The 247,179-nt window shown below is 46.1% G+C and overlaps 15 protein-coding genes and 2 long non-coding RNA genes across 70 annotated transcripts in view; 8 read left to right on the forward strand and 9 right to left on the reverse strand.

The window, feature by feature from the left end:
* The window catches only part of LOC128766348 (uncharacterized), a 6,158-nt gene extending 2,754 nt beyond the window's left edge, over window positions 1-3,404 (forward strand). The window contains exons 3-4 of the long non-coding RNA XR_008415979.1: window positions 2,941-3,089; window positions 3,212-3,404. This is a non-coding gene — a long non-coding RNA (uncharacterized LOC128766348). The remainder of the gene's footprint in view (window positions 1-2,940; window positions 3,090-3,211) is intronic.
* Window positions 3,405-9,199: 5,795 nt separating this feature from the next.
* Window positions 9,200-12,172, reverse strand: cdca7a (cell division cycle associated 7a). Its single transcript, XM_053877549.1, has 10 exons — window positions 12,088-12,172; window positions 11,378-11,515; window positions 11,168-11,287; window positions 10,710-10,916; window positions 10,562-10,636; window positions 10,314-10,493; window positions 9,917-10,045; window positions 9,694-9,843; window positions 9,490-9,626; window positions 9,200-9,422 (listed from the first exon to the last, which is right to left on the reverse strand). The coding sequence occupies exons 1-10, from the start codon at window positions 12,106-12,108 to the stop codon at window positions 9,389-9,391; spliced, it is 1,191 nt and encodes a 396-aa protein (XP_053733524.1). The 5' UTR covers window positions 12,109-12,172; the 3' UTR covers window positions 9,200-9,388.
* A 637-nt stretch (window positions 12,173-12,809) lies between these two features.
* Window positions 12,810-34,081, reverse strand: map3k20a (mitogen-activated protein kinase kinase kinase 20a). 4 transcript variants are annotated; one of them, XM_053877963.1, is made up of 20 exons: window positions 33,936-34,081; window positions 32,006-32,187; window positions 31,617-31,704; window positions 29,046-29,147; window positions 28,216-28,281; window positions 28,102-28,130; window positions 26,458-26,595; window positions 26,033-26,119; window positions 24,660-24,734; window positions 24,486-24,592; window positions 21,860-21,995; window positions 18,693-18,737; window positions 17,379-17,409; window positions 17,171-17,298; window positions 17,038-17,100; window positions 16,887-16,976; window positions 14,197-14,313; window positions 14,058-14,132; window positions 13,843-13,993; window positions 12,810-13,779 (listed from the first exon to the last, which is right to left on the reverse strand). In XM_053877963.1, the coding sequence occupies exons 2-20, from the start codon at window positions 32,156-32,158 to the stop codon at window positions 13,085-13,087; spliced, it is 2,376 nt and encodes a 791-aa protein (XP_053733938.1). In that variant the 5' UTR covers window positions 32,159-32,187; window positions 33,936-34,081; the 3' UTR covers window positions 12,810-13,084. The 4 variants fall into 4 exon arrangements, 3 of the variants coding, with proteins under 3 accessions (XP_053733938.1, XP_053733936.1, XP_053733937.1); XM_053877961.1 differs by having other exon boundaries at window positions 12,810-13,993; XM_053877962.1 differs by having other exon boundaries at window positions 12,810-13,993; window positions 33,849-33,971.
* Window positions 34,082-35,493: 1,412 nt separating this feature from the next.
* On the reverse strand, window positions 35,494-68,665 carry rapgef4a (Rap guanine nucleotide exchange factor 4a). 9 transcript variants are annotated; one of them, XM_053877519.1, is made up of 34 exons: window positions 68,375-68,665; window positions 68,195-68,210; window positions 67,791-67,861; window positions 64,148-64,268; window positions 62,626-62,768; window positions 62,475-62,563; window positions 60,374-60,520; window positions 49,241-49,310; window positions 48,134-48,192; window positions 45,912-45,968; window positions 45,734-45,840; window positions 44,672-44,793; window positions 44,427-44,610; window positions 44,276-44,360; window positions 44,054-44,114; window positions 43,085-43,161; window positions 42,869-43,015; window positions 42,313-42,428; window positions 41,070-41,155; window positions 40,124-40,202; window positions 39,903-40,053; window positions 39,758-39,846; window positions 39,646-39,673; window positions 39,514-39,583; window positions 38,076-38,222; window positions 37,909-38,006; window positions 37,504-37,629; window positions 37,265-37,443; window positions 37,105-37,195; window positions 36,990-37,040; window positions 36,279-36,366; window positions 36,154-36,218; window positions 36,042-36,096; window positions 35,494-35,984 (listed from the first exon to the last, which is right to left on the reverse strand). In XM_053877519.1, the coding sequence occupies exons 3-34, from the start codon at window positions 67,798-67,800 to the stop codon at window positions 35,857-35,859; spliced, it is 3,126 nt and encodes a 1,041-aa protein (XP_053733494.1). In that variant the 5' UTR covers window positions 67,801-67,861; window positions 68,195-68,210; window positions 68,375-68,665; the 3' UTR covers window positions 35,494-35,856. The 9 variants fall into 9 exon arrangements, with proteins under 9 accessions (XP_053733494.1, XP_053733493.1, XP_053733495.1 ...); XM_053877518.1 differs by lacking the exon at window positions 68,195-68,210 and having other exon boundaries at window positions 68,373-68,665; XM_053877520.1 differs by lacking the exons at window positions 67,791-67,861; window positions 68,195-68,210; window positions 68,375-68,665 and having other exon boundaries at window positions 62,475-62,576; window positions 64,148-64,259.
* Window positions 68,529-86,299, forward strand: ppp1r9ala (protein phosphatase 1 regulatory subunit 9A-like A). 3 transcript variants are annotated; one of them, XM_053877512.1, is made up of 20 exons: window positions 68,529-68,746; window positions 69,119-70,860; window positions 77,247-77,379; window positions 78,029-78,149; window positions 78,314-78,418; window positions 78,625-78,751; window positions 79,145-79,303; window positions 79,404-79,457; window positions 79,871-80,100; window positions 80,444-80,540; window positions 80,842-80,956; window positions 81,020-81,171; window positions 81,236-81,548; window positions 81,616-81,673; window positions 81,742-81,813; window positions 81,882-82,083; window positions 82,245-82,289; window positions 83,702-83,818; window positions 84,756-84,944; window positions 85,432-86,299. In XM_053877512.1, exons 2-20 carry the CDS (start codon window positions 69,223-69,225, stop codon window positions 85,579-85,581), a joined length of 4,077 nt encoding a protein of 1,358 aa, XP_053733487.1. In that variant the 5' UTR covers window positions 68,529-68,746; window positions 69,119-69,222; the 3' UTR covers window positions 85,582-86,299. The 3 variants fall into 3 exon arrangements, with proteins under 3 accessions (XP_053733487.1, XP_053733488.1, XP_053733489.1); XM_053877513.1 differs by lacking the exon at window positions 82,245-82,289 and having other exon boundaries at window positions 68,530-68,746; window positions 85,432-86,298; XM_053877514.1 differs by lacking the exons at window positions 82,245-82,289; window positions 83,702-83,818 and having other exon boundaries at window positions 68,532-68,746; window positions 85,432-86,296.
* pdk1 (pyruvate dehydrogenase kinase, isozyme 1) lies at window positions 85,381-92,737 on the reverse strand. 2 transcript variants are annotated; one of them, XM_053877530.1, is made up of 11 exons: window positions 92,086-92,737; window positions 91,239-91,380; window positions 91,101-91,172; window positions 89,782-89,966; window positions 88,564-88,659; window positions 88,418-88,495; window positions 88,272-88,342; window positions 88,115-88,213; window positions 87,939-88,049; window positions 87,742-87,855; window positions 85,381-87,675 (listed from the first exon to the last, which is right to left on the reverse strand). In XM_053877530.1, exons 1-11 carry the CDS (start codon window positions 92,192-92,194, stop codon window positions 87,535-87,537), a joined length of 1,218 nt encoding a protein of 405 aa, XP_053733505.1. In that variant the 5' UTR covers window positions 92,195-92,737; the 3' UTR covers window positions 85,381-87,534. The 2 variants fall into 2 exon arrangements, with proteins under 2 accessions (XP_053733505.1, XP_053733504.1); XM_053877529.1 differs by having other exon boundaries at window positions 85,384-87,675; window positions 88,272-88,348; window positions 92,086-92,733.
* Window positions 92,738-93,255: 518 nt separating this feature from the next.
* Window positions 93,256-95,636, forward strand: nup62l (nucleoporin 62 like). Its single transcript, XM_053877528.1, has 2 exons — window positions 93,256-95,169; window positions 95,232-95,636. Exons 1-2 carry the CDS (start codon window positions 93,733-93,735, stop codon window positions 95,388-95,390), a joined length of 1,596 nt encoding a protein of 531 aa, XP_053733503.1. The 5' UTR covers window positions 93,256-93,732; the 3' UTR covers window positions 95,391-95,636.
* A 55-nt stretch (window positions 95,637-95,691) lies between these two features.
* Window positions 95,692-111,738, reverse strand: itga6a (integrin, alpha 6a). 2 transcript variants are annotated; one of them, XM_053877517.1, is made up of 26 exons: window positions 111,503-111,738; window positions 105,107-105,231; window positions 104,965-105,044; window positions 104,639-104,900; window positions 103,880-104,005; window positions 103,592-103,805; window positions 103,330-103,523; window positions 103,173-103,267; window positions 102,948-103,075; window positions 102,411-102,500; window positions 102,294-102,355; window positions 102,060-102,229; window positions 101,855-101,998; window positions 101,355-101,470; window positions 100,806-100,968; window positions 100,646-100,732; window positions 100,501-100,580; window positions 99,472-99,549; window positions 99,295-99,397; window positions 98,745-98,921; window positions 98,597-98,677; window positions 98,421-98,528; window positions 98,250-98,345; window positions 98,056-98,181; window positions 96,704-96,827; window positions 96,203-96,341 (listed from the first exon to the last, which is right to left on the reverse strand). In XM_053877517.1, exons 1-25 carry the CDS (start codon window positions 111,682-111,684, stop codon window positions 96,720-96,722), a joined length of 3,195 nt encoding a protein of 1,064 aa, XP_053733492.1. In that variant the 5' UTR covers window positions 111,685-111,738; the 3' UTR covers window positions 96,203-96,341; window positions 96,704-96,719. The 2 variants fall into 2 exon arrangements, with proteins under 2 accessions (XP_053733490.1, XP_053733492.1); XM_053877515.1 differs by lacking the exon at window positions 96,704-96,827 and having other exon boundaries at window positions 95,692-96,341.
* A 9,733-nt stretch (window positions 111,739-121,471) lies between these two features.
* Window positions 121,472-140,218, forward strand: LOC128765999 (NACHT, LRR and PYD domains-containing protein 12-like). Of its 11 annotated transcripts, none has more exons than XR_008415947.1 (19): window positions 121,472-121,528; window positions 122,978-123,101; window positions 123,750-123,828; window positions 123,902-124,042; window positions 124,131-124,241; window positions 124,785-124,863; window positions 124,994-125,213; window positions 125,372-127,166; window positions 127,247-127,423; window positions 128,990-129,166; window positions 130,875-131,051; window positions 132,002-132,178; window positions 133,416-133,592; window positions 133,962-134,138; window positions 134,249-134,422; window positions 134,745-134,791; window positions 135,346-136,710; window positions 136,997-139,537; window positions 139,780-140,218. XR_008415947.1 is itself a non-coding variant. In XM_053877307.1 (17 exons), the coding sequence occupies exons 2-17, from the start codon at window positions 123,014-123,016 to the stop codon at window positions 135,882-135,884; spliced, it is 4,335 nt and encodes a 1,444-aa protein (XP_053733282.1). In that variant the 5' UTR covers window positions 121,472-121,528; window positions 122,978-123,013; the 3' UTR covers window positions 135,885-140,217. The 11 variants fall into 11 exon arrangements, 1 of the variants encoding a protein (XP_053733282.1); XR_008415946.1 differs by having other exon boundaries at window positions 135,346-136,912; window positions 139,780-140,216; XR_008415943.1 differs by having other exon boundaries at window positions 135,346-137,513; window positions 137,577-139,537; window positions 139,780-140,214.
* Window positions 140,219-140,476: 258 nt separating this feature from the next.
* LOC128765788 (NACHT, LRR and PYD domains-containing protein 3-like) lies at window positions 140,477-152,964 on the reverse strand. Of its 2 annotated transcripts, XM_053876883.1 has the most exons (15): window positions 152,825-152,964; window positions 152,606-152,732; window positions 150,600-150,678; window positions 150,386-150,526; window positions 150,187-150,297; window positions 149,843-149,921; window positions 149,493-149,712; window positions 147,540-149,334; window positions 147,286-147,459; window positions 146,163-146,339; window positions 144,428-144,601; window positions 142,692-142,865; window positions 142,420-142,593; window positions 142,054-142,100; window positions 140,477-141,464 (listed from the first exon to the last, which is right to left on the reverse strand). In XM_053876883.1, exons 2-15 carry the CDS (start codon window positions 152,643-152,645, stop codon window positions 140,926-140,928), a joined length of 3,924 nt encoding a protein of 1,307 aa, XP_053732858.1. In that variant the 5' UTR covers window positions 152,646-152,732; window positions 152,825-152,964; the 3' UTR covers window positions 140,477-140,925. The 2 variants fall into 2 exon arrangements, with proteins under 2 accessions (XP_053732858.1, XP_053732859.1); XM_053876884.1 differs by lacking the exons at window positions 152,606-152,732; window positions 152,825-152,964 and adding an exon at window positions 152,128-152,169.
* LOC128765786 (NACHT, LRR and PYD domains-containing protein 3-like) lies at window positions 152,872-215,956 on the reverse strand. Of its 10 annotated transcripts, none has more exons than XM_053876861.1 (24): window positions 215,641-215,956; window positions 214,706-214,831; window positions 213,188-213,266; window positions 212,974-213,114; window positions 212,775-212,885; window positions 212,137-212,215; window positions 211,787-212,006; window positions 209,834-211,628; window positions 209,580-209,753; window positions 208,699-208,875; window positions 207,097-207,270; window positions 205,202-205,378; window positions 203,793-203,969; window positions 175,718-175,894; window positions 174,591-174,764; window positions 162,748-162,924; window positions 162,068-162,244; window positions 159,842-160,018; window positions 158,149-158,325; window positions 157,877-158,050; window positions 157,511-157,557; window positions 154,126-156,919; window positions 153,714-154,000; window positions 153,275-153,566 (listed from the first exon to the last, which is right to left on the reverse strand). In XM_053876861.1, the coding sequence occupies exons 2-22, from the start codon at window positions 214,737-214,739 to the stop codon at window positions 156,381-156,383; spliced, it is 5,157 nt and encodes a 1,718-aa protein (XP_053732836.1). In that variant the 5' UTR covers window positions 214,740-214,831; window positions 215,641-215,956; the 3' UTR covers window positions 153,275-153,566; window positions 153,714-154,000; window positions 154,126-156,380. The 10 variants fall into 10 exon arrangements, with proteins under 10 accessions (XP_053732837.1, XP_053732843.1, XP_053732842.1 ...); XM_053876860.1 differs by lacking the exon at window positions 153,275-153,566 and having other exon boundaries at window positions 153,730-154,000; window positions 154,126-154,286; window positions 154,717-156,919; XM_053876863.1 differs by lacking the exon at window positions 153,275-153,566 and adding an exon at window positions 214,997-215,052 and having other exon boundaries at window positions 153,730-154,000.
* Window positions 162,921-171,804, reverse strand: LOC128765790 (NACHT, LRR and PYD domains-containing protein 3-like). 2 transcript variants are annotated; one of them, XM_053876885.1, is made up of 9 exons: window positions 171,543-171,804; window positions 171,024-171,149; window positions 169,931-170,009; window positions 169,674-169,752; window positions 169,337-169,547; window positions 167,405-169,178; window positions 167,151-167,324; window positions 166,330-166,506; window positions 162,921-164,313 (listed from the first exon to the last, which is right to left on the reverse strand). In XM_053876885.1, the coding sequence occupies exons 2-9, from the start codon at window positions 171,055-171,057 to the stop codon at window positions 163,989-163,991; spliced, it is 2,853 nt and encodes a 950-aa protein (XP_053732860.1). In that variant the 5' UTR covers window positions 171,058-171,149; window positions 171,543-171,804; the 3' UTR covers window positions 162,921-163,988. The 2 variants fall into 2 exon arrangements, with proteins under 2 accessions (XP_053732860.1, XP_053732861.1); XM_053876886.1 differs by lacking the exons at window positions 162,921-164,313; window positions 166,330-166,506 and adding an exon at window positions 167,021-167,038.
* LOC128765791 (NACHT, LRR and PYD domains-containing protein 3-like) lies at window positions 182,924-193,385 on the forward strand. Of its 7 annotated transcripts, none has more exons than XM_053876891.1 (8): window positions 182,924-183,098; window positions 189,782-189,907; window positions 191,310-191,388; window positions 191,462-191,602; window positions 191,691-191,801; window positions 192,335-192,413; window positions 192,545-192,755; window positions 192,914-193,385. In XM_053876891.1, the coding sequence occupies exons 2-8, from the start codon at window positions 189,874-189,876 to the stop codon at window positions 193,276-193,278; spliced, it is 1,020 nt and encodes a 339-aa protein (XP_053732866.1). In that variant the 5' UTR covers window positions 182,924-183,098; window positions 189,782-189,873; the 3' UTR covers window positions 193,279-193,385. The 7 variants fall into 7 exon arrangements, with proteins under 7 accessions (XP_053732866.1, XP_053732862.1, XP_053732869.1 ...); XM_053876887.1 differs by lacking the exon at window positions 182,924-183,098 and adding an exon at window positions 185,623-186,083; XM_053876893.1 differs by lacking the exon at window positions 182,924-183,098 and adding an exon at window positions 186,995-187,016.
* On the forward strand, window positions 194,648-201,231 carry LOC128765792 (uncharacterized). The gene is made up of 3 exons (XR_008415921.1): window positions 194,648-195,169; window positions 196,119-200,193; window positions 200,436-201,231. It is a non-coding gene; the product is annotated as an uncharacterized LOC128765792 (long non-coding RNA).
* LOC128765787 (NACHT, LRR and PYD domains-containing protein 3-like) lies at window positions 212,543-230,420 on the forward strand. Of its 12 annotated transcripts, none has more exons than XM_053876872.1 (17): window positions 212,543-212,852; window positions 213,029-213,099; window positions 213,152-213,420; window positions 220,073-220,198; window positions 221,644-221,722; window positions 221,796-221,939; window positions 222,028-222,138; window positions 222,696-222,774; window positions 222,905-223,124; window positions 223,283-225,077; window positions 225,158-225,331; window positions 226,290-226,466; window positions 227,201-227,377; window positions 227,905-228,084; window positions 228,183-228,356; window positions 228,673-228,719; window positions 229,275-230,420. In XM_053876872.1, exons 4-17 carry the CDS (start codon window positions 220,165-220,167, stop codon window positions 229,829-229,831), a joined length of 3,948 nt encoding a protein of 1,315 aa, XP_053732847.1. In that variant the 5' UTR covers window positions 212,543-212,852; window positions 213,029-213,099; window positions 213,152-213,420; window positions 220,073-220,164; the 3' UTR covers window positions 229,832-230,420. The 12 variants fall into 12 exon arrangements, 11 of the variants coding, with proteins under 11 accessions (XP_053732847.1, XP_053732848.1, XP_053732849.1 ...); XM_053876873.1 differs by having other exon boundaries at window positions 213,170-213,420; XM_053876874.1 differs by having other exon boundaries at window positions 213,317-213,420.
* Window positions 230,421-230,534: 114 nt separating this feature from the next.
* dlx2a (distal-less homeobox 2a) lies at window positions 230,535-232,627 on the forward strand. Its single transcript, XM_053877261.1, has 3 exons — window positions 230,535-231,177; window positions 231,731-231,915; window positions 231,977-232,627. The coding sequence occupies exons 1-3, from the start codon at window positions 230,907-230,909 to the stop codon at window positions 232,274-232,276; spliced, it is 756 nt and encodes a 251-aa protein (XP_053733236.1). The 5' UTR covers window positions 230,535-230,906; the 3' UTR covers window positions 232,277-232,627.
* A 4,795-nt stretch (window positions 232,628-237,422) lies between these two features.
* dlx1a (distal-less homeobox 1a) lies at window positions 237,423-242,360 on the reverse strand. The gene is made up of 4 exons (XM_053877294.1): window positions 242,228-242,360; window positions 240,242-240,913; window positions 239,913-240,112; window positions 237,423-238,208 (listed from the first exon to the last, which is right to left on the reverse strand). Exons 2-4 carry the CDS (start codon window positions 240,552-240,554, stop codon window positions 237,957-237,959), a joined length of 765 nt encoding a protein of 254 aa, XP_053733269.1. The 5' UTR covers window positions 240,555-240,913; window positions 242,228-242,360; the 3' UTR covers window positions 237,423-237,956.
* Between the last annotated feature and the right edge of the window lie 4,819 nt (window positions 242,361-247,179).

The following is a 247,179-nucleotide window of genomic DNA, read 5'->3' on the forward strand; positions in this document are numbered from 1 at the left end:
TTTGAAAAATCTTTTTTTTTTTTTTTTTTGCTTTAGTGCCATACCATATAGCATGTGTTGCTGTACAGTATGGACTTTAAACCATAGTAGACCATGTGCGTGACAGGCTGAGGCGTGTAAACTGAGAACACGAATGATCGCTCAGATGTGGTCCTTGAACAACGAGCGTTCTTCCGCTCTGTCCGAGCGCCGCTCCTCGGACGGATCCTGGTGTCGTGGACCTCAGATCCGGCTCAGTGAGCTTTACCTCTGTGTCTGGCTCCAGCCGCTTCCTTCCGGTCCGGAGCGGTGGAAGGACGGAGGTGATGAAGAGCGGCGGCGCTGGATCGTCATGAATCAGGACTCGCGCTTTGGTCCCCAAATTTGAATTTAGCCGAGAAAAGTGCCTGATGTGCGCAGCTTTTAATCACCTCCTGACAGCACTAACTGCTTCCGTTTAACCTTGGCCGCGGACCGTGAATCCTGCGGCTTCAGTCGGAGACCGCGAGTGAAGAGAGACGTGTCGCCGCCGCTCCGCGCCCAACTTTTCCCCTCTGCTTCCTCCCACGCGCGCGCGCGCACGCACGCACCTACACGCGCAACAGTAGAAGCCTGTGATCCACAGTTTCATGGAGACAAATTAATGTCGTTTCCGGTCGCCACTTTGATCTTGATGAAACACACATCTGCAACAAGACTCACACGTACACAACACACACAAACAAATGAAGACACATCACACAGTGTAATGTCAGTCATCCAGTTGATGATAATAATGAATAAATACTCCAAATAATCCAAAATGACATGGCATCAACCGTTACAAACCTGAGATACACACATCTCAGATACACACACCTGAGACACACACACACCTGAGATACACAATCCTGAGATACACACTCCTGAGATACACACACGCCTGAGATACACAATCCTGAGATACACACTCCTGAGATACACACACGCCTGAGATACACAATAATGAGATACACACTCCTGAGATACACACACACCTGAGACACACACTTACCTTAGGCACACACATCTAAGACACACACCTGAGACACACATGTGAGACACACATGTGAGACACACACACCTGAGACACGCATGTGAGACACACATCTGAGACACACACATGTGAGACACACACACCTGAGACACACACATGTGAGACACACCTGAGACACACACACACACACCTGAGACACACACATCTGAGACACACACATGTGAGACACGCACACCTGAGGCACACGCATGTGAGACACACACACCTGAGATACACACCTGAGACACACACACCTGAGACACACGCATGTGAGACACACACACCTGAGACCCACACAGGTGAATACACTGTAAGAAGAGAGGCCAAGCACAAACACAGAGGAAAACAGAGGTCTACATGCCTGAAGCAAATTCAGTTGGAATGTTAGAATGTAGAAAGTTATTTTGTTATTTTTATCCTCAAACTGAGGCTTAAATTTGTGGGGTCTGGCAAAGGTTCCCACAAGTATAGCTCTGTCCAAGATCCACTTGACACTTTCACTCCTATTTGTGTCGATATTTCATGGCCCTTTCCCCAGCCGCTCACCCTAACCGTCCAAAACAACCTGAAGCAGGACCCTCAGCCAAACTTGGACCCACTGTAGTGACCCAGGTGAACACACGCGCACAGCTCGAGGCCGACAGTGAGATCACCGCAGAGAGAACAGAGCAGAGGCAGGTCTGTTGTTGTTTGTTGTGTGTGACTGCGTCGCCCTCTGAGCTGCGCGGCGCTGACTGGCTGCTCCACAGTGTAATTGAAACATGAAGCGCCGGGACAATGACTCTCCTCCGCTGCAGCAGAAACAGCTTTGTCTCGTCGCACTCACAGACAGTCGTCCCGTCGCGCTGAGAACTGTGTCGAGAGCTTCACGCCGAAACACCTTCATTGTTCCTCTGACTGGCGCCGACGACCGGGTCCAACCAGCTCCGGCAGGTTCAGCGCCGCCGCCTCCGGCTCAAACCTCCCATTTAGCAATTAGACTTTTTTTTTCTCTCCTCCAAAACTGAAAGTGTTATTTAAATGAGGCCGAGCTCGGGGAGCGTTCGGCCAACCAGATTGCGTTTCTGGCAGGAAGAGCGCCCCGGGCTTCTCCAGGAAACGTCAACTGGGGATTAAACCCCTTGTCTGTAGATGGAGGTTTCGGGGTCACCACCTTTACGTCAGCGTGGGCGACTTCCCCTCCACATCTCATGTATCTACATGGTACTGATACCATAAATGTGGGGCCAGGCATTTTATGAATGGGAAGCAGCTACTTGGTGGAGGTCTGCGCTCCCTGAGCGCTTTTCTTGTTTGTTACCACCAGTGATGGGCAGCTGAAGTGTCATGAAACAGCACTGCAGGGCGGAGGCCACTAGAAGGCGCTCTTGCTCTCCAACGTTTTCCAGCGGACAGCGCCACCTGGTGTCCTCTGAAAGTCAGGACACTGTCACATGAACCCTCATCGAGCCTTCAACCCTCATCATCATCACTTACTTGCCTTACTTTGGTGGGATTGTGGTCATAATAAGGAGCTTTTTGTAACAAATCACATTCAAATATCTCACTGTTTTATCATCCTGCAGTTCATTTGGAGATTATACTACTTCATAATGATCATTTTATAGTACATTTTCTTTCTTTAAATTAAGTTTTAAATGAAAATGATGGTTTTATTTGCAATTGAATCATGAATTTTGAACATGGCATGAAAAAAAAACAGTATTTTATATATATATATATATATATATATATATATATATATATTGATAATAATAGTATCACTACTATTATTGTTGTTGTTACTGCGAGAATGTGACAGAATATTCAAAATAAATAAGAATAAACTTATTGAAATTTCAATGAAAATTCTTGGAAATATTATTCCTTTTTACTTTTCTCTATATTTTTCCTCATTTGTTTCCCAGCAAATTCCCAGCCTTCAGTTTGCAGAGAAACTGGTTGGAGTTTGTGGCTGTTTGAACAGTGAAGTCTGTCTCTGTAAGTTTGCTCCAGACAGAAGTGATGACCTTTGACCTGCTGCGCACAAGAAGGTCGGGACCTTTGGGAGCTTCAGGTGAGGAAAACAGCCTGATGCAGAGCTGGACCTGCAAGATGTTCCTTTCAAATGAACTTTTGTTCATTAAATTCACATGAAAGTGTCGCCGGCATCAAACGTGGGATTCTTTCCTCTCGCAGACTCGGCAGCTTCCAGCTGGAGCTGATCAACGCCGGCGTGTTGCAGGAAATGAAGATTAAAGCCACTAAATCACAGCCACTCCAGCGCCGGCACAAAACAAACAGCGAGGGCTGCTTTCAAGTGTCCGAGCCGGCGAGCGGCGTGAAGCGCCTCCCCTCAAATGTTGCGGTGAGAGAGGAAGAAGGTGATGAAGACGAGCAGGTGAGGTTCCCAGTCGGGGCTTGGTTTTGGCATCAGGGTGAAGCCTGGAGCGGGTTTTACAGTCCATGAATTTGAATGTTCCAAGTCGGGTTCCACCTGTCAGTTCTAGCATCTTGTGGGTCACGTGGTGACGTCAGAGTGGAGTTGGCCATTTCTACAGTCACCTGGCTGAACGAGACTCTCTCAGAGTGAGTCGTCCAGGAGAGACTCAGAGCAGACGTCTGGTTCAGAGGAGGAACACGAGTGTAGACTCAGCTGAACCCAGAGACTCTGGAGGGAGCGAAGCCTCTCTTCACTCTCTGCTTGTGAGACAGGTCCAGCCTGGACTGACCTCTGACCTCTGACCTCAGCACGAAGCCGTGCAGCAGTGGAGCCGCAGTTTTCTCTCTGATATGGAGCTAAGCTTTTCTGTTGAGTCACTGGTGTCACATGACACGTCCTCCGGGGTTTGTTCATTTCATGAGTATTTTTTATTATAATTTAGAATTTTTAAAGCTTTTTTTCTCTTTTAAAAGGTGTTTTTAGTTTTGAATTGGAGTCATCTTTGACTTCTCTTTTTAACCAGTTTTTTTTTTTTTTTTTTAATCAAAGTATATACATACACGCACAAACCTCCTCACATTTTATCCTCATATCCTCACAGCTTTGTGCGCCGCTTCCTCTCAAACGCCTGTGAGAAGAAGACACCGACATGGCGGGATTCCGAGTGTGGTGAGGATTAATCTAGAGATGAAATGTCACTTCTCGGTGTCGCGTTAATGGACGGACGTGTGAGGGACGCGCTGCCGTGAACGTCTGCAGCAGGTTGGCTGTATCAGAGCGCCCCCTTCAGGAGATAACCGACTGAAAGAAAGCCGCTTCTGTGGGACTCGGTGCTCTGATGTCCCGTTACAAAGCCGCTCACATGAACTACTTGAATGTGATTTCATTCACTCACAGCAGACACGACATGAGCGTGTTGTGATGAACTGTTGTGACGGATTCCGACGTGTCTGGTGAAGCTGTTTGGCTCATCATCTTACCTGTGCGATGCGTCTTGTTTTATGAAGTTTTATAGTGTATTTCAAGAGAGAGAAATCCTCCGACAGTTTTGGTCTCATGGTGAGTCTGACCTTTTTCTTGTTGTTTTGGCGCATCAAAACTAAGAAAACACGCACCGGCACGAGCAGCAGGTTTCCAGCACAGGACGGGCTGGTTGTTGTCCCGGACTGGGTCGGAACCCACGCGGCGGCAGCGGTGAGAGCCGCTGTCACGGGGTCTGAAAGTCGCCCTGCTCTTGTCCTCCGCCTGGATCCAGGAGCGAGTGGACCGGAGTTAATGAAGTAAAAATTAATGACGCACAGGAGCGCCGCCATCTCTGCGCCATGCCCCATTTATCATCTCAATAAAATCACTCTCAGCGGTGTCACAGCAGAGTCACAGACGGCGGCCCTCAGAGGTCACGAGGGCCGGGCCCCGGAGCCCAGCAGCGGCAGAGGAAACGCAGTGTTTTAGGCAGCACAGACGAGTGAATGGTCGCTGCTCGCTGTCGTGCTGAACGGCGGATGTGACAGAAGTTCTGCTGCTACTGTCTCTCAAGAGGATGCGGGTTGGCTGTATAACAGCGCCCCCTTCAGGAGACACAGCACTCGAAACCACAGCGGAGTCTCTTCTGCTGTGTGGCTCCAAGACGAATTTCTGAACAGCAAACTCATGTTTTAAGGCGATTAAAATGAAGGAAAGTTGCGAATAATGCAAAATAACTAAAATCTCTGTTGATATAAACCATTTTAAAATTGCATTTTCAATATTTGATACAGGTAGAAAATATTGCTTTTTAATGTGTGATGTGAGATTTAGTTCATAATGGTCAGATGAGGGCCCAAAGATAATCGACATTTTGATGAATTAGTCGTGTTAAATAACTGGCTGCTGTCCTGGATTCAAGCCTCCAAAATGATGGGGTCCAATACTTTAGTGTTGAGGGAGTTTACCTCCTGGAGCCCTCGTGTTCAGCTTCAGGTAGCCGCACTGCTCCCACTCCAATAGTGTCTGTGAATACCGGGTGGACGGAAGCAGCCTCCTCCACCTCCCGCAACACTCCTCTATTTATAATGTCATTTTATCAAGCTCCCCCTGGACGGCAGCGGCAAGTGCACTTATGGCTTCCTTTGTTAGGGTGAGTTGGCAATTTCCTGCGAGATGGAGCGACAGCAGGGAGCCCTTTTCTCTGGTAATGTCTCTGACACCTGGACCCAAATGCTGTTTCCATCACTTGGCAGCTTGTGGCAGGAAGAGGAGACGCGCGACACCCAGTAAACAGAGCCGCTCACTCAGCGTTAAACAGCACTTTCCTCGCTGAGCCGAGGAAGGAGCGGGGCGAGGGGGGGTCACTGTCCTGCAGCGGTGCATCAGGAAATATGTGACACCAGACAGAAAGGTAGTTTCAGCGTCAGAACTGTACATGAAGTCACCTCTTCCTGTCTCTGTGAGGACTCTGTTTTGCTCTGAAATACCTTCTCATCGATGCTGGAAGTTAAGACCCTCGAGTCTCGCACAGTTCTGATGAACTATTATAAGCCGAGGATCAATACACCAGCCTCGGTGGAGATGTTTTCCTCAGCACCGCAGCAGAGTTTCAGCACCGCGGACAGAGCAAGAGCCTTGTCTGGGTACCTGCGCCGGGTCTGGACCAGCAGGGGTTCAACATCGGGAAGTGATGTGGCTCGCTCAAAGAGACTTCCCTCCATTTTCACTGGAAGGAATGTCTTCACAACTTTTTCAGTTCTTTTGCCGACAGACAGATCAACACAGACCTTCACGTGACCCATGGAGACGTGCGCGTGCTCTGGTGTTCAATGCCACCGAGTGCAGTGTGCTCCAGTTTCCAGGGTCAGAAAGGAAGATGGCGATGTCCATGAAAGTTCATCCCAACACCAGCAGCTCCTTGATAATATTTCTGTTTGCAACAGGAGAAGAAAGAAGAGGAAACATACAGAATGTCTTTCTTTCTTTTGGTGCATTTCATGTATTCTACACTTCGACATGTTTACGTTGGAGGAAGCCATCTTGGATTGCGAGCTGAAACATATAACAATGTCAAGTCACTGGACAGGTATATGAGATGGATATAATATAATGAAAATGACCAGGATAATAAAGGAAATAAATCAATTAAACAGGATGTAACATAAAATATACATGCAGACGCTGGGGGATGAAATGATTTAGCTGAAGGTTTTAAAGCAGTTGTGACTTTTTGTGCGTGTTGTTTGGTGGAATGTTTCATGGAATTGAAGTATTGTGGTGTTTCAGTGTAGAAACCAATGGAGGAAGGGATGTGTGAGCACATTTGGATGGATGGATGCGGAACTTGGTAGATAAAATAAGATGCGGGTAAATGCTCTTCATAGAAACCAGAAACAACATTCTTCCCAAAAAAGTGGTGTTGATATGTTTCTGAATGAAATTGTTGCGAGGATCGATTCTGCGAAGAATTTAAGCCCCACTTTGTCGCCGATCAAACACTTGTGAGGGGGAGCCGGGCCTCCAATGAAGAAGGATGCGCGGTGCAGTACAAAGAACTCTCCACCTTCCGACGGGGAAATCCGACCTCGAGCGACGTCATACTGGGTTGCCAGGTTGGATCCAACATGTGAGTCAGCCATTCACTCCTGCCTCGCCCAACAGGTCTGGGGGTAAACAAAGGCGGCGGTGACGGTGCCGGCGGACGTGGACTGGCTGGCGTCCGTACTGAAGGAGAGCGGCGTGTCCTCTGGTCCCTGACCCAGGGGCCCATCTGCCACCTGTCTGGGGCCCCGCTGATGTATAGCTGTGGGTCACACGCCGTCGCCGTCCCTCCTCACAGGTGCCCCCGCCACCGCCGCGCTTCTCATTTACTGCTACGCTGGTTTTCATAATTAGCACCGCAAGGCCTCATTAAATCTGCTCTAATGAATAAATATTGTATTTCATCGGCTGATTACCAGATCAGCTCCATGCTCCAGCGTTGTAAACAATTACTTCCCTAAATATTCATCACCTCAAAGTGGATGATCATTGGTGTTTAATACGGGACCAGCATTTTCAAGAGCGCGCTTATTATGCTAATAATAGTCATTGGAATTCTGCTTTTGGGCTGGAAATGACTGGATTTAAACACGATTCTGAGATGGTGAAAAGGCTGAAAGAGTCTGGAGGAATAACTGCTGCTCTCCGTCAGCAGCGCCGAGGAACACGCCGTCACTCGGATACCACGGGAAGGTTTTAAAATGACATTCCTGTCATTGGCAGCATGTTCTTCAAATATATTTTCATTTGATATAATTGCCTTTATTTATATTGATTTACCCCAATGTTTTGATGTATTTTGGGGGAAATGAATTTGTGAAATGAGACATTTGAAAGGGCTCCATTCCAAGACCAAACTGAAGAACAATTTGGCTTGAATTTTGTTTCTAAAATATTGTAAAAGAACACCGTGACATATACTTGATATACATCATCTGAATATCATTTCCTCGCATATACATTTTTTAAAAAGATTCGCTGTATAATTCATTTAAAAAAAATTAAGATCTTTTTGAAGCATGATTTGGTTTGAGGTACAAGAAATAATATTAAAATGAGTCTGGTACATTAACATAATAGAACTATGAGTCGATGTGGAGGAAGAAAAGCAAATGAAATGGTGAAAATTTGAAAGAAAGCCTTGAAAAACTAGAATTCAACTAGAAAATCTTTCTTTTGAGGTCATGCTCTGGCTTCATGTGAGCTGCATCGATGCAGGTTAAGGGCCGCTTGTGGCCCCAGGGCCTCACTTTTCCACCTCTGCAGTAAACACCCTCCGTTAGACAAAATGAATGTGTGACTCCTGAATGGCAGCTGAAATGGTGAGATGCTGTGAGAGAGTGTCAGGTGTTGCCGCGGGAAATGATCCAGTTTCACCGCGTTTGTCCGGAGATAGAGGTGGCAATATGGTGCCATTAAAGCACCAACAATTACGTTTTGCCGATCTACCAACCTGAGGAGATCACATGGATTCGGTCACATTCTTTCTGTGCACTATACAGGTAGATCTGCGCACAGTGCTGCGCCGTGCTCCTCTTCCCGCATTTTCACAGCGAAGAAGCGCAACTCTGAGTCGTTTTTCACACACTGATCCCTGTCGGAGCCGCGACGCCAAAGTCAGTCTGCACCGCAGAGCTAACAGAGCTAACGGCTAATGTGACGTCTGTAACTACAGTTGTTCACAAATTAGAAGGGATTTTCTTCCGAACTTGGGCCAAGGTTCCTCTGGGTTTTTTCCCAATAAACCAAGTGTGCCGTGGCTTAAAAGAAGGTTGTTTGGCCCCTCTTGTTCCTGTGGGAAGGAGCCGGCCATCCCACCTGTGACGCCCAGTTGGCGTCACAGTCAGCGCTAGGTGGCGCTATCAAAAACCCCTGAAGACAAAGCAGGGTTTCATCCAACATCAGCCTCTTCAGATCAACTGCAGCTCAAAAAGAAGATTTTCTGTTTCCGCTCCGGCGCCACCTTCAGCCGTGTCGGGCAGAAAATGAGCAGAAGATAGTGGAGCAGAGCGAGAGCCAGCTCCAACAGGATCAAATGATTTACAGGTACCAGATTCCCATTAGAGTGTTAATTGTTTCCACACCATTAGTGGCAGTTATCTAATGAAGGAGATTTCAGCCGCGCGGCAGTATATCACCGTGTGAGTGTCGGGGGGGGGGGGAGGCCGAGACATGACCTTAATACCTGGATATCCCTAGTCACAGCAGAGACAGGTGAAAAGCAACGTCAGTTTAATGTACACAAGGCACTAAAGCAGCGTCTCCAGAGCTACACATTTACAACCGTGGCGTGGAGCCAACAAAGCAACCAAACTACAGGACGCTAGTCACAATGTACAGTATGAACAATGCTAACTCAGCAGGAGGAAGGTCTCCGACGTGCAGATCCGTCAGAGGGACTGGGACTCGGGGTCCGGGGCCACGCATCACAGGCCGCTCTCTTCCAGCTCTTTCTTCAAGCTGTGGAGGAGAAGACGGAGGTCAGAGGTGCGTCCCCCACTTGGACCCGCTTCCCCACCGGAAGTACCTCTTCAGATAGGAGTGCACGTTGTCGTATCCGTGGAACTTGGCCAGGTAGACCAGGACTCCAGTGGCGCAGCGGCCGTCGCGCGCCCGGCAGAAGCTGCAGTTGCAGATCCCCCTGCAGGGCGGGCAGTGCCAGTCCTGAGAGCAGCGGGAAGGAGAGAGTCAGGTGGCCGCGCCACCAGCTGGAGGGCGCTTCGAAACTCACCGGGTTGAGCAGAGCGTCTCGGACCTCCTCGCCGTAGCGGTTGCGGAGACAGGGCCCGCAGAACTGGCCCCTCACGCCGACACAGTCAGGGTTACGACAGCAGGTTTTGGTGTCGACGGTCTTCTGCCGGCACTGGTGGCAAGTCGATCCCTGAGAGAAAGAGTTGGATGATGCAGTCGCGGGTGGAGACGCCCGTGCGTGCAGGGTGGTTCCGGGGCCTCACCGTGGAGCTGTTGTAGACCTTCTCCTTCACGTAGGTGCAGATGCCCAGCAGCTCCGCCTCCGTGATGTCCTCCACGGGACGCACCACGTGAGCGATGGCCTTGGATCCTGGGACTGAGCGGCGGCGAGGCTGCGGAGGGAGCAAATCACTGGGGTCAGCGCGAGGCTATAAACAGTGCGAGACTCAGAAGAGCAAGAGTGCGAGGCTAACAAGAGCAAGAGTGCGAGGCTAACAAGAGCAAGAGTGCGAGGCTAACAAGAGCAAGAGCGCGAGGCTAACAAGAGCAAGAGCGCGAGGCTAAGAAGAGCAAGAGCGCGAGGCTAAGAAGAGCAAGAGCGCAGGGCTAACAAGGGTTCAAGGCTAGCAAGGGCGAGGGCCGACGGCGACTTGGACTCACTGCATCGTCAACTTCTTCGTAGTAGCGGCTCCTGCGGACCAGGCTGAACTTGTCCTCGGACTCCTCTTCTGATGTCGGGCTGGGGGGTCCGTCCACCATGGTGCGGGAGCGCGTGTGCACGCGGGACGAACGCTCGGGGTTCCGCCTCAGAGCAGCCAGAGACCTGCGAGGAGCTCGAGGCTGGAGACACGAGCCACCGTCAACACTCCAGCCTGACGTTCACACGTGGCCACGCAACGCTTCAATACCGTGGACGGCGTGGAGGACGTCCTCCTTGGGATGAGGCCTGGAACTTTGTTCAGCTCTGCCATCAGCTTCGCCAGCTGCAGGTGAGAGAACAGAGCCAAGTTAGCAACAGTCGGGCGCCGCTGCGGCAGGGTGAGAGAAGCTGCGCACCATTTCCTTGTTCTCCTTGATGTTCAGAGCTCTCTTCAACATGAAGTTCTCTTCGTCCTCCTCGTCCTCCTGGGAGCTGCTGGACGGAGGTTTGGCCAGAGGTTCTGACGCTGGCCTCTTCTTGCCGACCTTCTTGGAGGGAAACACCAGGGCGACCTTGAGGGCGCTGGATTTACGGCCGCGCCTCGGAGGCTCGGGGTCTACGTTCTGAGGGACCATAGAGACCGTCAGTCACAGACACACGTGATGATCCGAGTCAGTCAACAGCTCCAAACACTGAGGTTTCCTGAGACCGTAGAATCCGAGTGTCTTCAGTGATAAACATCCTGAGACCAACAGCAGTGAAACCTGAGCCACCAGTCAACGGCGACAGGCTCAAACATGTTTGGGTCGACACGTTTCTCTTCCGTCCTCCGCATCACGCCGTTGTCCTTCTACAGAGACCAGCCTTGACTCACCATGGCCTCCATCTGACTGTTGATGCTCTCCTCGAACCCGCTGCAGGAGTCCTCCTCGGAAGTGACCTCCACCACCGCGGGCTTCTGCGGGAGCCGCTTGGCCGCCCTCAGGTTGCTCTTCTGCCCACGACATTAAAAAAATAAAAGCCAGATCAGTGGCTGCCTCCGCAGGATTATATTTCCGGACGCCAGTTATTATCTTGTCATTACAGTGTTAGCGAAGCCTCCGTCAGAGCCGAAGCTGTCGCAGCTGTCGTCGGAGCAGGACGAGGACGAGGTTTCCATGGGAACCAGGGCGACACTGCGGAAGCTCCTCAGACTCATCCGTGTGGTCGGAGGCCGGACTGTCTGAAATAACAGGCCAGAAAGTGAGTTCAAGAGCCCACCAGCAAAACATTTAGGAATACTATTTAGGATTATCATTATGTTCAATTGTTCATTAGAGCTCGTTGTTCCAAAGCACTTTCCGAGTTGGTGGGCTCCTCACTGACCTTGGAGGATTCTGCGGAGTGTTGGACACACCCTTCCTCACCGCACAATCACAACACAAAGTACTACAAACCACACCAGCGCGCACGCGCGCACAAAGGCAGAGCTGAGAGTGTCCGCATGAGACGCCTTTTTAAAGTGTTTATCTCAAGATAAGTATCTCAAACCCATTGTAAAGTAAGGCCTGAAAAGTTGGCTGCAACACGTCATAACACCAATAATACAGTAGTAAACACTACTAATAAAAGTAATAAAACCTAATAATAAAGTAATAAACACCACGCATGCGTCGAAATAAAACATTAACAGTATATTTGTCAGAAGTCAGGAGCAAAGTTCGACTGCGAGTGAATGACTGTCGGTTCTGTACAAAGTCAGGGGATAAAACGAACCTTTTAAAGGTCTTTTTTTTAATGCAGATGTTAGTTTACCTTGGAGCGAGTTGCAGGCATCGTTTCTGTCTCAGGGGTCCGACACGAGAAGAGCAACTTGTGGAGTCTGCAGGAGAAGCAGCGAACAATGACGAGCGCGGAGGAAACTCGCCGACTCCTCAGTTCATTTCCCGCGCCACCACAAGTCCTGGAAGCTGCATAAACTTCCGCTGCTCAATAACGCGATAACCGCCATAGTTCGAATAACAACTGTTTGCACGTGTATCTTTGAATTGTAATCCAGAGCTACTGCATTTTAGGACTTTAGATTTAAGTCCGCGAAAACATTTATTACCGTTGAATGTATGTTGTATCTTCCAGGACGTTTTCCGTGGCGCGAACTTTTTCTCCATACAAATTTGCATGGATGGCGCGTAAAGTGGGTTTTCCCTCCAATACTTTGACCAGGTCAAAGTCCTCCACCGTCACCCAGATGTTGTGTTTATGGGCCGTCCGTTAGCTTGAACTTCAGTTGATGGAGGAAACGTGTCGCCGCGCGCCGAGATTCAGGAAGTTTGATAAGAGTCGAGTAGAAACGGTCTTCGTGTTTGTGCCGTGCGCGAGCGCGTGTGTCCCGACTTCCTGTTGGGATTTTTTAAAAACGATTTCTCTTCAGGAATCGTTGACCAACGGTGTGGAGCTCCTTCTGCAGCCTGCTGCTGCTCAACAATGATTTCAGGCTGCACATTTGTTTGCATTTTTAATACATTTCTTGTAGCACATGCAACATACCGATATGAATGTGAAATGAAAACAATTTCTTTTTGTGACATGAAAGCACAGATGTATAAAATATAAAAACCACAGCCATATTTTCACTAACTCCTGTTAAACTTTGTCAGAGATTTAAAATCTTCTTCTTCTGATCCCTGAGTCTCAGTGTTTGGATGTTTGAGCAGTTCAATAAATAAAAACAGCTTCAGATATTTATATTAAATAGTGACATCATCTCAAGGTAAAATGTTTTGTAAAAGCGGCTGGTTGTGTATGAAGACGGTCATGTTCTGGCACCGGCACCGCGGCCTCCTCGCCCTCCCCTCCTGGGTCGCCCCCTGAGCGGCTTGATGTCCGGTCGCTGCGGCCGTTTCTGACGCTCCACTCTGATCCAGCCGCCGTCTCCCACTTTGGCTTCCTGTCTTTCCACGCTGGCGTTTTCCGTCACCGACTGGATCCCTGGGATCATGAGCGGCCGGTTCTGCTGCGGAGCGCTGTAGCTGTTGGAGCGAGGCCTTGCGGGCTGCCGGGGGGTTCTGCTGGTTCGACCCTGAGCGTGGCCGCCTCGGCCCGCCCCGCCCCTCTGCGGAGCCGGGCTGCAGCTGAAGTAGTTGAGCTTGCGGCGGTCGAAGGTGGCGCCGGCGCTGAGCGGCCGGTCCTTCTCGTAGGTGCTCTCTGAAGTGGTGCTGGACGGGCTGCTGCCCTTGGAGCCCAGGTGCAGTGGCGAGAGCTTGCTGCAGAGGCTCAGCGTTGGGGAGGAGGAGCGCGAGTCTGACCAGGGAGAATGGGGCGAGGTCCTGGGGGAGCGCCGCACCGCGGCGGCGTAAGAGGACTCTGGGCGGCTCCTGTGGGCGTCCAGGAACTCGGGCAGTGTTCGCGCTTCAGACGGGCTCAAGGTGTGGGCGCCCGGCGACGGCTGCGATTCCTGACTCATCATCTGTCGCTGCCTGACGTTGTACATCCACCAGGGGTCGACCTCTGGGAGGAGAGCACAGAGCGTGAGTCGGGAGCAGGTTCTGGGGCTTGAAACGTCCCCCTCACCTTTGGAGTTGGACCTGCTCCTCCTCCACTCCATGTTGGCTGGCTCGGTCTCGATGAGCAGCTCCACCTCCTTGATCACATCCTGCCCACCGGAGAGGCTCCACGTCACCGAGCAGCTGTGCTTGGTGGACTTGGGTGACTTGACGTCATTCTGAGGTTCATGAAGAGCACCGCCGGTTACACCTGCTCACACCAACCGCCGCGGCACGACTGACCTCATAGTTGACAGTGAATTCCACCTTCTGGTCCGGCTGAATCCCCACGATCCACTTGTTCATCACGAACGGAGGCTGGAAGGAAAGCAGCGTGTCAGAGTCGCGGTGGCAGCACAAGTTGGCTGAGAGCCGGCGGCACCTTGGTCATACGGAGGACTTCCACGTCCTGTCTGTTGGTGCTGAAGACCACGTCTTTGATGTAGGTCACGGCCACGTCGTCGCCGTCCAGCTCCATGAACGTCTTCCACTTGCAGTCCTGAGGGAATAGAAATACTACCTTGAATATCAGCGAATCACTGTCACGTGTCGACTGCTAGCTGGGGTCACGGGGGCAGCGGTCGCAGCTAAGAGGCCCACACTTCCTTGTGTTTTCTCCCTCAGCACCTGATCAATTGTATCATTTTCTTCTTGAAAAGTGTATTGACACTACCGCTGCTACTAGCAATCTCACCGGTACATGAAGCAGTAGTCATTATTTCCACAAGGCACATTCTGTAGAATGGCACAAGTTTCTCTTCAACCAAGACACATTTGAGCTGAGAGGAAACCAGCTTGGGATCCCACAGTTGACAACTCCTGCTCAAAATAAAAGAGTCATGAAGAAGAAACAGAGAGAGTGGGTGTAACAATCCCTCCGGATAAATAAAGCGTTTGTGATTCTGAGAAAATGCTGGTCCACACCTTCATCCGTATGACTGCAACGTACCAACAGAAGGTAGCTTTGCTCATCGTGTTCACGTCACAGCGCCACCAGCAGGCCTGGTTCCAGCTCTACGAAGCTTTATTGGTTTTGGTCCAAGTTCCAGTTGAGATGATTTTTCATTCAGGAACAGGACGTACTAGAAAATTTGAATGGTCCCTCCCACCCAGTGTCACGTCACTCGTTTTCACGCCATGGAAGAGGAGAAGGTCATTGTGGAGGAGCAGAGTCGGACCCTTTGCTACGACACGGCTCGCGGCGTTGCAAACCACCGCGGGACTGAATGAACTGATGCCGCCTGCCACTTCCCCACATTAAGCTGCTACTAGTGCGAGTCCAGCTACATGGCCAGGAGAAAGTTTGGAGCCGTTTTCATGAGAACCAAACCTAACAAATCAGACACCAGGAGCCTCAGCCTGGCCCCTCCCCCCTGCATACCGAATGCTGACTTAGCAATAATGATGGCATGGAAGCCCCAGAGCCGGGCCACGGGGTCACGGCTCCGCCACACTGGGTCCCCGGCTCGGGCCCATCCATTGTGTGGTGATCACAGGAGGAGGACATCAGAGGAGTGGCGCTAGCTAGCACCCTCTTCGACATCAGCCCCCTCCCCTCACCCCCCGACACCAGCCCTGGACGGTCACATCGGGGCTCCCAGGACGGCGGCGGTCTAATCACCGCAGTAGAAACAATGTGTGGTAATGATGCCGGGGCCCGAGTGCGTCTAATGGCGGCTCATACATAATTCAGCACCTTTCACTTGGCTGCACGGTGATATCCTCATTAGCAGGGAACCCTCAGTGGCTGTCAGATGGTGGCCGCTCAATCGCAGGCCCTCATTTTGTCTTTGAGAAGTGCAGCTGCTTCCATGACATCGCCAGCAAAGAGGGGCGCAGCAGAAGAAGAAGAAGAAGAAGAAAAAAATGCAGTGTGGGTTTGTTTTATTTAGTGCAAAAAAAAAACCTTCCAGTTTGTAAAAACAAGGCTGACACGGAACCTGACACCAAAATAATTAGCTCTCATTTTCTCAGCCTCCTGTTTCCTTCTCCCCGCTGTGTTTTCTACCCACTAAACCACCACATGTCAGAAGAAATAGGAGGCAATTAGCCGGCTCGCTTCAGCCTTGCCGAACACACTGAAAGAGGACTATTTATGATGGGACAATGAACAGCTGAAAGATTAAATAACGTTTGCCTTTTAAAAAGAAAATGACTTCTGGCTAAATGGGCTATTTTTGATCCGATTCAAACGGCGGTGGAGAGCCTCCATTTCTCCGTGGTTTGAGACGCTAACAAAGGGGCCGCCGGCGCGTCTGTCTGGTCTCAGGAGGGTCCGGCGACGCTGGCCGTGGCCAGTGCACATGCTGAACCCTCCACGCCAAGCTTGACCGATACGACAGTGCTTCCTCACTGAATGTGGGATTTGAAATGAATGATGAGCGTAGCATACAGTCTGTAGCCTCGCTGCTCTCTCTCAGCCTCAGGAAGCTGCGGGCTTTAGCTAACACGCTAACAGTCCCTGTCTCCATAGCCATTAAACTAGAGCCCGTGTGAGGATGGTAGAAAATACAGTGCGAATGAGCGGATATTGTTTTCGTATGAGCCAGAAAAAGCTACTTAGCTTAGCATTAGCACACATCCTCCTTCAGGGATCACTGTCAGTTTGACACTTTGGGATGCAGTTAGTGAAGTTAGCATGAGCTAAACCACAGCACGGTGTTGCATGTTTCAAAGCCCTAAAATAGCATGTGCGCACCAGTTAGCATGTTAGCATGCTTGCATCTATAACCCCTGAACTTTACACGGACTGATAATCGCAGGTTTTCCTTGCTAACTCATGCAAACTGAGTGACCCTGCTGGTGTTTCATTTGTGAGCTGGTTTGTTCCAGGTGATTTTGGCTGACAGTCAGAGCACGTGAGCTCAGTATCCTAGCATCGCTCTGTGTTTGAGCTACGTGTCAGGTGTGAATCCTGAGTTCGTGTGAGTGTTCAAGTCCATCCTGTGGTGTCATTTTAGGCCAGCAGGAGGAGCTCTCAGTACTGTGCAAAGTTTTGACCAAGGTGACCTCATGGGCCCGGGCTGTAATTCTGCTGTGTCGTATGAACTCACTCAAGAGTCCAGGACTTACACTTGTTCCCGTCCCAGGCTTCCAGTGGTAGCCGAAAACCAGCTCCAAGTTAACCGTCTTACAAGAGGCCATTTTCCTCTCCAGCTCTTCCTGCAGAGAGAGCAAAGCATGTCACATCTGAGGAGCTCCAGCTGAACACTGAGCTCCCTACCTTCAGCAGGGGTGGGAAGTGGACCAGACCCAGATAGTCATGGATCAGCTTCTCGATCTCCCCCTGCCCGAGAGAGAGAGAAAACCAGGATGAACGCGGGGTCTGACACGTGCAACGGTCCTCGCCAGCTCACCTTGAGGTGCAGGGCGTGACCTTTAGACTTAACCCCCATGTCACGCATGTCCCTCTCTGTGAGCAGCAGCAGCATCTTCCCAGTGATGTGATTCTCTCGGAACAGGTCTGCGTACAGCTGCATGTCTCCTGTCACACCAGAGCAAGAGCAAGAGCAAGGCAGGCGTTGAAAAGCAGGCCAGCCATCAAAGACCAACTCGGCCACCAACCTGCTCCGAACAGTTGCTGCATCCAGAAATACTGGGGAAGGAAACAGACTCATCAGAACCCAGGCAGAAATCACTGAGACACGACGCAGCTCTGAGCTTTCATCAGTGTCCAAAGTCTTCAGTTTCAGACACTTGTGTTTTCCTCTCAGGAGACGTCATTTAACTAGTACTCCACCTTATTATGGGGTAGCGACTTTTCGTGATGTTCTGTGACCTCATTTTATTCACTGAAATAACAGGCACTCTGTCAACCAGAGACATGAGTCTCAGCATGTGACTTTCACTTTTAGATGTATCTATGAGTCAAAACTTCAGTCTTCCTCGTAACACTTTCTCCTTGACTCACGCACACTTTTGTGCTTTTTTGAACTAACTTCCCAGACTCGTGTGGGCCACAGAACTGGACCGGTCCTGGCACCCAGGCCTCGAGTTTGACACGTGGAACCTCCACTGTGAAGCTTGCAGCTTCGGCCCGAGGCTTCTTTAAAACCTCCAACCTGGACAAATGATGTCACCAACACTGACGTACCTGGGAAGATCTTTTTCTTTTCTCCTACAGCAATTTCGAGAATTTTATTAAAATAACACTGCTAATTTCAAAACTTCTTTCCTCTAAATATCATGATCAAATATACAGAAGCTTCGCCTCAGTTATTTTCTGCCCATAGTTCTCTGGTGGGTTGCGACCCAAAAGTGGATCACAGACTTGTTTTCAATAGAAAGTTTTAGACTATGGGAGGAAACCAGAGTGCCTAACGGAAACCGATGCAATGAGGAGGGCATACAATATTATTTTCCCCCTAAATCATGTTATTTTAAATATCTCCTTTACATATATATATATATATATATACACACACACACACACAGTATATACATGTGAGGTTTACAAATACATCTAAATAGATATTCAAAAATGATGTAATATATAAAATATATATCGGATGTTACTTATATTTATATTTGTTTATCTATTCCTTCTTTTTTTTGAGTTGTTATTATGATAATTCTCCTTTTTTTATCCAATTTTTAAAAAAGGTTTACAAATACATCTAGATAAATATTTAAAAAATATGTAATATATAAAATATATATTGGATGTTACTTATATTTATATTTTTTTATCTTTTCCTTCTTCTTTTTTTTCCTTCTCTATATTTTCATATTCCTCACTTAATCCTAATGGCGGCTCAAAAAGTCCGGGTTCAGACCTCCCGACTCAGAGGTCAAAGGTCAAAGAGAGTTGCTCCACCTTCTGGTTTAGCCGGCAGTTTGTGCAGTTTTAAAGTGAGAGAAAGTTGAAAGCAGACTGACCACATGCTCTTCTGTCCAGGAGTAGATGTCCAGGGTGGGCAGCAGCTGCAGGGACATGAAGGAGAGTTTGACTGAGGAAATGTCAAATGAGAGCGGTGTAAACAAGCGTCCTGTCATCTGGCCTCAGGCCTCTCTTTCATGTGCTTATTGTGCTGAGCGATTAAGACGCTCGGCCTCCTAATGGTGGAACAGAGGCGTCCGTCTGACCGCGCTAACGTGTTCGCTGTGAATGATAAATCATTTACTGCTCATTAAGTGTAATCATGCAGAAACTCACCAGCCAAAATAAAGATTTCATCATTGTGAGACTGGCGTGTAATGGCAGAACAAGATTGCGCGCGGAAAATTGGAGAAAAGACGAGTGAATGAGTAATCCTCCTTCACTGTCTTCTCCTTCAGACGCCGCCGCCGCCGCCGCACATGTCAGCGCCGACCGTCGCCGCATAAAAGAGCCAGCCGAGGTTTCCGCCTCCTCCAGAGCTGGAGCAGGAAGTAAACAGATTCCGAATCCCGCCGCCTGCCAAACTAGCTCTGGCTGATACTTAGCCTCACTTTTGGAGACAAAAACACATTTGGCTGGTTTGTGAAAATCCAGTGGCAGAAGTCATGTGGACTGTTTTTGTCACGTCTATAAGTGAGGAAGCAGGCCACTCACTGCTGCCCCCGTGTGGAACTCTGGACGACGCGAACCTAAAAAGTCCAGTCCTTGCAACATGAAGCCACCAGACTTGAAACAACACCATGAAACAAGATGTTGGACAGCCATGACTTGTCAGGCTTGGGAGAAATTTGAGCTGTTCTGGTCGAGAGAAGCGGTCGAACGACTCTTTCGGAAAGTGTTCAAGAGTGTAAACTGGGGATGCTCCGATCGATCGGTCACTGATCATCATCGGCCGATCACTTCCTGTCACTGCCGATCACAACAACTGGTCACGTGTGACAGCTGGCGCTCTGATGAAGTCCCGCCGGTTGTGATGCGTCCGCTCCTCCATCCCTGCTGCTCACTCAGCAGCAGCATGTCTGCTGTGGAACTTTCAATCCCTCATGTGACGTTAACATCCTGCAGCACACGCACGGGAAAATGTTGTGCCAGGAAGTGCTTTCAAATTAAACACGCCATTTTAAAGCTCCAGCACTTGACGGCGCGCAGTGAGTTTTAGGGGCTCGTGAAAGTGAGGCCGCTGGTTCCTCAACAGCAGGCTGTTAGCGCAGCTGACGCTTAGCAACACCCGCCGGTCCGAGGGTGACATTCGGAACGCTAAGCTAATTGGCCAGGAAATAGGTGGATGAGCAGCCTTTCTCAGGTGTTCTTTACGCAGAGACGGAAAGGACCGGATCCGTCGGCGCCTGAATCTGAAACTTGGACACTTTCATAAATGCAGTGCTCTCTGTCTCTGAGTCCCGCTACAAGCGGCCGGTATGTAAGTATTTCACGGACACAGCAAAGTCTCTAGAGATTCAGCTGCAACGTCTCGCATCGAATGAAATGTTTTTCAGTTGTCCTTTTTACAGTTGTCCTGTTTTTGCTACCTTGAAGAGGTATATAAAAACATGTCTGAATTAAAATGATTTAATGGAAGGACCCATCATGTTATTACAAATTCATTGTCAGTCCATGTGATCAGTAGCGTGGATCGGTATTGGTGATCGGCCATCCGTAGCGTAAACAAACTCAACAGTTACAACCAAGAGCTGCACAATTTGCAGCAAAATATCATGTCCACATTATTAAGATCAACAGATTCACGGCTCCACCCTAGTCAACCTACTGATCCACCATTTTTGAATGACTTCAGCAGGGGACAGACGACTTCCAGGACATGTTGGTGAGGAGACCAGGAGAAGGACTGTCGCAACTCTCTTGTCACGCTCGCGTGCAGATTCAAACACTGATGAGAGAATGACTTCACAAACACACGGCTCCAAATAAAACTGAACGTTCTCGAGTATTCTGCTCGTGATTCAAGTCCAAGCTGCAGCACTCCACTGCATCCAGAACAAAATTGGCCAATCTGAATGTCAGCAAAATGTCACTTAACATAAAAGGCGGCCTCATCGCAGCCTGCCAGCATTATCCTCCCAGCATGGGACTATACATCCAGCACATTAGGCATACAGTACGCCACTTCCATAATGACCAGAGATGGCGGGGTAGAGGGATATTATGTAGGTTTCCGCGCTTCATTTAGACCTGAATGGACCTTGTGGAGCAGAGTGGGGTCAGAGAGGAAGCAGGCGTAATATTGCAACTGATTATTAAGAGGCCAGATAGAGAAGTTCCAGCTACTCCATGTGGACACAGGTGCGCTCTTAACTTTGGAAGGAAAACTACACAGGAGAAAACTAGAGCTAAATCACAATTCAAACTTCAGCAGCTTCACACAACTGGATCCTTGACTAGTCACACCTCCATCACCAGCCAACATGGGTCGTCGTCTTCATTCATTCATTGTTGGCCCAACTCCGTCTCCAGCCTTCATCACATGACCCTCTGACAGACTCAGTGGTGCTGCACTCACTCTCAGTGACGGTTTACTGCATCAACCATTGCTCCTTATCTTTGCCTGAATTCTGTTGCATTGTGACTCACTGCAGAGCAAATCTATGGATTCTGAAAGTCAAAGTTCTGCCCTCTCTGCAGTCATTCTGCTATGTTTTATTCATTTTATTTTAAACATTTCGATTTTTTTTTGGTCGGGTGGAGAGGACCCGACCAAAAAAAAAAACTACAGCTGAATTTTGAAAAAATATTTTTTTTGAATCATCCCAAAGAGAAAATGCAAATAAGAGACCAAATTGAAGATCAAAGCATTTCTTTTTTGGGCTTTCATTTATTTTTGCCCGAGAACGCTGGCAGGCGTTGAGACGTTTCAAGAAAATTACGTCACACACTGCTCAAACTAGGCTCTCGCTTCAAGCTCAATATAGAATCAATAATGGTATCACAGTGTCCCGCAGTTGCGTTAAAATCCTGACAATGAACGTCACTTCTCCAATCAGCTTTAGCATCACGACCCCAAGCAACGCAAAAGTTGCAGCTAAAATGACTTCATGCTACGACCTCAGTCTCCTGTTTCATTGATTCACTTCAGGCCACAACAAGATGTGCTGTCCTGCAGACGCACACGTGAGTGGAGCCTGTTGTCCGAGGCTGAAGGTGAACTCACCGGGCTGTTGGACTGCTCGATGAGCTTGCGCTCCCACATCTTCAGTCGCCGCTCTCTCTCTTTCAGCTCCTGCTCTTTGGTGCTCAGGTCTCTCTCCAGCTTCTTCAGCCGCTCGAGTGTGGCTTCAATCTCACACCTGCAACAACACGGCCATGTCAGAAACAAACGAGGACAAGAGCTGCAGATGTTCACTCCATCTTCAGCTTCTCTGGACCCTGGGGTCTTCAGTCAGGTGGTATCTTTGAGAGAGTGAGCTCGGTCACCCAGGAGAGACTTGTATTAGATCTATATCTAGGAAGCCAATTGAGCTGCGTGTGTGGCTGGGCGGAGACCTGACCCTGGACCTGCTGCAAAGATCACATCTAAGTTCTCACCCAGAAGAGCTGGATGAGTGTACGGTAATTACACTCATTAAGAAGGATGTTTTCCGAAAAGGTTCCTCTGTGTGCAGGTGATCTTGGGTCCACTTCCCTGCCGGTACTTCCATCTTTGACCAACAGATGGTGCTGCATCAACTCACAAGTGGATGAACTCTTTTCAGGAAGTATGAAAGAAACACCAAACTCCCTACAGCCCCGCCTCCTCCACCGACTCTTCCAACCTCAATCACTCCTATTCTTACTCGACTTCCCTCGTAATTTCTGCCCTCTTTCCTGTCAGTCCATCGCAGCGTTCCACATCCTCTCACTTTCATTCATGCATCTGCCGTCATTCATCATCGCAGTATAGCTTGGCAGAAAGAAGTGGCACACCATTTTCAGGTCCAAAAACCTTCTTACACACGTCAAATATTTCATATAGAAATGTTGATTTCACACTATACATGAGACTTTCTGTCCAAACTGCAGTAATAAACCATGTCCTGATGAAACCCGGGACCTTCTGTGTGATGTGCGCCATTAACCCTTTCATGGCTGTAGAGATGCATTTGTAACAATTTCATGGCTGTGGAATTATTAAAATAAGCTGTGAGACAGTGGCATTTCCAATATCTGGATGTACCTCATCATCACTGCGCCTTTCTGACAGAATAAACGTTTTTTTCAGCTTTATAACACGTTAATAACTCTAGCATCATATGAAGGATGACACTGAGATGATGACCTTGGACTATTCTACCCATCAACAATAACAAGTGTCATTCTTCAGTTTCCTGCAATTTTTCCTGTCAGTTTTTAGACCTGAAACTGGAGCTACAGTGGCCTCATGGTTCTGAGTGAGAGTCAAATAAACACAATGACTCGCTCCAAACTTGTTTTCCAACACGCTCCCTCCTGACTGTCAGTGAACTCATCACGACCGTGTGAATTTCAAATTCAGTCTCGCAGATGGTTATTGTACTGGGAAGGCCAGGTGACACAAGAGGCTTGACCGACCAGGTGCGTCAGGGCTGCGTTTGGGTGGTTCCACACAGGGTTTCCGACAAAAAAAAAAAAATGGATCACAGCCAATAAAGAAGTGTCATTTACTGAATTGGTGACAATTAAAAAGCAAATTTTTAATCATGGGAAGTCAACCGACCTCCAACCCAAGCTGTCCTCAGGAGGTGCGTCTCTTCTTATGTCCAGCCGGACTTGAGTTCCACAAGCAACACGGTTCACATCAGAAGGTTCTTTCTGGATTTTTCCACGAACAACACGGCGAAAACCGTCACGTTCAAGTCCACCTCCATGATCCGTTTGTTTCAACGTTTCCACTTCATTTTAATAGCTTTGATGAGATGAGATTTCATTTTTAAAGAGGTCATCATTTAGTTCTCATTTAAGCCGTCGTGCTGCGCTACGCTAGTTCAAATGTAACGGAAACCCTGCTACAGCAGGAGAGCTGGGAGCTACTGTACTCTCAGACACTATTTACATTTTCTAGATCAGATAAACCTTACAAGAGTTACAGCCGTTAGAAATGATCTCCAGATGGTGAAAGATGCTGAAAATGAATGCCAGCAGTAGCAATCATTAGCACAGCAAACCAAACACACCGCTAAATAGCATCGACTAAACAACAAACTTCCTCCAGCTGTGTCAAGGCCTGCGACGTCGGAACACAATGACACTCCAAAGACGAGTCAGAGAGACCATCCCGCCGCCTGTCTAAACTCTTGAGATCAAAAAGTTGAGCGCATCTGTTCCACGTTTACGCTTCCCGCTCTCCACCTTGAGATCGGACCCTCTTGCCCAACAAATGGCTGCCTGGACAAGACGTCGGCGCCCGACTTCAGAGGGAAAACCTTGCAGCACAAGACAATCCCTGCTGAGAGGCAGACGGAGAATAAAGTCGCAGCTGAGACTCAGGCTGTGCTGAACATCAGCAAACCTCCAGCTGCTCCTGCAGCCCAATTAAACACTTCTACTTGAAAAAGATGGTGATTATTTTTAGGGCCCTATGGGTAAAGAGAGGAAGTATATCCAGATGGATGATTCTTCTGGGATTTTCATGCCTTTATGGAGCTAATCATTAAAGATCTATATGCACATTTTCAACTCCATTTTCTGATTCAGGGCCCCATCAGCCACATTTCCCCGCCATTCTCTGAAAACAGTTGCGCGTTTTCTTAGGCTGGAGCCGCAAACTGCCGAGAGAAAGAGATATAAATATGTCTTGGCGTCCTGCAGAATGCTCGCATTACCTCCATTCAGCTTTGCTCTGAAGGAAGGAGTTGCACTGTTGAGAGAGCTGGCTGTCGCGCGCCATGGACTCCAGCGTGGAGAGGATCTGCCTGAACACCGGCCGCTCCTACATCGACAGGAAGCCGTCGTCAGTTAGATGAAAACACTTATGAGGCGGATGAGTATCAACCTACTTTTGGTTCGGTCCTCCAGCATTTGCTCATGAGCTCGCCGAAGCGGACAGGGCAGCCTCTGGGGATGGTTAAGCGCTGCAGGCAGGCACATTGTCAAGTTAGACCTCAACCAAGAGAAGCCTTCAAATCATGGCAGCAGTCGAACGGGACCAAGATCCATCCAAACATTAGCTGTTACAGCTAGTCTGCTCGTGTCTATTAAAAGTGAGGTGAGGCTTAAATTGTGTCCCATTTCTCACCATAACACTAGCACTTAACAGTAGCACTTGGTTATGAGCGCCCTCCCCTATGAAGCGAAGTGATTGACATGACGTCACGTGATGATGTCACGCGTAAAGACAGCATGTCATTGGCTGCCATGCTGTTTTGTTTCCTGCATGTCCAGTGTTGGAGACGTTTTGGAAATGACAGCGCCAACGTTTTTGCAACCTCTTGCATTGGCACTGATAATCTCACTTGGTTTGGGAACCAACGGAGAACAAATGGACGGAGCTGAAGCCGGCTTCACTGCTATGTTGCGGTGATAGATGTGTTCAATGTATGAAGATGTTAACGTTAGCCTGGATGCTAACCCACTGTTGTTTGTGAAGAAGAAATAAAAACATACTGTTGTACATACAAGTTGTATTGTTCATGCTGTGGGACACCGTCGACCATTTGGTGTGATACCAGAGAAAGTCAGAAACGGAAGAGTAGTCCTCGTGGCTAACATGTCCCTGTTGTCCTGTCCAACATTGTTTTGAAATAAAGCACTTTGGTCTCCTGGAAATCTCTCCACACTTCATCTTCCCACTTGGTTTCAAGTCAGCTCCAGAGCTGCCTGGGTTTGAAGGGATCATCTCAAGTGGTGAACGGCGAGTACACGACACTTACACATGAATACGCAAAACCCAGAGTGAGGGTGAGAAATGGGACACAGCCTATCTACCACTTTCACCAACGCTAACAATGAAAAAGTTTTGTTCATTTAATTCAGTTAAGTCACCAATAAAGCCATTAGAGATGGACTCTTCCTCACTCAGTAAGATCTCCACGTCATGTGCTGTTCTAGGAGCTACAGAGATGAATCAGCGCCTTCACTTTTCATCACTCCACAGTCTCTCTGGCTTCTTGCTCCCTTCTCAATTCTACTCAGTGACCAAGCTGCTCCTCAAGTCATGCACCGGAGTTTAGCGTTTCATTTTAAAACTCTCAGAGAAGCAAATGTCTGATTCGATAATCTCGCCTGTTGTTGCCACAGCAACACCTCCACCTGTCCGGATCTTCCCCGAGTCACTTCTCATTCACGCCATCCATGAACTACTCCTAGTCGCAGACTCACTGTTACAGAGATCAAGGCGAGATCAGGAGTGTTGTGAGTGAAAGAGTCGCACCTCATTCTTCTCCACCACCAGCCAGGCCACCTGCAACCCTTCCAGGCCTTTAAAAGGAATCTCACGAGTCAGCATCTCCCACAGAACCTTAAAGAAAGGAAGACAAATTTGACACGTTTAAAATAATAACTCAATTAGTGCCGTGTCTTTTATCACAGGTGTTCGGGCTGAAATGAGTGCAACTGAACTAAAGAGTCACAGTTGTTCCCACATAATCCTTACTGTGGAAACATAAACAAAAATCACAGCACAGCAATTTGTTCTCCAGAGAGTCAATATTGACTGTGTTCATCACTGACCCTGGCGGCAGTTATCAACCCATATGTATCCGTGTGCGTGCAGACACAGCACATAAAGCAGAGTCAAGAGCGTGATGTTCTCTTCAGGAGTCAGCTGCTCAGACGTCGTGTCGTGATGCCACTCACCACACCGTAGGAGAAGGTGTCGCAAGTCTCAGACACAGGCAAACTCTGGATGACCTCAGGAGCCATCCAGGGAAAGGTGCCCACCAAGGACATGTGCGTTGTGTGCGTCAGAAACTTGGACGCCCCGAAATCACAGATCTGTGGCGAGAAATCAAAAAACCTTCCGTGAGAAACTCAAAACTAACTAACTAACTTTGTTAATTCAGTCAGTTAGTAATTTCTAAAAAGCAGTTTTGGTACTAAGTCATATAGTGTGGGTCCATCTGACTTAACATTTTAAAAATAAATAAATAGATAAACCACCTTCCTCTCTCAATTTCAATTCAATTTTGGGATTTGATCTCCTTAATTCATGATAATATTTTAGGATGTTCATGGAGAAGTACAGAGAAGGTCAGAAGGAGCTGCATTGTGTCTTTGTGGACCTGGAGAAAGTGTGTGACAGAGTGCCAAGAGAAGAGTTGTGGTATTGTATGAGGAAGTCTGGAGTGGCAGAGCAGTATGTTGGAGTGGTGCAGGACATGTGTGGCAGGTGTAAGACAGTGGTGAGGTGTGCTGCAGGTGTAACAGAGGAGTTCAAGGTGGAGGTGGGACTGCAAGGCTCAGCTCTGAGCCCCTTGGCCATGGTGATGGACAGGTTGACAGATGAGGTTGGACAAGAAGCCCCTTGGACCATGATGTTTGCAGATGACATTGTGATCTGTGGTGAGAGCAGGGAGCAAGTGGAAGTTAAGCTAGAGAGGTGGAGGTTTGCCTTAGAATGGAGAGGAATGAAGGTTAGTTGCAGTGAGATGGAATCCATGTGTGTGAATGAGAGGGAGCCAAGTGGACAGGTGAAGTTACAGGATGCAGAGATAAAGAAGGTGGGGGGTTTGAAGTACTGAGGCTCAACTGTCCAGGGCCATGGAGAGTGTGAGAAAGAGGTGAAGAAGCGGGTGCAGGCAGGATGGAAACATTGGAGAAAAGTGTCAGGTGTGATGTGTGACAGAAGGGTGTCAGCAAGGATGAAAGGGAAAGTGTCCAAAAGGGTGGTGAGGCCAGCAATGTTGTATGGTTTGGAAACAGTGGCACTGAGGAAAAGACAGGAGGCAGAGCTGGAGGCAGCAGAGACGAAGATGCTTTGTTTATCTCTGTGAGTGAGCAGGATGATGATAGGATCAGGAAGCAGTAGATCAGAGGGACAGCACATGTGCTCAGGTGTTTAGGAGACCAAGTCAGAGAGGCTAGATGGAGATGGTTTGGACATGTACAGAGTAGGTAGGAAGATGTTGAGATGTTGGAACTGCCAGACAGAAGGTGGAGAGGAAGGCCACAGAGGAGATTGATGGAGGTGGTGAAGGAGGACATGAGGTTTGTAGGTTTGAGAGAAGAGGAAGCAGAGGACAGGGTGAGATGGAGGAAGATGAGCCGCTGTGGCCACCACTGAAGGGAGAAGCCCAAAGAAAAAGGAGAAGAATAAATAGTTGTGACATAAGTTATTGAAGAAGCATTTAAATGTTAAAATCTATTGTTGAGCCAAAGTTGTTTTCTAGATCTTTTCAGCTGTTTTCAGGAGGATTTTCACCTCAAATGTAAGTTTAACTGTTGCCTGAGGGCTAAAATCTTTCTTCTCATCTGACAGCTGAAGATTCCAGCAAGACTCACCTTTAGGACTCTGTCGCCGCCGAGGACAACTAGAAGGAAAAACATCCACAACACGAGTCAATATTCTGGGTCATGAATATCAATCAATGCCAAGGCACGATGAAAAGTAGTCACCATTTTTGGACTTCAGATCTCGGTGGATCACCTTCACTGGAGCTTCGGAGTGCAAGTAGTGCATTCCTGGAGGGAACACAGAGACAGATCTTCACACGAACAACCCTCACAGTTGGGAAGGAGTGTGACACCTGTGCTGTCCTGAACTCCTGATTCTGGTTTTCAACATGATAAACGTGGCGTCACAGAGTGGCTCTGTCACCGATTTCAGCGAGTCATTGAGAGTTGAAATAGTAATAGCTCAGTGAAGGTTATGCAACAGAGCTGTTTGTTCAATTGCAAGCATCATAGCTTCATAACAGACAAACAGTTGAAAAAAAAGTTTCAGGGTGGCTAAGTTCTGGCTTCTAAGTGATTATGATTTGGTGGGGTTCTGCAGGTTCCTTCTAAACATTCCCCAGTAAAGAAAGTGGCCGCATCCGGTCACGTGACCAGCTTTGCTTAAAACAGCCGGATACCGGTCATGTTACATCATGTTGGCAATAAAGTTGATTCTAATTCCGATGTGGAATACGAAGGTTAGCTGAGGTCTCAGCTATTGGGTTCTTCTTTGTGGCTCCCTATGTGCTACAGGCGCTTTGTGACGCTACTGCCACCTGCAGTCCGATTGCACTCATTGCACGCAGAATATCATTAACACATTATACCTGTAAAATAAGTGAAGGGCAATGTTTTTTGAGCATGTTTAAAATAAACCCGAACTATACCAGGGATAATAATATTTAGGCTTATGTAAAAGTTTGATACACCTGATAAAGCAAAATGTATGAACTGAGACGTCAAGCAGGGACACAGCTGGAGGTCTATCCCAGGCACATCTTCAGGTTTACCTCTGGCGATCTCCACCGCCCAAGTCATGATGTGATCCATGTCCATTTCTTCACTGGCATCACTGGACAGGTAATCGTAGAGCGATCCTCCGCTGGCGTATTCTGCGAGACGACAAGCGTCAGTGGGACACACCACACACACAGAGCTCCATAATAGCAGGATGTAATTGGCCCGATTGACCTGTGCCATGGCTCAGTCTATCACCATCATAAAACCTGGAGGATCCTCGGGCCGCAGACTGGCGTGTTGGCCGAGCAAACATTTACGCTTGTAAACACAGTCTCATGGAGAGATTAAAATTAAAACATCTGTTGACTGGAGGTGATTCCCGTTGATGACCTCATCTCCTCAGTCACCCACCTGGGAGAACGATTCGAGCGCCAATTTAAGTCAGGAGCATCCCAACATTGATCATCTCCAAGCTCCGCCCCCAGTAGCCCATCCTGCGCTCACTCCAATGGTTCTCAGTTTCCCACAGAATCCAACACAGATCTCCCTTCTGAGCACCCGAGCGTGCTGCTGCACACCACCGCAGCAAGAGGACCCTCTTATGACGACAGTTACTTACAATAGCTTGAGTGAAATTGTCGTTTTTTTCAAAATGTGTTATTCACTTAATAACACGGTAACTCTAAAATCACACAAATAATGACAGTGAGGTGATGAACTAGAACTATTCCACTTGCTCAGGATAACAAAAGTTCACTCTTGGACTTCAGTTCTTCAGTTTTTCAGCCAGTAGACCAGGTGTTTTCAGCTGCTGTGCTGGCACTGGATCAGCCCCTGAACTGCAGGTTCCGAGTGAAACTCGGGTGAAACACTGCTAACCAGCCTTCTGACCCAAACAACGACACTTTACTACAGTAATGACAGTCATACAAGCGCAAAGCCCTGACTCCCCACCTTCAGACAGTGTTTGATAAACCATGCAGGTGTTACAGTTAAAACGCACTTGCCAAATCCGGTTGATGTTTTCATTTTGGCCCATTTTGGTATTTCACACTGAGAGAGGAGTAGACTCTGTACTGTAAAACCACAGCAGCAAACCACAGCGCTCCCAGCCAGCTGCCAGTCGCTTCACTGCCCAGCCTGTCCTGCAGGTGTTACTGCAGCAGCAGCAGCAGCAGCAACATGGCGAACACATGACCAAACTTGACCAGGTCAGTCTGACCTTGAAGCTACTTCAGCACTTGCATTCCTTCGATCATCACCCAGGTAAACACTAGAGGGAGACCTGAGCACATGGAGCCATAAAGACGCCCAGAACGGAGCGGTCATGCGAGCGCGGGTCACTGCTGCCATAAACATTTATGAGTGGTTTCCTCTCGCGGGAAGTCTGGATGAAATATAACAGGCCATTTCCAATTGCAGATAATAATTATGTCCACAGCTTAATCGCTGCGCCGAGATAACGAATATGAGTCACATCATGTGAGAGAGTGGATGCCAGGGGAGCAGCTCCAGCAAGACTGAGCGAGAGCAGACCTCCGCCGTGCAGCCACATTAGGGTTCATTTCCATGGCCAACTTCAAGTATTTCAGCAATTTAATTTGACGCTTGAAATAAGCAACAGACATTCAAGTGTGAATTTCAGCATTTTCTACTGAAATCCAGGCAAAGAAGTCAAACAGCGAGGCTTCATGGGAAAGCACAGCTCGACCCTCCACGATAACGTATCAGAGACCTTTGGTCCAGGAGCCTTGTGACTCCAGGTTTGTATATTTAGCATATGTTGACAACCAGGGACCATCGCGCCATAAGGTGGAAGAAATCGAGTCTTAAATTCATCTTATTCTACATCACTAAAACAAAACAACGCTAGGACAGAATGCAATTACAACAACATACAACAACTAACAACATTTAACACTTAAAACATGTGATTTGACTATATATTGTACCGTTTCTGAAAAGATTCTCAGTAGAAATCACAAATGTCAGAATAAGCAGTTAAAATCAAATGTGGGTAAAATAAACACAGGCACTTAACTATTATTCACTCGTTTTGAGGGACACAAAATAACACTAAGTGCCTGCCTGCTCTGACGTCACGAGGCCCGGGGCAGATCCAGAGGGCGGCTTGGAATCACAAACCTGCTCATGGTTTTCCCATTTATTTCTAGTACTTCCACACACGTGACCAGCTTGGGTCAGGTGTGTGACTTAGTAAAACACCATAGACAATCCAATAACTGAAAAAAAAGGAATTTCATGTGTTACTGGGGAACAAATGTGGATTCACCAACGGTTTGGCTTTATTATTCATTCATTGCTATGCCTGCTTGGCACTACTGCCACCTGCAGGCTAATTGAGCAAATTGCAGTCAGAATATATTCAACACGAATTATATAGATAAAATAAATGGAGGGCAGTAATATTGAAATCACAGTTTGTGTGAGAATGGCTCAGTGGAGATGATAAAAAATTGTAATAATAATAATAATAACAATTGGGTGAAATATTCATTTAAAAAAAGGCATCCCAAAAATGCACGCTATGATCTGTAGTGGGAGGATGAACTGAATAACAGAACTAAAAATGTGTGTTTATCGTCTCGGCCGTGTCGTACCTGTGACGATTCCGTAGTTTGGGGATTCCAAAATGGCGCCATAAAACTGGATGATGTTCCGATGGCTGAGCACACTGAGGATTTCCGCCTGAAGGTGAGGCACATTCAAGTATTAAACTGCTGTCTGAGGTGAAACACAGGGCCCAGTCAGTTCCTTATTCATGAGGAAGACAACATGAACAGTAACATTCCTCTGGCAGCGCCATGAAACATAACACTGAGTGTATTCTGACAGCAAGTCCAAACCAAGACCTCAGATTTACCGGTGACTTTCTAGACTCCCTCCTGTTTCTCCTCCTGTGGGCGTATAATCACCACGTGTTGTGGAGCCACCACGTCCCACTAATTACGGTGGCAGCAACTGAGATAATTAAAAGCGGGACTCTCACCTCGCTCTCGATCTTCAGCAGCTTCTTCACCGCCACCTCTCGGTCCTGAGAGGTCCACCTGGCTCGGTACACGCTCCCGAAACTGCCGCCGCCACAGTGCTCAAAGAACTGGATGTCGTCGAATCGGATCTGGACGAAGTTGGGCGACATCATCCTGGTGTGACGGGCAGCCGAGTCGGCTTCTGGAGAGCCAAAGCAGACGTTAGGATTTATTTTATTCCACATCGTCCTCTGTGCTGTTCGGCGACCGCAGCTCTCTCGAGGGCGATGGAATGATGGGCATGCGAGGATGATGCACACAGGCCACAATGAGGCCTCACGCGGCGCACACAAGTATTGTTGTTCATCAGCGACTCATTTATTTCCCACTGCCGAGTCCAAAGACCAGGAAGGGGCCACACTCACGTAAAACCTTTGACACCAGCTGATCCTTCTCTTCATCTGTGCTCGCAGTATAAACGATCCTCAAAAACATCGGCGTTAAAAGCATCTGTAAGTGAATAATTGCCGGAATGTCTTCCATCAAATGGTGTCACTGTCAGCCACCAGGTGCCCCCCCCGCACCGGAGCAATTATGGCTTTTAAAAAGCCTGTAACCTGGCTCAAGCTTCGCAGGAAGTGCCTCCATTGTCACAGAGGGGAGCCGTCTGATCTCATGCCACACTCAAGCCGCGCACCACTCAGCGCCACCCGTCCACTCGCGGCCGCTCTGCAACACTTTCCGCAGCAAACATGCTCGCTGCAGCAAGGAGCTCCATCCAAACGGCTGCAATGTTTTCGCATCTCCACACCGAGATATTTCCCGGCTCAGCTGTAGACCACGCTTCCTACTGTCTTCTAGAGCTCGCCAGAGACAAGCTGAGGAGCCTGGAAACTAGTCACATGACCGAGGCCTCATTTAAATCAGAAAACTTTATTAATCCCAAGGGAAATTGTGTTCGTAACATGCGCTGTACACAACATATGACAATAAATTAAAAAGAAATATTAATTTAATTTATTCATAATTTAGAGAAGCACGTGAGCCCACAAATTCTGACAGACGCTGGATGTTTACCATCCAGAGAAGCTTGAGGCTGGATATCTCATGGAAGTAATGCAACTCGCTTCAACGGACGAGTCTCCGGCCTGTTGCCAGGGGCACCGCCGCATGTCACGGCTTACTTTTCCAAAGAGTACTGAGTAGTTTGATTACATTTCTCGAGTGACTGGCCCAACACTGCGTATCACCACTAACTATCCCGGGCTCTTCATGACAACCCGACACCTGGGGAGGGATTGGAGCAGGAGAGGAGGCAAATAAAGAACGGCTATTCCCAGCACCTGAACAAGTCAAACCACGAACTGAGAGGGACGTTTCTGTGAGCGAAAACAGTGGAAATGTTGGACGTCTCAGGGACAGCTGAAGTAAAGCCTCACCAACAACGTGTCCTGGGTCCGCCCCATGGCCTCCTCCCAGCTGACCTCAGCCCAGTCACCGCCACTATCTTCTCTCCATCCAGAGTCCCACTCTGAGTCTCTCCCTGGACCTGAACCACCCCTTCCATTCATGAGGTCAAGCAATGCGACAGTAGGAACAATGACCAAACTGTCTCTTTGGTTCAGCTCGTCCTTCTCTGACAGAACAGCCAGTCGATTTTTACGCTCCACTACATGGAACACTGCGAGTTGTATCAACGCTCCGGACGCTTTTGTAACACACTGAAAAGCAAAACAATTCATTGACTTAACCTCGTCGTCTCTCCACGTTTATCAGCTCAAAACTGTTAGCAGCCAAAGTGAAACCAGCCCAGAGGAATGTATTGCATGAACAAACAGAGCATGGTGTTTTGATAAAACACACCGTTCACGAACTCTTCTCGCGACTGAAGCACACACAAGTGTGTGGATGAAGTGGCGTCTCCCCACCGGACTCTCCCGCCCTACTCACCCACATGAAGCGGCGACGTGTTCGGCTTCAAATCTGCAGGTTCGACTCGCAGACAGCCTCGGAGGTGCCCGCGAGGACCAAGTTCCGGGAAGTCTTGTGACGTTTGTCAGTTCCCCAGCGGTTTGGCTGGTTACACAACTTTTGCCAGCCGACTTCTTTTCCCGCAGAGACACGCCACTGCCGTGACAACAGTGGCCCCTAGTGGCGAATGCCGGGATCGCAACGTTTTTGGGAAAAAAAATATTAATTAAATGACGTTAAAATGATGTCCAAAAAAATGCAAGAGCTCCTCATAACAATCAAACTGAATTCCCTTTTGGGGAATTATGGTTGGAATTTCTACTAATAAAAAAACATTCTAAAGTCTAAATTCTGACTTAGACTTAGACTTAGACTTAGACTGGACTTTATTGATCCCTTTGCGATGGCTCCCTCCAGGACATTTACATTTCCAGCAGCAATAGAGGCAAGACAGGGCATGCAGTCAGGAAGAGCACCACACAGAAAAAAAAATTAAATTAAACTAGATGTATTCTGTGTAGGTGTAATCGAGTATATTGTTGAATCTGTGGGTGAAGTGAACAGTTTCCTACTTGACTGGATATCCAAGAAAGAATCGTGGAGGAGAAGATGATCGACTTGTGTTTGGACGTCATTGTGACTTCTCTGAAGGAGTCTGCTCCGTTGACAGTTTCACAAAACTATCTTGCCGTCCTGCAGGGGAAGTTACATAAGTTTTGTAGAAACAACCCTTTCAGCCTCTTCCTTTCATTGTTCCCACTCCTTTTCTTTGAAGACGTATCCCAGATCCTCAGGTTGTGAATCACAGTTGTACATATGACCAAACAGATGCTGTTATTTCCTGAGACGTTACCGCAGATCCCCAAGAGTTTAGGAGGAGAATGTTTCCAATGATTTCTGAGGCCGACTGGGTTTGAGGCTTTGTTCACGACACTGTCTGCAGGTTGTAACTCGTATCCTGAACATGTCCAGTCGCTGTTGCAGAGGGCAGAGTTAGAGAGACTCATGTTTAGCATTTCCTGTCATGACTGTCTAAGACTGTTGGATCAGACAGACTAACTGGTGGGAAGAAGCTCCCGCGTGACGCCTTTGACATCGGGTTATTGAAAATGGGAATACTATTTGTAAACAAACCTTCAGAACGCCACCAAAATCAAATGATTTGTGCATGTCCCCATCTCCAAACAGCACTGAAACTTTAATTGAAATACATGATTCCGTCTTGGGACCTCACACACTTCAAAATGGGCAATTCAGAATGGCATCAGCCCACTGCCTGCTGTTGAGGAGTTACTTGAAGCACTCTACTGTTTGGGCTACTAGAGGGTCGTGTTGATCCAGGTTTGAATCCCTGTTCTAGTGTAACGGACTAAATGACATGTAGTAATAATAATAATAATAATAATAACAATAATAATAATAATGGTACTCTCCGATGACAGCGACAGATGGTGTCAGCAGCATTAAGGTAGGAATTACAAAGGGAACCATGATGTCACTGGAACAACCGTTTATTGAACATTATTTTGAACACGGCTTGTGAAAACCTTTGTCGTAACAAATATACACTCATCTCAGTATCTACAGAACGAATGAAAATAAAAGCTGTTTCCATGCCATTAATAAAAATAAATATCTCATATAATGTACAACACAAAAGAAATATTACAGACTTTAAAGTATATAAATAGATAAAAAATATATTTAAAAAAAAACACAAGTGATGATAGCGGGCGCTTATTAAGTGTCGGCACACAAATGTTACAACAAAATGCTCCTGAAGTGACTGGACCCGGGGAGGACACGCTGCATCTGGAGGAGAGCTACTTCACCTGCTAGCGGCCCATTAAACGCCGGGGCCCGCAGCAGGTCGGGGCAGCATCAGTGTCACTGACTGGTTTCAAGATCTCCGCGGCTCGAGTCGGTGAGAGAGCTGCGTTAGAATCTTTTGGTTGTCGATCACGTTGAGCTGACGCACGAGGCTCCGCACCTCGGGCTGGCTCTTGCTGGCCTGAGGCGACTCCGGCCCTGACGGATCAGAGGGTCAATGGCACTGTCTAATCTTCCGTGATACGGAGGACTTACGGAAGGGCTGGCTCCTGCAGTATCTCACTAGCTTCACCGTGCTGGCGATCATCCGCTGCGGACACAAACACGGTCAGCAGCCGGTCCCCAGAAGCTTCCGAAACACACTCACCATCTTCTCAAAGTTGACCAAACTGTCGGTGAACGTCTTGTTTCCGTCGTGTGTGAATGTCATGTCTGTTGAAAATAAAACCAGTTGAGCATAAAGGTTCCATCTAGTAATGAAAATCCTCTGACCTTTAATCAGCAGAGGCATGAACGGAATGAGCGGAGGATCCAGTTTGGCGACGGTGAGACGGTACGCTCGGTGGTTTCTGGACGGGTCCTGCAGACACACACCTCAGCCAGTCACTGTGTGTTTGTCTCAGAGCTCACTCAAATGAAAGGGTTCAATCTAGAGGCCATATTTCTGAACCTTGTTCAGTGGAATAAAATGTAAAACTTGAGGGTCCAGTGGTGCAAGAAAGGTGTCGGTGACGGACACTGAGGCATGACCCCTGAGCCATGCAGTTTCGCACCTTTATGGAACCGCTCAATTTGAAATGCTGATGCAGCAGAAAACATGATTTTGGAAGTGAGATAACCCCAGAGAACAACACAGTGAAGAGGTTCCGGACATGGGTGAGAGTTTATAGCAGGTAACACACCGCTACACTCAGGACATTGTTTGGTAATGTTACAATGATAACATTGCTGCCACCTGCTGTCCGACTGAGCACAATGCAATCAACAATATTTCAAATGCTTAAAAAAGTAGAGGTGAATCCTCATCCCATTCATTTTCAATGAGAAAAATCTGTCGCAAAACCTGGAATATCTCGGGAATTCTGGCACCTGGTGTAATTTGGTCAGCGCTCTCTGAGTGCCTTTCTGAAGAACCACAGGCCATTACAATTCCATTCTGAGATGACACACTTGAACACCGAGTCAGAAAAGGAGGTGACTTACCATCAGGTTCTCAAACTCCTCGTAACACTTCTTGAATTTACCGGGGAGTTTCTGTGAAGACAGACGTGGCGGAGCGTTATCCTGCTTCTGTGGGTGGGAGCACAAGTCCGCTCACCTCCCAGGTCTGACTCAGCCTGCTGACCGCCGGATTGCTCAGCCCCATGATGATGGCGAAGAAAGCGTTGAGATTCCTGCAGTCTTTACAGCTGCAGCGGGAGCCAGGGAGAAGCGAAATGAGGATCAGGACGGTGAGGATGAAGGTGAGGTCCACTTACTGGGCGGCTATTTTGATGAACTTCTTGAGAAGCTGCACCCTCTTGCTGAGCAGAGAACACAGACAGACCTCTGTGATCACCCAGAACTGGATCTCATTGAACCTCCTCAGGAACAGGTCCAGGTTCACCGTGCTCTTCTTCAGGCTTTGCCTCCCGAATATGTGGTAGATGAGTTCCAGCTGTGGCACAACAGATGCTTAGCGTGAGCCATCCTGCTTGATGTGGACCTCGGACTTCACCTCGTGCACGCAGCGGAAAAGCTCCCAGTCGTAGGAGGTCAAGTGATAGGCCACATCCCGGGAGCTTATCCACTCGAAGCTGGCCAGCGAGCCAGCGGAGGGGCCCTCCTGCTCTGGCACCGGGGTCTAAGGGGAGGACACATCAGTCACTACCAACAAAAGAACATGACCGCCATAATGATGTTCATGTGAGGGTGAGATCATAGGAGGACACCAAGATCTAGAGTCTCATGATCAGCTGCTGTGGTGCTTCACACACAATCCACCTCCTCCTCTGCTTCCCCATTGTCTTATTTTCCCGTCATTGACAGATACGTCTGGGAGCTTCGGAACGCTCACATGTCCGAGCCAAACTTCAAACTTTTTATCACGTTTTCATGAACAAAACGTTTGAGTGAGAGATACCAGGGAGTCCAGCTGGTCTCTCCTGCAGACAAACAGTCGTCCATTGATGGTGAGACTGGAGAAGACGGAGACGTCGCCGGGTTTGAAGATGACTTTGTCTGTGAAACATGGAAACCGCAAAGCTCAGCGTGTGACTTTTTTTTACTGCCATTTTCCCCACGTCTCACCTCCGGACGAGCTGAGGCCGACCAGGACGAGGTCCTCTGGCGACCCCAGCTTTTCCGCCATGGCCCCGATGACCTCGCAGACGGACGCGGAAACTGGGACGCGAATGGTGATGTAGGTGTGATCGTAGCAGAAGACCTTGAACAAAACTGGCGACACAAACAAGGTTGTGATTCTGAGCTGCTGGTGAAACTACATCGAGACAGGCAGTTGTCTGTGAGCTCAGCTCCAGTGATATAGAACTTGGTTCACATTAGACTGGGTCTGTATTGTATACAGAACTGCTCCTTCAGTATCTTTGAGAAAGATGTTTTTTATTTGTGAAGTTAAGAGTACGACAATAAAATAATTTATTTTACAATAAATCAATCCATGATAAATAATTATTTAATATTATTTAATATTTAATTTTAGCATGAAAAAGGTGCATTTCAGCTAAGAACATAAATCAGTTTGCATGTCGAGTGTAGCGGGACACTTCCTTCATGGAAAAAAAAAAAAAAAACGGAGTAACACCACCAAAGGAACCTCGGCCAAATACAATGTCACAAAAAAAATTCCTCTTAAAAATTGTATCGACCAACTCTCGGCTATTTTGGTATGTTGTATGCATAAACAGATTGCAGAGAATTTGTTGGGACTTAATTACCATTAATTCATTACAACAAACAATTAATTTCATTGAACAGTGTGCTCTCCAGACAACAGGGAACCTTTGTCAGTGCAGGAGTTCCTGCTCCACTGATCCAACAACAAACATGGAGGAATCATCCCTGAACCAAAGCAAACAAAAGCATCTGTTTGCTTTGGTTCAGGGAGGTTTTTCACTACACAATGTCCAGGGTTTCTACCACTCTGAATGGACTTAAAAATTCTTATGAAATTGAAATTGTTATACAAATATTTCCAAGACATTAAAAGCGCTTTAGGTTAAATAAGGTGATATAAAAACTTGAATATAGCCACCATGTTGATTTATTGTGCTGTTGTCAAACTGACGCAAAATAAACAATATTTTGTTGTTTGTATGTATGGATCCATCATTTGATTCAATAATATACCAAATTCATTCAAATTGAAAAATGTGGCTCCTTGTGACAAATATTCTTACACAATTAATTGAGATTAATTAATCACAAATTCTCTAATTAACTAGATTTTTTTTTTTAATCGAATCCCACCTCTAGTTTTAAAATGTTTCCAGAAAGGGGCGGGCAATACAGCAAAAATACGTCATGGTTTGTTTATTAAAATATTTGAAATAACTTGTGATTTTATCACATGAATGATCCATGAAAACCCATAAAACCCAGTCCATCTCTGAGAATAAAGATTTGTTTCAGAGTCTATTGCAAGGTTTAACAAGAACAGATGGCCGAGTCATGGCGAGGCAGAATCGGCCTCGACTCCAGTGAGAAGAAGAGTCTGTGCTGTACTCACTTTCATCGTAGCTTTTGATGGGCTGACACTTCTCGTCTGCCAGGTTGAACTGACGCAGCAGAACCTTGTGCTGCAACAGTTAACAGGTTTCACTTTCAAGTCTCAAGAGCGCTTCCCTCCTTGGAGTTTTACCTTCTTGTGTGACGAAACATCTTCTGCACTAGAGTGAAAAAAAAGGACTTCAAGGCCCATTGATCGTATCTCAAGGAAAGTCCGTGGACTGCAAAAGGTTTGTGCGTCTTACTTGTGTTTCAAAACTCTCTCCAGCTCCGACAGCTGATCACACAGCGGTGGGAACCGAAGCGCGTCGTCCGACACGACAGTGAAAAAGTCCTGCAGAGAGGTTTTGGTGAGACCGTGATTCGCCACTCCATCCGTCGTGACCTCACCTCCAAAAAAGCCAGGGAGGCGTCGTCCTCCTGCAGGTGGTCTGCGTGAACTGCGGCCCACTGCGTCACCAGGCGGATGACCCTGCGCTTGTTGTTGAGCGTGTAGTCCAGCGTCTCCTGCTCGGAGCCCTGCGAGGCCCGAGCATGGTAGGTGCGCAGCAGTTAAAGAACACGAGTGAGTGGTGACACAGAGCTGCTGACATGCTTCTGCAGAAGGATATTGCGCCATTAACACAGGGCAGAGCTGAGCGCTTGGCATGAAGACGCAGTGCGTGAGCACGAAGTCGTCTAACGCCGAGTCTGAAACCAAACAACACGTCAGATCCAGAGACGTTCATCTGTCAACATTGACCAAGAATATCTTCCACTTTTTCTCATGTTTATCCTTTTATTAAAGGATACATTTTTTAAACAGTGTTGTACATTTTTCTCTCTTTTTTATACCTAATATTTTCAGCTATTTTTCTAATATAGGCAGATTTTCTTTATCATATGACTGATGCTCATATTCCCATTTTTTACATAAAATATAGACTCTCTTTTCATAATATTCTTTTAAATATTAGACTTAACTGGGTCACTTTATTGGACATAAAAATATCTTCCACTTTTTCTTATGTTTATTCCACATGTTTTTCCTTTCCATTTTAAACACACTGTTGTACATTTTTCTCTTTTTTATACCTAATATATTCGGGTATTTTTCTAATATAGACAGATTTTCTTTATTACATGACTTATGCTAATATTCCCATTTTTCTCCTATTTTTTAACATAAAATAGAGACTCTCTTTTAATAATATTCTTTTAAATAACTGGGTGACTTTATTGGCTGTGCCTCCAAATAAAACTGCTTTACAACTGTATTTTTATTCTGACAGTTGTAATTACATTTCAGCATTTTTCATTTGTATTTTGAACACATCTTATAACTTAAATGTGGTTGCTTAAAGGTGCTTTTCATACACACACTTTCCTCCCTAAACCTGGACCACTTTGTCAAATCCATCTTTGACTTGTCGACTCTCCCTGCGCTCAGGAGGCCCAGATTTTAACACCCATTAATCACGCCTGGTTTATGGACGGTAAACTCCACTGTAATGAAGCAACTCTGGTGTGAACTTCAGCGCCATCTTCGCGGCCGACACTCGCTGTGACGAGCAGTACCTGACTCGGTGAACCCTGAGTCCATCCGCATCATTTCAAGGAGGTGCTCCAGGATTTTCTCGGGCGTCCCTGACATGACCTTGTATCTGGAAAGGGACAGAGTCACCCAGGCAATCAGCAGAGGCTGCCTTTAAATGCTTAATGACAGGCCGGCTCTGATTTCTGAGGCCGCTTTGATTGCTCGCTTTGACAACAGTCCTATTTACAATCACCAGTCCTCAGCCGGCGGAGGACTCACAAGTGCCGGCAGACGGCTTCAAGAAATGCAGGGTCATCTTCCGCGCGGAGGAGGAGGAGGAGAATCGGCAGCGGCGGCTGTTGTTAGCCTCGATCACAGCGTCAGATGGAGCCGGGTTACGTCTCCCACCCTCCTGACACTCTGGCGTGGGAGTCTATTAGAGGGCGACCCCGCACCAGTAATTGTGACTCGCCAGGCCACGGTTGTCCTCTGGCGCCAGGACCATCATTACCATTAATGTGTCTCTCAGTATTACAGTGGGCGCGCAGCGATGACAGCTGCAGCTGGCAGCTCTCTGGACCACCTCTATGATGGCTCCCAGTCCACCGCAGTAAAGCTATCAAAATCTGTTGACATACCTGAATATGTCTGTTGACATATTCAGGTATATATATATATATATATATATATATATATATATATACGTGGCAGCTAGGATGAGAACAACAACAACAAACATGGAGGAATCCTCCCTGAACCAAAGCAAACAAAAGCATCTGTTTGCTTTGGTTCAGGGAGGTTTGTCACTACACAATGACCAGGGTTTCCACCACTCTGAATGGACTTGAAATTCTTATGAAATTGAAATTATTTAAAAGAGCTTCAGTTGAAATAAGGTGATATAAAAACTTGAATATAGCCACCATGGTGATTTATTGTGCTGTTGTCAAACTGATGCAAAATAAACAATATTTTGTTGTTTAAATGTATGTATGGCTCCATCATTTGATTCAGCAATATACCAAAGTCATTCACATTGAAAAATGTGGCTTCTTGTGGCAAATATTCGTATACGATTAAACTGTGATTAATTGAGAGTAATTAATCACAAATTCTTTCATTAACTATATGATTTTTTTATTTGAATCCCACCCCTAATATGTACCTGAAATGACTGTCTACTGTTCAACATTCAGACCATAAATGTCACTTCCAGGTTAAGACTGTAGTTCACCGCTAGTTCTCACAGCTCTCTGGCTGTGGTTGGTGAGGGAGGAGACGTACTTGTAGTGCGAGGAGGCGGCTCCGTGGATGGAATCCCGACTGCTGCTGGGACACTTCTCCAGGACCAGGACGTCCTGACCGTGCTCCTTCAGACGCACCGTGTTGGCCTCCACGTCCTTCACACGAGGAATACGGAGCAGTTATTTGAGCATCGCTGCATCTCACTCACACACACACACACTTTTTTCCAGCCTGGAAATGTTAAAAGGAGAGAACCTTCCTTTTATTTGGTCATAAAACAGAGAGATCTGAAGAGAAATCTGATATGGACAACAGCTATGATCAATAAATGTAAGGACATTTCAAAACTTTATTTTTATATAGCCCAGGAAGTGACGTGCATGACTTTATTGTTTTTTATTCAGTATTCAGTGATCACGAGATACAAATTGTCACGAGATAAAAGTTATCTCAAGATGAAAAGAGATACAATAAATAAAAACACGCACGTCCCTTCCCGGGCTCCGCAGTGTTGTAGGCGTCAGACAGTGTGGATGTGGTGCAGTTCACTGGTCCCTCCGACAGAGGGCAGCGTCCCCTGGCCACTGAGACTGACCCTGAGAATCCGGTTGAAGTCCTCCTTGTCCACCCGGAGGAAGTGACAGTTGTCTTCCCTCAGGACGATGGATGCAGCGCGGGGGGCATCATTAACCAGAGCCAGCTTCCCGAAATCGTCTCCTTCGTGCAGCGTGCACACGACACCCTGCGGGCCAAACCGGGTCACTGCTGAGTCAGCGCGATGATGCCGCGGAGCCAGTGGAGACGGTCATACTTTGCCATGGATCACGACGTTAACGGAGCCCTTCAGGATGATGTACCAGGACGTTCCCTCCTCACCCTGACTGAACACTGAAATCACACGTGAGTTTATTCGACTTATCGCTCCTGCCTGGAATTCGCAATATAGTTGACACTTAATTGGCATTTAGTTTATTGTTTTTACTATTTTCATCGTTAAAAAGAACAGAAATTGTACCTCTATTATGCATTTTCTTCATTTTAATTTATGTGTTGTTGTTGTTTATAATCTTATTTTATATACTGTATGTCCTTTGCATTATATAATTTAAAGAAATCTAAAAAAAAACATTTTTTTCTCATATATTATTGTTTTTAAATACATTAACCTGATTGTTAAACTAAAGAATTATATTTCATTTAAGTTACATTTTTAGATTTCATTTTTCTGTGGTTTATCCACTCTTTGTAATGTTTTGTAATGTTGAAAAATACAATATTTACCTTTTTTGGACATCATAAACAGCATAATATATATATTTTTTAATTTAAATAAATCTAAAAGATAAAAATATATATTTAAAATTGTAGATTTTTTTTAACTACGTTAACATCTTCACAACAATTATATTCCATTTAAATTGTATTTTTATATTTTATTTTTCTGTGTTTTTATCCATTCTCTGTCATGTTGTCTACTGTTCAAAAATACATTTAGCCTTTTTTTAGTTATTAAAAATAGCATTTTTTTAGAAGTAATGTTGTTTATTAATTAGAAATCTATTTTTTTATTTATTCACACTCATTTGAACTTCTTGTAAAATATACTTTGATATGCTTGTTTGAGTTCTTTAAGGACAGTTTAATTTATAATTTCTATTTGAGCAGATATTAATGTTGATCCCTCCCTGACTCTCACTCTCGTTTATAATACCAGCACCACCTCATTTCCCCTCATGTTACCTCGCCGGTCAAATCAAAAGTGTGTGTGCGCGTCACTTACATACTGTTCCTGCTTTAGCATGAGACTCGAACCGCAGCACGCCCACCAGTTCTCTCTTCACCTGTGAAACAGAAGAACAGGTCAATAAAGTCAAAATGGGTTCAGCAACCATGTGACATTGTTATTTATGCCGCTGTGATAAAAGTGACTGCAGATCTGAGCGTTTTATTGCCTGGCTAAAACTGTGGAACGCCTGTTATTTACAGACACACGGTGACTCACAGTGTTGGACAAGTGAGATAAGGCTTTGATATGCAGGAGTTCCTCATAGATGATCTCCAGATCGTCTGCTGTTCTCTCCGACGGGCTTGGAAAAGCAGACGGGTGGATCAGAATGCTGAGACTGGTTGGGTGATTTTGCTGTGCGGCCTACTGTTTCCTCAGAACCATCCTCATGTGGGCGTCTGGTCCCATCTGAGAGAGGAGCAGCAGAGTGTCCTGCAGCTCCTCCTGGCTCCCTGGCTCCTCCCCCTCGCCGGGCAGCGCCGCGTCCTCGTCTTCATCGTCCAGGAAGCGGTAGAACACGTACTTGTCCTGGAAGCTGGTGTCCCGGTCCACTGCGACACAAGCGCGTTGAGACCATATGATGTTGGCGGGTGATGTCGCGTGGCCACTCACCGTGGTGGAGGACGCCCTCCTCCAGCAGCGCCTGCCACATGCCCACCGCCTGGACGCGAGAGTGGACGCAGGAGCTCTGCTGCACCAGCCAGTCCACCAGTTCAATGCCGACGCAGCACTGCCTGGTGCACAAGGAACGTGGAGTCAGACCTCATTGTAGGAACTTCACGTTCATGAACTACAGGATTAGGTTTTGACTGAAACTCCAGGGCGACCACCTCTTGTACCCTCCTGGAGCCGTGGTTCTACTCCCAGAAGCGGCAACTCACTTTTCATCACTCTTTCAGATAATAGGAGACCGGTGAGAGCAGAAATCATGCTCTGTCTTTCCCACCAGTCTCCATGAGCAATAAAGTTCGTCTTTGAGTGAAGATATTTTTCTCTTTTGTAGAAGGATTATATAAACTGCTGACTGAAGTTTGACTTTTGCCTAATTCTCCACTCATCAAGACCTTTACAAAAGGATTAACTCTGCACCAGACATGAGTAAACTGTGGCCCAGGGCCATTTTAAGAGGCCCCTGTGTGACTTACCCTGACAGCCAGGGTAAATGATCACAAAATTAAAAATGTGGAATGTCGCTCTTTTTGTTTGTTTGCTTTTTAAATATATTTTCAGTTATTCATATATTCATAGTTTTCTCACCAAAGAATTCATTAAACTATTAGCAAAAATACAAATATTTCAATAAGCTATTTGTTTTTATTTAGATGATAAGAAGCATGAATTTATATATTTATATATTTATAAATTATTATATTTTATATATTTATATATATTATATATTTTTGAAAGAAATTGTTTTTATTTAATTATACATTGCCGTTGTATATTTTTTATTAAAATAAATATATATACTATATAATAACAATATATAATAATATATATATCAACCTGCACTGATCATGTTTCTACCATTTTTACTTTTTTATTTTTTTCCTAAGACCTCAGCTCCTTTCAGCTCCTCTCCAGAAGGTGGCAGTGCGAATATTCAACACTCATCCCGACTTCAGCGCTTGAACAGAGAGTCACAGGCAGAAGTCAGGGCAGAAGACAACTTACCTGTAAGTCTTCAGGTGGTACTTCCTGTCTCGGATCATGTGAGGAGCTTTGGCGAGAACAGCCAGTCGCAGGATCTTGGCTGCTCGCAGGAACTTCTCAGACGGAACCTGAGGGGAAACGTGCAGATGGACCTCACCATGTGGGAAAGTAGAAGCGGGACAAACATTGGGAGGAATACCTTGGAACTCCATCTAGGGTGGGGTTTGGGTTTCAAAGTGTTTTCAATGAATGACTTCTGCAAAATGAAATGAAACAAAAATAATGAGGTAAAACGCTAAAACAGTGATGAAGAACACAAAAAGCCGAACATATGAGATGTTAATAGGAACAAACAAAAAACATGAGCCAAAATAAACGACACATTCAGTTTGTTGGGTTTTTTTGGAACTCTGGTTTCCTCCCACAGTGCAAAAACATCCAGACCTGGAGTGTCTCCTAACCATAACCCTGGGAGGCTGGGACAGGGAGTGAATGAAGGGTGGGACAAAAATGGATTCACAAACTAGGAATTCACCACTCAACTTTAAAATGCTTCTGTCAGAGCTCCATCCATGTGTCGTATGACCAGGATATCATGTCCAAATGTGTGGCTTCACGGCGGCAACATAAAGCTTTCGTCGCCACCTCCATGTCACAGCAGTGTTCAATAAGTCTGACTGAAGGACTTCACTGCCCCAATGGGAAGTCCTCCATCACGTCCAGGCTCTTGTTGACTGAGAGCGTGAGTGGAGCTGCTGGGCTGTGACATTTCAACTGCAGCACGCCTCAGAGAAGCTCGTGTGTCCATGTAAAGTCTCATCATTTATTTACCCGTACATTAGCCTGCGCAGATGTGACTGACTGTATGTATATATATATATATATATATATATATATATATATATATATATATATATATATATATATATATATATATATATATATATATATACATATATATATATATATATATATATATATATATGTATATATATATATACATATATATATATATGTATATATATATATATACATATATATATATATATATATATATACATATATATATATATATATATATATATATATATATATATATATATATATATATATATATATATATATATATATATATATATATATATATAACCATATATATATATATATTATATATATATAATATATATATATATGTATGTATGTATGTCAGCGTCCAGGCCCGCGATTGGTTTTTCCGCTCTTATGTAACAGAACACTCTTGCAGCCAGTTTCAGTTAACTGTGTCACCGACTTGCACGATAGACCTCTGCCCTGTTATCATCCCAGCCAGAGGCCAGGAAGCCGCGGCTGACGTGAGGTGGGACAGGAAAGACCTGAACCTCTGAGCCCTGGTTTAAATTTAGCTTTAAACAAACTTGTCGTCTGAGTGGAGATGGAGTTCAGGATGTGGAATGAGTTACAGTCAAGTGGCACGGCAGGAAAGGTCGGCAGAGGTCTGACCTCGATGACCTGTGGCCGAAGCTGATGCAAGCCAGTGGCTTTTTATAAACGCACACTTCTTATTCCACCTTTTAACTTCAAAAATCACACTATTTGTGTGTCGTATCCCCATAAGGGGAGGCACTTTGGAAACCACAGTTCACGTGAATGAACCTAATAGGGCAATCTGTCATCACAACAGTACAATTAAAACACAATATTTTACGATCCTTAATGCAAACCATAAATAAAACACTACAGTTTAAGTGGTGAACGTCCTGGCAACAGAAGTCTGGGAAAAACATGGGAATATGATTTTAAAAAAGCTGTATTTCACTTTATATTTGAATTATTTTTGCTTTGAGGGACAACTAATGCTTTTATTAAAAGAATCAACATCAAGAGAGGAAGAAAAAAAATATCAAATTCCAAACTCATTTAAAGTGAACAAAACGCCTCAACATCATGACCTACAGCACGCCTGTGCAAAGTGTGGCCCAGGGGCCAAATACAGCCCTTTGACTGTATTTATGTGGGTCAGAGTAAAACTATAAAATTGATCATTTCGGAACATTTGTTTGTTGTTATGATGCAACAGAAACATAACTTGTTTTTTAATTGTTCGTCTTTTCTGTTGACTATTATAGGAGTATTTCTTGTCCCTTAAAATACATCAGAATTGAAAGTAGATTTTGAAATGTGTGAGACACATTGAGAATCTTTAAGTTGAATGTGGTTTGAATTAAATGAAACACAGCAAACCAACATTTTCTGTGCATTTTTTTAAAGTGAAATGACTTGATTTTTATTTTTGAATTTCTGTTGCCCTCCTTTCTTTGGGTTTGACAGCACCTCTCAACGGTCACAGTATATAATCTTTTCCCTTTTGGAAATTGAGCTGCCCACTCCTGACCTCCAGAGTCCAGATCAAACAGGAAGTACCTTGTTGTGATGGCGGGAAACAAATGAGTTGTTCCGTATGTTTTCTTTGTCCGGCATTCCTGTGCAGGAAACACAACACAGCAGCTTAAATAAACACCAAGTAAACGCTTACAAATGACAGTGTGACGGCGCTCAGTGTGAAGTTCCTTTAAGAGATTTGTTTTGCAAACAAGAAATCAAAATCAGTTTCGCACATTGTTGCAGTTAGTGAGTTAGCTTACACAAGTTTTAGCCTTTATTATCTATCTATCTACATCTATATCTTGCTGTCGTCTTGAGGAGCAAAAGGCCGCAGATGTAAGTCGGCGTCGGGAAACTCTTCGACTCATCTTTAATTTATGCGCCACACTGTAAAAACAGCGGAGGAAGTACAGCAGAGTGCATGCGTTGCTACTCCGAGTCGTGAGTACTCATGCATACGTAGATAGTTTTACTGTACACAGCAGAAATCACAACGCGCTCGCTCCTCCAACAGTCTCCAATCTTAAAGCAGAAGCATGAAATTTTAAAAAGCAGCAGAAAATAAGGTGTCGACTTAATCCTGACAGGCTGAAAGAGTAGAAAACCAAATGACTCTGCACTCGCATTCTTCATGACATTTTAGATTACGACAGTGTACGTCTTCATTAAACCACTTTCTTTGACCACCAGCTCTGGATTCACTCCATCATTTTATTGCTACAGCTGGTAAAGCTGCATTAATGTCGAGTCACACAGAAACATCTGCTTCTGCTTTGGTCCAAGTCGGTAAGTGGGTTTGTCAGTAATGTACTTGTGCAGTGAATATTGTTCTTCATTTTCAGTACACAACTCTCACAAGTCGATTCGGCATCGTACACAGATGGAGGAATGACTCTTTATGGACTGCGGTGGTCTGATTCTGGTGGCTCGGTTGGTCTTTGACCACCATCTTTCTGTGTACAGCTATGATTCTGAGGGAGAAGATCAAGGACGAGTGTTTCCCGAGGTCAAGAGAGTGGAGGACGAACTTATCAAGCTTTAATTTCACCATCTTTCTGCAACATCATTTGTGACTGTGTAGCCATCCTCCAGTTAAAGATGAGTAAGACATCACTTTGACATTTTTACAATCATTCCTCAACTTACTGTCAGGAGCACAACTTTCCATCACACCATAGGGCGGAGCCAGGAGTCCAGCCATGCACTGATGATATCTCTGTTGACAAAGTGAAAATGTTGGCCATAAATATTTTAGAAAATACTGTCACACTGGCTCAGTCTAGCCAAAATATCACTATGACAATTTCAAGCATTCAACGAACAGAGATGATGGAGGTGAAGAGGAGGGTGCAGCCAGGGTGGAGACCACCCTTCATAAGGGTGAAGGGGAAGCTCTACAGGACAGTAATGGTTGGTTGTTTAGAGACGTAGGAGAGTCGGAGATGAAGTTACTGAGGTTGTCCATTGGGAGTGGCTAGAAAGGACAAGATCAGAAATCAGAGTCACATGTGGAGAAGACAGAGGTTGGGAGGACAGATGGAGAGGAGAGGCACCAGGAATGTTGGAGATGAAGAAGAGGACCACTAAGATTCATGAAGAAGGACAGGAAGAGGCGTGGCTCGAGGATGATCAAGGCAAGTCAAGGAGGACTTGAAGAAAAATGTCTTTTATATGAACATAACATTCAACTGCCATATCACATTAGACACAAAATATATTTTTTCATTTATCTAAAATGGTCACACATTCCGACAACATAAAATGATCATAATTCATCAACAGAAAGTAATCTACCTTTGTTAGTATTACAATAAACACAACTGGATTTTAAAAACTGCATCTTGAAATACTATATTCATTTATTTATTTAAAATGGGTCAAAAAAGATTTCCAGATTTGAGCACAGAGGAGACACCATTTAAAGCTATTCAGTCCTGAAAACTTCAAATAAGGACATGGCGGAGGAATTATGAGGACTTTTTAGCACTGATCTCAGAGGCAAGCGCATGAAAAAAATCAATATCATCAGTTACCGCAAACCTGGTTATTGATTCACCCCTTGCACAACAGGACCAAATAGGAAGCCGCTCGTGGTCACTGCTGCAGCAGCTTTGACATTTGACCTGCTGATCCTTATCATCGAAGCCCTGGAGTTCTGCAGAGGACATGTTCCTCACATAATGAAATTCCAAACAAGAAGCTGACCTAACACAATAATGTGATGGAGTCTGAAAAGATACAGTAGAACAGTAGGACCATTGAGTTTCCACTGAAAGAGACAAGTCATATTTATCTAGTGAACTGTCTAGTGTACTGGCTCTCTCTCCTCCACCATCTCCATCTAGCCTCTCTGACTTTGTCTCCTAAACATCTGCTTCCTGATCCTATCCATCCTGCTCATTACCAGAGAGAAGCTCAGCGTCTTCATCTCTGCTACCTCCAGCTCTGCTTCCTGTCTTTTCCTCAGTGCCACTGTTTCCAAACCATCCAACATTGCTGGCCTCACCACCCTTTTGGACACTTTCCCTTTCATCCTTGCTGACACCCTTTTGTCACACATCACACCTGACACTTTTCTCCAATGATTCCATCCTGCCTGCACCCGCTTCTTCACCTCTTTCTCACACTCTCCATGGCCCTGGACAGTTGAGCCTCAGTACTTCAAATCTTCTTTATCTCTGCATCCTGTAACTTCACCTGTCACTTGTCTCCCTCTCATTCACACTCATGGATTCCATCTCACTGCAACTAACCTTCATTCCTCTCCTTTCTAAGGCAAACCTCCACCTCTCTAGCTGATCTTCCACTGGCTCCCTGCTCTCAATTTGCCCGTAATCACGTGTTAACTCAACTTTAGTGTGATTGAGATAAAAAAAAATGGATCTATTGAATGAAAAGATGTGCTTGATCTGATTCAGTTGAGGCAAATGTTACAGAAAAGTGAAGATATCATCTAGACAAAGATTCAAAATGCTTTAATAGTTTACAGGATAAAGTTCAAGACGGAGCTCTCAGTCTGACTGTTAATCCTCTTTCTCAAGCTCAGTGGTTCACAATGAGGACCATGATGCGAAATATACACAGGAGCAAAAGGTATCGGTATCTCAGCCTCCAGCCTTTGAATGGGGGCAAGTTAAGAAAAGAGTTTGGGAGCCCCTGCTCCAGACGGCATCGACACACGTGCTGAGATTTTATTAGCTTAATAAGGTCAGGGACAAAATGTAGAAGTTGTAAAGCCCTCAGCTCAGCCTGCCTCCAAGCGACCATGTTTTTCACGCCGCCCACACATCAGTGTTTACAGAGCCACATGTGAGGAAGACATGAACTACATGTGTCTTGTACCATCAGCGCAGCCCGAGGCAGAACACGTTACATAATGAGCATCATACGGCCAGCAGCAGCGCTACACGGCAGGAAAATGTCCCGCTTTAGTGCACGACACGCCGGCTATTGAAGGTCACACATGAATCTATACAATGAACATGAACATGAAAACCTTTTGAGCATCTGATGTTTAAGGAAACAACATCTGTCGGAGTGGTGCATGAGCTGGTTGGGCAAGACAAACATCATTTATAAGCTTGAAAATCAAACTACTTTTACTTAGGATTTGAATGATTGATGAAGGCACCAGCAGCCGTCGCTTCTACGATCCTTTCTTTTTGTTTCCATCAAGCCTTTCTGACAATTAAAGGATTAGTCCGGAGGCTAGCTCATTGTAAACCTCCAGAGACGGCGTGATCCTTGAGGGGGAGATGTTGTTCGACACAGCCATTACATCCATTTGGCAGGTGTGGTACAAGCTCTTAGCTCTGAGTGAGTCCCACAACACGTCACCAGCTCAGTCACTTTCTACAAACTTGAAAGTTTGTGTTTGAGTGGAGATTATTTCAAGGTGAGGCCCAGGCTTCCCTCTCCTCAGAAACCTCTTCTGGGAGAACCGATTCTCCTGCGTCTGCCCTGGGACCTCCTCCTGTTTAGGCCAGGGTCCGAGCCCCTAACCGCCTCACAGCTCTCATTTCTACTGTGTGTACAACAACCCTTCCAGCATCAGGTAACCAAAGCCAAACACAACGTGATCTCACCGGTTTGCTCCAGGTCAGGTCGACTTACTTTAAAGATCCTCCACAAAGATCCTTTTCACAAACACACGACAGAATTACATTCCACTACATCATATCCAAGCTGCACGTTGTCATGATGACATATATTGAAGCCATCATGTCGAACACAAGGCCCGCAGGCTACATCTGACCGCAATACCACCAGACAGCAACACAATTTTACAATGTCTTAAACTAATAAACAGCACTCCACCGCTCATACTGCATGTCCAGAAATGCAACAGTTGATGCTCCTGTGAGAGCTTCTGATTTATCACATCTTAACCAGTGGACAACAACAGTGGCTGCGGTTACATGCAGAGCGTAGCTGGACTACAGCAATAAAGCCAAGATTGTTACACGCAGAGACAATCGAGCTGAGTAGTTCACCTCCGTGACAAAGGGTGGCGCCATGAGCTCTTCACTCCTCCTGGTTCCTCTGACCATAGAGGAAGAGCAATGGAAGCTAACAGGCAGCAAGAAGCCGTTTCTGACTGTAATATTGAACTGTGTAGCCCCCGATGGTGCTAACAAGTTTAACTAGTCCAGAATAAGCGCGTCGGAGCGATGGACGCCGTCACCGCCATGGAGCTGTCATCATCCTCAACAGGCTTCCTTCACCAGTTGCTAACTTGGGGGTAATGTTGTCTTCTTAAACCAATAAATCACGTCTTCTAATCTTCGATCCAAACAACCAGGTGAAGGAAGTTGAAGACAGATCTGCAGATCACCGTCGTCGTGAGTTACTCCACATGTAAGTGAACATTTAAAAGCCCTAGACTGGACGGAAGCAGGAAACTTATTCGTCTCCTCTTCAAACCTTGGAACTGGCTTTTTAAATTACAAAAACTAGCTGCTCCCGTGAAGCTTGACGTTAAAAGTATCACAGGACAAACTGAGGCATGGAATGATCCATCTCTGCAGCGGTGAGGTTCACGCTGGCGTTCCTCATTTGCAGCCACACATTGGCTGGCACAAGTGGCCGGTCGATAGTCATGTGACACAAACAAGCTCGATGGTGCCCTGCTGACGTATGAGTGACCTGAAATACATTTGGAAATAGGCAAGGGGTGAGATCAGGACGTGACATTCAGACTGTGTGGGCCGGAGGTTGATCAAAGAGAGCCAGATTTGAGGCTTCTCTTTGAGGTCTCGCTTATCTAATCTTTAGTATTTGAACATTTCAGTTTTAAGTCGACACTAAGTCTGGATTACTTCTGGGTCTGTCAACACAGATAGAATTTAATGAAACTCAAACAACAGCAAACACTTCTCAGCAACATTTTAAATCAGGTTAATTTTGTTTCGGAGAAAGAGCAAAATAGCATGTTTTTAGTTTGCCTGCAGAAACAAATGAGTTGGGGGTGAGCTGGCTCACTGTGGACTGATCAGAAATAATGGTAGTAATACAGTTGTATAATGGACATGCAAATGTCATGGTCCAGGTATTATAAGTGTGTTAGAGGAGTTTGAAACAAATATCCATTCATTCAATCATATATAATATATGGAAGGCATATAAGTGGATGAGTAAATGCATTGCAATATAGAGAGGCCAAGATGTCTGTCTACATGTCTTTGTGTTTATATACTGTATGTTCATTTATCGCTTCATTATTCTTTATTAAGCTCCTGAGTAAATGTGGCTCGCACGGGGTTCATATGTACAGTAAATTCTGGACTATAGAGCACGCCGGAATATTGGCCGCACCCACTAAATTTAAGACATAAAACAGCCACAACGGTCTATGAGCCGCGGGTGCAGTGGTGCTGTCTGCGCCGTAGAAAGGTCAGTGGTGCACCAAGCTTAAACATGCCTGATGGTCACATTTGAACTAGTTTTGAAAACAGCGTCCAGCATGGAGACTGACTGATGAAACAAACTGGCCAATGTTCTGAACTTGAATCATCAACTCCTCACATATTTTATTGACCTCAAACTGGGCTGTTTTCGCCCGTGTGTCCCAAGTTCTGACACCACAGCCAGTCTCAGCTGCAGGAGATCGGCTCTGTGGGCGGAGCTGTGGACACACGGGTGAAAGCACCGCATTTTGAGCGCTTGAAGGTCAATAAAACGCCTGTGGTTTCATCAGTTCGATGTGACGAGGCTCAATATTTTGGCAGCATGACGTTCTTTAGCCTGTAAAAATGTATATATTAGCCACGTCTATATATAAGATGCAGGGTTCCGACCAACAGAACAGAAAAAAGCAGCTTATAGTCCAGAAATTACGTTAGCTACCCCAAAAGAAAAGCAAACAGTAGTTCAATTTAATAATTCAATTTAACCTTTACCTCCATGTCAATACCAAATTACACCGTTGAAAAAGTCTGTTTTGTTGCTTAAATGTTGAGATCGGTAAAGTACCAAAAATAAGTAGATGCGGATGGAAGGAATGAAATGAAAAATGGAAAGCGGAATCTTTGTGTAGAAAGCAGAGTGTTGCTGGAAGCCAAGTTGAACTGAACCGCAGAGATGCTACATGCTAACAAAAATCAAAGACAGGGCGCCTGACACACATTCTGTGTAGTCACTTTGCTGCTATCGACCGTTGTGGGCCGAGCAACATTTTGGCTTCACGCCTGAATGAGTTTGACCCCCAGGCTCGACCCGGCACTGGCAAACTTCAGAACACAACTCTGGTGTGTAGCACCAATATAAGACAAACGGCACACATGTTCTCAAGTCCAAACATTGCCACTGATGCAATAAGTTCATGCCCACTGAAGCATGAGCCCTTACACATCACAACGCAGACCTCAACTCCTGCTGTGTAATTGTATTTTCTGCCATGTGTAAACAACAAATAGATAAAGATCCATAATGCATGTACTTGACTTCCACTCGGCAGAAGTGATTGAAAGGAACAACGCGAACAAGCGTCTCCTCGTCGCCTGTCACGCTCGAGCACATTTTTGTGTATCAGCGTGCATGAGTGCTTCCTGAATAATTCAGCCGGCATTACGTAACCTACACAGTTCAAAGTGTGCTGGAACAATTCTGATTATCATGAGCTGATACAGGCACACTTCAGGCCACTTGGGAGAAACAATTGGGGGAAGACCCTCCCAGGAGAGGCTTCTGCACAGTTGGAACAGTTACACAACACTTACACACTTCAGCGCGCAACGCTCACACGCATCTAGGCTGAGTATGCCATGTCATTTATTTCACCTAAAACTAAAAAAATAACATATTTTCAGGCACTTGACTATTCAGAGGAGCAATAATTACCTGAAGATGCGGCAAGTGTGTCCATGCGGGTGTTTCACCTTGCAGTGCCGCCGTCAGGGAAGTCCTCACCTCCGACTTTGATCCGGTGACAGTGCGGAGTGATCCATCACAACAGGCTGTGAGAGTCACTGCTCGGAGCAGAGCTGAGTGCCAGTCAGCCGCCGACTTCTTCTGGGCAGCAGTTGCTAGGTGATAACTCAACCCCAGTCAGGAGTGCACGCTGATCCTCCCTCCCTCTCCCTGCCTCGCTCCTTTCTCCTCACTGATCTAATTCTTCCTCCAGAAAAAAAAAAAGTTTGCTGCAGCAGTAATCTGAAATGTCCAAACAGATCCACTCACAGTCTCACAGGTCAGATAACCCAGCATCCGAGTCAAGACTGCGGGACCTCCTTCCTCTCAGTCAGTCGTCTTCGGAAGGACAAAGTGCTGGTCTTATCAGGGACCAGGGAAATTCTCTGGAAACTTTGGAAATAGAATGATGCATGTCCCATCTGTCATCCCGTGATTGTTGCTGTTTATCAGTCTGTTAGCAAAATAGCTCCAAAACAACAGATTTCAATTCACATAAAGTAATGGGATATTTTCATCTGCGTGGTTAAATAGGCAACAACAAGCATCGCACAATGGGAAGTGAAATTGGCATCTATATGTATGTGACGCTTCCTTGGCCTCAGAAAACAGCATGCTGGGCTGTATTCTGCAATGAGTTTTCCTCGCATGTTCACTCAACGCTCAGTCCATCTAATCTGTAAATAACTGTAGCTACCAGCACTTTACAGAAACAAATGGCTGGAAATGTATTTGCTTAAAACGTCTCCAGAAAGGGGTTGGCAATACGGCAAAAATACATCATGACTTATTTATTGATTTTAAATAACTGTTATCACAATCTCTTTAGCATGATTTTATTCAAGTTTTTCAAGTCTTTCACACTCTTTGCCTTAGCTTCATACTGTCACTACTATGATTCTTTCTCTCTTTTGGAGCAGATTTATCTAGTTCTACATTTAGTTTTTATCCCACTTTTAAACCACATACTAAACTTTGTTGGTCTACGAGTGTCAATAAAGTATTTTGAAAGGAGACGTCACATTAGCCGGTGCATCTGCGGTGCTTCAGACGATGCAGAGGTGCTCTGCATCGTCTGAAGAATGAATCAGCTCATCACCATAGATCTATAGTGTATAGAAAGAATGTAACCGAATCCACGTGATCTCCTCACGTTGGTAGATCAGCAACATTGGCATGATATATATGATTTTCTTGAGCTGTATTTTCCCATAATTACATTTCAGGCTTTATTAAAAATCATACTGTGTTAGCATTTATTTAGACATGAATGATAACATTAAAAATAAAGTCTTTTTTTATTATTTCGGAGGTGCTAGACACGGTCATTTAAATTTCTCCGGCTCACATTACTTCGATTGTTCTATGACACGTAGCAAAATAGTTGATATAGATCTGTTTCATATTTCCTTTTTACTACAAATTATTTCACTTCTTCCCCTTGAAAAAAATATACATTTTATGGACACATTACTGGATTTGTAGTGTTTTCTCATCTAAATTTACCCTGCATTTACGACACACCATTCACTTCATACTTTTTTGAAGGTCCTATAATAAATTCCTTATGTTTTTATTCATTGTGTTTAAAGTCAGAGGCATTGGTACATAGTTTCTCATCACCCACTGGGAGGGACTGAACTGACAAAAGGCTTCACCAAGGATCCATGAGAGTTTCTCCTGAACCTCCTCCCAGTCTTCACACTGAGACTCTGCCACTTCCAGTTCATCACGTTCCTCCACTGGGTGCCCACCAGGCTGCAGTTACTGAGTGTAGTGACACACGTGCACCTCCTCTGTCATGCCACAAGCACACGCACGCACACACACACAAGCTCCCTCAATACTGTGTTACTCAGATCATGTGCAAAATGAAGCTCTCCTGGGTGTTTTTCATGACATTTAAATCCAAATATCAAAGCCTCCTGCTCGAAGGTCCGTTCTAGCCTCAGGCCAGTGAGAGAGCAGCGATGTCCGAGTCACAAATGTTGTTTTAATCGCTGTGGCCATCGGAAGCAGGACAGAAAAGGGAAGGACCGACGATAAAGCCGGAGCTCAGGTCAGCCAGTGAGGTCAGCCGTTAAAACAACAAGCGCTGACTGGTCGCTGTCCAAGACAATAACACATCCTGAACTACAAATGCTGGGCAAAAACCAGAGCAGCGCTCCACCTCCCATTTCAAACACAACACTGTAGCTTCTCCTTCTCCTTAAAAACAGATCCTTCATGAAAGTGCGTCCAGGTCATCGACACACAAGTGTTTTCATAAGCCTAAATCGCCAGACCAGGCCACTTATGAATCAATCTTCAACCTTGTTTATGCAACAAACTGTGATCCAGCGTGTGACCCACTTCTGTCAGGACCAACTCTTTCAGCACTGTTAGCTGCACAGGCTCGACAGATCGACTGGACCAGCCAGCAGCTGGGTCACTCCTCTGCAGATCCGCCTTTTTCTCCATTTCCTACAACACTTTGTAAAAATATCCGCGCAGCAGACGTAGTCACAGCAGCCCAGAGTCCCCTCCTCCTGGTTTTCCCAGAGTTACTCACTTGGGTGGTGTTGATGTGAAGGAGCAGTAGCTTTCATTTCCCTCCACAGGTGAGAGTAGAAACCCGACCGCTCCACACAACTCTGAAGACTCTGCACTGGTCTGATCGCACCCTCACTCGTGAACCCAGATACCTCACCATCTTCACCAGTGGGAACACCTTCACATATCGGTTGTGAAGGTCTGACACACACAGCCACCGTGATCACATGTGATAGGACCAACATTAATTTGCTATTTTTCTACGAAGGAAGTGATTGTTGGGCATTGATCGTAAATGCTATTAAACTCCCGGAGAAATGTCTTTTACTGGTTTTCCTCCAAATGAAATGCATTCCGCTCCAGGCACGAACCATCGTCCCATTTCTGAGAGGTCTGTTTTCGCCTGCTGTCGATCATCATTGGTAAAAGAAAATCAATAACATCATCTCGGAGAACATATAGCACGAGTGACCTCTGCATTCCTCCGTCCATGAAACAGCACACTTCAGCGATTCGCTGAAGAATTCATGTGAGGGGGAAACAGAGGATATAATCTATAACTGAGTTAGTGAGGGAGTAGGTTCTGCTGCTCCTCTGCGATATGAAGCCCATAAATGTTCGATACAACTGTACATATCACCCAAGTTAATGTGGTGAAACAGCCAAAGCCCACATCAGACCCTGCTGGGAGCTGCACAAGAGCCGAGCAGGAGCAAACCGTCTGAAGTGGTTGCCAGCCTCAGCAGGAGCACGTAACTTATCCCAGCGCCTCGGCAAACAGAGAACTCCTGCCAACTGAAATCTAACTTTTCGGGGAACAGGTTCTTGACGCTTCATTCTGAGCAACGTGAACGTGAAAAAAAAATCAAATCCAAGGAGACTTTGAAATGTATTATTATTATAAACTATTTTTTCATCATCTGTGAAGATGGTTGAGTATCAACTCCTCTAAGCATGAGATGAGAAGAGGAGTCTTGTTTACAAGTGAGGGCTGGTCGGATTTGTGCTTTCGGTCACGAAGAAGCGGCATGAATGAATAAAGAGCTGAGCTAAAGGGCAAAGCTCTGCATTTAAGTAAAAGATCCTGAATACAGATCGGATGAGATCCTCCAGGAGGGACTGAGAGAGAACGTCCCTGCAGTGGCCTGGCAACGCTGCGGTCTTCACCCGGGAGGACCTCAGGGAGAGGGATGATCAGAGGACAGATGGTGAAAATAAAAAGAATCCAACAGCACTCCAAAATAAATAGCTTTCTGTACGGTTAAAATATAATCTTCATTTACACTCAACGCTCGAATACTCAAATATAAATCTAAAAGTTAGACACCACACACAGCAGTTCAATTCGTCTTTCAAACAAACAGCTGCAACTACCAACTAAAATGAAACAAGCACAAGATAGTTCAGAAGATTGGTTTCTGGAGACAGATCACTACATTCAGCTCCAAAATGGAAACTTCTCTGTGGCATTTTCCTCAACAGCATGGCAACATATTTGCACCTTGATAGTTAGTTATACATGTTTAAGGAATAAACCTCGATCAGTTTGAAACAGTATCCCCTCGGATCATCATCATGAAATACAAACAGAGCAACTGTGCTGGCGCACTGCCAGTTAAATCCAATTTCAAGCACATGGGATCATGAAGGGAGAGCTGTTAAACTTACACTGGTCAGAGCAGCCACTTCAACGTGAGGCAGTGATGAAAAGATGAGACCTTATCTGCAACACACCTGGCAGAAGAAGGCGTCCTGTGGCCACAGCTGCAGTTGGAAGCCTGACACTACTCCCACATGATCCTCCGCACACATCCAGCTCAGCTGAGGTGTCCAGTCACAACATCCCCGACTCGTCCACTGACACAGACACACACCGCCCATAATTCCTCCTCTGCCCCGCGGTCCCAGAGGAAATGGGCTGTCTCGCTCAGGAAACCAACTCAGAGAAGGGGAGGGGGGGTCAACTGAACAGATCAACCTGGAGATTTACACATGGGTGGGACCGAGGAGATAAGAACTGGCCACAGATCCCAGTCGCTTATCAGCTGCAGATTTGCAAGGTGATGCGTGTACCCTCCGTGTCAGCGCTAATGAGTCATGACGTGAAGCCTTTACATAAGAGGGTCTGCTCTGTTTCTGATGTCACACTTGATTTAATAGAACCCAAGACATCCCCGCGTGCCTGACTCTACACTGATCTCTAGTGGTCACACCCCACACCGCTCTCTCTCTCTCTCTCTGACCATGAAGAAGGCGACAAATGAATGTGTGTTTTCAAAACGTGAATATTGTCGAGGCCTGTAGGAGGAACACACAGATGGACTGCTGCGAGTCACGTACCTCCCACAGAGACCTGAAGGCTCTCTGTTCGATGCGTAGGAGCTCGCTGAATTCCCTGGTGACAATAGTGGCATGTCGAGGGGTGTTGTCCAGAATGGACTCCCCAAAAGCCGTGCCGGTCCCCAGCGTGCAAATGGTGACGGCGTCCTGCATCACACAAAGACACCAAAGTCTGACACCCTGGGACAGTTTTAATCATGATAATAATAACAATAATAAACGGGGCAGCAGATTAACGGTGGCGGACACTAACAGACTCAACATACTCATCCGCAAAGCTGGTGATGTGGTGGGGGTGAAAGTGGACTCCTTGGAGACAGTTATGGAGAGAGGGATGCTCCTGAAACTAAGGAACATCCTGGACAACATCACTCACACCCTCCATCAGCTCCTGGTCCAATACAAAAAGCGCATGGAGCAACAGACTGAGACTACCCAACTCAAAGACTGGGCGCCACAGGAGGTGCTTTCTTCCTGTGGCAATAAAAACCTACAATTCATCCCTGAAAAATTATAATGAAGGATTATTTGGCATGTTTTTTTTGCACATTGTTTTCTAAGCACTTTTGTATCGCTTTTTTTGCACGTTATAATATAATTATTTTTAATTTATTTTGATATGTTGGGTATAGAGCATGTTACAAACACAATTTCCCTTGGGATTAATAAAGTTTTCTGATTCTGATTCAACACATGATGGTGTGATGTGGAGCACCAAGCCAAACCAAGCCACTCCCTTCTATTTTTCTTCATTCTTCAATTCTATAGGAACAAAAGTAACTCCCACCTGCAGCATCAGAGAAGTTAGGACGTGTTTCAGTTCCCATCTGCTCGCATATTGATACGTTTTCCAGTATATTATTTGCTGGTTTAAAGACACACAACGTGACTTTGTCTTTTGTTTGATATTTAAAATTAACTCACTCTAAAATGTCTTTCATTTAAAAGGTGAAGGTGAAGTTGATTATTTCAGCGATTCGAACACATGTTGTTCTTCATAAGGCCAGATTTTGCGGCTTGTCCTCAGAACAATGACAATAATAATCATTTTGCGACAAGTGCTCTTTTTTTCTGGCTTGAGCACCAGCTCCCCAAAATGTCTGCGCACATGCCTGATATAATAGCATTCTCATGTATTTTGACAGCTCCATGTTGCATATTTATATTTGATACAGAACGAGAGCGTGTCTCAGTAAACATTAAAAAAATATTCAGTTCAATGAATGTCATTTTGTTTGGAGAATCTGTATTTATTTTAGAGCAAAATGTATTTTTTTTATCTTTAATAACTGTTGGATTGGACTACAAAAGAAAGTTTTAAAAAAGTTGGAGAAAATATAAATGGAATTTACATTCAAAGGGATTGAAATCACATAAATGTAAACACAATATTTTCATACAGCAATCGTTTTTAGTATTTAAAGATTTATTTTAAATGGTCGATCAGAGGTCCGAGTCCGGCCCAGCCCAGGGGACGATCATTTGCAGCATGTCACCTAACACATCAAAGTCACCTCAACAACAGGCTTGAAAACTTTTGGTTAAAAAAAAATAAAATAAAATACTAACCAGAAAGGCACTGTGACAGACTATTTTCATCATCATTTAATTCCCCAAACGAACAGCAGATGTATGTTTGGGGATGGCGCTATGGCAGACGGCAGAAGAAGACGTGAAGACGACAGGCACCACTGAGAAAACCTTCGGAACAGTGGTAAATCCTCATTGTGTCACCATAGTTACATGACAGGAGATTTATTGCAGTGACCTTAGAAGTCTTAGGCATACCCTCTGCCACTCTGTGACTGGTGGAGGCAACAGCGTCACCAGGAAAGAGCAAGTATGACTGTACACGAGGGATAAGAACGAAAAGGTAAGCCAAGCATTTGAGCCCTGCAATGCATGCTGGGATGCCCAATTTGGTTTTCTGATTGAGTCAAAGCTTTTTAAAGTTCCTGTTTCAAGAAAACGACGATGAAACAGTGAGGTAATTGCGAGCGTTATTACTTGACCACTTGAGTGCAAAGTAAGAGTGTAGTTCATCTTGCGACAGTGCAGCTCTTGAAGTGGTTTTGAATGAGCGTAAATAGACGAGTCATACCTGGTAACTTGAAGTCTCCGACACTCTCACGTCCAGGGATCCGGAGAGAACAGCATACCAGCTGGTGCCGATGTCTCCTTGGCGGTACACTGAAAGAGAAAGCTTCCATTTCTTTTTCTCCGTTAGGGCCTGAAACGTTCTTACTACATACACATGATTCCCTTCTCCAGACATTCATAGAAGCCACAGAGACAGATCTGCTGCAGAAGGCCACGGTGGAATCTTCTGAAGGCCTTCACGTCCCTAAGTCGGGACATGATGATGTCAACATCCTCCCCGGAGCGCTCCTCGGGCCTGCAGGACACAACCATAAATATTGCACGCTTTATTAAGACATTGTTTCATTTAAAACCATCATGAACCCTCTGTTCAAAGATCTCTCTGGTCAAACACTCTCTGATTCTCTGTACAGTACATTATAAAGTGTAGCCCAAAACAGCTGGACGTACGTCAGGTCAAAATCCCTGTTTATTAACAGTCCTGAAGAGATTTGAAACAGAATGTGATCTCAAACTCTCTTTTAAATAATGGAGGTTGATTCAAGGATGAAGGTCCACTGCTGACCCCGCCTCATTTCAACTAAAAATGCTATCTGCATTTCAAAGTTCCCAGAGTAACTGTTGGCATTCATAAGCCCTGCTTTCCATCCCAGTTTAATCATCCCGGCAATGATTTAACAGACGATCCCAGTATTTAAAGATGAATTTTGTGTCTGTTTTATCAATTTGAAGCTCAAAAGTACCACCTGAAACGACTCATGGGCTTTATTTGGACACATGGGACTTTAAAATGTTTGTGCTGAAATTCAGACTGCTGTGTTACTCAAAATAAGACAGTGTATGTGAGGAGAGCAGTGTCTAGCAACAGAACAATATTACTGAGCAAACACAAGCTGCGTCGCTTTCACTGGCCGATGGACTTTGTACTCTGTTTTCTCATGAGTACTACACATGAACCTCAATTAAATGCAAAAGAAATCAGTAATATCAACTTGATATTGATGAAAACGTTTTAAACATTTTAAAACATTTTCAAAAACATTTTAAATTAATGTATTTTACAGTTCATGTTATTTTTCAGCTCATGCACACAGTGAGAAAAAGAAAACATGTTTACAAACTGTATATTAGAGTCCAAAACAGACATAATTTATTGTTATTTCTTATTTTAAATTCCATTTGGGATTCGATTGCAACGCCCAGTCTCGCCACTAGATGGCACTGTAAACGGGTACTTTCGACTGAACACGACTTTTATTAACTGTTGCCGTGACTGTATTTCATCGAGGGGTTCCGGATTGGTAACCTTGGGCTCTAGCGTTGGTTAGCGATTCTCAGGTTGTCTTCTGGGTGAACATCGGACAGGTTAAACTTTTGAAACGCCGCAGTTCGCAGGAAACTCGAGTCACCCAGATAAAGCTCCGAGTTCATTCATAAAAGTCGACAAAAAAAACTTAATCTAAATGTAGCTTGTGACTGAATTCAAACTAACGTACTAACGTGATCAATACCAGCACACACGGTGGTGATGGTGAAAACAGACGCCTCGTTCCATTTTCATGTGTTTATTCCCGCAGCCACGTGCACATCAGGGCCTCTATTTTACATCTGTCACACACACAGAAAGGCACTGCAGGTGCGGCGAGAGTTCACGATCAGATTTGAGTCGGTTACCTTTTGTCCAGACAAACAATCCACTCAGATTCCGACGAGCCGGAGGACGCGTGAGCTGCGACCATCTTGAGCCGCTGCAGGACCAGAACCAGAACTGGACCGACTGAGACTGGATCCTCACCTGCCCACAAAAGTGCATCAGCAGAAAATCAATGTGAAACCAGTAAAGCCACGGCTAATGTGCGCGGGCAGACGTGACTGCAGCTGAGTGGAAACTTCACGGAGAGGGAGTTCTATTTGCACAGCACTTGATCTGTATCCAGGGAACCGGGGAGTCTGATGTCTTTGGATGAACAGCGACAGGAGAATTTGACACGAAATAATTCTTGTGGCGCGATCAATGCTCCATTCAGCCTCTAAAACTGGCGTTTGAGGTCATACTGCAGCACAGCACTGAGGATGCGGAGGATAGTGACGCTAGTTTGAGGCTCAGTCTTTTCTCGTTTGATCATTTTCTCTTTAAATATGTTGCTAAATAGAGACCTGGAGATGTGCACACATATGCCAGAAGTCTCGACTGAATTACATGGGTGCATGTCATTTGAGGAATTTGAGATTCTGAGACACTCAAAGTGACGTCTTCTGCACACAGTGGGGGCAGGTACTGGGCTGAAAGGTGCAAGTTCAAGACCCATTGTCATGAAAGGTGCGTCACAACAGCAGTAAGCCCGTGACCCAAGGCTACTGTTTTATTGGGTTCTTTAAGCCAACACATTAAAAACGTAGCTGACCACGCCCACCATGACAGTTGCCTTGACTTGTCAACAGCAAAAATATCTCGGAATAGAAATAGAAATAGAATAGAAGTACATGTTTTTTTGTTAGAAAATGACCATCGCATCAATAGCTCGCATCAAGTCACCAAACCCATGGGATGGTACTACTGGACCCGAGTGCTGCATTTGACCCAGTTGATCCCAACATTCCAAGTCTGTCCAACCAAAGATGTTCAAAGGTTCAGTCTGAGGTGGCTTTCGTGAATACGTTGCTCTCACTGCGATCGTGTCACAATTCTAATCCCTCTTGTGACATATTTAAAAATGCATCATGCAAGTGATGCTTCATCCATGAGCTCACCTGGCTTCAGTGACTGTTTCTGAACCAGTCAGAAGCGGACTGTAACTACACTGCTCAAAAAAGTAAAGGGAACACTAAAGTAACACATTCTGAATGGATGAAATGTTTTTATTAAATACTTTGTTCTTTCCACAGTTGAATGTGCTAACAACAAAATCAAACAGAAATTATGAATGAAAAGCAAAAACCCACGGAGGTCTGGATTTGGAGTTATACTCCAAATTAAAGTGGGAAAACACACTACAGGCTGATCCAACTTTGATGTAATGTCCTTTAAACAAGTCAAAATGAGGCGCAGTCATGTGTGTGGCCTCCATGTGCCAGTATCACCTCCAGATGAGGTGGCGGATGTTCTCCTGAGGGATCTCCTCCCAGATCTGGACCAGTTACATTGTGTTGTTTAAGTGCTCCCTTTATTTTTTTGAGCAGTGTAAGTTCACAAGCCCCTGGTACTACCTGCTGATCAGATGATACACCAGGAAGCTGGACCACGTTGCACAGATCCTCGTCTACAAAAAAGGATTCCAAGGTTTAGTTCAATAAAGCTTAAATTGCTGAGAATATCCTCCACTTTTCTTCATCTACTTTGGTCCACATTGATCTTGATAATTTCACGGCTGCGGGGAGGGATGGCAAAATAAAGTTTCGGTGACTAACTCACTCCCACAGAAGAAACATGGCATTTGTAAAGGTGTCCAAAGGAGTTCAACAGAATTACCAGCTTGCAAGTCATATGCAGGAGCACCGATTTAAGAGACAGTAAGGGATGTGAAGATAATGGAGTAGCTGCTGTCCATTTAACTGACAGGAAATGTGTCGAATGCCGCAAGCAAGGAAAATTATCTATAACCACAAACCTCATCGACCTTTTCTGAAACAATACCCGGTCTGACCTGAGAGTGGTGATCACTGCGACAATGACAGGAAGAATGGTGCTCGGTAATAAGGGGTCATGTAATGAGGGGGTCCGCTGAACTACTTCAGTAACCTTGGCAACCCAGGCGATCAAATGCTCCGGCTTAACAAACACTGTGTGTCAACAAGAGCCAACCTTTAAGTAAAAACACAGATCTTCCGCTTCCTTCTGTGTCACATAGCTGCAATAGCAAGTAAGCAAAAATTCCAAATTATACAGGACACACCAAGAATAAAATAATGATATTATTATATGTAAATAATTATATATTATTATTATTATCTTTCATTCTGAATTCCGCGTCTTGTGTTTGTGGCGTTTTAAAAATATTCATCTCCCTCCACCATCATTACGGGATATAATGTTATGTATGTAGTGTTTGTAATACAGTAGTTCACCAGCAGATGGCAGCATTTTATTTCAGCGACTCAATCCTACAAACTTATTCCTCCAACATCCAGGGCTCAATTTAACTGGTGATGCCTGGTATCGCACGACAAAAGATAATATGAACAACACATGCAGATATTTAAGAGCAATATAACACACTATTACTCCAAACTTTCTGGCAATAAAGCGTGTCTTCTGTTATTAATTGGATTCGACCGTCTTCAAGCGGTTGCCATGACGACCGAGCTTGCGCGTCGGCATGCCATGTCAGTGCTAGGAGAAAGGAGAAGACCACTGATATGCATTTGGAGACCCACTGTTGCTAGGAGATGATTGACATAGTAAACAGCCGCACATGTGTGCAAAGAAAAACTTGAAATTACTCCTTAGGGCAGGAATCCAGGACTGGCAAAGTGGTGAAGCAAAGCCAAACATTATAGCAGTATGTTAAAGTATTCAAGGATCTGTACTGAACTATAGCACCGGCAACCGACAGTATATCCTATCAGTTATGTAAAAGACTGCATATCAGACATCTATGACTCAGATGGAATGTGAGGCCAGATAACTCCAGAGGAAATGCCTGAGGATTGGACTTTGCCCAGAGTCGTCTCTCTGAATGATAAAAAGCTAATTTATAACTTTGATATGGCTGGATGAAGAGCACAGCACTCGTGGTTTCATGATGAGTCGCACAGCGAGTTTGAATGAAGAGAAAATTAGCTGTTTTAGGTGTTAGAAATGAAGCAATCAATAATGTACACGCTGCACTGTTAAATATTAACGTACAACTTTGGGCAATTGTTTTCACTGGGTCTGTAAATGAGAGCACCATCTGTTAACAGTGTGTGCGGATGGCTGAAATCTCGATGTCAGACCACTGTAAACGCTCTGTCATCTGATAAAGCTGCATTTATAAGTCACTTCATGTCATGTAGCGAGACCCTGCTCTGTCAACATGGCCTCCGCCACGGTGAACTCCCTGTGAATTTTGCAAACTAGTGGATCACATGTCTCAATCATAATGGAGTAACAGACTTCAGCTTGGACAGTCGTAAACTAATCTGTCATCTCACAATGCATGTGGTTCACTGCAGTCAAGCTCGCAACTCAAAGATGATGAGTCATGTATTTCTGTCCTCGGTAGTTACAGCAGCTCACCTCCCATAATGATGAGTAAAAGTCCAAAGATCAATGAAAATAAAAATGTATTCTTGTTTTATTTTCCCTTAACCTGACTAAGAAGGCAGTGAGTCATACCTTCATTCATTCACGTATCCTGAGGGTAGCTGTAACCATTCCGATCTCCATCGTACGGGGCAGGGCACACCCTGAACAGGACACAGACAGAAACACTCACCATGTACTTTTAGCACAGCATCTTACATGTTGCACTTATATGAAATACATCTGCAAAAACAATAGGTCGCTCTGATACCGCAAGAGGTTGGAGCATGTGCTGGGAGCGTGTTTAAACTAAGCACTCTGGTTTCCTCCAGCTCTCCAAACAAACAATTTAATGTTCAACAAAACAGTCTAGATTCAGGAGTTGTCATTGAGATATCTTCTTATCGCTCACACTCAGTCAGTCAACTGGCAAAGATGATTTTGTGGTGTGAACTAAGTGGATCACTGAAGACTGAATGGATTGATAACATCTGTACCTGTGAGCCTGTGGTTCTGGGATGGACGGGCGACATGAAAATCAAGTTAAGGTCGAAACAAACTTGGGTGAAGGACAAGCAAATACACACCTACATATTTCAGCAATTCAAATGTGACTTCAGCGTTACATTGTTCAAGAGTTCATGTTAGCATTCAGAGCCGTGGCGCTACACTCACACAGTTCGCCTATGAGTGACTGTTTTTTCAGTCGACACGAGTCGTTGCAGGGGGTCTGGGCGCCCTAAAACACTGTAGGCGCTTTCCCACGCTCGCTTTTCGCGGAGAAGAAGGGGAGAAGTAGGAAGAAGAAGGTGAGGAAGGGGGGGAAGAGGGGGCGGAGGGCAGCGAGTCGAGGAATGTGCGCGCGCTCCCGAGCCTCCCTTCTGCTCTCGCCGGGCACGCCGCCCCGCGCAGACCGGCGTGCGCGCGCAGCCCGCGACAGGTCTGGAAGTGGAGGAAGGAAAACCGTCGGGATGATGGCGGAGGGAGAGAAGGAGGCACAAGTTTGAGGCTGGAACACCGGGACCTCGCCATGAAGGAGCGAATACACGGTAAGACCTGGGCCGTTTCTCTGTTTCTCTCGTAATGAATTTTCGCGGCTCCAACTTGAAACTTTTGAAAACGAATCCACAACTGTTGGGCCAACTTCGTCTCGTCTTTTGTCTCTGAAATGTCTCTAAAACTTCCACAAGTCAACTCGCAACACGTCGCACCACGAGTTCGTTGTGTTGCCGGAATCTTATCACCATTAATGTTCGTTTTCTAAGTGTATAGCGACGTATCGTCTACCAAAGAGCACGAGCTAGCGCTGCAAACATTGTGCCTTTTGGCGTCCACAAGTGTGCTAATATGCTAATTTCCTCCAGAGGTGTGTTGAGACGACTCGTTCTTAATATACTGTGGATGTTCTTCTTTCTTCCCAGATCATTTTAGCGTTTAGTCGGAGAGGTTCCGCCGGACCACTGGCACCGCCTGTGTTGGGAAAACAGCGTAACGTTCCCCAAACTGTAGCGTAGACGCCGACAACATGCTGAAGAGTGAGACAAAAGCAGGCGAGAGGAGTCTGAGGAGCGCGTCTCCGCACAGGAATGCCTACAAGTCTGACTTCCACGCTATCAAGTGCTCCTTTGATGGTCCCAAATCCGACGGCGCCTCCAAAGCATATGCAAATGGCTCCAGTGACACCAGAGAGGACTCCAGGGGGAGGCCGTTTGGAACCAGGGTGAACAAGATAAAGAACATTTTCCTACAGATGGACGGTCAGCAGCAGGAGAGCCAGGAAGTCAGAGCAACGCCGAGGTCTGATGTCTCCCAGGTGTCTCCGCCAAAGTTTCCGGGCAACACGCACAGACTGAGCTTCACCAGCGCCACCAGCCCTGAGTCTCTCGGCTTGGATAAGACCCCCAAGGGGGAGGATGTTGAGATCGACAAAGTGGCTTTGGCAGAGAAGTTCTCAGTGACCCGGAAGCTCTTTGAGCGGGGCATCGCTGAGCCACCGGCTGTTGAAAAGCAGTCTTCAAACCGACTGGTCAGTCGGCTGTCGCTGGGAAGTGCGCCTGAAGAGGGGAAAACTGCACAGAAAGGAACGGGATCTTCAGAGACCGCGGCGACAGCGAGAAGCCGAGCTTCTGAGCATGGCGATGGTGATAAGAGACATGCCTCAAGAGCGTCTCTGAATGCAGGACCCATGTCAAAGAGGCTGGAAAACTTCATGGGGGAAAATGATTCCGAGGACTCTGCCGTGAACCAGCCACTCTCGCCGACAAGGGAAAGCTCGCGGACGCCTCCGAGCAGAGCTGCCACTAACCACTCCCCCAAGTCTCCCGAGATGAACAAAACCACACACCAGACATCAAATGTCAACAAAACATCAGTTACTAAAGCAGTGTACAAAACCACTTCTCCAGCAGCTGACGACAAACCTGAGAAAATAGGGAGTTATAGCTACAAGCGCTCCTCATCCTGTGAAGGGTTAGGCAGGACGTCTGTGAGTGGGGACGAGGGCAGGCAGTGTAGTCCACCCTCAAGGGACACAAAGAAGAGTCCAACATCAGTTGCCAAATCTGAGAATACCAAAAAAGCGGACCATGTGGTTCCCATGAAGGAGAGCGCACCTGCGCCGGCCTCATTAGATTCCAGGAAGGTTGGAGTTGTACGCGCTGAGCTCGTTGTGGTGCAGAATGAATCGTCCGACGGTGAAGAGACTGAAAACGGCGTTCATGATGAAGATAGTGTATTAACTGATAAAAGGGTAACCAAAGAAACGAGAACTTTTTCACCTGAAAAGCAGCTGTCGGAGAGGGAATCAGAGACTGTGGATGGAAGTGTCAAGCTACTGCGAGTCAAAGTCGGGAGTCAGGAGGACATTATGGTTGGGAATTATAACGGTGAGGACAATCATGATGATGAAGATGAAGAGGAGGAGGAGGAGAGCGAGCAGGAGGATGCATCCTCTCCAACGTTTTATGGCTTCGAGAATGCGGCATTTGTGGATGACAAAGATGCTGATCAGATTCTCATGGACGATGAAGAAGAGGAGGAGGAAGAGGAGGATGAGCAAATGGACAGAGGTGATTATGAATATTGCTACGAGTGCCCAGGGTTGTCTGATGAAGATGGGCCACCACCAAAGAGGAAGATCAAGTTTTCCAAAGATCCTATTCTGGTGAGTATCTGCTCTCACGTGTAATTGATATAAGACCCTCAGAATATTCAAGGTCCAGTGAAGAGGTCATGGGGCAGAAGACTGTCTTTTAACATCTCCTGTTCCACAGTCAGAGCTCAAATGCAATGATTTCTTTCCACCTTGTTTCGGTTTTGCAACACCGGAGGTGTGGAGGTGTGCGCTGACATCACCACAGCAGCGGTCTATCATCAGCCAAACAATGTCGCATGACAATAAGTACAGTCTGTAATTATTTTAATCCCAGTTAGTTCGCTAGTCCTTAGTCTCCCCGTCAGGTGCCAGCCACATTGTTCACAGTTAAACATTGTTTACATTGCACAACAGCAGGTGAGGTCCACACTGCAGCTGTGTTGTAATCTGTTTTATGAATTTAGTTGGCTGATAATTAACCGTGAACATATCTGGACTGTTGCTGCTGCGGTTTATGGCTCGACCACTGTGACACTGCGTCTGTCACCTAACACAAGTGTCTAATCTGACAACAGCAAATACTGCTTCTCTGACCCTGTGACTTAAATATTTATTTTGTTACAAGGCTGTCATATGATTCGTTTTTGTTTCTACTGTTGAATTTCCATGCTTAGGAACTCATATCTTTCAGTTTACTACTTTCTCTGCCCATCCTGTGGTGCGTTCACTGGCATGTTCCAAGATGTCATTTCTCTCTGTGACCATGTGGTCTTGATCAGAATCTAAGCTTCAAGGATATATTTTTGACCGCATGAGTAGTGTGTGAGCAACTATTTCCAGTCCATCATGTTAGTAAAATATAGCTTTATAAAAATGCCGTTTTGTAACGTTTTGCTTAAGGTGTTTTCTGTCGGTGCTAGAAAAATGATCTCTTTTTAAAGATAAACTGTCATGTAATCAAACTTGAGGAAACCAAGTGGAAACATAGAAACAAACTGATAACACAACGCTTCATGGAGATGGACAGTTTGTGGTGTGTTTTTCACAGAAAACTTTTTCATCATAACTTAAGACCGTAGATCGCAGAACTTAAGAGGCGCATTCTAGCTGGACAAAAAATACAAACTTTTTTATTGACACCAATTCGGTGTCTTTATTGGCTGCTTTCCGTTTTTTTTTCCTTTTTTTCTTAAATACTTGTGTAAACCCTGTATTTTTACTAGTCAATGTTGAAGGGTTTGGGTTTCAATCCAATCTTCTTAATAAGAGTGCTGATCAGTTTTCAGGTTGGGTTTAAAAAAAAAGTTGAATGACTGAAATTTAAGATATTTTCAAGTCATGATCAATGTTATCTCATATCTCATCAAAAAAGGTTGTTTGCAGCTTCCTGTAGTTTCTCATGTTAATCGTAGATGTTTTTCTAAGTGCGTCTGTATCTATATCTGAAGTTTCCCCTCACGTGTCCCAACATCAGCATATTCCTAAAATAGATTAAAAACAGATAAAAGTTTATGCAACCCTGTTATCTCGGGGTGTGGGTCCCCTCTGTGCCCAGTCACCCTCGTAGGGGGTCCTGGGAGAGGGGACTGTAGTTGACCTGCTGAAGGGCGTGTAAACAGCCAGTTAGTCCAGAGAGGCACTGTCAGATTGGGACTGAATGTTTTCAGACGATGGCTTCCTGATGATAATCTGTGGGTGAGGGAATGTTATCTGCTGGCTACTGTCTGTCGCTTGTTATTCCGAATTACAGTTTTTATTCACGTATTGTTTTTAAAGTTACGAGTCCATTGCTGTTGACTTGGAGAGAGTTGTGAGCGACTTTATGGTTTAGTTATTAATTGGAGCTGGTGTTTGCCGGAAGACAAAGTCTCACAGATCTGCTGTTGTCCTGGGAGTCTCCACAGTCGGGCAGTCTTGTAGTGGGAACTCTGTAGGTGGAGTTGATGACCCGACAAAAGGAGTTGCTTTGTGGTTCGGCCGCAGAACAGGATTTTATCCCACGAAACCTGAATCCACTTACGAGGGGAGTTGTCCTGAGCAGAGAAAGACTCTCTTTGTATCTGGAATAATCAAAAGTATCACTCATTAATTTGGAGTTCAGAAGACGCGGTAGAGTTTTCGTGGTAATGAGGACTCCGTCATCAGTCCCGGGAGGTTTCTCTGTACTTGATATCATTACACAATGCTACATGAGTGTCAGACTTTATAGCATTTGGCGTGATAATTTTATGGTGTCTATATTTTTGCAGACGATGATAATCTAATTTAAATTCCATTCAGATGTATATTTGGTGTAGACAAAAGTAACCAACAAAAATGTTTTTTTCATGGAAAAATGTGTTAATTGTTTGATTCCTTGATGTCACAGATCGTCCATCAATGAAGAGTTATTTTTCATCCAACAAATTTGGATTGAGGGACACTGTCTATATATAAGTCTATATAAGTACAAAAAGACTGAAAGCTGTTTTTTCCCATTCAGTGTTTCTGAATTATGACCAAGAGGTCGACCTGGTTAACTCCACTTTGGTGGCCATATGTTTAGTGCTTGAACAGGACGTTTAAAATCTTAACATTTCACACCTGTAGCTCTTAACAATAATGGAGTTCATTGAGTTTTAAGAATCAGAAACTGGAGCACAAACCAAAGGAAAGGCAGATGAATAAAGCAAATGAGCTGAACTGTAAAAAAAATCATTCAAGTTCTCACTGTTTAGTAAACCAGTTCATGAAAGCCTTGGGCTGCAGCAAGAGTCAATATTGCACAACAGCTTTGAATAATGCTGTTGGACTTTCAATGTTGGCTTCAATGAAAACCCGCCTGCAAATCAGGTTTGTGGGAAACTTTCAAATTCTCGATCACATTAGTCTACAGGCTTCTGGATTGACATTCTAAATGAAAGAGGTTTGTTGAGAGACAATGAGGGCCGTAGATATTAATAGGCCATATTCATGTCCTCATTTGGATTCTTGTTCCTGGGAAGAATTATAAACAGGACTTTGAAAGGTCCCTTAACAATGCTCTGAAATCTCTAACCAGGATCTTGAACTGCTGCAGAGCTCCTCCTACTGTCACAGGAATTACCCCTGGCAGATCTCTGTTGCATTGTTTCCACACACGCACAGACTTGGTTGTTGTACCTCATAGTCCGCCACACGTTAGCATGAGTTTACTCATCCACCTTCATGGTCGAGCAAGTGCAAGCGTTCTTTGCTGCTCTGCCCTTAAAGCACTTTGTGAATATTATTTTTCATTACTATCGTCATTATTAGCGAGACAAAGCCGGATAGAATATGTATGTATTTATTATTACTATATCTCTTTATTTGGAGAAGCACTGCAACAGTTGTAGCATCCGCTTGAGCTCCTCTTTCTAATTTACTTAATGCCTCATTAACAGTCACATCGAGTTATACAGACCCATTTTAATATCTTGACAGGTTACAGTTGCTGTTTAAGTAACAGACCCACTAATAAAACAAGCTCTCCCTCTGCGTGAACAAAAAATCTAGACCTATAAACCTCTGTCCTGCAATGTGTTGTGAGACTGTGTCTAATGCCGCTGAGGTCAGATGAGGCCAGAACATCTTTAGAGCCATGTGTTGTTTAAAACCAAGCAGCTATCAGATGAACATAACAGTGGGATGTGGGACCAGCAGAAGTTATGTTGGACTCAGCTGGTGTATTTGAATTGTGAAGTATATCAAGCTTCAAACGGAATTGAGGAAGCTCATCGTCAGGAAAAGTGGCCTCACAGACTTTAAAAAAAAAACGCAGGCCCCTATTGAGTCTGTCTAAGCACCTGGTCCAGTGGATGAGTGGCACACTGCTGCGGAATAGTAATTAAATGTACTCAAAGCTCCTCTTGAAGTCCATGTGAGTGACGGCTCGCTTCATCCCTGATAACTGAAAACTGACTGTATTCTTTTTTTGCAGCTTCCCGAAAACCAGAAGTGGCTTTTGTACTCCATTTATAAACAAACCTGTCGGGCCTGCTCCTGTTGAAATGTGATTCCATTGTGGCTCTCGCACACTCCTCCTGCCTCTCTATAGGTCAGGACTGAAGCGCTTCGAATACTTGCTGCTCTGAAAGATAGCGTTATTCTCCTTGCACTTTACTCAGAAGGAACCTCTGGCCTTGTGTTTTAGTCCAGGTGTGTTTCGCTGGAATTTTCCTAATAAGTGTGTGATCACCCTTCGACTGGCTGACATCCCCAGCTGCCTCTCACAGCATGTTTTTAATTTGCTGTCCTGCGTCGACTGACTTACATTACCACTCCCCGATCAGGCGGTCAGCGCTAGTTCTGCACTGGCAGTTTCTTCTGTTGGCGTTCCCGCAGCTGCTGACTCATTTCCCACCCTGGTATTTTGTTATGGGGAGGGGGTTGTGGTAAAGATGGAAAGGGGTCCAGTTTGGGCATGTGAGCATTGAGCTGAAAAAGACAGTAGATTGCAGTTGTTGGAAATAGGGTGAGGCCTTATGTTGCTGAGGGCACATGCAAGTACAGTGTTGAGGGACACGTGACAACTATCGACATCAGTTTGTTGCTTGAATGTTAATGAGGAGGGCCATGGTTTGTGGTCGCGCAAAGCTATTTCTTCCAACAATTTTGTGAGTCGATTGTTTAGCCAGTGAAGACGGTGCAGGGACTCGCTTCCATCTCACTAGTTTGGCTGATATAATATTGCTTCTTTGATAAAACAGTTTGTAGAATATGTACTCATGGCACTCTCTCAGTCATTGGCCCATGAAACAAGTTTTAGTTCTTATAATACAGTATGTTTCACCTTCATACTTCACTTCACTGAGTGCCTGGAGTGTTGCTGTCAGGCCTTACATACTCAGTGAGGTGAGTCTTACCTGCTCACTCGCTGCAATGTTGGCTGCATCTCCAGTCATCAGTCGGGACTCGTCGTTCAGCTGGGACTGGATAATAACATGGGTGATAAGTAGTACATAAAACATAAAAAAAATCAGAATTGTCAAGACAAATAATAAATACAATTGGAGCCAAGGAAAACTATGAAAGTGATCAACAGATGACAACTGCAGGAGCAGATACTTTAGGATTATATATATATATATATATTTTATGCCCCTTGACGATCATAAAGGTGTGTGCTCCTCAGGCACAGATGCCTCAGGTAAGAAGTCAGGCCATCAGGCCAGTCATCAACTTTTGAATCAGCAATGGCTCGCTTGGGTCCCTTATCTGGTGCCTCTGGTGGTGAAATGTCTTTGCAAGGAGATCATTAATGAAGTCTTATCTCCCCTCAGACGGCCTTGTCTGAAGGGGAACTGTGGTCAGATTAGAATGATCAAACTCCTGATCTGCTTAACAGCGACCACAATGATGGATCAGTGTTCGAGCCGTTGCGAAGGTTGACCCCGATCATTTCAGACGACCATGGAAGTAACATTTCATCTGAATGTTTCAACTTAAAAGCGTATATTATTTAACCGAAATTTTCTCGTCAAATTTAGGGATAATCGCCCCACATAAGTGTCCCGCAGTATCGTCTATAACAATCAAATAAACCGCGTATGTAGTCATGTAGTTAATGCCCTGCAGGTAGCTCTCCGCTGCACAATGCACTGCAACACCTGAGCTTCAATAATATTTACACTCTCACAAAATGCTCACATTGCTCTGTCCACAATTTAAAAAGTTCTGCTGAGGGAGTTGGACACCTCGGATGATCTCGGTCACCCAGTCAAGGTTGACGTGCTACAGCCGTCCGAGCTTTAGTTTCTGCAGCTTATAAGCTTCACGTTTCTTCATGCATCCATTTTATTGGCCCACAATTCTTTTCTTAATGAAGCCTAAAAGCTCCCGCTCCCTTTTGAACTTCTAATATAGTGTTTATAGACTCCCTCAGTCTAATTCATAGAAGAAAACTTTACAGCTTATTTGTCACATGTTGTTGGCTCTCTACTACTTTTGTGGCATCAAAGACTCACTTGTGTGGAAGATGAATCAGGAGAACTCTACCCTGAGGAGTTGAATGTGAGGGGAGAATGGGAGGGTTGGATCTGATTGTTCGTGTCTCTACAAGCTTATCTGCTGCCCAGGGTGGAAATGTTTACGTGATTACATCAGAGGTTCTTATGGCACGAGTGTGCAGGTGTGCTCATAACAATGCTTGCACTCACAGCAGTCGTACAATGTCCCAATAGAAGACGTGATTTGACTGGGACATTACCATGGTGACGGAGTCTAAATGCATTACCTTGTATTACCAGTGTGTACAGTGCCACAGATGTGTGTTTGGAATGCAACTCTTGACAATGTCCTTTTCTGAATACTTTAAATTCTATGTCACAGTACGTACCGTGACAACCAGGCCACTACAGTGTAGATATACATAATCTCGACTGGTTCCATCACATCAAGTTGTAATGTAATTGAATGGTGAGTTTTCTAAAACCAAGGCTTTATTTTCTGGCGGACAGGTCTTCACCACATTCTCCAATGAAGAATACGACCGACGGAACGATGACGTGGACCCCGTGGCTGCATCGGCGGAGTATGAACTGGAGAAGCGGGTGGAGAAGATGGATGTGTTTCCTGTGGAGATTGAGAAAGGTAACATTAACGCTGTCACCTTGATGATACAGTGTCTCGAATTTAAGGTCTGTTGTTACATTATATTTAGGATGGGTTCAGACTAGAGATGGGCGATAACTTATCATACACGATATACCGCCAAACACAATCTCCACGATGAACATTCTGCATCTCACGTCAAATTCGATAAACACACTGCACACTCGCTGCATTGGACCTGCACACGTGAACGTGACGAGACCGCAGTGATACGCACTCTCCAGCTCCACTGCGTTTGACATCGTTGTTTTAAACTTATTTTTAATGGACCCGTTTTTATTTTATTAGCTCGGATGGTCCTCATAGTTTCTCGTAGTTTTTCAGAGACGTGAAACATTGAATTTCTCATCTCTACACTTAGTTAACTATTATATTTGAACATAAATAATGGTGTTGGAGACAAACTCCAGTAATAAATTTCATCATATAACAGTTTCAAGAGAGACTGCAGTGTCCAACACATGCAATAGAGTGAAAATACTTAGTATTTAATAGTATTTATTGTGACAATTATGGTTCTATTAATATTTATCAAGATAACTTTTTTTGTCCATATCGCATATCCTTAGTTTGGACCAAAGGAACCAGAGCCTTTTAACTGTGAATAATTGTTTTCCATTAAACCTAGGTGACAACGGGCTCGGCATCAGCATAATTGGGATGGGTGTGGGTGCTGACCAGGGCCTCGAGAAGCTGGGCATCTTTGTAAAAACCATCACAGAGGATGGAGCTGCTGAGAAAGATGGACGGTGAGTAGACTGTGGTAATCTTGTATTTCTCCTTCCCACTGTTGGAGTACTACAACCCTCCTGAGGAAGCACATTTCACAAAAATCTTTTTTTGTTTTGTGGCCCACTTTGCTTACCATAGCAACACTTTCCAATTTTCTGACATGTTCATGTTCTGTCTGCAGGATACAGGTTAATGACCAGATCGTGGAAGTGGACGGCGTCAGTCTGGTGGGGGTCACTCAGCTATTCGCAGCTACAGTGCTGAAGAACACGAAAGGCACCGTGAGGTCAGGAAACTCTCGTCTGCTCAACTTATGCAAAGATCAATCACATTTTCTCTCTGTATGCACCGACTCCTTGGTGTGGGACAGTTGCACTTCCCAAATGTTTAGATAGGGCTGCAATGTTACTGGAGTTTTCCCGTTTATGTGGCTAGGACAGACTGACCTCAAGTGTCATTCAGTAACACAGTACTACCTTCTAATGTTTTAAGGTTTTTGATTGGCCGGGAGAAACCCGGCTCTCAGAGCGAGGTGGCGCGTCTCATAAGTGAAACACTGGAGCAGGAGAAGCAGCAACAGCAGCACCTGGACGACCCCTATGATCACTCCACAGAGGAGGTGAGTCGGTGGGGAGCTGGCTGCCACTCCCTCTCACAAGGTCTTGTTTAATATGACTGATCACTAGTCAAATACGGGCAGCCGCTTGTGTCACGCCCTTGTAGTCGTTCTGTGTTGAAATGTGACCACAGAAGCCCCTCCTGTCTGAGTGGTGGAATGTTTGCTCACTTCAAGTAGTCACAGGCCTCCCTCAGTGGATGACACGGGCGTAGAATATGAGTAACGTTGAGCGGAAGTGTGGGAGGAGTGTATTACAGTGACTTTCTCTGAAACCACTTGACATCTGAGATGGACTCTGAGCACCTGAGGGAGCAGTGTTGACACATGCAGAGCAGCTTCCCTGGCATGCAGGGTGTGTGACTGTTTGTGAGGCCATGTTTGATCTCACTGCAGGAAGAGCATTACGAGGATGAGGACGGACTGGATGAGAGGATCCTGGGTTCTAATTTCTCTCCCGGACGCAGCGTGGAGGTCTTTGAGCTTCCCGATTCAGAGGCTTTGTTCATGCCCAACAGCATGGACAGCTCCCAGATGGCCTTCAAATTCAAAGAGGTAGGCCGGCGTCAGACATGACCCCAACGTGATGACCCGTTAAAAACAAGTGATTCACCGGATCCTTATGTCAGAAACCCAATGTTTCCTTTCTCCACAGCTGCAGCTCAAACACAGCATAGCTACGGCTGAAATAGAGCAGCTTAAGGAAAAGGTGCAGTGACATCATTTTCAAAATAATATTCAGCCTGTATCATCTTTTTCTCACGGCTGTCAGCAAACTGTGTCTTCCCTACTCACACCTCTCCTCCTCCATCTCACTCGTGGACCTCAATGGCTGTGTCTCCTTCTTTTGCCCTGTAATTTCTGACATTCTTCATCCAACATGTTCCCTTTCTTTCCCCTCCATGTGTCCAAACCATCCAGCTTGTCTAACCTGGTCTCCAAGTCTCTCCACATGACCTGTCCCTCTGATCCACTTGTTTCTATTCTTTTCCTTTAGACTCCTCTTACGAGTCTCTAAAACATATGTCATGAACATTTATTTCAAATCACGGACTCCTTTTCTTCAAAAAACGGATTCTTTTAACTAACTCCTTCTTTTAACGTTTCCCTAAATCCCTCTAGCTGCGAGAGTCGGAGGAGGACAAGTCTCTGTGGGAAGCCAGAGAGTCTGCTCTGGAGCAGAAGCTTGAAGACGGCAATGAGAAGATCCTGGAGCTGGAGGGCTACTGTCTGGAATCACAGGAGATGTGCAGGAATGTGAACGAGCAGCTTGCTGAGGTCCAGGCCCAGTTCGAGACCCTGGACAAGAAGTACAACAAGGCCAAGAAGCTCCTGAAGGACTACCAGCAGAAGTGAGTCTGAGGCACAGTCTGATGTTTCTCCTCCTGTTTATCAGGACCTGAGTTCCTCAGTAGGCAGGATCTGCGGATTCTCGTGTGAGAATTCATCTACCTCAGCAAATTCAAGGTTCCCCTGGCTCTGCTGTGTGAGAGGTCTGACTGACAGGTCGCAGCACTCCGCTGATGCCGCTTCTTCTTTATGAACAACAAAACTCCGGACCCTCTACTGATGTTGTCTTAAATTGTTGCAATTTATTTTAGATTTATTTGATATTTAATTCACTTCCTCAAACTTTGCTTCCTTTTGTTGTTAAAGCAAAAAAAAACTGCTGTGACAACTGGGTTTCTCATTCAGGGAAATCGACTTTGTGAAGAAGGAGGAAGAGTTGAAGAAGAGTCTGGAGGAGAAGGATAAGTGGTACCAGGAGCAGCTGCAGATGCTGAATAACCGGGTCGGTCCATACTTTGAGTCGCAATAATCACGTCAGCGTCAGAAAAATCCAAGTGGCACGCAACTGTGAGCCTTTTAGAGCAAGTCGACAGAAGTCAAGAATGTGTAGTATTCTGGGGCAGCTCCAATAATCCCAGCTATCTGACGGTATCAGAGTGTGTTGAAGGCTGTCTGTACTCACAGAGCAGAAGATAACTGAATCACTGTGCAAATAGTGGCAACAGTTCCAGCCACAAACAACCCAATTCTTTCTGTCTTCTCCTGGAAGATTAAACAGGAACCAACTGCTCTTTGATCCGTAGATCTCTTTGTTGGAGTCCAGCGGAGGTGTGAGTTTGGAGTCCAACCAGGAGTTGGGAGACGGTGAGATACCCAACAGCCAGGTGACCCTCACGCAGTCCGTCCACTCTCTTCAAGGTAGGAAGTCGCCTTGATAGTTGCTACAGTCAGTGACTGGTGTGACCCGAGCATCTGCTTCAGAACAAGATTGGACCGAGGTCGTGCCAGAGACCGAGCGTTTGGACACCAGCGCTCACAAGGCCAAAGGAGCCTTGGCTCAGAAAGCCAGGCGGCAGCGTCCGTCTCGCAACAGGATCAAAGAGAATCTTTCAGTTCCCTCAAGTCCTTCTCAGGTCAGTAAGTCGGACTCAAAGCCATCATTGATCAGAGTCAGGAGGCTAACCTGTTCTCTGACAGGACACTGAGGACGAGGATGAACCTGTGGAGGAGGAACCGGTCAGGAGGAGCTCCATCCAGGAGAGCCTGTCCCTCCCAGTGCCAGTCTGCTTTCCCGCAAACACGGAAAAAGAAGAGCCCAGTGGAGAGTTGAGAAGCAAGGCCGAGCTTTCCAGCAGCCCGTCACTTTCGCCGTCCCACGCGGAGAGTATTGGCAGCAGCGGAAGTCCGTCTCTGTCCCCTCAAACCGAGGGTCTGTCCCCACCGTCCCCGGCAGGACACACGCGCAACGCCAAAAAGAAGGAGCCCAAAGGAAAGAATAAAGAGCAGAAAGGTACCACCGACCCCAGGAACGAGTCTGACACCGTCATGTGTTCTGACACCGTCTCCACTTCTTGTAGATGAGTCAACTGAAGCTGCAACAGCTGGAAAGCCTAAAAGACGCTTCCCTGATTTTGGGTAAGTCTCCTCAGTCCCCATCCGCTTCAGTAGATGTCAGTTTTCACGTTAAATGTCTGGACTTCCAGAGGCCTGCGGAAGTCTGGTGGGAAGGGAAAGAAACACGACAAGGAGGCGCTGAGAGTGTCTCTGGACAGCAGGTGCGCTGAGGCGGTTCACTCACCTGAAGAATGGCAGCAGCATTCCTAACCTCATGTTGTCATCTCAGAGGTTCCGCAGAGTTGCTGGAGGAGTCGGGAGGCAACCTGTCTCCAGCCGAGTCCATGACCTCCATCCAGACCTGCATGCCCTTCTCCTGGTTTGGAGACAAAGACAGGGAGCGGGACCGAGAGCCGTCCTCGTCCAGCAACAGTCTGCCGTACGTCGCCAGCGAAACAGGCCATGAGCCAAATCAGGACCGGAAGAACAAGGTAGAGATGAGAAACTAGAGGACCTGACACCAGGTTCAGCATCATGCTGGGTCGCTTCATGCCTCACTGACCCCTTCTTCAAAGTGTTGAGTTTGAAATAAGAGTTTTGTGATACGCTGCTTGGCAATTGTCCATGACCGAGACGTGTTTTCTTCAAACAGACAAATCTCTCCTGGTCCTCTCTATTCAGTCGCTCAGTAGACTCGGTACAGTATATACTCTGTGATCACCAGCTGACACGGTAGAGCTCCACTAACTGATGTAGATCTGTGATTTCTCACCTCTGTGTTGGATCACTGGTTGTCTTGTGTGGGTGTGTTGCTGCTGCCTTGTCAAGTAGCCCTGCCATTGCACAGCAAGAGGAAACAGTTGGCTTCTTTCCTAGTTCACTCCAGTCACAAATGGAGAGGCGAACGCATCATCGTGTCCCCAGAACATGGGAAATAAAACTTGTCTTCTCTCTTCTTGGTCTGTGACTGACACAGCTTTGAGAAAATGACCCTAGTCTTGTGTTGCTTTTATGTCAGTGTTCTGCTGGTCCACTAAGGCTGTGTCCCATTTCTCACCCTAACACTGGGTCCTGCACGTTCACGTGTCACTGTAGTGTGTCCCAATCCTCCTCAGAGCGAGGGCACTGGCCATTCACCACTTGAAATGATCCCTTCAAACCCAGGGAGCTCCGGAGCTGACTTGAAACCAATTGGGAATATGAAGTGTGGAGAGATGTCCAGGAGACCAAAGGACTTGATTTCAAAACAGTGTTGGACAGGACAACAGGGACATGTTAGTAGCCAGGACCACTCTTCCCTTTGTTGACTTTCTCTGGTGTCACACGTCAGCGAGCCAAATGCTCCACCGTGTCCCACAACCTGAACAATACAACATGGATGTACAACAGTATGTTTTTATTTCTTCTTCACAAACAACAGTGGGCTAGCATCCAGGCTAACGTTAGCATCCTCATACCTCTGACACATCTGTCACCGCAACATAGGCTCCGCCCATTTCTTCTCCACTGGTTCACCAAACCAAGTGAGATGATCAGCGCCGATGCAAGAGGTTGCAGAAACGTTGGAGCTGGCATTTCCAAAACGTTGTCTCCAACACTGGACATGCAGGAAGGGAATGACACGCTGTCTTTACGCGTGACGTCATGAAGTGACATCATGTCAATCACTTCACTTCATAGGGGAGGGCGCTCAGAACCAAGTGCTAGTGTTAGTGTGAGAAATGGGACGCTGCCTAAAAGCACAGTTCTAGACTCTCCTGAATGTGTATACAGTATGTGACAACACGGTCAAAAAAACCAAGAGAGGAAACTGAACATGTCACCAAAACCCCAGTTTGGTCGTGTTTGAAATCATTTCAGACTTAAAATGCAAAGCATTTCCTAAAGCTTCCGCTATAGTGTCAGTGTTTCAGCCGGACCAGCAGCTCCTATCCTCCACCTGAACTTCCTGGCATGTGTGGGCCTCACCGTAGTGGTAGTTTCTCACCTAGTGTGGTGGTGGTGGTGGATGGATGCGTGGCCCGTCCTCACCTGACTCTTGTGCTGTTCACTGTCATTGTTGCCTGTGTGACCGCAGTATAAACACGTTCCTTGTCTCCATCGTTGCAGAGCGTTTCAGTCATAGATGATTCTAACGCAGCCAGTCCCAGTACAGACACCTCTGGGTTCCTCGCTGAACCCAATCTGTCTGGGCGCTCGCACACTTTTGTCTTCTCTTCCAGTGAGGTGAGTGATGACGAACGCTGATCAGGCTGAAGGGGGCGCTCTGCAGCATGTCTTTAGGCCCCGCCTCCTTCTCCTGTTGAATGAGGGTGTAGAGGAGAGAAGTGCATGTGTGAGATGTGTAGGACAGAAGTGCCCTCTCTTGTTGTTGCTGTGGATGTGGACAACTTTGAAGGGAGACATCTGCTCCTTGGTGTCGGCATGAAACTAAACCTTGTACACACACACACACAGACATCATTCATGCGTCAGGATTATTTATCCTGTCAATGACATGGTTTCAGATTTTTAGTTTTTTCTTTTTCTCCTCTTGTGTTCCATAACAGCCGCACTGAGTTATAACGAAATTGTTTTGAAAGTATACATTCCCACTACTAGTTCTACATTCCATATCATTTTTATTTGGATTCACATTTCTTGATATTGTTAAAATACTTCCAAAACATATTCTAGTGTTACATCATGAAAACTACAGATAAATAATGTCAAAGGAGTTACAAGTTCCTACACCGTCGGCTTGTTTATACTGCCTTGTTGGGACCCATTCTTGACGAAACACTGACCTTTTGCCGGTCCCCACAGGTCCAAACCTCCATTTGTTTCCTGGTTGAGGGGAGCCATGTGTTTTGGAGGGTTAGGTTGAGGGGGAAAGGGTGATGGCCATGAGAAACCTCACAAGGTCCCCACAGGGATAGCAATACAGATGTGTGTGTGTGTACGAGGTGCTGTTGGGTCATGCGCGGGGCGAGTTGCTGACGTGTAGCTGGGCATGTGTTCTGGGAGCTGCTGCCAATGGCGTCCTCCCCTCGCATGAACACGCCATGCATCCGTGATGACCCCCGTTGCCTTCCACTAACTGGAGTGCGGCGGCAGATTAAAGATGGCCGCCTCACGTTGTGCCGGTGCGTTTCACCATTGGCCGCCTCTGTGTCCCCGGCAGACGCTGGACGACGAGCCCGTGGTCTCGGGGAAAGAGTATCAGTGGCAGAACCGAGCCGTTGTTGACTGGACCCACCAGCAGGTGTGCCACTGGCTCATGGGCATGAACATGGACCAGTACACGCCGGAGTTCACCGCCAAGGGCATCGACGGTCAGCAGCTCCTGCACCTGGACAGTGACAAGCTGAAGGTGACAACCCCGAGCCGGTCTGTCTGAACTCTGTCGGGTGGTGTCGTTTTCTGCCAAGATATTGAAATGTGCGGTGAGGCCGCCCTCTTGTGGCCATTTGATAAAGCGTCTCCTCAAGCTGAATAAATGGTGGAGTTCTTCCACTTTTGACCTAGAATTCAAGACAAAGGCTTGGACTTGGATCTGACCCGGGGTCCCTCACTGCGCATTCCAGTACCTTGACTATGGTTATGAAGTCATATAATACACCCCAGACCCCAGTAAATGAAAGTACAGTAAGAAGTTGGAATATCTGGGGTCGATAATATTATCTGAAGAAAAATGTGTGACTTATATTTTGTATTTTCAAAAGAACAAGGCAGTACATAGTGAGTAGGTATATATTGTATGCATCTGATTTATGTATAGAAATAATACACACAGTCTGTGTTTGTGAGACATTTTCCTGTCCCTCGTCGCCACTGACTGAAACAATTGTCCTCCTCAGGCTCTGGGTGTGTCCAGCCAGAGTGACCGCTCCACCATCAAGAAGAAGCTGAAGGAGATGAGGAAGACTCAGGAGAAGCTGGAGAAGAAGAGAGAAAAGGAAGTGCGGCGCAGCGGGAAGCTCCCAGCCAGCACCGACTCGGTCTGCTGAGTCACGTGACATCGCCGTTGCGTCCCTGTGAGAGACACACGAGTGGAATGACTTGAACCACTGCACCTGGGGTGGAGCCACACCAGCCCTCCTCACCACCACTGAGCTCGGGGCTGGAGCTGGAGCTGTTGTGACTGCAGGAGAGACGCACAGAGACGGAGCCTGCTTTTTAAATGTGTGTGTCGGCCTGGACACCTCTTATGTACAGTTGAGATTTATAGATGCGCTATATTGTCTTTTTAAGCTTCAGTGACAAGGTTTTTAATGTATAAAGCGTTTTTATACATGCGCCTATGAACTGCATCACTTTTTCATTTCTTTAATATCATGACTTTTTTTTTCATTTTTTTTACTGTCCCACGTTTTTCTACCGAGTAGAATAGAAGAAGTTCTGCTGAAACAAACGGGACGTGATGAAGCTGCTGGAGGAGGAAGATGAGGAAGTAGAAATGTTTTCTTTTTTTTCAATTTTCCTCCTGCTTGTATTATCCAGAATGCTTAACTGCACAGTAAAAACTGAATCAGAGGAGCGTGGTGGGACAAGAGCGATCAATAAACACATTATTATACGATTGGTCCTCGTCTCTTGCTTGAAAAAGGTGTCCAATATTTTAGAGAGTGACGGACTCCACATCGAGTTTTTGGTTGCAGCTGACAATAGTGTCTGTGTGTGGGGGACTGAAACACCGGTGCTCGTGTAATGCGAGTATTACGGTAATGCCAAAGCGACTGGAAGTCACCCAGGAAGTTTGAACTGAAGCTCATGTGCCATTTCAAAATAAAGGCCTTTTGCAAATGACGCATATGGAATGTGGATGTGTATACATTGATATTGATATTGTGAAAAATCCCTTCGGTTGACCACTATGCCACTTGTCTAGAGTTGAACTAGAGCATCTCTGGAACTCACGAGCCCTGAACCGTAGTAGAGGCCAGTGACGTCAGCGGCTGATTCATAGCCGTTAGCTATATCGGGGACTTTTCTGTCGTCCGTCTTGCTACATAACTTGCATTAGTCGAACAATTACAAGCAAATCTTGAGCAGGAACAATATTTGACTCTTGTTCTCTGGCTTTTACATCGGCGGCTGCGACCCGTGAAGTCAACACAGAGGATTGTACCACGTGACGCAGCAACCTCCGCCGTAAGTCGTTACGCCATTGCAGGTGCTGATGGAACCAGAAAACTCTTCGAATACAGAAACGAAAGTATTACACTTCTGCTTGATACATTCCAATTACACAATTTTCTGACACTTTGACTTCATCTCGCAGGTAACGCAGCTCTACCTGAAGTGTAAAAAGCTCAATTCCGGACACGAGCAACGCCACAAGGAAGTGTTTATTCGTGAAATGGCGACTCGACGATGGAGCACAGACGTCCGACGGAACCGTAGCGACCCCTCTCGAGGTTCCCATCCTTAAAATACAGGAGCTTATTTAAAACCCATTCTGAGTGAGCGAGAAGTTCACATAGGCTTTCACAGATTCAGACACTAAAATGAGCTGGGCTCACAGCTCAGCTAAAACACAACAAACCAGCAGCGTCTCATGTCGCAACAGGTTCCCCCTGAAGAAGCCAAAAAGTGCAGGCAAGCATTTCTCAGACTTTTGCTATTTACACTTCAAAGTAAAACTTTGTTCTCTAAGAAGGCGTCACCCAAAGCTAGCACGGATGACGGCGCGGGCTTGAGGTCAAGTCACAGTACACCATTATTGCTCAGAGTGTGTGTGTGTGTGTGTGTGTGTGCGCGCGCGCTTGTTGGCAGTTTCCACGACTGGAGTTTTGTACACGGTAAAAAAAAAAATCCCGCTAGAACCAACTTTCTTGTAACAGATTTGACACGAGGACATGAAGCAGTGACCAGCGCAGACGCTGGACGGACACAGACCACAGCGACTGGCATGAAATGACACGTTCCCTTGGCACTCTCTTCCAGTTCCACCTCCCAGTCTAGAAGCTCCGAAAGGTGGTCATGTCTTTGGGCTCTTTGCTGGGCACGCACCAGTCGTCGGCCTCGTGGATGGTCTTGTAGTGTTTCCAGGCCGACTTGTTGTACACAGGGAGTCGCTCGATGGACTCGGTGGACAGGGCCTGCGTGCGGAGGTGAGAATGAATGGATGAATCCACACGCGGACGCGACTTCCCGAGGTTGTCTACCCGAATGTAGATGACGGCGTCTGTGCCGTAGCCCTCCAGGGAGTAGAGCTTCAGGTCCCCTTGGAAGTAGCGGGCGTAGAGGCGGGAGATGGGAAGCCCGTAACCGTAACCAGCCTGTGGAACACGGGGGGAAGTTAGAGAGCCAGCAGGCGAGGACGTGACGGAGGAGGGGTGTGTGGCTAATGGGCCGAACCAACCAGAGGAGCGGCGCGGGAGCCGTCGATGCTCGGGCGCGGCGCCGTGGAGTAGGTGTAGGTGAAGAGCCGGTCGATCTTGCGCAGAGGAACGCCCCCGCCGCGGTCGCTCACCTGCAAAACCGCTTCAGCCAGTTACAGAAGATCCACCCCGACATCCTCCTCACCACCACCATCACCTTCACGGTCAGGTCCTCGGAGCCCAGGGCCACCTGAGCGTGGATGGGGGGGTAGTCCATGGAGTCGCCGTGCATCTCCATGGTGGCGCGCATGGCGTTCTGAATGAAACACTGGGATGAGTCCTGACTCGTGAGGCAAGAGTGGAGCGGGCGTTACCTTGAAGAGCTCGAACACCATGTGGTAGAGATGGGAGGGGACGTAGACCACGGTGATGGGGCTTCCCTGGTCTTTGACTGAGAGTCAGACGCTCACCGTCGGTGACGCCAAGAACAGCAGAGCGTGAAGACATGAGCGGGACTTACTGTTGAACTCGTCCAGGATCAGCTCCGGGGAGTTCATGTAGTAGCGGTCGCACAGGTTGCGAGCGTTTTCGTAGGCATCTGCGGCGAGAGCAGCACGGCGGCGTCAGCCGTTTTTAACCACGTGACTCTCGGCCGGACTGGCTCACCTCGGATGACTTCGCTGACACAGCAGTGAGGATCGATGCTGCCGATTTGTTTGGGGTGAGCTGGGTTGTCCTTCACTTTCCCGCCAAACAGCAGCGCTGTGCACAAACCACAACTATCAGACGACGTCACAGTTATAGGATCGCTTCAAACTGAGTGGCTTCCACCTGAGAAACAAACAAAAACAGCATCAGCTGTGAAAGAAGAATCCTCCTCACAAGGCTCACAACTTCCTGTTTGGTTACCTGAGTCTGACCGCGCGTGTCGACAGGTCTCAACTGAAACAAACAGAACCTGCGCCCTCTAGTGGCCACCACCAAAAACAACAGAATGAGACGTTCTGACATTTGGACCGTTACACTATTCATGTCTCCATCTAGCGGTGAGTTTCTTCATTGCACTCACAAGTCCAGCCAAGTTCATGAAAATGAGTTCTCCTGGCGGACCAACAGTGGAGTGTTATATGGAGTCAAACATGAGCAACTGAGAGATGAAATAAGGATGGAGATTCAGCTGTAAAAGTCCTCTGAAACAGATTTAATGGGAATATACACATGAACACCACTAAAAGTTCAAACACCTGCTTTCAAAGTATGAAATAGTAATTTCCAGAAATATTTGTTCTAGAAACAAACAGTTCACATATTGAGCAAACAATTCCAGATAAATACATATGTATATAGATATACATAAATACTAGTGGTGGGACTTTAACAAGTGAATTACGATCAATTACAACAAAAAAATATTTAATTTCATTTAATTTAATATTATGAAATTGAAATTCTTATTCAAAAACTGTCAAGACATTGAAAGAGCTTCAGTTTAAATACGGTGATTTAAAAACTTGAATATAGCCACCATGTAAAATATCCAATTTGTAAATCGATGTCTTCTTTTGTATATGTATAATATATTTATTTATTTGTGACTGTATCTCCAGGAGTTTGTTTCATCATTTAAATTGAGTTTAGTTTCCACCTCTCTGTTATTCCATACCCGGCGACCCCCCTCCCACTTGTCCTCACAGTGTTGTGATGCCGGTGACGGTACTGTGGACCTACTCGGATCACAGATCTATTTGAGTTCATTTTGTGTTCCCAGTGTTGTCTTGGTCCAACGCTGCCCCTCCTTCCCCCCATCCATCTGGACTCCTCCCTCTGGTCAGTTATCACAGTGATGACATGCTGAATACTCCTCCAAACGGCGGCCTCACTCACTGTGCTGGTTGAGGAGCATCCTGATGGAGATCCTGCTCATGTAGAAACGGTCCAGGAAGTACTGAACATTCTGGCTGACCACCGGGTCGGTGCCGTACGCCTCCTTGTACTCCACCACTCCCTGCGCCATGGTCGGGATCACGTCATTGTGGCGGTTTCTGATCTTGATGACTGCGTCTGTGAAACTGCACAGGGAGAAAACACCTAAAGAGCAACTGATGTGCAAACCCAACCTTCCTCCTCCCTCATCGTGGAGACGCTCTGTTTAAAAGCAATTGCTTTTGAAAGTTCTCCCCGCCTGAACAAGAGGTTGCGACTGGGCGCAGCTCTGACTCCGCCCACTTCCGGATCAGAGCAGAGCTGTGATTCATGATAAGTAGAAATAAACAATGAATAAATAAGTAGAAAGTGCCATCAAACCCTTCAGTTGAAGTTTCTCTGGCTCATTAAAACGTCTTTAAAAACCCGATCGCAGCTGCTGTGTGTGACGTCATCACTCCACAAGCGGAAGTGTTTTCGATGGGCGGGGCTTATGCACATTTTCTCATCTAAATACAGTGGTACCTCGGTTCTCCACCACAATCCGTTCCAGACGGCCGTTCGAGAAGCGATTTGTTGGAAATCTGAATGGATTTTTCCCATTACAATGAATGGAAAGAGAAATAATGCGTTCCGAGCCTTAAAATAGTCTTTTGTAGGAGTGAATGTAGAGTGTCTGCTGCAGGTGGCTGTTCCTCTATGTGTGTGGCCGCTGCATGTGGGAGGGGTTGCCGAGTGAGTGAGGTCTCTCCAGAAGTGAAGAGGTGCCCGGTGCGTGTCCAGCTCTGAATGTGCGCTTCTGTGCAGTTTGGCTGTGACAAAGTCATAAACCAAGTCACGCTCTGTCCCAGACTCGCCTCATCCCTGTCCCAGCTCCAGCCCACAACAGGACATCAAACCCTGGAGTGAGCGCTCCAGCACCTCCCCTGTGACACTCTACCACGGTCCAGTGCAGAGACAGGAAAGGTTTTACACCTCAATATGAATAAAAATAGTCAGTAAATGTAGCTAACGGGACACGTCTGCATACAGAGGCTGCGTTAGACACAATAACAGAGCGCGTCGTGGGTCAGCTGATCGGTCCACGCACGTTTTTTCCGGCTTTTTTGGGGGGCATTTGAAATCCGAAGCAAAACAATCTCGAAATTTTTGTTAAAACTCTGATTTGTTCGAAGTCCTTGACGTTCGGAAACCGAGGTGCCACTGTACTCCAAATCATAAAGTGCTTCATCTATATCAGGTCAATAGGGGTCCAATATAAAACTGTTCTCGCTACTTACTCATAAGCCAGTTTCTCATCGTCCGTGTTCCTGTGTTTGAACTCCAGGATGTCCTGCAGACTCTGCATGTACCTGTGGGTGATAGAGAGCGTGACAGGCGGCTGCAGTCTGGCGAGCGGAGGCTCCAAACCCGCTCACCAGCTCTGGACCAGGCGCACCGACGGGGTGCCCAGCAAGTTATCCGGCAACAGGTTGATCTCCTTCATGATGTTGGCCAGCCTGACGGGGAGCTCCTGCCGGAGGAAGTTGAAGGAGGTTTTCTCACAAGCGTTCTCAGAACCTGCGGCGACGACCGAACCAGCAACGACACGAGCAGAAAATACAGCATGTTAGGTCCTCAAACACAAACTCAACATACACGAGAAGCAGCATGTTAGGTCCTCAAACACAAACACAACATACACGAGAAGCAGCATGTTAGGTCCTCAAACACAAACACAACATACACGAGAAACAGCATGTTCGGTCCTCAAACACAAACACAACATACACGAGAAGCAGCATGTTGGGTCCTCAAACACAAACACAACATACACGAGAAGCAGCATGTTAGGTCCTCAAACACGAACACAACATACACGAGAAGCAGCATGTTAGGTCCTCAAACACAAACACAACATACACGAGAAACAGCATGTTCGGTCCTCAAACACGAACACAAAATACACGAGAAACTGCATGTTAGGTCCTCAAACACGAACACAAAATACACGAGAAACAGCATGTTAGGTCCTCAAACACGAACACAACATACACGAGAAGCAGCATGTTAGGTCCTCAAACACAAACACAACATACACGAGAAGCAGCATGTTAGGTCCTCAAGCACAAACACAACATACACGAGAAGCAGCATGTTAGGTCCCCAAACACAAACACAACATACACGAGAAGCAGCATGTTAGGTCCCCAAACACAAACACAACATACAGGAGAAAAAGCATGTAAGTATCAACGAGTGTGTTAGAAATGTTAAATCACTTGCCGAAATCCAAGAATTGCTTCATGGACAGAGGGGAGGGGGAGAATTTGGAGTAGTAGTCTATGTCCTTTCCGATGTTCAGGCTGCTCCTCAGGAACCTGAAGAGCCTCATCTTGACAGCTGGTTGTCCAGAAACGTCAGTGTTTTAGTCGAGCGGAAGCCTCGCTGCTAACATGAGCTAGCATGAGGGCTAACGTTAGCGGAGAGAACCATCCAACGCACCGAGGCCCATTCACCACGCACTCAGGTCAGGTGTCACCGCTAACCCACGTAGCACTATAGCGCAGCTACACGTCTCCCAAATTTACATCTTTAAGTGGCTAAATAACTGAACATTCCCAAGCGATGTGCGGCTGAATCAAGCGCAACTTGCACCAAGAGCACACGACGGGTTCAAGATGATCATCTGCCACTTGCAGCGCGCTTGGAAATACACGTCTATCATGCCATGAGACTCCTAGCAAATTCTTGGCTCGTATTCGTGCTCATTTAAAAAAGAATTTTCGTGTTATAGATGTGCGTGCTCGGATACACCATGCTGTCATGACAGGGCTCGGCGAGCACTTGTGGCGGTTCATCATTTCGCCGCGAAATTCTCTTTGATGATTTCCAATTCTGCATTTGTTTGGTTTTTGCGGTTGAGTCCTACGGAGCCCTGGAAGTGACATGCGTGTGTTTATTTTTGTGGAAGTTCCATGCATGACTTTATTTGTTTTTTATCCCGAGATAATTTTCTTCTCCAGATACAAGATGTAACCACTACGTCTCCCATGGCTTCGTCACTGTTTGTCAACGTTGTCAGTCACCGGCTCCAAGTCAGTGCCCTTTTAGCACCCTGATCAAGTGCCTTCTCCTCAAAATAATACCATACGTGGCTAAGCTATACCTATTACGCGTCCCTGAAAGCGATATGCATGACTTTATTTTATATTTTACCTTCACCTTCTTCCGCCGCTTATCCGGGTTCGGGTCGCGGAGGCAGCATTTGGAGCAAGGAAGCCCAAACTTCCAGATCCGCACAAACTGCTCGTCTATTACTCTCGTGCTCCCCTTTTCCCTCACTCCAGAACAAGACCAGGAGATATTTAAACTCCACCACTTGGGGCAAGAACTTTCCACCGAGATAAACATGACCTCGAGATACAAATTATCACTAAGATCACTGTCATTTCAGGATAAAAAAAATAAAGTCATGCATGCCACATCCAAAAAAATAAACACGTCGGTTGATGATGAATAATATTTTCGCTAGCTTTGACACTGAATGCGAATGAGCAATGTTTCCTGCGGCTTAAATAGGAAATGTATTGTAGGAAAATGATTAAGGCGGAACGTTTCTCAGGGAGCAGAGTTTCTGTTGCACACCGGAAGTTCCTCAAAGTCCATCTATGGCGTCATTTCCTTAAGTGACAACGTCTGTCTTTCGGTGTTTCGGCCACGTTTTGGATCAAAATGCCTTCGGATCGTTTCCCTGGCTCTTCCGCGGAGATAGTCATCTAAGAACCGTTCACCGTCTGGTTTGTCGTCTCTACGTCCGGCACCGATCCACCCGCTCACTTTGTGCGACCAGTTCGCCAGTGCTCGTGTGCGACCCGCCAAAAGCAGGTGACCATTTTGCCGAACTCGAAACGGATCTAATCGCAACCAGAAATGAGTGGATTCAACTTTGGACAGTCCAACAGCGGGTTTACCTTCGGGACCCCAAACGCCGCCGCTCCCGCCACCGGCTTCGGGCTGCAGCCCGCCGCCCAGGCTGGAGCTGGGGACGGTTTCACTTTTGGAGCCACGGCACCGAGCGGAACCAACCCCGCCGGGACCGGTGGCTTCAGCTTCGGGACCCCAGCTAAGAGCACGGCGGCTACTGGGGGGTTTTCGTTCGGAACACCTGCGACGGCGAGCTTCGGTCTGGGCGCCGCTGCCCAAACCACGGCTGCCTCGGGGCTGACTCTGGGCTCCACGGCGACCCCTGCCGCCGGGTCAGGCTTCTCTCTCGGGGGCGGTGCGCCCGCAGGTGGAGGAGGAGGATTCACCTTCGGGGCTGCTGCTCTGACCCAAACCCAACCAGCAGCCGCGCCGGCAGCTGCTGCAACCACCGCTTCATTTGGGGGGTTCAGCTTGGCCACCAAGCCTCTGGCCACCACAGCTGCCGCCACAGTCGCCAGCACCACCCCAGCTGTCCCTGGAGGAGGGTTCACCTTCGGCACCGGCGCGCCCACCCTCACCTTAGGCGCCCAGCCTGCGACCGCCGCGGCTGCCGCAGCAGCGCCGGCTAGTGCCGGGTTCTCTCTGGGGATCAAGCCGTCGTCGACCCCGGCCCCTCCCGCCACGACCCTGGCGACGGCCCCCTCGCTGTTTTCAGCTCCGGCATCTACCGCTGCTGCCGCCACCACTGCTGGCTTCACTCTGGGTGTGGCCCCAACTCCTGCAGCTTCCACTGCTCCTGCCGCGACCTCGGCCACCGGCGGCGCTCTACCGTTCATGCTGAAACCTCTGGGAGCCGCCACCTCCACCCCGGCGTCCGCTGCCACCACAGCACCTGCTGCCGCCGCCGCCACCGCAGCCGGGGTGACTGGTTTCACGCTGGGAATCAAACCAGCGTCCAGCGCCGCCGCGACCACCACGACAACCACGGCCCCAGCCACCACCGCCCCTCCTGTCATGACCTACGCCCAGTTAGAGGGGCTCATCAACAAGTGGAGTCTGGAGCTGGAGGACCAGGAGAGGCACTTCCTCCAGCAGGCCACTCAGGTGAACGCCTGGGACAGGATGTTGGTGGAGAACGGTGAGAAGATCACCTCCCTGCACAAGGAAATGGAGAAGGTGAAGCTGGACCAGAAGAGACTGGACCAGGAGCTGGACTTTATCCTGTCCCAGCAGAAGGAGCTGGAGGACTTGCTGTGCCCGCTGGAGGAGTCGGTGAAGGAGCAGAGCGGCACCATCTACATGCAGAACGCGGACGAGGAGCGGGAAAGGACCTACAAGCTGGCGGAGAACGTCGACGCACAGCTGAAGAGGATGTCTCAAGACTTGAAGGAGATCATCGAGCACCTGAACACATCCAGCGGACCCGCTGACACCAGCGACCCGGTAAGACCCGCAGCGTTGTTTCTGACGGTGCCACGCTCATGTCTGGTTCTCTTCCTCCTCAGCTGCAGCAGATTTGCAAAATCCTCAACGCTCACATGGATTCTCTTCAGTGGGTCGACCAGAATTCAGTTCTCCTGCAGAGAAGAGTGGAGGAGGTGTCCAAAATGTGCGACAACCAGCGGAAAGAGCAGGAGAAGACCTTCCGTCTGAACTTTGACTGAGCCGTGTCCATGCATGGGTTCATAAAGGAGTATTTTTGATAACGTAAAGGACAACTTCCTGAGGCTCTCTGTCAGTTAGCTTTTGAAAAATATATTTCCTTGTTAATGTCTGTCAAAATCGAACTTATTAAATTTTGTTGTGGATAAAAACGCAGCAGAACGGCTTCAGCTTCTGACTTTTTAGATTTACCCAGACGCAGCACTTGGTGTGAAACAGTGTGGAGGACTGAATTTTTAAATGTAGCTTTGAAATTTGTCTTTTAGAATTTTGAAACAACTCATATTTGGTTTTGTTTTTATTTCAAAAGCGACAAAACAGCTGATTATGTACACAATTATACAAACGTATATCAAACAGTTATTCCACAGTTTCGTCAGTGATGATCTAAAACCATTCGTGTCCAGCAGGGGGGGCCACACTGGCTACAGTAAAAAAGTTGCTAGTTGAACTCTCGAGTTTAGAGAGAACTCGAGTCCTTTTGCAGAGTGGTCTTGTGTTTGTTTCCTCCAGTGATTGTCGATGCGGCCTGTCCAGGGTGACCCCTGCCTCTCGCCCCAGGTAGCTGGGATCGGCTCCAGGGAATGACTGCGATCCTCCTGTTCAGAAGCTCCGCCTCTCCCGTCAGTAGCTCAGACATCAAGTCAAACAAAGCTTTGGCTCCGTTACACTCAAGTATATCAAAAAATAAATATACAGTGTACAACTATTTACAAAAAACAGTTCAGTTCAGTGTAAAAAAAGACTTGGAAAGAACACCCAGCAAGTTAAGGCCGGAGTGCGGCACCAGATCAGGAGTAGCTCTCGCTGTCGACCCAAGTCATCCAGGGCTTCTTCTCGCTGGGGTCCGACTTCATTCTCCCATCTTCGTACGGAGGCGTCTCCCTCCGGATCCTCACGGCGTGGTACTGAGGGACCTTGTCCTCCTGCTTGGAGCGCTTGAAGAATCCACACTGGAAGAGAGGAGGTGAGAGTCAGAGGCGCACTGGTGACATCACATGACTCGGCTGCCATTAGACATGCTCAGCAAGCTTCGACCCGAAAGCTTGACTGCAGCTGAGCGTTTTAAGAGTCAGAGAAAGCACAACTGAGGCGATGAAGGGAGACAGTTGAAGGTCAACGTGCGCATGTGGACACTTGACCTGAGCAGTAAGAGAGAGAGAGAGACGGCTTGAAGAGTTAGAGCAGCTCTGTAAGTGAGGCATTTGAAGCTGGCTAAACACAAACATATTGCCCCAGCTGCACTTGTGTTTCAGTGGCGGCACAATATGTGCGTGAGTCTGCTGAAGTCGGCGACAGAGCGGCTGGTTTTTACCGGCAGTCGGCCTGAATCAGGCCTCGGCCGACTGCTTGTCTTGGTCAGAGGGCTGGATGTGGATCTCTGCTCTGTGATACGCAGCATCGTACTGCTCTTTGGACGCTCTCTTGAAGAAGCCACACTGGAGTTCAGACGTCACAACATGGAGACAAGTTCAGATGCAGGCGAGGACACACATTTAACTATCTGAGACAGTTCACTCTTCTTCTTTGGTCATTTCCCATCAGCAACTCCTCCCTCACCATCTGTTCACATTCATCATGAACTCTTCCTCCTCATTCTAGGTTCAACTCTTCTCCACCTCCTTCCTGTCCTCCCCTCCTTCCTTTGTCCCCAAACTTCTCCACGTGTCCCTTAGATCAGTGACTCTTAACCATAGGGCCAGGGCCACTGGTTGGGCCGCGAAACGCTCAGTTGAATTACATTAGCCACCTACAGTGGCAGTAGTGAGTCACTGAATTGACTTTACAGCTGCAAATCTGTGACAGTTAAAAACTATGGAGAAGTTCTTGAGAATAAAAAATGATAAAGAAAATGATGCTGCACCCGCCAACAGTAAAAACTGTTCATGAAAGAACCTGTTTTACTTAACTTATATGTTATTAAAATATATTATTTTCACTTTATGACAGACATAGTTTTATCATATTTATTTTATCCAGAATTTAAGTCAGTTTTTCCAATTCTCTCAACAGTTTGAATCAAGTGTATTTCTTAGTAAATTTGATGAACATGACTTGCACCTGCTTCTGCTGCTGGTTGGACTCTTCTATGACAAATATCTCTGTACTGATCACATGGTTTCATGTCATTTCACAAGGTCTAACTTTGTTTACATGTCAGTAGATTAAATATGGTCATTGATCACAAATGAAATCAAGAGTCATGAATCAGTTCTATTCCTTGTTCTGGGAAAGGTGGGCCCTGAGATCCAAAAGGTTCAGAACCTCTGCCTTAGATCATCTCATGTTTGATCCTGTCCATCCTCCCAATAACAGTATCTTCATCTCTGACTCCAGAGTCTCCAGTTACGCATCACAGCAGTGACCGCGACTGTCCTGTCAAGGCCCTCTTCACTGTTGCTGTCTCCACCCTGGCAGCACTCTCTTCCTCACCTCACCTCCCTCAGCCTTCTCTACACTCACTACATCATCATCTGACATCAATGTCCCAGTGTGTCCACACCACCAGAGTAGTCAAACGTCTTCCCTCTGGTTCTCTAGTCGTGTTGGAGCGGCAGGTCTGACAACTTTATCTTATCTTATCTATTTATCAGTGCTCGGCGAGTCGTGAACGCCATCCGCGATCGTCCATGAATGTGAACGTCCAGGTGTTGTGCAGAACTGTACCTTCCACAGCAGGAACACCAGCAGCCCCAGAATGAAGATGCCAGCCAGCACAGCCACCAGGATGATCCACCAGGGAACCCCTCCGTACTGAGCCACCGTGCTCTCCGGGAACACCGTCAGCCTCACCTGGGATTAGACACGGACACGCCTGAGTCCCGGCGGCTTTGTTCGAGGTGAATGTCACGCTTCCTTACGTTGGAGTCCGGAGTGGCGAGGATCATGTTTTTAGAGGTGTGGAGCACCAGAGAAGCTTTGACCATCACGTCCAAGAAGGACAGAGAGGCGTAGTCCTGAAGAGGAGCACGACGTGAGATTATTATTATTATCTGGATTATTCCAGGTCAGAAGACTAGAGATACGCAAACCTCGATGAAGGTGGAGTTCCACAGACGAGATCTCAGCTCGATTGTAGTTCCGTCCACCGCCTGCAGGGGGCACTTCAGCACCACACACTTCATCTCCTTCCCGCATTTCTAAACAGGAAGGCTGTTCATGTAAGGAGGCATCGCTGAACACCAGGATTCAGAAACGTTGGACTCACGAAAAGCTTGTTTTTGTCCGACTGTCTCCCGACGTGTTTCACTTCTGCCGCCTCTCGCTTTGTTTTGGAAGTCGAGGAGAGCTGCAAGTCACCGTCAACATGAGGCAGAGTTGCAGGGAAATGTGTGGCAAAGCACGGCGAGTCGGACCTGGATGTGTCTGAGCGGGTTGACCTCCCAGTCAGGAGAGCAGGGGAGTTCTTTGCCTCCGTTGGTGGTGATCTTCAGCAGGTACAGGAACCACTTCCCGTCCTTGTTCCACTTGGGCCAGTGGATGTGGAGCGACGCTTTCACCGACGGCGTCAGAGTCTTCCACAAGTTGTTAATCTGAAAAACATATGGTTTTAATCCCGGTGGATTTAGTACAGTAGTACAATTTATCCTATTTATACAGCAAACAATGAAGTTGAGCAAAGTGAACAATCATCTGTGACACAAAGAAATTCTTAGTCCCACAAACAGCTTGATGGAACATAATACATTTTATATGTATCATCAAATTTCATATCATGAAATGGAATATCGGCAGTTGCACTTTGTGGCTCTTCAGAGTGAATATGTTTGTAGTGAAGGTGAGGGCAGGACAGGTGAGGGCAGGACGGGTGAGGGCAGGACAGGTGAGGGCAGGACGGGTGAGGGCAGGACGGGTGAGGGCAGGACAGGTGCAGGCGGAGGCGAAGGAGGAGTCCAGAAGACCTACTGTGAACGTGTAATTAACCAGACTGCCGATCTCCTCTTCCGTCTTCATGGCGCTCTCCCCTTTCACGACGCCACCGAAGGACACACGGTTCGGGTTCACTTCCCTGTCGAGACCATGAAAACCCACATTGGTGCCAAGTCATTCAAAGGCTTTCCAAGTCCAAAAACTCCCACCTACCCGATGACTGACAGCGGCAGCTCCACAACCACTTTAGCTTTCACCGTCACCTCCGCCATCTGCGCCTGGACGCTGGTTCTATTGAAGCGGAAACAGTGTGGCAGTGTGAGGAAAAGAGCAGCTTCATTAACCACTAGGGAGGGGCGATATGGACAGAAAGAGTTATCGCGACAAATGTTGAAATTTTGGCGATAAGGATAATTATTGCAATAAATCCATGTTCATTCTATTCCATGTGTTGGACACTACAGTCTCTTTTATGATGAAACGTATTAGTGGAGTTTGTCTCCAACGTCATGACTTGTTGATGTCTCAATAGAACAGTGAACTAAGTGCAGAGATGAGAAACTCAATGTTTCAGGTCTCTGGTAGAAGCCGCTGGTGTCTGACAGGCTGCTCTGCCAGCTTTATTTAGGGGTTAAATGGAGCCGTCTCTCTGCTGTATCTCATGTCTCTGAACAGTTGACTTGAACTATGGAGCAGTCTGGACACATGTCCTAGATGCTACTGAAGAAACATTAGAAATCATGTGAAGAAATGATCAATCAGTCATATTCTATTCTCCAAATCATGATGCAAACTGTCAGTCCTTTGTCTTGTGTGAGGAAAAACAATTCTCTCTCCTAAAACGCTTGTTTTCCATGACCTTACTGAAGATGTCACTCATACTTTGACGCTTCAGATTTTGTGGATGGTCCCTAACTGATGGCGGCTCATAGCATTAGCGCTGCCTGTGAGAGTGTGTCCGTGATCAGTGAACCTTAATGAGGACGCGGAAGGGGATGTCATTATCAAAGGTTCACTGGATTAAAAATAAGTTTAAAACTACGATGGTGAACCCAAGTCCACCGCACTCTCCACAACTGTCACAAACATCATGTTCACATGTGCAGGTCCGATGTAGAGAGTGTGACGCGTGTTTATCAAATTTATCGTGAGATGCAGAATTGTCATGGTGGAGACTGTGTTTGGCGGCATATCGTGTACGATAAGTTATGGCCCATCCCTATTAAACACCGTGAGTCTCACGTTTGCAGCTGCAAGCTGAGGTCGATCTCAGTGGCGTCCACGTTCAACCCGTCCGTGCTCAGGATGATGAAGAAGGTCACCTGTTGAGAGACCACCTTGTGCTTAGAACATGTGTTGAACTTGGACTGGACAGAGCAGGCGTCACCTCCGAGTCTCCTTTGAACGGGTTCCCCAGCTCACACTCGGCCTGAGAACCGTTCTGGTTGACGGAACAGATGACCAGCTTCTCCGCCTGTGGGAATGTTTAACAAGCGTCTGAGCCGCTGGATTAACACGCAGACGTCCACTGGGGGTCAGGAGATTACCGCCGAGTGATGCGAGCGGACTCCGGAGTAGGACAGGGTCTCAGGAAATGACCCCACCAGTTTGGCCTCGTAAGCGTCGTCGGCGTTCATGTTGTTGACCGTCAGCTGCAGAGCCAGGTCCTTCCTCTCGTAGTTCAGATGGAACACTGGCACATTGTTTTCGCTGAGGAAGGCACAAAGATCTGGGTCATCTGGGGGGTTTTCTTATGCAATTAAAGTCTCTAAAGTCATTGATGCTCCCAGTCTAACCAGGGTCACAGGGCTAACCAGGACCCGCTCCGCTGGCAAATTAGTCAGCCATTAACTCGCAGGCCTGTTCTGAGCAGGAGGAAACCAGCGCACGACTGTCTGCCCTGCACCACCTCCGTGTCATGTGACCCAGATATGTTCCGTTCATTTTACGCTACTCTCACTGGGTTTCCGCGATCTGAAATCCTTCGTGGCCAAATGTGTCGAGTCATGACTGGTGAAGCGGGTAAGGCAGCAGGTCAGTGAACATATCCCTCAGGTTCATGATCAGAGAAGCTCAGTCAGACAGGCAGAACTCACAGCGGCAGAGGAGAGTACACGTCCTGCTTGCTCAGCTTGTACAGCAGCTTGTAGCTCATCCTCAGGTTGCTGTGGCAAACATGGTCGCTGCCACACCCCTCCTTCACAAAGTTCACCTGCACACAACACAAAAAAGCCTTAAAATATTTCATCATTGAATCGTTGTTCAGGGGTGTTTTTCGCTAGGGTTTCCACTACTCTGAATGTACTTGAAATTCTTATGAAATCAAAATTGTTATACAAATATTTTCAAGACATTAAAATATTCACCTTGAAACAAGGTGATATAAAAACTTCAATATAGCCACCATCCTGATTTATTGTGCTATTGTCAGATTAACTATATTGAAGTAAAATTAATTGTGGTTTTGACTTGAAATCTAAAGTAGGTTTCCTGATCCACTCAACAGTGTCCAGTTCAGTTGAAATCTTTAAATCGTTTTAAAGGGATCTGTGTTTTTCAGTTGGACAGTCGACCTTCGGAGACGTTTCTGCTTCACCTCAGTGCTTTCTTTGCTCAGCTGAGTCGGGTCCAAAATTGGCATCAGAGAAGGAAGTACATTCTTTGTCTTGTGGCGCTTAATGCCAGCGATCTCAGCGGACACGTGTATCGGAATGCTGCGCAGCATGTCCTTAATATTGCTCTGCACAGAGGACACACACTGTTAGACCACGGAGCTGCGCAACCTCCCTGAAGTTCTTCACCTTTAGCTTGGCTTTCACTTTGATGCACGTCTCCTGGCGCTGCCCGCGCAGCTCTAAGGTGCCGTTAAACAGGAAGTCGGTGTCACTCAGAGATTTGTTCAAGAACATCACCCTGGAGGGGAGCCCCAGTTTCCTGCGCCCCCCGTCTGCCTCCACTGAGTAGCTAATGGCTACAGAATGGAAGAGTTAGCACACAACAGCTTTCACAACAGAGGACCAGTGGCTTCTTCTTACTTATTCTTGGGTTGTAAGAGGCTGGGTTTCCTGTGTAGCTGAAGCAGGCGTCCACTGCCAGACTGCAAAGATATAGATGTTCAAATTCCTGAGTGAAATGAGAGGACATTCACTCACCAGTTGCTGTCGCCGCAGTTGTGGACAGTCAGGTCAATTTCCTTCGGCGAGACTTTGACAACACGTCGGATGCTAATGACTGGCCGCGCTCTGGAACAGCAAAAACAAGGTGTTAGCCCTTAACAGGATCGGACAATTCAGATGACCATAATTCAGCCGAGGTTGCTTTCAAACTGATGCAACGGTAGGAAGGGCGGAGCTTACCAGCACAGGCTTCAGACGGGGCGGTGCCACAGTTTGAGCTAAAAAGCGAGTCTGAAAGTGACTCGGCTGTGACCCAATTCTCCCCCTAACTCTAGCTCTTTACACTAGCCCTTGGTTCTGAGCCCCTTCCACGACCCCCCCACGACTAGCTAAGCTAAGTTAAGTTGCTAACAGCTGCGTTGAGTAACTTCACACTACTATGCTGCACTTGAGTCGCTGCTAGCCGCAAGGGTCAAGATAAGAAGTTTGAGCTCTCCAAGAGCCTCCGCCTGTATGTGTGCGAAGTCATAAAAGGGTGAAGCAAGAACTGAGAACATGAACTGAGATGATCACCTGTAGATGACAACGGTGTCCGACAAAGAGCCGACAGCCAGGTCTGGGTAGGAGTTACCGTCCAAGTCCAAGTTTCCAGCGATGGAGTAACCAAACAGCTTTATGTCGTGATCTTTCCCTGAAATAACCTGCAACACACAGCGTGTGTCGTTGAGCTGGAGGCACACCAACAGCGTCGCATACTTTTGACAGTTCCTCCTCCAGGACAACAGGGGGCACTCTCACCTGCGCTGGGATCGTCTTGAATTCTTTGGCAGAGCCGTGATAAATGTAGACTCTTCCTGCGCCGCCATCATCTGAGGGAGCTCCAACCGCCAGGTCTGGAAGAGACGGACGTTATGTATCGTCTGGCTTCCTAGGTGGAAAGTTCCTCTCAAATCACCTGCGTAAGAGTCTTGGTTCATGTCTCCGATGTTCTCCACCGCTAGTCCGAACATCGAGCCTTTGGTTCCGTCCAGGCGAACGGGAGAGACCCGGTTCCATCGCCCCGCTTGGTTGATGTAAACGTAAACAGCCCCTTCAACATCCTTATGCTTCATGTAGAACTGAGGAGCTCCGACGACGATGTCCTGCCACCTGGATCAGAACCGACCCATTTAGCATTCTCTAGCATCGAGCAGAGGTTAGCGAGAACCAGAACCTACCCGTCACCGTTCAAGTCCACCACGGTGACGTCGTATCCGAATGAAGAGGCCAGTCCCGGTCCGTGCAGCGTGTGTTCCACCAACAGTCTGGTGGAGTCCGAGTTCTCCTTCCTCAGCAGCAGCACGGCTCCTCTGTGATTGGCTCGCGGCGCCCCGGCCACCACGGTCAGACCCCGCCCCCGGGTGATACTGTGTCCGGAATCCAGAGAGAAGCCTGCCGGGGCCAAAGTCGCGAGGACAACATTTGTAAGAAAAACGAAACAAGATGAGCCACTTTAGCGGACTGACCCAGGTAGCTGTTGGCAGGAACCGGCACCAGCTCAGGGTTCAACAGGTCTCCAACCTCGTACGGACCATCATCATAGATGCCCATCTCCAGGAGTGTATTGTTCTTCTGCTCCACTCGGACAACTCCTGTAGGTGATGGATTCATATTCAGTACCGATGACTTTTGAACCACAGCGGTTAGTACGGCCTATTTGGGTCACATGTGTTTCTGACTCCGCAAGCGTTCTATCTGCTATCTTCATGAGCGGTGGTGACCGCGCTACTCAATCTCCGTGGAAGGCTCGGCACCCGGGTACCAGAGAGGAGAGCCAGGACAGAAGAGATCATAGAGATTTTGCCTGGGCTGTGGGGCAGTGGACCAGATCTATACCCTGTACGGGGGACGTAATATTTTACCTAACCGCTCCGCATGTGTTTTGTGGATTTGGAAAAGGCCCCTGACCGTGTCCCCCAAGATGGACTCTGCCAGACCCCGTGGATGGACAGAATTTCTCTCTGAAGTTCAGTGACCTTAGAATCCGTTTTAAGGTCACAAAGGGTGGACTTCCCACGTCTAGGTTTCTGGGCTGAGCCTTAGGGGTAGGGTCAGGAGCTCCAACACCCGGGAGCTCCTCCCCATTGGCGGGAGCCATGGACTTATTATGGATGTCTCCTGGACTTCCACATGTGGCGGTGTTTTTGGTAAGTCTTTCAGGGAGAAGGCTGAGGGGACACAGTTGGCAGGGGAGGAAGTGGAAGTGAGAACATGATCCTCCAAACCTTTCCAGTTGTAAGCGCCTGGAGCTCCAAACACCAAATAATGGTAGTCCTTTGTGAAGGTGGCGGCCAGACCCTGCTGACACGACCCGAACATCTCGTGTCCTCGGGCCCTGCCCTCGCAGAAGTTCCAGTTGCCGCCGTCCTCATCCGACAGCGCGTCAATGGTCAAGTCCTGACTCAGCACGTAGCATCGGCCGGTGATGTCGCGCGACTCCTGAGGCGTGTTGGCGAAGTGGCGCTTCTGATAGCGGTGAGCACACGTCTGTTGGGAAACAAAGTTAGTTCATGTGACTAGTCCAGATCACAGAAACCAGAGCTGAACTCACCACCACTTTCCCGCCGGGACCCTGGCTCTGCACCGTCACCCCCATCCACTGGTTCTCCTTGTTTTCAAAGCTTTTGTCCTCTGAGATGAAACATTAGCATCAGACTGGCGTCCGGTGATTGATCTGGGGCTCCATTTCTCACCGTTGTTATCGAAGTCAACGCGTTCACAGTCGCTCATCTGGCTGATGTCACATTTATAAAGTCCTCCAGTGACGCCCGACGCCTGCCTGGCTAGCGCCGGCGCTCTTGGCGCACCGATCAGCAGCCTGTGGAAGACACAAACAACGTCATGCTAGCTAATCCATAAAACTACCTAGATATTGGGCTTAGCTTCTCCGATTCGTCAACTACAAACCCACACTTGGTCCACATATTTTCAAATACATATTTTAATTTTTTTTTCACTTTTTTCATTTGATTTTCTTCAATAAATAATAACACAAGAAAAAAAAAAACAATAGCAAAATGAAAACAAGAGCAACAATAATAATAGAAAACGAATGAAAAGGGACTAGCATCTGTTACCGCAGTCAAAAGAGATATTTCAAGATACAATGTACAAAGAGTATCCCTTGTTCACCCCCCAAAAAACAACAAAAAAACCCACAAACAAACAAAAAGAGACATAACAAAACTAAACCAATGACAACCGAAAATACACCAGATCATAGTAATAAAAATAAGGATAACTCAAGATATCAGCAAGTAGAATTTTAAACTTACATATTTTAATTTCAACAAACCATCGTAGCAGAAACTAGTACAACTTTGACCTCATTTCTGCCGCTTAATCTCGCCACTAAAACACAGATAAGACGCTCTTTGACCATGAACATGGACCTGGCACCTTACTGACCCCATTTATCTGCGCAATAGACGGATACTTTATTACATCTCTTCCTGCACAGCAATAAAGTGCCGCCGCTTGTGAAGTGTTTACGCCTCAGCGATAAGACAGATGCTCGTTCAGCAGTTCTTGTTTTGAACATGACCTTGTTCAACACTCAAGTTTTGGAACGAACAACGGCATTGTTTTGAACTGATTTGTCAAACCTGAATTTTTCAATCCACTTCTTCATCTTTCGTAGCCCATTTTTATGTTTTTATTCTTATGATCCGCTGTGTTGTAAAAGTATGCTTATAGTCGACTTGAATGTCAGTTGTGAGAATGAGTGACTGTAGGAGCAATTAATGTTACTAATAATTATCCGAGCAGTTGTGATAACAAGGGAGTGAATGTAAAATAACTGTGGATGTAAAGAATATAAAGGGAAGAAACAAGTAAATATGAGTAAGAATAAATTTGGTGTAGTTGCTTTATAATATATATTTATATATATATATAATTTTTGTATTTACATTTGTTGATAACATATGCAGGGAAAAAAAGGTAAATGTGAAAATATATAAAAAAAATATATCTGGATTTTAAAAATAAATATGTGGGGAAAATAATCAGGAAATGTATTTCTGAACTAAAAATCTTAAAAGTTAGTAGGTTATAAATTAATGGTTTTGCTCACAAAATATAAAATGTATTACAGAAGTCACACAGATTTAATAATACAAATGCGGTAACCAGCAACTTTATTTTGGCAATATTATTTTTCCAAATTGAAAAGTAATGGAACATTGAAATTCTTATTTCAACACTGAATCAATGAGCTTCTTTATGTTGCGGTGCGTCGTCTTAAAGGCAGTAAATCTGATTTGGAGGGAGTAAAATGAATCAATTGTTCTTGCTCTTCAGTTGGGTGACTAAATGTGTGACCGGGCGTCGGTTTATCTCTGAGGCCTGAGGGAAGGAAGTCGTTCAAGGGTGACTCACATCCACGTCGAGCGGTTCATCAACTTTTCTTTTTTCATTCCTCATCCATTTGATTTGCCACCTTTTTTAAACAACGTCCTTCCTGCCTTCGCGTCACATCACGTGACTTCAAAACACATTCCGCCCACCTTCATTCAAAAATTCAACATAAAAGAAAAGATTGTTTTAGGTTTCTACACTACCATGATCATCTGAGAGTTTTCTTAACTGAGCGTGCGGCTAAAACGCTAACAGACGGCGGTTAACCGTTCAAATGCTACTTCAGCTTACGCAGCATCAACTCAGAACTAAAATTGCTAAAATTGCTTTTAATTCAACTCGAATTAAAATTGCTAAAATTTTAATTCGTTTTTTGACACCTTTATTGATCCATTCAAACGTACAGCAGAATTTCTGACAAAACTGCGAAGCTAATGCAGCTGTGCCACGGTTGGTTAGCTTAGCGTGTTCGCCAGACTGTTGGCACAAACAAATACATTGAATTGTTCACCACTGCGTATTCAGTGGTGATGTGATGAACCACTAGCTACTGTTCTGCACACCATGTCAAACTAGTATGGCAAGTATGGAATACACCTGTAGCTCACCCAAAACCATCATTTATGTTTTTGCTCGTTCACCATTGTGTTCTTTGTGCAAAGCAGAAACGTTTCCTGTTTTTGCAAATTTTACCGTGAGGTTCCCCCCGGCGTGCGACCAACACTTCCTCTCCAACATATTTAAGCCAGTGGTACAAAGCAAACCATTTTGTTGCCTTCATCAACCTGACAGTAAATATCAAAATAGTTACATTGTTGATTCATACAGATCCAAATGTGCGAGGAGACTCAGATTGTGTTGAACTATACTTCTAGTTCGACTCATCACACAACAGATACCTCAACCCTTCTTCATTGTACAGCTGATCTCTGCTCTTTTATCAAGTTCTCGCCCGTCTGCGTTTTTAGTTTTGGGATGTTTCTGACATGACTCTGTCTTTCTAGACAACAGCAAAATCTTTGTAGGTCAGGACACAGTTTGAATTTGGTGCACTTTGCAATTAACAATATAATAATTTTTAATCATCTTTTTTGCATGTTTTTCAAAAATCTGAAATGAAATTTTAGAAACCACATCATTTAAACAGTTTGGCAGTGAATAATAAAACCAAATTTAAAAATACACTTCAAAAGAAAAATGTAGTTGTACCGTATTTTTCGGACTATATGTCGCTCTGTGGTGCACATCACAGGTCTTAAAAAAGTGCGTTGAAAAATCGCCCGGCCCGACTTGTTGGCCCCATAAAATAACTTATCGGTCCAGATCCAGCCCCCAAGCCTCAAGATAGGAAGGCTGACATGGTTTGACGTGGTTCTTTGAGATAGTGCAAGGTTTATTAGAGGAGGCTGATTGATAATGAGAGAAAACAAATCAAAAACAAAAAGAAAATCATAGAATTATAGAATGTGATGTCATCGCCAAAACTTGCGAGCTGAAGAAGACTTAGTGGGAGGGTAAAGTGAAGTTTAAAAAAGTGCAAAATATTTTTCTGAGAAGCAAAAACGCCGGAGGATTTCCACCCTGATGTTTGGGCTAATGGCTACAGATTCAAAAAGTCACTGACTGACTGTATCACAACAAGCTTTTAATGAATGTAGAGAGGGGCGAATAGAAACGCATTTCCTGATGACAAAGGGAAGCTACAGTGCATTGTCGGAGACTGCTGGGACTTTCTGACGAACAGAAAGGAAATCCTCTCCACCCTCGTCTTCTCTCTGGACGCCTCCTATTGATCTGACCACTGGTCTGAGGACCTTCATTTGCTCAACAAGGACCCTCCTCGTGTTAGACCGGAGCCCAAACAAAAGCCAGTGAAATGCAAATACACGCAGCAGCTTATACAAAGTCAATGTGCCGTATCAGCGGTGTGGTGACCCTGCGGTGTGAGAGCGGGGTCTCCTCAGTCGAGCTCTTGTTTAGTCTTCCAGGGAGATTAGCCAAAGCAAACAACACAAGTGGATGGAACACCTTCCTCAAACTTGCTGGTTTCCCTCCGCCTCTGCTGCGGCAGACTGGCAGGAATGTAGCGGGTAGCTGAGGAGGCCGGTCAGAGCTGACTGTAAACGTTGGGCGGCCAGCGTGACCTCAGCGCCGACAGATGTGCGGCAGCAGCTCCAACAGCCTCACTGCAGCTGCTGTTTTGTTCCACGCTCGGATCACGAGAGCCACCCGTTACACAACACCACGACTCAACGGCAACTCTTCCAGCACACACCGAATCAAATGACTCCTCAGTCTTGACCTTTTAGACAAACCTGATTAAGTGTGCGAGGAATGTGCGCTGCGATGATTCTCTCAGGTTACAGGCGCACAGATGGTCACTCCGCCGCTCAGCGCTTCCTCCACTCAACCACGACGAGAAGAAGCGTGTAACGGTGAGTGTCAAGTTCGCGGCAACGCAGCCCAGAGTTGTGTAGCTCCTGACCACAGCGTAACATCGTGTGGCTGTTAGTGATGCACGTACGGCCTCAGAAATAACTACTTCAAATGCTACTTCAAAAGTGTTCACATTAAAAAAACACTCATATATCGCAATACTTAACTGTATGATTTGATCTTGATTATTTTTAAGTCAACTTTATCCATATTTACGACATAGATACTAGATAAGCTGCTGCATTTGTGACGTATTTCATACTAACATTTTCTTTGTGCACACTGAAGTCATTTTGTTGATGGAGGAAGCAATTTGTTCCTATGCTGGACGGCGAAGTCTAACTACACGTCATAACAATAAACTTATCGCACTGCATTGTCTGATATTCCCCCTTACAGCATCGCAAAGTGAGGGATCCGCTTCTGTATCAGGATACGTATCGTACCGCTAGATACCTGCCGATACGCAGCCCTGTAAGACAGCATCCATGACTTGGGTTAAACACCTCCTCTGTCCTTTCTGATCTCGTCCTTCCCACAACCTCAGCACCTTCATCTCAGAGAAGCTTCCCTTTCACTTCAGCTGCTGCCATGACATCGCACTTGTCTCCACCCCGCCTGCACTACGGTGCATGCTACGGTACCGCTAGTGCGTGGCTTAATCCAGGCACAGTCTGTGAATAAATACCTAAACTTTCATCATGTTCTGGGTAACTTATAACCCCAAATGGGGGTAAATTAAAGGAACACTAAGATGCATTTCCATAAAAAAAAAGTAGCTACATTATTAGATTAGATGAAGCATCAAGTTAACATACTGTAAACAACCCTGTTGGCTGGAAAACAAAACAAATATAACAAATACTGCTGCAACACAAAACTCTGTTTCACAACCTCATTGCTGAACAAAAATCGATGCAACTCACAAAGGATTATGGGACCAAACAGAGTAGTGAGTGATTGATATATTACATCAGTTGAAAGCGGAACTGATCAGCAGACATGACACATCAGCCATTTTTGTAGTCCATGTCACTCTGTCAATTGAAAGGGATCATTTTCAGTTTTGTTCATTTTAATTAGACTAGATTTCCTTTACTGTTTCCACTATATGCATTATAGATTTAACTTTCAAAATGCAAACTTTTTTTTATTTGAAGTGAAGCTGCTCTAGGAGTGTGTGATATTCAAGTACTTAAACTGCACAATAGGACCCCTTTAAGCGTTTTTATTTATTCTTTATATATGTTATGTTTATGTTATATATATATATATGTATATATATATATATATATATACACACACACTCTTTTAATCACATCATCCCTGCCTGCACTCTCTTCTTCACCTCTGTTCACTACTGACCTACAACACAATTAAAAGATTAAAAGTATTTTCAGATAAAGCTGGATAGTAACTGTACTTATAGACCTCCATATTTGAAATGTGAAACGATGAAATGTTTCTGCAACTTAACGCACCAATCTGAAGAGAAAAGGAAGGAAGAGTAAATCAGCCATGTGATTGATGACGGTCATTAGCTATGCATAGATGTTTGACGGCGATTCTCCACCACAGATCACTTTATGAGGATGCGGAATCTTTTGTTGGTCAAGTGGGTCAGGCCGGCGAGCGTGGGAAATCTTGGCTGCCCCCTTTTCCTCTCCGTTTGGGGCAAAAACCAACTATCAGACCGGTGTTACATTCTGGCCCGGCATTTGCCCAACAAACATCACCTGCTCCCACGTCCTCCTTGACTCACTGGGCCATTCCAGCAGACCAAAGAGCAGAAGATAACATTCCACCAGCGTGGAGGGGTCTGATCCCATCTCATATCAAGCTCCACCATCCTCCCCTGCGAGCGCCTGCATGCGGATGCAGGCGCTGACATGCCACCACAGTCCCCGCTGCAGGGGGGTAGAATAGGGGCTCTAATAGTCCTGCAGGGGGCTGAGCGGGCCACTGAGGAGCCCTGCAAGAACCTGCCGGCCTCAGTGAGAGGGAAGTGAAGCAGCTGACCCAGAGATAAACTGAAGTCCATGACTGCAGTTTATCTCTGGCTCGTGTGTTCACACTGGCTGAGTGAGGGACGCACTTCTGATGAGCAGTGGGGGGAGAAGAGAAGGGATCCCCTCATCATTAGCATGACACATAACTATTGTTTCACACTTTATGATGCGATTGAAACAGACAGACAAAGAGAAGTCCCTTCCCGATCTTCTCCAACTCGAGAGCCGTGAGACGCACAGAACAAAAAGACCCGTCCTACGGCAGTAGATTTGAAGCTCACTCACAGTCGTCTATCCGGGTTGAGTTGCCGGTGCATGGCGAGAGAGAACCCGAACAGACTCCCCGCCTCTCCGGACCTGCGGATGACCTGCAAGGTGTCCAGGTTGAAGGCCAGCACCGCGCTCGAGCCCATGAGGTAGAAGAGCGCAGCCGTGGCGGCGTGGCGCGGTCGCTCCCGCGGCAGCATCTCGGCTCTCCGGGTCAGTCCTCGGGGAAGTCGGCAGCCGGTGATGCTGGTGGCTCAGTCGGACCTGAGAATGAAGAAGTGGCGCTGCGCCGCTCAACCCTTTGAGAGGCGCTTACATAGCGCCCTCGCCGGCAGCGACGGGTACTGCGTGAACCTGAATTCAGAGAAGTAGATTCAGGAAAGATGGGAAGAAAATAGCTCGTTATATCCAGTGTTAAATAGTGTATTTACCTAAAAAGGTAACTATTTAGGCGAAAAGTTTGATCGGTGATTTGCGTTTGAGTGTTGAAATTTCAATTGCTTTTTTTCAAAAGCATTTTAGACGCGCTAATATACATATTGTCCAAATTTTGTTTTGCCACATTTTATTCTTAGAATGATTATATTTTCTTATTTTTCCACAGATTTAGTCATATGTGTATTTATCTTTATGAATTATTGTGTCTGTATATATATATATATATATATATATATATATATATATATATATATATATATATATATATATATATATATATATATATATATATATATATATATATATATATAATTTTTTTTATATATATATAAAATCCATGAGATTATAAAATGCTGCTTCCTTATTAACGGTTTCCCTTCAACAGAGGAATTATTTTTGCCTCAGATTTTCACAATTACAACAACTATGATGGCTGCCCCTGACAATTGTGGCCATTTACAGATATGATAACGCACTTATATTCATCTATCATCACCGACAGACCACCCGATGTTTCAGATGCATTCACCAACATAAACCGTGGTGGTATCCACCTTAAAGGCAGAGAGAGGAGTTTAAAATACACCAGTGTCCGCACAAGTGGGCAGGAGTAAATAAACAGCCTGTCAGTCAGCTGAACAAATAATCTTCCTCAAGTAGAAAGACACAATGAGCTGCAGGTCACAAACTCGCTTACCTTTGTTGGTTCCTGTGTTTACTACTTAAACGAAACCAAGGTGTGTATTTGAACAATCCAACGATGAATAATGGAATTCATTATTAATGAGTGACTTCATCAAAACACCTGCTGTGTCAAAATATCAGGCAAGATCGTGAATAAATCATGAGTGCTTAGTTGTTGACATATTCACTGTAGAGTCCAGGTTTATGTGTTTCAGCGCTGCAGTTGATGTTGGGTCACAAGTGACTGCATGTTTACGCCGCCACAAAGTGAGAATTCTGCCAGAAAAAGAGGGCACAAAGCGCTTATTGTGGAAGTAGTGTGTCTGCGTGAGTGTACTCGGCGGCGGCCGGGGAGTGTGTGTCTGGGGTGGGTGCAGCAGTGAGTTAAGCACATTCCTGATTGCAGCAAATGACTCTAATCTCAGATATGTGAATGGCATCTCTGTTGATGCATGTGACAGATGTCAGACCCTCTGGCTGGTGAAGTCACAGATCCTGGACGTGAGTCACCACATCAGTGAACTCAGTTTCAGGCCGGTTTGTTCAGCAGTCTTATTATTTAATCGTGCCGGCAGATTATATAGAGACAACTGAGATCATACTGGAGCGTCACACATCTCCACATCTACAGCGCTCTTGTCTTCATCACATTTAGTAGGTTGAAGAAGCTTGCGATATGTTCGTGCCTTCAGCAAAATAGATTTTTGATTCCACTGCTGACTCATCAGGAGCGACTCAGGAAGAGTGGACACCCCGACCTGTGGTCCTACTGAGACCCGAGGAGAAGCTAAGAGAGTGAATCACTATTTTAATTTGAAATAAACCAGAAGCAAACAGTAAAGCCTTCAGTACTTGTTCACACAAGCAAATACCTGGTGAAGTAAGGCAGCTTCCCTGCTCTTGCTTATGGAGGTAGATTAATGTCATGCAAGCATGTGACCTGAGGCTTCTCTCTGGTTTCTTACAGACTGTTGCTGCACTGGATCTTGCTACCTGGCTGTGAAATGTGCACCCACCACAATTGAAGCTCAGGAATCGCAGGAGAATTTCTACATTTGGTTAGTCAATTTTGGTACTCAGGGTGTTCAGTAGTTAGTTGGCAACAACATAGTTTAAGGGACAAGGCCAGTTGATAATCAAATGTATGTCTAAGATCAAAGCACAACACAAGATCAAGCTTCTCGAAGTCCATCTAAAAGTAGCCCAGTCAAGCTTTGATCACAAAATCATTTTTTAATGCAAAAAATCTTTTTTAAATTCCATAAATTAAAAGAAACAGAGTTTCGTGCATTTATCGTGCGTTCTGTGTGAGAGGGGTTTGAACATTAGATTCTCTGGATGTGTTCTCAGGTGATCAATGAAATTTCAAAGGTGGGTCCGGCCCCTGTGACACCACCCTGTCCACCCTGGGGGGCTGAAAAGGTATAAAACCGTCTGGAGCTGGGATCAGAACCCCTCACAAACACAAAACTTTCCAACTCTGTGGCCCTGAGGCGGATCAGGTAATCTGATCCATCAGAAGTGGGGAGCTGCCCGGCCTTGTATTGTCCCAGAGTGAGTAACAGGAGATGAGATCCAGGTCGGGCAGGTGGACTCCTGCGGATGGCCAGCTCTTTTCTTCGCAGATTAGCTGCACGACTGCACCGAACCACCTCCGATTTGACCATTTGAAATCTGCCCATCCCATAATCTGGGATTGATCAAACATGTAACACTTGGAAGACGGAGAGAGGCTTCACAAAAATAAGACGATGTCTGGGACATCTGATATAATCTTCCCTTCAGGCTCCGTTGGAGGAAACCAGGCCCAAGTGCTTTGGGGAGAGGCAAAGAAACAAATGCCCAGTTGTCTAAGGCGTTTTCCCTGTCAGTGGCTGGTGGAATTCTAAAGAGCTGTGATATTAAAACAGCTGCTCAGAGCAAGACCTTACTGCTGCTTGAACACACAGCTACAGACGAGGATGAAGGTGTGTGTGTCGAGGCAGTTTCTCCTTGTTCATATGCTACGTTGTGACAGACACTTAGTGGACTAGTGCATCATCCCACTCATGGCAAGGTTTGTCACAGTGAGTTTCATTTCACCTGAATAACATGCACAACTTCTGACACCATCTAAGATCTCAGAAGAAGCAGGTTCTGAACAGATCAGCAGGTGTGTCTCCTTCTCGCAACAGAAGAAGGCCACACCTTTAAAAGGAAACCTCTGGAGCTGTGATAGTGTGCCACAGTGGAAGTCGAGTGTCTGCATCGCTGCCTCCCTGAAGACCAGCATTAAATCACTGTGTGTGTGAATGTGGCAACAGCTGATCCAGGTCCTGTTGTGACAGTGGCCCGGTCTTTTGTAGGGAGACCATGCGCAGTAAATCTGCTCCACTGCCCTGGTGCAGAACACCGCCTCCCTTTATGGAGGCCTGGTGGGGGTGGGCCCTGCTGAGTCAACAATGGAGGGAGCAGGACCTCAGCCATTGTTGTTCGCCGGCGGACGACTCGGGGATGCCTTTGTGCTTCCTGCAAAGTGGAAAATCATTTTTGTTTTGCTCTTAAGGAATTTGTTGTTGGGCCACCTCTGTTTCAGCAGGACTTTTGACGCTCTCGATACGCACCCAGAGTTCTGACACCGACATAGAGCGGCTCATGTGGCGGAGACAACTAAAATGATGGCAGATCTAAGGCAGATAAAATAGGGAACTCCATCAGTGGTCAGGACGTTGGGGCTCAACTTCACTCCCCTGTAGCCAACTGCACCCAGGTGACCTGAGAGGAGGGATGTCTCCGGGCTGCTCCAAGGCTTCCCCCCAGAAGGACATACCCAGAAGACGTGTCCTCACGACTGACTAGATCCACTTCAACTGGAACAGAAGTGCATTCCGAACCCGTCCCAGAGAGAATCCTGCCAAGAAACTCGTGGTCTTCACACACCCACCCAAAACATGACACGCCTTTTGGCTCAGCTCTCATCTGGCCAGAGCGGTGCAGAGCATTTGGCACCGTGGACCAGCTTCAGCTACAGTATAAAAAGCATCAAGTAAAAGGGCACTTATATGAATACAGACATTAAATTCAGCAGAACTGCTTGTGTGGTTTTGGATGCATCTACTGTGAAACAAAGAGACACAACGCAGTGAATAGTCTGCACTGCATACCGCCGTCCACTGTTCCCTCCTGCTTCAGGCTTCCTCGCGATTGTTTTTGTCTGGCAGCGATGCCGTCACAGCCTTTGTTGTCCAAAATATCCCCTCTCTGGGGGCCAAAGGCCGCTGTGACCAACACGTAGGAAACAAATGCTCAATCATGAACACTCCGCTCAACGTTTCCAGCCACACTTGCGTCCGGTGAGTCGCTGGACCTCATGAATGAAGAGGTCAAGCAACACACGCTGGGTAGTTCCCATGTTTACCAAAAGCACATGAGGTGAATGGATATGCGACAACAGGACTCCCGCAGGTACAAAGATACAGATGGATAAAACCGAGGTTGTTCTGTTTCTGATGCTCTGCCAACGTTTACTTCTCTCATTCTTCAGCAAGTGTGTTTCTGTTGCACAGATGAAGAGAAACATTTAAATACTTCTGCTTTTCTGAGCTTCTTTATTCGGCAATGAAATTGTTATTTTTATATTTGGAGGGGGCACAGGTGAGGTTTTGGACAAGAGTCCTGTCAGCCCGTGCTGATCAGCGGGAGTTGCAGCAGAGTACCACGCACTGATGGAGCAGGTGACGACCAACCCCAGCACAGACTCTGACATGAACACAGGAGTCGGACCGGAATACATGAGCAGAAATTAAATCTTCACTCAGGAATATGCATGATGTTGGTCGGGTGGTCATAATGTTGCAGTCATTTTATACCAGACCTGGGCAAAGGGTGGCTCAGGGACAACATATGGCCTTTCCCTTGTATTTTTGTGGTCCTCATTAGCAAACTTGTGAAACTGAAGACCTTAAGTATATTTGTCTCTTAAAATAATAACACTGTTTTATCCTTTCCGTCTCCACTTCTGATGGAAGTTGTACAAAGTCACAAGTGCGTTCTATTTTTTTGTTCCTCATGCACTTTGACCAGCGGCTCATCTTTCTCCTCACACTTGCTTCGTCAGCAGTTCATCAGTGTTTGTGCTTCTGCTCCTCGGTAACACAAGAAAGAGGATGGGCACATGCTTGGTGTTAAAATGGCAAACGTCCTTCCTGCTTTTGATTGTGCAAGTTTGTGTTATAACAATGACACTTTGCTTTCAAACCAGAATACTGAGGAAAAGTATGGAATTCCAGAGTTAGGATCAAACATCCTGATTTAACTACTTTTACTTAACTTTAAGCCTCATTTTCTATGACATTTAGTTTTTATTTTCATCTTTGAAGATAGGTATCAAAGGGCACAAAATATTTTGTTCTAAATAAATGTAATGTAAGGAGACAAACGCACATAAGGAAAGCCAGGTCTATTCCTTTGATCTTCTTGCTTGGAGGTTCAGTGCAGAGGGAAAGTCAAATCAACCTCGAATGTTCCCTAAGAATCTGATGAATCATATGAGGACGACTACCATCATTATTGACCTTTCCTCCACATGGGCCTCATTTGTTTTTGAACAACCCCATGAAAACAATGACGAACTGAGTCATGTATTATTGAATGTCTGTGGAGAGCAGCTTACTCCTGCATCTGCGTCCTGTTCTCTGACATCAGGTTTGCTTCACTGAGCGACGGAAGCTCCACTCCAGCAGCTGTTCACACCGACACTCATGAGATCACAGCGACGGCATGATGTAGCATGATCAAGCAGTCGCTCATGACTTGTCCTGAAAGACTGTTGGAGCGGAGGAACGTCCTGGTCTCACCATGCAACGGCCTACTTCCCTTCATTTACAGGTAAAAAATCTTCAATCTTAAAATCCCCTGCCACATGATCTCAGTCATCTGAAGTGTAATAAAACATAAAAGGGAATCTCAATCTTGTCAGAGCGCGTCACAGTTATGGATCACAATTTAATTTTTTTCTAAGAGATCAATAATTAACGGTTTGAATAAAACAGACAAATGTGACCAAAATACAAACATTTGAGGTGGAACACACTGACGTGATGTTCCACTCTACAACAACTCAGCAGGACCGCGGTCGCAGAGATGATGACACGATGAGGTGTGTCACATGACCTCATCTTTCCCTCCATGATGAGGGTGTAACATAAATGAACGCATGCAGTATGGGGCCAGACCCTTTGGCAGTGGAAAAAATATAGTATAAAGTATAGAAATACAGTCGTACTATTTTAATTTAATACCATTCTAGTTCTCTACCTCAATAATATGTTCTTTTATTCAGCCAATATTTTATTTTCAATGCCAATGTAAGCTGAGCCTGTTCCAGTCCCATACTGCAGACAGACACAACAGAGGCAGAAACAGAAACTTGTCATCTGTCAAGTCACAAAACATCGGAGCAGAGAGGAAACGTCGCCTGTTACCCTCCCCATTACCCTCCGCACCTCTTCAAGCTCTGACCGTCTCTGGACCAGGTGTCACTCTGTTGGCCATGGCAACCACCATTTGTCACCTTTGAAATGACCCCCATGTCACATGTAAATCAAATTTACTGTCCGAGAAAAATAACACTAAGCTTTGTAATTCTATAAAGAAAGAAAGTCATCTACTATGTAAAATAGCTGAATCTCATCAACCATATTTCTCAACAATGAACATGTGATTCTCATTCACAGGTCAAGTGTCGTGGCTTCACCTCTGGACCTGACCTTCTGCTCAGTCACTGTTGGCGTGTGATCTTCAGGTGTGTTGGCTACTCTGACAGGATCAGGTGTCTCACGCAAGTGTCCATGCTCCGTCTCTGCTGAGCCATGTGGACTGCTCTACTCTCTGGTTTTCCTGAGGTGCTGCTGCTGTACACTGGGTGTACTTGCATGTCCAATCCTTCACTGGTGGAGGGGTCCTGTGATGCCAGAAACGTCCTTCACAGTGAATCATTCTTCGCAGCTGACAGAGGCTTCTTCATGATGGACTCCAAGGGCTTGTGGTCCCACTCCACGTGGACATGTCGGCCAAGTGCATCTTGATGGAAACGTTTGAAACCAAACGCTACATTTCCTTCTCAGCCTGGGTGTGATGAATTTCACTCTCAGGGAGAGACTTTGAGGCATAACTGACGGGCCTTGCATCAACACACCTGCGAGTCCATGCTGTGAAGCGTCTACCTGTAAGGTAAGCTCCATGTCAGGATCGCAGCAAGAACTGGCCCCATTTCCTTAAAGGCATCATCGTGCTGCTCGTCTAAAGGGCTAAAACACAGTCAGTTATACACGTATTTTTATTTGGTTCATTGTTCATTGTTGCGTTGTGTTATGACGCTTGGAACGGTCAGCAGGGGGCGCTAGTGAGCTAGTCAACAGCCCATCGAGGCTCGGAATAAATCTTGCAGCGAAGCTGTACATTGGCTGAAAGTTGTCGCCTCTTTGTCTCCACGAACAGGTGGGTTAACACTCCTCCATTAACCCCACATGTATCCCAAAGTAAGGGATTAGAGTGAGGAATGTGTTTGATAAAATGTAACGTTGGTCACACACTGTAGTAGTTTCGTCGCATGTATGTTAGGTGGAGACGTGGTTTATGCTAGGCTAGCTGACCGCGCCAAGTACCCTGTCAGAGAGAAGTGTAAGATGCTGAGATGGTGTTGCGTTCAATGTTCTAGTCTATGGCTCCAGTCAAAGTTGTATTTTGTGGTCTGCCTGTACATTTGGGGTTCCACTACTTTCTGCTATGGACTGCTTGGTCCTGTCTGGCCTCAACTATTGAAGTTTCTCCCTGCTATTTTTTTGAACATGTCAAATCAAAGAGTAAGAACAGTGGACGTGTGGGTTCGGAGCCACACTGGGAATCCACCACCACACTCACTAGCAGAGTAAATCTTGCAGCGAAGCTGTACATTGTCTAAAAGTTGTGGCCTCTTTATCTCCACCAACAGATGGACATCTCCACTGCACAGCCAGGTGTTTCACCGACGGCGGCAGCAGCTCCCCTGAGGTCCGGGTGGCAATACTTGTCCCATAAGAAGCCATTTGACTGTTGCAGCAACTGTCGTGGATCTCTGAGAGGCTTGGTGCAAACTCAGATGGTTGTCTCTAGCTCTGCACGGTTTCTTGGTGGGTCCGTCTTCATGATGGCTAAGACCTTAGTTGGGTCTGGTTTGATCATCATCTGACCTCACTGCTTCCCATGGTGCTCTTTTTCAGGTTCAGCCGTGTGCCTCTCTCACCTGATCGTGCTCTTCTCTGGTTCGACCGTAGATGAGAATGTGGTCTACTATTGCGACCACTCCATTCAGACCCTGGTATGTCTCCTCTATTTTTCTTTGAAACTCCTCTTTTGCAGAAATAATACCAAATGGGAGATGTTAGAAGCCATAACGCCCAAATGGTGTGTTGAATGTTTCTGTTCATTTGGGAGCCCAGTATCCAGCGCGGGCATCAGTTAGCTTGGCAGTGATGACCTCTAGTGTCGGCTGAGGGTAATGCGGAAAGCAGATTCTGAGTTCACCTGCGCGGCTTCTCCTCAACAAGTGCTTTGACCCAGACTCAGTTTCTTTGACAAGAGGGTTTCAGGGTTCCAGGATTGTTTGAAACTGTGGCATTGCGCCCCTCCCACCCCTCGCAAAAAACCCCAAAGAGGGACGAGACGATCAATAAATAGAGATAAAGAAACTCTTATGGCTCTTATGCAGGCCGTGGTTAGTTAATATGTGGCAGAAACCCTGGATGATGACACTGTGTTCCCTCCATTTCTTCTTACTTCCTAGAGCAGTGGTTCTTAACCTGGGTTCGATCGAACCCTAGGGGTTCGGTGAGTCAGTCTCAGGGGTTCGGTGGAGCCTCCGCCGCAGAGGTCCACCCCTCAGTCTAGTCTGCAGTTAGTGGGCACAGTCATTGAAAGCGTCCTGCTCCGAGATTTCCTACCGGTCCGCTGTGTTGGTTTTGTTATTTGAACTAGGTGATATTAATGCACAATTCATTTCGTGCACCAGTAAAAAAAAATCATATTTTATTTTTTACTAAAGAAGGGTTCGGTGAATGAGCATATGAAACTGGTGGGGTTCGGTGCCTCCAACAAAGTGAAGAACCACTGTCCTAGATCATGGAGTCACCTGCTCGGTGGGCAAACCACTGGTGCCGCAGTTGGGTCAAGGTCTATCGTACATTCTCCTGGGAATAGTCCGGGTCCTTCTAAAAAGACGTCCTTATATTCTGACATGATGCCTTTCTTATCTAGAGTAGCGCCACCTCAATAAATGACACGATCAAGATTCTTTATTCAGCACTGGATCACACGCAACTGGACCCCCGATCCAGACACAGGTGACCTGCATGGTGCCTGCCATAAAAATCATTCTGGTGATGTCATCATAGATAAATGGCTTTTGAGGCAGCAAAATACAAAACGATCAACTAAAACTAGAGTGAATATGATGACGCACATGCTGCGTAGAGGGCTGGGTCAAAGGTGAGGAGAAGTGATTGGTGAAATTTGGGGGAAAGTCGCAGCACACTTGAGGAGGATTGGTGGAAATGGCGTTAATACCGGGAGTTGCCATAGCAACATCGCCATTTCCTGGAGGGACTGGTTATTGTGAGTGAAGCAGGCGGTCTCCCTCGATGTTCAACAATCCCCATCAAAGATATGAACTACATTTGAAGTAAATGAGTGAAAGCAGAGAAGAAACGCGGAGAATTCACACATGAGAGACTGAAATATGAAGAACTTTAATGAGCGATGAAATCAGTTCCTGCTGAAACATTAGTTCTAACAAGCAGCTATGTGAAGTGAAAGCATGAAGTATTGAGGTGTGGCCAGTGAAGACAGCTTCCTCTGTAGAAAGTTCAGTCTTCGACTCTGTTTCTCACAGGTGAGCGAAGAGCTCAGGTGAGTTCATACATGGATGTTTGATTTGTTCTCTGCTGGTGTTTATCAAGGTACCATTGTCTGACAGAGATGCTGGTGAGGTTGTTGAAGCCTTTCCAGATTTAAAACAACACAATTTAGTTTGATAGAATCTGCTCTCTTGTCTGAATATTTCCGGAGTTGGAGTTGAATAGAAACATGCTTTAACTATTGATTCTTCAGAGCAGCTTCATGCAGGATTTTGACATCATTGTTCTATTTTCCATGAGATTGTGTACCAACGTGGGCTTCTCCGTCACCTGATCAAAGGCATACTTTGCTCAACTTTGGGAAATATTTATTTCATGTCAATGACTGATGCATGAGCACAGCTCACAATCAGATGGAATAATGGCACAAAAACAACTTTTGTCGGGACATGATTTGTTTTCGTTCACCGTCTGGTTCATCCAGTCAGCATGTTCAGCAGGTTTGACCTGTCGAGGAAGAAGCTGTTGACGTGACGGGCGCAGCTTCCAGGCTTGTGTCGAGCAGAAGTGGGTGTGTGCAATGAGCCCAAGTCAAATGAAGGAGTGCGAGGAGTCAGCCAGTGCAGTGAGATTGTGAGGAGCTCATGAACACATCAGCTGTCGGTTATTACAGCGTGTCAGTCAATTCTTCAGGATACTGTGGCGCTGGCTTGTTCTTGTTCATTGAAGAGTGATGTAGGATTGTGCTCTCTCTCAATATCACTGGTGGTTGAGTGGTTAAAGTTTATCCTCGTGATCTAGTCCTGAGTTACATTCCTGATGACGTGTTTTCCTGTACGCCGTGAGCCAGCAGAGCTTTGTTGCATGTGCAGCTAATCTTTGAAAGTTGTTCTGATGTGACTGCATGCTGTATTCTTTACCAAGAAATCATCATGCTAATGGTTGATACAAGAGGCTTCATGTGTCACTAGTTCTTCAAACCATGGTGTCAGAATGTCAGTGTTGTTGTCATTTTATGTCATGGAAATTGATGACTGAGTCACTTGTTTTTGTTTCATCATTATAATGCGAATTGCTTCATAAAGTCAAAGGAGTCTGTGTTTTCCTGTGCTCACCTGACAGTTTTAGGCTCCATCCCAATTTCCTGTCTGAGGAGCATCAAAGACAGCCATATTAAAATGGTCAGGTGGACAGAGGCAGCTGGGTCTCAGCGATGCAAACTTGATACAAATGTTTGAAGATTGTTGTGAAAATAAAATTTCAGCACCATGGTACCATGAAAGTTGATACATTTTATTGATTCGATTGTTGGCTGTGATTTATGAAGTCACATGGTCGTTCTGATCAGAGCATTGTGCATCAGCAGCTGCTTCAGGTCAACTGAGGTCATGATGGAGGAAACTCAGGAACACAGCAGGTGTTTGGACCACAGAGTGGATGGAGGAGTCACATGGTCAGCACTGAAACCTACCTGCTCTGCTCCTCTGTTAATCTGTTACAGGGCACACCCCCTCGCTCACTGGGCGAGTGAGTGTCCATGAGCAGGATCAGGAGCTCAGCTCAGTTGGAAGCTTCACCTGCAAACATGGACCCGAGTCTTCAGACCAGAGGAGAGCTGCAAACAGGTCAGTGACTTCAGAGAGGTCAATCTGTGGTTGCAAGGTTGCAGGTTTGATTCCAGCATCCTGGCATGTTTGCGTCGCAGCCTACTGCCATCAGTGTGTGAATGAGTGACTCAGTGTGAAGCACTTTGGTTGCTGAATAAGGATAGAAAGTGCGAAAAGTAAGAGCCATTTGCCATTGAACTCTGCACAAGAGTGAGTGGATGAACAAAGAGTGTGGTCACAAGAGGAGAATTGATGACAGTCACTGTTGAAACAGTATCAAAGCTTCCCTGCTGTGAGGACTCCAGACTGACTCACACCTCAGGAGTTCAAGTGTGTGCTCCTCTGTCAGGACTCCAGTCTCCAGTCCCAGTCAAACACCACTGAAGTCAGGTGTTTGATGTGAAGCCACGAATGGTCTGAGGCTCAGCATGAAGTTGAGCTGAGGCTGAGGTCAGTGAGGTCACAGAGAAGAACCAGTGACTCTGATGAGCAGCTGGTTCTTCCTTCAGACCTCACCATGCTGACCTCCATGTGGGATGTTGACATTGACACATGTGAGGGACTTTTCTCTCATGAATGACTTTGCTCTGCTGCTCTGAACCTGATGACTGAAGTTCTGTTGTTGACAAGAGCCACCAGTGATGATGCTGTTGTGTTTGTGTGAAGGTGTAGACAGAGAGGAGGAAGCTCCTCCCTCTAAAGCCCTTCTGGGTGAGGACCATGGCAGCCAGACCAGAGCTCAGAGGTGAGAAGATCAGTTCTCCTGTCAGAGCTCCAAATACTTGAAATCATTTTCACTCTGCAACTTTTGTGTTCAGATCAAAGCCACTCACATCAGAAGCTGCTGGACGAGGACACGGACCTGGACCCGCTCCCAGCTGTGAGTCTCTGAACAGTGACATGTCTATAGGAAGAGATATGGACTTCAGAGGAGGACAGGACCATCAGAGCAGGAGCAGGTGAGAGACTGAGCAGGAGCAACACTGAGAGGACCTCTAGTGGTCAGATGGTGAATCACAGTGTTGATCAGAGTTGTGTCTCCATCAGGTTGAATCAGGAGAGACTGAACTCTGAACTCAGCTGCGAGTCTCTGAAGAGTGACAGGTCGATGGATCTTCTCATTGATTTCAAAGGTGGACAAGAGCCTTCAGGAGAGAGGTGAGGTTTCCTGTCCCTCTCCACTCGTGTGATTGTTGGGTCTGATCAAAGGTCTCTGAGGCTCCTTCTACTTGGACTGAAGCCCTCAGATGTTCAGCAGCTTCATCTCAGTTGACATGTCAGCATGGACAACAATAACAGAGCTAATAACTGCTGCTGTCAGACACACAGCTGCTGCTGGACTCAGAAAGAATTCCACACCTTCATGTCCAGTGCAATGAACTTTATTGCACTGAATCTTTCATCTGTTGGTGAAGAAGGTTTGAGTTATTGCATCAAGCAGCTGAATTCTAAACAGCTACTCACGTTCCTATCCTCCAAGTCTTCTGGAAGCATTTTTATGAGATCAGATTAGACTGCCTTTATTCTTCCCACTATTGGGAAATGTTGGTGTTTATTCAACTGGAGTCAAAAGTGCTGCTCCACGACGAGGAAACTAAACATTCAAGAGAAGAAGCAGTGAACTGAACTGATGAAACATGAACTCATGACTGAAGTGTGTGACAAAGTTCATGTCTGTTTACTGCCTGATGTTCTTCACAGAGAGGATCAGCAGGTCTCAGATGTTCTCAGTCACCAGTGTGTCCAGCAGCATCAGACAGATCTGGACTCCACACTTCAGGTGTGTTCAAGTGTTAGCTCCTCCTGCTAACTACAGCAGATGCTAACTCACCACTCAGGATTCTGGTCAACTCTGAAGGTCAGCAGCTTTTCTCTCTGTCACATGATCAGGTCACATGTTTGTGTTGCAGCTGCTTGAAGAGACTGTCATGACCCTGGTGAAGAAGGAAGTGAGGAGAGTCCAAAGGTTCCTCAGGCCAGATGATTCCAAATACCAGGATGATGAGGAAGAGGTGAAGGTGAAGTGTGATGAGGAGCAGATGTGGAGCAGCAGAGAAGCTTTCCTGGACTTCATTGTGAACCTCCTGAGGAACATGGAGGAGGAGGAGCTTGCTGATCGTGTGTGGAGCAGTAAGAGGATTTGAACCTTCAACCTGCTGAATCTGAAGCCTTCAATCTAAAAGTCAATTTGAACTGAAATACCTGGAGCTGATGAGAAGAATGATCTGGAGATTGATCAGCTTCACCTTCCAGAAGCTTCTGATCATGGGACTTCTCTCTTCTTTCAGGAAGTCGTGCTGGAATGTGTGCAGGACGACTGAAGAGGAGCCTGCAGAAGAAGTTCCACAGTGTGTTTGAGGGGGTGGCTAAAGCAGGAAACTCTGCCCCTCTGAATCAGATCTACACAGAGCTCTACATCACTGAGGGGGGCACAGACCAGGTCAACCAGGAGCACGAGGTCCGACAGATCGAAGCAGCAACCAGGAACCAGACCAGAGCAGAAACTACCATCAGACAAGAAGACCTCTTTAAAGCTTCACCTGAGAGAGAGGGACCCATCAGGAGCCTGCTGACGAAGGGCGTGGCTGGCATTGGGAAGACCCTCCTGACCCAGAAGCTGACTCTGGACTGGGCTGAAGACAAAGCCCACCAGAACTTCCAGCTCATGTTTCCTTTCACCTTCAGAGAGCTGAACCTGCTGAAAGAGAAGCAGTTGAGTTTGGTGGAACTTGTTCATCGCTTCTTTCCTGAAACCAAAGACTCAGGACTCAGCAGCTTTGAAAGAGTCCAGGTTCTGTTCATCTTGGACGGTCTGGACGAGTGTCGACTGCCTCTGGACTTCAACAGTCGGGTCCTGACAGAAGCTACAGAGTCCACCTCAGTAGACGTCCTGCTGACCAACCTCATCAGGGGGAAGCTGCTTCCCTCAGCTCACCTCTGGATCACCACACGACCTGCAGCAGCCAATCAGATCCCTCCTGAGTGTGTGGACATGGTGACAGAGGTCCGAGGGTTCACTGACCTGCAGAAGGAGGAGTACTTCAGGAAGAGGTTCAGAGATGAGGAGCAGACCACCATCATCTTTCACATCAGGAGCTCACGAAGCCTCCACATCATGTGTCACATCCCCATCTTCTGCTGGATCACTGCCACAGTTCTGGAGGACATGTTGAAGAGCAGAGAGAGTGGAGAGCTGCCCAAGACCCTGACTGAGATGTACATCCACTTCCTGGTGGTTCAGGCCAAAGTCAAGAAGCTCAAGTACCATGGAGGAGCTGGGACAGACACAGTTTGGGACCCTGAGAGCAGGAAGATGATTAAGTCTCTGGGAAAACTGGCTTTTGAGCAGCTGCAGAGAGGAAACCTGATCTTCTATGAATCAGACCTCACAGAGTGTGGCATCGACATCACAGCTGCTGCAGTTTACTCAGGAGTCTTCACACAGATCTTCAGAGAGGAGAGAGGACTGTACCAGGACAAGGTCTTCTGCTTCATCCACCTGAGTCTCCAGGAGTTTCTGGCTGCTCTTCATGTCCACCTGAAGTTCTTCAACTCTGGAGTCGATCTGCTCCATTCACAGCAAACATCCATACTGATAAGAATCTTTAGAAAGAATGTTCATCCTGAACAGTTCTACCAGAGAGCAATAAATGAAGCTGTAGAAAGTCCTACTGGACATCTGGACTTGTTCCTGCGTTTCCTTCTGGGTCTTTCTCTGCAGAGCAGCCAGAGTCTCCTTCCAGGTTTGTTGCCACAGACAGGAAGTAGCTCCTGGACCCATCAGGACACAGCAGAGCTCATCAAGAAGAAGATAAGTGAGAAAGTGTCTCCAGAGAGAATCATCAATCTGTTCCACTGTCTGAGTGAAGTGAAGGACACTTCTGTAGTGGAGCAGCTCCAACAGCAGCTGAGATCAGGACGTCTCTCCACAGAGGAACTGTCTCCTGCTCAGTGGTCCACTCTGGCCTTCATCTTATTGTCCTCAGAGGAAGATCTGGAGGTGTTTGATCTGAAGAAATACTCTGCTTCAGAGGAGGTTCTTGACAGGCTGCTCCCGGTGGTTCAAGCTTCGAAAGCTGTTCTGTAAGTGGATCAAACACTGAAACATCTCTGATGATATGAACTGAACATGAAGGTTTCATTTCCTTGTTCTTTTTATTCAGACTGAGAGACTGTCAGCTGTCAGAGAGAAGTTGTTCCCTTCTGTCCTCAGTCCTCAGCTCTCCGTCCTCTCGTCTGACACAACTGGACCTGAGTCTCAACAGCAAGCTGAAGGATCCAGGAGTGGAGCTGCTGTGTGCTGGACTGAAGAGTCCACACTGTCACCTGGAGACTCTCAGGTCAGAACACATCACGTGTCCAGCTTCAGAGCTGAAATGTGAAAGTCAGAGGTGGAGACTCCAGCTGCAGAGAGTCAACAGATCATCATTGAGTTGGATGAGATTGTGAAGCAGAAGTTTGTTTCCATCCCACGTTCCAGCAAACATACAGCAGCAGCTTCCATTTCCATGATATTTCAGAGGTCAAAAGGAGCAGAGAGAAGATCCAAAAGAAAATAAGGACAGGAAAAAACAATACAGGCCCACAACAATAAAATTTAAAAATTGGAAGGCCCATCCCACCTAAAGACTCGCTCCTTTGCAAGAATTCCTTTATTATTCTCACCTTTTTTATTGCAAATAAATCTGGTTATTCCTTTATATGAATCTTTAAAAAAGGTTTTCTTGATAAAATGAGAATACATATTACCAGCTATACTCCACCAGCTAATGACATGGGGAGATTAGACCGTCTGCCTAAATCAGACAAGGTTTTACTCAACAGTGGTTTAAATAATTCCAAAATGTTCTGGGTAACAGTAATTCCCAAATATCTAAATGAATGATGCACAATTTGAATTGAAGGGTAGATTTTATTGGCCTTTGAGCTGATGGGGTATAACTCACTTTAGATAAAGTTCATTTGTATCCAGACACCCTGCCATATTCCTCCAAGAGAGTCACAATAGTTGACAATGATTTCAATGGGTCTGATATAAATCATAATAAATCGTCTGCATAAAGAGATGCTTTATTTTCTTCTCCTCCCCTGCTAATGCCACTGTAATTCCTCAAACAATGTAGTGTAATAGCCAAGGGTTCGATAGCCGTTGCACTCAACAGAGTGGACAGCCCTGTCTGGTGCCACGCTGCAGCAGAAAATACTTAGATCTAATTGGGCCTGTGTGTATAGATGCTTTAGGGGACATATACAGTATCTCCTGAATATCAGTAACTACAATGCAACTCAGACTGACATGAAGTGACAGTCGTATCTGGTCTTTTCAATTGATGAAGATCAGACTGGGCAGTAAACAAGGTGATTGACTTGCCCAAGAAGAAGTGACTTGGGACTTGCACATGTGTGACTTGGTCCCATGGTGCTGGTGTCAGCTGTCACAGGTGGAGGTGAGAAGATGGTTCCCATGTGAACGGGCCCGATGTGGCCCACAAGCCTGCACTTGCTGACCACTGGTCCAGAGGAATCAAAAGCTGCTGCTGATGAAATGCTAACACTCAGCTGCAGTGCTAACGCTATGGTTGATTCACTAAAGACTTCAGCACTGTAATAGTGGATGATGACAAAGTCACCAGACTGAAGTCCTGTGTCTCGAGTGTCCACCATTCTCACTGCCAACAGTCACAGACTCACCCACACGGGGGCGCTGCAGAGCAGTGATTCCAGGACGCTGACTGGATGATTTCTGAATGCTTGTTCATGTTCCAAAAATCCAGCATCAATCCATGACGTCACACTAGTTTGTATGGAAGTCTGATCCTCTGAAGAAACAATCATGTGTTTAAAGTCTTGTCAAACTAGAGGACTGAAAAAGTCTCACTTGTTGATGACACTCATCTCTTTCACAGCCTGATCAGGTGTGATATGTCAGAGAGAAGTGGTTCCCTTCTGTCCTCAGTCCTCAGCTCTCCATCCTCTCGTCTGACACAACTGGACCTGAGCCACAACATCAACCTGAAGGATCCAGGAGTGGAGCTGCTGTGTGCTGGACTGAAGAGTCCACACTGTCACCTGGAGACTCTCAGGTCAGAACACATCATGTGTCCAGCTTCAGAGCTGAAATGTGAAAGTCAGAGGTGGAGACTCCAGCTGCAGAGAGTCAACAGATCATCATTGAGTTGGATGAGATTGTTCTTGCTTTTTCGATGAACGTTGAGTTTGACTTGATGTCCAAACAGAGTTTTATTCAAAGCAGTGCTGGCCATTCACAGAGCAGCACACACTGCACATGTGCCACCATGGACGACACAAAACAAAGGTTTTCCATTCCCTTTATATCTGTCACACCCCCACTTTCAACAAAAGGCATCACATGCTCCACACCACCCCCAATGCAGATGTTACCTTTTGGGGTGTCCCACCCTCAGAGGGCACAAAACACCCATTCCTGACCTTCATGGCCCACACCCATCACCAGTTACTTGAACAAGAAAAGATCAAACGAGTGACATCCTTTATACAGTTTTGCTTTCTCAGATAACATCTTCACATGTTGAACACAATAATTTTCCACGTTATGCAGTAAAATATAGAATGAAATGAATGCAACATATGGCATTTAAAAATGATGTAAACCCAGAGTTGGATGAGATTGTGAAGCAGAAGTTTGTTTCCATCCCACGTTCCAGCAAACATACAGCAGCAGCTTCTATTTCCATGTGATTTCAGGGATGAAAAGCAGAGAGAAGAAAAAGTCTGCTCATATCTGTCCCTTTTTAATGAACCTTCTTTCCCCAGTCAGAGTGTCAGCTTGAGGTTTTTCTGAGTGAAGTCCATTCTGTTGTCCAGAGTCCTGTAAGTTGACTTCAATGAAGTGAGTTAGATACAGTAAGAGCCTGAGTATGAATGACTTGGAAACTAGAATGTGAGTGCATGACTGGTGTTTGGGACCGTTCCACCTCTCTGTCCATCTTCTGAGGACTTCAGGTTTCTGAACATGTGACTCAGTCATGACTCCTCACTCTTGGTCCTGTTCCTCTGGAATGTAGAAGAAACCAACAACATAAGAGTGAACGTTCCGACCAGGTGCCACTAGTTTGATGCTCTAACAACAGTGGGGTAAATGAGCTAAATGAGATGCTCAGAGAACTCAGAGTCATGACCTTGATCTTTCATTCAGAATTGTGCCGATCGATGGCTCTCATAATGGTGACCCTGTGATGTCCAGATGCTGCTGTATAACCTCACAGTGTTTGGCACAAAGGCAGGGAATATTCAGTGAGAAATGATCTGCCATATCTGCAATGTGAACCCAATATGACCATGACAGAGACGAGACGAATCCCAGGCTCAAACAGTTCGTTGAGATGTGGCCCACAAGCCTGCACTTGCTGACCACTGGTCCAGAGGAATGAAAAGCTGCTGCTGATGAAATGCTAACACTCAGCTGCAGTGCTAACGCTATGGTTGATTCACTAAAGACTTCAGCACTGTAATACTGGATGATGACAAAGTCACCAGACTGAAGTTCTGTGTCTCGAGTGTCCACCATTCTCACTGCCAACAGTCACAGACTCACCCACACGGGGGCGCTGCAGAGCAGTGATTCCAGGACGCTGACTGGATGATTTCTGAATGCTTGTTCATGTTCCAAAAATCCAGCATCAATCCATGACGTCACACTAGTTTGTATGGAAGTCTGATCCTCTGAAGAAACAATCATCTGTTTAAAGTCTTGTCAAAATAGAGGATTGAAAAAGTCTCACTTGTTGATGACACTCATCTCTTTCACAGACTGAGCGGGTGTTTGGTGTCAGAGAGAAGTGGTTCCCTTCTGTCCTCAGTCCTCAGCTCTCCGTCCTCTCGTCTGACACAACTGGACCTGAGTCTCAACTACGGTCTGAAGGATCCAGGAGTGGAGCTGCTGTGTGCTGGACTGAAGAGTCCACACTGTCACCTGGAGACTCTCAGGTCAGAACACATCATGTGTCCAGCTTCAGAGCTGAAATGTGAAAGTCAGAGGTGGAGACTCCAGCTGCAGAGAGTCACAGTTTTCTCATCAGTTTGCTCTTCAATGCAGCAGCTGATTCTCAGTGGCATCAGTCTCCAGCAGGTTCCTCCTGCAGTCATGTGACTGAGGGTCTCAAGTCGAACCAAGAAATGAAAATACTTACATTTGTATTCATGTGTCGTCCTGCATACTTTCCATTTTCCTTCTTAGTGCTTCTAGCTCGTCCTCCAACCGTTACGTTATACTTTCGACCATTAGTAGATTTATATGTTCACATACTGTACTGTGTAACATACTGTTTTTTTACAAAGTAAATCCAGTGGTGTCACTGGACCTGATGCTGTACTGGAGCACAGCTGCGCCAAAGGTCATTCATGGCAACCAACACTGTTTTAGCTCTGATTTTTCATGAAACGAACATGAATAGTGCTTTAAACTTTGAGCTTCAAACTGTTCAATCTACCCAGATCATGTTGTTGTCTGAACCACCTGAATTGAACTGATACATTTGACCTGCTGGTGCACTTGACTCTCCACCTCTGAACCAGGAAGTCATGGCTGTCTGTGTGATGAGACCCAGGTGCAGTGTGTCCTGGCTGACAGACGGCTTGGAGACGAGGTTAACTTAAAGATTAAATAGACACAGACGGTATAATACTGTGAGAAAAACAGCAGTTCAGAGGTGTTGACCAATCAGGTGCTTGAAGAGAGAAGGTGATCGACCAATGACGCACTGACTCTTTAGTCAGAACCTTTCCTATTGGTCGTCCTTCTTCGTCTCTCACACTCACCTCCGCTGCAGTCAGCTCAGGTTCAAGTGAGACGAAGGATCTAATACAGAGTTTAAAGTCTTGTCAAACTAGAGGATTGAAAAAGTCTCACTTGTTGATGACACTCGTCTCTTTCACAGCCTGATCAGGTGTGATCTGTCAGAGAGAAGTGGTTCCCTTCTGTCCTCAGTCCTCAGCTCTCCGTCCTCTCGTCTGACACAACTGGACCTGAGCCACAACTACGACCTGAAGGATCCAGGAGTGGAGCTGCTGTGTGCTGGACTGAAGAGTCCACATTGTCACCTGGAGACTCTCAGGTCAGAACACATCATGTGTCCAGCTTCAGAGCTCAAATGTGAACGTCAGAGGTGGAGACTCCAGCTGCAGAGAGTCAACAGACCATCATTGAGTTGGATGAGATTGTGAAGCAGAAGTTTGTTTCCATTCCACGTTCCATCAAACATACAGCAGCAGCTTCCATTTCCATGTGATTTCAGGGGTCAAAGGTAGCAGAGAAGATCCAAAAGAAAAAGAGGAAAGGAAAAAAAAATTACAGGCCCAATAATAAAGTTTAAAAATTGGGGTATAACTCAATTTAGATAAAGTTCATTTGTATCCAGACACCCTGCCATATTCCTCCAAGAGAGTCACAATAGTTGACAATGATTTCAATGGGTCTGATATAAATCATAATAAATCGTGTGCATAAAGAGATGCTTTATTTTCTTCTCCTCCCCTGCTAATGCCACTGTAATTCCTCAAACAATGTAGTGTAATAGCCAAGGGTTCGATAGCCGTTGCACTCAACAGAGTGGACAGCCCTGTCTGGTGCCACGGTGCAGCAGAAAATACTTAGATCTAATTGGGCCTGTGTGTATAGATGCTTTAGGGGACATATACAGTATCTCCTGAATATCAGTAACTACAATGCAACTCAGACTGACATGAAGTGACAGTCGTATCTGGTCTTTTCAATTGATGAAGATCAGACTGGGCAGTAAACAAGGTGATTGACTTGCCCAAGAAGAAGTGACTTGGGACTTGCACATGTGTGACTTGGTCCCATGGTGCTGGTGTCAGCTGTCACAGGTGGAGGTGAGAAGATGGTTCCCATGTGAACGGGCCCGATGTGGCCCACAAGCCTGCACTTGCTGACCACTGGTCCAGAGGAATCAAAAGCTGCTGCTGATGAAATGCTAACACTCAGCTGCAGTGCTAACGCTATGGTTGATTCACTAAAGACTTCAGCACTGTAATAGTGGATGATGACAAAGTCACCAGACTGAAGTTCTGTGTCTCGAGTGTCCACCATTCTCACTGCCAACAGTCACAGACTCACCCACACGGGGGCGCTGCAGAGCAGTGATTCCAGGACGCTGACTGGATGATTTCTGAATGCTTGTTCATGTTCCAGAAATCCAGCATCAATCCATGACGTCACACTAGTTTGTATGGAAGTCTGATCCTCTGAAGAAACAATCATGTGTTTAAAGTCTTGTCAAAATAGAGGATTGAAAAAGTCTCACTTGTTGATGACACTCGTCTCTTTCACAGCCTGAGCTGGTGTCAGCTGTCAGAGAGAAGTGGTTCCCTTCTGTCCTCAGTCCTCAGCTCTCCGTCCTCTCGTCTGACACAACTGGACCTGAGCTACAACTACGAGCTGAAGGATGCAGGAGTGAAGCTGCTGTGTGCTGGACTGAAGAGTCCACACTGTCACCTGGAGACTCTCAGGTCAGAACACATCATCTGTGTGCGGTGTCAGCGCCACCTGGCTGCCAGCCACGACTTGTTAAATGTAGATCATACTTAATGTTAAATGTTGGTATGAGATAAATACAAATAAACAAATCTAAATTATTTAAATAATGAATAAATTATGTTTAAAATCAAGTTTTACATCTCATGTCTGTAGTGGCACTGCTTCTTATTGGTCTGCTGTGACTTGTGAGCCCAGTTCAATTAAGTGATTTTACAGGGAACGAGTGATTTTACATCCTTTTGCAAATTGTATTGTTGAGGATCAAATGAAGACTTTAGAGTTTTGTCAAAATAGAGGATTGAAAAAGTCTCACTTGTTGATGACACTCGTCTCTTTCACAGCCTGAGCATGTGTTTGCTGTCAGAGAGAAGTGGTTCCCTTCTGTCCTCAGTCCTCAGCTCTCCGTCCTCTCGTCTGACACAACTGGACCTGAGTCTCAACTACAAGCTGAGGGATCCAGGAGTGGAGCTGCTGTGTGCTGGACTGAAGAGTCCACACTGTCACCTGGAGACTCTCAGGTCACCTGGAGACACAGAACACATCAGCTCCTCTCTGCAGTTCTGCTCCACAACTGGACGGTTCTTCTGCTCTCATGATTCTCTAAAACACTGTTCCTCCTTCATTACAGTCTGTCAGGTTGCAGGATCTCAGAGAGAGACTGTGCTTCTCTGGCCTCAGCTCTGACCTCTAACCCCTCCCATCTGAGAGAGCTGGACCTGAGCTTCAACCATCCAGGAGGACCAGGACTGGAGCTGCTGTCTGCTGGACTGGAGAGTCCAGACTGGAGGCTGGAGACTCTCAGGTATGGACAGAGCAGCAGAAGTGACTGACTGAGCTCCAAAGAGCTTCAGACTGAACATGTGATCCAGAAGCAGACAGAGAGGATGTGGGTGTGTGATGCTGCTGCTCAGACTCTTCATCTGAACTGAGCACATGAATCCAAACACATGACATGTTCTACTGCTGGACACCAGTGGAAGCACCAAGGAGACAGTGGAGACTGAGCAGCTGTTTAGAGATCCATCTTTGTTGTCATCAACACAGTCATGAAAGAGCTGTCCACTTAGCAGCAGGAGATAATAGTCCTGAAACATCTGAAGTCACATGACTCTTTCTTCCTCCAGGCTGGATCACTGTGGACCACAGAGGTTAAGAGCTGGAGCGGAGAGATGTAAGTCTGTATCTTCTTGCTTCATGAGAACTCCTCAACTCTGTCAGCTCCTAGTGGAGCAGCTGTGATGTTAGTGACGTCATGTGACCCTTGAATCTGCTGCTGGAACTTGTCTTCATCAAGTCCAGGTCACTGCCCAGAACACTGGTCACCAGCAGGTGACGAGCTGCAGCTAGTGAGGAGCCTCCGTGCAGATCTAGAAGCAGCACTGTGGTCTTCCCTCATCATCAAATACTGATTCCTTCACTCTTTTCAGACTTTGACACCAGAGTCTCAGGAGCTCTGAACATCATCATGTTCCCTAAACTGACTCACATGTGACATCAGCTCCTCCAGATGATTCTGGGATGTTCCAGTCCTCCTGGTTCTTCTCTTGAGGTGGCCCCAGTCTCAGAAGACTGTTGACCCGTCACAGTTTGGACCTGTGGCCTCATGATCTCCACTGGAGTCCATGTGGACCAACAGAGCAGCCGTCCCTGGCTTGCTGGGACAATGATTATCTCTTGAAAGTCTGTTCTTCCACCATTATCACCACGTGTGTCTTTTTCTTTCAGACTTCCGTCCACTCTCACTGGACCCAGACACAGCTCACCGGCGCCTCCTGCTGTCCAACAACAACAGCATGGTGGAACTAGTGACGGAGGATCAGGATTATCTGGACCATGACGACAGGTTTGAGCGGTGTCCTCAGGTGATGAGCAGAGATGCTGTGACTGGTGTCTGTTACTGGGAGCTGGAGTGGAGAGGAAGAGTTTCTGTGGCAGTGACTCTCAGGAGAGACGGAGGGAAGGAAGACGAGTCTGAGTTTGGACGGAACCATTATTCCTGGAGTCTGAGCTGCTCTGATGATGCTGGATATAAAGTCTGTCACAATAAGAGAGAAACTGTCATCGAGAGCTCAGAAGTCTCTCACAGACTTGGAGTGTGGCTGAATGCACCTCCTGGAACGTTAGGGTTCTACAGAGTCTCCTCTGGAGTCCAGACTCACCTGCGCACCTTGTTCACCCCCACTGAACCTCTGTACCTGGGATTTGGACTCGGAGAGGTTCCTGGTTCTGGTTCCTCCGTGTGTCTGTGTGACCTGAGTGTGTGAGTGTGTTCCTCCAACAAACTGGTGTTGCTGGTTCAAATCCCCATCCAAGCTGCTGACAGTGAGGAATGAAATCAAATTTAAGAGGTGGTTGAAAACATTTTCCCACCACTGTAAATGAATAGAAAATCTGGATTCCCCTCTGGATCTTTGTCTTTTCCCACCAAGATTCCCCACTGAAAGGATTAGAATGGTAGCAGTAAGGAAGCGTGCAGCTGAGCTCCTCTCAGTGGATCAGCAACCGTAACTGTATGAATAACAGTCGAAGCTCAGCGTCATGGAAAATGACTGGCACTGTACCACAGAGGACTCTCCACAGGCCATTTGAATTCCTCCCAGTACAATGTCATGTACTGTACTGTCTTAAATTTGCTGTTTATTGTTTGTCTGTGCTAGTTTAGCTTTCTCTTATTTGAACATCTCCCACTGCGTCTTTTATATAGCACTTTCTTTGGCTGTTCTTTTTTAGATTTTTGTGATTTTCACTCTAAGAAAATGCGGCTCTTGCGGCAGTTCTCCTGAACGTTTCGTGTCTGTGGTGGAGGCTCACACGCTGAATTTTTATTTAATTTACTTGTTAAATCTGACATCTCTGCGTTCACCTGCTCTTTTTGGCTTGATTTCAATGTGGAACTCGATTTAATAATCGACAACACATCTGTTTTACACCCTCCGTCGTTCCTTGCGACTGCCATCCACAAAACCACCTCCCTGAAATGAATTGTGAATACAGAGTCTTCACCTTGTCCGAGCGTGGACAGGAGCTCGAGTGTGACAATCATGAAGAAGAAGGGAGACACGTGACTGTGTGATGCAGCAGTTTGAGGAGGTGAATGAAACACATGAACGTTGCCGGACGCAGCAACGACATCAGCATCTTGATCGTTTGCTGTTTATTGATGCTGTTTGACGAAGACGAAAGAAAGTTTGTTTCCAGTCATCCATTTTTTTTGTTGTTTGATATTTTTTACTCCGCAAAGAAGAATTGCTGTTCATGATCCATGATGATGTGAAGGAGACCAAAGTGGCTGGTTTGTCTATATTTTGCCTTATATTTCCGTGACAATTGAAGTTGTTCTTTGACTGAGCTAATGCTAATGACTGTGTCTGTTCAGTTCTACGGTGGCAATAAACATCAGTGAAGACGCTGGCGACTCTCTTCATTCCATCGACGGCAGACTGACAGACCTGAGGCTCACAGCACAGTCATGTGACTTTGCAAACCTGAAAGATTCCATGGAACGTGATCAAATTGTGTGTGGAGTTTACGACAGGAACATTAGAGAGAGAGAGGCGTTCACGTGCAGCGGAGCCGACTCTAGATGCAGCTCTGCAAATCTGTCATGTCAGTGAGGTGGAAGCAGATGCCTGCAGAGACACGAGGAATGATGCTGCTGCTGCCACTGATCTCCCCAAACACAGAAAGACTCTTGCACTGAGGGATGACACTGGAAAAGAGGTCAAATGCAGAAGTGTCAGTTTGGAGACAGACCTTCTGCTGAAGGCAGCCTGAGCAGGAACAGCTGAAGATGCCACGATGGGAATGGTCTGCTTCACATGGAGGTTCATTCCTGACCTCACAGCTGAGACCTCCTGCACAACAGACCTGTCACATAAAGAGGAAGATTTCAGGTGGAGAAGTGAACATCAGCTCACAGAGGCATGAACAACAGCAGTACTGACAAAGAACATCAGTGTGTCGACAGACTCTTCAAGAGATGGACTTGGTGCAGAGCTTCTGCAGAGTGAAGGTCAACACTGGAGACCTGGTGTTTGGTCTGGGGAGGTTCCAACACTGCGTTTATGGCCGACCGACCTTCACTGTGGAGACAGACCATGGAGCTCTTGTTGCCATGATGAAGACGCTGCAGAGACGTTTATTCGCAGGCAGCACAAGTGCTACGGAGATAGAAGTGAAAACTGCTGAGAGAAATGCTTCCTGTGTCTGATGCCTGAAGTGTTATTCTGTATGAGGAAGTAGCAAGGACGACACTCCAGTAGAGCTTTACTTGTTCACTTCACCTTCTCATGTATCAATAACATCCGACTTACGTCCACCCGTACTTAGGACCACGGCCAGCAGATGCCAGCTTTTTTGTTTTAATTCAATGTCTGGCACTGGAGCAGTAACCATTGGACGTGCCACATGTCAGAGGCGGAGAAGCAGGGAGACAACAGAAGCGGCCATGGCACCAGAGTTGGGACGGACTGGTTCCATTTCAAAGGACGAGACCATCTTGTAGTCAGGGAGTCACTTCTGTCCCACACAGCGTCAGGTGGTGCGATGGTGCATGCAGAGTCATTCCAAACACAGGTGTCACCGACGATGGACCGCGCTTCAGGAGCAAAGAGTGGCAGAGGTTTTCTGGGCAGTGTGACGTCACCTTCATCACTGAAGTCCACTGTGTGCACAGTCCTATGGAAAGGCTGAAGAAGGTGAGCACACTGGCAAAAGAGAGTGGATCAGATCCCTCCTTGCTCTGCTCACTTCCACAGCAGCTCCCTTCGATTGTGGACGGTCACCCGATGAGTCCCGGGCTGTGAACCACTCCGGCAGCTGTTGCCAAGCAGAGCAGGCGTCAAGCTGGTCCCCACCGTCCAGAGGATTCCGCTCGCGTCGTGTTCAGAAGGCCAACGAGAGAAACAAGGAAAGCTCTCACGTTGAACAGAAACGTTTCTCTTCACGGCTGGATGTTGAAAATGTTGCGACATTCATGTGCTACTGTGATAAAGAAAGAGGGGTGTGGCAGTGCTGGTCAGTGACCACTAGGCGTCAGTATTTGTTTCGGTATAAGGATATAGGTCTGTTATGGGAGTGAATAGAAGAAGTGTCACTACCGTGGCTCCACGTGGACAGAACACGTCTGGAGTTGCCGAAGCGGTTATATCCTTCTGTACAACTTGTCCACACGCCAGTGACTGCAACATGTGTGACATTAACCAGGAACGTGAGACACGTCTTTCTGTGCGGCTTTCATTTATCCAACGCACATGTACATAACACACGGAAGGGGCTGCCGGGTACGGCAACGCGCTAGGGACAACTCTCATGCCGCACACAACAGAAGCCGTGGGAGCGGTGCGGTTTTTTCAAAGGGCAACTTTATTGACCCGCCGTGAAGCTCCAAAACAGTCCACTTGGTGACTTTATCCACCGGATTACCTGCCGTATTACAGTGCGCACGTTACAAACAACACACCGATAGCGATTGTGATGAGTTAGTATTGTTATTTTATTCCAAAGTCTCGTAACTAAACATTTTGTGGAACAGAACTGACACCTAGTGGTGATATTTGCTAACTGCACGATGTTAACAGAAACGTTCTATTGTTTGTTTTTCTGTTGTACAATTCAACATATATTCAGTATATATAATGTAATATAAGAATGATTGTATCACCAAAATTCACCATCATTTCAGCTCTAATTTTTCTGTTATTGACAACGATCAAGATTTCAGTTATGATTCTACTACATTTTCAGTGTGATCAATTCCCATTGTGTCACTTCAGAATGATCCAGATCATGTGATCCATGTGATATGCGTTAGGATAATGAAAACATTGTTTAGTCCCCAGTTTGAAGAGTTTCCCGCCATGAAGACAGAATCTGTGACGGGATGTTTGGGGATGCTGAGACTTGGAGCCAAACAGAGGTGAGCTGTCACTCGCTCATGTCATGTGATCACGTGACTTTGCTTGTATATCACACCTGCAACACCAACCAGATGAATTCTGACAGCTTACATTGATTGGACTTCATAACGTTCTTGGCCAAACACTCCTCTGACTGCAGAAGCCCTTTTTGCCTGGTTCAGGTTACTAAATGCTGTTTATGTAAACAATGTGTTTCACAGGCGTAATCCAAACTGCTGAGACCCACTCGTGTGTTTTTCAGAGCATTGATCAAGATGCATAGGTCCAGGTGGAGGAGGCTGAGTGGCGATGGCAGCCCTGATGGCAAATGTCTACTGACACAGAAGAAGCACAGGCCGAGCTGGAGCAACTAATCCAAGAGAATGGACAAAGATGACAGTCAATGGTTGCCAAGTTCATTTAAAAAAAAAAGTAAACAATCCACTCAAAGTGACAGAAGTGACACAGGAAACACAGTTGAATGCTGAGGAGAAGAAGATGCAAGATCACTAGTGAGCCAGTAGCCAGACGGGAGGTGAACCTGAATCGTCTATTCGTCCCACACAGAGAGGAGACGTCTCCTCTCTGTGTGGGACGAATAGAAAAATTGAAACTCACGTCCCTCGTTTTGTCTTTTTTTGTGATCGTATTGCATAAAAAAATGTATGTCTTTCTGACAACAATTCAAAATTATTATGAAAAGAGATTTGTTGACTTTCATCTCCTATTTTAATAAATGTAACTGTCTTTGTAATTGTCTGTACATTGGTGCTTCGGTAGAACAGGACACTGCTTCAGCGCCTCGAGTCTTAAATAATAAGCCAAAGAAAGCGGCGTATAAGAGAGTTAGTGGGAGATGTTGAGATAAGAGAAAAGCAAACCCAGCACAGACAAAAAAAAAAAAATTGAAACAGTACAATAAATGATATTTTCCAGGTGGTACTTTATTTTCAGTCTGCAGTTATTATGCATGATTTTAAACAACACCAATGTATTTAAAAATGATACATAAAACATGATTTAAATGCTTTAATCTATGTCTATATCAACGTCTTGTAGCAACCCAAAACACTGACCCAATGGGAGGAATTCAAATGGAGAGTCCTCTGTGGTACAGTGCGAGTCATTTTCCATGACGCTGAGCTTCGACTGTTATTCATACAGTTACGGTTGCTGATCCACTGAGAGGAGCTCAGCTGCACGCTTCCTTACTGCTACCATTCTAATCCTTTCAGTGGGGAATCTTGGTGGGAAAAGACAAAGATCCAGAGGGGAATCCAGATTTTCTATTCATTTACAGTGGTGGGAAAATGTTTTCAACCACCTCTTAAATTTGATTTCATTCCTCACTGTCTGCAGTTTGGATGGGGATTTGAACCAGCAACACCAGTTTGTTGGAGGAACACACTCACACATTCAGGTCACACACACACACAGAGGAACCAGAACCAGGAACCTTTCCGAGTCCAAATCCCAGGTACAGAGGTTCAGTGGGGGTGGGGAAGATGTGCAGGTGAGTCCGGACTCCAGAGGAGACTCTGAAGAACTCTAAAGTTCCAGGAGGTGCATTCAGCAACACTGCAACTCTGTGAGAGACTTTTGAGCTCTCGATGACAGTTTCTCTCTTATTGTGACAGAATTTATATCCAGCATCATCAGAGCAGCTCAGACTCCAGGAATAATGGTTCTGTCCAAACTCAGACTCGTCTTCCTTCCCTCCGTCTCTCCTGAGAGTCACTGCCACAGAAACTCTTCCTCTCCACTCCAGCTCCCAGTAACAGACACCAGTCACAGCATCTCTGCTCATCACCTGAGGACACCGCTCAAACCTGTCGTCATGGTCCAGATAATCCTGATCCTCCGTCACTAGTTCCACCATGCTGTTGTTGTTGGACAGCAGGAGGCGCCGGTGAGCTGTGTCTGGGTCCAGTGAGAGTGGACAGGCGTCTGAGAGAAGAAAACACACGTGGTGATGATGGTGGAAGAACAGACTTTCAAGAGACAATCATTGTCCCAGCAAGCCAGGGAAGGCTGCTCTGTTGGTCCACATGGACTCCAGTGGAAATCATGGGGCCACAGGTCCAAACTGTGACGGGTCAACTGGGGCCACCTCAAGAGAAGAACCAGGAGGACTGGAACATCCCAGAATCATCTGGAGGAGCTGATGTCACATGTGAATGACACAAGTGTGTCCATGTGACGTCAGGAGCTAAGTTTAGGAAAGATAGTTTTAGGGAACATGATGATGTTCAGAGGTCCTGAGACTCTGGTGTAAAAGACTGAAGAGCGTGAAGGAATCAGTATTTGATGATGAGGGAAGACCACAGTGCTGCTTCTAGATCTGCACGTAGGCTCCTCACTAGCTGCAGCTGGACACCATGTTGGTGACCAGTGTTCTGGGCAGTGACCTGGACTTGATGAAGACAAGTTCCAGCAGCAGATTCAAGGGTCACATGACGTCACTAACATCACAGCTGCTCCACTAGAAGCTGACAGAGTGGAGGAGTTCTCATGAAGCAAGAAGATACAGACTTACATCTCTCCCATCCAGATATTAACCTCTGTGGTCCACAGTGATCCAGCCTGGAGGAAGAAAGAGTCATGTGACTTCAGATGTTTCAGGACTATTATCTCCTGCTGCTAAGCGGACAGCTCTTTCATGACTGTGTTGATGACAACAAAGATGGATCTCTAAACAGCTGCTCAGTCTCCACTGTCTCCTTGGTGCTTCCACTGGTGTCCAGCAGGAGAACATGCCATGTGTTTGGATTCAAGTGCTCAGTTCAGATGAAGAGTCTGAGCAGCGTCACACACCCACATCCTCTCTGTCTGCTTCTGGATCACATGTTTAGTCTGAAGCTCTTTGGAGCTCAGTCAGTCACTTCTGCTGCTCTGTCCATACCTGAGAGTCTCCAGCCTCCAGTCTGGACTCTCCAGTCCAGCAGACAGCAGCTCCAGTCCTGGTCCTCCTGGATGGTTGAAGCTCAGGTCCAGCTCTCTCAGATGGGAGGGGTTAGAGGTCAGAGCTGAGGCCAGAGAAGCACAGTCCTTCTCTGAGATCATACACCCTGACAGACTGTAATGAAGGAGGAACAGTGTTTTAGAGAATCATGAGAGCAGAAGAACCGTCCAGTTATGGAGCAGAACTGCAGAGAGGAGCTGATGTGTTCTGACCTGAGAGTCTCCAGGTGACAGTGTGGACTCTTCAGTCCAGCACACAGCAGCTTCAGTGTTGAATCATACATGTAGTTGTAGCTCAGGTCCAGTTGTGTCAGACGAGAGGACGGAGAGCTGAGGACTGAGGACAGAAGGGAACCACTTCTCTCTGACAGTCCACACCAGCTCAGGCTGTGAAAGAGACGGGTGTCATCAACAAGTGAGACTTTTTCAATCCTCTATTATGACAAGACTTTAAACACATGATTGTTTCTTCAGAGGATCAGACTTCCATACAAACTAGTGTGACGTCATGGATTGATGCTGGATTTTTGGAGCATGAACAAGCATTCAGAAATCATCCAGTCAGCGTCCTGGAATCACTGCTCTGCAGCGCCCCCGTGTGGGTGAGTCTGTGACTGTTGGCAGTGAGAATGGTGGACACTCGAGACACAGGACTTCAGTCTGGTGACTTTGTCATCATCCAGTATTACAGTGCCGAAGTCTTTAGTGAATCAACCATAGCGTTAGCACTGCAGCTGAGTGTTAGCATTTCATCAGCAGCAGCTTTTGATTCCTCTGGACCAGTGGTCAGCAAGTGCAGGCTTGTGGGCCACATCGGGCCCGTTCACATGGGAACCATCTTCTCACCTCCACCTGTGACAGCTGACACCAGCACCATGGGACCAAGTCACACATGTGCAAGTCCCAAGTCGCTTCTTCTTGGGCAAGTCAATCACCTTGTTTACTGCCCAGTCTGATCTTCATCAATTGAAAAGACCAGATATGTGTGTCACTTCATGTCAGTCTGAGTTGCATTGTAGTTACTGATATTCAGGAGATACTGTATATGTCCCCTAAAGCATCTATACACACAGGCCCAATTAGATCTAAGTATTTTCTGCTGCAGCGTGGCACCAGACAGGGCTGTCCACTCTGTTGAGTGCAACGGCTATCGAACCCTTGGCTATTACACTACATTGTTTGAGGAATTACAGTGGTATTAGCAGGGGAGGAGAAGAAAATAAAGCATCTCTTTATGCAGACGATTTATTATGATTTATATCAGATCCATTGAAATCATTGTCAACTATTGTGACTCTCTTGGAGGAATATGGCAGGGTGTCTGGATACAAATGAACTTTATCTAAAGTGAGTTATACCCCATCAGCTCAAAGGCCAATAAAATCTACCCTTCAATTCAAATTGTTCATCATTTATTTAGATATTTGGGAATTACTGTTACCCAGAACATTTTGGAATTATTTAAACCACTGTTGAGTAAAACCTTGTCTGATTTAGACAGATGGTCTCATCTCCCCATGTCATTAGCTGGTGGAGTATAGCTGGTAATATGTATTCTCATTTTATCAAGAAAACCTTTTTTAAAGATTCATATAAAGGAATAACCAGATTTATTTGCAATAAAAAAGGTGAGAATAATAAAGGAATTCTTGCAAAGGAGCGAGTCTTCAGGTGGGATGGGTCTTCCAATTTTTAAATTTTATTGTTGGGCCTGTATTTTTTTTCCCCCTTTCCTTTTTTTCTTTTGGATCTTCTCTCTGCTCCTTTTGACCTCTGAAATATCATGGAAATGGAAGCTGCTGCTGTATGTTTGCTGGAACGTGGGATGGAAACTTCTGCTTCACAATCTCATCCAACTCAATGATGGTCTGTTGACTCTCTGCAGCTGGAGTCTCCACCTCTGACTTTCACATTTCAGCTCTGAAGCTGGACACATGATGTGTTCTGACCTGAGAGTCTCCAGGTGACAGTGTGGACTCTTCAGTCCAGCACACAGCAGCTCCACTCCTGGATCCTTCAGATTGTTGTAGCTCAGGTCCAGTTGTGTCAGACGAGAGGACGGAGAGCTGAGGACTGAGGACAGAAGGGAACAACTTCTCTCTGACAGTCCACACCAGCTCAGGCTGTGAAAGAGACGGGTGTCATCAACAAGTGAGACTTTTTCAATCCTCTATTATGACAAGACTTTAAACACATGATTGTTTCTTCAGAGGATCAGACTTCCACACAAACTAGTGTGACGTCATGGATTGATGCTGGATTTTTGGAGCATGAACAAGCATTCAGAAATCATCCAGTCAGCGTCCTGGAATCACTGCTCTGCAGCGCCCCCGTGTGGGTGAGTCTGTGACTGTTGGCAGTGAGAATGGTGGACACTCGAGACACAGGACTTCAGTCTGGTGACTTTGTCATCATCCAGTATTACAGTGCTGAAGTCTTTAGTGAATCAACCATAGCGTTAGCACTGCAGCTGAGTGTTAGCATTTCATCAGCAGCAGCTTTTGATTCCTCTGGACCAGTGGTCAGCAAGTGCAGGCTTGTGGGCCACATCGGGCCCGTTCACACGGGAACCATCTTCTCACCTCCACCTGTGACAGCTGACACCAGCACCATGGGACCAAGTCACACATGTGCAAGTCCCAAGTCACTTCTTCTTGGGCAAGTCAATCACCTTGTTTACTGCCCAGTCTGATCTTCATCAATTGAAAAGACCAGATACGACTGTCACTTCATGTCAGTCTGAGTTCATTGTAGTTACTGATATTCAGGAGATACTGTATACGTCCCCTAAAGCATCTATACACACAGGCCCAATTAGATCTAAGTATTTTCTGCTGCAGCGTGGCACCAGACAGGGCTGTCCACTCTGTTGAGTGCAACGGCTATCGAACCCTTGGCTATTACACTACATTGTTTGAGGAATTACAGTGGCATTAGCAGGGGAGGAGAAGAAAATAAAGCATCTCTTTATGCACACAATTTATTATGATTTATATCAGACCCATTGAAATCATTGTCAACTATTGTGACTCTCTTGGAGGAATATGGCAGGGTGTCTGGATACAAATGAACTTTATCTAAAGTGAGTTATACCCCATCAGCTCAAAGGCCAATAAAATCTACCCTTCAATTCAAATTGTTCATCATTTATTTAGATATTTGGGAATTACTGTTACCCAGAACATTTTGGAATTATTTAAACCACTGTTGAGTAAAACCTTGTCTGATTTAGGCAGACGGTCTCATCTCCCCATGTCATTAGCTGGTGGAGTATAGCTGGTAATATGTATTCTCATTTTATCAAGAAAACCTTTTTTAAAGATTCATATAAAGGAATAACCAGATTTATTTGCAATAAAAAAGGTGAGAATAATAAAGGAATTCTTGCAAAGGAGCGAGTCTTTAGGTGGGATGGGCCTTCCAATTTTTAAATTTTATTGTTGGGCCTGTATTTTTTTTCCCCCTTTCCTTTTTTTCTTTTGGATCTTCTCTCTGCTCCTTTTGACCTCTGAAATCACATGGATATGGAAGCTACTGCTGTATGTTTGCTGGAACGTGGGATGGAAACTTCTGCTTCACAATCTCATCCAACTCAATGATGATCTGTTGACTCTCTGCAGCTGGAGTCTCCACCTCTGACTTTCACATTTCAGCTCTGAAGCTGGACACATGACGTGTTCTGACCTGAGAGTCTCCAGGTGACAGTGTGGACTCTTCAGTCCAGCACACAGCGGCTCCACTCCTGGATCCTTCAGGCCGTAGTTGTGGCTCAGGTCCAGTTGTGTCAGACGAGAGGACGGAGAGCTGAGGACTGAGGACAGAAGGGAACCACTTCTCTCTGACAGATCACACCAGCTCAGGCTGTGAAAGAGACGAGTGTCATCAACAAGTGAGACTTTTTCAATCCTCTATTTTGACAAGACTTTAAACTCTGTATTTGAGGACACACTGAACTCTTTCCATTCAGAAGATCATCATCACATGATTGTTGGAATATTTGAAGCACTTTTATATCAGTCAGGATCAAGTTGATCAAACATGAAGACAAAAACACAAACATGATGAGAGAGGAACTAAATATTGGGGGGTTGTTGTTAAAGAGGAGACTTGTGTCTCACGCGTTGAAACATAAGCTGTAGCCCCCGCTACAGACAGACACACACACACCTGAACCTGATCCCGCAATCACCCTGTGCACTACTTAAACGCTGGTCAGAAGACAATTAGTGTCAGTTCGTCACTTGTGTTCACCCTGGTATGACTCATGTTTGACTCGACATCTTGGATGGTTCCTCTCCGGACCATGGACATTTTGCCATTCTTGTTTTTCCTGCTTTCTTCTCGTGTTAGAAAAAGAGTAATTGTGTTCTTAGATTGTATTTTAATTTGTCTCCTTCCAGCATTGAAGTCGTGTGTAATTAGTTAGTTTCTTCATTAAATTTGTTGGACTTGACCCCAGTCTCGGTCTCCTCCCTGATGCACTTGGGTCTCTCGCCTTAAACCATCACGAGCACGACACACCCACCGATGTCACAGTTCACAAACCACAAGCATTTTTTTGTGATCAGGAACCGGAACCAGCCGGTAGCCATGTCCAACAGATCCAACCACATCCATGTCTCCGTGTTTCTACATGAGCATGTGTCGACACTCTGTTGGTCACATGTTCTGTTTTCTCTGAAGCTCTCTGTGAAGCTCATTCTGAAAGGTGCTAGCTAAATAAAGCTTTAGAAGCAGGTCCTCATCACAACCACCTGTCTTCAGCACCTGACTACAGGAGGAACCAGCTGTCCAGATGTGTACTGACCTGAGAGTCTCCAGGTGACAGTGTGGACTCTTCAGTCCAGCACACAGCAGCTCCACTCCTGGATCCTTCAGGCTGTTGTAGCTCAGGTCCAGTTGTGTCAGACGAGAGGACGGAGAGCTGAGGACTGAGGACAGAAGGGAACAACTTCTCTCTGACAGCTGACAGTCTCTCAGTCTGAATAAAAAGAGCAAGGAAATCAAACCTTCATTTTCAGTTCATATCATCAGAGATGTTTCAGTGTTTGATCCACTTACAGAACAGCTTTTGAAGCTTGAACCACCGGCAGCAGCCTGTCAAGAGCCTTGTCTGAAGCAGAGTATTTCTTCAGGTCAAACACCTCCAGATCTTCCTCTGAGGACAATAAGATGAAGGCCAGGGTGGACCACTGAGCAGGAGACAGTTGCTTTGTGGAGAGACGTCCTGATCTCAGCTGCTGTTGAAGCTGCTCCACTAGAGAAGTGTCCTTCACTTCACTCAGACAGTGGAACAGATTGATGATTCTCTCTGGAGACACTTTCTCATTTATCTTCTTCTTGATGAGCTCTGCTGTGTTCTGCTGGGTCCATGAGCTACTTCCTGTCTGTGGCAACAAACCTGGAAGGAGTCTCTGGCTGCTCTGCAGAGAAAGACCCAGAAGGAAGCGCAGGAACAAGTCCAGATGTCCAGTAGGACTTTCTACAGCTTCATGTATTGCTCTCTGGTAGAACTGTTCAGGAAGAACATTCTTTCTGAAGATTCTTATCAGTACGGATGTTTGCTGTGAATGGAGCAGATTGACTCCAGAGTTGGAGAACTTCAGGTGGACATGAAGAGCAGCCAGAAACTCCTGGAGACTCAGGTGGATGAAGCAGAAGACCTTGTCCTGGTACAGTCCTCTCTCCTCTCTGAAGATCTGTGTGAAGACTCCTGAGTAAACTGCAGCAGCTGTGATGTCGATGCCACACTCTGTGAGGTCTGTTTCATAGAAGATCAAGTTTCCTCTCTGCAGCTGCTCAAAAGCCAGTTTTCCCAGAGACTTGATCATCTTCCTGCTCTCAGGGTCCCAAACTGTGTCTGTCCCTGCTCCTCCATGGTACTTGAGCTTCTTGACTTTGGCCTGAACCACCAGGAAGTGGATGTACATCTCAGTCAGGGTCTTGGGCAGCTCTCCACTCTCTCTGCTCTTCAACATGTCCTCCAGAACTGTGGCAGTGATCCAGCAGAAGATGGGGATGTGACACATGATGTGGAGGCTTCGTGAGCTCTGGATGTGAGAGATGATGGTGGTCTGCTCCTCATCTCTGAACCTCTTCCTGAAGTACTCCTCCTTCTGGAGGTCAGTGAACCCTCGGACCTCTGTCACCATGTCCACACACTCAGGAGGGATCTGATTGGCTGCTGCAGGTCGTGTGGTGAGCCAGAGGTGAGCTGAGGGAAGCAGCTTCCCCCTGATGAGGTTGGTCAGCAGGACGTCTACTGAGGTGGACTCTGTAGCTTCTGTCAGGACCCGACTGTTGAAGTCCAGATGCAGTCGACACTCGTCCAGACCGTCCAAGATGAACAGAACCTGGACTCCTTCAAAGATGCTGAGTCCTGAGTCTTTGGTTTCAGGAAAGAAGCGATGAACAAGTTCCACCAAACTCAACTGCTTCTCTTTCAGCAGGTTCAGCTCTCTGAAGGTGAAAGGAAACATGAGCTGGAAGTTCTGGTGGGCTTTGTCTTCAGCCCAGTCCAGAGTCAGCTTCTGGGTCAGGAGGGTCTTCCCAATGCCAGCCACGCCCTTCGTCAGCAGGCTCCTGATGGGTCCCTCTCTCTCAGGTGAAGCTTTAAAGAGGTCTTCTGGTCTGATGGTAGTTTCTGCTCTGGTCTGGTTCCTGGTTGCTGCTTCGATCTGTCGGACCTCGTGCTCCTGGTTGACCTGGTCTGTGCCCCCCTCAGTGATGTAGAGCTCTGTGTAGATCTGATTCAGAGGGGCAGAGTTTCCTGCTTTAGCCACCCCCTCAAACACACTGTGGAACTTCTTCTGCAGGCTCCTCTTCAGTCGTCCTGCACACGTTCCAGCACGACTTCCTGAAAGACGAGAGAAGTCCCATGATCAGAAGATTCTGGAAGGTGAAGCTGATCAATCTCCAGATCAATCTTCTCATCAGCTCCAGGTATTTCAGATCAAATGGACTTTTAGATTGAAGGCCTCAGATTCAGCAGGTTGAAGGTTCAAATCCTCTTACTGCTCCACACACGATCAGCAAGCTCCTCCTCCTTCATGCTCCTCAGGAGGTTCATGATGAAGTCCTGGAAAGCTTCTCTGCTGCTCCTTATCTGCTCCTCATCACACTTCACCTTCACCTCTTCCTCATCATCCTGGTATTTGGAATCATCTGGACTGAGGAACCTTTGGACTCTCCTCACTTCCTTCTTCACCAGGGTCATGACACTCTCCTCAAGCAGCTGCAACACAAACATGTGACCTGATCATGTGACAGAGAGAAAACCTGCTGACCTTCAGAGGTGACTAGAATCCTGACTGGTGAGTTAGCATCTGCTGTAGTTAGCAGGAGGAGCTAACACTTGAACACACCTGAAGTGTGGAGTCCAGATCTGTCTGATGCTGCTGGACACACTGGAGACTGAGAACATCTGAGACCTGCTGATCCTCTCTGTGAAGAACATCAGGCAGTAAACAGACGTGAACTTTGTCACACACTTCAGTTATGAGTTCATGTTTCATCAGTTCAGTTCACTGCTTCTTCTCTTGAATGTTTAGTTTCCTCGTCGTGGAGCAGCACTTTTGACTCCAGTTGAATAAACACCAACATTTCCCGATAGTGGGAAGAATAATGGCAGTCAAATCTAAGAAGGAGCCTCATAGACCTTTGATCAGACCCAACAATCACATGAGTGGAGAGGGACAGGAAACCTCACCTCTCTCCTGAAGGCTCTTGTCCACCTTTGAAATCAATGAGAAGATCCATCGACCTGTCACTGTTTAGAGACTCACAGGTGAGTTCAGAGTCCAGTTTCTCCTGATTCAACCTGATGGAGACACAACTCTGATCAACACTGTGATTCACCATCTGACCACGAGAGGTCCTCTCAGTGTCGCTCCTGCTCAGTCTCTCACCTGCTCCTCCTCTGATGGTCCTGCCCTCCTCTGAAGTTAATATCTCTTCCTATAGACCAGTCACTCTTCAGAGACTCACAGTTGGGAGCGGGTCCAGGTCCTTGCCCTCGTCCAGCAGCTTCTGATGTGAGTGGCTTTGATCTGAACACAGAAGTTGCAGTGTGAAAATGATTTCAAGTATTTGGAGCTCTGACAGGAGAACTGATCTTCTCACCTCTGAGCTCTGGTCTGGCTGCCATGGTCCTCACCCAGAAGGGCTTTAGAGGGAGGAGCTTCCTCCTCTCTGTCCACACCTTCAAACAGGCACAACAGCATCATCACTGGTGGCTCTAGTCATGTCAGTCTGGAGTCCTCACAGCACAGAAGCTTTGACAGAAGCTGGTGTGTAGAAGTGAGCTCAGTCCACTGCACTTCACCATTCAGGTTCATGAATTAAATCTGCTCCCTCTGGGTCGCAGTCACATGGAGCAGACGTGAGGACAAGTGCTCCTGAACAACTTTATCCTTCATCATCTACTATACCTTTTTTAACACAGCTGAAGTCTAACCAACACTAATGACTTTTTTGTACAATGGCACAAACAACTGGCAAATCTCTTCAGAAGGACAATACAACTACTAGCTTAACCATGGACTCTATCACCGCACTTTTCGAGCAGCAAGGTAAAGCTCAGGCTGCCGACTTCAAAACAGCCATCTCCGGACTAGAGTCTAAGTTTGACCAAGACTTGGCCTGCGCTTGTCCTCTCTTGAACTCGCTGTGGTTGACATGACCCAGCATGTGAGCGAGTCGGAAACCTTTTGCATGGCTCTGCAGCAAGCTAACACCAAGCTAACGAGTAAAGTTGTTGATATGGAAGGTTAAAGTCAACGACAAAACATTTGCATCTTCGGCCTAATGGAATCTGGTGAGGGAGGACGGCCTACAGAGTTTTTCCAAATCATGCTGAGGGAAGTTTTTGGCCCAGAGACCTTGACATCATCACCTGAGACAGACTGAGCACACCGCATTGGAGCATTAAGACCTAGCGCAAAGACCGCAGCCTATCATTCTCTGTTTTCACCTGTACCGGATGAAGGACCTCCTCATCAGAGAAGCTCGGCGGAGGGGGAGACTTGAGTGTTGTGGACAACTGTTTGGTGGAAGACTAAGCACCTAACATTTTGGCTTAGAGGGCAGAGCGTAGAGACATTATTAATGATGGACGTCTACCACTACGGACTGAAACCCTGGCTGTGATTTCAAAGAAGAAAGAAGAAAGAAGCGGTTCCGGTCCACAGAGGAAGCTCAAAGATATGTCACTAGCATCTCGAAACAATAAAACTTCTGAGGTAACTTCTACGTGGAATTTTCTTTCCAACTGCGGACACGTCCTTTCTTGTCTCACTTTGAGAAACTCAAGTCACTAGAAAATACCCTGACCCTCTGCTGTTATCTAAATTAGTAATTAACATTCTTCCTTCTATTTTACGTTTGTTTGAATCCAACTATCCAACGTTTGACATCCAGATTTATTTTGCTGTGTAACGAATTATACATGTCTAAAATTAATTAAGATATTTGAATTTAAAACTCCTCCCTCTGCAGTCCCACAAGTTGAGATGAAGACTGTTGGTGTTGTACATTTGATGTGGGATTGAAATAAACTTCCTGTTCGAATCAAACGTCATCACGAGAAACAAAATATCGTAGAAGTTCAAAAACATTTGTTTTTCAGAACCAAATTCATGTGTTCACTCACTGACAGCATCAGGAGCTGCTGCTATTCTTCACATGATGTCCGTTTGGGCTTTGTGACTCTTTTTTTATTGCCTCAATCAAAAGATCCAAGAACAAAGGAGGAGTCAGATGTTCACCTCACCGTCAGGGTCAGAGGTCAACTCTCCACTGTCCTGCTTTATAAATGTTTATTACAGTCATGAGTGTCGTAAACCCTGATTGGGTTGATATCAGGGCAGGTTCAACTCTATACTTTGTCTTTACTCCACTTTGTTCCATGTTGTGTTCTATATTTTCATGTTTTCTTGTTTCATTTGATTTATTCAGTGAACACATCATCGGCTGTGTGATTCCATCAACAGTGAAGAACTGCTGCCTTCTCGTTCGTAGGTGTCTCTCTGATGTTCTCTGTGTTGAAACATACTAACAGGCTGGTTGCTCCTGACTTGTCCCTTCACACATCACACTCTTGCTTTATAGACAGTTAGAAAGTCACTGACCTGTTCGCAGCTCTTCTCTGGTCTGAAGACTTGTGTCCATGTTTACAGGTGAAGCTTCCAGCTGAGCTCAGCTCCTTCTGATCCTGCTCACGGAAACTCACTCGCCCAGTGAGCGAGGGTGTGTGTCCTGTAACAGATTAACAGAGGAGCAGAGCAGGTAGGTTTCAGTGAGACGTTGCTGATCATGTGACTCCTCCATCCACTCTGTGGTCCAAACACCTGCTCTGTTCCTGCTGTTTCCTCCATCATGACCTCAGTTGACCTGCAGCTCCTCCCTCAGAAGGAAGCCTCTCCTCAGTGCTCTCATCATTCCAGCCATCAAGTCTGCTCAGGTGCAAACTTCTTTCAAGAGCCACGTGTGCTGGACTGCAAGGATGAGTTGGAGCCTTCCTTGGACTTATATGTGGCTTGTTCTGTTGTAGGACAGAACACACAATCATGGCAGCATCTACAACTCAACTCAGCTGCTGAGTTGAGATCCCCATCTTAGCAGTGATGTACAGATTTACGTCATGTACCCACTGGGAAAGGTTGGCGATTTGTGTATACCGTCTCCAAAATGCACAAGGTTGTGTATCAACATCACTTTCACAAGCGTGTTATGAAAACAGGGTCTAGCGTCGACACTGACTCATGATGAAAAATAAAGCCGGCAAAGTTCTGACAGGTTGTGCCTCCACACAGCTGCAGCCGAGCGTCAGGAATACACAAGCAGTGGAGGAAGGTGTTGGAAGGACACCAGGAGTGGCGATAACTACCAGGTGGTTTATCCTGCTACTGTTTCAGGGAGCATAAGTCCTGCAGCAGAAGCAGTTGGAGGAGCTCAGGATGAGCCTGGTGAGGAAAACGCTGTCCCCAGTAGTAGGGATCCTAATAATGCTGCAACTGTGCCATTGGTGAGAACAACCAGCCTGATGTTAGCAGCAGATTGTCAGGTGAGGGAATTTGAGAACAGCCATCCCTGGTTAGAGTGGAGGGACGGAAAGGTAGATGCAAATTCATAAGAAAAAACAGATATGACTGAAGGCAATGAACGTACACATTATAGTTAATTTGTGGTCATATGAACAATCAAAACATCAGCAATAATCATTTAATTTCATAATACCATAAGATGATGCCATTTGCCATTGGTCTGCAAATGTATTTTTTCATGCATGTTTTCATGGCTCCCCGTTGATGCAGTTTCTGAGACGAGGAAATAGGTGCTGACGTGGCTGAAAAGCCGTGGCTCTGCCACACAAGCCAGGAGGCAGTGTGCACCTCAGAAGCCAGAACTTGAAGACATTTGGAAAGAATTGTAGTTGCTCCAGTTCTAGGAAGTTCCACCTTCCTGTGCAGTCACTTATATTCAATCGTTCGGTTCATGGTCCAAGTGTGATGACTGTGAAGTTACTGAAATAGAGAAATCAAAATGGTCTTTGATTACACTGCCCGCGATATTTTTTTTAGTTGTATTAAATATTGGACCTTATCATTGTTGTTATTAGTGAGACTGTATTGAAATGCATTATTATTACCGTCAATGTCATTTTCTGTAGTAAGTTGACAGCACATAACCCATCACTCTGTGCCATGGACCAGTGAGTGTGACGGTGCTCCTGAGGTCAGCAACATGAGGTGGCTGTGGAAGAAGTACCAGACTGTACCCACTGCAGAAAAGTAGACTGGGCCACTGCAGCTGAGCAAATGGAAAATAAACAAACGTGACCGTGTTGTTCCTCTTTCTTTTCACACAGTATTTTTTTTCACACATTGCTCGCAATAAACTTAAAATTAAAATGTCCTTTTTACAAAATAAGAAAAACACTGCGAGACACAAACACACACCTGTTGCGAGACAGAAAACACAGTAATGTTCAACTCAACTCAGCTCCAAGATGACGAAACATGAAACGTGTAAATTGGCGGCAGCACACCACACGACAGCTAACTGTGAACTAGCCACCGAAACATCAACTAAACGGCTCGAAATGATGCCAACAAAAGCCAAACAGCGAGGGAGCCCACAACAAAATGGAGCGGGAATATGTTCTGCATCCCACACACCACAACAACAACAATAAAGGACCGGCAAATTGAATTATCCGCGGAGCTGCCAAACTACACACCTGAGTTGAGCTGCTCAGCTTCGCATGTGGAAGAAGTGAAGCGCTCTACTCGCTTTCACAGCCACCGCAGGATGGCGCTGTTGCTGCTCCAACTCTGAAATACAGTTGATCTAAAAGAAGGTCTGAACAATTATGAAAATTAAAAGACATGATTCCATATAGGAAACTTTGCACGGGATAATATTGTAATTGTAATTTAGGGATCCAAGCATAAATATAAACAACTGATAAAACATCCAGACAAAATCTATCCATTATTTCAACACATGTATTTGTGAGTCCAACAGAACACATTTGAACGACTCGTTTCATGGATAAAGACAAACAGGAATGTTGGGTTCAATATTCCCCGTCTCTCAGCCCCACTCATCCAAAATCCTCCACAAAGTCGCCACAAAGAGTGAAAAAAGCCAGTCCAAAACATCCCATTAAAGATGCACGTCTTCCTTCAAGCAATGCTCTGTACTTCTGCTCAGTCAATGGGCTCTTCCTGCAGAGCATCATCGTCCAAAACGTCCGCCTCTAAATGTCACGTGAACTGAAGTCCCTGCGCCTCCAGTGTAACATGGGAATCTCAAACAATCCTCTGCATGTTTGCATCCAAACACTTTAGAAAGTCCCTGCACTTTTGACTGACTAGGTGCTGAATTCTTCTGGGTTTGTGGATTTTCCCCTGAAGAGGTAAATAAAAACATGTTTGTCTCCATTCATTTCCCCATGAAGAACCAGCCTTCGATTTTGCAACCGCAATATCCACACACACTGTTTCAGACTTGGCATCATCTGAGCTTCTTCAGCATTATTTTGGCTGCAACAAAAAAACACTGTGGTCAGCCACATCCAGACTTCAGGACAATCACCACCTTCACTCTGGGACTGAAACAAGAGGAAGTGAACAATAATGATGGTGAATTCACACGAGAGAAGAAGAGCTCACGTGACTGATGTTTGGATACGTTTGTGTAGGTTTTCCAGTCAAACCTCCCACAGGAGCGGATGGTGTGTTCATTTGGTATGAATTTCATCAGAAATCCACAAGTGCCTGGGAAAGAACGGAGCAGTTGTATGTCCTCAGGGCTTTGCAAATAGCTTCATCCTTCTTCGAGTCTGCTTTAATTCCTTCTGCAGTGATCACACGACTGTATCTGGTACACTCTTAATAATTACTTGTGTGCTCAAATCTTCCATTCTCACTAATTGATGAATTGTTTGAACCCCCTTAGGTAGGTATATTCTCAGTTTTTATCTTCACAGTCTGCAGTTATTAGGCATGATTTGATCTCCAATGTATTTATAATTTTAATTGAGATGCTTTGATTTGTCGTGATCAGCAACTTCTTCCATTGATGTGACACATATTTTATAACACTTTATTTACATATTTACAGCCTTCGACGAAAGCTTCGACTGTTATTCATACAGTTACGGTTGCTGATCCACTGAGGAGCTCAGCTGCACGCTTCCTTACTGCTACCATTCTAATCCTTTCAGTGGGGAATCTTGGTGGGAAAAGACAAAGATCCAGAGGGGAATCCAGATTTTCTATTCACTTTAAGTGGCGGGAAAATGTTTTCAACCACCTCTTAAATTTGATTTCATTCCTCACTGTCTGCAGTTTGGATGGGGATTTGAACCAGCAACACCAGTTTGTTGGAGGAACACACTCACACACTCAGGTCACACACACACACAGAGGAACCAGAACTAGGAACCTCTCCGAGTCCAAATCCCAGGTACAGAGGTTCAGTGGGGGTGGGGAAGGCGCAGAGGTGAGTCTGGACTCCAGAGGAGACTCTGAAGAATCCCAAAAATCCAGGAGGACAGTTCAGCAACACTCCAAGTCTGTGAGAGACTTCTGAGCTCTCGATGACAGTTTCTCTCTTATTGTGACAGACTTTATATCCAGCATCATCAGAGCAGCTCAGACTCCAGGAATAATGGTTCCGTCCAAACTCAGACTCGTCTTCCTTCCCTCCGTCTCTCCTGAGAGTCACTGCCACAGAAACTCTTCCTCTCCACTCCAGCTCCCAGTAACAGGGACCAGTCACAGCATCTCTGCTCATCACCTGAGGACACCGCTCAAACCTGTCGTCATGGTCCAGATAATCCTGATCCTCCGTCACTAGTTCCACCATGCTGTTGTTGTTGGACAGCAGGAGGCGCCGGTCAGCTGTGTCTGGGTCCAGTGAGAGTGGACGGAAGTCTGAAAGAAAAAGACACACGTGGTGATGATGGTGGAAGAACAGACCTTCTCTTCAAGAGACAATCATTGTCCCAGCAAGCCAGGGAAGGCTGCTCTGTTGGTCCACATGGACTCCAGTGGAGATCATGAGGCCACAGGTCCAAACTGTGACGGGTCAACTGGGGCCACCTCAAGAGAAGAACCAGGAGGACTGGAACATCCCAGAATAATCTGGAGGAGCTGATGTCACATGTGTGTCCATGTGACGTCAGGAGCTAAGCTAGCTGTCGCTAACATCAGTCTAGTTTAGGGAACATGATGATGTTCAGAGGTCCTGAGACTCTGGAGTCAAAGTCTGAAGAGAGTGAAGGAATCAGTATTTGATGATGAGGGAAGACCACAGTGCTGCTTCTAGATCTGCACGGAGGCTCCTCACGAGCAGCAGCTGGACACCATGTTGGTGACCAGTGTTCTGGGCAGTGACCTGGACTTGATGAAGACAAGTTCCAGCAGCAGATTCAAGGGTCACATGACGTCACCAACATCACAGCTGCTCCACTAGAAGCTGACAGAGTTGAGGAGTTCTCATGAAGCAAGAAGATACAGACTTACATCTCTCCACTCCAGCTCTTAACCTCTGTGGTCCACAGTGATCCAGCCTGGAGGAAGAAAGAGTCATGTGACTTCAGATGTTTCAGGACTATTATCTCCTGCTGCTAAGTGGACAGCTCTTTCATGACTGTGTTGATGACAACAAAGATGGATCTCTAAACAGCTGCTCAGTCTCCACTGTCTCCTTGGTGCTTCCACTGGTGTCCAGCAGGAGAACATGTCATGTGTTTGGATTCATGTGCTCAGTTCAGATGAAGAGTCTGAGCAGCATCACACACCCACATCCTCTCTGTCTGCTTCTGGATCACATGTTCAGTCTGAAGCTCTTTGGAGCTCAGTCAGTCACTTCTGCTGCTCTGTCCATACCTGAGAGTCTCCAGCCTCCAGTCTGGACTCTCCAGTCCAGCAGACAGCAGCTCCAGTCCTGGTCCTCCTGGATGGTTGAAGCTCAGGTCCAGTTCTCTCAGATGGGAGGGGTTAGAGGTCAGAGCTGAGGCCAGAAAAGCACAGCCGCTCTCTGAGATCCTGCAACCTGACAGACTGTAATGAACGAGGAACAGTGTTTTAGAGAATCATGAGAGCAGAAGAACCGTCCAGTTGTGGAGCAGAACGGAAGAGAGGAGCTGATGTGTTCTGACCTGAGAGTCTCCAGGTGACAGTGTGGACTCTTCAGTCCAGCACACAGCAGCTCCACTCCTGGATCCTTCAGGAAGATGTTGTGGCTCAGGTCCAGTTGTGTCAGACGAGAGGACGTAGAGCTGAGGACTGAGGACAGAAGGGAACAACTTCTCTCTGACAGGAAACACCAGCTCAGGCTGTGAAAGAGACCAGTGTCATCAACAAGTGACACTTTTTCAATCCTCTATTTTGACAAGACCTTAAACTCTGTATTAGATCCTCCGTCTCACTTTAACCTGAGCTGAATGTAGTGAAGGTGAGTGTGGGGGATGAAGAACTGGCGACCAATAGGAACGCTTCTGACTAAAGAGTCAGCGCGTCATGGACAGAAGCTAATGCTAACGCTGCGTTAGCACCACATTCTGTGGAGGCTGCACTTGATGTTCAACTTTGACACATGTTGTTGTATATCCCATGGGCGTGGCCAGACAGAGTTCCCACGGGCAGACGCCCCAATATTGATCTGCAGGGCCCCAGTACAGATATCAGCAGAGCTGTTAGTCTACAGAGCATCAGCTACAGAACGCACACATGGCTGCTTCATATGGTCATTTATCCATGTGGATGGACTTTGGCTGATGGGCTGTGTCTTCGCAGTAGAACAGTGTGGGCAAAGACGATGAAGTCAGACGCTCCAAAGCACTGTCACTTTGTTTGCTTTCACTGTCGGAGACGTGAAACAACGGCAGTTGAGCTAAAGAATCCATGCTTCAGCCCTGAAGGCAGGGCTGCCAACTCTCACGCAGTCGGCCTGAGACTCAGACAGATGAAGCTGGTCACACGCTCTGTCTCGCCACACATCCCATTTCTCAGGCTTTTCTAGCTCAGTGACTTGATGTGTGATCAACGCACTACTCTGCCATGCACTGCACCAAATGGCGGTGAGACGGTCTATCAGCACAGCCTGACCCTCCACCTCCTCTCTGAGGGAGAGAGCGAGGGAGCAGCTGAATACTTCGACAATTATAAAGATAAATAAATGACGAGAATTTAAAAGCCACAGATGCAGCTGTATTACTTATTTTTTTGTTTGACTTTTGCAAATGTTGAATTTGCATGTGGTTACTGCAGTAAATATTTCATCAAGATTCCTTGCGCTTCCTTTTTGCATTTCCTGGTTCAGAGGTGGAGAGTCAAGTGCACCAGCAGGTCAAATGCTTCAGTTCATTTCAGGTGGTTCAGACAACAACATGATCTGGGAAGATTGAACAGTTTGAAGCTCAAAGTTTAAAGCACTCTTCATGTTTGTTTCATGAAAAATCAGTGCTAAAACAGTGTTGTCTGCCATGAATTACCTGATGTGCTCCAGTACAGCATCAGGTCCAGTGACACCACTGGTTTTTACTTTGATTTTTAAGATCAACTTGCTGCTCGTTTGGATATTATTATAATGACCAAACACAACTATGTTATTTTTGGACAGTATGCAGGACTACACATGAATACAAATATATGTATTTTCATTTCTTGGTTCGACTTGAGACCCTCAGTCACATGACTGCAGGAGGAACCTGCTGGAGACTGATGCCACTGAGAACCAGCTGCTGCATTGAAGAGCAAACTGATGAGAAAACTGTGACTCTCTGCAGCTGGAGTCTCCACCTCTGACTTTCACATTTCAGCTCTGAAGCTGGACACATGATGTGTTCTGACCTGAGAGTCTCCAGGTGACAGTGTGGACTCTTCAGTCCAGCACACAGCAGCTTCACTCCTGGATCCTTCAGACCGTAGTTGTGGCTCAGGTCCAGTTGTGTCAGACGAGAGGACGGAGAGCTGAGGACTGAGGACAGAAGGGAACCACTTCTCTCTGACAGCTGACACCTGCTCAGTCTGTGAAAGAGACGAGTGTCATCAACAAGTGAGACTTTTTCCATCCTCTAGTTTGACAAGACTTTAAACACATGATTGTTTCTTCAGAAGAGCAGACTTCCATACAAACTAGTGTGACGTCATGGATTGATGCTGGATTTTTGGAGCATGAACAAGCATTCAGAAATCATCCAGTCAGCGTCCTGGAATCACTGCTCTGCAGCGCCCCCGTGTGGGTGAGTCTGTGACTGTTGGCAGTGAGAATGGTGGACACTCGAGACACAGGACTTCAGTCTGGTGACTTTGTCATCATCCACTATAGTGCTGAAGTCTTTAGTGAATCAACCATAGCGTTAGCACTGCAGCTGAGTGTTAGCATTTCATCAGCAGCAGCTTTTGATTCCTCTGGACCAGTGGTCAGCAAGTGCAGGCTTGTGGGCCACATCGGGCCCGTTCACATGGGAACCATCTTCTCACCTCCACCTGTGACAGCTGACACCAGCACCATGGGACCAAGTCACACATGTGCAAGTCCCAAGTCACTTCTTCTTGGGCAAGTCAATCACCTTGTTTACTGCCCAGTCTGATCTTCATCAATTGAAAAGACCAGATATGAGTGTCACTTCATGTCAGTCTGAGTTGCATTGTAGTTACTGATATTCAGGAGAAGACATGGAGTCAGACTCAACAGAAATAACTTCATGAAAATATCCAACAATAACGTTACGAGCAACTGTAGCTAGCCTGTCTGATGAGGCAAATTCCATCAGTTTGATTCATAATTTCTCAAACGAACTGTTTGAGCCTTGGATTCGTCTCGTCTCTGTCATGGTCATATTGGGGTCATATTGCAGATATGGCAGATCATTTCTCACTGAATATTCCCTGCCTTTGTGCCAAACACTGTGAGGTTATACAGCAGCATCTGGACATCACAGGGTCACCATTATGAGAGCCATCGATCGGCACAATTCTGAATGAAAGATCAAGGTCATGACTCTGAGTTCTCTGAGCATCTCATTTAGCTCATTTACCCCGCTGTTGTTAGAGCATCAAACTAGTGGCACCTGGTCGGAACGTTCACTCTTATGTTGTTGGTTTCTTCTACATTCCAGAGGAACAGGACCAAGAGTGAGGAGTCATGACTGAGTCACATGTTCAGAAACCACCTGAAGTCCTCAGAAGATGGACAGAGAAGTGGAACGGTCCCAAACACCAGTGATCCACTCACATTCTAGTTTCCAAGTCATTCGTACTCAGGCTCTTACTGTATCTAACTCACTTCATTGAAGTCAACTTACAGGACTCTGGACAACAGAATGGACTTCACTGAGAAAAACCTCAAGCTGACACTCTGACTGGGGAAAGAAGGTTCATTAAAAAGGGGCAGATATGAGCAGACTTTTTCTTCTTTCTGCTTTTCATCCCTGAAATCACATGGAAATAGAAGCTGCTGCTGTATGTTTGCTGGAACGTGGGATGGAAACAAACTTCTGCTTCACAAGCTCATCCAACTCTGGGTTTACATCATTTTCAAATGCCATATGTTGCATTCATTTCATTCTATATTTTACTGCATAACGTGGAAAATTATTGTGTTCAACATGTGAAGATGTTATCTGAGAAAGGAAAACTGTATAAAGGATGTCACTCGTTTGATCTTTTCTTGTTCAAGTAACTGGTGATGGGTGTGGGCCATGAAGGTCAGGAATGGGTGTTTTGTGCCCTGTGAGGGTGGGACACCCCAAAAGGTAACATCTGCATTGGGGGTGGTGTGGGACATGTGATGCCTTTTGTTGAAAGTGGGGGTGTGACAGATATAAAGGGAATGGAAAACCTTTGTTTTGTGTCGTCCATGGTGGCACATGTGCAGTGTGTGCTGCTCTGTGAATGGCCAGCGCTGCTTTGAATAAAACTCTGTTTGGACATCAAGTCAAACTCAACGTTCATCGAAAAAGCAAGAACAATCTCATCCAACTCAATGATGATCTGTTGACTCTCTGCAGCTGGAGTCTCCACCTCTGACTTTCACATTTCAGCTCTGAAGCTGGACACATGATGTGTTCTGACCTGAGAGTCTCCAGGTGACAGTGTGGACTCTTCAGTCCAGCACACAGCAGCTCCACTCCTGGATCCTTCAGCTCGTAGCTGTGGCTCAGGTCCAGTTGTGTAAGACGAGAGGACGGAGAGCTGAGGACTGAGGACAGATGGAAACCACTTCTCTCTGACAGGAAACACCTGATCAGGCTGTGAAAGAGACGAGTGTCATCAACAAGTGAGACATTTTCAATCCTCTATTTTAACAAGACTTTAAACTCTGTATTTGAGGACACACTGAACTCTTTCCATTCAGAAGATCATCATCACATGATTGTTGGAATATTTGAAGTACTTTTATATCAGTCAGAATATATTTCCTTCTCATGTTGTAAACAGAGAACACGACACACCCACCGATGATGTCACAGTTCACAAACCAGAACCGTCTTTTTTTGGTTCCTGAACCCAACACCCGGTTCAAAACTGTGTTCAGGAACCAGATCCAACCACATCCATGTCTCTGTGCATGTTTCTACATGAGCATGTGTCGACACTCTGTTGGTCACATGTTCTGATTTCTCTGAAGCTCTCTGTGAAGCTCATTCTGAAAGGTGCTAGCTAAATAAAGCTTTAGAAGCAGGTCCTCATCACAACCACCTGTCTTCAGCGCCTGACTACAGGAGGAACCAGCTGTCCAGATGTGTTCTGACCTGAGAGTCTCCAGGCGACAGTGTGGACTCTTCAGTCCAGCACACAGCAGCTCCACTCCTGGATCCTTCAGGTCGTAATTGTAGCTCAGGTCCAGTTGTGTCAGACGAGAGGACGGAGAGCTGAGGACTGAGGACAGAAGGGAACCACTTCTCTCTGACATATCACACCTGATCAGGCTGTGAAAGAGACGAGTGTCATCAACCAGTGAGACTTTTTCAATCCTCTATTTTGACAAGACTTTAAACTCTGTATTTGAGGACACATTGAACTCTTTCCATTCAGAAGACCATCATCACATGATTGTTGGAATATTTGAAGCACTTTGATATCAGTCAGGATCAACGTGATCAAACATGAAGACAAAAACACAAACATGATGAAAGAGGAACTAAATATTGGGGGGGTGTTGTTAAAGAGGAGACTTTACATTTATCCAGCTGCTCCAACAGGAAGTGACATCACAGATCATCTGTAAATGAGGAAATCTGTTCTAACTTCTGTGTCTTTCGAGTTTCTTGCTCAGGAATCTGTCCTTTGTGAGGTACTGAAGAGTTTGACCTTGAAAATGTTCCTCAAAGTCAGGATCAACTTGATCAGACCGACCAAGTCTGACTGCCAACTGTTCATCACACACTTGCGTTCTGCTCTGCACAGTGTCCAACAGAGAATCTTTTTTGCAAGGTCTACAACCATCTGACCTTCAGTGTTCCTATCCTGAATACCAAACTTTCCCATCACAGGACTCTAGCTGACATCAACCTACCTTCCTCTCCCCGTAGACCCAAGACTCCACCCCCACCCCATATGAAGTCTCACACGTTGGAATATAAGCTGGCAGCCCAGTGTTCTGAAAATGTTTGTTGCTTCACTCAGACTATTTGGTTTCATCCTATGATCAAGTGTGCGACCACTTTGGATGATGAAGAGACATGACGATGATGTCAGCTGCGTCTGGGATGGAACAAGTGTATTGGCCCAATGTTTTGTAGCCGTGACTGAGTTCATGTAGCAGAGCAAATGAAGCATGAGTGAATTGAATTCCCACCACTTCGTCCACTTCCTTCTCATGTTGTAAACAGAGAACACGACACACCCACAAACCACAACCATCTTTTTTTGGTTCCTGAACCCAACACCCAGTTCAAAACTGTGTTCAGGAACCAGAACCAGCCACTAGCCGTGTCCAACAGATCCAACCACATCCATGTTTCTACATGAGCATGTGTCGACACTCTGTTGGTTACATGTTCTGTTTTCTCTGAAGCTCTCTGTGAAGCTCATTCTGAAAGGTGCTAGCTAAATAAAGCTTTAGAAGCAGGTCCTCATCACAACCACCTGTCTTCAGCACCTGACTACAGGAGGAACCAGCTGTCCAGATGTGTACTGACCTGAGAGTCTCCAGGTGACAGTGTGGACTCTTCAGTCCAGCACACAGCAGCTCCACTCCTGGATCCTTCAGGCTGTAGTTGTCGCTCAGGTCCAGTTGTGTCAGACGAGAGGACGGAGAGCTGAGGACTGAGGACAGAAGGGAACCACTTCTCTCTGACAGATCACACCAGCTCATGCTGTGAAAGAGACCAGTGTCATCAACAAGTGAGACTTTTTCAATCCTCTATTTTGACAAGACTTTAAACTCTGGATTTGAGGACACACTGAACTCTTTCCATTCAGAAGACCATCATCACATGATTGTTGGAATATTTGAAGCACTTTTATATCAGTCGGGATCAACATAATCGAACATGAAGACAAAAGCACCAACACGATGAAAAAGGAACTAAATATTGGGGGGGTTGTTGTTAAAGAGAAGACTTGATATTTTTCTAGCTGCTCCAACAGGAAGTGACATCACAGATCAACTGTAAACAAGGAAATCTGTTCTAACTTCTGTCTCTTTCCAGTTTCCTGCTCAGGAATCTGTCCTTTGTGAGGTACTGAAGAGTTTGACCTTGAAAATGTTCCTCAAAGTCATGATCAACTTGACTAAGTCTGACTGCCACCTGTTCATCACACACTTGGGTTCTGCTCTGCACAGTGTCCAACAGAGGCCTTTCACACTCACAAGGTTCTGGTTCTGGAACCGGTATCATTCAGTGCTTCCTATTGAACCAGCTCGTGTTCAGACTGGTTGAAGAGGGACTAAAGTGGGAGGGCTCTGAAAAAGTGTCACTCAGGCGGAAGTAAACACAACAGTCCGGCAGAATGAATCGTCGCTGGGATATTCAGCATCACTGCCAACACTCATGCAGTTGGAGTGAGAGACACGCAGACCAGGCTTGTCATACGCTCACACTTGTGTCTCACAGGTTTCTAGCCGAACAACTGTACCGTATTTCCCGACTATAAGCCGCAACTTTTTTCTCCCAGTCTGAACCCTGCTGCTTATACAACGATGCGGCTAATATATGGATTTTTTCGAGGGATGCTCCAATTGATCGGCCACCAATTATGAAAGGCTGATCTCGCCGTGATCGGTGAATGACGATCACAAAACCTGATCACATGTGACAGCCGCCACTCTGATGAAGCACAGCCCGCGGGTTGTGATGCGTCGCTCCTCCTTCCCTCCATGCTGACTCGCCACTCGCCTGGCAACAGCATGTCTAATGCGGTGGGTTTTTTCAGTCTGTCATGTAAAGTTTGCATCCTGCAGCAAGCGCACGTAAAAATGCGTCAACGCCACAAATTAAATACGATATTTAAACCACCAGCACTTGACGGAGCGCAGTGACTTTTCTACTGCTCATGAAAGTGAAACTGCAGGAACCAGCAGTCACTCACTGGCACTCGCCGGTCTGAGCGTGAAATTTGGAACGCGAGGCATACTGCACAAGAAATAGTCATTGATTTCACCGTGCCAGATGAGCAGCCTTTCTCAGGTGTCGGAATCAACCGCGACCGAATCCGCTGCTGTTTTGTGTGTGTCAGATGCAGCGTTCGCGGTCCAGCACCTGAATCTGAAACCTTTGCCGCGGCAAACCAGAGTGGCAACCTTCATGAAGAAGGTTGATGACAGCTTCAGCTGAGTTCTCTCCCTGTCTCCCTAATTTTTACAGTCTACAGAGCGTCTTGCTGGCAAAAATACTGAGCCTCGTCACATCAAACCGATGACATCACAGGCGTTTTATATACTTTTAAAGCGCTCAGATTGCGCAGTATTCGCCCGCGTGTCTGCAGTTCTTTCAACAGAGACGATCTGAGTAGTTCATGATTGAAGTTCAGAACATTGGCAAGATTGTTTCATGAGCCAGTCTGGACGAGACCCTGTTTTCAAAACTAGAACTAGAGGATCGCTAGAAGTGATCCTCTAGTACCCAAAACCCGGTTCAAAACTGTGTTCAGGAACCAGAACCAGCCACTAGCCGTGTCCAACAGATCCAACCACATCCATGTCTCCGTGTTTCTACATGAACATGGGTCAATACTCAGTTGGTCACATGTTCTGTTTTCTCTGAAGCTCTCTGTGAAGCTCATTCTGAAAGGTGCTAGCTAAATAAAGCTTTAGAAGCAGGTCCTCATCACAACCACCTGTCTTCAGCACCTGACTACAGGAGGAACCAGCTGTCCAGATGTGTTCTGACCTGAGAGTCTCCAGGTGACAGTGTGGACTCTTCAGTCCAGCACACAGCAGCTCCACTCCTGGATCCTTCAGCTCGTAGTTGCAGCTCAGGTCCAGTTGTGTCAGACGAGAGGACGGAGAGCTGAGGACTGAGGACAGAAGGGAACCACTTCTCTCTGACAGCTGACACCTGATCAGGCTGTGAAAGAGACGAGTGTCATCAACAACAAGTGAGATGTTTTCAATCCTCTATTTTGACAAGACTTTAAACCCTGTATTAGAGGACACACTGAACTCTTTCCATTCAGAAGACCATCATCATGATTGATTGATCATGAACATGATTGTTGGAATTGAAACAAACCAGCATGTCGAGACAGTCCCAGGCCACTATCACGTCATTAGTGAATGTGCCTGGGGACCATCTGCTGTGCTAGAAAACTCAGTGACTTTTCTTCTGTTTTGGACTCATTCTGTCCTGTACTTCAGCGGCCCCACAGTCAAGTCCTGTTCAGAATACTGGGACGATCCCGGGGCCTGTTTCAGAAAGGTGCTTCAGTGAAAAGCCTGTGTTGGTTTTCCCAGAAGTGAGCAGCAACTCTGGTGTTTTGGTTTCATGAAGCAGGACCAGCAAACCTCTGTGTGAAGGAGGGGGAACAAGCCTCTCCTCAGGAACTCAGTCACATGACTGAAGGAGGAACCTGCTGGAGACTGATGCCACTGAGAATCAGCTGCTGCATTGAAGAGCAAACTGATGAGAAAACTGTGACTCTCTGCAGCTGGAGTCTCCACCTCTGACATTCACATTTCAGCTCTGAAGCTGGACACATGATGTGTTCTGACCTGAGAGTCTCCAGGTGACAGTGTGGACTCTTCAGTCCAGCACACAGCAGCTTCAGTGCTGAATCATACATGTAGTTGTGGCTCAGGTCCAGTTGTGTCAGACGAGAGGACGGAGAGCTGAGGACTGAGGACAGAAGGGAACAACTTCTCTCTGACAGCTGACAGTCTCTCAGTCTGAATAAAAAGAGCAAGGAAATCAAACCTTCATGTTCAGTTCATATCATCAGAGATGTTTCAGTGTTTGATCCACCTACAGAACAGCTTTCGAAGCTTGAACCACCGGGAGCAGCCTGTCAAGAGCCTTGTCTGAAGCAGAGTATTTCTTCAGGTCAAACACCTCCAGATCTTCCTCTGAGGACAGTAAGATGGAGACCAGGGTGGACCACTGAGCAGGAGACAGTTCCTCTGTGGAGAGACCTCCTGATCTCAGCTGCTGTTGAAGCTGCTCCACTAAAGTGTCCTTCGCTTCACTCAGACAGTGGAACAGATTGATGATTCTCTCTGGAGACACTTTCTCACTTATCTTCTTCTTGATGAGCTCTGCTGTATCTTGATGGGTCCATGAGCTACTTCCTGTCTGTGGCAACAAACCTGGAAGGAGACCCTGGCTGCTCTGCAGAGAAAGACCCAGAAGGAAACGCAGGAACAAGTCCAGGTGTCCAGTAGGACTTTCTACAGCTTCATTTATTGCTCTCTGGTAGAACTGTTCAGGATGATGTTTGTTTTCACATGTTTCTTGTGAATTGAGCAGATTGACTCCAGAGCTGAAGAACTTCAAGTGGACATGAAGAGCAGCCAGAAACTCCTGGAGACTTAGGTGGATGAAGCAGAAGACCTTGTCGTGGTACAGTCCTCTCTCCTCTCTGAAGATCTGTGTGAAGACTCCTGAGTAAAATGCAGCAGCTGTGATGTCGATGCCACACTCTGTGAGGTCTGATTCATAGAAGATCAGGTTTCCTCTCTGCAGCTGCTCAAAAGCCAGTTTTCCCAGAGACTCGATCATCTTCCTGCTCTCAGGGTCCCAAACTGTGTCTGTCCCAGCTCCTCCATGGTACTTGAGCTTCTTGACTTTGGCCTGAACCACCAGGAAGTGGATGTACATCTTAGTCAGGGTCTTGGGCAGCTCTCCACTCTCTCTGCTCTTCAACATGTCCTCCAGAACTGTGGCAGTGATCCAGCAGAAGATGGGGATGTGACACATGATGTGGAGGCTTCGTGAGCTCCTGATGTGAGAGATGATGGTGGTCTGCTCCTCATCTCTGAACCTCTTCCTGAAGTACTCCTCCTTCTGGAGGTCAGTGAACCCTCGGACCTCTGTCACCATGTCCACACACTCAGGAGGGATCTGATTGGCTGCTGCAGGTCGTGTGGTCATCCAGAGGTGAGCTGAGGGAAGCAGCTTCCCCCTGATGAGGTTGGTCAGCAGGACGTCTACTGAGGTGGACTCTGTAGCTTCTGTCAGGACCCGACTGTTGAAGTCCAGAGGCAGTCGACACTCGTCCAGACCGTCCAAGATGAACAGAACCTGGACTCCTTCAAAGCTGCTGAGTCCTGAGTCTTTGGTTTCAGGAAAGAAGCGATGAACAAGTTCCACCAAACTCAACTGCTTCTCTTTCAGCAGGTTCAGCTCTCTGAAGGTGAAAGGAAACACGAGCTGGAAGTTCTGGTGGGCTTTGTCTTCAGCCCAGTCCAGAGTCAGCTTCTGTGTCAGGAGGGTCTTCCCAATGCCAGCCACGCCCTTCGTCAGCAGGCTCCTGATGGGTCCCTCTCTCTCAGGTGAGGCTTTAAAGAGGTCTTCTTGTCTGATGGTAGTTTCTGCTCTGGTCTGGTTCCTGGTTGCTGCTTCGATCTGTCGGACCTCGTGCTCCTGGTTGACCTGGTCTGTGCCCCCCTCAGTGATGTAGAGCTCTGTGTAGATCTGATTCAGAGGGGCAGAGTTTCCTGCTTTAGCCACCCCCTCAAACACATTGTGGAACTTCTTCTGCAGGCTCCTCTTCAGTCGTCCTGCACACGTTCCAGCACGACTTCCTGAAAGAAGAGAGAAGTCCCATGATCAGAAGATTCCGGAAGGTGAAGCTGATCAATCTCCAGATCATTCTTCTCATCAGCTCCAGGTATTTCAGATCAAATGGACTTTTAGATTGAAGGCCTCAGATTCAGCAAGTTGACGGTTCAAATCCTCTTACTGCTCCACACACGATCAGCAAGCTCCTCCTCCTTCATGCTCCTCAGAAGGTTCACAATGAAGTCCAGGAAAGCTTGTCTCATCTGCTCCTCATCACACTTCACCTTCACCTCTTCCTCATCATCCTGGTATTTGGGATCATCTGGACTGAGGAACCTTTGGACTCTCCTCACTTCCTTCTTCACCAGGGTCATGACAGCCTCCTCAAGCAGCTGCAACACAAATATGTGACCTGATCATGTGAGAGAAAAGCTGCTGACCTTCAGAGGTGACCAGAATCCTGACTGGTGAGTTAGCATCTGCTGTAGTTAGCAGGAGGAGCTAACACTTGAACATACCTGAAGTGTGGAGTCCAGATCTGTTTGATGCTGCTGGACACACTGGAGACTGAGAACATTTGAGACCTGCTGATCCTCTCTGTGAAGAACATCAGACAGTAAGCAGACACTTCAGTCACAAGTTCATGTTTTATCAGTTCAGATCACTGCTTCTTCAGCAGCTTCTGATGTGAGTGGCTTTGATCTGAACACAAAAGTTGCAGTGTGGAAATGATTTCAAGTATTTGTAGCTCTGACAGGAGAACTGATCTTCTCACCTCTGAGCTCTGGTCTGGCTGCCATGGTCCTCACCCAGAAGGGCTTTAGAGGGAGGAGCTTCTTCCTCTCTGTCCACACCTTCACACAGACACAACAGCATCATCACTGGTGGCTATTGTCAACAACAGAATTTCAGGTTCAGAGCAGCAGAACACATGAACACGACGAGACCGTGACGGTGCCGTGCTCTCCAGCTCAGCGGCGTTTGACGGACGACACCGGCATGTGACAGGTGTGGAGAGTGTGGTGGACTTTGGTTCACAATCGTAGTTTTAAACTCATTTTTATACAGGAAACTGAAACTGGTCGACTCTGAGTGTCTGGATCATGTGTTTGTTTTATGAGATGGAGTGGTCCTGATAGTATTTCTGACGCGGTCGTCTTGGTTCGTATCAACACATGCAGGTCTCCTGTTGCGCTGGTGCCTCTGCGAAACACCGCGGTGAAAACAGTTTGACGGTCATCGGCTCTGCTATTGGCGGTGGCGTCCTCCTCCACGTCCCCATTAGGTTTCACACTCTCACAGGCAGCACTAATGCCACAACATGGCATCAGTTAGGGACCATCAACAAATTCTGATTCGATCAAAGAGTTAACGATACCTTCAAACATGCCAAAGAAAAAAATTTAATCGAGAGAAAAGATTTTTCATCACAAGACAAAGAACTGACAATTTGTGTGATGATTTGGAGAACAGAACATGACTAAAATGATCATTTACTCACATGATTTCTTATATTTATTCAATAGCATCTAGGAACGGGTCCATAGTTAAAGTCGACTGTGCAGAGACATGAGACACAACAGACAAACGGCTCAATTTAACCCCTAAATAAAACTGGCAGAGCAGTCTGTCAGACACGAGAGATGTGAAACATTGCATTTCTCATCTCTACACTCACTTAACTATTGTATTTAAACATAAAATGATGATGTTGGAGACAAACTCCACTGACAGGTTTCATCGTAAAACAGACTCTAGTGAGACTGTAGTGTCCGACACATGAAATAGAATGAAAATGTATCTAAATGACCAAATGTACCTTGATATTTTCTCGTCCATATCACCCAACCAGTTGGGAAGTCACTGACCTGGGAGCAGCTCTCTGGTCTGACTTGTGTCCATGTTTGTGGGTGGAGCTTCCAGCTGAGCTCAGCTCCTTCTTCTGAAGAAACTCACTGTAGATGGAACTCAGCCCGTGAGCGAGCTGGTGTGTCCTGTAAAAGATCCAAACAAGTCATACATCAACTCCGCCGTGGACTTGACTCGCCCGTGAGAAACAGAGGACGTCGATGAACAGACTTTTGAGGAGGAAGCTGTCTCCGCCACCCACGCCTCAACACTGACACCTACTGGCCTGAACTGATATAGCAGGGGAACGAGTCATTCTCGCTCTCATTTTTCACACCGTCACAAGTTGAGTGAATAAGTTGTAAGAACTTATTCGATACTATTTGCAAAGGAACAACTAATAATGATAATGACTCGATTCATGCTATAATCCGGAACATTCGCCGCGTCATTTTGTTTTTCTCCCTTTTTGCAAGAATTGCACTTTTGGAAGCTTCAAAACACAGATGCACTATGACACCACCGTTTGACAAACTCACCGTTCCCTCTTCAGACGCTTTATTTAGCTCTCCTTCTCTCACAGCTTTCAGTGACGGTGAAACGAACCCAAATGCGAAGAATTTTGATTTCACTTTCACTTTCCTATAAGAGGCCTATAAGAGACCTCCACGACTGTCGTTGCATCTTGAGGGAAAACACGGATTCACACAGTTCAAGGTTCCCATTCTTTACTTGTCGTTAGCTTCCAACACAGGCGCATGTCAACCACAGCGAACACAGGCAGAGAAAAAGACAACAACTATCCACCTAAGCGAGTCTCTTCCAGCACTCCACAATACCATGTCGCCCTCTAGTGGCTGCTCAAAATACCCACATACTTATAATGTAACATACCCATATACTTGCAATCATCCGGCGGCGATTTTGTGCAAAAAGGCAAATTAAAAGGTTCCGCGCATGAACTGTTTCTCTATACTTTCAACCATAAATAGATTTATATGTTCACATAAATAAATTGCGTAACATACTGTTTTTGTTTGACAAAGTGATCTCATTTTTAGTGCCGCTGACAATCGAATTTAATGCTTTTTCATGCCATTTCAGGCCTGAATTTTCACAAAATGTATTCAGTTTCTTTCGGCGAGTTGGTGATTCCACAGTTCACAGACTAATTCCTTGGGCTAGTGTTCGCTGTGTGACGAGCTTCCTTCGGCTGCGCGTCTTCATCAAGTTCGACTCCTCTCTTCAACACCATCTTCTGACCCCATGTCTTGTCTTTATTAGGGTTCGCAATAAACACACCTCGAGTCGAAGAGTAACTTCTTTAATGAAGGACATGGCTTCACCAACTGATACACAAGTATACACAAGTCGATCTACTAATATCAACTCGTCAACTTTTACAAACATAAATAAAGAGCGCCTCCTGCTGTCGAGATGTTTTAACAAAATACCTACTGTACATCCGAATACCAAAACAAACACTGACGCCTAGTGGTCACGACCGATCACTTTAATTGTCACACTCGGGCTCCCGTCCACCCAGGGTCAAGGTGAAGAAATTAGATCGTGTATTTGCGATTTAATTTGTATTTTTTGGTGTAAAATAGATGTATTGTCGATGAATACATCGAGTTCTACATTGAAATCGAGCCAAAAAGAGCAGGTGAATGCATAGATGTCAGATTAAACAAGTAAATTAAATAAAACGTCGAAACGTTCAAGACGGCATCATTGTGTTTCTGAAAAGTCGGTTGAATGGCCTGGTTTTCCTTTCTCAAAAATGTGGCCTGCTTCGAGTGAAAATCACGAGACAGTTGAGAGACAGAAAGCGCTCTATAAAAGAGGCAACCAGCAACACCAGTCACACACTCAGGTCACACACACACACTGAGGAACCAGGAACCAGGAGTCCAAATCCCAGGTACAGAGGTTCAGTGGAGGTGGGGAACATGCTGAGGCAAGTCCAGACTCCAGAGGAGACTCTGTAAAAGGCCAAAAATCCAGCAGGACAGTTCAGCCACACTCCAAGTCTGTGAGAGACTTCTGAGCTCTCAATGACATTTTCTCTCTTATTGTGACAGACTTTATATCCAGCATCATCAGAGCAGCTCAGACTCCAGGAATAATGGTTCCGTCCAAACTCAGACTCGTCTTCCTTCCCTCCGTCTCTCCTGAGAGTCACTGCCACAGAAACTCTTCCTCTCCACTCCAGCTCCCAGTAACAGACACCAGTCACAGCATCTCTGCTCATCACCTGAGGACACCGCTCAAACCTGTCGTCATGGTCCAGATAATCCTGATCCTCCGTCACTAGTTCCACCATGTTGTTGTTGTTGGACAGCAGGAGGCGCCGGTGAGCTGTGTCTGGGTCCAGTGAGAGTGGACGGATGTCTGAGAGAAGAAAACACACGTGGTGATGATGGTGGAAGAACAGACCTTCAAGAGACAATCATTGTCCCAGCAAACCAGGGACGGCTGCTCTGTTGGTCCACATGGACTCCAGTGGAGATCATGGGGCCACAGGTCAAAACTGTGACGGGTCAACAGTCTTCTGAGACTGGGGCCACCTCAAGAGAAGAACCAGGAGGACTGGAACATCCCAGAATCATCTGGAGGAGCTGATGTCACATGTGAGTCAGTTTAGGGAACATGATGATGTTCAGAGCTCCTGAGACTCTGGTGTCAAAGACTGAAGAGAGTGAAGGAATCAGTATTTGATGATGAGGAAAGACCACAGTGCTGCTTCTAGATCTGCATGGAGGCTCCTCACCAGCTGCAGCTGGACACCATGTTGGTGACCAGTGTTCTGGGCAGTGACCTGGACTTGATGAAGACAAGTTCCAGCAGCAGATTCAAGGGTCACATGACGTCACCAACATCACAGCTGCTCCACTAGAAGCTGACAGAGTTGAGGAGTTCTCATGAAGCAAGAAGATACAGACTTACATCTCTGCAGTCCAGGTGTTAACCTCTGTGGTCCACAGTGATCCAGCCTGGAGGAAGAAAGAGTCATGTGACTTCAGATGTTTCAGGACTATTATCTCCTGCTGCTAAGTGGACAGCTCTTTCATGACTGTGTTGATGACAACAAAGATGGATCTCTAAACAGCTGCTCAGTCTCCACTGTCTCCTTGGCGCTTCCACTGGTGTCCAGCAGAAGAACATGTCATGTGTTTGGATTCATGTGCTCAGTTCAGATGAAGAGTCTGAGCAGCGTCACACACCCACATCCTCTCTGTCTGCTTCTGGATCACATGTTCAGTCTGAAGCTCTTTGGAGCTCAGTCAGTCACTTCTGCTGCTCTGTCCATACCTGAGAGTCTCCAGCCTCCAGTCTGGACTCTCCAGTCCAGCAGACAGCAGCTCCAGTCCTGGTCCTCCTGGATGGTTGAAGCTCAGGTCCAGCTCTCTCAGATGGGAGGGGTTAGAGGTCAGAGCTGAGGCCAGAAAAGCACAGCCGCTCTCTGAGATCCTGCAACCTGACAGACTGTAATGAAGGAGGAACAGTGTTTTAGAGAATCATGAGAGCAGAAGAACCGTCCAGTTGTGGGGCAGAACTGCAGAGAGGAGCTGATGTGTTCTGACCTGAGAGTCTCCAGGTGACAGTGTGGACTCTTCAGTCCAGCACACAGCTGCTCCACTCCTGGATCCTTCAGATTGTTGTGGCTCAGGTCCAGTTGTGTCAGACGAGAGGACGGAGAGCTGAGGACTGAGGACAGAAGGGAACCACTTCTCTCTGACAGATCACACCTGATCAGGCTGTGAAAGAGACGAGTGTCATCAACAAGTGAGACTTTTTCAATCCTCTATTTTGAAAAGACTTTAAACTCTGTATTAGATCCTCCGTCTCACTTGAACCTGAGCTGACTGCAGCGGAGGTGAGTGTGAGAGACGAAGAAGGGCCGACCAATAGGAAAAGTTCTGACTAAAGAGTCAGTGCGTCATTGGTCGATCACCTTCTCTCTTCAAGCACCTGATTGGTCAACACCTCTGAACTGCTGTTTTTCTAACAGTAAGTATACCGTCTGTGTCTATTAAATCTTTAAGTTAACCTCGTCTCCGAGCCTTCTGTCAGCCAGGACACACTGCACCTGGGTCTCATCACACAGACAGCCATGACTTCCTGGTTCAGAGGTGGAGAGTCAAGTGCACCAGCAGGTCAAATGTATCAGTTCATTTCAGGTGGTTCAGACAACAACATGATCTGGGTAGATTGAACAGTTTGAAGCTCAAAGTTTAAAGCACTATTCATGTTCGTTTCATGAAAAATCAGAGCTAAAACAGTGTTGGTTGCCATGAATGACCTTTGGCGCAGCTGTGCTCCAGTAGAGCATCAGGTCCAGTGACACCACTGGTTTTTACTTTGTAAAAAAACAGTATGTTACACAGTACAGTATGTGAACATATAAATCTACTAATGGTCAAAAGTATAACGTAACGGTTGGAGGACGAGCTAGAAGCACTAAGAAGGAAAATGGACAGTATGCAGGACGACACATGAATACAAATGTATGTATTTTCATTTCTTGGTTCGACTTGAGACCCTCAGTCACATGACTGCAGGAGGAACCTGCTGGAGACTGATGCCACTGAGAATCAGCTGCTGCATTGAAGAGCAAACTGATGAGAAAACTGTGACTCTCTGCAGCTGGAGTCTCCACCTCTGACTTTCACATTTCAGCTCTGAAGCTGGACACATGATGTGTTCTGACCTGAGAGTCTCCAGGTGACAGTGTGGAGTCTTCAGTCCAGCACACAGCAGCTCCACTCCTGGATCCTTCAGGTTGATGTTGTAGCTCAGGTCCAGTTGTGTCAGACGAGAGGACGGAGAGCTGAGGACTGAGGACAGAAGGGAACCACTTCTCTCTGACAGCAAACACCCGCTCAGTCTGTGAAAGAGACAAGTGTCATCAACAAGTGAGACTTTTTCAATACTCTATTATGACAAGACTTTAAACAGATGATTGTTTCTTCAGAGGATCAGACTTCCATACAAACTAGTGTGACGTCATGGATTGATGCTGGATTTTTGGAACATGAACAAGCATTCAGAAATCATCCAGTCAGCGTCCTGGAATCACTGCTCTGCAGCGCCCCCGTGTGGGTGAGTCTGTGACTGTTGGCAGTGAGAATGGTGGACACTCGAGACACAGGACTTCAGTCTGGTGACTTTGTCATCATCCACTATAGTGCTGAAGTCTTTAGTGAATCAACCATAGCGTTAGCACTGCAGCTGAGTGTTAGCATTTCATCAGCAGCAGCTTTTGATTCCTCTGGACCAGTGGTCAGCAAGCGCAGGCTTGTGGGCCACATCTCAACGAACTGTTTGAGCCTTGGATTCGTCTCGTCTCTGTCATGGTCATATTGGGGTCATATTGCAGATATGGCAGATCATTTCTCACTGAATATTCCCTGCCTTTGTGCCAAACACTGTGAGGTTATACAGCAGCATCTGGACATCACAGGGTCACCATTATGAGAGCCATCGATCGGCACAATTCTGAATGAAAGATCAAGGTCATGACTCTGAGTTCTCTGAGCATCTCATTTAGCTCATTTACCCCGCTGTTGTTAGAGCATCAAACTAGTGGCACCTGGTCGGAACGTTCACTCTTATGTTGTTGGTTTCTTCTACATTCCAGAGGAACAGGACCAAGAGTGAGGAGTCATGACTGAGTCACATGTTCAGAAACCTGAAGTCCTCAGAAGATGGACAGAGAAGTGGAACGGTCCCAAACACCAGTCATGCACTCACATTCTAGTTTCCAAGTCATTCATACTCAGGCTCTTACTGTATCTAACTCACTTCATTGAAGTCAACTTACAGGACTCTGGACAACAGAATGGACTTCACTGAGAAAAATCTCAAGCTGACACTCTGACTGGGGAAAGAAGGTTCATTAAAAAGGGGCAGATATGAGCAGACTTTTTCTTCTTTGGGGATGGAAACAAACTTGCTTCACACTCTCTTCCAACTCAGTGATGGTCTGTTGACTCTCTGCAGCTGGAGCCTCCACCTCTGACTTTCACATTTCAGCTCTGAAGCTGGACACGTGATGTGTTCTGACCTGAGAGTCTCCAGGTGACAGTGTGGACTCTTCAGTCCAGCACACAGCTGCTCCACTCCTGGATCCTTCAGGCTGTAGTTGTGGCTCAGGTCCAGTTGTGTCAGACGAGAGGACGGAGAGCTGAGGACTGAGGACAGAAGGGAACCACTTCTCTCTGACAGGAAACACATGCTCAGGCTGTGAAAGAGACGAGTGTCATCAACAAGTCAGACTTTTTCAATCCTCTATTTTGACAAGACTTTAAACTCTGTATTTGAGGACACACTGAACTCTTTCCATTCAGAAGATCATCATCACATGATTGTTGGAATATTTGAAGCACTTTTATATCAGTCAGGATCAACGTGATCAAACATGAAGACAAAAACACAAACCTGATGAAAGAGGAACTAAATATTGGGGGGTGTTGTTAAAGAGGAGACTTTACATTTATCCAGCTGCTCCAACAGGAAGTGACATCACAGATCATCTGGAAAATACACTGCCTGGCCAAAAAAAGTCGCCACCTGGATTTAACTAAGCAAGTAGGTATGAGCCTCCTATTGGATAATTACTGCATGGGCGATTATCTTTCAGCTGGCAACAAGGTACCTGAATATACTGAATGACCAGGTTATTCCATCAATGCATTTTTTCTTCCCTGATGGCACGGGCATATTCCAAGATGAAAATGCCTGGATTCATCGGGCTCAAATTGTGAAAGACTGGTTCAGGGAGCATGAGACATCCTTTTCACACATGGATTGGCCACCACAGAGTCCAGACCTTCACTCCATTGAGAATCTTTGGGATGTGCTGGAGAAGGCTTCCTGCAGTGGTCAGATTCTACCATCATCAATGCAAGATCATGGTGAAAAATTAATGCCACACTGGATGGAAATAAATCTTGTGACATTGCAGAAGCTTATCGAAACAATGCCACAGCGAATGCCTGCTGAAATCAAAGCTAAAGGCGATCCAACAAAATATTAGAGTGTATGACCCAATTTTTTGGTGGCAACTTTTTTTTGGCCAGGCAGTGTAAGTTGGCAGCCCAGTGTTCTGAAAACGTTTGTTGCTTCACTACTGACTATTTGGTTTCATCCTATGATCAAGTGTGCGACCACTTTGGACGATGAAGAGACATGACGATGATGTCAGCTGCGTCTGGGATGGAACAAGTGTATTGGCCAAATGTTTTGTAGCCGTGACTGAGTTCATGTAACAGAGCAAATGAAGCATGAGTGAATTGAATTCCCACCACTTCGTCCACTTCCTTCTCATGTTGTAAACAGAGAACACGACACACCCACCGATGATGTCACAGTTCACAAACCAGAACCGTCTTTTTTTGGTTCCTGAACCCAACACCCGGTTCAAAGCTGTGTTCAGGGACCAGAACCAGCCCGGAGCTGTGTCCAACAGATCCAACCACATCCATGTCTCCATGTTTCTACATGAGCATGTGTCGAGACTCTGTCGGTCACATGTTCTGTTTTCTGAAGCTCTCTGTGAAGCTCATTCTGAAAGGTGCTAGCTAAATAAAGCTTTAGAAGCAGGTCCTCATCACAACCACCTGTCTTCAGCACCTGACTACAGGAGGAACCAGCTGTCCAGATGTGTTCTGACCTGAGAGTCTCCAGGTGACAGTGTGGACTCTTCAGTCCAACACACAGCAGCTCCACTCCTGGATCCTTCAGCTCGTAGTTGTAGCTCAGGTCCAGTTGTGTCAGACGAGAGGACGGAGAGCTGAGGACTGAGGACAGAAGGGAACCACTTCTCTCTGAAAGTCCACACCTGCTCAGGCTGTGAGAGAGACAAGTGTCATCAACAAGTGAGACTTTTTCAATCCTCTATTTTGACAAGACGGAGGCTCAGGACTGTGAAGCTGCTTTTAAACTGCAGCTAAAATGACCGGGATCAGTGGGTCATGCTGGTAATTTTGTGCACTATGGTCCTGGTATTTGGACCCTGGTCAAACAAGCCTGCAATAGAAATGGGTTTTGATCAGGCCTGGCCTGACAGCTCATCCCACCTTCACCAGCTCATGCCCCTGACGTCTGCATTGTTGTACGCGCCTGTCCTGCTCTGTTTGTCACCCAAACTGATGCAGAGTTTGTTTTATTAGACCGAGCCTCAAATCTATCCAGCTGTTCATTCAGATCCAGCTGTGTGAGTAGCTTGATGCAGAGAGCTCTCTCCTGCATGAATACAGCACAGCCAGATGTCACAGCTGAAGTTTCAGCTCCTCAAACGCAGTATTGGCCTCATTAAATCAGTCGAATATGTTGTTGAAACAACAGAAATGTCGCTGCCGTTAATTACCATGGAAACAAAACAGTTTGTCGAGACAGTCCCAGGCCACTATCACGTCATTGGTGCATGTGCCTGGGGACCAGGAGAATCAGCTGCTGCATTGAAGAGCAAACTGATGAGAAAACTGTGACTCTCTGCAGCTGGAGTCTCCACCTCTGACTTTCACATTTGAGCTCTGAAGCTGGACACATGATGTGTTCTGACCTGAGAGTCTCCAGGTGACAGTCTGGACTCTTCAGTCCAGCACACAGCAGCTTCAGTGCTGAATCATACATGTAGTTGTGACTCAGGTCCAGTTGTGTCAGACGAGAGGACGGAGAGCTGAGGACCGAGGACAGAAGGGAACAACTTCTCTCTGACAGCTGACAGTCTCTCAGTCTGAATAAAAAGAGCAAGGAAATCAAACCTTCATGTTCAGTTCATATCATCAGAGATGTTTCGGTATTTGATCCACCTACAGAACAGTTTTTGAAGCTTGAACCACCAGCAGCAGCCTGTCAAGAGCCTTGTCTGAAGCAGAGTATTTCTTCAGGTCAAACACCTCCAGATCTTCCTCTGAGGACAGTAAGATGGAGACTAGGGTGGACCACTGAGCAGGAGACAGTTCCTCTGAGGAGAGACGTCCTGATCTCAGCTGCTGTTGAAGCTGCTCCACTAGAGAAGTGTCCTTCACTTCACTCAGACAGTGGAACAGATTGATGATTCTCTCTGGAGACACTTTCTCATTTATCTTCTTCTTGATGAGCTCTGCTGTGTTCTGCTGGGTCCAGGAGCTACTTCCTGTCTGTGGCAACAAACCTGGAAGGAGACTCTGGCTGCTCTGCAGAGAAAGACCCAGAAGGAAACGCAGGAACAAGTCCAGGTGTCCAGTAGGACTTTCTACAGCTTCATTTATTGCTCTCTGGTAGAACTGTTCAGGATGATGTTTGTTTTCACATGTTTGTTGTGACTGGAGCAGATTGACTCCAGAGATGAAGAACTTCAGGTGGACATGAAGAGCAGCCAGAAACTCCTGGAGACTCAGGTGGATGAAGCAGAAGACCTTGTCCTGGTACAGTCCTCTCTCCTCTCTGAAGATCTGTGTGAAGACTCCTGAGTAAACTGCAGCAGCTGTGATGTCGATGCCACACTCTGTGAGGTCTGATTCATAGAAGATCAAGTTTCCTCTCTGCAGCTGCTCAAAAGCCAGTTTTCCCAGAGACTTGATCATCTTTCTGCTCTCAGGGTCCCAAACTGTGTCTGTCCCAGCTCCTCCATGGTACTTGAGCTGCTTGACTTTGGCCTGAACCACCAGGAAGTGGATGTACATCTTAGTCAGGGTCTTGGGTAGCTCTCCACTCTCTCTGCTCTTCAACATGTCCTCCAGAACTGTGGCAGTGATCCAGCAGAAGATGGGGATGTGACACATGATGTGGAGGCTTCGTGAGCTCTGGATGTGAGAGATGATGGTGGTCTGCTCCTCATCTCTGAACCTCTTCCTGAAGTACTCCTCCTTCTGGAGGTCAGTGAACCCTCGGACCTCTGTCACCATGTCCACACACTCAGGAGGGATCTGATTGGCTGCTGCAGGCCGTGTAGTCATCCAGAGGTGAGCTGAGGGAAGCAGCTTCCCCCTGATGAGGTTGGTCAGCAGGACGTCTACTGAGGTGGACTCTGTAGCTTCTGTCAGGACCCGACTGTTGAAGTCCAGAGGCAGTCGACACTCGTCCAGACCGTCCAAGATGAACAGAACCTGGACTCTTTCAAAGCTGCTGAGTCCTGAGTCTTTGGTTTCAGGAAAGAAGCGATGAACAAGTTCCACCAAACTCAACTGCTTCTCTTTCAGCAGGTTCAGTTCTCTGAAGGTGAAAGGAAACATGAGCTGGAAGTTCTGGTGGGCTTTGTCTTCAGCCCAGTCCAGAGTCAGCTTCTGTGTCAGGAGGGTCTTCCCAATGCCAGCCACGCCCTTCGTCAGCAGGCTCCTGATGGGTCCCTCTCTCTCAGGTGAAGCTTTAAAGAGGTCTTCTAGTCTGATGGTAGTTTCTGCTCTGGTCTGGTTCCTGGTTGCTGCTTCAATCTGTCGGACCTCGTGCTCCTGGTTGACCTGGTCTATGCCCCCCTCAGTGATGTAGAGCTCTGTGTAGATCTGATTCAGAGGGGCAGAGTTTCCTGCTTTAGCCACCCCCTCAAACACACTGTGGAACTTCTTCTGCAGGCTCCTCTTCAGTCGTCCTGCACACGCTCCAGCACGACTTCCTGAATGAACAGAGAAGTCCCATGATCAGAAGATTCCGGAAGGTGAAGCTGATCAATCTCCAGATCATTCTTCTCATCAGCTCCAGGTATTTCAGATCAAATGGACTTCTAGATTGAAGGCTTCAGATTCAGCAGGTTGAAGGTTCAAATCTTACTGCTCCACACACGATCAGCAAGCTCCTCCTCCTCCATGTTCCTCAGGAGGTTCATGATGAAGTCCAGGAAAGCTTCTCTGCTGCTCCTTATCTGCTCCTCATCACACTTCACCTTCACCTCTTCCTCATCATCCTGGTATTTGGGATCATCTGGACTGAGGAACCTTTGGACTCTCCTCACTTCCTTCTTCACCAGAGTCATGACAGTCTCCTCAAGCAGCTGCAACACAAACATGTGACCTGATCATGTGACAGAGAGAAAACCTGCTGACCTTCAGAGGTGACCAGAATCCTGACTGGTGAGTTAGCATCTGCTGTACTTAGCAGGAGGAGCTAACACTTGAACACACCTGAAGTGAGGAGTCCAGATCTGTCTGATGCTGCTGGACACACTGGAGACTGAGAACATCTGAGACCTGCTGATCCTCTCTGTGAAGAACATCAGGCAGTAAACAGACATGAACTTTGTCACACACTTCAGTCATGAGTTCATGTTTCATCAGTTCAGTTCACTGCTTCTTCTCTTGAATGTTTAGTTTCCTCGTCGTGGAGCAGCACTTTTGACTCCAGTTGAATAAACACCAACATTTCCCGATAGTGGGAAGAATAATGGCAGTCAAATCTAAGAAGGAGCCTCAGAGACCTTTGAGCAGACCCAACAATCACATGAGTGGAGAGGGACAGGAAACCTCACCTCTCTCCTGAAGGCTCTTGTCCACCTTTGAAATCAATGAGAAGATCCATCGACCTGTCACTCTTCAGAGACTCACAGGTGAGTTCAGAGTCCAGTTTCTCCTGATTCAACCTGATGGAGACACAACTCTGATCAACACTGTGATTCACCATCTGACCACTACAGGTCCTCTCAGTGTCGCTCCTGCTCAGTCTCTCACCTGCTCCTCCTCTGATGGTCCTGCCCTCCTCTGAAGTTAATATCTCTTCCCATAGACCAGTCACTCTTCAGAGACTCACAGCTGGGAGCAGGTCCAGGTCCGTGTCCTCGTCCAGCAGCTTCTGATGTGAGTGGCTTTGATCTGAACACAAACGTTGCAGTGTGAAAATGATTTCAAGTATTTGTAGCTCTGACAGGAGAACTGATCTTCTCACCTCTGAGCTCTGGTCTGGCTGCCATGGTCTTCACCCAGAAGGGCTTTAGAGGGAGGGGCTTCCTCCTCTCTGTCCACACCTTCACACAGACACAACAGCATCATCACTGGTGGCTCTTGTCAACAACAGAATTTCAGGTTCAGAGCAGCAGAACACATGAACACGACGAGACCGTGACGGTGCCGTGCTCTCCAGCTCAGCGGCGTTTGACGGACGACACCGGCATGTGACAGGTGTGGAGAGTGTGGTGGACTTTGGTTCACAATCGTGGTTTTAAACTCATTTTTATACAGGAAACTGAAACTGGTCGACTCTGAGTGTCTGGATCATGTGTTTGTTTTATGAGATGGAGTGGTCCTGATAGTATTTCTGACGCGGTCGTCTTGGTTCGTATCAACACATGCAGGTCTCCTGTTGCGCTGGTGCGTCTGCGAAACACCGCGGTGAAAACAGTTTGACGGTCATCGGCTCTGCTATTGGCGGTGGCGTCCTCCTCCACGTCCCCATTAGGGTTCACACTCTCACAGGCAGCGCTAATGCCACAACATGGCAGAGACAAGACATGATGTCTCTGAGACATTGGGTGTGTGTAGGTGGGGCAGCATCCTTCCACCTGAGCAGAAACGCTCTACTGGACCAAGAGTGGTTGCCTGATGTTACACTTTTCATCACTCAAGTGTAACCAAATAAGGCCATAAGTGGACTTGGTGTTATCGTGATATGAAGAATTTTTGAGAGGGAACCAACATTTCAGTCCAGAAAGTGTTCAGACATGGATATGTCCAAGACATATGGCCTAAGGTGCCTTCCACGGTCTTGCATTTATTACAAGGTGGACTAGTTTCTGGGTATATATACGTGAAAGCTTGACTTTGGACATGTGGGCTCTATGTACAAATTTAAACTGAATTAAACTGTGGCGTGCACAAAACAATGTTTTATTTACCAATTTTAAAGTGGAGTTCCAAATGTGTGATTTGGTAAAAGTATTCATGAAATCTTCAAACATGCCAATGAAAAAAATACAGCGAGAGAGAAGATTTTTCATCACGAGACATAGGACTGACAGTTTGTGTGATGATATGGAGAATAGAATATGATTAAATGATCATTTACTCATATAATTTCTTTTATTTATTCAATAGCATCTAGGAAGGGGTCCATAGTTAAAGTCGACTGTTAAGAGACATGAGATTCAGCAAACTGACGGCTCAATTTAACCCCTAAATAAAACTGGCAGAGCAGTCTGTCAGACACGAGAGATGTGAAACATTGCATTTCTCATCTCTACACTCACCTAACTATTGTATTTAAACATAAAATGATGATGTTGGAGACAAACTCCACTGACAGGTTTCATCGTAAAACAGACTCTAGTGAGACTGTAGTGTCCGACACATGAAATAGAATGAAAATGTATTTAAATTACCAAATGTATCTTGATATTTTCTCGTCCATATCACCCAACCAGTTGGGAAGTCACTGACCTGGGAGCAGCTCTCTGGTCTGACTTGTGTCCATGTTTGTGAGTGGAGCTTCCAGCTGAGCTCAGCTCCTTCTTCTGAAGAAACTCACTGTAGATGGAACTCAGCCCGTGACCCAGCTGGTGTGTCCTGTAAAAGATCCAAACAAGTCATATATCAACTCCGCCGTGGACTTGACTCGCCCGTGAGAAACACAGCGGTGAGTGGAGTCAAGAGAGTCTGCGAAAAGCTCAAGACGCAGCCAAATGGTGCCTAAAGTCACTTAAATTAACTTTTAAAAACAACTGCAATTACCATTCAATCACAGTGTCGCAAGTCGCCGGTAGGTGGCGAAATGAAGAACTGTAAGACTCAAAAAAAAAACATTAGTTCTGTGGCATATTGGATCGAGTACTCGGTGCTTGATTGTATTGGTCGTGAAAGTTGAGAAGCTCGGTATTCAACTATATAGATGTGTGAGACGCGAGTATCAATAAAGAGCAGTTGACCAGCACTCTGGGCTCCGTATGGTGATGCAAACAACGTAAAGCTACAAGAAGTTCGAGATTCAATGAACTGATTCACTAGAATGAACTGTTTTGCCCATCACTAAAACACAGTACGTCGAAGAACAGACTTTTGAGGAGGAAGCTGTCTCCGCCAACCACACCTCAACACTGACACCTACTGGCCTGAACTGATATAGCAGGGGAACGAGTCATTCTCGCTCTCATTTTTCACACCGTCACAAATTGAGTGAATAGGTTGTGACAACGTATTCGATTCTACTTGCAAAGGAACAATTAATAATGATTCGATTCAGTTTATTCCCCAGAATGAGGAGGGAATAATCCGGAACATTCGCTGCGTCATTTTGTTTTTCTCCCTTTTTGCAAGAATTGCACGTTTGGAAGCTTCAAAACACAGATGCACTATGACACCACCGTTTGACAAACTCACCGTTCCCTCTTCAGACGCTTTATTTAGCTCTCCTTCTCTCACAGCCTTCAGTGACGGTGAAACGAACCCAAATGCAAAGAATTTTGATTTCACTTTCACTTTCCAAAGATCGTCTGGGGAAGTATGACTCCAGTCACTCGGTCATATGATTACCGCCGTCCGTCCGTTCACTCGATTTTCATTCAGAAATTTACCGTCCAGATAACGAATTGTAGTGTTTCCTGTGTGTCTCGAAAACTAACGCAAACCCAAGACAATCGACGTGCACTTGACTCGCTTTCATGGGCGTTCCTGGCGTCTAACCTCATCTCTTCCTGCGATCACGCGCGAGCGGTCCGTTTTTTGAAGAACAACTTTATTGACAAGCTGTAACGGTACAAAACAATTCATGTGGTGATTTCACTCACATGATGTCGTGCCATATTACAATATGCATTGTAACTACACGAGCAAGCTCTCGAAAAATACCATTTTGGGGAACTTCTAACTTTTTTGTTCTTATTTCATTCATGACGTTTTTTGTAACATTATTTAAGACTCGAGGCGCTGAAACAGTGTATGTATGTATGATCAATAAGTCAATTAAGTCTGTTTCTGCCTCAGTCGTCCGTCTCGCATCTCTGACTCCAGCAGCCCGTGTCTGTCAGCCCGCAACCCCGCTGTCAGTGCAGGGTCCGGGAAGTTACACAATCGGTTCTGCGCATGTGCAGGAATGAGGAAGGGTCGATGGCGACACTCACTGCCGTTACTCGACAAGAACACGATACGTCTGGAGTTTCCGAATCTGTACGAGCGGTAAGAATGGGAGTGAAAATCGTGTCAATAAAGTTGAATGTTACATGATTAATTATTGATCTCCACATACAAAAAGACCACCGGTGAATCAAACAGTGACATAAGAACGTTCACGTTAACATGGTGTGTCGTGGCTCCAGGTAATGTGAGGTGTTGGCATGTCACCCTTAGTAGCTTTCTGTAACTCCGGTATGAGATGAGCACGGGCGCAGGTTGCAGGACCAACTCTTTACTCAGTACAACCACACGCATTGCTCCGTCGCTTGTCCTCCAGTCAGAGTTGAGTTTCTGGTAGGACTGCTGTTCTTGTATCCTCTGATGTACATTCTGTGGTGTTGACTGTTTGAGCACAGAGGTGGAACATGGTATTGTGCTCCGTAAAACTCTCCCCATTAGCATTTGTGCTGGTGACATATTGAGAGCTGTATTCCTCAGCGACAACATGGCCAAATGTGGATCTGTGTTTGTCTGAGCTGCTTTCTTAAGCACATGTTTCACTGTTTTGACAGCACGCTCAGCCGTTCTGTTCGAAGAGAGAAAACCCGGGCTGGAATGAGTGATCTTGAACTGCCATGAATCCGCAAAAGTTTTCACCTCATAACTTGCAAATGGCACATGATCACTTATGACCTCTTATGTAATTCCGTGTTTAGCAAATACACATTTCATTCTCTGAATCACTGTTGCTGTTGACTTATCAGGAACTTGGTGAGATAGTCAACCATGAGCAGATGGGACAGACCGTTTAGCTCAAAGATATCAAGTCCCACTTTCATCCCCGGCAACTCTGTGTGGTAGAAGTGGCTCAGCCTGGTTATTGGGCTGCAACTGCTGACATTGTACACCCTTCTTTACCATCATCTCTCTGTCTCTTGTCTTACCAGGCCAGAGGTGGACCTTTCTGGCTTTGGCTTTCATGTGCTACTCTGCTTGGTGAGCAAGATGTAACTTCTCCAAAATAACTTTCCTGAAGTTCTGAGGAATAACACTCTTGTCACCTACTGTACCATTACAACTCCATTTTGGATGGCAATGTTCTTTCGCAGTGGCCAGTAGCTATTTCCTATTGGGCCATCCACTTGTGTGTTTTTCCAAAACAGCTTGCAATACTTCATCAGCTGGAGTGTCTTCCTTCAGCTGTCTCAGTGTTTCTTCGCTCAAAGCATAGGCAGCCACCACCTTCTCATCACAGGGGGTTTTCAGCGGCAGTCTCTCGTGCATACATTGTAGCTCTGGAACGCGTGTCCGCTATGAGCTTTGCATGGTGTGTACTTTATATCTCAATCGTATTTCTGCAGTTGTAACAACATCCCTTGTAGATGTGCTCGTGCCTTGCTCAGTGGCTTTCTCACAGTCACCTCCAGAGGCTTGTGGTCTGACTGCACAGTCACTTGCCTGCCGTACACATACTGGTGGAATCTCTTGGCTGCGAATACTATGGCTAGTATCTCCATCTCAATTTGTGCATACCTCTTCTCAGTGTCTGTGAGTGCTCGTGAGGCATAGCAGACCGGATGCCCATTCTGGATCAGACATGCTCCTGATCCATCCTTCAAGGAGTCAGCTTGAAGTGTCAGCGGTTTCTCCTGATCATAGTGCTTCAACACTGGTGCTCGCGTGTCCTTCATTGTCTTCAAAGCAAGACTGATGATGTGACCACTGCCACACAGCGTCTGTCCTCCGCAGCTGCTCAGCTGATCCACATATTTCCAGGCATCTTCTCAACGTCAGCTCTTTGTCACGGAGCAGTCTCTTTCAGACGAGTGTCACTTATACTGAATACCAGTTTATCTCTGATCATATCATCATCTTCCAAATTCACAGTCCTTGCTCTTTTGATGAAGTTCTGTGACAAGTCTGTCTACTGGTATCCCAGCTTGCATCGCATGTGTACAAAACTGATGGTGTTCGAACGCCACATTCTTTTGTGGCCCACAATAGTCCCTGAACGCTTGCATGTCCTCCATAGTTGGTTCATCTTCGGCAGTATGGACTGTGAGTGTATTGTACACCTCAAGTGCATCCTCGCCAACTGTATGAAGCAAAATTGCGATCTTGACACTTTCTGTCCTATCTCTCTATTGCACCTGAGGCAACCATATGAAGGTGAAATCTTTGTTCAGCCATATTGCCGGTGAGTATCAGTGGTGGCGGAGGCTTGAACTGCTCCATCTTCACCGTAGCTTAGCTCCGCGGCTGCTATCACTTTCCAAACAACCAAAGTAGCAGACGGTCTCTAGACCTAGGAGACATATACAGCCGCCCAAGAGGCTGATTGAAAGGTGTTAAATACTTGTTTGTACAACATAATGAGTTTATAAGGACCTACAGTACATGTCGGTGAGTGAGTTGCTGTGGACGTTTGTAGGTCATTTCAAAGCTCAAAGTTTCAGTAGGTTAAGTTGTGTCTGTTATAGGCAGATGAGACTGTGACTTTAAGAGGTTTGTTTAGCATGTTACCATATATTTTTATTGGAGGGAAGATGTGACGTTCATGGGGAACTTCATTACCCAGAATGCTACCGTGTTAAACGGTCACGCTCTGCATGGACCAGGGGTAGCAGGTAGTGGCTAACTGTGCGAAGCTGCCGATGAGTGAAACAGTTGATGCTAACACGCGAACCCGCTTCGTCTGCTTATGAAGAATAAAGCGAGACAACACAGAACAGGACATTGCTTTAGCGCCTCGAGACTTACTACTAATATATAACATATAAATTTCAAACACAAAAGGTCATGAATGAAACAAGAACAAAAACGTTAGAGAAAAAAAGGTCAACACTGCAGTTCGCAAAACTACCACTAGGAGTCAATATTCTGTTCCCCAAAATGGTATTTTACGACAGCTTTCTCGTGTAGAGACAATACTAATGAATGAATCTCAACCGTGTCTTTTGTTTGTGATTGTTTTGTAATTACAGCTTGTGCTTTTCAATAAAGTTGTACTTAAAAAAACGGACCGCTCGCGCGTGATCGCAGGAAGTGATGAGGTTAGACGTCAGGAACGCTCATGAAAGCGAGTCAAGTGCACGTCGGTTGTCTTGGGTTTGCGTTAGTTTTCGAGACAAACCGGACACACTACAATTTGTTAACTCGACGGTGAATTTCTGAATGCAAATGTTGGCGTGAATGTAATATATGACGTAGTGAGTGGAGTCATACTTCCTGTTGGCGGACAGGAACATGAAAGTGAAATCAAAGTTCTCAGCACGTGGGTTCTTTTGACCTTCACTGAAGGCTGTGAGAGAAGGAAAGCTAAATAAAGCGTCTGAAGAGGGAACTGTGAGTTTGTCAAACGGTGGTGTCATAGTGCATCTGTGTTTTGAAGCTTCCAAACGTGCAATTCTTGCAAAGAGAAAAACAAAATGACGCAGCGAATGTTCCGGATTATTCCCTCCTCATTCTGGTGAATAAACTGAATCGAGTCATTATTAATTGTTCCTTTGCAAGTAGAATCGAATAAGTTGTCACAACCTATTCACTCAATTTGTGACGGTGTGAAAAATGAGAGCGAAAATGACTCGTTCCCCTGCTATATCAGTTCAGGCCAGTAGGTGTCAGTGTTGAGGCGTGGGTGGCGGAGACAGCTTCCTCCTCAAAAGTCTGTTCTTCGACGCCCTGTGTTTCTCACGGGCGAGTCAAGACCATCATGAGCGGAAGTGTGGTATTGAATGTGATCTGATTCTGATCTTTTACAGGACACACCAGCTCGCTCACGGGCTGAGTTCCATCTACAGTGAGTTTCTTCAGAAGAAGGAGCTGAGCTCAGCTGGAAGCTCCACCCACAAACATGGACACAAGTCAGACCAGAGAGCTGCTCCCAGGTCAGTGACTTCCCAACTGGTTGGGTGATATGGACGAGAAAATATCAAGATACATTTGGTCATTTAAATACATTTTCATTCTATTCCATATGTCGGACATTACTGTCTCACTAGAGTCTGTTTTACGACGAAACCTGTCAGTGGAGTTTGTCTCCAACATCATCATTTTATGTTTAAATACAATAGTTAAGTGAGTGTAGAGATGAGAAATGCAATGTTTCACATCTCTCGTGTCTGACAGACTGCTCTGCCAGTTTTATTTAGGGGTTAAATTGAGCCGTCAGTTTGCTGAATCTCATGTCTATTGAATAAATAAAAGAAATTATATGAGTAAATGATCATTTAATCATATTCTATTCTCCATATCATCACACAAACTGTCAGTCCTATGTCTCGTGATGAAAAATCTTCTCTCTCGCTGTATTTTTTTCATTGGCATGTTTGAAGATTTCATGAATACTTTTACCAAATCACACATTTGGAACTCCACTTTAAAATTGGTAAATAAAACATTGTTTTGTGCATGCCACAGTTTAATTCAGTTTAAAGTTGTACATAGAGCCCACATGTCCAAAGTCAAGCTTTCACGTATATATACCCAGAAACTAGTCCACCTTGTAATAAAGGTGGACTAGTTTCTGGGTATAAGACCGTGGAAGGCACCTTAGGCCATATGTCTTGGACATATCCATGTCTGAACACTTTCTGGACTGAAATGTTGGTTCCCTCTCAAAAATTCTTCATATCACGATAACGCCAAGTCCACTTATGGCCTTATTTGGTTACACTTGAGTGATGAAAAGTGTAACATCAGGCAACCACTCTTGGTCCAGTAGAGCGTTTCTGCTCAGGTGGAAGGATGCTGCCCCACCTACACACACCCAATGTCTCAGAGACATCATGTCTTGTCTCTGCCATGTTGTGGCATTAGCGCTGCCTGTGAGAGTGTGAACCCTAATGGGGACATGGAGGAGGACGCCACCGACAATAGCAGAGCCGATGACCGTCAAACTGTTTGTTGCGGTGTTTCGCAGAGGCACCAGCGCAACAGGAGACCTGCATGTGTTGATACGAACCAAGACGACCGCGTCAGAAATACTATCAGGACCACTCCATCTCATAAAACAAACACATGATCCAGACACTCAGAGTCAACCAGTTTCAGTTTCCTGTATAAAAATGAGTTTAAAACCACGATTGTGAACTAAAGTCCACCACACTCTCCACACCTGTCACATGCCGGTGTCGGCTGTCAAACACAGCCGTCGTGGTCTCGTCGTGTTCATGTGTGCGAGTCCAATGCAGCGAGTGAATGACTTTGTTCTGCTGCTCTGAACCTGATGACTGAAGTTCTGTTGTTGACAAGAGCCACCAGTGATGATGCTGTTGTGTCTGTGTGAAGGTGTGGACAGAGAGGAGGAAGCTCCTCCCTCTAAAGCCCTTCTGGGTGAGGACCATCGCAGCCAGACCAGAGCTCAGAGGTGAGAAGATCAGTTCTCCTGTCAGAGCTACAAATACTTGAAATCATTTTCACACTGCAACTTCTGTGTTCAGAGCTAAGCCACTCACATCAGAAGCCGCTGGACGAGCACACGGACCTGGACCTGCTCCCAGCGGTGAGTATCTGAAGAGTGACGGGTCTATGGGAAGATATATTAACTTCAGAGGAGGACAGGACCATCAGAGGAGGAGCAGGTGAGAGACTGAGCAGGAGCAACACTGAGAGGACCTCTAGTGGTCAGATGGTGAATCACAGTGTTGATCAGAGTTGTGTCTCCATCAGGTTGAATCAGGAGAAACTGGACTCTGAACTCACCTGTGAGTCTCTGAAGAGTGACAGGTCGATGGATCTTCTCATTGATTTCAAAGGTGGACAAGAGCCTTCAGGAGAGAGGTGAGGTTTCCTGTCCCTCTCCACTCGTGTGATTGTTGGGTCTGATCAAAGGTATCTGAGGCTCCTTCTACTTGGACTGAAGCCCTCAGATGTTCAGCAGCTTCATCTCAGTTGACATGTCAGCATGGACAACAATAACAGAGCTAATAACTGCTGCTGTCAGACAGACAGCTGCTGCTGGACTCAGAAAGAATTCCACACCTTCATGTCCAATGTAATGAACTTTATTGCACTGAATCTTTCATCTGTTGGTGAAGAAGGTTTGAGTTATTGCATCAAGCAGCTGAATTCTAAACAACTCCCCATGGTCTTATCCTCTTCTGGAAGCATTTTTATGAGATCAGATTAGACTGCCTTTATTCTTCCCTCTATCGGGGAATGTTGGTTGTTATGGCAGGATCTGGTGTTTATTCAACTGGAGTCAAAAGTGCTGCTCCACGACGAGGAAACTAAACATTCAAGAGAAGACGCAGTGAAACATGAACGGTGTGTGAGGACGTACAAGTCTGTTTACTGCCTGATGTTCTTCACAGAGAGGATCAGCAGGTCTCCGATGTTCTCAGTCTCCAGTGTGTCCAGCAGCATCAGACAGATCTGGACTCCACACTTCAGGTATGTTCAAGTGTTAGCTCCTCCTGCTAACTACAACAGATGCTAACTCACCAGTCAGGATTCTGGTCACCTCTGAAGGTCAGCAGGTTTTTTTCTCTGTCACATGATCAGGTCACATGTTTGTGTTGCAGCTGCTTGAGGAGACTGTCATGACTCTGGTGAAGAAGGAAGTGAGGAGAGTCCAAAGGTTCCTCAGTCCAGATGATCCCAAATACCAGGATGATGAGGAAGAGGTGAAGGTGAAGTGTGATGAGGAGCAGATGAGACAAGCTTTCCTGGACTTCATCATGAACCTCCTGAGGAGCATGAAGGAGGAGGAGCTTGCTGATCGTGTGTGGAGCAGTAAGAGGATTTGAACCTTCAACCTGCTGAATCTGAGGCCTTCAATCTACAAGTCCATTTGATCTGAAATACCTGGAGCTGATGAGAAGAATGATCTGGAGATTGATCAGCTTCACCTTCCAGAATCTTCTGATCATGATACTTCTCTCTTCTTTCAGGAAGTCGTGCTGGAGCGTGTGCAGGACGACTGAAGAGGAGCCTGCAGAAGAAGTTCCACAGTGTGTTTGAGGGGGTGGCTAAAGCAGGAAACTCTGCCCCTCTGAATCAGATCTACACAGAGCTCTACATCACTGAGGGGGGCACAGACCAGGTCAACCAGGAGCACGAGGTCCGACAGATCGAAGCAGCAACCAGGAACCAGACCAGAGCAGAAACTACCATCAGACAAGAAGACCTCTTTAAAGCTTCACCTGAGAGAGAGGGACCCATCAGGAGCCTGCTGACGAAGGGCGTGGCTGGCATTGGGAAGACCCTCCTGACACAGAAGCTGACTCTGGACTGGGCTGAAAACAAAGCCCACTAGGACTTCCAGCTCATGTTTCCTTTCACCTTCAGAGAACTGAACCTGCTGAAAGAGAAGCAGTTGAGTTTGGTGGAACTTGTTCATCGCTTCTTTACTGAAACCAAAGACTCAGGACTCAGCAGCTTTGAAGGAGTCCAGGTTCTGTTCATCTTGGACGGTCTGGACGAGTGTCGACTCCCTCTGGACTTCAACAGTCGGGTCCTGACAGAAGCTACAGAGTCCACCTCAGTAGACGTCCTGCTGACCAACCTCATCAGGGGGAAGCTGCTTCCCTCAGCTCAGCTCTGGATCACCACACGACCTGCAGCAGTCAATCAGATCCCTCCTGAGTGTGTGGACATGGTGACAGAGGTCCGAGGGTTCACTGACCTCCAGAAGGAGGAGTACTTCAGGAAGAGGTTCAGAGATGAGGAGCAGACCACCATCATCAGGAGATCACGAAGCCTCAACATCATGTGTCACATCCCCATCTTCTGCTGGATCACTGCCACAGTTCTGGAGGACATGTTGAAGAGCAGAGAGAGTGGAGAGCTGCCCAAGACCCTGACTGAGATGTACATCCACTTCCTGGTGGTTCAGGCCAAAGTCAAGAAGCTCAAGTACCATGGAGGAGCTGGGACAGACACAGTTTGGGACCCTGAGAGCAGGAAGATGATTGAGTCTCTGGGAAAACTGGCTTTTGAGCAGCTGCAGAGAGGAAACTTGACCTTCTATGAATCAGACCTCACAGAGTGTGGCATCGACATCACAGCTGCTGCAGTTTACTCAGGAGTCTTCACACAGATCTTCAGAGAGGAGAGAGGACTGTACCAGGACAAGGTCTTCTACTTCATCCACCTGAGTCTCCAGGAGTTTCTGGCTGCTCTTCATGTCCACCTGAAGTTCTTCAACTCTGGAGTCAATCCGCTCCAGTCACAACAAACATCCATACTGATAAGAATCTTCACACCTGGACTTGTTCCTGCGCTTCCTTCTGGGTCTTTCTCTGCATAGCAGCCAGAGACTCCTTCCAGGTTTGTTGCCACAGACAGGAAGTAGCTCCTGGACCCAGCAGAACACAGCAGAGCTCATCAAGAAGAAGATAAGTGACAAAGTGTCTCCAGAGAGAATCATCAATCTGTTCCACTGTCTGAGTGAAGTGAAGGACACTTCTCTAGTGGAGCAGCTTCAACAGCAGCTGAGATCAGGACGTCTCTCCTCAGAGGAACTGTCTCCTGCTCAGTGGTCCACCCTGGTCTCCATCTTAATGTCCTCAGAGGAAGATCTGGAGGTGTTTGACCTGAAGAAATACTCTGCTTCAGACAAGGCTCTTGAGAGGCTGCTGCTGGTGGTCCAAGCTTCAAAAGCTGTTCTGTAAGTGGATCAAACACTGAAACATCTCTGATGATATGAACTGAAAATGAAGGTTTCATTTCCTTGTTCTTTTTATTCGGACTGAGAGACTGTCAGCTGTCAGAGAGAAGTTGTTCCCTTCTGTCCTCAGTCCTCAGCTCTCCGTCCTCTTGTCTGACACAACTGGACCTGAGCTACAACTACATGTATGATTCAGCACTGAACCTGCTGTGTGCTGGACTGAAGAGTCCACACTGTCACCTGGAGACTCTCAGGTCACCTGGAGACACAGAACACATCAGCTCCTCTCTTCAGTTCTGCTCCACAACTGGACGGTTCTTCTGCTCTCATGATTCTCTAAAACACTGTTCCTCCTTCATTACAGTCTGTCAGGGTGTATGATCTCAGAGAGAGGCTGTGCTTCTCTGGCCTCAGCTCTGACCTCTAACCCCTCCCATCTGAGAGAGCTGGACCTGAGCTTCAACCATCCAGGAGGACCAGGACTGGAGCTGCTGTCTGCTGGACTGGAGAGTCCAGACTGGAGGCTGGAGACTCTCAGGTATGGACAGAGCAGCAGAAGTGACTGACTGAGCTCCAAAGAGCTTCAGACTGAACATGTGATCCAGAAGCAGACAGAGAGGATGTGGGTGTGGACGCTGCTCAGACTCTTCATCTGAACTGAGCACATGAATCCAAACACATGACATGTTCTACTGCTGGACACCAGTGGAAGCACCAAGGAGACAGTGGAGACTGAGCAGCTGTTTAGAGATCCATCTTTGTTGTCATCAACACAGTCATGAAAGAGCTGTCCACTTAGCAGCAGGAGATAATAGTCCTGAAACATCTGAAGTCACATGACTCTTTCTTCCTCCAGGCTGGATCACTGTGGACCACAGAGGTTAATATCTGGACGGCAGATATCTTCTTGCTTCATGAGAACTCCTCAACTCTGTCAGCTTCTAGTGGAGCAGCTGTGATGTTAGTGACGTCATGTGACCCTTGAATCTGCTGCTGGAACTTGTCTTCATCAAGTCCAGGTCACTGCCCAGAACACTGGTCACCAACATGGTGTCCAGCTGCAGCTAGTGAGGAGCCTCCATGCAGATCTAGAAGCACTGTGGTCTTCCCTCATCATCAAATACTGATTCCTTCACGCTCTTCAGTCTTTGACACCAGAGTCTCAGGAGCTCTGAACATCATCATGTTCCCTAAACTAGACTGATGTTAGCCACAGCTAGCTTAGCTCCTGACGTCACATGGACACACTTGTGTCATTCACATGTGACATCAGCTCCTCCAGATGATTCTGGGATGTTCCACTCCTCCTGGTTTTTCTCTTGAGGTGGCCCCAGTTGACCCGTCACAGTTTGGACCTGTGGCCCCATGATCTCCACTGGAGTCCATGTGGACCAACAGAGCAGCCGTCCCTGGCTTGCTGGGACAATGATTGTTTCTTGAAGGTCTGTTCTTCCACCATCATCACCACGTGTGTCTTTTTCTTTCAGACTTCCGTCCACTCTCACTGGACCCAGACACTGCTCACCGGCGCCTCCTGCTGTCCAACAACAACAGCATGGTGGAACTAGTGACGGAGGATCAGGATTATCTGGACCATGACGACAGGTTTGAGCGGTGTCCTCAGGTGATGAGCAGAGATGCTGTGACTGGTGTCTGTTACTGGGAGCTGGAGTGGAGAGGAAGAGTTTCTGTGGCAGTGACTCTCAGGAGAGACGGAGGGAAGGAAGACGAGTCTGAGTTTGGACAGAACCATTATTCCTGGAGTCTGAGCTGCTCTGATGATGCTGGATATAAAGTCTGTCACAATAAGAGAGAAACTGTCATCGAGAGCTCAGAAGTCTCTCACAGACTTGGAGTGTTGCTGAACTGTCCTGCTGGATTTTTGGGATTCTTCAGAGTCTCCTCTGGAGTCCAGACTCACCTCTGCGCCTTCCCCACCCCCACTGAACCTCTGTACCTGGGATTTGGGCTCGGAGAGGTTCCTGGTTCTGGTTCCTCCGTGTGTGTGTGTGACCTGAATGTGTGAGTGTGTTCCTCCAACAAACTGGTGTTGCTGGTTCAAATCCCCATCCAAACTGCAGACAGTGAGGAATGAAATCAAATTTAAGAGGTGGTTGAAAACATTTTCCCACCACTGTAAGTGAATAGAAAATCTGGATTCCCCTCTGGATCTTTGTCTTTTCCCACCAAGATTCCCCACTGAAAGGATTAGAATGGTAGCAGTAAGGAAGCGTGCAGCTGAGCTCCTCTCAGTAGATCAGCAACTGTAACTGTATGAATAACAGTCGAAGCTCAGCGTCATGGAAAATGACTGGCACTGTACCACAGAGGACTCTCCACAGGCCATTTGAATTCCTCCCATTCCTCCCAGTACAATATCATGTACTGTACTGTTTTAAATTTGCTGTTTATGTTTATTGTTTGTCTGTGCTAGTTTAGCTTTCTCTTATTTGAACAACTCTCACTGCGTCTTTTATATATCGCTTTCTTTGGCTGTTCTTTTTTAGATTTTTGTGATTTTCACTCTCAGAAAATGCAGCTCTTGCGGGAGTTCTCCTGAACGTTTCGTGTCTGTGGTGGAGGCTCACACGCTGATTTTTTATTTAATTTACTTGTTAAATCTGACATCTCTGCGTTCACCTGCTCTTTTTGGCTCGATTTCAATGTGGAACTCGATTTAATAATCGACAACACATCTGTTTTACACCCTTCGTCATTCCTTGCGACTGCCATCCACAAAACCACCTCCCTGAAATGAATTGTGAATACAGTCTGACAGTGAGTCTTCACCTTGTCCGAGCGTGGACAGGAGCTCGAGTGTGACAATCATGAAGAAGAAGGGAGACACGTGACTGTGTGATGCAGCAGTTTGAGGAGGTGAATGAAACACATGAACGTTGTCGGACGCCGCAACGACATCAGCATCTTGATCGTTTGCTGTTTATTGTTTATTGATGCTGTTTGACGAAGACGAAAGAAAGTTTGTTTCCAGTCATCCATTTTTTGTTGAGATATTTTTTACTCCGCAAAGAAGAATTGCATCAGTGAAGACGCTGGCGACTGTCTTCATTCCATCGACGGCAGACTGACAGACCTGAGGCTCACAGCACAGTCATGTGACTTTGCAAACCTGAAAGATTCCATGGAACGTGATCAAATTGTGTGTGGAGTTTACGACAGGAACATTAGAGAGAGAGAGGCGTTCACGTGCAGCGGAGCCGACTCTAGATGCAGCTCTGCAAATCTGTCATGTCAGTGAGGTGGAAGCAGATGCCTGCAGAGACACGAGGAATGATGCTGCTGCTGCCACTGATCTCCCCAAACACAGAAAGACTCTTGCACTGAGGGATGACACTGGAAAAGAGGTCAAATGCAGAAGTGTCAGTTTGGAGACAGACCTTCTGCTGAAGGCAGCCTGAGCAGGAACAGCTGAAGATGCCACGATGGGAATGGTCTACTTCACATGGAGGTTCATTCCTGACCTCACAGCTGAGACCTCCTGCACAACAGACCTGTCACATAAAGAGGAAGATTTCAGGTGGAGAAGTGAACATCAGCTCACAGAGGCATGAACAACAGCAGTACTGACAAAGAACATCAGTGTGTCGACAGACTCTTCAAGAGATGGACTTGGTGCAGAGCTTCTGCAGAGTGAAGGTCAACACTGGAGACCTGGTGTTTGGTCTGGGGAGGTTCCAACACTGCGTTTATGGCCGACCGACCTTCACTGTGGAGACAGACCATGGAGCTCTTGTTGCCATGATGAAGACGCTGCAGAGACGTTTATTCGCAGGCAGCACAAGTGCTACGGAGATAGAAGTGAAAACTGCTGAGAGAAATGCTTCCTGTGTCTGATGCCTGAAGTGTTATTCTGTATGAGGAAGTAGCAAGGACGACACTCCAGTAGAGCTTTACTTGTTCACTTCACCTTCTCATGTATCAATAACATCCGACTTACGTCCACCCGTACTTAGGACCACGGCCAGCAGATGCCAGCTTTTTTGTTTTAATTCAATGTCTGGCACTGGAGCAGTAACCATTGGACGTGCCACATGTCAGAGGCGGAGAAGCAGGCAGACAACAGAAGCGGCCATGGCACCAGAGTTGGGACGGACTGGTTCCATTTCAAAGGACGAGACCATCTTGTAGTCAGGGAGTCACTTCTGTCCCACACAGCGTCAGGTGGTGCGATGGTGCATGCAGAGTCATTCCAAACACAGGTGTCACCGACGATGGACCGCGCTTCAGGAGCAAAGAGTGGCAGAGGTTTTCTGGGCAGTGTGACGTCACCTTCATCACTGAAGTCCACTGTGTGCACAGTCCTATGGAAAGGCTGAAGAAGGTGAGCACACTGGCAAAAGAGAGTGGATCAGATCCCTCCTTGCTCTGCTCACTTCCACAGCAGCTCCCTTCGATTGTGGACGGTCACCCGATGAGTCCCGGGCTGTGAACCACTCCGGCAGCTGTTGCCAAGCAGAGCAGGCGTCAAGCTGGTCCCCACCGTCCAGAGGATTCCGCTCGCGTCGTGTTCAGAAGGCCAACGAGAGAAACAAGGAAAGCTCTCACGTTGAACAGAAACGTTTCTCTTCACGGCTGGATGTTGAAAATGTTGCGACATTCATGTGCTACTGTGATAAAGAAAGAGGGGTGTGGCAGTGCTGGTCAGTGACCACTAGGCGTCAGTATTTGTTTCGGTATAAGGATATAGGTCTGTTATGGGAGTGAATAGAAGAAGTGTCACTACCGTGGCTCCACGTGGACAGAACACGTCTGGAGTTGCCGAAGCGGTTATATCCTTCTGTACAACTTGTCCACACGCCAGTGACTGTAACATGCGTGACATCAAGCAGGAACGTGAGACACGTCTTTTTGTGCGGCTTTCATTTATCCAACACACATGTACATAACACACGGAGGGGGCTGCCGGGTACGGCAACCCTGTAGGGACAACTCTCATGCCGCACACAACAGAAGCCGTGGGAGCGGTGCGGTTTTTTCAAAGGGCAACTTTATTGACCCGCCGTGAAGCTCCAAAACAATCCACGTGGTGACTTTTTCCACCGGATTACCTGCCGTATTACAGTGCGCACGTTACAAACAACACACCGATAGCGATTGTGATTAGTTAGTATTGTTATTTTATTCCAAAGTCTCGTAACTAAACATTTTGTGGAACAGAACCGACACCTAGTGGTGATATTTGCTAACTGCACGATGTTAACAGAAACGTTCTATTGTTTGTTTTTCTGTTGTGCAATTCAACATATATTCAGTATATATAATGTAATATAAGAATGATTGTATCACCAAAATTCACCATCATTTCAGCTCTAATTTTTCTGTTATTTACAACGATCAAGATTTCAGTTATGATTCTACTACATTTTCAGTGTGATCAATTCCCATTGTGTCACTTCAGAATGACCCAGATCATGTGATCCATGTGATATGCGTTAGGATAATGAAAACATTGTTTAGTCCCCAGTTTGAAGAGTTTCCCGCCATGAAGACAGAATCTGTGACGGGATGTTTGGGGATGCTGAGACTTGGAGCCAAACAGAGGTGAGCTGTCACTCGCTCATGTCATGTGATCACGTGACTTTGCTTGTATATCACACCTGCAACACCAACCAGATGAATTCTGACAGCTTACATTGATTGGACTTCATAACGTTCTTGGCCAAACACTCCTCTGACTGCAGAAGCCCTTTTTGCCTGGTTCAGGTTACTAAATGCTGTTTATGTAAACAATGTGTTTCGCAAGCGTAATCCAAACTGCTGAGACCCACTCGTGTGTTTTTCAGAGCATTGATCAAGATGCATAGGTCGAGGTGGAGGAGGCTGAGTGGCGGTGGCAGCCCTGATGGCAAATGTCTACTGACACAGAAGAAGCACAGGCCGAGCAGGAGCAACTAATCCAAGAGAATGGACAGAGATGACAGTCAATGGTTGCTAAATTTATTTTAAAAAAATGTGACACAAACAGCTGCTGCAGGAAACACAGTTGAATGCTCAGGAGAAGAAGATCACTAGTGAGCCAGTAGCCAGACGGGAGGTGAACCTGAATCGTCCCACAAAATTGAAAAAAAAAAAAAACTCACGTCCCTCGTTTTGTCTCTTTTTGTGATCGTATTGCATAAAAAAATGTATGTCTTTCTGACAACAATTCAAAATTACTATGAAAAGAGATTTGTTGACTTTCATCTCCTATTTTAATAAATGTAACTGTTTTGTCTGTACATTAGTGCTTCAGTAGAACAGGACACTGCTTCAGTGCCTCGGGTCTTAAATAATAAGAGCCAAAGAAAGCGCCGTATAAAAGAGTTAGTGGGAGATAAGAGAAAATTAAACCTAGCACAGACAAAAAAAAAAAAAATGAAATGGTACAATAAATGACATTTTCCAGGTGGTATTTTATTTTCAGTCTGCAGTTACTATGCATGATTTTAAACAACACCAATGTATTTAAAAAGAATCTATAAAACATGATGATGCTTTAATCTATGTCTATATCAACGTCTTGTTGCAACCCAAAACACTGACCCGATGGGAGGAATTCAAATGGCCTGTGGAGAGTCCTCTGTGGTACAGTGCCAGTCATTTTCCATGACGCTGAGCTTCGACTGTTATTCATACAGTTACAGTTGCTGATCTACTGAGAGGAGCTCAGCTGCACGCTTCCTTACTGCTACCATTCTAATCCTTTCAGTGGGGAATCTTGGTGGGAAAAGACAAAGATCCAGAGGGGAATCCAGATTTTCTATTCATTTACAGTGGTGGGAAAATGTTTTCAACCACCTCTTAAATTTGATTTCATTCCTCACTGTCAGCAGTTTGGATGGGGATTTGAACCAGCAACACCAGTTTGTTGGAGGAACACACTCACACACTCAGGTCACACACACACACGGAGGAACCAGAACCAGGAACCTCTCCGAGCCCAAATCCCAGGTACAGAGGTTCAGTGGGGGTGAAGAAGGTGCGCAGGTGAGTCTGGACTCCAGAGGAGACTCTGAAGAACCCTAACGTTCCAGGAGGTGCATTCAGCCACACTCCAAGTCTGTGAGAGACTTTTGAGCTCTCGATGACAGTTTCTCTCTTATTGTGACAGAATTTATATCCAGCATCATCAGAGCAGCTCAGACTCCAGGAATAATGGTTCTGTCCAAACTCAGACTCGTCTTCCTTCCCTCCGTCTCTCCTGAGAGTCACTGCCACAGAAACTCTTCCTCTCCACTCCAGCTCCCAGTAACAGACACCAGTCACAGCATCTCTGCTCATCACCTGAGGACACCGCTCAAACCTGTCGTCATGGTCCAGATAATCCTGATCCTCCGTCACTAGTTCCACCATGCTGTTGTTGTTGGACAGCAGGAGGCGCCGGTCAGCTGTGTCTGGGTCCAGTGAGAGTGGACGGAAGTCTGAAAGAAGAAAACACACGTGGTGATGATTGTGGAAGAACAGACCTTCTCTTCAAGAAACAATCATTGTCCCAGCAAGCCAGGGAAGGCTGCTCTGTTGGTCCACATGGAGAGTGGAGATCACGAGGCCACAGGTCCAAACTGTGACGGGTCAACAGTCTTCTGAGACTGGGGCCACCTCAAGAGAAGAACCAGGAGGAGTGGAACATCCCAGAATCATCTGGACGAGCTGATGTCACATGTGACTCGGTTTAGGGAACATGATGATGTTCAGAGCTCCTGAGACTCTGGTGTCAAAGACTGAAGAGAGTGAAGGAATCAGTATTTGATGATGAGGGAAGACCACAGTGCTGCTTCTAGATCTGCACATAGGCTCCTCACTAGCTGCAGCTGGTCACTTGCTGGTGACCAGTGTTCTGGGCAGTGACCTGGACTTGATGAAGACAAGTTCCAGCAGCAGATTCAAGGGTCACATGACGTCACTAACATCACAGCTGCTCCACTAGAAGCTGACAGAGTTGAGGAGTTCTCATGAAGCAAGAATATACAGACTTACATCTCTGCCGTCCAGATATTAACCTCTGTGGTCCACAGTGATCCAGCCTGGAGGAAGAAAGAGTCATGTGACTTCAGATGTTTCAGGACTATTATCTCCTGCTGCTAAGTGGACAGCTCTTTCATGACTGTGTTGATGACAACAAAGATGGATCTCTAAACAGCTGCTCAGTCTCCACTGTCTCCTTGGTGCTTCCACTGGTGTCCAGCAGTAGAACATGTCATGTGTTTGGATTCATGTGCTCAGTTCAGATGAAGAGTCTGAGCAGCAGCATCACACACCCACATCCTCTCTGTCTGCTTCTGGATCACATGTTCAGTCTGAAGCTCTTTGGAGCTCAGTCAGTCACTTCTGCTGCTCTGTCCATACCTGAGAGTCTCCAGCCTCCAGTCTGGACTCTCCAGTCCAGCAGACAGCAGCTCCAGTCCTGGTCCTCCTGGATGGTTGAAGCTCAGGTCCAGCTCTCTCAGATGGGAGGGGTTAGAGGTCAGAGCTGAGGCCAGAGAAGCACAGTCTCTCTCTGAGATCATACACCCTGACAGACTGTAATGAAGGAGGAACAGTGTTTTAGAGAATCATGAGAGCAGAAGAACCGTCCAGTTGTGGAGCAGAACTGAAGAGAGGAGCTGATGTGTTCTGACCTGAGAGTCTCCAGGTGACAGTGTGGACTCTTCAATCCAGCACACAGCAGCTTCAGTGCTGAATCATACATGTAGTTGTGGCTCAGGTCCAGTTGTGTCAGACGAGAGGACGGAGAGCTGAGGACTGAGGACAGAAGGGAACCACTTCTCTCTGACAGCTGACACCAGCTCAGGCTGTGAAAGAGACGAGTGTCATCAACAAGTGAGACTTTTTCAATCCTCTATTTTGACAAAACTCTAAAGTCTTCATTTGATCCTCAACAATACAATTTGCAAAAGGATGTAAAATCACTCGTTCCCTGTAAAATCACTTCATTGAACTGGGCTCACAAGTCACAGCAGACCAATAAGAAGCAGTGCCACTACAGACATGAGATGTAAAACTTGATTTTAAACATAATTTATTCATTATTTAAATAATTTAGATTTGTTTATTTGTATTTATCTCATACCAACATTTAATATTAAGTATGATCTACATTTAACAAGTCATGGCTGGCAGCCAGGTGGCGCTGACACCGCGCACAGATGATGTGTTCTGACCTGAGAGTCTCCAGGTGACAGTGTGGACTCTTCAGTCCAGCACACAGCAGCTCCACTCCTGGATCCTTCAGCTCGTAGTTGTGGCTCAGGTCCAGTTGTGTCAGACGAGAGGACGGAGAGCTGAGGACTGAGGACAGAAGGGAACCACTTCTCTCTGACATATCACACCTGCTCAGGCTGTGAAAGAGACGAGTGTCATCAACAAGTGAGACTTTTTCAATCCTCTAGTTTGACAAGACTTTAAACACATGATTGTTTCTTCAGAGGATCAGACTTATAAACTAGTGTGACGTCATGGATTGATGCTGGATTTTTGGAACATGAACAAGCATTCAGAAATCATCCAGTCAGCGTCCTGGAATCACTGCTCTGCAGCGCCCCCGTGTGGGTGAGTCTGTGACTGTTGGCAGTGAGAATGGTGGACACTCGAGACACAGGACTTCAGTCTGGTGACTTTGTCATCATCCACTATTACAGTGCTGAAGTCTTTAGTGAATCAACCACAGTGTTAGCACTGCAGCTGAGTGTTAGCATTTCATCAGCAGCAGCTTTTGATTCCTCTGGACCAGTGGTCAGCAAGTGCAGGCTTGTGGGCCACATCGGGCCCGTTCACATGGGAACCATCTTCTCACCTCCACCTGTGACAGCTGACACCAGCACCATGGGACCAAGTCACACATGTGCAAGTCCCAAGTCACTTCTTCTTGGGCAAGTCAATCACCTTGTTTATTGCCCAGTCTGATCTTCATCAATTGAAAAGACCAGATATGAGTGTCACTTCATGTCAGTCTGAGTTGCATTGTAGTTACTGATATTCAGGAGATACTGTATATGTCCCCTAAAGCATCTATACACACAGGCCCAATTAGATCTAAGTATTTTCTGCTGCAGCGTGGCACCAGACAGGGCTGTCCACTCTGTTGAGTGCAACGGCTATCGAACCCTTGGCTATTACACTACATTGTTTGAGGAATTACAGTGGCATTAGCAGGGGAGGAGAAGAAAATAAAGCATCTCTTTATGCACACGATTTATTATGATTTATATCAGACCCATTGAAATCATTGTCAACTATTATGACTCTCTTGGAGGAATATGGCAGGGTGTCTGGATACAAATTAACTTTATCTAAATTGAGTTATACCCCAATTTTTAAACTTTATTATTGGGCCTGTAATTTTTTTTCCTTTCCTCTTTTTCTTTTGGATCTTCTCTGCTACCTTTGACCCCTGAAATCACATGGAAATGGAAGCTGCTGCTGTATGTTTGATGGAACGTGGAATGGAAACAAACTTCTGCTTCACAATCTCATCCAACTCAATGATGGTCTGTTGACTCTCTGCAGCTGGAGTCTCCACCTCTGACTTTCACATTTCAGCTCTGAAGCTGAACACATGATGTGTACTGACCTGAGAGTCTCCAGGTGACAGTGTGGACTCTTCAGTCCAGCACACAGCAGCTCCACTCCTGGATCCTTCAGCTCGTAGTTGTGGCTCAGGTCCAGTTGTGTCAGACGAGAGGACGGAGAGCTGAGGACTGAGGACAGAAGGGAACCACTTCTCTCTGACAGATCACACCTGATCAGGCTGTGAAAGAGACGAGTGTCATCAACAAGTGAGACTTTTTCAATCCTCTAGTTTGACAAGACTTAAAACACATGATTGTTTCTTCAGAGGATCAGACTTCCATACAAACTATTGTGACATCATGGATTGATGCTGGATTTCTGGAACATGAACAAGCATTCAGAAATCATCCAGTCAGCGTCCTGGAATCACTGCTCTGCAGCGCCCCCGTGTGGGTGAGTCTGTGACTGTTGGCAGTGAGAATGGTGGACACTCGAGACACAGGACTTCAGTCTGGTGACTTTGTCATCATCCACTATTACAGTGCTGAAGTCTTTAGTGAATCAACCACAGCGTTAGCACTGCAGCTGAGTGTTAGCATTTCATCAGCAGCAGCTTTTGATTCCTCTGGACCAGTGGTCAGAAAGTGCAGGCTTGTGGGCCACATCTCAACGAACTGTTTGAGCCTTGGATTCGTCTCGTCTCTGTCATGGTCATATTGGGGTCATATTGCAGATATGGCAGATCATTTCTCACTGAATATTCCCTGCCTTTGTGCCAAACACTGTGAGGTTATACAGCAGCATCTGGACATCACAGGGTCACCATTATGAGAGCCATCGATCGGCACAATTCTGAATGAAAGATCAAGGTCATGACTCTGAGTTCTCTGAGCTCTGAGCATCTCATTTAGCTCATTTACCCCGCTGTTGTTAGAGCATCAAACTAGTGGCACCTGGTCGGAACGTTCACTCTTATGTTGTTGGTTTCTTCTACATTCCAGAGGAACAGGACCAAGAGTGAGGAGTCATGACTGAGTCACATGTTCAGAAACCACCTGAAGTCCTCAGAAGACGGACAGAGAAGTGGAACGGTCCCAAACACCAGTCATGCACTCACATTCTAGTTTCCAAGTCATTCATACTCAGGCTCTTACTGTATCTGACTCACTTCATTGAAGTCAACTTACAGGACTCTGGACAAGAGAATGGACTTCACTGAGAAAAACCTCAAGCTGACACTCTGACTGGGGAAAGAAGGTTCATTAAAAAGGGGCAGATATGAGCAGACTTTTTCTTCTCTCTGCTTTTCATCCCTGAAATCACATGGAAATAGAAGCTGCTGCTGTATGTTTGCTGGAACGTGGGATGGAAACAAACTTCTGCTTCACAATCTCATCCAACTCTGGGTTTACATCATTTTTAAATGCCATATGTTGCATTCATTTCATTCTATATTTTACTGCATAACGTGGAAAATTATTGTGTTCAACATGTGAAGATGTTATCTGAGAAAGGAAAACTGTATAAAGGATGTCACTCGTTTGATCTTTTCTTGTTCAAGTAACTGGTGATGGGTGTGGGCCATGAAGGTCAGGAATGGGTGTTTTGTGCCCTGTGAGGGTGGGACACCCCAAAAGGTAACATCTGCATTGGGGGTGGTGTGGGGCATGTGATGCCTTTTGTTGAAAGTGGGGGTGTGACAGATATAAAGGGAATGGAAAACCTTTGTTTTGTGTCGTCCATGGTGGCACATGTGCAGTGTGTGCTGCTCTGTGAATGGCCAGCACTGCTTTGAATAAAACTCTGTTTGGACATCAAGTCAAACTCAACGTTCATCGAAAAAGCAAGAACAATCTCATCCAACTCAATGATGATCTGTTGACTCTCTGCAGCTGGAGTCTCCACCTCTGACTTTCACATTTCAGCTCTGAAGCTGGACACGTGATGTGTTCTGACCTGAGAGTCTCCAGGTGACAGTGTGGACTCTTCAGTCCAGGACACAGCTGCTCCACTCCTGGATCCTTCAGATTGTTGTGGCTCAGGTCCAGTTGTGTCAGACGAGAGGACGGAGAGCTGAGGACTGAGGACAGAAGGGAACCACTTCTCTCTGACAGATCACACCAGCTCAGGCTGTGAAAGAGACCAGTGTCATCAACCAGTGAGACTTTTTCAATCCTCTATTTTGACAAGACTTTAAACTCTGTATTTGAGGACACACTGAACTCTTTCCATTCAGAAGACCATCATCACATGATTGTTGGAATATTTTAAGCACTTTTATATCAGTCAGGATCAACGTGATCAAACATGAAGACAAAAACACAACATGATGAAAGAGCAACTAAATATTGGGGGGTGTTGTTAAAGAGGAGACTTTACATTTATCCAGCTGCTCCAACAGGAAGTGACATCACAGATCAGCTGGAAAATACACTGCCTGGCCAAAAAAAGTCGCCACCTGGATTTAACTAAGCAAGTAGGTACGAGCCTCCTATTGGATAATTACTGCATGGGCGATTATCTTTCAGCTGGCAACAAGGTACCTGAATATACTGAATGACCAGGTTATTCCATCAATGGATTTTTTCTTCCCTGATGGCACGGGCATATTCCAAGATGAAAATGCCAGGATTCATGGGGCTCAAATTGTGAAAGACTGGTTCAGGGAGCATGAGACATCCTTTTCACACATGGATTGGCCACCACAGAGTCCAGACCTTCACCCCATTGAGAACCTTTGGGATGTGCTGGAGAAGGCTTCCTGCAGTGGTCAGATTCTACCATCATCAATGCAAGATCATGGTGAAAAATTAATGCCACACTGGATGGAAATAAATCTTGTGACATTGCAGAAGCTTATCGAAACAATGCCACGGCGAATGCCTGCTGAAATCAAAGCTAAAAGCGATCCAACAAAATATTAGAGTGTATGACCCATTTTTTTGCTGGCAACTTTTTTTTGGCCAGGCAGTGTAAGCTGGCAGCCCAGTGTTCTGAAAACGTTGCTTCATTCAGACTATTTGGTTTCATCCTATGATCAAGTGTGCGACCACTTTGGACGATGAAGAGACATGACGATGATGTCAGCTGCGTCTGTGATGGAACAAGTGTATTGGCCAAATGTTTTGTAGCCGTGACTGAGTTCATGTAGCAGAGCAAATGAAGCATGAGTGAATTGAATTCCCACCACTTCGTCCACTTCCTTCTCATGTTGTAAACAGAGAACACGACACACCCACCGATGATGTCACAGTTCACAAACCAGAACCGTTTTTTTTGGTTCTTGAACCCAACACCCAGTTCAAAGCTGCGTTCAGGAACCAGAACCAGCCCGGAGCCGTGTCCAACAGATCCAACCACATCCATGTCTCCGTGCATGTTTCTACATGAGCATGTGTCGAGACTCTGTCGGTCACATGTTCTGTTTTCTGAAGCTCTCTGTGAAGCTCATTCTGAAAGGTGCTAGCTAAATAAAGCTTTAGAAGCAGGTCCTCATCACAACCACCTGTCTTCAGCACCTGACTACAGGAGGAACCAGCTGTCCAGATGTGTACTGACCTGAGAGTCTGCAGGTGACAGTGTGGACCCTTCAATCCAGCACACATCAGCTCCACTCCTGGATCCTTCAGCTCGTAGTTGTAGCTCAGGTCCAGTTGTGTCAGACGAGAGGACGGAGAGCTGAGGACTGAGGACAGAAGGGAACCACTTCTCTCTGAAAGTCCACACCTGCTCAGGCTGTGAGAGAGACAAGTGTCATCAACAAGTGAGACTTTTTTTCAATCCTCTATTTTGACAAGACGGAGGCTCAGGACTGTGAAGCTGCTTTTAAACTGCAGCTAAAATGACCGGGATCAGTGGGTCAGGCTGGTAATTTTGTGCACTATGGTCCTGGTATTTGGACCCTGGTCAAACAAGCCTGCAATAGAAATGGGTTTTGATCAGGCCTGGCCTGACAGCTCATCCCACCTTCACCAGCTCATGCCCCTGACGTCTGCATTGTTGTACGCGCCTGTCCTGCTCTGTTTGTCACCCAAACTGATGCAGAGTTTGTTTTATTAGACCGAGCCTCAAATCTATCCAGCTGTTCATTCAGATCCAACTGTGTGAGTAGCTTGATGCAGAGAGCTCTCTCCTGCATGAATACAGCACGGCTGAAGGTTCAGCTCCTCAAACGCAGTAATTGCCTCATTGAATCAGTCGAATATGTTGTTGGAACAACAGAAATGTCGCCGCCGTTAATTACCATGGAAACAAAACAGTTTGTCGAGACAGTCCCAGGCCACTATCACGTCATTGGTGCATGTGCCTGGGGACCAGGGAGAATCAGCTGCTGCATTGAAGAGCAAACTGATGAGAAAACTGTGACTCTCTGCAGCTGGAGTCTCCACCTCTGACTTTCACATTTCAGCTCTGAAGCTGGACACATGATGTGTTCTGACCTGAGAGTCTCCAGGTGACAGTGTGGACTCTTCAGTCCAGCACACAGCAGCTTCAGTGCTGAATCATACATGTAGTTGTGGCTCAGGTCCAGTTGTGTCAGACGAGAGGACGGAGAGCTGAGGACTGAGGACAGAAGGGAACCACTTCTCTCTGACAGCTGACAGTCTCTCAGTCTGAATAAAAAGAGCAAGGAAATCAAACCTTCATGTTCAGTTCATATCATCAGAGATGTTTCAGTGTTTGATCCACTTACAGAACAGCTTTCGAAGCTTGGACCACCAGTAGCAGCCTGTCAAGAGCCTTGTCTGAAGCAGAGTATTTCTTCAGGTCAAACACCTCCAGATCGTCCTCTGAGGACAGCAAGATGAAGGCCAGGGTGGACCACTGAGCAGGAGACAGTTGCTCTGTGGAGAGACGTCCTGATCTCAGCTGCTGTTGAAGCTGCTCCACTAGAGAAGTGTCCTTCACTTCACTCAGACAGTGGAACAGATTGATGATTCTCTCTGGAGACACTTTCTCACTTATCTTCTTCTTGATGAGCTCTGCTGTATCTTGATGGGTCCATGAGCTACTTCCTGTCTGTGGCAACAAACCTGGAAGGAGACCCTGGCTGCTCTGCAGAGAAAGACCCAGAAGGAAGCGCAGGAACAAGTCCAGGTGTCCAGTAGGACTTTCTACAGCTTCATGTATTGCTCTCTGGTAGAACTGTTCAGGATGAACATTCTTTCTAAAGATTCTTATCAGTACAGATGTTTGCTGTGAATGGAGCAGATTGACTCCAGAGTTGAAGAACGTCAGGTGGACATGAAGAGCAGCCAGAAACTCCTGGAGACTCAGGTGGATGAAGCAGAAGACCTTGTCCTGGTACAGTCCTGTCTCCTCTCTGAAGATCTGTGTGAAGACTCCTGAGTAAAGTGCAGCAGCTGTGATGTCGATGCCACACTCTGTGAGGTCTGTTTCATAGAAGATCAAGTTTCCTCTCTGCAGCTGCTCAAAAGCCAGTTTTCCCAGAGATTCAATCATCTTCCTGCTCTCAGGGTCCCAAACTGTGTCTGTCCCAGCTCCTCCATGGTACTTGAGCTTCTTGACTTTGGCCTGAACCACCAGAAAGTGGATGTACATCTTAGTCAGGGTCTTGGGCAGCTCTCCACTCTCTCTGCTCTTCAACATGTCCTCCATAACTGTGGCAGTGATCCAGCAGAAGATGGGGATGTGACACATGATGTGGAGGCTTCGTGAGCTCCTGATGTGAGAGATGATGGTGGTCTGCTCCTCATCTCTGAACCTCTTCCTGAAGTACTCCTCCTTCTGGAGGTCAGTGAACCCTCGGACCTCTGTCACCACGTCCACACACTCAGGAGGGATCTGATTGGCTGCTGCAGGTCGTGTGGTCATCCAGAGCTGAGCTGAGGGAAGCAGCTTCCCCCTGATGAGGTTGGTCAGCAGGACGTCTACTGAGGTGGACTCTGTAGCTTCTGTCAGGACCCGACTGTTGAAGTCCAGAGGGAGTCGACACTCGTCCAGACCGTCCAAGATGAACAGAACCTGGACTCCTTCAAAGCTGCTGAGTCCTGAGTCTTTGGTTTCAGGAAAGGAGCGATGAACAAGTTCCACCAAACTCAACTGCTTCTTTTTCAGCAGGTTCAGCTCTCTGAAGGTGAAAGGAAACATGAGCTGGAAGTTCTGGTGGGCTTTGTCTTCAGCCCAGTCCAGAGTCAGCTTCTGGGTCAGGAGGGTCTTCCCAATGCCAGCCACGCCTTTCGTCAGCAGGCTCCTGATGGATCCCTCTCTCTCAGGTGAAGCTTTAAAGAGGTCTTCTAGTCTGATGGTAGTTTCTGCTCTGGTCTGGTTCCTGGTTGCTGCTTCGATCTGTCGGACCTCGTGCTCCTGGTTGACCTGGTCTGTGCCCCCCTCAGTGATGTAGAGCTCTGTGTAGATCTGATTCAGAGGGGCAGAGTTTCCTGCTTTAGCCACCCCCTCAAACACACTGTGGAACTTCTTCTGCAGGCTCCTCTTCAGTCGTCCTGCACACGCTGCAGCACGGCTTCCTGAATGAAGAGAGAAGTCACATGATCAGAAGATTCTAGAAGGTGAAGCTGATCAATCTCCAGATCATTCTTCTCATCAGCTCCAGGTATTTCAGATCAAATGGACTTTTAGATTGAAGGCCTCAGATTCAGCAGGTTGAAGGTTCAAATCCTCTTACTGCTCCACACACGATCAGCAAGCTCCTCCTCCTCCATGCTCCTCAGGAGGTTCATGATGAAGTCCAGGAAAGCTTCTCTGCTGCTCCACATCTGCTCCTCATCACACTTCACCTTCACCTCTTCCTCATCATCCTGGTATTTGGGATCATCTGGACTGAGGAACCTTTGGACTCTCCTCACTTCCTTCTTCACCAGGGTCATGACAGTCTCCTCAAGCAGCTGCAACACAAACATGTGACCTGATCATGTGACAGAGAGAAAACCTGCTGACCTTCAGAGGTGACCAGAATCCTGACTGGTGAGTTAGCATCTGTTGTAGTTAGCAGGAGGAGCTAACACTTGAACACACCTGAAGTGTGAAGTCCAGATCTGTCTGATGCTGCTGGACACACTGGAGACTGAAAACATCTGAGACCTGCTGATCCTCTCTGTGAAGAACATCAGGCAGTAAACAGACGTGAACTTTGTCACACACTTCAGTTATGAGTTCATGTTTCATCAGTTCAGTTCACTGCTTGTTCTCTTGAATGTTTAGTTTCCTCGTCGTGGAGCAGCACTTTTGACTCCAGTAGAATAAACACCAGATCCTGCCATAACAACCAACATTTCCCGATAGTGGGAAGAATAAAGGCAGTCTCATCTGATCTCATAAAAATGCTTCCGGAAGACTTTGAGGATAAGAACGTGGGTAGTTTAGAATTCAGCTGCTTGATGCAATAACTCAAACCTTCTTCACCAACAGATGAAAGATTCAGTGCAATAAAGTTCATTATATTGGACATGAAGGTGTGGAATTCTTTCTGAGTCCAGCAGCAGCTGTCTGTCTGACAGCAGCAGTTATTAGCTCGGTTATTGTTGTCCATGCTGACATGTCAACTGAGATGAAGCTGCTGAACATCTGAGGGCTTCAGTCCAAGTAGAAGGAGCCTCAGAGACCTTTGATCAGACCCAACAATCACACGAGTGGAGAGGGACAGGAAACGCCACCTCTCTCCTGAAGGCTCTTGTCCACCTTTGAAATCAATGAGAAGATCCATCGACCTGTCACTCTTCAGAGACTCACAGGTGAGTTCAGAGTCCAGTTTCTCCTGATTAAACCTGACGGAAACACAACTCTGATCAACACTGTGATTCACCATCTGACCACTAGAGGTCCTCTCAGTGTCGCTCCTGCTCAGTCTCTCACCTGCTCCTCCTCTGATGGTCCTGTCCTCCTCTGAAGTTAATATCTCTTCCCATAGACCTGTCACTCTTCAGAGACTCACAGTTGGGAGCGGGTCCAGGTCCGTGTGCTCGTCCAGCAGCTTCTGATGTGAGTGGCTTTGATCTGAACACAGAAGTTGCAGTGTGAAAATGATTTCAAGTATTTGGAGCTCTGACAGGAGAACTGATCTTCTCACCTCTGAGCTCTGGTCTGGCTGCCATGGTCCTCACCCAGAAGGGCTTTAGAGGGAGGAGCTTCTTCCTCTCTGTCCACACCTTCACACAGACACAACAGCATCATCACTGGTGGCTCTTGTCAACAACAGAATTTCAGGTTCAGAGCAGCAGAACACATGAACACGACGAGACCGTGACGGTGCCGTGCTCTCCAGCTCAGCGGCGTTTGACGGACGACACCGGCATGTGACAGGTGTGGAGAGTGTGGTGGACTTTGGTTCACAATCGTGGTTTTAAACTCATTTTTATACAGGAAACTGAAACTGGTCAACTCTGAGTGTCTGGATCATGTGTTTGTTTTATGAGATGGAGTGGTCCTGATAGTATTTCTGACGCGGTCGTCTTGGTTCGTATCAACACATGCAGGTCTCCTGTTGCGCTGGTGCCTCTGCGAAACACCGCAACAAACAGTTTGACGGTCATCGGCTCTGCTATTGGTGGTGGCGTCCTCCTCCACGTCCCCATTAGGGTTCACACTCTCACAGGCAGCACTAATGCCACAACATGGCAGAGACAAGACATGATGACTCTGAGACATTGGGTGTGTGTAGGTGGGGCAGCATCCTTCCACCTGAGCAGAAACGCTCTACTGGACCAAGAGTGGTTGCCTGATGTTACACTTTTCATCACTCAAGTGTAACCAAATAAGGCCATAAGTGGACTTGGTGTTATCGTGATATGAAGAATTTTTGAGAGGGAACCAACATTTCAGTCCAGAAAGTGTTCAGACATGGATATGTCCAAGACATATGGCCTAAGGTGCTTTCCATGGTCTTATACCCAGAAACTAGTCCACCTTGTAATAGTCCACCTTTATTACAAGGTGGACTAGTTTCTGGGTATATATACGTGAAAGCTTGACTTTGGACATGTGGGCTCTATGTACAACTTTAAACTGAATTAAACTGTGGCGTGCACAAAACAATGTTTTATTTACCAATTTTAAAGTGGAGTTCCAAATGTGTGATTTGGTAAAAGTATTCATGAAATCTTCAAACATGCCAATGAAAAAAATACAGCGAGAGAGAAGATTTTTCATCACGAGACATAGGACTGACAGTTTGTGTGATGATATGGAGAATAGAATATGATTAAATGATCATTTACTCATATAATTTCTTTTATTTATTCAATAGCATCTAGGAACGGGTCCATAGTTAAAGTCGACTGTTAAGAGACATGAGATTCAGCAAACTGACGGCTCAATTTAACCCCTAAATAAAACTGGCAGAGCAGTCTGTCAGACACGAGAGATGTGAAACATTGCATTTCTCATCTCTACACTCACTTAACTATTGTATTTAAACATAAAATGATGATGTTGGAGACAAACTCCACTGACAGGTTTCATCGTAAAACAGACTCTAGTGAGACAGTAATGTCCGACATATGGAATAGAATGAAAATGTATTTAAATGACCAAATGTATCTTGATATTTTCTCGTCCATATCACCCAACCAGTTGGGAAGTCACTGACCTGGGAGCAGCTCTCTGGTCTGACTTGTGTCCATGTTTGTGAGTGGAGCTTCCAGCTGAGCTCAGCTCCTTCTTCTGAAGAAACTCACTGTAGATGGAACTCAGCCCGTGACCCAGCTGGTGTGTCCTGTAAAAGATCCAAACAAGTCATACATCAACTCCGCCGTGGACTTGACTCGCCCGTGAGAAACACAGCGGTGAGTGGAGTCAAGAGAGTCTGCGAAAAGCTCAAGACGCAGCCAAATGGCGCCTAAAGTCACTTAAATTAACTTTTAAAAACAACTGCAATTACCATTCAATCACAGTGTCGCAAGTCGCCGGTAGGTGGCGAAATGAAGAACTGTAAGACTCAAAAAAAAAAATTAGTTCTGTGGCATATTGGATCGAGTACTCGGTGCTTGATTGTATTGGTCGTGAATGTTGAGAAGCTCGGTATTCAACTATATAGATGTGTGAGACACGAGTATCAATAAAGAGTAGTTGACCAGCACTCTGGGCTCCGTTTGGTGATGCAAACAACGTAAAGCTACAAGAAGTTCGAGATTCAATGAACTGATTCACTAGAATGAACTGTTTTGCCCATCACTAAAACACAGTACGTCGATGAACAGACTTTTGAGGAGGAAGCAGTCTCCGCCAACCACGCCTCAACCCTGACACCTACTGGCCTGAACTGATATAGCAGGGGAACGAGTCATTCTCGCTCTCATTTTTCACACCGTCACAAATTGAGTGAATAGGTTGCGACAACTTATTCGATTCTACTTGCAAAGGAACAATTAATCATGACTCGATTCAGTTTATTCACCAGAATGAGGAGGGAATAATCCGGAACATTCGCTGCGTCATTTTGTTTTTCTCCCTTTTTGCAAGAATTGCACGTTTGGAAGCTTCAAAACACAGATGCACTATGACACCACCGTTTGACAAACTCACCGTTCCCTCTTCAGACGCTTTATTTAGCTCTCCTCCTCTCACAGCCTTCAGTGACGGTGAAACGAACCCAAATGCGAAGAATTTTGATTTCACTTTCACTTTCCAAAGATCGTCTGGGGAAGTATGACTCCAGTCACTCGGTCATATGATTACCGCCGTCCGTCCGTTCACTCGATTTTCATTCAGAAATTTACCGTCCAGATAACGAATTGTAGTGTTTCCTGTGTGTCTCGAAAACTAACGCAAACCCAAGACAATCGACGTGCACTTGACTCGCTTTCATGGGCGTTCCTGACGTCTAACCTCATCTCTTCCTGCGATCACGCGCGAGCGGTCCGTTTTTTGAAGAACAACTTTATTGACAAGCTGTAACGGTACAAAACAATTCATGTGGTGATTTCACTCACATGATGTCGTGCCATATTACAATATGCATTGTAACTACACGAGCAAGCTCTCGAAAAATACCATTTTGGGGAACTTCTAACTTTTTTGTTCTTATTTCATTCATGACGTTTTTTGTAACATTATTTAAGACTCGAGGCGCTGAAACAGTGTATGTATGTATGATCAATAAGTCAATTAAGTCTGTTTCTGCCTCAGTCGTCCGTCTCGCATCTCTGACTCCAGCAGCCCGTGTCTGTCAGCCCGCAACCCCGCTGTCAGTGCAGGGTCCGGGAAGTTACACAATCGGTTCTGCGCATGTGCAGGAATGAGGAAGGGTCGATGGCGACACTCACTGCCGTTACTCGACAAGAACACGATACGTCTGGAGTTTCCGAATCTGTACGAGCGGTAAGAATGGGAGTGAAAATCGTGTCAATAAAGTTGAATGTTACATGATTAATTATTGATCTCCACATACAAAAAGACCACGAATCAAACAGTGACATAAGAACGTTCACGTTAACATGGTGTGTCGTGGCTCCAGGTAATGTGAGGTGTTGGCATGTCACCCTTCGTAGCTTTCTGTAACTCCGGTATGAGATGAGCACGGGCGCAGGTTGCAGGACCAACTCTTTACTCAGTACAACCACACGCATTGCTCCGTCGCTTGTCCTCCAGTCAGAGTTGAGTTTCTGGTAGGACTGCTGTTCTTGTATCCTCTGATGTACATTCTGTGGTGTTGACTGTTTGAGCACAGAGGTGGAACATGGTATTGTGCTCCGTAAAACTCTCCCCATTAGCATTTGTGCTGGTGACATGTTGAGAGCTGTATTCCTCAGCGACAACATGGCCAAATGTGGATCTGTGTTTGTCTGAGCTGCTTTCTTAAGCACGTGTTTCACTGTTTTGACAGCACGCTCAGCCGTTCTGTTCGAAGAGGGAAAACCCGGGCTGGAATGAGTGATCTTGAACTGCCATGAATCCGCAAAAGTTTTCACCTCATAACTTGCAAATGGCACATGATCACTTATGACCTCTTATGTAATTCCGTGTTTAGCAAATACACATTTCATTCTCTGAATCACTGTTGCTGTTGACTTATCAGGAACTTGGTGAGATAGTCAACCATGAGCAGATGGGCTCAAAGCTCAAAGATATCAAGTCCCACTTTCATCCCCGGCAACTCTGTGTGGTAGAAGTGGCTCAGCCTGGTTATTGGGCTGCAACTGCTGACATTGTACACCCTTCTTTACCATCGTTTCTCTGTCTCTTGTCTTATCAGGCCAGAGGTGGACCTTTCTGGCTTTCATGTGCTACTCTGCTTGGTGAGCAAGATGTAACTTCTCCAAAATAACTTTCCTGAAGTTCTGAGGAATAACACTCTTGTCACCTACTGTACCATTACAACTCCATTTTGGATGGCAATGTTCTTTCACAGTGGCCAGTAGCTATTTCCTATTGGGCCATCCACTCGTGTGTTTTTCCAAAACAGCTTGCAATACTTCATCAGCTGGAGTGTCTTCCTTCAGCTGTCTCAGTGTTTCTTCGCTCAAAGCATAGGCAGCCACCACCTTCTCATCACAGGGGTTTTCAGCGGCAGTCTCTCGTGCATACATTGTAGCTCTGGAACGCGTGTCCGCTATGAGCTTTGCATGGTGTGTACTTTATATCTCAATCGTATTTCTGCAGTTGTAACAACATCCCTTGTAGATGTGCTCGTGCCTTGCTCAGTGGCTTTCTCACAGTCGCCTCCAGAGGCTTGTGGTCTGACTGCACAGTCACTTGCCTGCCGTACACATACTGGTGGAATCTCTTGGCTGCGAATACTATGGCTAATATCTCCATCTCAATTTGTGCATACCTCTTCTCAGTGTCTGTGAGTGCTCGTGAGGCATAGCAGACCAGATGCCCATTCTGGATCAGACATGCTCCCGATCCATCCTTCAAGGAGTCAGCTTGAAGTGTCAGCGGTTTCTCCTGATTATAGTGCTTCAACACTGGTGCTCGCGTGTCCTTCATTGTCTTCAAAGCAAGACTGATGATGTGACCACTGCCACACAGCGTCTGTCCTCCGCAGCTGCTCAGCTGATCCACATATTTCCAGGCATCTTCTCAACGTCAGCTCTTTGTCACGGAGCAGTCTCTTTCAGACGAGTGTCACTTATACTGAATACCAGTTTATCTCTGATCATATCATCATCTTCCAAATTCACAGTCCTTGCTCTTTTGATGAAGTTCTGTGACAAGTCTGTCTACTGGTATCCCAGCTTGCATCGCATGTGTACAAAACTGATGGTGTTCGAACGCCACATTCTTTTGTGGCCCACAATAGTCCCTGAACGCTTGCATGTCCTCCATAGTTGGTTCATCTTCGGCAGTATGGACTGTGAGTGTATTGTACACCTCAAGTGCATCCTCGCCAACTGTATGAAGCAAAATTGCGATCTTGACACTTTCTGTCCTATCTCTCTATTGCACCTGAGGCAACCATATGAAGGTGAAATCTTTGTTCAGCCATATTGCCGGTGAGTATCAGTGGTGGCGGAGGCTTGAACTGCTCCATCTTCACCGTAGCTTAGCTCCGCGGCTGCTATCACTTTCCAAACAACCAAAGTAGCAGATGGTCTCTAGACCTAGGAGACATATACAGCCGCCCAAGAGGCTGATTGAAAGGTGTTAAATACTTGTTTGTACAACATAATGAGTTTATAAGGACCTACAGTACATGTCGGTGAGTGAGTTGCTGTGGACGTTTGTAGGTCATTTCAAAGCTCAAAGTTTCAGTAGGTTAAGTTGTGTCTGTTATAGGCAGATGAGACTGTGACTTTAAGAGGTTTGTTTAGCATGTTACCATATCTTTTTATTGGAGGGAAGATGTGACGTTCATGGGGAACTTCATTACCCAGAATGCTACCGTGTTAAACGGTCACGCTCTGCATGGACCAGGGGTAGCAGGTAGTGGCTAACTGTGCGAAGCTGCCGATGAGTGAAACAGTTGATGCTAACACGCGAACCCGCTTCGTCTGCTTATGAAGAATAAAGCGAGACAACACAGAACAGGACATTGCTTTAGCGCCTCGAGACTTACTACTAATATATAACATATAAATTTCAAACACAAAAGGTCATGAATGAAACAAGAACAAAAACGTTAGAGAAAAAAAGGTCAACACTGCAGTTCGCAAAACTACCACTAGGAGTCAATATTCTGTTCCCCAAAATGGTATTTTACGACAGCTTTCTCGTGTAGAGACAATACTAATGAATGAATCTCAACCGTGTCTTTTGTTTGTGATTGTTTTGTAATTACAGCTTGTGCTTTTCAATAAAGTTGTACTTAAAAAAACGGACCGCTCGCGCGTGATCGCAGGAAGTGATGAGGTTAGACGTCAGGAACGCTCATGAAAGCGAGTCAAGTGCACGTCGATTGTCTTGGGTTTGCGTTAGTTTTCGAGACAAACCGGACACACTACAATTTGTTAACTCGACGGTGAATTTCTGAATGCAAATGTTGGAGTGAATGTAATCTATGACGTAGTGAGTGGAGTCATACTTCCTGTTGGCGGACAGGAACATGAAAGTGAAATCAAAGTTCTCAGCACGTGGGTTCTTTTGACCTTCACTGAAGGCTGTGAGAGAAGGAGAGCTAAATAAAGCGTCTGAAGAGGGAACGGTGAGTTTGTCAAACGGTGGTGTCATAGTGCAATGCAAAGAGAAAAACAAAATGACGCAGCGAATGTTCCGGATTATTCCCTCCTCATTCTGGGGAATAAACTAAATCGAGTCATTATTAATTGTTCCTTTGCAAGTAGAATCGAATAAGTTGTCACAACCTATTCACTCAATTTGTGACGGTGTGAAAAATGAGAGCGAAAATGACTCGTTCCCCTGCTATATCAGTTCAGGCCAGTAGGTGTCAGTGTTGAGTTGTGGGTGGCGGAGACAGCTTCCTCCTCAAAAGTCTTTTCATCGACGTACTGTGTTTCTCACGGGCGAGTCAAGTCCACGGCGGAGTTGATGTATGACTTGTTTGGATCTTTTACAGGACACACCAGCTCGCTCACGGGCTGAGTTCCATCTACAGTGAGTTTCTTCAGAAGAAGGAGCTGAGCTCAGCTGGAAGCTCCACCCACAAACATGGACACAAGTCAGACCAGAGAGCTGCTCCCAGGTCAGTGACTTCCCAACTGGTTGGGTGATATGGACGAGAAAATATCAAGATACATTTGGTCATTTAAATACATTTTCATTCTATTTCATGTGTCGGACACTACAGTCTCACTAGAGTCTGTTTTACGACGAAACCTGTCAGTGGAGTTTGTCTCCAACATCATCATTTTATGTTTAAATATAAAGTGAGTGTAGAGATGAGAAATGCAATGTTTCACATCTCTCGTGTCTGACAGACTGCTCTGCCAGTTTTATTTAGGGGTTAAATTGAGTCGTCAGTTTGCTGAATCTCATGTCTCTTAACAGTCGACTTTCCGTTCCTAGATGCTATTGAATAAATAAAAGAAATTATATGAGTAAATGATCATTTAATCATATTCTATTCTCCATATCATCACACAAACTGTCAGTCCTATGTCTCGTGATGAAAAATCTTCTCTCTCGCTGTATTTTTTTCATTGGCATGTTTGAAGATTTCATGAATACTTTTACCAAATCACACATTTGGAACTCCACTTTAAAATTGGTAAATAAAACATTGTTTTGTGCATGCCACAGTTTAATTCAGTTTAAAGTTGTACATAGAGCCCACTTGTCCAAAGTCAAGCTTTCACGTATATATACCCAGAAACTAGTCCACCTTGTAATAAAGGTGGACTATTACAAGGTGGACTAGTTTCTGGGTATAAGACCATGGAAAGCACCTTAGGCCATATGTCTTGGACATATCCATGTCTGAACACTTTCTGGACTGAAATGTTGGTTCCCTCTCAAAAATTCTTCATATCACGATAACACCAAGTCCACTTATGGCCTTATTTGGTTATACTTGAGTGATGAAAAGTGTAACATCAGGCAACCACTCTTGGTCCAGTAGAGCGTTTCTGCTCAGGTGGAAGGATGCTGCCCCACCTACACACACCCAATGTCTCAGAGACATCATGTCTTGTCTCTGCCATGTTGTGGCATTAGTGCTGCCTGTGAGAGTGTGAACCCTAATGGGGACATGGAGGAGGACGCCACCGCCAATAGCAGAGCCGATGACCGCCAAACTGTTTTCAATGCGGGTTTTTCGCAGAGGCACCAGCGCAACAGGAGACCTGCATGTGTTGATACGAACCAAGACGACCGCATCAGAAATACTATCAGGACCACTCCATCTCATAAAACAAACACATGATCCAGACAGTCAGAGTCGACCAGTTTCAGTTTCCTGTATAAAAATGAGTTTAAAACCACGATTGTGAACCAAAGTCCACCACACTCTCCACATCTGTCACATGCCGGTGTCGGCTGTCAAACACAGCCGTCGTGGTCTCGTCGTGTTCATGTGTGCGAGTCCAATGCAGCGAGTGAATGACTTTGTTCTGCTGCTCTGAACCTGATGACTGAAGTTCTGTTGTTGACAAGAGCCACCAGTGATGATGCTGTTGTGTCTGTGTGAAGGTGTGGACAGAGAGGAGGAAGCGCCTCCCTCTAAAGCCCTTCTGGGTGAGGACCATGGCAGCCAGACCAGAGCTCAGAGGTGAGAAGATCAGTTCTCCCGTCAGAGCTCCAAATACTTAACATCATTTTCACACTGCAACTTCTGTGTTCAGATCAAAGCCACTCACATCAGAAGCTGCTGGACGAGGGCAAAGACCTGGACCCGCTCCCAGCGGTGAGTCTCTGAAGAGTGACAGGTCTATGAGTGGAAGAATGATCGACTTCAGAGTAGGACACAACCATCCGAGGAGGAGCAGGTGAGAGACTGAGCAGGAGCGACACTGAAAGGACCTCAAGTGGTCAGATGGTGAATCACAGTGTTGATCAGAGTTGTGTCTCCATCAGGTTGAATCAGGAGAAACTGGACTCTGAACTCACCTGTGAGTCTCTGAAGAGTGACAGGTCGATGGATATTCTCATTGATTTCAAAGGTGGACAAGAGCCTTCAGGAGAGAGGTGAGGTTTCCTGTCCCTCTCCACTCGTGTGATTGTTGGGTCTGATCAAAGGTCTCTGAGGCTCCTTCTACTTGGACTGAAGCCCTCAGATGTTCAGCAGCTTCATCTCAGTTGACATGTCAGCATGGACAACAATAACCGAGCTAATAACTGCTGCTGTCAGACAGACAGCTGCTGCTGGACTCAGAAAGAATTCCACACCTTCATGTCCAATGTAATGAACTTTATTGCAGTGAATCTTTCATCTGTTGGTGAAGAAGGTTTGAGTTATTGCATCAAGCAGCTGAATTCTAAACAACTCCCCATGGTCTTATCCTCTTCTGGAAGCATTTTTATGAGATCAGATTAGACTGCCTTTATTCTTCCCTCTATCGGGAGATGTTGGTTGTTATGGCAGGATCTGGTGTTTATTCAACTGGAGTCAAAAGTGCTGCTCCACGACGAGGAAACTGAACATTCAAGAGAAGAAGCAGTGAACTGAACTGATGAAAGAATGAACTCATAACTGAAGTGTGTGACAAAGTTCATGTCTGTTTACTGCCTGATGTTCTTCACAGAGAGGATCAGCAGGTCTCAGATGTTCTCAGTCTCCAGTGTGTCCAGCAGCATCAGACAGATCTGGACTCCACACTTCAGGTATGTTCAAGTGTTAGCTCCTCCTGCTAACTACAGCAGATGCTAACTCACCAGTCAGGATTCTGGTCACCTCTGAAGGTCAGCAGGTTTGCTCTCTGTCACATGATCAGGTCACATGTTTGTGTTGCAGCTGCTTGAGGAGACTGTCATGACCCTGGTGAAGAAGGAAGTGAGGAGAGTCCAAAGGTTCCTCAGTCCAGATGATCCCAAATACCAGGATGATGAGGAAGAGGTGAAGGTGAAGTGTGATGAGGAGCAGATGTGGAGCAGCAGAGAAGCTTTCCTGGACTTCATCATGAACCTCCTGAGGAGCATGGAGGAGGAGGAGCTTGCTGATCGTGTGTGGAGCAGTAAGAGGATTTGAACCTTCAACCTGCTGAATCTGAGGCCTTCAATCTACAAGTCCATTTGATCTGAAATACCTGGAGCTGATGAGAAGAATGATCTGGAGATTGATCAGCTTCACCTTCCAGAATCTTCTGATCATGGTACTTCTCTCTTCTTTCAGGAAGTCGTGCTGGAACGTGTGCAGGACGACTGAAGAGGAGCCTGCAGAAGAAGTTCCACAGTGTGTTTGAGGGGGTGGCTAAAGCAGGAAACTCTGCCCCTCTGAATCAGATCTACACAGAGCTCTACATCACTGAGGGGGGCACAGACCAGGTCAACCAGGAGCACGAGGTCCGACAGATTGAAGCAGCAACCAGGGACCAGACCAGAGCAGAAACTACCATCAGACAAGAAGACCTCTTTAAAGCCTCACCTGAGAGAGAGGGACCCATCAGGAGCCTGCTGACGAAGGGCGTGGCTGGCATTGGGAAGACCCTCCTGACCCAGAAGCTGACTCTGGACTGGGCTGAAGACAAAGCCCACCAAAACTTCCAGCTCATGTTTCCTTTCACCTTCAGAGAGCTGAACCTGCTGAAAGAGAAGCAGTTGAGTTTGGTGGAACTTGTTCATCGCTTCTTTCCTGAAACCAAAGACTCAGGACTCAGCAGCTTTGAAGGAGTCCAGGTTCTGTTCATCTTGGACGGTCTGGATGAGTGTCGACTGCCTCTGGACTTCAACAGTCGGGTCCTGACAGAAGCTACAGAGTCCACCTCAGTAGACGTCCTGCTGACCAACCTCATCAGGGGGAAGCTGCTTCCCTCAGCTCAGCTCTGGATGACCACACGACCTGCAGCAGCCAATCAGATCCCTCCTGAGTGTGTGGACATGGTGACAGAGGTCCGAGGGTTCACTGACCTCCAGAAGGAGGAGTACTTCAGGAAGAGGTTCAGAGATGAGGAGCAGACCACCATCATCTCTCACATCAGGAGCTCACGAAGCCTCCACATCATGTGTCACATCCCCATCTTCTGCTGGATCACTGCCACAGTTATGGAGGACATGTTGAAGAGCAGAGAGAGTGGAGAGCTGCCCAAGACCCTGACTAAGATGTACATCCACTTCCTGGTGGTTCAGGCCAAAGTCAAGCAGCTCAAGTACCACCGAGGAGCTGGGACAGACACAGTTTGGGATCCTGAGAGCAGGAAGATGATCGAGTCTCTGGGAAAACTGGCTTTTGAGCATCTGCAGAGAGGAAACTTGATCTTCTATGAATCAGACCTCACAGAGTGTGGCATCGACATCACAGCTGCTGCACTTTATTCAGGAGTCTTCACACAGATCTTCAGAGAGGAGAGAGGACTGTACCAGGACAAGGTCTTCTGCTTCATCCACCTGAGTCTCCAGGAGTTTCTGGCTGCTCTTCATGTCCACCTGAAGTTCTTCAACTCTGGAGTCAATCTGCTCCATTCACAGCAAACATCCATACTGATAAGAATCTTTAGAAAGAATGTTCATCCTGAACAGTTCTACCAGAGAGCAATAAATGAAGCTGTAGAAAGTCCTACTGGACACCTGGACTTGTTCCTGCGCTTCCTTCTGGGTCTTTCTCTGCAGAGCAGCCAGAGACTCCTTCCAGGTTTGTTGCCACAGACAGGAAGTAGCTCATGGACCCAGCAGAACACAGCAGAGCTCATCAAGAAGAAGATAAATGAGAAAGTGTCTCCAGAGAGAATCATCAATCTGTTCCACTGTCTGAGTGAAGTGAAGGACACTTCTCTAGTGGAGCAGCTCCAACAGCAGCTGAGATCAGGACGTCTCTCCACAGAGGAACTGTCTCCTGCTCAGTGGTCCACCCTGGTCTCCATCTTACTGTCCTCAGAGGACGATCTGGAGGTGTTTGACCTGAAGAAATACACTGCTTCAGACAAGGCTCTTGAGAGGCTGCTCCCGGTGGTTCAAGCTTCGAAAGCTGTTCTGTAAGTGGATCAAACACTGAAACATCTCTGATGATATGAACTGAACATGAAGGTTTGATTTCCTTGCTCTTTTTATTCAGACTGAGAGACTGTCAGCTGTCAGAGAGAAGTTGTTCCCTTCTGTCCTCAGTCCTCAGCTCTCCGTCCTCTCGTCTGACACAACTGGACCTGAGCCACAACTACATGTATGATTCAGCACTGAAGCTGCTGTGTGCTGGATTGAAGAGTCCACACTGTCACCTGGAGACTCTCAGGTCAGTACACATCTGGACAGCTGGTTCCTCCTGTAGTCAGGTGCTGAAGACAGGTGGCTGTGATGAGGACCTGCTTCTAAAGCTTTATTTAGCTAGCACCTTTCAGAATGAGCTTCACAGAGAGCTTCAGATAAAACAAAACATGTAACCGACAGAGTGTCGACACATGCTCATGTAGAAACGTGCACGGAGACATGGATGTGGTTGGATCTGTTGGACACGGCTCCGGGCTGGTTCCGGTTCCTGATCACAGTTTTGAACCCGGTGTTGGGTTCAGGAACCAAAAAAAGACGGTTCTGGTTTGTGGGTGTGTCGTGTTCTCTGTTTAAAACATGAGAAGGAAGTGGACAAAGTGGTGGGAATTCAATTCACTCATGCTTCATTTGCTCTGCTACATGAACTCAGTCACGGCTACAAAACATTTGGCCAATACACTTGTTCCATCCCAGACGCAGCTGACATCATCGTCATGTCTCTTCATCATCCAAAGTGGTCGCACGCTTGATCATAGGATGAAACCAAATAGTCTGAGTGAAGCAACAAACGTTTTCAGAACACTGGGCTGCCAGCTTATATTCCAACGTGCGACTTCATATGGGGTGGGGGTGGAGTCTTGGGTCTACGGGGAGAGGAAGGTACGTTGATGTGTTTTGTTTGGATCTTTTTGGTCGTCAAAAACTGTTTCGAACTGGCTCAGGCTAATAATCATTTTAATTGAAGATAAATGCATAAAGAAACCACCTGGATGTGAACCAGCAACCTTGTGATCTACGTGGCTGCGCTGTAACCAGTGTGCCTCCACAAAGCCGTGTGTTCAGGAGCTTAAAAGTCTCTCCTGTTCACAGAGGACATTGCAGTATATTTATCACACATATATCATGTCGTTCAGCAAGAAAAGTGTGAGTAGATAGAGGGTTGAAAAAGTCTCACTTGTTGATGACACTCGTCTCTTTCACAGCCTGATCAGGTGTGATATGTCAGAGAGAAGTGGTTCCCTTCTGTCCTCAGTCCTCAGCTCTCCGTCCTCTCGTCTGACACAACTGGACCTGAGTCTCAACAGCAAGCTGAAGGATCCAGGAGTGGAGCTGCTGTGTGCTGGACTGAAGAGTCCACACTGTCACCTGGAGACTCTCAGGTCAGTACACATCATGTGTCCAGCTTCAGAGCTGAGACTCCAGCTGCAGAGAGTCAACAGACCATCATTGAGTTGGATGAGATTGTGAAGAACCTATGTGAACTAGATGTCCAAACAGACTGAATATCAGTAATTCCAATGCAACTCAGACTGACATGAAGTGACACTCGTATCTGGTCTTTTCAATTGATGAAGATCAGACTGGGCAGTAAATGAGGTGATTGACTTGCCCAAGAAGAAGTGACTTGGGACTTGCACATGTGTGACTTGGTCCCATGGTGCTGGTGTCAGCTGTCACAGGTGGAGGTGAGAAGATGGTTCCCATGTGAACGGGCCCGATGTGGCCCACAAGCCTGCACTTGCTGACCACTGGTCCAGAGGAATCAAAAGCTGCTGCTGATGAAATGCTAACACTCAGCTGCAGTGCTAACGCTATGGTTGATTCACTAAAGACTTCAGCACTGTAATACTGGATGATGACAAAGTCACCAGACTGAAGTCCTGTGTCTCGAGTGTCCACCATTCTCACTGCCAACAGTCACAGACTCACCCACACGGGGGCGCTGCAGAGCAGTGATTCCAGGACGCTGACTGGATGATTTCTGAATGCTTGTTCGTGTTCCAGAAATCCAGCAAGAGAAGAAGAAAAAAAGAAACAATCATCTGTTTAAAGTCTTGTCAAAATAGAGGATTGAAAAAGTCTCACTTGTTGATGACACCCGTCTCTTTCACAGCCTGAGCTGGTGTTTCCTGTCAGAGAGAAGTGGTTCCCTTCTGTCCTCAGTCCTCAGCTCTCCGTCCTCTCGTCTGACACAACTGGACCTGAGCCACAACATCAACCTGAAGGATCCAGGAGTGGAGCTGCTGTGTGCTGGACTGAAGAGTCCACACTGTCACCTGGAGACTCTCAGGTCAGAACACATCATGTGTCCAGCTTCAGAGCTGAAATGTGAAAGTCAGAGGTGGAGACTCCAGCTGCAGAGAGTCACAGTTTTCTCATCTGTTTGCTTTTCAATGCAGCAGCTGATTCTCAGTGGCATCAGTCTCCAGCAGGTTCCTCCTGACAACAAAGTGACAGTGCTTTGGAATGTCTGGCTTCATTGTCTTTGCCCCGGGGAACTACAACAATATGTTTCAAAATTGAACATCAAGTGCAGCCTCCACAGAATGTGGTGCTATCACAGCATTAGCATTTGCTTCTGTCTCAGGTGCTGACCAATCAGATGCTTGAAGAGAGAAGGTGATCGACCAATGACGCACTGACTCTTTAGTCAGAACTTTTCCTATTGGTCGGCCCTTCTTCGTCTCTCACACTCACCTCCGCTGCAGTCAGCTCAGGTTGACGGTGAGACGGAGGATCTAATACAGAGTTTAAAGTCTTGTCAAAATAGAGGATTGAAAAAGTCTCACTTGTTGATGACACTGGTCTCTTTCACAGCCTGAGCTGGTGTGGACTGTCAGAGAGAAGTGGTTCCCTTCTGTCCTCAGTCCTCAGCTCTCCGTCCTCTCGTCTGACACAACTGGACCTGAGCTACAACATCTTGCAGCAGGAATCAGGAGGTGCTGAGGTGCTGTGTGCTGGACTGAAGAGTCCACACTGTCACCTGGAGACTCTCAGGTCAGAACACATCAGCTCCTCTCTGCAGTTCTGCTCCACAACTGGACGGTTCTTCTGCTCTCATGATTCTCTAAAACACTGTTCCTCCTTCATTACAGTCTGTCAGGGTGTATGATCTCAGAGAGAGACTGTGCTTCTCTGGCCTCAGCTCTGACCTCTAACCCCTCCCATCTGAGAGAGCTGGACCTGAGCTTCAACCATCCAGGAGGACCAGGACTGGAGCTGCTGTCTGCTGGACTGGAGAGTCCAGACTGGAGGCTGGAGACTCTCAGGTATGGACAGAGCAGCAGAAGTGACTGACTGAGCTCCAAAGAGCTTCAGACTGAACATGTGATCCAGAAGCAGACAGAGCGGATGTGGGTGTGTGACGCTCAGACTCTTCATCTGAACTGAGCACATGAATCCAAACACATGACATGTTCTACTGCTGGACACCAGTGGAAGCACCAAGGAGACAGTGGAGACTGAGCAGCTGTTTAGAGATCCATCTTTGTTGTCATCAACACAGTCATGAAAGAGCTGTCCGCTTAGCAGCAGGAGATAATAGTCCTGAAACATCTGAAGTCACATGACTCTTTCTTCCTCCAGGCTGGATCACTGTGGACCACAGAGGTTAATATCTGGACGGCAGAGATGTAAGTCTGTATCTTCTTGCTTCATGAGAACTCCTCAACTCTGTCAGCTTCTAGTGGAGCAGCTGTGATGTTAGTGACGTCATGTGACCCTTGAATCTGCTGCTGGAACTTGTCTTCATCAAGTCCAGGTCACTGCCCAGAACACTGGTCACCAACATGGTGTCCAGCTGCAGCTGGTGAGGAGCCTCCATGCAGATCTAGAAGCAGCACTGTGGACTGTCCTCATCATCAAATACTGATTCCTTCACTCTCTTCAGTCTTTGACACCAGAGTCTCAGGAGCTCTGAACATCATCATGTTCCCTAAACCGACTCACATGTGACATCAGCTCCTCCAGATGATTCTGGGATGTTCCAGTCCTCCTGGTTCTTCTCTTGAGGTGGCCCCAGTCTCAGAAGACTGTTGACCCGTCATAGTTTGGACCTCTGGCCCCATGATCTCCACTGGAGTCCATGTGGACCAACAGAGCAGCCGTCCCTGGCTTGCTGGGACAATGATTGTCTCTTGAAAGTCTGTTCTTCCACCATTATCACCACGTGTGTTTTCTTCTCTCAGACTTCCGTCCACTCTCACTGGACCCAGACACAGCTCACCGGCGCCTCCTGCTGTCCAACAACAACAGCATGGTGGAACTAGTGACGGAGGATCAGGATTATCTGGACCATGACGACAGGTTTGAGCGGTGTCCTCAGGTGATGAGCAGAGATGCTGTGACTGGTGTCTGTTACTGGGAGCTGGAGTGGAGAGGAAGAGTTTCTGTGGCAGTGACTCTCAGGAGAGACGGAGGGAAGGAAGACGAGTCTGAGTTTGGACAGAACCATTATTCCTGGAGTCTGAGCTGCTCTGATGATGCTGGATATAAATTCTGTCACAATAAGAGAGAAACTGTCATCGAGAGCTCAGAAGTCTCTCACAGACTTGGAGTGTTGCTGAATGCACCTCCTGGAACGCTAGGGTTCTACAGAGTCTCCTCTGGAGTCCAGACTCACCTGCGCACCTTGTTCACCCCCACTGAACCTCTGTACCTGGGATTTGGACTCGGAGAGGTTCCTGGTTCTGGTTCTGGTTCTGGTTCTGGTTCCTCCGTGTGTCTGTGTGACCTGAGTGTGTGAGTGTGTTCCTCCAACAAACTGGTGTTGCTGGTTCAAATCCCCATCCAAACTGCTGACAGTGAGGAATGAAATCAAATTTAAGAGGTGGTTGAAAACATTTTCCCACCACTGTAAATGAATAGAAAATCTGGATTCCCCTCTGGATCTTTGTCTTTTCCCACCAAGATTCCCCACTGAAAGGATTAGAATGGTAGCAGTAAGGAAGCGTGCAGCTGAGCTCCTCTCAGTGGATCAGCAACCGTAACTGTATGAATAACAGTCGAAGCTCAGCGTCATGGAAAATGACTCGCACTGTACCACAGAGGACTCTCCATTTGAATTCCTCCCATTGGGTCAGTGTTTTGGCTTGTTTGGTTTATGAATACATGGATTAAAGCATTTAAATCATGTATTATGTGTTATTTATAAATACATTGGAGTAGTTCAAAATCATGCCTAATAACTGCAGACTCGAGATAAAAACTGAAAATATAAGGCTGTTACCCATTTTCTTTTGGTTGTTATTTTCGTATGTGCTAGATTTACTTTCATTTCTACACCCCCCATTTTTTCATATAGTCCTTTCTCACTGTTTGTATATATATATATATATATATATATATATATATATATATATATATATATATATATATATATATATATATATATATATATATATATATATATATATATATATATATATACACACACACACACATACAGGGGGAGTTTCACCCAACAGCCACGCGCCGGTTCGATTCCCGGGTGTGGCTGGGCTGTAACCGTGATTTGTATCGTATACCTCGATTGTTTGATGTGGAGGTGTGTTCTGGTGGTGTGAGGTCTGGAGCAGACCTCCGGACTCGAGCCAGCCTCGGAGGGAGGACGGAGGTGGGGAGTTAGTCCGCCTCCATTGGTCGCCACAGGCACAGTTGCGCTGTCGCTCTGACGCTCTTAAACGCTGCAACCGCCGACCCTGGCACAGAACCACAGGCCACCGAAGAGGACGCACACTCGCTCACACTCATGACAAGAGTCGTCTCCTCGGCTTCGGGTTTGAAAGTGACGCATCCGCCACTCGCGCTAGGACTCGAGGATGACCGGGCTCTTTGAGAACCTCAACACCTCCACGAGCTACAGCAGCAGCATGCACAAGTCGCAGGAGTCGCCCACGCTGCCGGTGTCCACAGCCACGGACAGCAGCTACTACGCCAGCGAGCAGCCCGGGCAGTTCGCCTCCTTCCAGTACCACAGCGCGGCCGCGTGCTCCGGGCCCTTCAGTCGAGCCTATGAACTGGGCTTCAACCCGTCCTACGGTACTTACGGCTCGTACGCTCCCGACGCGTCACCCACGGCGGCGGACACAGGTGAGCTGCTTTGCTCCAGATGTTGAGTATGATCCCGGGGTTAGGACGCTCGGAAGAACCACACAACACATTCATCTCGTCACTTATGTTGCTTGTTTAAGTTCAATAATCGATCGCATGATTTGAAGTACACATTTACAGGAACATTTCAGGACACTTTTTTTTTTTTAGATATTTCTTAGTCAAGACGAAGGTGTATTTCCAACGAAGTAAAAACGCTTAAATGCTTTTTAACGGTAAAGGACAGTTTGACTTGACCTATTTTAGGATAACGTTTCTCACATTACATTACAGACATTCATTTTTGTTATTTCAGACACAAAACACTGTTTACGTTTAATTTTTGCAGTAATAACGCAGTATTCTGTAAAACAAGATGTTTATTAGTCAGTAAAATACACACACACATATATATATGAGGTTCGAACAGTAGTTGGGTCACATGACACTATGTTTACCTTTAACTTTTGCAATTGTAGCACAGTGTTCTATAAGTCAAGTGGTCTGAATATCTGTGTGTTTGCGCTGCTAAAACGCCCACTTCTCCACGCAGAAAAAGATGAGAGCGAGCCAGAAATACGAATGGTCAACGGAAAACCAAAGAAGGTCCGGAAACCCCGGACCATCTACTCCAGCTTCCAGTTGGCGGCTCTGCAGCGGAGGTTCCAGAAGACGCAGTACCTGGCGCTGCCGGAGCGCGCCGAGCTGGCGGCCTCGCTGGGCCTGACGCAAACACAGGTGCTGCTCCGTTTCCCGACCCCAGTGGCGCAGACTCTTAAACAGCCGTGTTCCTCCCCAGGTGAAGATCTGGTTCCAGAACCGCCGCTCCAAGTTCAAGAAGCTCTGGAAGAGCGGCGAGATCCCGCCGGAGCAGCACGCGGCCAGCAGCGCGTCGCCGCCCTGCGCGTCGCCGCCGAACGCCGCCTGGGACTTTCCACAGAGCGGTTTACCTCAGAGCGGCAGCCCCCCGGACACCGCAGCACCTCCGCCCGCCTCCTTTCTGGCCAACTACTCCTGGTACTCCAGCGCGAGCTCCGCGCCCCACGCGCAGCCGCCGCAGCACCACAGCGCCGCCGTCAGCGCGGGGACGATATTCTAGGGACCGAGAAGCAGCTGAATAACGGACGATACTGGTGACCGAGACGTGTGCGGCCTGCGAATTATTTTTCTAACTATTTATTTTGGGTTGGACGCGCCACACCGCGGCCTCGCGCGGACGCCTCCCAGGAGACGCTGCCTCAGATGTAGCACAAGTGAACGGTGCCTTTCCTCTCTCTGACCTCATCCCTCCATCATGTCGTTAGCAGGTCTGGGTAAGTGTCTTTGTAAATAACTCCCACGGCTCATCCCACCCACACTGATATGATCACGTTGAACTGTATTTTCCTGTCTTATTTATTTTAGCTGTGTTTTATAAATGGAAAATGTTATTTAAATAATAAAAAAAAATGTTTTCAGTGCAAACGCGTCCACTGTTTTCATTCGACTTGTGCTGTATCTTTTTTTAAACGATTCATATATATATATATATATATATATATATATATATATATATATATATATATATATATATATATATATATATATATATATAATATTTTTATTTATTTTTTTTTATTTTTTTTATTTATTTTTTTTTTTTGTCGTCCTCCAACATTAAATGACTTAATATAATAAGTATAATGTCATGTTGGTAATTCATTGCCATTGTTTTTATTTAATTTAATTATCTCTTAAAACTAAAATTTAGTTTGCTTATTTATTTTTTGCAATCCAACATTGCAATGTAGATTTTCTTTTTGTTATGTTGTAACATTTTAAGATGATATGCTATTATGAGATGAAGGGGAAAAATGACCCTACAATGTGATATATTGGGAATACTAGCATTTTTATTGACCTTTAAGTGGTTTTTATTCTTCTTTAAAGGTTAGAGTGCAGCAAATATGTATTTCTTTTATTTTTCTTCTGGGGTGGAGTGGATGGAGAGGGAGATGAGAAGCGAGAGGAGCCACGTTACAACATGATGGAAACATTTCTCACATGGCCTCTGATCCGACACAAGCAGGTTGACCCACATTTTTAAGACAGACTGTGGCTCGTGTCCAGGACGAACACTCGAGTACAAACATGCTCGCGGACAACCTATTATTTCTCACCAAACTCTCCTGGGTAGAATCATAAAATTACCTCCAATGTTTTGTTTTTTTTGTAAGTGAAGTTGGGTTTCAAAGGTAGCAATGTGCCACCATTATTCGTGTGTACGTGCCATATATCCACTAAAAAAAAAAATATATATATATATATATATATATATATATATATATATATTAATAAACACAATATTATGGAATGCAGTGTGATGATTACATTCGATTTCAGTAAATTGTTTGCTTAAGTTTGAGTGTAATACTTCATTTAAGCAGACTATAATACCTTTGAGCGCACAGCTGCCCCAGCTTCATTTAAACCGAAATAAATAACTTTTGGATCAGTTTTGTAATAGTACGCTCGTGTTCCACCACAAATATTCATGTGCCTTCCTTTATGTGTCATGTTGCTCTGCAGAGCTCCACATCTGAATGTGGGTCCATTTTTAATACTATATATGAGCCATGTGCTGTAAAACCCAAACTGAACTCTCAACACTCCGCTTCATGCAGGTGGGTGGGTGGGTCTGTCAATGAGTCTCCTAAGGTGTATAGTCGAACATGTACACATTTGGTGACAGTAGGTCAGTACAAATCACAATTAGAGGGACACGTGCGAAATATTAGCTTTGTTTTTGCAGTTATTTATGAAGACATGTAGCAGCAACACTGTTTTAATCCATCGTTGAAGCTATTTTCCACTGAACCTCGTATTTTAGGGACAAAATAACATTTACCAGGAAGAAAGATAGATAGATAGATAGATAGATAGATAGATAGATAGATAGATAGATAGATAGATAGATAGATAGATAGATAGATAGATAGATAGATAGATAGATAGATAGATATAGAATGAATGGATGAATGGTAGATACATAGATAGATAGATAGATAGATAGATAGATAGATAGATAGATAGATAGATAGATAGATAGATAGATAGATATAGAATGAATGGATGAATGGTAGATAGCTAGATAGCTAGATAGCTAGATAGATAGATAGATAGATATTGTTTTTGATGAGCCACTTCCTGGTGATGCGTTCATGTGCTCCCAAAAGAGCACGTCTCGCCGCAGTTTATGAAATTTATTTACAAAATGTAACCCAGTATTCTTCAGTCATATGTCATACCCTGGCAATTCAAAAATAAAATAGCATATTTCATTCAAGTGCACGATTCGTGTCGCTCCAACTAAAACACAATGTTTTTATTATTATTATTATTATTATTATTACATGCATAGCCACCAAAAAGTCCTACTCTTCTCAGAGCGAGCATCATTTTCTCTTCAATGCTTTTACATCTACGACAGTTTGCTCAAGCACGTGAGACACTTCCTGGTGTGGCATTCACGTGCTATTATTAATTTGACCTTTCAGACGTGCTAAATTACAACGCGTTCTGTTTTTCTATAGTGACATGTTTTGGAGGCTTATTTTAAAATGATTAGCAGAAGGCGCAACGTTGCTCCAGTTTCCTGCTGCACAAATCGATTGTTTTACATGAGTCACTTCCTGGTGATGCATTCACGTGCTCATTCTTAGCTCTCGCCTTTTTGGAGCTGTGACGCGCCAGTTTTAAACCAACTGTTCTCGGTTTACGTCAAGGAGTTTAAAAAAGCCTGACAAAACGAGAGGCCGTTGACAGAGAGGATGGTGTTGCTGTAAAAGAACCCAATTCTGGTTGTCAGTCAGTGTTCACTTGCATTGATACGCTGCAGCACGTGTGAGGAGATGGATTCCAAGAGCTGCACGACTTGTGTTGACATGGCTGCTGCGCTTCGTCCTCAACATCTGTCCGCTGATGAGCGGGAGAACCTGCAGGTCCTCCACATGTCCTCCAGACCACCTCCAGCACACGATGAGGCCAATTTGTCGGCAGCATATACATGCAACACGCGGCGCTTCACACGCCTCTTTGTCTCTCCATAACTCCCCATTATTGATTGATTTCCTGTGAAAAATTCTTTGTGGTGAATTCATTCATGGTTCTCAGCTGTGCTGCTAATGTGTTTGCGTTTCTCCAGGCAACTTGTAAATGCCATAATTTACACCCTCATCTGTAATTTTCATCCACATTTGCAACCAGTTTGAACATTTTCTGCCTTTCAAATATGAAAGGCTGCAATTATGACCTAATTCTTTGCAATTCCACGCGTCCTAATACGGGTGTCGTTTCTAACACAAGACAATTTTGCGCCGTCTCAAGCATCAACATTGTCAAAGTTGTGTGCGGATAATAAAGGGGAATATCAATGCCTGCTTTAGCCAAAACATCTCGACTCCACGATAATTATATCGGAGAATTAGCCTGAATTGCATGGTAACTGCTGCTTTAAATTAAAAAAAAGAGAGAAATTACTCATAATTTCCCCCCAAAGATTACCAAGATCTCGAGTGCACAATGTCATCAGCGTAATGAGGAGTAAACATTTATGCTAATAATCTACATTTTCCTCCCATCAGCTATAAAGCCGGGAAATAAAGCTCACATTTTCAGTCCCTTTCTGAACCGGGCTGAGGTTGGGACCGGCGCACCAGACACATTTCGGAGGATTTGTTTGGCATGGGTGAGTCCTTTGCTCTTAAGACTTTTATATTTCTGGACCAGCTGCGGATCTTTCCTGAATTTAGCTTCACCTCTCATTGTTACTCGCTGCCTTGCTAATTCCGCATCCTCTTCACACGCCGTCTACACCTGCAAGCAATTTGGCGCCTAAAACACATAGACCCCGTCAAAGTGAGCGCAGACAAAATGGCAGCTCACCTATTTTGCCATTTTTTCTCCTCCATCCATTGCTGCAGCAAATTTCTTTCAGAGGACCAACTCCTTTGTCACCGCGGGAAGATCCTCCGTGCGAGGAAAAAAAAAAAAAAAGACTCATAATTACCTCTGAGATAGGAAACGGCATTAGAATAAATAAGAGCTAAAATGACTGTAATTATGTCGGGTTTGATGGGCTCGCTTCGTATAATCAAGGAGAGAATGCAGCAAAATAACACTGACCCTCTTGGATGTGCAGCTGCGCCTTTTTCATGGCGGCGGACTCATGTTCGCTGCATCATCACAATTCTTTGCTAATGGAAGAGAAATACAAGGCCATTGTCGCGTGGCGTGTTCCTGCAGACGTGAGCGTGACGGCGGCGGTGAGTGGTGAGGATGGCGCCGACGGCCGGCTTTTACGTGATGCATGTCAGGTTACGCTAGGCCGGTCGCTGCTGGGCTTTAGGATTGAAGGTCACCTTTGGGACTCCATGCCTGTGTCCAGCTGAGCTCCGGGACAGATGTAAACACATCCTCAATCCTGCTCTGAGGGTTGGAATACCATGTTGATGTGTCATTGCTAAACATGGTTTGATCCACTTTGGACACGTGTGTGTGTGTCTGCGTGACTTATAGATGTGTGTGTTTATAGATGGATGGAGGGAACATGAGCGCAGGGACGCGTGAATGGATGGATGAACAGCGAGACGGAAGGACAGTGGAGTTAGACAGCCAGACGGATGGATGGATGCAGAGATGTGTTGGGGCATATACGTTGGTGCTGGATGGAGACAGGTGGACAGACCGACAGACAAGTGGACAGGCGGTAGTTGAATGCATGCTTGGATGAACGGATAGATGGAAGAATGGATGCATGATGAGATATTTTTAGACATATACGTTGGTGCTGGATGGATGGATGGTGAGACAGACAGGTGGACAGACCGACAGACAAGTGGACAGACGGTAGAGATATTTTTAGACATATATACGTTGGTGCTAGATGGATGGATGGTGAGACAGACAGGTGGACAGACCGACAGACAGACGGTAGAGATATTTTTAGACATATATACGTTGGTGATGGATGGATGGATGGATGGATGGTGAGACAGACAGACAACCAGGGCAGATGGATAAATGACAGTAAGATAATGGCATGGACAGACATGCAGGCAGATACCTAGATGGATACACAGACAGACATGCAGGCAGATTCCTTGCAGTGAGAGTGCTACAGTAAACATAGTCCAGATCACGCAGGTCACCTGAGAAGCAGCACTGTGAAGGATTAGAGATGAAGACACCACAGAGACGCTGTCGACATAATTTAAATCATTTTACTTCTTCTTCTTCTTCTTCTTGAAAACCCGCACAATATATACATAAACTCCATGAACCCGTGAATAAATTAAAGAATACAAAACTAAATATTTCCGCTAAAACACAAACGAATACAGAAGAAAACCCCGTTTCACAGCGCGTCACGAAAACAATGGAAGTGGAGTCCAGGCGCCAGAGCTCCCGTCCACACCGCACGAGGGAATAACTTAACTTAAATAACAGATCACGACATTCGCGGCGCTTTGTACAACGTGGTGTGTCATATTTGGTTGAAGGAGTGTTGCAGTTGGCCGTAAACAAACACTTTCGCTGCTACAAACAAAAGAGCTCGCGTGAAACCAAACGGGACGCAGCCCAAAGACTCGCTGGTGGCTCCGCTGAGGCGCGTTTCTCAAACGCTCCTCCAGCGGCTCGCGAAGCCGCATCCGCCGGGAACAGGAGTCTGGCGGGCGGCGTAGGCCAAACTCGAGGGTCGGTGCTGAGCTCGGCTCGGCAGCTCAAAGGTCCAACACCGCTCACATGAGCTGGGACTGTTGCATAGACTCCTGGTGTGAGGTCGGGTACCACGAGGTGTAGCTGGGGATGTAGGAGCCGCTCGTTCCCACGGAAGTCTTCACGGAGGTCGGCGAGCTCCACACCGGGGCCACGGTGGGAGACGCGCCGGAGAGTCCGCGGCCGCTGGCCAGGGCGCCGCTGTCCACGGTGCCGCCCCCCTGCTTCATCAGCTTCTTGAACTTGGAGCGTTTGTTCTGGAACCAGATCTTCACCTGCAGGACGTGAGAGGTAACGCTCGATTAGAACCGTCACTGGGTGAATTCCGTTACACACAGCAGTGACGCGTGTTCCGAAAGTGAAACGGTACAAATTGAAAAATGTACATTCAAAGCACCCACAGCATAGTTTGTCAATAAACATTCAACTCGTAAACAAAACAAATCTGCGCGTTAAACTGAACCATATCAACTCTGTTGTTGTGTCAAACGTATTAATGCATTTCAGCAGGGAATGATGAAGCACAGCATTCACTCTGCTGTAAAATCAAATGGATTGCAAACGATTAAAATATTTTAAAAAAGATACGGTTTTGTCTGGCGAAACAAGAACAAAGCAGCTGTTTCACATAAATACATACGCATATTAAATGAGGGTCAAAATCACCATCGATTATTCATCGTCGATATGAAAAATCGGTTGCGATTTTAACCGTAAATAATGTTAAACTAATACACACCTTGCGTTACGTCATAGCTTGTGTTAATTAATTGGCTGTCATTTATCATGAAATTCAATTAAAAGTGAAATTTTCAAATTGACATGGGAGGTGACGTCATATGGAATTTTCATTTATGCATCTGAATTAATTTGCATCTACTATGGTATCGCGATAAAAAGTGAATTAAATTTTAAATGCAATGCAATATTTGTGTAAACGTGTGATTATTCACATCATTATATTTATTTGAACGTGACAATAAAAATAAAACCTTACAAAGCTGCGTTAAATAGCTAGTGTCTTTCTCCCAAACAACCAGATCACGATGTTAGTTGCTTTAACGGTGCAGCAGCACAGTGGTCATCACCATACAGTTCGATCACGATATTCACGAATGTTATTGTAAACATACATACTGATATCGGTTCATTTGGAACTTTAGTTATATTAAACATCTGTTGTTTGCAGTCAACGGCCATAACTCAGAATTACCTGTCGCTGTAACGTGCTATAGAATAAGGACACTTATCACGTGTTAATCGAATTATCAGGAGGAGTCACCCAAACAATACCTGTATATCAAAACATAAACAATGTCAGACGCCATAATAGCAGACCATTACCTCTGTATGACGTCACAAGCATTACTGCCGTCAGCTATTTTCCCAAAATGATATGCAAGAATACGGTAAACACAACTGCACTATGAATAGTGAATGTCAAGTAATATAATAATAAGAGTATTTTTTTACGCAAAAAATGGTCCAAATAAAAAATATATTTGACATGCTAGTTAAATTAATACATACATTTTACCATTAATGGTGAAGTCCAATAAGTTAAAACAAACAAATGTAAAACATTAAACGCTTTCATAAAGATAACGAATAAAACATGTAGTCTCCATCAAGCATGTTTACGTTTTGCATTAAAGCATCAACCAAAATATTCGCTACCGTTTTTAATGGTGTAACTGGTATTTTATTTATATTTACTGTTAAGTAATTCGTGCAAGATGACAATGTATATAAATGTATATATGCGTTTAAAATAAGAGACTAAATGAATTGAGTATGATCACGTTTGTTTATCATTCATCTTGATGATGTTGAAGTCATAGGTGCGTGTTGAATGACAAATGGCTGATAAATTCTAATAACACAGCTTGGTGTTCTATAGAAAAACGAGAGAAGCGTCGGCTCTCCTGAGGAAAGGGGCAGCAGCAGCGGCAGCTCCTGTGAGCGGACGGAGGACTTGCCTGAGTCTGGGTGAGGCCCAGTGAAGCCGCCAGCTCCGCTCTCTCCGGCAGCGCCAGATACTGCGTCTGCTGGAACCTCCTGTTGAGCGCTTGCAGCTGTAAACTGGAGTAGATGGTCCTGGGCTTCCTGATCTTCTTCCCCTTGCCGTTGAAGCGCACCTCTCCTCCTTCCACCACCGTGTTCTTCTCTGCTTCTGGCGCTGAGCGAGACGACACAGACGGGGAGGTATTTACAGCCACTCTTTTTTTTTTTTTTTTTTTTTAGGAATAATTACCCTTAATTGCAAACATTGTTTAAAGCGTTACGCAATGAATAACGCGAGGCTCACCTGGTTCTTCTAGTCGAGTCTGGGCCAGAGCGGAGCTGCTCTGGTAGCTGTGGACGGAGCTGAGATACGGGCTGCTGGCGTGGCTGCCCACCGAGGAGTTGACGTAGGGGTACGCCAGGGGTCTGGGGAAGGACGAGGCCGGGCTGTAGCTGTCGTGCTGGCCGTGGCCTGTGGAGTGTAAACAGTGCATGGGGTAGTGTCCGTGGCTCATGGAGGACGGAGACATTTGCTGACTCGGGGGTCCAAACTCCATGAAGACGGGCTTTCCTGAGGCAGGGCTATTAAGACTCTCTGGAATCGTAGTCATTGTCATCTCTTCTGTTGTTCTACGCTCTCAGTGAAGGAAGGGTCCCAATTTAAGCCCAACTGCTTTTTTCTCTTTCCATTCATAAGAAAATGCCGTTTGTTGCGGTGAAAAGTCCCAGGTATATGATGCTGTGGACCGAGACAAACTCTCTCCAAGGTTTGAATCTCGGACTCATGAATATACATGACAGACGCGCGCTGATTGGTCCACGCGCTCCGCCAGGGAAGCCGATTGGCGACGCCGAGGTTCGGTCCGAACATCCCGACGGAAAACCACAAGAACCCCACAGTTCGCCACGGTGATGTTTTATTAATGCCCGTTATTAGTGGCCGCACTTGTTGATGTTGTTGTGGCGCCGTCAGCGTCTGAGGTTACAATGGCCGAGAAATAAACACAATAAAAGACACGACAGTTCAAATTCATTCATTTCATTTTTCATTTATTTTTAATATTAACAACTGTTATATATAAAATAACATCATAAATATTTGGTCATATTTGGTACTTGGTTTTATATTACACCACAATGACTTGGATAGAAAAAAACAGCTGTCATTTTAATTATAATATTAACGCGCTTTCTGCAGCCATATTTTCAATGATATCGTTTTCACAATAATAATTGTGAATAATTCCATTATTATAGATTGCTTTAACAGTCTACAAGGAACTCTGTAGCACACGGTCTGCACCTGTTTGACATTAAACTGTTAGGTGTAGTAGTAACGTCATCATTAATATCACCATCGTCATCAACATAAATTCAATTACCCTGCCTTTTTTTCGTCGCTAAATAATTTAGATGTCATCAATATCGGGAAGCACAATGTATGTATTGCAGTATAGTAGCTGACTGATGTATTTATTTTTTAATCTGTGCATTTTTAAAATAAAAGCAGGGCTTTTGCGATTATATATATATATATATATATATATATATATATATATATATATATATATATATATATATATATATATATATATATATAAAATAGTGAAAAAAGCGGTATTACTGAACAGTGTTTGTGAAGATTACTACTATTAGTGTTAAACGTTTTCTATATAAAACTTTTCTAATAGTGCTAATCTATCTATCTATCTATCTATCTATCTATCTATATATATATACAGGATATACATATCTATCTATCTATCTATCTATCTATCTATCTATCTATCTATCTATCTATATATATATATATATATATATATACACTGTATATCTATATCTATATCTATCTATAGATAGATGAGTACTATTAGAAAAGTTATATGCTTTTTGAAATGTCTCTAATAACTACAACAGTATCATTGATCTCATTCTGTGATAACAGACGTAGCTGCTACTTGTTGGACGTCATTAAAAGCTTCTATAATAGTTCCATTTGATAAGTCATGTATTTAACGCAGTCTTGAGTTACACCTGCGGCTGCTCACCTGACCGTTTTATTATGATTTTTACTGTTTCAGTGTTGGTTCATTTACTGAATCAACATGGAAAGACTTTAGTTTCAAACGTGAGCTTAGTGAGTCAAATAAAGGTTTGATCTTTTATAACGAGAATCGACGTCAAGGTGGAGCCACCTCCCACAAAGATGCTATGTTGTTTTTAAATAAAGCTCTTTTTTTTTTTTTTGTTAACTGCAATTCGCTGAAACAGGGCGAGTGAACGGACTTACTTGTCGCACGTGCAGGCGCGGACCATGTGCATCATGTGTATCCCAAGTGCCAAGGATCAGGCGGCATCACCAGGACGAGGCTTTCGCGCTGGAAGAAAAAAAAAAAACACCATCCAGAAGTTGCTTTTATCGCAGCAGAAGCTGCAGATCCGAGTGAGGATCCGCTCAGTCTCACATCCAGAGTCACAAATTAAACGCGCTTAAATCCCGTCGCCGCGATTATCAGTGTAATGACATAATTGAAGGCAAAAACAGAAGTTGGAAATGCGTTAAACAGAGAGAGAGAGAGCCGGCGCCGGCACCAACCTGCGCGGCAGGATTTAGAGCTTTTCTGTGCAGTATTGGGCTGTAGCTGGTGCCTGGCGCCTTGTCCCCTGAAATAGGCCAATTTCGAGTGATTTCTCCAGAATTACGTTGGAAAAACGCTTCAAGATTTCCTCTATCAACGACAATGATAATGGCGGTACAACCAATAATTATCATCTTCCAGAACACAGCACAGATTTTCATGGGCACTTGGTGGGTGCGTCTGATAACTGTCATTATTTTCCCACGATGATAGTATCTGCAAACCCAAGCGCGCCTGCGAGCGCGGCCATTAACGGAATAGAGGCTGAATTTGTTCTGAAAATGTAAAATAATACCCGGCACATCATATCAATAATGACGAGCCGCTTTTTTTCTTCTCCTTCTTCTTCTTGCAATTTAGCGCTGAAGAGGCCCTTTGGTCTCTCTGGCTGATGTGTATATTTCAATTACTGTTGACCACGCGAGTAAATATGTGAGGTCGTTAAGAAGAGTTTCCTGACCCGCCGGACCGCACCTCGGGCTGAGGAGGGCGGCGGGGGCCACGCTGGCTCCAGGGAGAAGCTCCTCCATGCATGGATGGAGCCGGACTCATTAGGATGAAGTAGCTCTGAAACACCTGCTGCTCTCCACCTGAGGGTTAGTGCAGAGGTGGAGCGGCGCAGAGATGTCACTGATGCAGGGATCTCTCCCCCCACCCCCACCCCCACCACTCCACCACCGCGCCAACCATCATTTTAACAGGTCGTCAAGCGGCCTACAGATTCTATTTTGTCAGAGTCTCGATTAACAAAAAACAAGCTGAAATGGAATATTAAAAATAAATAAATTAATAATTCCGACGCATTTTGTAACATATTTTAAAGCAACGTTTAAAATCAAATGCACAGAGGAAAATGAATGAATAATTTTGATCCGTATTTTCCATAAAGTTTTTTTTTTTTTTTTGCTTGAATAATAACGGCTGTGACGCCAGCAGCGGATATTGCGACGTGCACCTGTTTATTGTTTTGTTGTTCACCTCAGCTGTATTATTTACTTAATATTCATTGAGAGTGGGGACACAGATTGAGTCAAACTGTTCAAGTAATTCAATTCATTTTATGGCTAAACGGTGCAGCACACTTCACCCTTCACTTCATTGGTCAACAACCATCTTACCACATTAGATACATTTCCCTCGTTGAATCCATCACTTTCAATTTTCTGTGGGTGTCACACTTTTTTTTTTTTTTAATACAGTAGGATGTAGAAAGGAGCCTACAGCCAGGTAGGAGCAGAATATTCTCCTGTCTAAATTCAGTGAAAAGCAAATGATTCAGTGTCTGATTCATGTTTAATGAGGCAGGAGACGGTGAATTGATTTTATTCGGCAAGTAAAGTCACCATCAATGGTGAATATTAGCAGCAGTAAAATGATAAATGTACTGACAGAGCAGACAGATGGAGATTCAGATGAAGCAATATCAGTTATGGAGCAGAGTGGAGGCCAAGACAGACCTGTTAAACATGTTTATCATTACTGCCCACTTTCACCTCTCACACACAACATATGCTTTGCTATTCATCCCATTTCCAAAATGACAAATTTACGTGGGATTAAAAGATGAATAAAACACCTGTTGAATGGACTTCGGATTGGTCACTGCGTTGCTAAAGGACATTTCAAAGTCTTTTGTGCTCTCTGCTCAGAATGCTGGGGTCAGCGCGGAAAAGCCTCCAGTAAACTGGTAGAAACGCCGTCCCCATTTTCGCAGCAGCAGGGGTCAGGCCGTGGCAGCAAGCATCCGACCAGCCGTAAATTGGCTGCAAAATGACCAATTACCCGAGCGAGGGCCGTGGGGGAGAGAAGCCTCGGAAAAACATGGCTTTTACTTAATTCCGCTTAACTGTAAAAGAAACTCGTGTCACACCGATGCCTCGTGCAGCAGCATCCAGCCTGTTCAGCGAGGCTGAGAAACAGCTTCCGGACAAGTAGCAAAATAAGGGATTGGCCCTCAAAGTCGCCAACGAGTAACATGCCAGCGATGAACAAAAAGGACATGTTAAACATCCGCACGCGTGGCGTTAATTCCCAGGCAAATGTAAAACATGCAAATTCGCCAATTAAGTCATTTGCCCGCGGAGAGCCGGGCCGCTTGATGTTCAGCTGCCGCTGCGCCTTTAGTCTGGAAGCTCTTTCTAGTTTTTGTGAAGAGTTAAGTCTCCAACAAAGACAGAGAGGAGGTCAGCACTCAGCCAACACCTGAATACGCCTCTCTTTTTTTGCGCTCCCCTTGATCCCCACAGTCTGTGCCTGTCATTAGTCTTAATGATGGAAAATTGTCATGTTGATACAAGTCTTGCTCTCCCCCTCTCTTGTCGTCGAAGGTGGAAGCTCTATTTGTAACAAAGTTCTTTGTGACTAAAAGCCAGGGACGGCGCATTTGCCGCGGCGGAGAAAGAGGCCGTCCATGCTCTTTCCATAGTCGGGACAATTATTCCTACTGTGACCTTAATGATTTGCTCTGTTCATCCTAAATCTCCTCCACGAGCCAGACCCTCTGTAGAGCCCTGTGTCAGGAAATATGAAAAACCATTCATGTAATGAAACCATTTTGGCTGATGGAAAAAAAGAGGCTACTCAAGCTGCACTTGCTACAAAGACGGCTCAATTATATGAGTAATTGGGATGATTTTCCCTCCATTCACAGCTTTCTCTGAAAGGTAAAAACACAGATGCTGAAAGGGAAATTACTTGGACAATGTATAATCGGTGGAATGGTCACAACAGGGGAAAAAAAAGACGACGGTAAGAAAGTGTAGCTCTATAAATAGGTGGGCCACATAAAATACACCCCGGGAGACATAAACAAACAGCAGTGGTCCGGCAGACTCATGTGAATAATAGAACAAATGACCGCCAGAGAAGAACAAACACCAAGTAGATATGCAGCTGCCACAAAATTAAAGCCCCTCTCGGCTCCCATGAAAAATGCTCCCCCGTTCTTGGCTATCACTTGTTGTTCTTTGACAGGAAAAGGATAATTACCTCTCTCAGAGGCAGGAGGACTGACATGCCCTTTAGACTTTGCCATGAATGTAGGAGCCCCACTGAAAGCTGGAGGAATCATTTCTTGCTCTCTGCCTTTCCTTTATGTTGAAGAGCATGTTTTGTTCTGAAGAACTGGGAGATGACAGTATTACAGAGTGCATTAAAGCACCACTGTAAATACGGCATCTGTGTGTCTATCAGCCTCTCGGCTCGTGGGAGGAAAGAAAGTCGGGAAAATGCATTAAAACTTCAATTCCATCTTCCTGGGAGACACGATAGTGAGATGTGCGTGGCTTCCCTCTTCCTCAGTGGGTGTTGGATGAAACATTTTCTCTCCACTGCCAGGACGAGGAGCGGCTTTTTGTCTGACGGGGGCCTGATTTGACTTTTGTGCCGACCAAACATGATTGTATTTTGGGGGAAAGGTACATCTGCATATAAATTGCCAGTGGAATGACTTCCCTTCGCCTTGTTATGGAGCTCACACATTGGTGATGCATAAAATAGCTGTTCGGTGGAGGGCGCGCCGAGAAGACAAAAAGGAAGTTGAAGTTATTACTTAAGGTTGCGCTGATATTCACAGATACCAACTGCCAAAGAAAGTCGGTTTTTAGGTGCATGTTAAGGCGGCCTTTGATTGCAAATGTCTTCTCCACTCTGCTGATGTCTGCCTCTCTGTTGAGACCCATTGAGCGAGAGATGAGTTCTTGCATGTAGAATATAAAGTCGTATCCAGTCAGACAGGAAGCGCCTGTGTTGTCGGCAGAAAACCAGCATTAAGTTGTTTTGTTTTACGATGAATAAGACAAGTCGAGTCATCTCATCTCATCCATCCATCCATCCATCCATCCATCCATCCATCCAACCATCAAAGAGAGGGAGGGAAACAATATACTGGAGTAGAAATAATGATGGATATAAAGAAATAAATTGCTACAAGAAAGGGTAAGTACTAAGAAGAACCACAAAACAACAAAAGGAAACTGAAACAGACAGCAGAAATACCAAATGAACAGGAGGAAGAAGTTAAAATAAAGGGAGAAATTAACAAAATGTATTGCAAGTTATTAAAAGAACTGTTCATTCTGAGAGAAAAAAAACATACAAGGATTGGAAATGGTGGACAAAGCAAATGATGCAAGAACATTTTAGTCTTAAAAGACAATGGTAAACAACAGTAGAGCCAAAGACAAGAGTGAAGAACATGAAACTGATACGACAAGGTGTGACACAAAGCTGAAACTGTCTGCTATCTTGGTGATATTCCAGGAAGGGGTGAGGAAAATCAAAGTCCTTTCGGGGCAGATGACCCCTCCGGGTCTGGGTTACCAGCTCGTGCACTGATCACGATTCCCCACCCCGAAGTCTCTGAAAGAATGATGGCTTTTCCGGCCTCACACTTCACTGTGGTGGTGTGTCCCGGGACATGTAGCGCTAGTTTGAACACATTCCATCCCAGGAAGTTTCACTGATACTTGACTCCACGTGGCATCTTCAACGTTTGTTATGAGACCCAGCGTGTTGCCGATTCCTAAACCCTGCTGATGCTGTGTTTCTGTCTGCATCAGGCAGTTCGCATCAGCCGCCACAGACTAAATTAAAATCATGTTCT

This window comes from Synchiropus splendidus, chromosome 10 (genome assembly GCF_027744825.2).
Source record: "Synchiropus splendidus isolate RoL2022-P1 chromosome 10, RoL_Sspl_1.0, whole genome shotgun sequence".
Classification (NCBI taxonomy): Eukaryota; Metazoa; Chordata; class Actinopteri; order Syngnathiformes; family Callionymidae; genus Synchiropus; species Synchiropus splendidus.

Bases quoted from the DNA above. Each gene is read 5' to 3' on its own strand.
- cdca7a (XM_053877549.1), bottom strand. From the start codon at position 12,108: ATGCCTGCAACTCGCTCCAAG. The intron at 11,516-12,087 runs GTAAACTAACAT...CTGTTATTTCAG, and splicing joins TGCCTGCAACTCGCTCCAAG to ACAGTCCGGCCTCCGACCAC. The intron at 10,637-10,709 runs GTGCGCAGCTTC...TCTCACCTGCAG, and splicing joins TCAAGGAGAACAAGGAAATG to CTGGCGAAGCTGATGGCAGA.
- map3k20a (XM_053877961.1), bottom strand. From the start codon at position 32,158: ATGATGTCGCCCAACTTCGTCCAGATCCGATTCGACGACATCCAGTTC. The intron at 26,596-28,101 runs GTGAGTCTTGCT...TTCTCGCCACAG, and splicing joins GCGGCGACAGAGTCCTAAAG to ATCTGTGATTTCGGGGCGTC. The intron at 13,994-14,057 runs GTCAGTCGTGCC...CATGAACCTCAG, and splicing joins AATTCACTGTCAACTATGAG to AATGACGTCAAGTCACCCAA.
- rapgef4a (XM_053877519.1), bottom strand. The intron at 49,311-60,373 runs GTACGTGACTCG...CTTTGTCAACAG, and splicing joins CCTTCAGGTCTCTGTGGGAG to AGATATCATCAGTGCATGGC. The intron at 44,361-44,426 runs GTAGGCCGCACA...TGCTTTTCCAAG, and splicing joins AGGATGGTTCTGAGGAAACA to CCCGTCGGAGAGAACAGCAG.
- ppp1r9ala (XM_053877512.1), top strand. From the start codon at position 69,223: ATGCTGAAGAGTGAGACAAAAGCAGGCGAGAGGAGTCTGAGGAGCGCG. The intron at 79,304-79,403 runs GTAGGCCGGCGT...CTTTCTCCACAG, and splicing joins TGGCCTTCAAATTCAAAGAG to CTGCAGCTCAAACACAGCAT. The intron at 80,101-80,443 runs GTGAGTCTGAGG...TTTCTCATTCAG, and splicing joins CTGAAGGACTACCAGCAGAA to GGAAATCGACTTTGTGAAGA.
- pdk1 (XM_053877529.1), bottom strand. From the start codon at position 92,194: ATGAGGCTCTTCAGGTTCCTGAGGAGCAGCCTGAACATCGGAAAGGAC. The intron at 89,967-91,100 runs GTAAGTAGCGAG...CTCCCTGTGCAG, and splicing joins GATGAGAAACTGGCTTATGA to TTTCACAGACGCAGTCATCA. The intron at 87,676-87,741 runs GTAGACAACCTC...CTCCGCACGCAG, and splicing joins ACGCCGTCATCTACATTCGG to GCCCTGTCCACCGAGTCCAT.
- nup62l (XM_053877528.1), top strand. From the start codon at position 93,733: ATGAGTGGATTCAACTTTGGACAGTCCAACAGCGGGTTTACCTTCGGG. The intron at 95,170-95,231 runs GTAAGACCCGCA...CTTCCTCCTCAG, and splicing joins CCGCTGACACCAGCGACCCG to CTGCAGCAGATTTGCAAAAT.
- itga6a (XM_053877515.1), bottom strand. From the start codon at position 111,684: ATGCTGCCGCGGGAGCGACCGCGCCACGCCGCCACGGCTGCGCTCTTC. The intron at 102,356-102,410 runs GTGAGTGAATGT...ATATCTTTGCAG, and splicing joins AACTGCGGCGACAGCAACTG to TCTGGCAGTGGACGCCTGCT. The intron at 98,678-98,744 runs GTCCGACTCGCC...GGTGACTTGCAG, and splicing joins ACCCGCTCAGACACATCCAG to CTCTCCTCGACTTCCAAAAC.
- LOC128765999 (XM_053877307.1), top strand. From the start codon at position 123,014: ATGAGCAGGATCAGGAGCTCAGCTCAGTTGGAAGCTTCACCTGCAAAC. The intron at 131,052-132,001 runs GTCAGAACACAT...TCTCTTTCACAG, and splicing joins TGTCACCTGGAGACTCTCAG to CCTGATCAGGTGTGATCTGT. The intron at 132,179-133,415 runs GTCAGAACACAT...TCTCTTTCACAG, and splicing joins TGTCACCTGGAGACTCTCAG to CCTGAGCTGGTGTCAGCTGT.
- LOC128765788 (XM_053876883.1), bottom strand. From the start codon at position 152,645: ATGGACACAAGTCTTCAGACCAGAGAAGAGCTGCGAACAG. The intron at 149,713-149,842 runs GTGTGTTCAAGT...TTTGTGTTGCAG, and splicing joins ATCTGGACTCCACACTTCAG to CTGCTTGAGGAGAGTGTCAT. The intron at 141,465-142,053 runs GTAAGTCTGTAT...TTCTTCTCTCAG, and splicing joins AATATCTGGATGGGAGAGAT to ACGCCTGTCCACTCTCACTG.
- LOC128765790 (XM_053876885.1), bottom strand. From the start codon at position 171,057: ATGGACACAAGTCAGACCAGAGAGCTGCTCCCAG. The intron at 169,179-169,336 runs GTAAGAGGATTT...CTCTTCTTTCAG, and splicing joins TGCTGATCGTGTGTGGAGCA to GAAGTCGTGCTGGAACGTGT. The intron at 166,507-167,150 runs GTCAGAACACAT...TCTCTTTCACAG, and splicing joins TGTCACCTGGAGACTCTCAG to CCTGATCAGGTGTCAGCTGT.
- LOC128765791 (XM_053876891.1), top strand. From the start codon at position 189,874: ATGGACACAAGTCAGACCAGAGAGCTGCTCCCAG. The intron at 191,603-191,690 runs GTGAGAGACTGA...TGTCTCCATCAG, and splicing joins GACCATCAGAGGAGGAGCAG to GTTGAATCAGGAGAAACTGG. The intron at 191,802-192,334 runs GTGAGGTTTCCT...TGTTCTTCACAG, and splicing joins CAAGAGCCTTCAGGAGAGAG to AGAGGATCAGCAGGTCTCCG.
- LOC128765786 (XM_053876862.1), bottom strand. From the start codon at position 214,739: ATGGACACAAGTCAGACCAGAGAGCTGCTCCCAG. The intron at 174,765-175,717 runs GTCAGAACACAT...TCTCTTTCACAG, and splicing joins TGTCACCTGGAGACTCTCAG to CCTGATCAGGTGTGATCTGT. The intron at 162,925-174,590 runs GTCAGAACACAT...TCTCTTTCACAG, and splicing joins TGTCACCTGGAGACTCTCAG to CCTGATCAGGTGTGATATGT.
- LOC128765787 (XM_053876872.1), top strand. From the start codon at position 220,165: ATGGACACAAGTCAGACCAGAGAGCTGCTCCCAG. The intron at 228,085-228,182 runs GTCAGAACACAT...CCTTCATTACAG, and splicing joins TGTCACCTGGAGACTCTCAG to TCTGTCAGGGTGTATGATCT. The intron at 228,720-229,274 runs GTAAGTCTGTAT...TTCTTCTCTCAG, and splicing joins AATATCTGGACGGCAGAGAT to ACTTCCGTCCACTCTCACTG.
- dlx2a (XM_053877261.1), top strand. From the start codon at position 230,907: ATGACCGGGCTCTTTGAGAACCTCAACACCTCCACGAGCTACAGCAGC. The intron at 231,178-231,730 runs GTGAGCTGCTTT...TTCTCCACGCAG, and splicing joins ACCCACGGCGGCGGACACAG to AAAAAGATGAGAGCGAGCCA. The intron at 231,916-231,976 runs GTGCTGCTCCGT...GTTCCTCCCCAG, and splicing joins TGGGCCTGACGCAAACACAG to GTGAAGATCTGGTTCCAGAA.
- dlx1a (XM_053877294.1), bottom strand. From the start codon at position 240,554: ATGACAATGACTACGATTCCAGAGAGTCTTAATAGCCCTGCCTCAGGA. The intron at 240,113-240,241 runs GTGAGCCTCGCG...CGTCTCGCTCAG, and splicing joins GACTCGACTAGAAGAACCAG to CGCCAGAAGCAGAGAAGAAC. The intron at 238,209-239,912 runs GCAAGTCCTCCG...CACGTCCTGCAG, and splicing joins TGGGCCTCACCCAGACTCAG to GTGAAGATCTGGTTCCAGAA.